This window comes from Pyrus communis, chromosome 7 (assembly GCF_041283825.1).
Source record: "Pyrus communis isolate YQ-2024b chromosome 7, ASM4128382v1, whole genome shotgun sequence".
In the NCBI taxonomy this organism is placed as follows: domain Eukaryota; kingdom Viridiplantae; phylum Streptophyta; class Magnoliopsida; order Rosales; family Rosaceae; genus Pyrus; species Pyrus communis.
Window position 1 is genome coordinate 25,435,001 of NC_142571.1, and position 257,500 is coordinate 25,692,500.

Sequence of the window (257,500 nt, forward strand, 5' to 3'; positions counted from 1 at the left end):
GCAAACCAAATGAAAGCTACACCACACACTTACTTCACCTACAACATCCACCTACTTCACCTACAACCTCCACTTACTTCACCAACCTCACACTCTTACTTCACCTACAACATCCACCTACTTCACCTACAATTGACATTGATTCTCAACACCAACTTGTCTTATGGGTTGAACCCGATAAAAAATACGAGTCGAATCATAGACTGGCTAAACCTAGATGGAATCAACGATTGTATTTTCAACTCAGCACCAACCTTTTGGGATGAGGATCTCTGCACGTTGAGGTGCTAAGGTTTGGGAAAGACGAGTCCGACCCAAGGACCTTCAATGGGACATTCAGTGTGAGCTGGACTAGAATCTCGTTGCCAAAGATGAAAAAAAGAAGGCCGGTTTGGACTGGTAAAGACTAAAGAGTGAAGGGCATGTACTAAAAGCTTAAGGGCTTTTTTTTTGTCGATGAAACATAGTCAACATATAAGCTTAGATGAGTGACCTAACTAGTTAGATTGTTATTGAGATTTTGGATTTTTAGATAGTTCTTCATTAAATATGAGGTACTCATACAATTTCTTTTATTCTAATTCCAATTTTGGACTTCTTGATGATAGAAAAACTAAAATGATATGCATATTTATGATGCTTAATTACTTTGATTCTTTGAACTAGAAAAGTAGGGCGTTTTAGCAAAAAATGGTCATTGAAATTGACATAACTCCTCACTTTGGTCTCTTAGATTTAAAATCAACAGAAGTGGTCCCTAAGTTTGACCACCATTAATCATTTTGTTAAAAATTCTGTTAAACAAGGACCAAAATGACAAACATAATCTCATCTTAATAAACAATAGGCTATGGTGTTTTGACAAAATTGAGGGTATTTTTGTTATTTTATCCTTATTTAAGAGGCATTTTTCACTGAATGTTCAAAATGATTAATTGTGAACAAACTCAGGAACATTTTCTATCAATTTCAAATTTCAAAGATCAAAATGAAAAATTATGTCAATTAGACATTTTCGCTAAAAAGCCGCAAAGTAAATATGGAATCTTCAAGATCCTATGATTGGATAAATTCTAAAGATCTGAAAACATAATAAAGCTAATAACAATGACAAAATTCACCCATATTACCACTTGAAAAGAAAACATAAAATGTAGAAATAACTAGTGAACGATAAGGACAGACAAAATAATTGTAATTAAGAAAATCCGTGATTATTCACCTATATAAATTTGGCAAATAATAATTATAGATAACCGTTTATCCAAATTATATGATTATAGTAATAGCTTAATATGTTTTTTTCCAAAGAATATGAAATGTTCATGCATTGTGACTTTTAAGTAACCTACTCCTAATACCTAATTTGTTGTTACATAATTATGTACTATTTATTTAGGGAATTGTTATTAGCACTCCAAAAACTTTCCATATTATAAAAAAAATACAATTGTGAGGAATGTAGAATAAGATTTTTAGAGTGCAAATAACAATTTCTTTTATATAAAGTAAGAAGGAACAAAAAGTAAAACTTTTATAATTTCAAAATTGCCCTTATTTCATTAAAATTTTAAAAGAAAAAAAAATTCAGAAAATTAAAAAAATACCCATGTAGTGCAAGTGTGGATAGCAGGATTGACACACCCCGACCGAGATCGGAGCGTGCTGGCCGTCACACAAAGGTGACGTAGCCATGTGCACGTGCGGAAGCTAGTAAGTAGTAATATAAAAGTACGAATAATTAAAAACTAGCATACAAGTACTAGAATAAGTGCTAGTTAGTGCGATACAAATTCAGAGCAGGTCTATAGCAGTCCAAATAAAACGACAACAGTAGTACGCCCGAAGGCGACCCTACAATGTGGAGTGTCTGTCAGAACGCCGAAAAGCTCTCAAGGGAAACCACCGCAACGGCTAAGCAACTAGAACCTGGAGGGGCGCAAAACAAAAGCGTGAGTGGGCAAAAACAAAGCTCTTTGAAAACCATTTAGCAAAATACAATCTAACCCCTCGCCGTAAAACCTGTATACTTCCCAGAAAATAAACATATATACGTATGTATAAATATGCCAATCATGCTCAAGAATATGCCATGCCAAAGCCATAATATGAATGTAAGTGCCCAGGTATAAATCATATCAACGTCATAACATCTGGCAGCCGGAGTCACCTAACGTGACCTGTACGGCTACATCTAGAGCTCAAATCTCAATCTCAATATCTAAACCTGTCCACGAGTCGGAACCACCTTAAGTGGTCTGTACGACAAGCCTGGGTGTAACATATATATACGCTCTAGTGCTACGATCACGTGAAGACTGTGCGAATAGTCGCGGGTCACCTACGAGTCGGAACCACCTAATGTGGTCTGTACGACAAGCCTATGCACCTAACTTGGATCCAAGCTGAGCGTATGGTGCGGGAGGTGAACAACACGTGAAGGACTGTGCCCTACTCTGGGCGGGAGCACTAACACCGGGGGTGCAGGTTATGAGCTCTCTAAGCATCTTTAACCACTATTTAATGCAATCGTTAAATAACGCTTACCTGGCACTTACCTATGCCTCCACAACACCCACATATAAATATATATGACATATGCATAATTGAATATGTAATTAATCGTATATGCCACTACTCATGCATAACCACCAATTATATATAAAAGAAATGGCATATAACGAAGCATTTATACTAATTTCTGGGAATTGATATGTATATAGGTATATACGGAAAACAAAAGCCCACTCACTGGTATGTAGAAGGGTCGTAGCCCCCCTGTCTCGCGTGTGCACGCTCGTCCTCTGGGTACGTGTCACCTAGATGCGAAACAACTATAAAAACGTTAACTTTAAAGCACATAACCCGTTTCTCGTAATAACTTCTCATACATTGCTCAAAATGGACAAATGAATATACCAACGTGCTCTACACAACCTCAGGATCACAACCATATTTTTAAAATAATTTTTGGACCCCGCACGCGCCCCCACGCGCCAGCACAGGCACGGACCTACGCGCCTCCCACGCGCGGCCACGTGCCAGGCACACTGACGGTGTCAACAGACGTCGTCAGGAATATTCCGTCAAACTGACGGAATATTCCGTTAAATCTAACCGGATCCGTTAACGGCGTTAGGAATATTCCGTCAGAGTTGACGGAATATTCCGTCGCCTTCTTCATTCGATCGCCGGCGACGTCGCCGGTGCCGGAAACTGGGAAAACCTGCAACTTAGGTTTTCTCGCTCAATTTTCATCCGTTTTTCGTGATTCTTGGACCAAATGAAAGCCCTAGACTAGAAGAACATGTCCCAACAAGTTTTAAGGGCTAAAACTAAGAGATTATACCTGTGCAATTTCTCCAAAACCGGCCAACTTAGAACAGGACGATCCAGACGTCCAATTTTGTCCAACGAAGCACTCCGAGGCTCCTTGGGACCTCACCAACACATCTACAAGCTTCAAAAGTTCAAAAACTCAACGTATAATTTTTGCATGAACAGTACTCAAAACGGACATTGTTGAATCGACGTGAAAACGTTGAGGTTCCTACCTGAAAATGGTATGGTTGTGCTCGCCTCGACCTCACGGGTTGAATGGTGTAATTGGTTCCTTCGATCTGTGATGGTTTGGGTGCTTTTGACGTTTGTCCGTACGTCGAAGGAAGAAGAAGAAGAAGGGAAGAAAGAGAGAGAGACACGGGACAGAGGCAGAGGGAGAGGGAGAGTGTGGCAGTGTGTGTGTGAGTTGTCCAACACCTGCCACCCCACACAAACAACCCACAACGTGCCAAAAACGAACTAGGGGCAACATCGTAAATTCACACGTGCGTTTCAAAAGTTCCGGGACGGGATGTCACAAGGATGGGTGACCCACTGGGAAGTTCTCGTGTGACTTCCCAGAAACAAAACCGTGAGGGTGTGGTAGGGGCCCAAAGCAGACAATATCGTGCTACGGTGAAGTTCGGTGAAGTCGAGCCCGAGATGTGGTGGGGGCCCAGGCCGGGATGTGACAGGTAGGTTTAACCTCACAATAGGCTAGCAATAATATGGTTCAAATTCACCTTTGGCGAGAATCGAACCTAAGACTTCTCACTTACAAGTGAAGAGAAATATCACTAGATTGTAGTATTAAGTGGCAGAAGTGTGGGTAGTTAGTATATAAAAAAAGAAAGCAAAAAATGTGAAGCATTCATAATCACAAAATTGCCATTCTTCCATTATGATTTTAAACAAAAAATCACGCACGAGACTGCGTAGTTAGTAAGGTTGTTATTTTTTAAAACATATTTTCATAAAAAATAATAATAACTAAAACAAGTAAAATTATAAAAATAAAAACAATAAATACTATATTATCAGACAAAAAATAAATAATAAAATAAAAAGAGTCAATTGTCACACGCATAGCATGTAGATACGCGTGTTGTGTAGGAAGAGACTAGTTATCCTCCATATAATACGTATTTGCTCAATCATATCATTAAATATCTTACTTGTTTTAAAAAAAATTATATGAAAATGTTTAGGTAAATTAATATTTGGCCAGCATATAAATCTTACATTAATAAATTCTCCAAACAGATTTCACATAAAATATTCATGCATCTATCAACAAACTAAATAATGCATCCATTTTAATTAAATAGTGTATCCAGCCATGTTCACCCAATTTCTTGTTAATTACCCAGTAAGTACCATTTATATTGAATATTATATATGGAAATTGTTAGGTAAAACATTTCGCGTCCACATAATAGGAACATAAAATACACACACCACATATATATATATATATATATATATATATATATATATATATATATGGAAATTGTTAGGTAAAACATGCTGTCCACATCATTTTCCTAGTTAGTCAGTATGACATGGTTGAGCAATCACCGTGCATTTCAGACATGAATTGACCAATCCAAGATTACCATGTTGGCAACGCTTTAAGGCGTGGCCAACCTGCCTGACCTAGACACCTCTATAAATTGGCTATCACTGTAATCCTTTCTCAAACACACTTATTAGGTTGAGATTATATCTTGTTTGGCCTTGTTCTGGAGAGAAATGAAAGAAAACGAATGCATCGTTCTCCTCTCGAACAAGAAGAAACTCAAGCATAAACATGCTGTGGTTCAAATGATGAATCGGGGACATCACATCGGATCCATGATTTACCAGACAATTTATAAGAATGAGTGAGTAAGACATGATTTCTTATTTCTGCTTTTATTTTTCGTTTTCTTTCGACCTTAGCTGCGTTGCGTAATTATATCTTATTTCCTATGTGCATCAACTTTATCCCCTTTGACTCATACACGAACACATTCTTTTCATACAGTTTGGCTACGGCAAGGATGATGAGGGCACATGATAATGTGAACAACGGAACAACTAACTTGTACCGACGATGGACCAGAGCCCTAAAGAGGAAATCTGCAGAAGAAGAAGAGGAGTGCTAATTATACTGACAAGTCGTTATGAGTGTCCTATGGGTTGAACCTGGTAAAGGTACGAGTCGAAGTTGGTCTACGGCTTGCCAAACCCTTGATGGAATGGACAGGTATATATCTGGCTCAGCGCCAACCTTTTGGGATGGTGATCTCTGCACATGGATGTCCTAAGGTTCGAGAAAGACGAGTCTGAGTCAGGACCTCCTGTGGGATATCTAGTGTCACCAGGACTAGAACCCCGTTGCCGAAGATGAGCCAGAAAAAAGAAGGCAAGTTTAGACTGGTAAAGAACGAAAGGCATGTACTGAAAGCTGAAGGACACATTATTATTATTATTATTATTTTATGAAACATAGTCAACATATAAGCTTATATGAGTAAGCTAACTAGTTAAGTTTGTTCAGATTGAGATTTTGATTTAAAATTTGATGTCAGTGACTTTGCTTTTGGCGAGAATCGAACCTAAGACCTCTCACTTACAATGAAGAGAAATATTACTAGATTGTAATACTAAGTGACATGTACTTCTTGATGAGATATAATTGATATTCAATTTTTGGACTCTTTGTTCAATCAATGCATTTCAAACCGTAAAATGTGTAATTTGAAGATTTAATTAAAGAAATGAGAAGTGTCAAAACTGCTAGTCCATATCAAATTTAAGAAAGTAACAAACATGTACAATACTAACAATCAATTTTCTATAAGTTACCATGCATACGAGTCTTTCCTAATCCAAGTAAAATATCCTGCCAACAAGGGTTTTAATCTTTTTAGCATACAAGTGTATAGGTTAGAACATGGGCAGGTTTCTATTACAGAAAGTTTCATTATAATCCTTGAAAAGTATCACTCTTAAAATGAAATCTTCAGCCACTTAGTACCACAGTCCAATGATATTATTCTTCACTTGTAAGTGAGAAGCCTTAGGTTTGATTCTTGCCGAAGGCGAATTTAAACCATATTATTGCTAGCCCATTATAAGGCTAAGCCCACCTCCTACCCTTAGTAGATAATATCATTTGTTCAAAAAAAAAAATTCTTCTTTAAGATTAAAAACCAATTCTAGTCCTTGACATTTAATTATAGTTTTCAGATATTATTATATTAATTAGATTGTAATAATTATTGAGTTTTTTTGTCTGTACATTATTTATTGATTATAATAAGCAACAAAAATCTTAGTTACACTGATAATTATTAAACTAATAAGAACATATACTACACTGATAATTACTAAGTTCATATAATTAGAAAAGTCATATATTATTATCTATTGTTTTTAGTGCGTGAATTTCTCCCTGTATACCAAAGTTTATGTACCAATATTTTTGTATCGATACTTATGTACCTATACTTATGTATTGATACTTCCGTACTTTTAAGTTTTTTTATAAATATAATTGTTTTTGTATTGATGTTGACTTGCTAACATAAGTTTGTTATAACGCTCATAAGCATTGATTTTTTTTTTTTAATTATAAGAATTTAAATTTGGAATAATTTTTTATCCATTAATATGATTAGAGCAAAAAACAACTTTAATAATAAACATGTAGAATTTTGAATGGTAAGTTTGTAAATAATAAATACAGTAGAAATATTTAAATGGTAAGTTTTTAAAATAAAGACTTAAATTGAATTTAGAAAACCATTTATGTTAAAATATAAAAGAAACTTATTTTAGTGAAAATTCTAAAATCCCTTTTTATTATAAAGGCTTGAGTACAGGTACAGCTCTTTGTGCGCGCCTCTGCCGGCTTTGATTCTTCTGCCTCTGCAAGTCGCGGCCGTTTAATATGCCGCAGCGGATGTTGATCAGGCCGGGTCCGGGCGGATTCTGATTTCATTGTTTTCATGAAGGTGTCTCTATGAATTAAAGAAAAAGATCGGGGTTTGTTCTTGTGGTGAGAGGCAGGCAACGTACTTAAACTTGAATTTTACTCTAAATTGTACTAGAACACTGCCAACAACTCCCCAAATTTTTACATTTACTCCAAGTCAATATTTTTGCATAATATACCAACTTGATTGGCTCTTTGTAACATTAAATAAGAAGTCTCCCAACAAATAAAAGCAACTTGTGCATTGGGAGTAATTTTTAATTGTGCTGAGAACACTTCCAGTACAAATTGTAAAATACACACTACTACAAAACCATTTATTAGTGGCGCTATGATAATCGACAAGAAACGTGTATTACTGTCAAATATTAAGCAAAATCTGACAGAAAATGATCCAGTGGCGGATATAATAAGCGTCAGAATTGCCAGCGTCAGGAAATGAATTTTCTGATAGAAAATACTCTAAAACCGACAGAAATTGTGTCGGATATAACCGACAAGTCGGGAAAAGTCTTCGGGTTACCAAACCCTAAATGGAACGGATGAGTGAATATCAAGTTCGGGGCTAGCCTTTTGCGCTGGGGATTCTTGCATGTGGAGGTCGTCGGGCCCGGGGACTAGTCCATGCCAGGAACCTCCCGCGGGAAGTCCGTGAGCAGGACTCAAATCCGGTTGCCGAAGATGAACGAGGAAATAAAAGGCCGGTTCGGACTTGTGAAGAGCGGAGGGCATGGATTGAAGGCTGAAGGATACATAACTTGTCCATGTTACTAAGTCAACCGACCAGATATAGCACCTAATTAAATATTTTCCTAGCTAGTTAATTTGCTTGTCCCACCCTTATTTTTGTTTTCTTCACCCAGTTTTTAGTGCTTTTAGATGGCTGTGTTAAGGGTTGTTGGGTTAATTAGTTCCTCATAAACCAACAAAAAAATATGTAAAACCGACAGAATTTGTGTCAGATAAAACCGACAAAAAATATATAAAACCGACATAACTTATATCAGCTATAACTGACAGTGAATATATTAATAATATAACTAAGTGCATTCTCTGTCAGATAAAACCAACATCAAATATATTAATAATAAAAAAAATATAAAAAAGGACATTTGAAAAGAAGCACCAACTGGCCGACCACTCGAGAAATGCCAATTTTTGAAGGATCGAGATGTAGACTTTGTGTTTGATAGCAGAAGAGGACTGGGACCATGGCAATAGAAGCTACAATCCAAATAAAAGGACGAGCTATACTTTCCTTTTGAATACCCATCTGCAACTCAGAAAATTGTTTCCTGATACTTTCAAAGATTGGTTTTCTTATAAGATTGTCATCTGGTAATTGTGGTAAATCAAGAGATTCCTCTCGTATTCTCAACGAAATTGCAAGTTGAGTAGAGAGTAAAACTGCAAATACAAGAAACATGGTTCTGGGCGGCGTTTTCATCAAGAAATATCCACCTATTAAGTTGCCAAGGATTCCACCAGCAGCTGCTGCCATGAATGCATAAGACTGGAGGCCAGCCATATTTTTCTCTTGGCCTTACTCTGCAACAAGAGCATCCTGTGCTACTTCTGTAATGGATGCTCCAATATTACTCAGAAGAACGCATGCCATAAGGTTAGGAAGAGCTCGAATGGAAGAGAAAACAGAAACACAGAAGAGAAAACCCACATCTTCCATAAATAGAAGAACGAAGAAAAGATGGAGATCCCAAATCACACACAACATTCAAACATCAAACACTTACACAATCAACGGAAACGACACAAAATTTCCCAAGCATGACAATAAGAACAATCAATACCCAATACCCAATTCAACTTTTTCCAACTCCCTTCCCAATTAGCAGCATCTTTCTTCTCCAAAACGACCTCCATATCTTGCCGTTGGCCGCGTTTCAGCTGCTCTCCGTCACCACACATTCTCAAAATCCCATCTTTCCCATTTCTTCAAATACCCAAAACCAAAATTCTGAAGAAAAAAAATCGAAAATTTGCATGTACCTGATCGATGAGATAAGATTTGGGTTTTTGCCCTCTTCGTCTTGGGGCGTTTCGTGGCTGTTTTCTCGGTAGTTCTGAGGAGGATCATCTTCCATGGCCTCGTGGGTGCGTTTCTGTGCCGGCATTGCTTTGGTTTTTCTCTTATTTGAAAATTAATAGGAGAAGGGAGAATGCAAACAAAAAATATAAAAAGAAGAAGGAAATGCGGAGAGGAGAAAAGGGGGAAGGAAGGGGGAAGGAGAAGACCGGTGCAAGGAAGAGATGAAGGGGTTTTAATGTGGAAATTTTTCATTATTATCTGTTAAAACCAATAGAAACATTTTTTTAAAATAAAAACCAACATAAAATTTTCAATACTGTCGGTTAAAAAAAATAACGGCACAAATCCCCCCAAAATTTTGTTACGATTTTAAAAAATAAAATAATAATCGTTTGGCTTAATAAATAAATAAATAATATGTATTTAAATAGAATACGTTTTTAAAAATTAAATAAATAATTGTTTGTACATACTCCGATATCGCATTCGTAAAAAATAAAAAAATCACACTCCTCGACCCTATAAGAATGTAATGAATAAATTTAATCTTCAATTTAAAATATTTACATTAGTGGATACCACAAAATCTTATTTTATACTTAATAGAATTATAATATTAACTCAAAGTGTTTGTTTAATCTATTGTTTTGACGCAATATGCATTCTACGAAACTTTTTTCAACAATCCAACCGTCAAACTTATTTGTATACACTCTGATATTGCATTGTATACACTCCAATATTGCATAGATAAAAAATCGTAAAAAACAAACATTCAGAGATTACGTAACGGAACAAAAGTTTTTGATGGTTATAAACGAAAAATCACTAACGGTTATTTTAGCTCTGATTTTGATGATTTTTTACAGCTACACTCCTCGACCCTATAAAAATGTAATGAATAAATTTGATCTTCAATTTAAAATATTTACACTAGTGGATATCACAAAATCTTATTTTATACTTAATAGAAGTATAATATTAACTCTAAGTGTTTGTTTAATCTATTGTTTGGACGCAATATGTATTTTACGAAACTTTTTTCAACGATCCAACCGTCAAACTTATTTGTATACACTCCAATATTGCATATGTAAAAAATTGTAAAAAAAAAACATTCTGACGTTAAATAGCAGAACAAAAGTTTTCAACGGTTATAAACAAAAAATCACAATTTAACGGTTATTTTAGCTCCAATTTTGATGATTTTTTACAACTACACTCCTTGACCCTATAAGAATGCATTGAACAAATTCGATCTTTAATTGAAAATATTTACAGTATTGGAAACCACAAAATCTTATTTTATACTTGATGGGGAAGTATAACATTAACTCTAAGTGTTTGTTTAATCTACCGTTTTAATGCAATACGCATTCTACAAAATGTTTTTCAACAATCCAACCATCAAACTTGTTTGTACACACTCCGATATCACATACGTAAAAAATCGCAAAAAACAAACATTCAGATATTAGGTAACAGAACAAAAGTTTTCGATGGTTTTAAACGAAAAATCACAATTGAACGGTTATTTTAGCTCCGATTTTGATGATTTTTTACAGCTACACTCCTCAACCCTATAAGAATGCAATGAATGAATTCGATCTTCGATCAATTTAAAATATTTACACTAGTGGATACATCTTATTTTATACTTAATGGAAGTATAACATTAATTCTTAAATGTTTGTTAAATCTATCAATTTGATAGGATATGCATTCTACGAAACTAGTTTCGACGATCCAACCCTCAAATATGTTTGTATATTCTCCGAGATAGCATGTGTAAAAAAAACCATTCAGAAATTATTCTGGCGGCTATCCAAAATTTTGCTTTGTTCATGTCGGTTATATCAGACAGGGCCATGAGTGAAAAAAAAATTTTTAAAACATGTGTTTATTTATTTATTTTTAATCAATATAACATTTTAAAATAATAAAATCAAACATGATAGAGTACACCAGATGTTCATGTATGTTTATGTGCCAGACAATGTGCTTTGCGACGCATTGAAAAAAATTGTTTGAATTTCTTTGTATCTTGTTGCTTGCCTATGAGGGAGCATAATCCTTATTACAAAAATGATAGAGCTTCAGATTGTAGTATGTTGTTATTATTCTCTCAGAAAATTTATGGCTTGTGGGAATTGGGTTCATTAGACTTTAGGATCATGAGTGAAAAAAAAATTTTAAATATGTGTTTATTTATTTTAATCAATATAACATTTTAAGTAATAAAATTTTCATTTCTGTCGGTTATAACCGCCAGAATACTAAAATAATAACCGTCAGAAAGTAAAATAATAAAATAGTCAATTTCTGTCGGTTATAACCGCCACCATTAACTTAAAAACCACCAGAATTTGTCAAAAGTATTTAAAAAAGGATTAAAAAATACTGTCAGTTATAACCGACATGATTTTTCTAATATCCGTCACTAATTAAATGATGTGTCGGATATAATTTATCCGACATGATTTGTCAAATATCCGACACCATCATCCGCCACCTAAAGCTAATATTGTAGTAGTGACATTTGGTTAAATTGTATTATGATACTTGTATATGAGACCGTGTTCCCGACACACTAAAAAATTTCTCTTGCATTGAGGTTTACGTGCTGTATCCCGTTGAACGTTTTAGTTCCATATAGAGTACGGTAATCAACGGATGATGACAAATGTGTACACTAAGTATTTTTCGGCGTTTCCAATCAACACATTCAAATTTTTGAACCAAGCAATTCAGCAACCATCACAATCAACACAGTCCAGTTTGTATATAACACAGTAATGGACAAAATAAAATGGAGACTAACTTAGATTTATTGACATATATGAAACGCTTGACCAAAGTGATTTAAACGAGTTTGTGTACTTTTTTTTTCTTTTTTTACAACCTTACCTTCTTTATATTTTATCTTTACGATAGATAACCTACGTCTACTATATTCTTGTAACATCTCACTATTTTTTGAGTCGACAAGTATATTATCTCGCATTTATTTTTGTGTACTTTGGGTGCAACCAAAACTTTTAATTCTGCCTAAAAGAAAAAGGGAATAGCAAGTGATCCTTTACCATAGTAGTGGAAATGTATTATGCTCTTGTATGATGGCGTCGGTTCAAACATTGTCGACGGCTAACCTAACATTTAACTTACTAACGTTATCGCTCAACTAAAAAAAAAAAAAGAAAAAAAAAAAAAAAAAGAAAGAAGATCAAGAAGAAGCAAAAGAAATGAGTCAATGAAGCACAAATGCAACAACAACATATATCTTTGATTCTTTGCCACCCTCACCCTTTTCCTAAATATTTTGGACTTATATTTACAATTTTTTTATGGTAATTATCTTCTCTGATATGTTCAGGGTTTATGTGCTAACTATAATCCCCCTCTTGCTTCATATTTATTTTGAAATTATTTGCATCCACCTTAATTGTAGCGTACACTACTTTATATATGGTGAGTTTGAATAAAAACAGTAGAAATATTTAATATTGACAGGCAGTGCACTAAAACACTGTTTGAATAAAAAGAAAACGGGAGCCCAAAACAGTAATTCACATATAATAGGCCCAAAGGATGGCAGCCGGAGTTGCTACAACTTGATGTAACGAAAACCTAGAGTCCGTATCAGATAAACATTGAGAGAGAGAGAAAGCACGAGGGAGAGAACAAGGTTTTGTCATTGTAAATTTCCAATTAGGTCATTAATTATTTTGTTCCTGCCCAACTAAGACTTCCTTAGCCATATAAATTCTTCCCTAGATCAACTCTCTCTCACTCATATATACACATAAAACTAACTCTTCTTTTACCCGTACTGCTGCATATATGACGAGGAAGATGGCACACTGTAACAACAATGGCACCACTCGCTGCGGCAGCAGAGCCCTAAAGAAGAACAGAGTCTCCGTGGAAGAAGATGACTACTCGTTGGAAAACCAAGAAGCCCCAGTAGTTTTGAGCCTCCACGTCTCCCATGCCGAGGACATCGACAACCCTAGCCACAGCACTATACCCTGCGATGACAGGCGTTATAAAGTCGTCGTTTGGGTCGAGCCCGACAACGAGTACAAGTCGGGAAAAGTCTACGGGTTACCAAACCCTAAATGGAACGGAAGAGTGAATATCAAGTTCGGGGCTAGCCTTTTGCGCTGGGGATTCTTGCATGTGGAGGTCGTCGGGCCCGGGGACAAGTCTGAGCCAGGAACCTCCCGCGGGAAGTCCGTGAGCAGGACTCGAATCCGGTTGCCGAAGATGAACGAGGAAATAAAAGGCCGGTTCGGACTTGTGAAGAGCGGAGGGCATGGATTGAAGGCTGAAGGATACATAATCTTGTCCATGTTACTAAGTCAACCGACTAGATATAGCACCTAATTAAATATTTTCCTGGCTAGTTAATTTGCTTGTCTCACCCTTATTTTTGTTTTCTTCACCCAGTCTTTAGTGCTTTTAGATGGCTGTGTTAAGGATTGTTGGGTTAATTAGTTCCTCATAAACTCTGATGAGGTTCGATTACTGATGCTAGATATGTCATACAGTTTTTCTATCCTCTTATTATTCTAATACAGTTTTGGACTTGTTCATGAGATGCAGTTTTCTTTGTATATGATCAATTGTGCAACAGACTTGTAGCTCGTTTTTGGTTAAGCATATTTAACCCTACGCCCAATATCTTGTGTTCGAATCCTCGTGATCCCATATTTATTGAATACAAAAGCTATGTATCTAGCAACAGTGCATTCACATGTACTTAGCAAACTTGAAGTAATAAGCATTGCAGGGCAAGCAAGAGGTTGATCTGATTTAACCAAAATAATGACAAATTGACAAACTGCAAGTCTGCAGTGCACTGTGCACACTCTCATTCCATACACAAGGGCCTTGGCTACAACTGTACAGTTGATTTTTTGAACTACTCAGTTATGTCAGTAAAACCTCTATATAGTCATAATGCTGAGACCAACCCACTATAGTCTATAGTGATGATATTGGGACCGACCCAATTTTATAACTTTAGGGAGGTTATTAAGGTTATTACTTAATAGAGGTGTAGCTACAAAGTTTTATACTTATCTAGTGCATGTATGCTTCTCTTTGTAAATAACTTTATGTGAATATATACAATACATCTAATGCAATTTTCAACTGATTCGGTTCTTCTATCATCAGCTATGTCACCCACGGTTAATATACGAAGAGATCTTCGAACAGTGGTGTATGCTTCAATTGAAGAGATCATCGAAGCTAGCAACATTTTGGTTTATCTTAAACTTTTACTTCTGACATCTTAAATTTTTATTTCTGACATTGTATATTTTTATATTATTACTATATAGAGGCAATTTTCCTTAAGACTAGACATCGAAAAATTATAAATTATTACACCATGGAGTTTATTCCTATAATAGTTGAAGTTGAGACCGAAATTTTTATTATTCCTATTATTATAGAGAGATTTTACTGGACTATGAAATAAAACACATTATATCAATGTTCAAGTTGGCATGTGTTTGATTGCGCTAGTGATTAGTTCTATTGCACTCGGGTCCAAACCCTCTCTATACATCCGTGTAACTTAGATTAAATTATCGGCTTGTAAAAGAATAAAAATCCAAATTAGGACTACTTTAACAAACAAACAAATTTCAAGTAGAGTTAATAACAAATCAAGAAAAGAAAAAGGGAAAAAAAATCCAAGAAGATCTTGCTAAATTGAATTTTAACCCATTCAGCGAGGTGGAAAAATGAAAATGAAAATAAAATGAATAGAATAGGCATAAAAAGGATAGATAGGTGGGGTTTACTATTTTATGGTATGAAGAGAGACCTTAAAACCTTAATAATTTCGTTTCTAGTACCAGTCTACAACATAAACAGCTTAAAAAACAAAGCAACAAACTTCTAAACAAGAGCAAGACACTTAAAAATTGAGATTCTAACTCAAATTTCAATATAATATTTCAAACAACTTCTCCTCCTATTCTCTTTACAAATACAAGTATTTATAGGTTTACAACTTAAAGCGAGAAATATGAAAAAACAAATGAAATAAAGACTTAGAATACAACTCCTAGAAAACTAAAAGATTTCAAATAATCATAAGTCGCAAACTTAAAACATGGTACATATAACTCAAAAAATGCATGTATTTTATTATAATACTTAAGGAGATGTGATATACACACACCTCTTTTTACTTTTCTCATATCTTTTTAGTTTTCGACCTTCAGATCAGCTGAATTGAAGAAAATCAATAAACATAAATTAATAAAGAGTGTGTAGATAGTACACCCCTACTTAAATCTCAGCTGCACTTATTTAATGTAATAGTGTCTGTGGTACATGGATTGCATCACCATTTATGGCCCAACAACCCAATTAGGCCATGTCACATCAAAAGGAGAAAGGATATTTGGGTTAGAGTGAGTTCAATACGGTTACGATACCAATTATCATGCCACATTTTTGATTTGACAAAACCTAGGTTACGATACCAATTATCATGCCACATTTTTGATTTGACAAAACCTATTATCATTATCGTACAAAATTTTAATATACCGAATAATCGGTTGGTATAGTAGTGATATTGTCACTTTATTATTGGACAATCTTATGGGGCCAAAATCCATCTTTATAAATTTATTTTTATATATAAAGTCTAATGAGTTTCATAAATAGTCTTGAAATTGACATAACTCCTTATTTTGGTCCATAAAATTAAAATCAACCAATTTCATTCCTGAAAATTGATTACAGCAAATCAATTTGGTCATTTAGTCCAATTTCCTTCTATTTTAGCATCAAAAGTTGTCACATGGGACCAACCTTTTAGAGGCAAAAACGTCAAAAAAGAAAGAGAGATTGCTGGAGATGGGATAGCTGATGGTGATTAAATTGGGCTGGGTGATGGTTTATTTCGTTGGTTGGGTTTTTGACCTTTTTGCCCTTCAAATACTGGTTACATTACATGAGCGTACATGACCACTTTTAATGCTAAAATGGACATAAACTAGACAAAATGACCAATAGTTTCGCAGCAACAAATTTTAGGGATGAGGTTGATTAATTTTTAAATTATAAGATCAAAATGAGAAATTATGCCAACTTGAGTGACCAAAATAGTAATTACAATGTATATAAATTATAGATATGGGTAAGGCTCCCCATATATAGTATTGGTTCGATATGGAATAAGATTTGGATACCATTATCATAGCAAAAATATATAGTTCAGTATAAATATTAATTAGAATAAAATTACGGTATAAATTTGGTATGGTACAATTGGTAATTCAGTGGTATGGTAATTTGATAAACAAAATTCACCCCGTATTTCCAGTTGTATTCACGTTCCTATGATGACAAATATGTAGAATATAATGATTTCAGTTTCAGTTATGTTTTTCTCTATTCGACGGCGGTCCAAATCAAAATTCTCCCAATCCAAGATTACGAGCTAACAAGGGATTAGAATTAGATCATGTTACCGAAAAAATTTCTTAATCCCTAATACTCTCACAACTAATATAAATATGTCAACCTCTCCGTGATAAGGTAACTTTTCAATTATATGTTTGAGAAACGCGTTTTCTATTCAGTAATTTTTCTATTTACTTTCTGCGAAAGAAGTTAAAATACAAAGGAGGGTATTATCGTCATGTTACATGCGCGCACCCCCTTTGACTACCCCATTACCATGGCCCAACAAAAATTCAATCCCTTCTCTCCTTCTTTCCCATTATCCTACGCACCCTCAGCACCCTCTCCACTCGCGCACGTTAGCACAGAGACGCCTAACCTCATGGCTTCCTCCCGCCCTCCGCCGCAGAGGCCTCTCGATCTCGACCTCACGATCGTCTCCGCCAAGCATCTCAAGAACGTCAACTGGAAGAACGGCGACCTCAAGCCCTACGCGGTCTTCTGGGCGGACCCCGACCGCCGGCTGGTCACCAAGTCCGACGACTCCGGCTCCACCTGCCCGGTCTGGAACGAGCGGTTCACCGTCCCCCTCACCCTCTCCCTCCACGACTCGTTCCTCACCCTCGAAATCTTCCACTCCAAACCCTCCGACACTCCCAAGCCCTTAGTCGGCACCCTCCGGGTCCCACTCAAGGACCTGCTCGATCAGGACGACTCGACCCGAATCCGGACCTTCCAGCTCGTCCGTCCCTCCGGCCGTCCCCAGGGCAAGATCCGCGTAAAGCTCGCCGTTCGAGAGCGACCTCTGCCGCCAGATTACCATATTACCCCTCCTCCTGGCTATTTTTACGGTGGTACCCCTATGCCCCCACCGCCTGTTCGCGACTTCAGGTCATACTCGCCGTCGCCTTACAGCTCTACTTTACAAGCTTCAGCTCCTAGTCCATCGCCTTCGCCACCGCCTCCGCCTTACCATTACAGCTCCTATTCCGATCCGTACTCGAGTTACTATCCCGCGTACTACTCCAGCGCGCCACCGCCTCCACCAAGGCCGTTCTTCGACCGACCGGTGAACTATGGCGGGCCTAGTGGGACCGGTGGACCTGGTGGGCCTTCAGCGCCATTGGACTACTCGAATTATGATCAGAATCAGAAGCCGAAGAGTGGGAAGATGGGATTGGGCACCGGATTGGCTGTGGGCGCAGTGGCTGGAGGTCTTGGTGCACTGGCATTGGATGAGGGGTTACGGTATGAAGAAGATAAGATGGCGGAGAGGGTCGAGAATGACATGCGTGAGCGTGATGAGTACAGCAATTATTGTGCCGATTACTGATTGAATCGTGGTTTAGGTACGCTTTAATTACTAAAGCGCAATGGTAAACGGGCGGTTTCACAATTCACACTGTATATTTATATGGTTTTATGTGGAATTTGGTTTGGGTCTTTGGATGGTTGTTGCTGAATGAATTTAGACAAAGATTTAAACTTTGTTGTTAAGTCAGCGTTTCATTTAATGAAATAAATGCTGGTTTGCTATTGAAATTTATGCGGAGCTCGTAATGTGATTAGTTGATTCGTTTTAATCGAACGAGTGTTTAAGTATCTTGGAATGAATTTTGTGTTTGATCATTCTTGGAATGAATCGTGTGATTGATCATTCTTGGAACGAATTCAGCGATTGATCGTATTAGAATGAATCGCGCGATTGATTGTCTTGGGGTGAATTGCTTGATTGATCATCTTGGAATGAATTGTGTGATTGATCCCAAATAGTTGGTACAGTTCCGGGTTTGGTTGTTTGATTTACTAGCGATGATCATTGCTAAGGGTCGTGTTTCCGGAGGGGGTTTGGAACTGTATGTTCCAGGAGCATGCTGAAGCTTTATATACAGAGAGTAGTTTTTAGCATGGTAGAGGAAATCATAGAGTTGGATGAAAGTGCCATTTAGGATGAAGAGGAATGGAGCGAATTCGTACCCTAAAGTGCCGAATACGGAGTCGGCATTGAGCTTTTGTTTAGATGATTGAATCACTATAGTCAGGAAGGCGGTGATTTTAGTTTTCATGCTGAAGCTGAATATTGATTCGAGGTTATCTTACGGTCTGTTTTATAGCCATTTCGTTTTTAGTTTTTAATTTTCCTCGTTTTTGTCTATCTTTAGCCCAAAAAATGAAATTAAAAACTGAAAACGGATGGTTATAAAACGGACCCGTAAGTGTTTCGTCTTCCTACAACTGATCTTATATGTGGTGCAGCAAGGGCATGCTTTTTGATATTTGACAGTTCGTTTGAGCTTCTGTGATTGACATTTAGGGTACGAATTCGCTCCATTCGACTCCGTATGGACCTTAAGACCTCTTTTCGGGAAATTTTACCCCTTTTTCGGTTTACTTTACTAACTTCTCATGATCTTGACGTCGAGTTAGTGAAGTCTCTCAGATCCAATATGAGGATGAAGAGTTGGGCATTATTGTGGTAGTTGGTCCGACTCCGATTTTGCAGATGCCGATGGTCTATCGGAGATGGCGAGGGAGGAACGGGCCGCGGGATGGGTGACTAAGAGGAGGATTTTGAATCTCTAAATTGATGACAAACAACTTTTCGATCAAGTACTGACTGCATATCGATCAAGTACTGATTGCATATCGATCAAGTACTAGTGACTTGTAGATCGACGGTTGACGTGATATTGGCTGGATACTAACGATAATATCAACTAGATACACTTTCGGGTTGTAACTTTTTGTACCGAATAATCAGAACCCCCGGTTGTAAGATAAAATCAATTTTCATTGTTAACCATTCGGTTTTTTTTTTTTTTTTTTTTTTTTGGGACAAAGAGAATAAATTGGTGTCGAATCTCGATCCACGAGATTTAAATTTAGGATCACTCACTTATAAACGAAGAGTAACATCACTAGACTGAATCTCAAGTACCTATACTTTTTTTTCCCCCTTAAGCTCTCAATGTTGAAGCTACGTATTTTCTTAAGCCGACAGCAGCCACCCTGCGTATCTGGGCCCAAAACCAACTGAACACTCTATTTTGGGCGTAGTCGAATGGGCTTATCATCAGAAGGCAGACTCCATGCACAAGCCACGTGAGAAAGAATACGTCGCTGAAGCCCATGTGATTGTCAAGGCCCTTTTATTAATATATTATTATTTTTCTTGGCATGTTGCATAATAAAGAGTGAGGATCCTCAAATGATATTTGTTTATCACATCACAAAGAAGATTTAACGAGAATCCTCTCTCCATAATAAAAGGGATAGTACTTGCACCCTTCTATTGGGAGAAGTGCAAGATCCCACTATTTACGGGAATTGGATCCCATCTGCATTCACTTTGTGGGAATTCTAGAGATCCTCACATCTTAGTCATTCATCGTGTATCATGCAGTCAGAACCTATTTGACTTTTTTTTTTATTTAAAATTAAACACAAATAGTATCTGACAAAAACTGGCCGTATGATGTACGATGAACGGCTAGGATGTGAGGATCTCTAGGATCCTTACAAAGTGGATCCAGAGAGGATCCTCTTTCCTATTTACAAATAATGTATCTTAAACGTATAAATTTTATAACCAAAACTATTTAATTTATTAACTTTAATTTGGTTATCTATCAAAATGATTTGAATTTGAGATTGTTTATATATCCAAATGTATAAAATAAATTGACGTGAGTATTAAATAACATATTCATGATGAATCGTTCATTATTTGATATAATTGGATAACAAATGATCTATGGTTCAAATGAATCATAAACTTTAAAAAACTAAACAGTTTCGACTATGAAAAATTATATGTTAAAGATATGTTACTTGTAAGAAATAAAATATGTGCATTCCTAAAATGCAAGTTTATCAAAAAAATAAATAAAAATTCATCATTACAAACATAGAATATATGATATCTACTTAGCTTTGCCTCTACTTTTATTTGGGAATGTTTACAGATTTTGTAAAACCACAACCACTCGAAATGGACACGACAAAAACACATATTGACACACCCCACCATATACCGGGTTCGACTCTACCGTAGCACGATATTATCCGCTTTGGGCCCTGACCACGCCCTCACGGTTTTGTTTCTGGGAATTCACACGAGAACTTCCCAGTTGGTCACCCATCCTGGGATTGCTCTCGCGCGATCTCGCTTAACTTCGGAGTTCAGATGTAACCCGAAGCCAGTAAGCTCTCAAAAGAGCTCGTGCTAGGTAGAGATGGGTATATATATATATATAAAGCTTACATAATCCACTCCCCTGGGCGATGTGGGATGTTACAATCCACTCCCCTTAGGGGCCCGACGTCCTCGTCGGCACACATCCAACCAAAGATTGGCTCTGATACCAAATTATCACATCCGTATCCATGCCAAATCCCAAAACTTCCACTTGATTTGTGGTGTTAACGAAATCATTTTGACTAAGAAAAAGCTATATATTATTTTTGTATGCAAATTATTGTCTCGCATGTATATGAAACGCAACTCGTTTATAAATTAAAAATAATAAAATATACAGACATGTCATATTATGATTTGTCGTCTATGCAAGAGCATAATAACTCTTATCACAGCAAAGCAATTTATTTTCTTATTCCAAATGAGTGGAGCATAGACTAGATGAGGGAGCTGTTTGCAGATACATTTCCAATTCCCCAGTTGATATGCGTGTTGAAACGAAATCATGGTGTCCAATCTACTTGTCCCAAAAAGATCTTGGAAAGAAAGCTCAAGTGGAATCGGAACTGAATTCCAATCCACTTTGATATCAAGAACATATCTTTCTTCTTCTTTTTTTTTTTTTTTTTTTTTTTTCCTTTTTTTTTAGCTATATGTATACAATATTGGATGAATGATGTTAGAACTTAGACGTGATTAGGCTAAACAAAGTTGGCTTATCCAGTCGTGACTCGTGGGGGAGGAGAACATGAACATCTTCTATCCCCTTTCAATGTATGTGAGTGTATAATATATATATATATATATATATATATATGTATGTATGTGTGTATGTATAGACGTAAGAGTCGTATTATCTTTGTTGTTTCTTTTTTCTTTGACTTAGATTGATTGTGAAAAGACAGATTAAGACATACAGAAGACAAAACAGATTATGTGATCAGATATATACAAGCTATTGTATTATTTCTTCGCTCAAGACTAACATATAATTAATATTTTTTTTCAAATTTTAGTAGGGTATATGATTTATCTCAGTTTGATTAATCAAAAGCTTGCTGCTTGGGATTATTGGAGTTTTTTCTACTCGTTAGGCTAACAGAGTTGCTCATCACTGCTTGCTACATTCTTCATTTTGACACGATTTTGTCCGTATCCTCCTTTTGTTCTGAAAAAAGAGAAGGGAAATGAGCTTCTCCGGTGGATCCGTCTTGTTCCTGTTTTGGTTTGAGAAACATCATGACCTTATTTCATATTTATTGTTGGAAGAATATAATGATTAGTGAGCTTATGATGCCCTTTGGGTGTTGTATATGTGCTTCTTCCTGAAAAATGAAATCTATCGATTTATCTTCACAAAACAAGCTTGAATATAAGAAAAGATATATGGATATTATTCATCAAGAAGCGATTACAATATGTTCTTAGATCTAACATTTTGGTTATCATAGCAACATTGTGGTTCTTTTATGCTTTCTTTCCTGCAATCGATCGTTCTTTTAATTCGTCATATACCCTACTAAAATTATACTCCCCCAACCGACGAAATATGTTTATTTGGAGATTTATGTTTTTTTGAGTCTTATTCTATATGTTTTTCTAGCTAGATTTTTCCGTTAATCGCCTGTCGAATCAACGGGACTTGTAATTACATATACTTTGAGAAGAGCTAGCTGTCACACACAAAAGCAAAAGTGTCAATTTCTGCTGTTGCTGCTTCTTGGTTAAATTGAGTGTGAAGTTCTAGTTTTAATTCGAATAATCAAGCTACAATTGCCATTTCCTTTATCTGTTTCTAGCTTTATACTTTCCGTGATCTGAAACATCTGTGTAGATATCTATCTAACCTTACGACTTTCTGTATATATAGATACCATGCACGAAGAGCAAAACTGCAAAAACTTACCAGTTTTATTCACCTAATTAATAACATGCTGTTCTTTTTTGGACCACAACGCTGCATGGTCCAGGGGTGAGCAAAGAACCGACTCAATGAAACAAATCTGAATAATATCGTACACTTTTAAAGTAAAAAGTGTAATCTCGAACTGAAGGGAACCATTAGGAACATGAAACACTGAAAATTTGGTTTCTCCACTAGTTTGAGTATAAATTAATTGGTTCGGTTGTAGTTTAAAGGTAAAACTTATTCAAACTGAACAGTCTAACCCCTACTGCATACTAATATTGCTATTGCTAGTTAGCCTTTTGTTTTCACCGCCCCACCGCATGCTAATATTGCTATTGCTAGCTAGCCTTTTGTTTTCAACGATAACATGCATGCATTTAGGAAATTCACGGATCCTGTACAAGGTATAATGACTTTCATTATCATGACCACAATTTTCTTTTTACAAGAAACGATAGAGTTATTTTCATTCATCAACAAAATTAGTACAACGGTGTTAGTCGGGTACATAGCTTCAGAGAGTAATAAATTAATCTGGAATGAATTTGCACAATTAAGCAAATTAAAGTAAACCCTGTACGGCTACTACAAACACAAACATACCGACATCACCAATATAAATCTGCGCAAAATAATGATAGACACAACAAATCTTTACCAGAGAAGACTATATTGGCCACACTAACGAGAGTAAGACCACATCAAGTCATCGTTGGAAGACAAGACCACATAAATTATCACTCTATGACGACGACAACGTACAGTCATCGTAAAAGCGCAACCGCAACAAGACAATGTACACTACTCCGAAAACGGAACCACTGACCGACTCATCAAAGTGGAGGACAAGGACACTCTATCCAATTATTTGAAGTAGAAATTGTTCTTGGTGTACCAATTTGTATGCCTACCCTTACTAATCATGTGCCTTGTTAAAAAGCTCTTGATCGTCAAACATGTACACATTGATTATTTCATGTGATTGTATTCAATTATTACGCTACAATTTTTTTAGTGATGATTTATTAATTACATGAGATTTCTAAGTTTTGTTGAAGAATGAAGTTTTTTTTTTCTTTTCCCAATACTAGAGGAGATAGAGCACTATTACTTTGTGATCGTGAAATGTCCTAATCCAAACTTATTATCTCGCCATCTCTCATCACTTAAAAACCCTTAGAGCTTGAAGAATGACATATTTTCTATGCAAGTTACATCTTTCTCCTTCCATTATTGAGTTGATGGAAGTTACTCTAATAGAATTTCCTATTTATGCTATGATCAATTATTTCACGAGCTATGCAACGAAATTGACAAGCAATCAAAATTTATCAACAATCCAAGCGAATATGTTCCTACTGCAATTTGGTCACACATTCAGAAGGCTTTCCTACAATTTTTAACACACCTCAAGGTAATTTGAAATATTTCTTTCGTCTATGTATGAAGTATTGTATTGTTGTTGAAAGTAGTTGGTAGTCCAAGAACTCTCTATATGAATAATATTATTTTTTATTCTTCAAACAATCAATTAAATAATATATCATTTAACCATGGATGTAATAATTCAGCGACCATGAACAAAATTTATATGTAGTCAACGGGAAAGGCTGAGGTTCAGAGTTGGTTTTGATTGTCGGAATGCAATTTGTAGTGAGTTGATGGGGGGTAACAATGTGACAGAAAACGACCATGTCCGGAGCATCACCTTTTCAATAATTTGAGGTTCATGCTCTTCGAATATTGGAGAAAGATGAGTGTGGTTACTGTTACTTATTTTATTTTTTTAAGAGTATAATTGTGTAAATCTTAATAGATTGTACTTAGGATTATGCTCTAGATCTTTTGTATTGTACTTTGTATTTTTTGTTGGACAAGGAACCCCGCTATGTTTATTATAAATACATGCACAAAGTGGTAAGAACTACCCACAAAAATTTCCCAACAATCTTCTCTCTTTCTTCCTGTGCTGCATTTTCTCTTTATTCCCTCACTAAAATAGACTTACAATAGTTACGTACTTATTCTTGGAATCTCAAATATTCCTTTAAACTAAAATCTCTGTTAATTATTAGATCAGTTGGACAATGAAGCCCTACAAACCTGAGTCACCATGCTGATCATCCAAATTACGTACCTTAATTAACTACCTTCTTCCCCCAACTACCTCTATACTCTTCAACCAACTTAACAATCAATTTTCTGTATATCATCAATATAATGACAAAAGATAATCATATGAGGGACACTAATTCACTACTTGAGCTTTCATTATTATATGGGTCTATATTACCCTCCCCTTTATTACTTTTCCTCAATTTTTATTGTAAACTTTGATACAATGATCTAGCTAGTATAGTTTCGTTTTCTATAATTTTTCTTTTTATTTTCCTTCTAATGATCTATATTCTCTCATGTACCGACAACACTACACTACATAACACGCCTCCTACCCAATCACGAGTGTATAGTGATTGTTTTCTCTATAGTGACGAAGAGGCTATTATGATTGTGCATTGAATACGTCTGAGATTCTCTCACTGTACAGAGTTAATTATCAACTAGGCCTTTTATATATTATCAAAAAGGACTTATCACTTGATTGATCATTGTTTATGCTACTTGAGACGCAAGAAGATTTATCCCTTGATTGATCATGAATCTATACAATGTATGGATGAATTCATCATTTGGAATAAAATTTAAGAAATACTACTCTCAGTCTCATCAACGACAATGATACGTAATGGTGGTTAAAATGAAGAATTAATAATTAAAGATAATAGTAAGAAGAAGAAATTAAATGTCTTTGTCTCATGGCATCTGCCGGCTGTATGCAGTTTGGTGGGCTGAACCTTTCAGAATTATGGGCGCTTCTTGGCCGGCCGAGTGAGGCGATGCCCTAATTCAAAGAACGTCAACGGGGAATATATTTAATTCACGCAGGAGGACTGTTCCAATTTTTTTTCCAAATAAACCCACCAGGTACATGAACGTTAATAAAATATTAACAAATATTCGATATACTTTGTACTGTAGACATTTTGACCTTCGTCAATGTGTTCATGCTCGTGCATAAAAAGACATAAAAGGAAACCCTAGAAAATGGTCACGTCAAAACAAAGACGTTAGTGAGAATAAAACTGGCATAAAAATTCTTTGAGAAACGATGTTTATTTTTGGTATTAGGGTCGGTGGCATGAGTAACGCAGGTACTTTGCTCTTTCATTTTATGTGCTTTGGTTCAAATGCGTGGTACTCATCATTTATTAAACGTTTATTTGAAAGTACTTTTAAAATAATTAAAAAAAATTTGTAAAACTGAACTTGGGTTCTAAAAGCAAATGTTTTTTGAAAGAAGTATAAGATATGTGTTTCTTATAGGAAACACTTCAAGTGTTTTTTCAGAATTCATTTGGATTTTTACTAAGGATTGGTATAAAAAACATTTTCACAAAAAATGTTTTTGACCATTTTAAAATCACCTCTAAGCTGACCATAAATAAGTAATAGTGTTTGTCCCCAATGGTACTTCATGGACTCACAACTTAATTAAGTAATTATAAGTGTTTGTTCTCAATGGTACTTCATGGACTCACAACTTAATTAAGTAATTATAAGTGTTTGTTCTCAATGGTACTTCATGGACTCACAACTTAATTATATATTAACATTTATTATTTCTCTTTTTATGAAAATTTACGAAGGGATATGTATATGCGGTCAAGCTACAATTGGAAATTCAATTGTGAATTTTATTTGTTTTTTTTCTTAATCTGTGCGACTAGAAATTTTAATTATGAATTCGTAATTTATTAATGTAGTTTTATATATGTTATACTTGAAGTCAATTAACAGGTTTTATAAAATATGAGAAAAGTCATAGAAACAAGGGAACTTTAATGAAAAGCTTCCGGTACTATTCACTTTAACGAAAATCACATTTTTACATTAAAAAGTCAATCATGGTACTATTCATTTTATCCTTTATTTTTGTCCTTATTGTTAAAGCTCAAAGTTTTCAAGCCATTTATATTAGTTTTCCTTATAAACAAATGAGATACTATCGAAATTTATAAAAAATCACTCAACTAATGAAATTCGGGCCCACTTGAGTTTTGAATCCTGAATCCGTTCTTATGATCTATATGTGATAAATTAAATTGATTTGCATTTGTTTGATATATATAGATGAAAAAACAATATTTGATGGTGACCCTTAAAGAGAATCAAGGATTTTAATTATAAAAGTAGTGTACTCTACAATTAAGGTGGATGCAAATAATTTCAAAATAAATATAAAGTAAGAGGGGGATTATAGTTAGCACATAAACCCTGAACATACCAGAGAAGATAATTACCATAAAAAATTGTAAATATAAGTCCAAAATATGTAGGAAAAGGGTGAGGGTGGCAAAGATAAACGTTGTTGTTGCATTTGTGCTTCATTGACTCATTTCTTTTGCTTCTTCTTGATCTTCTTTCTTCTTTTTTTTTTTTTTTTTAGTCGAGCGATAACGTTAGTAAGTTAAATGTTAGCTTAGCCACCGACAATGTTTGAACCGACGGCATCATGCAAGAGCATAACACTTTTCCACTACTGTGGTAAAGGGTCACTTGCTCTTTCCTTTTTCTTTTAGGCAGAATTAAAAGTTTTGGTTGCACCCAAATACACAAAAATACATGCGAGATAATATATTTGTCGACTCAAAAAATAGTGAGATGTTACAAGAATATAGTAGACGTAGGTTATCTATCGTAAAGATAAAATATAAAGAAGGTAAGGTTGTAAAAAAAGAAAAAAAATGTACACAAACACGTTTAAATCACTTTGGTCGAGCGTTTCATATATGTCAATAAATCTAAGTTAGTCTCCATTTTATTTTGTCCATTACTGTGTTATATACAAACTGGACTGTGGTGATTGTGATGGTTGCTGAATTGCTTGTTTCAAAAATTTGAATGTGTTGATTGGAAACGCCGAAAAATACTTTGTGTACACATTCGTCACCATCCGTTGATTACCGTACTCTATATGGAACTAAAACGTTCAATGGGATACAGCACATAAACCTCAATGCAAAACAAATGTGTGCCGGAAACACGGTCTTATACACAAGTATCATAATACAATATAACCAAATGTATTTTACAATTTGTACCGGAATGTGTTATCGGCACAATTAAAAATTACTCCCAATGCACAAGTTGCTTTTATTTGTTGGGAGACTTCTTATTTAATGTTACAAAGAGCCAATCAAGTTGGTATATTATGCAAAAATATTGAGTTGGAGTAAATGTAAAAATTTGGGGAGTTGTTGGCGGTAATGCAATCTTTATTTATGAAACTATATAGAATAAATTGCAATGGCAAATTCACATTAATTTTAGCAACTCCAAAAAAGTTAGAGGTATACTAGCTACCTTTCCAATAAAAACCAAACTCTAAAAACTACCACCGTCGACAGGAATCGATAGATTGGGAACCGAATTTGGGAGGGGAGGTTGGGGGTGGAGATGAGCAGTAGTCGGGGTTTTAGCGCTTCAAACAAACAACAATTAGGTTAAAAGAACCCTTTTTTTTTTTTTTTTTTTTTTTTTTTGGAAGGAGAGTTGGAGACTAATTAGGGGTAGAAGGAAAAATGAAAGGCTACATGTAGCTCTTACCTAAAATGTAGCCATTCTCTATGTTTTAGTCCTTTGCTATGTTTGTCAACCTATTAGGTCGTCTCTAGCTAATGTTTTGTTAAACATAGCCCTTGACTATTTAAATATATATTTTAAGGTAATTATATTTGACTCTATCATATTTGTGTTGCAACCTTATACAATATCTTTAAAACCTTTCAATCTCATACATTTACTTATTATTTCATTTTATTTTCATACATCTGTTATAGTTTTCATCAGTGCCTCCAATATATGCCTACATGGCCATCATAGAGACCACAAGATTTGTGCCACGTGGATAAAAACAAATAAAACAAGTTTTAATTATAAACTAGACCCACTCTGTCCTTCTTCATAATTTACTGGGTTCTTCGTGGTGTTCTGAGCTGATGAAGACCAAAACTTTTCTGGCTCCTCTCTTTTTCTTCCCTTTATTTTTATCCGCATTTCCCGAAGTCACCTTAAATTACGGATTGTAAATTGTAATACATAGCTTGTATACTTTAATTCACATATGTTAATAAAAGCGTGAAAAATCAAAATAATTCTAATACCAGAAGTAAAAATACCATCAAACCATTTTCCATATATATGAACCAATAGTTGCAACCATGCATCCACTTGCATTCAACTATTTTTATCTTAGCCGATAATGTTATCCAGTTCTACTCAATTTTCCACGCTCCTATAGTTCTGAAACCCTAACGTGAACTTTACCCCAAGAAGAAACCAAGTTGAAATAAAAATCTCCAAAATGTCTCAGATTCGAAGGACCTTAACACCCGATGATTGAGCTTTCCAGGCAAATGCATGCAGAAGTAAATACAAAAAAAAAATGCAGAAGTACATGCATTGCCAATTTGCCATTTCATACCTCCCATGCGTGGCTGGTTTTGAACTGTCATACACGTGGCAGATGTCAAGGCTCACTTCAACGAGAAATTTTTAATTGTGACAGAAATACAAATGGTACACTACGTATTTGAATAGGAGTAGTGGGAAATTTTATTTTTTAAGTTATTAACTTTTTAACACATATATCCTACCATTTGTATAATGACACGTGATGTATCATTCCGTGTACCGATCACACTAAAAAATCTCTCTACTGCAACACTTGGTAACTCTTGATCCCAGGGAAGCTGGGATACATCCAGGTGGCATACATCCAGGGAAGCTGCAGCCAAACCTTACGTCGATCCCAGCAATTAAAACCCAAATTGGGAAATGGGGTCTTAGTGTTTGGACAGCACGGGCTGTCACAATACTATATTTTTCTTTTTGGTTGCTGCATAATATTATTTATATATTTTTTTCAAAGATAAAGGAGCAATGGACCTTCTCAAGTCAAACAACTACTTAATCCACATACATAAGTTAGCTACTTCATCAACCGAATGTGCTCTATTTTCTATTAACATAATTCTCCATTTTTTTGGAGTATTTTCTAATTTTATTTAAATATTGCCATCTCACTAGTGACAATTTAATAGTAATTAGCAATAAAAATCTGGCCCACGCCGACAAATCAGAATTGAGGGTTTTAATTAGGAGATTCTCACGAAAATATAACTTAATTAATTAGCCGACCATTTCCTTCAGGTAATTTCAAACATAAGCTAAAAAATTATTAATTAGTAAGCACAATTAATTGATTAATTTGGAGAGGACAGTTCAAGGTTAGCTAACTAAACAGTTGAGATTCTCTGGGGCCGTCCTTTCTAGGGATCGGGAGAATGACAACCAACCTACAGAATGTATATAGTCGGCGCTATTCTTAATATAATTAATTAATTAATTAATTACATGGATAATTAAGTTTTTGCATGAGGAAAATATATGATTATCGTGGAATCTTCACAAAGTTTAACTCAATCACAAGTACGCTGACTGGCAAGTGAGTGCTGTTTAAGCTAATTGGCAGTGTTAAGAAAGAAGATAAATATATTGCCATAGGGATTAATTCTACCAAAAATAAAACAATTTATACACATAAATTAACATCAATCACCCTAGCTAGTTGACAACTTGTGACTACAATACCAATATATGCTTTTGATTAATTTTTTGGTATTGGGTATATGCTGCTGCATTATATATTTTTATAATGTATTTTTCTGTGCGGTTAACTATAATATTTTATAAGGAATTGTTATTAGTACTTTAAAAATCTCATTCCACACTTCAAACTTTCTATATTAGAAAACAAAAATACACTTGTGAGGAGTGTAGAATGAGATTTTTGGAGTGCGCCAATAACACTTTCCTATTTTATAATGTGGATATATTAATTAATGATATATATGTCGTTGATATTATTTATATTGTTGATATATATTAACATATAAAAAAAAGTTAAGCTAGTTAATTCGCTTTGCTTTTGAACATTTTAATATTACTGATATACGTCGTTGATATTAGTAATATTGTTGTTGATATATGAACGTATCAAAAGAGTAGTGTTATCTATACATCTATTTTTACTTCTTACACACCCCTTTCAATTTTCGGCCGTCAGATCGAATAAATTGAAGAAGATCAATGATAAAAAATTAATAAAAATGTGTGAGAGCTAAAAATAAATGTGTGAACAATGCTATCCAATCCGAATTCCCCTATATGACCTAAATATATGCATTGACTCGCATGCATATATGACATGGACTGCAAAATCTGCAGTATATTGATGGGAAGGAGTGCCGGTGTGAAATCGCAGATATGTATTGATTGGATACGTGGGGAAGCATGAGTATCTCTTTATGTATGGGAATTGTGTAGTCCAAGGCGGACTCCATTGGATATTGCTGGAGGACTCCGTTGGCTGCATATATTAGCTCAGATTTGCAAGTAGAAGATCACATCTCACTGCAGATTCTTAACTATATCAGAAAATCTCACACCGATATGCTTAATTAGTTTGTAATCCTCCAAACACCCATTTGCATTTGCTTCGCTGCCTTTCCAAAAATATTGAATTCTAATAGTGTGTGTGTATATATGAGATACTTTCGATGCGGTTCCTAAACTCTAACACTCTTTGACTAAAACCTTAATGGTATTCAAAGTTTGATCAAAGTCCCTTGACTTTGTACACCTCATTATATTACTATTACTATTTATATTTTTATAGTTTTGACATTAATTGTTTGATATTTTATGAGATTTATAATCCTACAAATTTAAAATCCCTCATTATAATACTATTAGAAATGGCTACAAGAAAAAAATTTAAACATTTTGATTGAATAAATGGATAAAAACTATGTAACAATAAGAAATAATAAATGGCAAAAGAATGTATCCATAGTGTTAAAAAAAAATTGGTACATTTCACATATAACAAAGTGGTACATTAATAAAGAAGAATGGGTACATTATAAATAAATTAGGGTACAAATAAAAGATTAAAAAATTATGAGTACAAATGAAAATTTTTAAAAATATGGGCGCAAAAAGAAATTAATACATGGGTACATATTAAAACTAAAAAGAAAATACCACAAATTTAAAAAAAGATTGCAAATTAAAAGTGGGTACAAACTAAAAATATAAATATATGATACAAAGTTTAGCCATAAAACATAAATATACTATTTGTAATTTTTCTATCATTGATTAATTATACAATGTCACGTGATTGTAAACACATGGGCACAAATACAAATAAAACTTTAAAAAATATGGGCACAAAAAGAAATTAATATATGGGTACAAATTAAAATTGAAAACAAAAATTGGTGCAAATTAAAAAAGGTTAGCAAATTAAAAATGGGTACTAACTAAAAATAAAAATATATGATACAAAAATTAGCCATAAATATAAGTACACTAATTGTAACATTTTTAACACTAAAGGAATATATTTAAAAATAAAAAATATTGCATTATTGAAATAATTAATGATGTTATTAATACCTAAAAAACTTGATAAAAAATTAAAAAAGAATAAGGTTTTAATCAATGAAGTAGCAAAAAAAGAGATGAGAATCTAATTTCTTCTGTATATATAATATTGTGGCTAGCTGGTCAACAGTCAACGCGTACAATATTTTAAAGTTGCCACGGTGGTGAGAGATCTGCCGGTCATCAGTTTAGTTTGGCTGTGGAAATTGAATTGAAGTCAACAAAAGATGGCACCAAGCTGATCAAATTGTACATCTCTTCCTGTGCAGGATGCAAATCCAATAAGAAGCTAGCCCGCTAGGGATTTCGGCATGTAGTTTCCAAATCCAATAAGAAGTGCCGCAATTAGAAGAAAAACTTCTCTGTCACCATTGCATATATTCTCTTTCTTTCCACAAGTATTTTGTGAGAATAAAGATAAAACGAGAACCACATATAAAGAGAAACTTACCGAGAATGCTATCGTATTACCAAAGTTAGTCCTAATATGGAATGAAAAAAACGTATCTGCAGTTGTGATGCTATTTTTACAGTATTTCAAGCAAATCAGGGCTAGTAAGAAAGAGAGAGCGGGTCTTCAAATTTTTATTTTATTTTATTTTATTTTTAACAAGAAACGATAATATGGTATTTCATTAATCAACACAAACAAATACAAGGGTTTCATTGGGTACATAGCTCCAGTAACCAACAAATTGATTTAGAGTGAATTTGCGCAAATAGACAAATAAGAGTAAACCCCTAATAGACTACCACAAGCACGAACACACAATTGCCAAGCGCACAAGTGCCACTAGTACAGATATCTCACAATAAACGAGAGCCGCAACAGAGCAATACCGGCAGCCACAATGGTCATCCCTGAACAACGAGGCCACACACTACTACAAAATTGCTTTAATGTGTCAGAGAGTTATGGTGGTTTTATACTATTACTGTCGGATAAAATATTTCCGACAACATATTCAAAAAGTGTCGGATAACAAAGTACTACTGTCGCTTATATCTGACATTAGTGCATTACTTTCTGACAAGAATAATGAAGTGGGACCTTAACTCCACTAGATTTATTTTTTAAATAATTTTAACCAATTCTAGCGGATATATCCAACATGAGTAAGTAATGTTTCAGATTATATTGTATTATTTTCAAATTTTAATACTAACTCTGGCGGTTATATCTGACACAAATATTTTCAAAATTTTTTATACTAACCTTGTCGGTTATATCCGACACAATTATTATTTTATATTTTTAAATCGTGGCAAATTTTGGGAGCGAATTTTGGATGGGATATTTCCCACCATTCTTTACGTTGAAAAGTGTGTTGTCGGTTCTATCCAACGGCAATAGGAAAGTGTGTCGAACACATTTTTACATTGTTGTCGGTTTTAACCGACAATACTACCAATTCTACATAATAAAACTACTTTCCCTCTTCCTTGCGTTGTTGCCTTCTCCCTTCCCCAGTTTCTTCTCCTTCTCGCTGCATTCATTTTCCTCTCCTCCTTCTTTCCTTCTCTTTCTCTTCTCCCCTTCTCCTCTCTCCTTTCGCCTTTCTTCTTTTCTCCCCTTCCTTCTTTTCATTTCATCTTCTTAGCATACTTTTTTTATCCACTTCATTTAGTTCCTCCATCATTCTCTCCATGACAATCGCCGATCTCATCTCCCCGTCTTCTCTCTCTAGGATGACAACACAGGATTTACGTCAAACACCAGATATGTCTCGCTTTCCTGCTCCCGTTTTCTATTATGTGTAAAGGATTTTGCTTATCTGAGGTAATTAGTGATGGATTTTGTTTCAACTTTTTTGAGTTAACTAAAAATTTTTAGTTCCCTAATTTTATTATGGTTTTGTAGTTTTTGTGCAATTCAATCTATTTTTATGACTAATTTGCTAATTATCAAATTTCTCATACATTGTTCTATTTAAACCATATTTATTTTATCTAATTTGTTAATATTTAGTGATGTTTTTGGCATCAATTGCTGTTGAGATTTTGTTAATTCATGTTTTCTCATGTGATGGATTGTTGTTCTACAGTGAAGAGCATCGAAAGAAGAAGAAGAAAAGAGAAGAGGGGAAGGGGGAAAGGAGAAAGGTAGCACCGACGAAGAAAAGAAGAAAAGGAAAAGAAGATAGGAAAAAGGGAAAGTTATCATTATGTTTTCTTTAACCACGAACTGGTGGTCTAGTGGTAAAAAGTGGATTACGAGGCTTCTTTAAAACTAAAAACTGGAGGTCTCAAGTTCGAAATCCGCTGCTAGAGTGGAAGCCAGACTTGTGGCCAAGGGGAGGTTGAAATGCCTCTGTGAGTCTTCCCAGCCCTCGGCAGGAGTGGATAACCGTGGCTTGCCACCAATTGTCCATTTTTAAAAATAAAATAAAATCATTATGTTTTCTTTATTTTGTTGTATAAACACTTTGTATAATGAGACTTATTGTTGAAGAACATTACCAATGGAAGCATTTATGTCAGATATGGATTTTAATTTTTTAATTTTTTAAAATGAGCATGGGTGTCGGATAAAGGAGCATTTTTGTTTATTTTTATTTTTATTCAAAACATAAATTTAGTTTATATTCTTTTATATATATTTTTTATTATGTCGGTTATGTGTGACATCATTGTCTTTGTATTCGACGGGATTTCTCAACAACTGATGTCGCTTATAACCGAGGGGAGTATTAATGTCACTTGTATCCGATACTATTTTCTTGGCGGATTAAGAGTCATATCTGACATGAAAAGCCTTTTCGTGACGCATGCAATGTTGTCGGTTATTTTATCTGCCACTCCATGAATTTTTGTCGAATTTTTTGCTAATATCCGATAGAAATAGGTTTTTCTTGTCGTCTTTTAGAATGATACTACTGAGTACTTTTGTAGTAGTGACATAAAGTCATCGCGGTAAAGCAAGACCACATCAAGTCACTGTTGACAGACAAGACTACATAAAGCATCGCACAAAGGCGAAGACCAATCTAGCGAAAACAACAGCGCCACCACGGTGCACATAAGGTGAGTGAAAACAAGTACACTACTCCAAGAAGGAATCCACTGGTCCACTCATCACAGATGGGGACGAGGCACATAGGCCAAGACCACCTATAAATTCGCCTGAATGAGGTACTATAATCCACACATTGAGCACCAAAAAGGCTAGCTGTAACAAGCAGCAGAGCCACCAGGTCAAAACCTCACAAGCCTAGCCACCAGATCAAGTCGAGCCGCCAGAACAAGTCGAGCCATCAAATCTGAGTGCACACATCAGTGCAGCCACTGGAACCAGATGAGGAAGGTGATACCACCCTATAAAAGAGTTGACGAAGGTGGATCCAACCTATCTGCAACTCGAATCCACCCCATGCCAAGAAAAGCCAACACCAAAACAAAAAAATATTGAAAGGGCATGCCCATATCAGGGTACAAGGCATAAATCCGATGAATGCTACACACAAAAGGGTGGGAGATAAGCACATGAGGGGAGATGAGGTAGGTCAAGGCCAGAAATGAGAAGTCGGCATGATGTTGGGGGGAAGAAAGTCGTGGATGACGAGGAGGAGAAGGCTGGGATGGAGAAAATGGGGGAAAAAGGGGGAAGAAGAAGGGAGAAAAGGCTAGGAGGGAAGCTGCCACCGGCCCCCAACCATAGCCAAAGGCGGGCGACGATGGAGGTAGCCTGCTAGGGTTTTGTTGAGGGAGAGAGCTTTCGGAAAGATAGAGAGTCCTGACCAAATCCTTCAAATTTTGTTCTTAAGAGGCCAAAAAATTTAAATGTGTCTAGTTCATAAAAAAAAAACTTTTTGAAAAAGCACGTACTAAATGCTTCGATTAGAGTATTATGGAGATCATATGATGTAGGAGAGATATGAGTCAATTCTGACGAAAAAAGAAGAAAATAAAATGTCTCAAATTTTGGAAAAGAAGAATTAAGGTTCGGAAATATTGGATTTAATCGATATGGTGACAGAAAAGCCATCAAGAAATATTCGGGTGTCAGAATTGCACATATATATGTCGTTTTAAAGGGAATCGTGAGAAGAATGCCTCATGGTTAGATCATAAGCTTGTCATGTTTAAGGTCAAAAATGATAGTTTAGGATTCAAAAACAGCGTTTTAAAGTTTGTATACGTTTGTATCCCTTCTACGCATGTGTTGCATCACCATATATTTGTATTACATTAGTGTACCATATAATATGACAAATGATTGATATGACTAAAATTCAATACCAAAAACTCATTAATTAACATAGAATAAACATATTACTTATCAAATCAAATATTATACCAATATAAACATAAATATAACATTCCGAGCATTTTCCTTAAAAAAATATATTTAGAAGTAACCCCAAACAGCCCATAGTCAATGTATCATCAGACACACACACACACTCATGGAACACAAAAATTAAAAATTAAGAAGTCCATGATAGCCAAATCAGCAAATAATAACAAAGGGGAACATCAGCTAAACCACAAATCGTACGTATGCACATTCATGAACCCAAATCCCCAATCCCACCCTATAAATACCACTCCCAACTCCCACACTTTTCCTCACTCCTCCTCACTACTCCAGTTTAACCTACACAGACTTGGCCATCCTCCGAAGAAGAAGACGAAGCAACAATTCTTCGATTTTTTATCCCTAAAAATTTCAAAGAATGCCTTCTTCCGATTCGCCAATGTCTCTAATCATTTCCAAATGCACCGTCTTCCCTGACCTGCCCTCCTCCCTCGACGACCTCCCCCTCTCCGTCTCCGACCTCCCCATGCTCTCCTGCCATTACATCCAGAAGGGCCTCCTCTTCCCCCTCCCTCCCTACCCCATCATCCCCTCCACCCTCATCCCCCTCCTCAAATCCTCCCTCTCCCAAACCCTCTCCCGCTTCCCCCCATTGGCTGGCAGACTAACCACCTATCCCACCGGCCACGTGTACATCAGCTGCAACGATGCTGGCGCCGACTTCATCCACGCGTCCGCCCCCAGTCTCTCAATCCGAGATGTTTTGGGCCCTGCTGACGTCCCCGATTGCGTCAAGGAGTTGTTCGCCTTCGACAGGACCGTCAGCTACACTGGCCATCACAACGCAATCCTGGCCGTCCAGGTCACCGAGCTCAACGACGCCGTTTTTATCGGATGCTCCGTCAACCACGCCGTCACCGACGGCACCTCCTTCTGGAACTTCTTCAACACCTTCGCGGAGCTCTGCCGAGCATCTTCACTATCACCGAATGAGAATTATAACTACAAAAAATTGACAATCACGAGGCAGCCGGACTTCAGCCGGAACTCGGTTCTGATCTCGCCTGCAGTGCTACGATTCCCAGACGGCGGTCCGAAAGTCACATTCAACGTGGACGAGCCATTGCGCGAGAGAATTTTCAGCTTCAGCAGAGAAGCTATACAGAAGCTCAAGGCCCGAACCAACAACAAAAAATGGTCTGAAAACGAAGACGTTTTGCTGAGCGCCGTCGAGATTCTTGGGAAGCAGAGTAACGACCCCTACCAAAACAACGATAACGGCGCGAGAGTGACGTCAATTATTGAAAACTGGTTCAAAACTTCGAACGCGAACTCCAAAACTACGGCGGAGATCTCGTCGTTTCAGTCGCTCTGCTCGCTGCTCTGGCGATCCGTGACGCGCGCGAGGAACCTGCCGTCGTCCCAAACGACGACGTTCAGAATGGCGGTGAACTGCCGTCACAGGCTGGAGCCAAAACTGGACGCATTCTACTTCGGGAACGCGATTCAGAGCATCCCGACGTACGCGACGGCGGAAGAGGTGCTGTCGCACGACACAAAGTGGTGCGCGGAGCAACTGAACAAGAGTGTGAAGGCGCACGATAACAATAGTGTGCGGGGCGTCATTGAGGATTGGGAACGGAACCCGCGGGTGTTCCCGCTTGGGAACTTCGACGGTGCGATGATGACGATGGGGAGCTCGCCGAGGTTCCCGATGTACGACAACGATTTCGGGTGGGGGCGGCCGATGGCGATTCGGAGCGGGCGGGCGAATAAGTTCGACGGGAAGATATCGGCGTTTCCGGGGAGGGAAGGAGGTGGTAGCGTTGACCTCGAGGTGGTTTTGGCGCCTGACGCAATGGCTGGTCTCGAAACAGATTCTGAGTTCATGCAATACGTGTCCAGCTGAGCCTGTAAAATGACGTTACATTTTGTTTAAAGCTTAAAAGGAAGAGGAAAAAAGATAGGATGTGGGTGAATGTAGGGAGGATTAGTCGTATCGAAAAATTTCTCGCCGAGAGAGATTTTTTTTTTATGGTCAGAGTATGAGTTAATATATCACATGTCAATATTTAAAAAATAAAATTTTAAATTAGTTATATAAAAATACGTAATTTATCATCCGCGTTCAAGTCATTTTGAAAAATTTCTTGTTGATCAAAGAATGAAATTCGATCAGTAGTCTCCAATGACCGTTCGATTACTATGGGCCCCTGGGTGCTGACGTGGGATTGGGTTGAACGGGGGTGATTAATCTGGTCTGGAAGAACAAAAGGGAGGGATGTACTGCTGTCTATTTGTGAATTCCTTTTTATTTGTAATATAAGTATTTTCTTATGTCATTTTAGATGTGTATTAATTTTCTTTACAATTTTTAACTCTTTTTTTCCTTCAAGACCTACATATATGCCAAAGTACGATAGTCAACTAGGATAAAGACGAGCATATTATCTTAGTCAACTGAAGTGAGATTAAATCTTCTGCATTTAAAATAAATATGGCATCTCTGTAGCGTTAATTATTGACTGACACATTTTATAAACGTAATTTTTCTTAATTCTGTTATTATAAACTTACTATGTGTCAAACACTAAACCTAGTTTATAATCAAACCTTAGATGTAGTTTTGAGGCTAATGTTTGGGCCGCATTGATGTTAAGTCTCTTCACTGAGTCCAGCAAGAGTACGACGTCGCATCAATCTCGATGCTTTTAAAATTATTACATCCCAAAATCTCAGGCTTTATCAGCCTTCGTCTCAACTTCTCGACAGCCGGAAACTGGAGTTGGACCTCAGCAGCAACTCCATCTCGGCTGAATCAAACGCCTTCCCTGCCGCCGCGTCGCCAGATCCGGACCGTCCTGAACCTCAGACGATGAGTAGAACCCGGATTCTCAGAAACCCGATTGTATTCGTATTCGGGTTCGTGTCGATTTCTTGTTTCGTAATCCTCACAATCTCAATCCTGCGGCTTCCAGACATCCCGCTCGGACCATACGTCGCCACAAAAGCCAGCCGAAAAGCCTCACAAAACGACAAATTACCGATCGGGAAGTTCGGAGAAATGATGCTCGAAATGCTGCCGGAAGATCTTCCCTTCACCGTGTTCCTCCCTTCGGAGAGAGCCTTCGCGCGCGATCTGCGGCTGAGATGGAAGGATAGCTTGTCACCCGAGAAGATGAACGACACGTACGCGATAATTTCGCGAGTGCTGGGGTTCTCGACGGTGCCGAGGAGTATTGCTTCGGACAATGTGCCGATTGGGAAGGAGCTGTCGTACGATTCGATATCTGGGTTTACGCTGTGGTTGTCGAAGGAGGAGGACGGGGCGGTGGTGGTGAACGGAGTTCGGTCGGAGAGGGTTGATGTGAGGAGGAAGGCGAGCGTGGTGCATGTTATGGATGGGGTTGTCATGGATGCCGAGTTCCAGCAAGCGTTTCAGACCGAAGAAGAAGAAGACTGAGTGAAAGAGTGAAAAAAAAACTTAACATCAGCAAATTAACATCATGTTTTAACTTCAAATCCTGTACCCTCCAAAAATTACTCAGAGAAACATATGAATTTGATTTTGTAATCGTTTCTGACTTAATTCAATAACGTACTTATTTTCTAATGATGTTCTCAGTTCGAGTAACATTCAGAATCGAATCGTAATGTAGAACCCACATACTTTTTAAGCTCTGGTTGTCTCGTAAACGCACGAGAAATCATGAATCTGAATACTTCAAACGCTATGCGTTTGGAAATGAACGGAAAATCAAGGATCGATATTTCGGTTCCAATTTCATTAGGTTACTAACACGGATGAAACAAGACGTCAACAAAGGAAAAAGAAAGAAGGAAAGCAGCGGAAATTTTAGAATACAAGACGAGTATCTCCATTATCGCTCGAGAACCCGGAAATCATATGTTCAAAAGGAAGTGAGCAGCGTCTGGGGCATAGCTAAAGATTAGGTTGATTGCTAATGAGGCATGTCCTATGCATCCCTCCAAATCAAACTCGAAATCCATCAAGCGCATCGGTTATCTTCGTCCAACAGATGACGCCCCTCTAAAGTCCGAGCCAAATTTAAATACTTCTAGCTTCCAGCGGCAGCTGATACAGCAACTTGTTTAGAGTCTTCTGCCTTTTCGTGCTCCTTATTGTGCATCTGAAATATTCCAAAATTTTCACAATAAAATCGTAACGAGCAGACAAAGAATGATGTCGTCTCTTGTATTGATGTAAAAGAGGAATCCTAATAATAAAGTAATACATTCATGGAAATGCATCTCACCTTGTTGTTGATCAAGTTGTGAAGAGCGATAACACTTCGGATGAGGGATGAAAGATAAATAACCAACATCATATCATTTGTTTTCACTGCACATGACAACAAGAACATGAACTCTCTAACAAAAGAAGCATTTGCACAAGAACAAATCTAACCAAAAAGCGGTTTATGCGAAAGGTTGGGTTTACCTGAAAAGGCCTTGACCAAATCAGAAACATTAAGATTTGGAAGTAGATTGAACACATCCTGCATGAATTTTGAATAGCGAAATAAGAAAAATTACCAAGTTTGATGGTGAAATTATCAACAGGGGCGAAGATATAGAACCATATTTCATTTGGAGCAACAAAAGTATTTAACGAAAAGCTCCCGGTATTGTTCACTTTAACGAAAAACCACATTTTTACTCTAAAGAGTCAATCCTGGTACTACTATTCACTTACAACACATTCTTGTCCTCTTCGTTAAATTCAAAGTTTTGAAGCCCTTTTCATTAGTTTTACTAATTATCAATAGGCGGCAAATATATAGAAGAACCATATTTCATTGTGGAGCTACAAAAGTTAGATATAAATCAAACTTGCACCAAAACCTCATAAAAGTTAGAGAGATATCAGATTATGGCTTGTACTATATATATGGTAAGCCAAAGCCAGACCTGTAGGTGGTACAATATCTCGTGGTTTAATGGGAGCTTGCCATCAATAACAAGGTCGAGATAACCCCGAATCTCTTTAAGTCTTGCTTCCAATCCCTTCAAACCTGTGAGTTTCCCTGTAACCTGTACAAGGATAGGATACTAAGTTTTTTGTATTGCCTTTTATACTCATAAGAAACTCTGATCATTTCAACAACATACACTGGTGCACACACATCCATATTCACAGACATGCATGTCTGTTTGTGAGTGAATAAAAAGCGAAAATGCTAAATGAAAATCTAATAAAACCGAACCTCTGTTGCAAGAGTGCTGATGGTTGTATCCTTTACGTCTCTAAGCAAGTGTTCCACTCCTGTTAAAAGGGAAAAATGGTAAATAAAAACCATATGTAGGATCAAAATGACACCCACCAACGCACAAAGGAAAGCAAAAATTAAAATGTGAACGCAATAAGTTAGAAGTCATTCCAATCAATGTTAAAATAAAGGAGGGCATACCAATTTCCTCAACTTCATGGGCAGCAATTTCAGAAGGCACATGAACAAACACCTTCTGACTTTTCTGGGTAGCATTCTGTACCCATACCAAAATGTTAATTCAAGTTTGTAGCATTAAAACCAGATTTCAAGTTAGGAAAAGCAATGTAAAAAAATTGTGATTCTACCTCTTTAACCTCTTCAACAGTACAGTAAGCTTTTGTGGGTATTCCCAGCTCCTTAGGTTGGACATCTATAATGACCAAGACAGGATTTGGAACATAGCTGAAAATCAAAAGGAAAACATGATATAGGGGGACAAAAAGATAAATATTAACGAAAGTATAAGAAAGGGAAATATGTGCCTGTAGATGGATGCTAAATTTAATAATGTTCCGCCGCGATAGAGATAAAAAACTAAATAAGTATGCCAGAATATTTCAACTGTTTTATTAAATACAACCATCAATAGTTACTGTTTACAGATATAGTGCTTCTTCGTAACCAACCATCAATAGTTTACAGATAACTGATGCACAACCTCAAAATTTCCATAATCTCAGCCATCTTAGTTACTGTTTTTACCAAACTTCAAGTTACACCAACAAAACGGTATAACACAATGAGGAGTAAAGAGAAAAAAAGGAAGGGGAGAACCGGAAGAAGTGCACTTTTGCTTCTTCTAGTTTTAGTCAATGGAGGACTTAGTTTCTCCAATCTCAGTGTGAGCAATATGAACCTTACATGTCTCAGTTTATCTCCATGAAGTCCCTCAAATTAATTTTGTTGACCAGACTTGTTATAACTTATAGGAAGCATTCATGATATTCATAGCCTAATGGAATCTCAGGTCCAAGTAGCACTGTTTGCATAGAGCTGAGAAACTTACTCATTAAATAAACCGTGAATGTCCAAGTCATTTTCTCGCAATTTGGGCCCTGTGCTGTACCATCCCACAACATGCTCCTTAGCTGCAAAAAATTATGTGTCAATCTTTTCATCATAACATATAATGTATGTATCGGAAATAAGAGATGTATCCTTGATTAGTACCATTTATTCTCTTTGCCATGGAATACATGGCTTCGTGGTAGTTGTGATCAAGAAACCAGATACTTGGGTCCTTGTCATCCTCTTCAAAGGGCACTGAGAACAGAAATTCATGTATTATATAAGTCAAAAGTAACGTGCTTGAACTGGAAACATAAAAGGTTTTAGAATAAAAATTATAAAATAAAACATGGAAAGGCAAAATAAGAAATCTTCTAGTCTAATAAGAGCACAAACCAAACTAACAAGTTAAATTTAAGGGGACAAGCATGTAATTCGAGGCTGACGCTACATCACAATCTCTCGGAAAACCAACAAGCAATCTCGAAGTCAAAGCAGTACAAGAACGCAAGTGTAGAGACCAACAACGAAGGAACGTACAATTCAACAGGAAGCTGAAATAGAAAGCATATTGTGCCGTACATACACTAATAAATCTCCAAATTGCACGAGTCTACGCATTCGGAAAGCAAATATTTGCACATTTATCCTACAAAGACATCAGTACCTCCGAGTTCAACCCGAAATGAATTATCAAATTGCATTACTTTTACCTTTTGTACATCTAAATTTTGAAACTTGGTCTAAATTACGTGAGTACTAATTCATATATCAGCATACAAATGCAAGATAAATTTGTTCAGCCAATTTAATTTCAAGCTCAAAGCAGCAGATATATAGAGCCTAAAGACCAATTTTTCCCACTAAGCAAACAATAATTAACAACAGCCGGAGCAAAATTCAAATTCAAATTCAAAACTTCCTTAATCAGATTAAAAAAATCGAAAATTCAATAAAATTATTTAAAAATAAATAAAAGCAAACGAGATCCACACAGAGCCGAGAAGCTGCGGGAGTAAAAGAGCGAGAAATAAACGAACCGGCGTAGCTGTTGGTGACGTCGACGGTGCCTTTGAACGACGAGCCGAGCAGAACTCCGACGACGCGCTTGCGACTGTCTTTGGCGACCCTGTTGTAGTTGTCGACGATGCTGAGCAGAACCAGCGGGTGAACTATCACCTTTTCGATCGGCCTCGATGAGATTTGCTGCGTTTTGATCACATCCATTGCTAGATTTCTTCTGCTTTCTCTGAATTTTCCTGCTTTTTTGCGGAAATTTTTGAGTTAGCTTCTCCCGCAGGAAACCTTTCTCCCTATAATTTGTCTGTAAAAAGCTGCTTGCTCGGCTGTTGTTCTGTTTCCTTCCGGTTCTCTCACCAATATTATATGTGAAATACTTTTGTTTGCTTCTGGAGAAATGAGTTGGGCCGCAAAGCCCAGGTTGAGACAGTTGAGCCCAAGATTTATGGGCTTTATTACGGTAAACTTCATTGCTTTTCGGCCTTTCGCAAATTGTTTATCCTTTTTTTTTTTTTTTTTTTTGAGCTTTTGGTTAAAGTGATGTTGAAATACAAATGTTTCGATTATAAAAAAGTCACTTTATATTATTAGTCTCAAGTTTTGTGAAAATCAAAATTAAAATGTCGAATATAATATGTCGAAAATATATAGACTAGTTTCAACGACACAAATATGAGATATCGCCGACATGCTAAAAACAAATCATTCTAGCCGGTCATGTTATTGTTATGGCCCTGACACTTGTATCAGAGTACTCATACATGCTCCTTTCAAAACCATTCCATGGCAGGGTGAGATTCTTACGTCCCACAATCAGATTAGGTAGACTGTCAACTCATTTAGAAAAGAGCGGAACCTTTGCAATGAAGTTTGTACCTACATGAGGAGAGGTTCTTACGTCCGCCCTGGCGTATGGGGCATAAGCAAGGCACACAGGAAGACTATTTGGGTGAGCCAAGGTGAGCAAATTAAACATGGGGACTCCAGGTTTACGAGTATGGTTGTATGGCCTTTTTTTTTTTTTTTTTTTTTTCTGAACCCCATCATCTTATTAAGATAAGAATGGAAATACAAATAAGGGGGACATAAAGCCAAGCCTCATTGATGGAAATAACATAGCAAGTAACACGATAAGGGAACCCCACTTACAAAGAAAACACATGAAAAAAAATCATCTAAAACGATAGCTAGTAGAAGCAGAAATATCATGAATATAAGTAGACGCTGCACATGAAGGAACGTTGGTTCCTCTCGCATAAGGCCATGTCCATAATTCCTCTTGTAAGTGGTTCGGACCATCTAGAGTGTTCTTCAACCGTATGAATAAATGATGATGATTTTCACACACATTGTTTAGTCTCTCACATACTTCTCTTTGCTTTTGATCATTGAATTAAATGAATCAAACGAAAACAATGGACAAGATTAAATAGAGGTGTGTGAGAAGTTAAAAAAGTGTGTGTTTATAATTTCCTAAATAAAATGACACAGTATATACGACAATTTCACTCTTTGAAATGTCATAGGTAAATAAGAAGTAAACAAGTTGTATACACTCCCCTTTAATTTGAACTAGAAGAGTCACACTTCTCGTTTCAATATTGAAATAGGTATTAAGCTCGAATATCCCTTTTGTTAAATTACTCTTATGCTATCACTATTTATTATTGCAACTTCCAAAACTACTCTCAATGTATGAGATTCCAGAACCGGAGCTTTAAGTTATTCATGAATGGCCAATTTTTCTAAACGACAATATTATATTTTAATCTAATTCCAATTGTAAAGAAAGAATTCAAACTCGAGTGCATAAGAGATAATGCATCCGAACAAATAATGTAAATACGCTCAGATCCGCATGAAAGAGCAGGTTTAGAATCTCCAAATGAAATTTAAGAATAGTTTTGGTAGTTGCCATTACTTAGTAAGGATAAAATGAGAGCTGTGGGCAAGTGGGGAAGCAGACCCAAGGTAAGTAAAAGGTATATGAGTCATATGACCAAGGCCAAGTGTAGCAATTCCATTCACAATTTTGCAGCCCAAGGAGACATTTCTCACGTGGCCAAGAGAAAGTTCCGATTTCCAAGCCATTCATACAAACAAGAAACCCAACAGAGTAAATCACAGAGAAATTAATAACAACAAGAAAGTGCACATGCAGAGAAGAATGTCCAAGAATTTCCAATATTTTAATTCAACAACTCAAATTAGCGTCAATACTGCGAAAGCTTTTCAACCTCTATCTCTCCCTCCTTACCTTTCTGTTGACCCTTCATGCCAGCTGCTAAACCCTAAATTCTACAAATGGCAGCCATGGCTACTAGCTAGCTAGCTGGAGCTTCTTCTTTTTTTCGTTCATTTTCTCATAAATTTGAAGCATGTAAATTATTGGAAACTTAAGCGCAGATCCAAAGGTGGAAGGTCCATTTCTGCCCCAACAGTGTAAGTAAAAGCTGATGTCTCCTTGCAATATTCATTTGCATGAAATCTCAGCTTCTCTCCCTCAGATTCGTTTAAAGAGTTAATCGGGAAAAGTTGAAGGGTCTCAATCACTCTCGCCGGCTCCGAAACCTGATTTATTTCTGCAATGAACGGAACATAAAACCACGACATCAGCAAAGAAAAATATTAATTGAGAGTTTGAACACTCATGATTAGATGTGCGGCCCAGAATTCCGGTGCATACTAGAAAACCCTAAAGTGAAGAACATCAAAAAAGATAAAATTTTTACAGCTAATGATTAATTAACGTACGTTTTGGAGACGGCTTGTTCTCCTGATCTCGACGAATGATATCCTTGTCATCAATAGAAACTTTACGCCGCTTTTGTCTTTCTCTGGCTTTGTGATTCTGAAACCAGTAAAAGACGTTCTTGCTCTCGATCTTTCCATAAAAGCTTAGCTGAGAGGAGATTTTCTGAATCTGATCAGTGCTCGGCGTTCGGAGTCCAGACCTGAACAGGTCAGTCAGCACTTTAACCTGTTCAATGGTTGGATTCCAACGCCCGCACTTGGTTCCACTATTACCATTACCACCGCCACCACCACTGCGAAAACTCGATCCTTTAATGCAAAACCCTGGCATGCCATCGTCCATATTTCAGCTTCAAATGGCTAGAAACAAAACCGGTCTCTTCTGCTGGCTCAGGAACTTCCTTCTTTCTGAGCCTTTGAACTCAAAACAGTGTGAACCCGTGTGCATATATAATACCCTAAAGTGGATCCATTGGTGTTTATTTTTTTATTTTTTTGCGCTACATCTTTTATTGTTTAAATGTTTTGGATTTATTGAAATCAGCACTTTGTTTATACATTTGTCTGCGTTGTTTTTAGGGAATTTGAGATTGAATAATTATGTGGATTTGTTCGGTTTTAATTAATTATCTTTTCCCTGTTTTTTGTGCGCAGGGAGATAGAAATTAGAAATAGAGGGACATGCGCGAAAGCTGCCAATGTTCAACATTGGTCGGCGAGTAGACAAGATGAAAGTTTTCACTAAAATACAATTTTACGGTTTGTATATATTTCTTGAGTTCATATGCACAGTATAGATTTTTTTCGGTTTTTTGTGCTTTTCAATTTTATAATTCTCATGCTATGGAACATTAGATAAGAGCAAGTTTGAAAGTACTTTAAAAAAAAATAGTCGTTTTGGAATAACACTTACTATGTATATGCTTTTTTTAGCAAGTATTTCAAGTGTTTCTAAAAAACGCTTGCATATGTTTCTTAAAAATTTCGTCCTACTTCTTGGCAGAAGTACCTTTTAAAGAATCATTTTCAAACAGTCCAGAATTAATATAGTAAGTCCAAGATAATTAAGACATGTGAGTAAGGCCAAGCATCATAGTTAATTCAGTTGGTGTCTGCTAAAGGTCATACAGAAGAGTGCAAATCTCATGAAGGTAATTATCCAGGGCAAAAAAAGATCGATCGATGCAAGTGGAAGTCAAAATTACACGTTGTCTGATTTGGATTGGATGGTTTTGTTCGCAGCAGACTGACAAAGATACTGAGTTAGGTTGACCCTAAAGACTGATCATAGCTCAGTCAAATAGGGTGGGGAAATCGTAAACCTCCTTTTAAGGATGCGCAGTGTGGGAACACAAACAAAGCGACAATAAAGCCACCACAAATTGAAATTTAGGAGGGACAGACAACTCATGACCAGCCAAAAAGGGAAAAGAGAAGAGGAGACATATTGGATTATGTTATGTCATGTGCCTCCTGTCGTAAGCAACTACATCCCCCTTTTTCCAGTCACTCGGTTTGCTTCATCTTTTGCTTTAGGGTTCGAAATATATATTGAAAATTTTAGAAACGCACTTCTCATTTGATAGCAGGCTATCCAATTCTGGGAGTGATCAAAAGTGTAGGTGAAGTTCTGTTCTTTAGGGTTTGTCCCTACACGGGGATTATGTTGAATGAAAAGTCTGAACAATGGTTAAAAGCATGATATATACGCCATGAGATTTGCATGCGATTTATTTTTTTATGTGGATTTGAAAGTTTGAACTTTCAAGAAGGAAAAAGGAACTAATTTACGTAATACATGCTATTCTTTTTTGCCGATGAACATATATAAGTTTCATTGATAAACGAGTGCATGACAAAGTGTAGATCAAAGAAACCCTAGCTAGTAGCTAGAGGAGGGTTTTTAATATAAGTGGATCAATCAATTCTAAGAGGAGCAAATAGACATAACCATGAGCAACTAATTAATCAAACAAAGCCAATAATCAAATAGAATGAATCTTAAACATTTGATGAATGAAAATAATTAATTAAAATGAACTATAATTAACATGGGGTGTATGCATGCTATTAATCTTATCAAGTTTTGTATTTTTTATTTTTTATTTAAAAAAAAAAAGATTCAAACTCGAAATTTATTCCAATACTTAAAAAGAAAATAAAGTTAAACTAGGAACGGTAATATTTAGAACCTTATTTATTACTTCAAAACGAGGATAATGGTTCATGATCCATTTAATTCAGACGTTTGTGACAAAATCCCAAGAAAAGTCTTCGAGCATGCATGGTTTGATCTCTCAAGATTTTGAATAGTATTTAATATATGATTTGTTAATTGCTAGTCAAGATCGAAGAGCAATTTGGCCAAATTGTGTTGCGCACTTTCAACAATTCCCGATGATGTTCGCATTCACGAGTAAAATATTTGTCTGTTTGTACTTGGCACAATAGTTTGCTGACTGCTGTCTGTGAATGTGGTCTTCTATCTAACTCCTTGGACTCTTAATTAATTAGTGCCAAACTAAGTAATCTAGTTAATTAGTGAACAGGCTATGCAGGTAACAGGTGATCAGTGAGTTATGACTCTGATAATATATGTGATCATCAGGATATATACCAAATTTGGATAGATCATGGGTTTATTTAATTTGTTTAATCCTGGTAATACCGCACTAGGGTTTTTGCTGGGTTGGCATAAGCACTAGGGTTTGCATTTGGCTGGGTAAGTGCCAACCCACGATCATCGTCATCTCGATCATGTCTCCTTTGGAAGCAACTTTTGCCCCTCTTTCTGCTTATGCAGATGAATAATATTTGCTAGAACAGAGAGTTCCTAACCTAGGTAATGGTTAGACAAGTTCAAAATCTCTTTTAAACTTCTATACTGGACTTGTATTCGTCAAAATATTTTATTCTTTATAATCATGCACATGCATTGGTGGAATCAAAATTTTATATACAGAATGATGGTTGCGTGATGATATAGAATGAACTATTTTTGGGTCAAAAGGAACCCAATGCTCCCACCCTTTCTCCTCTAATGTCCACGTGCAAAGTCTGTCGTAATTTTTTTACGCCGGACAACTCTCCACATCCTTACATAAAATATATCCAATTGCCTATGACATCTTTTGAGTCTAACATGTAGACAATTCTTAATAGGTGAGACGTGAACCTGTACAATCTTGACTATGATACCATGTTTGAATGAAATATCCAATGCAAAATCATATAGGGACGGGTGGAGAAGCTTAAAACTTTTTAAGATCGTATACTAAACTTTCATCCTTCTATGTGACATTCTCATGCTCTCTCAACAGATTTAGTGTTTAAGAACATGATTATCTTAAGGAACGCATGCTTCTCGATCAAAGCATTTCACTAACAACATTTGACTGAAAAACCCAACTTCCAAATCTTAGAACAAAACATTTGAAACTAAGCCAGTTCCCTATTGTTAACCATAGAGAGAGTTAACTTGGAAGGTTGAGATTGGTAAAAGTGCCACGGTGTCCTGTTTGTCTTTTGTGTTTGTCCATCTATCTAATCTATCTACAAAGCTATAAACCCTAAATATAAACATTTTGACACAATGTTTCTAGAAAAAGAGTCGGGAAGGTGTTTATGTTATGGTGAATGTGAGATTCGAGAAGTCATAAGCTAGAATTAGGGCACGCGTAAAATCCAGGCCGTCCCCTAAAAATCTTGCCTTCTTTTCTACTTTCTTGTCTTCCATTTTTGCTGCTGCAACGGAAGCTTCACCGCCATCATCCCATACAAAAAGGCCAAAAGCCAACCCCACTCATATCAAACCCTTATTTTTTATATTTAAGGATAGAGAATATGATTTTGGGGGGAAAAGGATCCAATCATATATACTAGTTGCCTGCTACCTGACTTCTCATGAATGGCAAAAGGCCAAAATCATTAGATTATTATGTTTCAAGTTAACCCACTAACATAATTTTGGTTGTTATCAATTATGATCGTGCATATGCACAAGTATTGCTCTGGTGATTAGAGTCATTTTCTTCAACCCATTGTGCCACAAGTTTAAATCGTAGTGGAAATTCAAATTGCTTGTATTCAAAAGGAAAAAATATTCAATATATATGCATTTTAGTTGGTTTCTGTTGATCGCAAAACATATTCATTCATAACTCAGCTCACTCTAACCATCTTCTCTTTCCCAAAACAATCCTAGATCTGAAAAGCTCTTAGCCGCCGCCCGTTGCTCTGACTTTGGGTTGGCGGCAGCCCGCCTTTTACCTTTTTCTAGCCCTTTTCCCTCTTCCCATCCCGTTCCCACCCTCTACATCTTCCCTTTCTCCTCACTTTGTCATGCGACTCTTCCTTCTCCTTCCTTTTTCCCTGCGATTCCATCATCCCTTCCACGTGCCTCAATTCCTTCCCCTCCCTTTCACGTGCCTCGATTTCCTTCCTTTTCTTTCCCTTACTTAGAGCAGTTCCAGCGTGTGAAACGTCCCCCCTCAGGTAATACACTATGTTATCCACCCAATGAACAGTAACTGCCCTTAATGAACAGTAATCGTCTTTTGCATCTTCGCTGTTGCACTTCAATAGCCTTGGCAAAGGCAATAGGCAATAGGCAATAAAATATTAGTATTTTTTTATTTATAAAATAATACAAAATAATTTTAAATGTAATTTCAGATAAGATTTTTAATCGTTCTCGTTGCGCCATGTGTCATTATCTAAAAAGTTATTAAATAATACAATATAATTTTATTTGTAATTTCGAATAAGATTTTTAATCATTCTCGTTGCGCAACTTGTCATAAAATCCGAAAAGACAATTATTGGTGATGGATTTCCGATAAGATTTTTAATCGTACTCGTTGCCCCACGTGTCATTATCCGAAAATACAATTATTGGTGATGGATTTCGGATAAGATTATTAACCAATCACGTCACGCCACGTATCATAATCTGTTTACAATCTTTGAGGATAGATTTCCATCATATTTCTAACGAATGACGGTATTCCACGTGGCATTATCTACAGCCTAATCCTTTCTGAATCCTCCATATAATCCACCATTCATCCTCACATATCTCACACCAATTTTCTCAAGATCTCTATCATTATTCATAGTTTATGCTTCCTTCTTCACCAAAATCTCTATCATTATTCATAGTTTCTGCTTCTTTCTTACAATGTCTTCTTCTTCCTCAAGGATGATGTGGGAAATCTATCAGCAAGAGGAAGAATTGTTTAACCAATCAGAAGGAATGTTCAATCTCCAGGTGGCCCAAAATGAGAGGGAAGATTATGAGGAGCGTAGAAGGAGAGATGATGAAGCAAGAATGGCAAGAGCCTCATATTCCCATTGAGTCATCCAAGATGTGGGTCAGATCTGCAGGCCCCGCCGTTCCGGAAACCTTGATAGAAGTAGGCAACGATGAGGTACGGAACTCTTGGACGATTATTTTGTCCGTAACAGTGCATTCCCTGATACGTACTTTAGACATCGTTTTAGAATGGAATGACATTTGTTCAACAAAATCATGATTGCTGTTTGCACCATGATTCTTACTTTGTGCAAAAGAATGATTCTTTTGGTGCTATGGGTCTCATTCCAGAGCAAAAAACTACTAATGCCTTATGGATGCTTATATATGGAGCATTTGCAGACCAAGTGGATGAGATAACGAGGATGGGGAAATCAACCATTCTTCAGTCCCTAATGAGGTTTTGTGGAGCAATCGAATTTATCTACACCGCAGAGTACCTCTGGACGCCTACTGACATGGACTTGCAACGGCTTCTGAAGAAGGGCGAGATGCGAGGTTTTCCTGGGATGATTGGAAGCATCCATTGTATGCACTAGACTTGGAAAAATTGTCCAAGTGCATGGCAAGGCGCTTATGGGGACAGAAAATGAGCAAAAAGTATCATTTTGGAGGCGGTGGCATCTTTTGATACATAGATTTGGCACGCCCTTTTCGAGGTTCCAGGAGCTCAAAATGACCTCAATGTCTTGCCCAATCTCCAGTGTTTAACGATTTCATGCAAGGAAAAGGACCAAGAGTCACGTACTGCGTCAACGGACGTATGTACAACGAGCCATACTACTAGCAGACAGCATTTACCCAAGGTGGTCAACATTTGTCAAAACAGTGTCATGTCAGTAAATTGCTAAGTAAAAACACTTTGCAAGCTGTCAAGATGGGTGTAGGAAGGATGTGGAGCGTTGTTTTGGTATCCTCCAAGCTCGCTGGGTGATCGTCAAGGGTGCTGCCAGATTGTTTGATGTAGAGTCGCTTCGATCCATCATGACGACGTGCATCATTTTTCACAACATGATTGTGGAAGATAAGTACGATTATGATGTCGTTGATGAATATGAGGCATACACGATGAACAATTCAAGAACACGTATATATTGTGCTCATGACGCCACCGAAAAACCCGTGCAACATGAACCATTAGAAAGGGATAGATGTTACAATGAATTAATCATTCAACAATATATTGCACTTCAAATGCCATATATGCACAATGTCCGGCAAATTGATTTGATAGAGCACCAGTGGGAATTAAAACAAGCTTAAGATACTTAAGTTCATTTAGTGTCTTTTTTTTTTTTTTTTTTTTTTGTTGTTTTTATTTAATTTTATTTGGTGTGTTTCTTTTAGTTCATTTAGTGAGTTTTTTGTTATTTGGTATGTTTATGTAATTTTATTTGGTGTGTTTAAATGTCATTTGAATAAAGATTTTCTTAGTATAAATAAATTACCAAATGAAATAAAGTACTAAAATCAATAAATTGGAAACAACATAAAGTACTCTATTCAATAAATAAGAAATTACAACCCAAAGTGATTGGAAAATTATGGGCGCCGATTACAAAAAGTACTCTATTCATCATCACTTAACCAATTTGTGGTGCTAGGATGATCTTCTTTTGTCGTGCTAGGACCATCTAATCTTGCTCTCGCTTCTCTTGCACGCCTCCTTCGCACCACATCCGCTTTCTCCAACTTCCAAAAATATTTAGAATTTGGAGACTTCCCTTCTAAAGGCGTGTTCATAATGTCACGATCTCGTTGAGCCATTCTTTCTTCTCTAACATGTTCCCCTTCTTGCCTATGTAGCTCTCTTTCTCTTTCATTAGCTTGAAATGCTCTCTCAATAGCTGTAGCATTTATCTCCTCTCTAGCCTTATCAATCTCAAATTTCTCCATTTCCTGCGCCAAAGTCAATTCACCTTGGCGAGCAAGTTGTTCCATATACTTTGCATAATCATTCTTCGAAGTACTCCCTTTTCTCTTTGAAGCCTTCTTACCTTCATGCCTAATTGGATAACGGGTTGATCTCGCCGCTTATTCAGGGGGGTGTTTCGGGCACTTCTTCTGCTTCATCTTCATGAACATGCGAGCCATGATCAGGTGTAGAGTGTAGAGGGATGCTGTTCATGAAAACTTCTCGACCGACATGCACAACTTTGAATTTAGGACAATCTTTGACAATATTCCAACATTCCCACCGCTTGAATGATTTATTTTTGGTTTTGGTTTTGGCACCATACCAAGCTTGTGCTTGAAGTTGCTACACAATGCGGGATAAGAAATAATTATAATGAAAGTAGGTAACAAATAAATAATACAAACAAATAATTATAATGAAAGTAGTTAACAAATAAATAATACAAACAAATAATTATAATGAAAGTAGGTAACAAATATATAATACAAACAAATAAATAATATATTGCTACCTGATCTGCGTAATTTTCCCCACTTCGAATAGTATTACTAGCTTCTGCCAAGGCGTCTCTCCACGTACTAAACGATTGGCTAAGTAATTTCCAACGACTGGATATCGAATCTTTGGTTCTTTTCCCACCCATTTTCTCAAGATAATTGGTATGAATAAGACTCCACATTTCTTGCAACTACATCTCATTACCCATAAGCGAACTATAAGTAACTTCAACCCAGCTAGTACACAACGCAATATCTTAAAGAAGCATCCAATTTGTACCTGCATCAGTAGTCATTTTGTTGAAAAAAAAATTGGATTGAAACTTTGAGAGAAAGATTGGAATTTGATTGGAAGTAGTTGAGAAAATATGAAATTATGGTGTAAGGTAGATGATAATGAGAAAGTATTTATAGAAAAGTAAAAACAATATTTTTTAAAAAAAATTCAGATTTTTTTCGGATTTTTTACAATTTTTTTAAAATTTTTATTGAACTAATTAATCTCTGCCGTTGGATTTAAAAAAAAATTGAATTCCAACTTTCCAGATTGTGCCACGTGTCACTATGGTAACTTTTCTTAATTTTAAAACTATTTTTTCTTTTATTTATTTATAAAGCAGAATAATATCAACTGTTGATCTCAGATCCAACGGTTGATATTAAATAAGATTTTTTTATTTTTATTACCGTTGTAAATCAGACGGTCCACATTATGTAGCCGTTGAGATCCAACAGACCATGGGAAGCCACGTGGATTCCTAACGATAACTTTTCGAAATTGTACCGCAAGCCCCTAATGTTGAAACCGTGTCGGGTGACGTACCCCCACGCGCGGGTAAGATGCACGCGCTTGACAAATAAAAAATTGGGCTGACGTCAGCCCTTGCGTCACATCCACTCGGGCTTTCAGGCTGGCAATTCCTCACGGGCCCAGAGCTCGGACCTGGCTTGTCCATCGAGCTCCCTACGCTGGAGCATTGAAGCCGGGCTCTTGGGCCTTTTTTCCTGGCATATCCCCTGAGCAAACTCCAACGGTGGAGTTGTTTTTAGCATGTCCCCATCCTCATTTCTCTCCTGTTTTCTCAACCTTTCTCTTTCGATTTTTCCCCTCTTACTGGCCCTTTTTTTTTATCCTTTTCTCGCATGATGGTGGCCTGCCCTATCTCTGCTCAAATGGTAGTGCACCTCAATCCTCTATTGTCCGTGGTTGTGGGCTTGAGCAACGTTTCATTCGGTAACTTGATTTCCCCACTTTTGGTTATCCTCTGATTTCTCTTCCATTTCTCACCCCTTCTCTTTTCCCTTTTTTTCCCTCCTACTGGTTGTCTTTTTTTTTTTTTTTATCCATCTCTCACACGATGATAGAGGCCCTATCTATCCAAAGACGGTGGCTTACCCCATCTCTGCTCAAAGGTTGTGGGCTTGAGCAACATTTCAATTCGGGAACTTGATTTTTCCACTTTTGGTTATTGTCTAGTTTCAGCCTATTTCTTGTTATTGTGCACCAGATTTCTAATAGCTCTAAATGAACCTCAATTCCCTAACCCATAATACAGATGCAGCCCTCAAGACTCTTTTGCCGTCATTTTGCATGTTTTTAATTGAGAAGTTCGACCGAGCTCTTGTGTACTCTGCCTATCACGAGATCGGATTGTCGCTCATTCAGTTGAAGGTTTGCAAAACCAAATACTTGGGTTTGGCACAATGCTTTGCCCTGCCTCCTTTAATTCTGAATTCATGTCCTACTTCACCGACATTGGAATTATGTTGCTGGTTCCAGGGTAGCTGGGAGGAATAGCGAATCCAGAATTTTAAACTCAGAGGGTCCCAATAATAAAGGTCAAAAAATTAATAGACAAACATAACATTGAAAAGTTTAATTATAATATTGGAGTTTATTCTCGGGCCTCTTTCAAGATTATTCAAATAGAGGGTGTTATTGGCTGTGGTGAAAAACCTTTCCATGTTTCTCATTTCTACATTACATAATTGATACAAAAACACAAAACAAATACCAATTAACCAATAAACAAAAATTCCATCTAAATTCCAATAATCACATGAGTATACAAACATAAAACATATCTATAATCATATCAAATAATTGACTATAAACCTCCATCAATATCTAATATAATTTAATTGAGATTAGATTAGAATACCAAAAAACTTCCATGAATTTTGAACCAAATGGTGGTGGTGTGGAGATTTGAAACAAATAGAGATATGATATTGGAGAAAAGTTTAAATATAGGATCGAGTAGGATTTAGAATTTTAGGGTTTTGAAAAATTAGGGAATTGGGGATTGGGTGAATATGTGAAAATCAGGGCAATGGGATGGGGGAAGGGATGGGAAAGAGTGGGGCTTGGGGGACGTGCTAGCTGGGAATTTAAAAAATATATATACACTAACGACTATGTTTTGTATATTGTTTTAATTAAAATAAAATAAAACAGTTGACCAAAACGAGCGTTTTGGGCCAAGCCTTAAAAAAGAAAACTTCTTCACGTAGTAGTCTTCTCCGAAGACGCCTCCGCTCAACCGCTGCAGCTGGCACACACAGGCCTACCTCCTCGAGTGCGAGGGGTCCCTGGAAAATTTCAAGCAATGATTCAGGGTGGGTTGCTAAAGGGTCCTGGGACCTCCTAGGTCCCTCTATGGGTCCACCACTGGCTGTGAGTTTTGGCTGTTCCTTTCGGTTTGCAAGTTAATTGGTGATAATTTTCAATTTTGCTTTGTGTTCAATGATATTGTTGATATGTGATTTAGATTGTTTTTTATTTGGAGCAATTAAAGGTGTATATGGTACGATGTAGGGGTGAGCAATGGTAATTTTATGCTACGAAATTGGTGGTGTGGGTTGTCGGTCGCTTCTGGTTTCCGGACAACTACGGTGGGTTGTCACTCACCTAGGTTTTGAGGGTTTTCTCTATTAACCATTTTTGGGCCCATATTATTTGAGCCCATGTGGGGGCTCTTTTTTGTTTCTGTTTTTGCATTGAAACCCTTTTATGTTCTGGTAGGACATGTTTGTAAGTTGGGATGGTTTGGAAAGATTTTTCAGTATGTTCGAAAAATGAGCGGTATGCAAGGTGTCACTATACAATTTGAAGGACACTTGAAAAAAAAAAAAAAAAAAAAAAAAAAAACTACACTCCAATTTCATAATGACATGTGATGTACTATCTCGTATTTCGATCAAACTGAAAAATCTCTTGTAGGATGGAGCCTAGGTCCGTTCTTGTACCAAGTTGACCTACATGCTCCTTCCTCATTGGGAAACTATCACGGAAAGCAGGGCATGTACTATGAACCCAAATACAATCTGCAGACAAACTATGCCCCAAGTTAGTAATGGCATTGTCAAGAAACTTGGCCTCTCGATGAAAATTGGGAATGCCAAAATTATTTAAAGTCTCCCAGATTTACCAGCAAAGGAGAAGAAATTTACAAAGGGTGTTGAATATTAGATACAAGCCAGTCAAGAAAGTAGGATTGCATATTAGGAAGGGTTTTTATCACCAATGGTCCCTGAGATTGACCAAACTCATCATTTTGGTCCCTCACTTTCAAAGTCAATCAATATCTTCTCTGACATTCACCACCGCACATCAATTTGGTCCTTTCGTTTAGATTCTGTCAACTATTTCTGTTAGTTTGCATGTAAGACCCACAAATCCAATAAAATGGCTACACGTAGATTACACCAAAGAAGGGTTTTTATCATCAAACTCCTCATTTTGGTCCCTAACTTTCACTACTACACATCAATTTAGTCATTCCGTTAAAATTTCGTCAATATTTTTTTTGTTAATGTGATAATATGGTCCCACTGGTCCAATCATATGGCGCCACATGGATTAACTATAAAACAAATATTTTTTTTAAGATTTAAAACTCAAAGTACTATAAGAAATTAAGAACAAAAACTAAAAGAAAAAAAAGATTAGTTTCTTATAGTTAATCCACTTGACGCTATATGATTGGACTAGTGGGATCACATCAGCACATTAACAAAAAATATTAATGAAATTTTAATAGAATGACTCTATTGATGTGCGATAGTGAAAGTGAAGGACCAAATTTATTTGATTTTTGAAACTCACGGATCAAAATGAGGAGTTTGATCAATGTCATGGACCATTTGCGATAAAAACCATTCTTTTGTATAATCCACGTGTCACAATTTTATTGGATTTGTGAATCCCACATACAAACTAACAGAATAATTGATAGAATCTAAACGGATGAACTGAATTGATGTGTGGTAGTGAATGTCAGGGGACGACATTGATTGATTTTGAAGATGAGGGACCAAAATGATAATTTTAGTCGATCTCAAAGACCATTTATAACCCTATTTGGAATTAGGGAACATTCTAAGATGGAATAGACTACAACGTCGAAGCTTCCCAAAAAGGTACATAAACAGGGTACGAACCATGCAATTAGCTCCAAAAATGATCGTGTTTCTAGCCAACACTTAAGGCGGTAGCGAAAAGATTGACATCCTACCTATATTTTCAATGAAAAAAAATATTACACCCTTCTCTGCAAACGAAGACCCCGTTCCCACAGCAGGTCATATATCCTTAACAGAATACTTTCAAAGGTAGAATTTCATGATTCTGTAAGCGAAGGCATTACAGAACCTGAGCAGCTGTGTTCAATTTTTCGGCTAGGGTGAGCTGTGTCCTTGTTATGCTTGACAAATACAGTAAGAGCAAGTTGTCCTGCAAGCAACAACACAAAAGTACAAGTATATGGTCAAAGAAACGCTCGCAAAACTTATAACCTAGTAGTAAAATTAGCAACTGGACCATTGCGAACATGTTGATGAACCATTTTGCACGATTTTCTTATAACCGACAACAGGAAGCTGTGAACGCCTCTGATAATAGATAAATAAAGTAAATAACTATCCTAAACTGTATCCTACAACAATATGAACAAAAATATATAGTACCTGTAGGCTGTCATTGATAAGCTTATCAAAAGCTGAGGGAGACAGTTTCGGAAGAGATGCAATTGTATCAAAAAGAAATCTCCCTATAGTGTTATCTTGTTCAGCACGGCCTTCCTGAAAACATGATCCGTCATTATATTTAAGGTACAAAAAAGGAAAGAAACTTAAGAAGATTAAGCCTCCTTACTAACCACAACATTGTCAACATATTTGTAAACATCATCAATTAAAGCTAGAAGTCTCTCCATCGAGGCTTCCATTCCTTCCAGATCAGTTGGGAGTTTGTCAACCATTGGGGTCTTTAAAATATCATCTGCCATCATGGAAAAGCATATTATTTCGAATCAGATCGACATCATGAATAAATCTCAAACAATCATATCCAAAAATTAGTAGGAAGCAATGAGTTCGACCAATATACAGAATAAAAACTCATAAGTGGCAGTATGAAATAAACTTCAATGAAAAAAGCAGCACAGCAGCATCCATTTTTAAAACCTCAAACTCCATCAGCATTTTTATCTATTACAAATGATACCCATGTGTTCACAATACACATACAAACTCACAATAAAGAGGTCGTGTGTTTGATTTGTTACATTAAGTACAGGCCTCTTGAGTACAAGGTGAGTCGTAAGCATCTCAATGCATCTCGGTGGTCATATCCAGATATCCCATCCAACGGAAGGAAAATATGACCCAGTGAGTTGTATACACACTTGTGTGCTAATATAGAATAACAGCTCCTAAAATGCAATGCTTGACTAACAGAGCGCACATACCATTTCATGGAATGGTAACATCATAAAGCGAATATCTTTTGGCTATAGGCCATTGGACAACTGAGACCATAAACAAACTGTTCCTTATGGACAAGTCGAACCCCCGATTTTAAAAAAAAATTGTAATTCACTTATTTGTACTACTTCTCAGAATAACTAGTTCCTTCGAGTTTCCTCCAAAACACAGCACACAAGTTACTTCAGTTTCATCAAGTCAGAAAACTATAGAGGGAAGATCAAGTGAGTGTTTTTGGTGTATGAGAACCAATATGGCCCAAATATGATACTACAAACAATCAAAGTTGAGAGGGTTAAACTTACATCCAACTCGCTCAGCTTCAACCATGCGAAGATCAAGAGGAATTTCTTGAAACTGAGCTGCAAGTTGACGATCTCCAAGAGACAAATTCACCGAAACATAAGCTTTTATGGTACCCGCTCCATTAATGAATCCAGTATCAACAGTCAAATGAACTGGGTTGGGAGCTTCTCTAGAATAGAATTCATGGAACAATGCGCTACCACCAGTAACTCCAAGACCAGTCGAATACCTACAAGTAATCATGAAGGCACCACAATAAGCATTCCAATCAACTTGAAAGCTTACAAATCTCTATTAGTTATATGTTTAAAATACACTGGCATGAACTTGGAAATTCGCAAAACTATCATTCGGGAGAACAGAGTTCGCGTTCTAACGTGTCCAATGACATACGAGAATGTTCCCTATTCCTTTTATGAATTCGTATTTGGCTATCAAGCTTACGCATTGGACAACCTAGAAGGCTTTATATATTTGGCTACCAAGCTTAGGCACTAGTTACAGGTTCCGCACCAAATTAAACGTAAATTACACAGAAGAAGCAACATTCCACCAGAATGAATATCATTATTAAACATGAAATAATTCGAATTCGCCAATAAAAACTGCTTGAAAAAGTTGCACGATAAAACTAAGAAACCTAAAAACAACAGAAAAGATAGCGACATTTACCATCCAACAATGACTTCCTTCGGATTCACCTTCTGGTGGGATATCAACATATTGTGATGGTACTCAATATCTAAAGCTACCTGCAAATTTGACACCGGAAGAAATATCACTAAAATTCTATCGCAATTTTCCCCATTTAACCACAATTTTCTCACCAACCAAATGGGGGGAAAAACCCAAATCACTGAAGAAGAACCTGCTCGGCGCTCATATGAGGAACAGCGTATGAGTTTCTGATGTCAACAGTGCCGTCAGGCAGGACGGAACCGAGGAGCGTGCCGATGACGCGCTCGGACTGGTCGGGACGCCTAACGTAGCAATCGCAGATGTTGAATATGACGAGAGGATGAACCTTCGCCGACAAGCTCGACAACGGAGACGTGGATAACTGTAGCACAGTGTGCTCGATCGCCGCCATTCTGTCTCACCGCCGATGGATCTGGTTTTTGCTTTTGGGCTTAAGAGAGTGCAAGCGAGAAAGAGCACGGTGGATGGCACGACCACTAGGGTTTTGGGGGGGAGAGAGAGAGAGAGAGAGAGAGGAGACTATTGGAATTTTACCTTCTTTTTTTTTTTAAGCTTTACTTTGTGCCACAATAAAAAGCCCAACGGTCACATTATATGTAATGCATCAAAGTGGTTTAATGGGCCTATCTTGGCCCAAATAGGTTCTAGCTCAAGTAAATCTGGCACAAATCTGCTACAAGAGATTTGAAATTTTGAAGCCACTTTCATCCCCCTCATTTCAATCTTAAAATAATCTCTCTACCAAATCTCATATTATTGGATTAATTTTGATTGCTAACATCATTTAAGGTATGTTAAAGGGTAGAAGTGGATCTAACTTCTACATTTTAACTCATGGTGAGGCTTAACTCCTCCCTTCACCTTCATAGTGAATATAATATCGTTTGTTCAAAACAAAAAAACAAAAAAAAACTTGTCACTTCCAATTTTTTTGAAGAAATATCGATATTCACTAAAATAACTCTAACGTGTGTGTCATTTACGTGTACAAACCACGAATTTCAATATAATGTAAAAACAACAACTCCAAAAAAACTAAACTAACAGCTAAAAAAAAAATCATAACAATTTTTCTTTTTACTGACTTGCTCGATCCGTCTAATCAACAAACGTCGGCTTTCGCCTTTCAGCAATTGGGTGATGCCAGGACCCATTTCCCAGCATGCACCACGCAACCACGGTCCAGCTCAAATGAGCAAATTATTGCATGAGCGATTGTGAAATTTGAAGTCATATGTCGCGCATGCTTGATGCCAATGGTATATTTGGTGGAGCAGGCTCTGATGTTTTGTTGATAAGTCCGTACAAGGAGGGCCATGACATTATTTCATTAAATTATGAATGCTCAGTCACTCGTATGAATTTAATTAAGTTTCCAATATTCTGAAGTTCCTTCGAATCATTATGGCATGTTTACTTAAAACGACAAAATTTTATGGTTCAGATTATTAAAAGATGGGGACTTTAAGACAAAAGAGAGAAGATTGAGAACACTACTCTTTTGGTAGTAAATGTATGGTAAGTAGGCTTTTTAGCTAAAATTATCTTCAAAATTGGCATAACTTCTCGTTTTGATCTTTAATATTTGAAATTGGTAAAAGTGGTCTCTGAGTTTGTTCACCATCAATCATTTTGATCATTTCGTGAAAAATCTCCATTAAATAATAACCAAAATAACAAAAATACCATGAATTTTTGTCAAATTATTAGTCCATTGTTTATTAAGTTGAGGTATTTTTATAATTTTAAACCTCATTTAACAAAAATTTGCACGAAATGATCAAAACGAATGATGATTGACAAAACTCTTACCACTTTTATTGATTTAAAATTTTAAGAACCAAAATAAAAAGTTATGTCAATTTTAAGAACCAAAATGATAAATTGAACTCGAGATTATGATGCTCATCATCTACGCTAAAGGGGTAAAGTAGGATCAGCCTCACATTAGACTAACCATAATAATATGATTCAATTTCTCTTTTGATAAAAATCAAGTTTAAAACCGTTTACTTACTAGCGAAGATAAATATTACTATTATTAAGTGGCAATGCAAATGCAAATGAAATGTGGTTTTGTTTACGCGAGACCAGTGAATTATTTAAACATGAAGTCAAGCTCAATTAACAAGAAGACACCACCACATCATCGTTGGCTAGGTGGCTACCTAACTTCAACAACCCCTCACCCCCTCCCTCTTATTCAATTCCCAAGTGAATAAAAAACAATCAAATTTTTTTGTCTTCTTGCTAAATGTTTTGTGGTGAAATAAAGGTTGGTGTTCTTTCTGAATTGAAAAATACATAAATTCACAGCCACTAGATACAAAGGAAATGAGCACTCACATCAGACGGACGGGATTGGTGGGGCCTCTCCCTAAAAAAGATGGAATGGAGGGCCCCTTGATTCTTGATACACATCCATCAACACACATGCTTTTGCTTGCTCACATCACAATTAATTTAACAGCTTAATCCCTTAATTACGTACAAAATACGCTTAAAACAACAAGCATTACAGATGAGAAATAACACAAACTTGATCGAAGATTGGCTTGAAAGACGATCATAAAACCGATTTAAGATGTAAATTAACAGTAATCACTTGGACTTGAAAGGGATGGCCCTGATCACAACCACGTGGTACAAAGCTGCAAGTGCTGCCCCAATGAACGGTCCAACCCAGAAAACCCACTGCCAACATTAAAATTATATACTCAAAAGTTAGAAACAAAAATTCAGAATCCATTAATCCGTTTTTGAAATTGGATAATTAAAAGCGCTTTTGTGGGGAAAGCACTTTCATTTGATAAAAGCACTTTTGGGATCAGGAGGGCTTACGTGGTCATCCCAGGCATGCTGCTTGTTGTAGATGATGGCAGCGCCAAGACTCCTGGCTGGGTTGATGCCAGTTCCGGTGACGGGGATGGTGGCCAAGTGCACCAAGAACACGGCGAACCCAATTGGCAACGGAGCCAAAATCTGGTCAAAACGCATTCAAAATTCATAGCCAGTTAATCACCAAACCAAATTAAACGCCAACAAAATAATAAACTCAGGAAGTTCAAGCTCAGCTAGGCAAATGATCCAAGACTAGACATGCGTACCGGAACATGCGAGTCTCTGGCGCTACGCTTAGCGTCGGTGGCGGAGAAAACGGTGTAGACGAGGACAAAGGTGCCGATGATCTCAGCACCAAGTCCTTGACCCTTGGTGTAACCATGGGCAACAGAGTTGGCACCACCGCCCAGCATCTCGAAGGTGGAGCTCTTCTCGAAGCCCTTCACGACGGCGGCACCGGCTATAGCTCCTAGGGTCTGCATAACCATGTAGAACACCGCCCTGGTCAGCGACAGCTTCCTGGCCAAAAACAGCCCGAAAGTCACCGCCGGGTTTATGTGACCACCTGAGATATAAACAATAATCACCACCGTTAATCAAGATTTACTTATAATTAAGAACGGATTAATGACACGGCTGCTTTTTTTGGGGGGGGAAATTAATTACCGGAGATGCCGGCGGTGCTGTAGACGAGGGCGAAGATGGTCCCGCCAAAAGCCCAAGCGATGCCCTGAATCCCGACCGTTGTGCACTTCGACTTCGACTTGACGACGCCCATCACCGTCAAGATTGTGATGTAGAGGAACAGGAAAGTGGCGATGAACTCGGCGATCCCGGCCCTGTAAAACGACCATGACGTCAGCTCACCGGGCTCGAACAGTGGAGCCGGCGGTGGCTCCTTGTAGTCTTTCCCTTCGTCCTGGGTCTGAGCCGAAGTACCGATCGGCTGCCTCTCCGAGAACTTGTTCGCTCCCAGCCTAACATCCTCTTCCTTGCCCTCCATTCTCGCTCTCGAACTCTCGGCGACTGATGACCGTTGGATCTTTGTGATCTGAGAGTGTGAGTTGGTGTGGGTGTGATTTGAGTGGGTTTACAGAGTGGGAGTATATATAGCACGGCCAGCGCACCGAGTTTTGGAAGCTGGTGAAGTGAGGGAGGGTGGTGGCGGGACCCAACGGCTCTATTAATTTTGATTTTATTTTATGTTTTTTAATTTTATTTTTATTATCATGTGACCGACCAATGATATTCTAGCACTTCATTAGCTTTCACGGAAAGTGACGTACGTAAATGCGGTAATGAAAATAAGGGGAAATATAGGTTATTTTCCCCGTGGCACGATTGTGTTCGCGAATTGCTTGAGATAAAACTGCACCGACCAATCACATCATAAACAGTGTAACAGCGCTTTAGACTGTGCATATTTCAATTGATGACATGAGACAGACCAACGGGTCTATTCTTTGAATTTTGGTTTCTTTGACAAAATTTTGGTATCTAATTGTTACTAAAACGTGGGTACGGTTATGTTTCAATCGATTTTGGTCTCAATTCGTGATAAGTTTAAGTGAGAGCAAAGTTGTGAGGTGTGGTTTGCTCTAGAAAGCACATTTTTAGTGTTAAAGCCGAATCAAACGTCTAAAATTGATTTGATAACTAAATTTGTACATATTCTTCACGTTAGTTATCTATGCACGAGTAAAGTGACTTTTAATTGTTTTTTTTTTCTTTTAAAAATGAGATAAGTTGGTGATTTTGTCACGGTAGTCCACGTATTTGGAAGCTGAGAAAACACATAAAGACGTTTCAGCCTTCCCTAACCATCATCGTGTGATTTTTCAACACCAAAAATCAAGCTTAAGACGTGCCGTTTAGTATACGGACTTGTAATTCGTCACAATCTCTAGCAAAATTCGACATCTACTATATTATATAGTTAAGTTAATATTTCAAGTTCTAATATTAGTAAATACACCGTCATTACTGTAACATTCAAACCAAAAAAGAAAAAAGCACACCAATCTCTCGCAAACTATGATGCTGGACGTGATCATTGATAAGTCTGGTGGAGTGCAGATGATCATGCTTGGCTCGTGTTTTTAGTTAAATCCATTTTTGTGCAAATTGCAAGGTGGGCAGTTGGTAAAGAAACCTTCAATCATTTATCTTGTGATGTGTTTGATTCTCTCGATCAATTTAATTATGTTATGTTCATATAAAAATATGAACCCAGCCAAATACTGCAAACACTCACAGACTCTCGAACTGCTCTGCACGCTGACAGCTCCTTCTTTTGCTTAAACAGCGTATTAACAAGGCTGTAACGGAATCATGGAATTAAGTATGCACAAAAAATATATAAAAAACTTGTCAATGCATTTGTAATGGAGCCTCGTTAGTTTAATTATGTACTAATCGCAATTCGCATGACATTTCTGGATGGAAAGAGTTATTGATACTTCAAAAATCTTATTATATACTCTTCGTATATTTTTTTTTCTAAATATAGAAAGTAAAAAATATAGAATACAAATTTTAAAGTGCTAATAACATTTTCCTTCTAGATAATGAAAAATAATGTCGAATGTGGTTGTTACATTTAATCATCTCCCATTCTTTATGGGATAAATGTTCCCTCTATTTTGTTGTGGCCCAGAATTTGTGGGGTACTGAAATTTTGAGGCAGCACATGGATGGAGCTTGGACGGCCTGGCCCGCCATTATTACGTTTCAAACTCGAAAACATTTTGCAGCGAGCCAAGTAAGCGTAGATATGTATATGATTGTATGCAATTGATGATAGGGAAACTTGATTTCGAATCGAAAAAACTACAATAGGATCAAAGTGTTGTTTGGACCACATGTGCACCACCGTAGTCGCTAGTCAGCTTCACAAGTGGATTGGTATGCGGATTCTTTATATTTTTGAAAGACATACTTTGCTCAAGGCTTTGGCTTCAAAAGGTGCCATGCCAAGTTTTTTGTTGTTGGCGATCCAATGCTCTAAATTACTCTATTTTACGAGAGGAGATTCGACTTTGTGCAGAAAGTGACAATAGTACTGCACTGATTAATTAACCTAATTTACAAGATATTTTTCGGTGTGTTTGGAGTACGACGTTATTGAACAGTTTGAGAGATACTTAAAAAAAAAAAAAATCCTTAAATTATATAATAACACGTGACATACCGCACTAAAAAAGTTCTCATAATTAAATGTCATATTTAACCTTGCTACTTGGTTTGCATGAAAACTAATGTTGGACAACAATGAGACAAATATTCTTAATAAAAAACCATATAGATAATAGAATGGCTCACAATCTTTGAACACATGGTGACAAATCGCTTCTAACGCACACACACACATATTGATTCTTATAATTATGTAGCTGCAGCCGCCCCTTGGATTAGGGCCATTACTTTGCTTCTTGTCTATAATTTTATTTTGCTGCAATTCAAAAAAAAAAAAAAAAAACAAATGAAACAAATGAATTAAATTTCTTATTATTATTACAAACGATATTATAGTAAAAAGAGTCCGACAACGACTTATTATGTATGACTTAAAACTTAAAAAAAAAAAAACTACAATTGTAAATCAATAGGACACTATTATATAATATATATACATTTTTTTTGTCGAGAAAATATAGAAACTCATTAGATGGGAAAATCTCCATTCAAGTTACAACAAATAACCCAATAAAAGCAGAGAATATCCAATAAGCCCGTTTAACAAGAAGACAAATAGAAAACGAAAAACATAACCCCATCAAAATGCCGCAACCACTTCACCGGAAAATCATAAGAATAGCTGCCCTAGAAAATCAGCTCCGCGTTAAATTTGACAAAAGTATCGGAACACAAAACTTTCAACTCGTAACAAAAAAATATCTCCAACTAAATTCCACCACCAAAGCCATAATCGGAGATTCGTGTTGCCCAACGTTAAATTTTGTATTGCTTCGGTGATCTGTTTATGTTGCTTATGCGATTTATGCGGTCTTGTTAGCGATGACTTTATGTTAGAGTACCGGTATTCAGACTGTCGCGTCTGCTGTCTTTGTGATAATTTTTCCTATAACTCCTTTTTGTGGTAGCTGTATAAGGGTTTAGAATTATTTGTATCTTGTGCAAACTATCTCCACCTCTAAAAAATTTGTGTCTATCTAACACCTCTTGTATTTAGTTGTTCTAATTAATGAAACACTATGTTGCTTCTATTAAAAAAAAAAAAAAAAAAAAAAAACCCCAAGCCACCACCGCGAACTGTTATGTAAATAGTCGTTCGTCCACGTTGCACGGCCTTTTAGATAGGCACAAGCTCTTTGGAAGATGGATAAAGCCTTGACAGAAATATTTATAAAAATGCTGCAACCAAAAAGCGAGATGTTCTGTCATATTCAAATCATCACATAAAAGATGGGAACAAGTGATTAGGTAATTAGCACCCATCAGTCCTAATTTAAAAAGTAATTAACAAAGATCAAGGATAATTTATTAAATTAACAGAGTCCGATGGAATTTAAAAAATATAAGCCCACTATGCGACTCTTTAAAGATGTAAAAACAAATCTTATAAACTTTGGTTGCAAGCAACAGATTAATGAATTTCCTTCGTGGCAGACATTATAATCAAAGCATGCAATCTAATTCAATCCTAGGTTACCCTCAAATTTCTTATATAAAGCTAACTAGAAACGTATGTTCACTGCTAATTTATACATTCACAAGTGTATACCATCACATGCTATCTTTTTCGATGGCATAAAGTCTCTCGCGTAGGTTCTGACATGGATGTGCAGTGTCAAGTTTTCCACTTTACAGGCCAGCTTGGGCATTTTTTGTGTCAACCATATCTAAAGATTAGGGTTTATGAGGACTGGGAGGAGAATGTATTTGGTGCTCTTTTTTCGTATATATATCTGGCACTTTGTACTTTGCGATGTCCTGTATTGATCCAGGGGTTTGGATGCGATTGATGAATCTGGATCCTCGCTGGATCTTCTTTGTGAGGATTTTGAGGATACGTAAATCATATTCGTTCGTCGTACTTATTTTAAATATTTTTATTTAAAATTAAAGACAAACAGTAAATAATAAAAATTAACCGCACGATAAATAATGAACTAACACGATTTACAGATTCCTATAACATTCGTCAAAAGAATCCAAAAAGGATCTTATTGGGCAGTTGATGTGCACTACACTTTGTAGATTTTGTTTCTTTTTTTAACTTCTGATGACGAAATCACCAATTCAAGAAGGAGAAGAAAAAAGAAATATATGTTGCGGTATTTGGGAAGCAATAATGCGATTAAAGTAAGGACCGACTTTCGCCGCCCATTCCATCATTCTTCTTCTCTCTCTGTAATGCGCATGGAAATCATGTTATTTGAGTTGAAATTAATGACCAGTGACTCCACTGTGGCCACTAGCGCCGGTCTATCGCCGTCGACCATGCAAATTCCACAGGCCTCACAAAAAGGAATAGGATCTTATCCGGATTTTCTTTGTGAAGATCTTAGTGATCAGTTCATTGATCATTATGCGGTTATAAGTTATTTTAAATTATTTTATTAAAATTGAACACAAACAGAATCTAACACCTTACGATATTTGATAAACAACCGTAATGAATGGATCCATAGGATCCTATGAAGACAATTAGGAAAGGATCCACATCCTTACAAAGGATTGTGCTATCCATACACCCTATTTTACTTCTCACACACCCTTTGATAATTTTTATCCGTTGATCTTCTTCAATTCATTCGATTTAACGGCCGAAAATTCAAAATGTATATAAGAAATAAAATGGGATGTGTGAATATTACATCCCTAACTCACAAAAGGTTAAGGACGGAATTTCATTGACCAAATTGTGGTAATGACTTTTGTTTCTAAACTTGTGACACGTGTGATTAGTACATTTACGCTTCATGAAATCTGTCATCGGTCGCTATAATTGATAACAATGAAATAATCCAATATTTCTTTGCTCCGTCTGTATGACATAGCGATTATACAGTAAGATGTTGGATAGAATGTCTTCAAAAAGTTGAGTCATGAGTAAAGTGGTGCGTGGACTAAATCTTACCACAAAAAATCTATATGTTTCATAAACCACCATTACATATGGTTTTCATTGTTTGAGTAATGCACATTTATTATATTTTTCATACTATATTTATGTCACCTTTTTAATAAAGGGAAAGCCTACCAACATATGTAGGGGTGGGTTGGAAAAACCGAAAACTGAAAAAAATCGAAAAAACCTGAACCGAAAAAAAAACCAAATTGAACCAAAAGTTATTGGTTCGGTTTCGATGATTCAAAAACCAAATCAAATCGAACCTAACCAAATTAAATATAATTAAGTTTATTTATTTATTTAATATTTGAGTGTTTATATTCCAAGCCCAATTTTAGTTTAGACCCAAGTTTTAAGCTTTTGTTTTAGACCAACCATTAACCCATAATCCAAGTCCTTTTTCTTTTCCCCACCCAACCCTCTTCTTTCTTTTTTTTTTTTTTTTTTTTCTCCCCACCCGACCCTCCCTACATCTTATTTCTCTTTGTTTCTTCTTGCATCTTCTTTCTCTTTCTCTTTTTTTCTTCCTTTACTTTCTTTGAGATGGAAAAACAGATTTTATAAAAAACCGAACCGAAACCGAGCCAAAAAAAAATAAAACCGAATAAAATTGAACTGAACCCACCCCTAAACGAGTCTCATCTATATTAGAGAGGTGGTAACGGTATTTCATTAAGGATAATACTATTCACACAACTCTATTTACCTTCCACATGCTCTTGCTATTTTTGATCCATTGATCTTTTTCGATTCATTCGATCTGACGACCAAAAATTAATACGAGTGTGTGAGAGGTAAAAATAAGTGTATGGACAGCACACACTTTCATTAATTGTCACAAATGAACATAAGAGTGCCATTTGTGGATTAAGAAACTAATATAAGAATGCGTAATTCTGAATGAGAGAGCGTTTTGAGCAAAACGAGCCGGTAGGCCCAATTAGTTGTTTGGACCAAGGGCTGAGAGAGAATAAAGAAACCGAGAGGCACCACCAATGAGACTATCAGTATTTGGACTTTGACTCTTTCATTTGTTGAGGCCTTTCTAATTTGGTCGGTTCTTCATCGCTTCCATTTGGGTCGTTGGATGAAGCATTTGGACTTTCAATTTCATTGCTTGTCCAAAAACGAATATTTAGAGTCCATTGCAAAACGAGCCGGTAGGCCCAACTAATTTTTAAAACGCTGCATAGTATTAGATAATATGAATTCACAAGATAATAATAAAAACAATCACTCAAATTATACGATTCATCTAATACTCGTAATATTCAAACAATCATGAGCTGGTGATCTAGTGGTAAAAGGCGAATTACGAGGCTTCCTCAAAACAAAAAATTGAGGGTCTCGAGTTCGAAACCCGCTGCTGGGTTGGAAGCTAGACTTGTGGCTAGGAGAATGCTTAAATGCCTCTGAGTCTTCCCAAAGTCTATAAAGGGTGAATAAGCCACTAGTTGTCTCATTAAAAAAAAAAAAAAAAAAAAAAAAAAAACTTGTAACATTTGAACTACTTCGCGTAAAAGAATTTCAACTAACAATATGACACGATTATAATATTTTTACCCTTTGACCTGGATAATTAACCCATACACTTACCCCATCCACCAAAAAAGAAAAACCGATACCGTTACCCACAGATAAATCCACTCTACTCTAATACAATCGACAAAAAAACATACAAAGACGAGAAACGGCGTTGAAAAACTGGCGATCCGAAGAGTCCTTAACGTCCGGGAAAAAAATAAAAAACGATCCTTTATCTCTTCAAACACGGCGTCCTATTTTTCCATCAAATCATCACCCACAATAAAATATCATACAAAACTCCCTTATGTCAACGTCTTCGATGTCGTACACGTTCGCTCTCACCCATCTTTCCGTCCACCGTTTCACACCCTAAACAAACCCCTGCCCAGTTGACAAAAATAGAAAACGTCTGCCCCCGGTCACAGGAAATCTCAAACGGCAAGTTATTTCCCCATCAGCCGGCTCCCGATCTGAGAACAAAATGTGAGTACGGAACTCGACGATAAGATCAACGGCTCCAGCTGCCCCGTGTTTAATCTGATCTCAGCCGTCCATCGCTCATCGTCGTGTTATTAGTTACACCCCCGCGCCACGCTGAATCAATTTCTCTCTCTCTCTCTCTTCTCTCTCTCTCTACCGGCGAGGGACGAAAGCGAAGTTGTGGAAGAGCTCGCTGAAGGCTGACTTGCTGACTCGTATCTGGTTCGGGCTCGGGCGAATCTTCGCGGGGCTTGGCGCGCGAGGTTTGGTGCGACGGCAGAGCTGGCGAAGGCCACGGCGCTGATGAGAGGGAGCGTGTGGAACCGTAGGACGGTACAGAGGCTGCGGCAGCTGCTGATCTCGACCGTTGGATCGATGAGGGTCAAGCTTCTGCTGTGCTGTTGCATCGGATTCACGCTCATCGTGCTCGCCAATCGAGCTTCGGATTTTATGGGATGGACGAGTCACACTGCGGTTCTGGAACGGTCCTCGGATTCACGGTTCGTACAATTGCTTAGATTTTTTTTTCCAAAATCTCCGCATATCCGTATTAGTCGCTAATCTTTTGATTGCTCAAGCTTCCACTTGCACATCACTGTTAATAACTCTATTTTTAGTAAATAATTAAGCTCGGTGTTTGTATTTTGATGTTCTACTTTCTTTTAAATTCTATATTAAGAAAGATTTGAATACAATCCCAAACTTCTCTGAACTTTTGGATTAGTGATCTTAATTGGAGTGTTGCGAATAATTTCCATATTAGATATAATCCATGGGGTCAGGTATATTTTTTCTTGATTTATTTTAAGAATTTTGATTCCACGGATTGAGGGCGAGCCTTGTTACAACGGAAAGGTTGCTCTTTTGTGACCGAGAGGTCAGAGGTTCGAGCGGGAGCTTTGATTCCGATGGAAACGGAGTGTTAGCTATTAAGGATATGGTCACTTTTCTGCTTCAACCCCATTTTTCGATTTGGGAAAGACTGGGAAGATTAAGCTGACTTTGTGTTGTTCTCGTTTTCTAAAGAGCACATTCCTAGAATTTTTTCGATTGTCTTATTGTTGATTGTATCGTAGTAGAGAGATACGATTTATTAAGTATTCATGCTGAAATTTGCAATTTGTATGCAGGAAAGGGTATTCTATTGTAATGAACACATGGAAGAGATATGATCTTCTGAAGCAGTCTATTTCTCACTATTCTCAATGCCCTCGGCTTGATTCAATACATATTGTGTGGAGTGAGCCAAGTCCTCCGTCCGATTCTCTGACAAAATTTCTGGATCACATTGTACATCTGAACACGAGAGATAGGCGACAAGTTGAATTGAAATATGATATCAACAAGGAAGACAGTTTGAACAACAGATTTAAAGAAATTAAGGATTTGAGAACAGATGCTGTTTTTTCAATTGACGATGATGTTATATTCCCTTGTTCTTCAGTAGAATTTGCTTTTGATGTTTGGCAAAGTGCATCGGATACAATGGTTGGATTTGTGCCTCGGATGCACTGGGTTGATCCGGTATGCCTCAATCTCCTACATTTTCTCGTCATTTAGAGAGTATTATCCAACGCTCTTGCTGTCTTCCCTATATTTTAAGTTTCTTGGTTGGAAAACTCATATTAATTTCTGTTTGAGGTACAAAGTTGGTTTTGATCTATTTGAGCTCGAAACTATGTATTGTTCATTTGTTCTATACTTTAGGCGAGCCAACATTTACTGAAGAAACCCCATTTCTTATTAACAATTTAGAAAACTCTGTATGGCACACTTGTCAGCTGTCTTACCAGTTTTTATGCTCACTGTGCAGAAAGGTGATGAGAATCACTACATATATGGTGGATGGTGGTCAGTTTGGTGGACGGGTACATACAGTATGGTACTGTCTAAGGCAGCCTTCTTCCACAAAAAGTACCTGAGTTTATACACAAATGAAATGCCAGCGTCAATCAAAGAATTTATTACCAAGAACAGGTTTGCCCTTTTGCTTTGTTATTTGCTTCTTACCCTTATTTATATTTCTTTTGAGCTGTGTGCACATGCGAGTGTGTGGTTTTTGTTTAATTGTAAATATTTTTCACTTAATATTGGGTTGGATTTCACCAGGAACTGTGAAGACATTGCAATGTCCTTTCTTGTAGCAAATGTAACTAATGCTCCCCCTATATGGGTGAAAGGTAATCATATATCCTCTGCAATGGCTTGCTTCGTTTAAAATTTTCTTTCTTGCATTTCTTTGTTCGGCCTTATATCATATGATGTGCAACAGGTAGCTATTTTGCTTTACTCACGGTCCTTATAATCCGAATTAGTTTGAAATGAGATAATATTACAGATAGATGTGTTATAAGAGTTGGAAGACAAACCATAATAAGTTCTGCATCATAAATAAGATCAAATTCTAAAAATGCAGTGGAGGAATCTTACACGGAACTTTAGGAGAAGAGTAGGCATGTCTTAGCCGGGCATCTATCTGCTCCCTGGAATCTGCAGTGTCCGGACTACTTCTTTCACCAGCATAAATAGAATAATAATGGAAATGCCATCAGTTTTCATATGATTTTTAGGAGTAGACCTACGCTTCCTGTTTTCGCTACATTTTGGAAAAGAATTGACTTTCTTTTGTTAACATCTTAAAAAAGCAAGTTATGTCGGTGACATGTAGATGTAATGAAATTCTGTTCGTTTAGGCTACACCTAGGAACATGTGTTTTATCATCCTTTGAAAACTTGGACTGGATGTTTCTGCATATTCTAATTGTCACTTTGGCTGATGCATACCAAAAAGTGCATTCGCAATACCTAACCACCATTCACCATTCATTTTTCATTTCTGTTGTAGTATTTTCTCTTCTGATTACTTATGTCTCGCTACACATTACTGTACTTTTCATTCAGGTAAAATATTCGAGATTGGTTCAACTGGTATCAGTACCTTAGGAGGTCATACTGAAAAAAGAACCAACTGTGTCGATAGATTTGTTGCCGAGTTTGGACGAATGCCACTGGTACCCACATCTGTGAAGGCTGTTGACAGTCGAAACATCTGGTTTTGGTGATTTCAGAACACGCTTACATACTCCCCAATCAAATCCTGGAGCAATGAGAATTTCCACTTTCCGTCCTGTTAAAGTTGCTACGGTACTTCTTTGTTCCTCGGATGTATAATATTTAACTCTCCGAAAATGTATGCGTTTTTGTGACAGCAGCGGCCGATTTAGCACGCCCATATAGATTGATATTCTTGTATTCTTACCATGTAACACCAGGCAGGCAGTCGCTATATGAGTAATGAGATAGGTCTTTTCCAGTTCCAGTTTGTATTAGGTTGACGTAGAATGAACAGTATTTCTCGATGACAGAGTCAGATGACCGCCGAGGAATTCACCACATCGTAGATTGGTTGGATAACCGTCGAGGAGTTTACTGTGCCCCGGAATTTATACATTGCGGGATTCCATTTTGAATCTGTTTAATTTAGACAAAAACTTCATCAAAACTCAATGTCAGACACATTTCTTATTGCGATCAAACTGGATTACAAAACTAAGAGAGGCGATAAGTCTGCGGTTATTCCGGTCTAGAACGAGAATGACATTTTTATTCTCTCCGTCGCATTCTTTCCTATAGATAGATAATTTACTCGGGGCCGGAATACATCCCTGGCAGTGCCGGATATCGGTACCCCGTCAAAATTTAGCAAAATTACAAAACTTTGTTGTAGTTATCGTAGGATGTACTGAGAGGGAAGCAAGTATCTTCGGCGCCGGTGCTCCAAAGGAAATTGGCATACTTGGAGGCGTAAAAGGGATTGTCGGGCTCCTCTGCCATTGCTTGCTGGTACCTCTCTTCTGCGCCCCACATGTCTTTCCTTACTAACCACAAGAAGTCTGCATACCGGCTCAAGGCCTCAGCGTCTGGTTTCTCCCCTTGCACTGCCCGCCTGAAGCACTCCTCGGCCCTGCAAATGCAAACATAGATCACACAACACCGGTCAGGCAAGCTACACAGAATTTGAGTCCTATTGTATGAAAAGCAAAGACTTAATTGGATCATAACCTAAAATCCAACTCCGTTAGAGGTCTAGTTGCTACAAAATCATCACAAATACATGGAAATGGGAATTGAAGCATCGACGAACTTAACCAATCTAGTCGTCTACCAATCCTTTTCAGTCGAGTTAGGTTTATACAAACACATCATAAAACAAGAAAATGTATTAAATGCAAATTAGTAAGCACACTGAAGCAGATAGTTTGGTAAGTGATACTCACCTATCGTGATCGCGAGCCACGACATGGAGGAAATGTGCATAGTTTGAGAGCAGAAGTGCATTACGAGGATCCTGAGCTAAACTCATCTGGTACAAAAGATCAGTTCTAAAGTAGTGCTCATGATAATCCGGCTCGACAGTCACAGTTATCGGTGACACAAATTTCTGCACCGTTTCGTGATCAAGAGCCTCATCCCTTACTTCTGATTGCATTCTTGAAGCTTCCTCCATCACAGAGTTCCACAACTTCACCTCCTCCTCTGCCGTGAACTCCTCACCATTGAACAAGGAAATGCCATACATCTTCTCGATATCAACAACGGCATGCCTGAATGAAGTTTCTGTGCTCACATTGTCACGAAAATCGCCCTCGTTCGAGGTCTTCTTCACAACCCTAGTAGAATCGTCATCGGAAACATAATCGGGTTTTGAGTAGGGTTTTTCCTCTGTCTCAGTCTCGGTCAAAGTCTCAATCAATACAGGCAGAGGTGCTGCAACGACAGCATTGCAATTCATCGAATACACGCTGAAATTCGCCAGCAAGATCATCACGTAAACCATCAAAGTCGGGGACCCCGAAAACACCTGCTGAAACAACCACACAAACGACATGTTCATCTCTCGCTTCTGCACCTTGGCTATAACCTCCTGCAGATCTTCAGAGTACAAACTTTCCCTTATACTCAAAGCGTGGCTATGGAGCTCACGGATTATAAACACCATGGAAGAGAATGCCTTGTTCAGGGAGCAAAAAGTAAATTCCCCGGCTTCTCTTTTTGGACCCTCCTCCCGTTGCTGCCGCTGCTTCTTCTTGATTAACCGGAGCGACACCGGAAGCTCGAGGCTGTTGGCCTTTCTTTCCATGGTGGCTCTGACGATTTCGCTTCTCTCCGGCCAGTCCGGCGGCTCCGGATGAATCCCCAGCAGAGAGGGTTCCAATGCATTGAGCTTCAAGCTCGTAAACCGCATCGAAAAGCCGCTGCCTTTGCTGTTTTCGCCTTCTGGGTAAGTCGAAATCGGAGAGATTTTTGAAGTTTTCGACGCCAAGAAAGCCGGTTCGTCGACGTTCTCGTCATCGTCCTCGGAAAGATTGAACCCTTGCGGCAATTCCTCAATCTGGTTCGACAATTCTTCGTACGAAAAATCATCAAACTTTGCTCTGCAAACTTGGTTCGAAGTACGTTGACGTTTCGAATTGCCCGACCCGGAAGAGTTCAGCCAACGAACGAAGCCGCATCCCAGAGCTCCATTGCTTCTTCCACTGGGTTTCGTCACAGAAGGAAAAGAAACCGAAAACGACGACCCTTTCGAAAACGAAGAAGAAATTGGTGCCGAAATCTGAAGCGAGCTCTGCCAGCTCTTAGAACAGGGGACGATTCTGGAATCCATATCTCCAAGTCAACGATCAGGATTTGGAGAAGACGATGAGAAAAGATTAAACACAGAGAGCCCAAAAACTGAAAAAATGAAGGAAAAAAAAGTGCAAAAATGGAGAAAAATCGGTTCACGGTTCACACTAGCAGTGACAAGGGAAGTCCGTGTGCAACAAAAAGTGGAGCTGCCGGATATTTTTCGTTGGGTTTTTAAAGGAAACAAGGATTTGGATCCGCCAAAAAGTGTCTAACTGGGCTCCAGAAGTCGCTTCATGAATAAGTAGCTTTTGCTTCCATTTAATCCAACCTGAATAAAAAGATAAAAAGCCCTAATCAGGTTACAAAATTTCAAATCCACAATGATAAGGACTTTGGGTTTTCACACTTTTTCTCTTCTACTCTTTCTTTTTCTCAAGCCATTTTTGAATAAGTGAAACAAAACATCAACAAAATATAAATTACGCAGCAAAAATACAAAAAGAGAACAAGTGGCGCAAAAGGAGGGAACGCAGTGGCGAAATTCTTTTCTTATATGATTAAAACAAGATTTTCTCACTCACATTTTGACATTCTACACTCGTCTTGATCTTTCAATGTAAATAAATGAAAGGAAATCCGATGAACATAAATGAAAGTGAATATTACACAACTCACCGCCTCAAATTATTGTAAAAGCAAATCCTTAAAAAAAAGGTTGGAAAACAAGAAAACGCAAAGTGTGAAATGAAGGGAACGTTACATCGAGGGAGATTATTATTTTCCCGGCCGTGGAGAAATCATGAAATGATCTCCATTGACGATGAACACCATGGCTCGAATGGCTTGCCACCACCATTTTACGTCACGAATTGCTCTACCATGGAGGAGCAGACAACCTCAGCTTCAAATTTGGACTTTGTTTTATTCTTCCTCTTTTTTCTTTTGTTTCTGTTGGAATTGAGAGAGAGAACCAAAATTTTAAATGAGAAAAAAGGGCAAAAGATAGGAAAAATAAGAATAACTTACAACCTTTTCAGGGTCTTTGCTTGTTGGCCGCAGAAAGGTAGAAATTCGCGGGTGTATATTCAGTCTGTGGGCTTGCATCGCACGTACGTGGAGAACACCTACTGCTCAATTACGATGATCAACGGTCTAGATTGTTACATGAATGAAAATTAAATTCTTAAAAAATAAGTTTTTGAGACCTGCGATCTCAACACAAATATTATACATCTATCGCCTTGCATGTCAACTGAATCTTAAACCTCACGTTTCAATGAATTTTAGAAATCGTCGTTTTTTTAACAAAATAATTTAAGAACTGAACTTTTAGTTGAGTAATAATTTAAATACCAAGTCGATAATTTAATATATGGTACGTGAACTAAATTAATTAGCTTTATAAAATAAAATCCTAAATTTACAAGTTTTCCTTAAAAAAAAAAAAGTTATCATTTTTACAATCAATAGGTTTCTTTCGAAAAAGCAAAAAAAAAAAAAAAAAAAAAAAAGTTGTGTAGATGTGGAGTATGTCGTTGTAGTATCGAATCACATGTGACTACAATAACTAAGGACTTCTCCGCAAGCTGACACTTGTTGACATACTACCAACTGAACTCACATATGTCGCCACCATATGTAGATGTCTGTCAATGTGCAAGTTGGCTCCAAATTAGCTGCACGCTGAGGGTTAAAAACAAGAAAAGCAATACTCTCCGGATCCCTTCTACCAAATCCACAAAATCCAATAATTTTTGCCATTGAAATTTGATCTAATGGCTAAAGTTGTTATAACTTCTAAAGGGGTCTCCTGTTTGAAACCGTTGAATCAAATTTCAATAGTTCGGATTATTGGACTTGATGGACTTGGTGGAAGGCATCCGCAGAGGATCCCTTTCCTTAAAAGAATACCAATTCAAAATGTTGAGAAAGAAATTACACGTTCTTGGGAAGAGAATTTAAGTAAGTTGGATATTTTTTATGTTATCGATTGATTTTACGGTAAAATTTTAACTTTTTTTCTTCACAAAATGCTAAAAGAAGAAAATCATGCAATTCTTGGTTTGAAAATTGGCAACCCAAATAATTTTCAATTCACGATTTAGGCCTCGAATTACCAAGTAACGATCTGATTGGTGCTCCATATCCAAAACCTTAGCTCCTCTTATCACCCAATTCGATCGGGAAGCACATCTCACGTAATCTGTTTGATAGGTATAATATATATGCCTGTAAAAACTCATAGACTATCAAAATTATAATCCCAATTAGAGCATCTCCAGCAGTCAAGGCAGAAAAAATTGGAGGCAATTGCAAGGAAGGCAGGAGCCCTTGCGTTGCAACTGCCCTGCCTCCACAAGTCGTGAAAGTTTAGGGACGAATTCTAAATTTTACTCTGATTTTTTATTTACGTGTTAGCGAAAGAGCTTTATTTTGACTCCAATAAATGGTGAGGTTGGATGGTATTTTATTAGGTTAGTTCATTATATGCAGTTTAACTCATATAATTTTTAATTTTTAGTATATATGAGTCCATTCTTAACTAGCAGGAATCTCGTTTCACTGTAGTAAAAACTAAATGATAGGGCCTTCATAGGACCCTCTCTTATTATGGTTATAGGAGGTCTGAGTGAAAACATAGCCTCTTCTTTACTAGTTTATTCTTATCATGTTCTTGCTATAATAAACTAGATCTCTGCTAAGAAGATGTTAATATATGGTCCATTAATATAGTGCATTGATACAGAAAAAATTAAAATAAAAGATTGATACAACTCATTTCTAATATGAAAAATAAAATAAAATAAATTGTGCAGAGTGTTTATTTCAGAGATAGTTAATTATGGCCTTTTGTTTGAGGATACACGGCATAGTCTTCAAAGCTTCAAGCAATGGAAGGTTTCGTTTGGTTGAAGAGATACAAACAGAGTGGCCCATCGCCTTGCATGGTTTAGTTTAACCATCGATCACCCAGTTTCTTGGTTCGAAGTACTCCTGATGTAATTTCTGATTTATTATTGGAGGATAATACTAGTAGTTAATTTTGGTGCATGACACTCTTTTTCCCTTCGATCGGGTTGAAAGCCCTGACAAGGTTTTTATTGAGGTCTGCTTTAAGCACCCTTTCCTCGATTTTATAAGTATTTCACAATTCAATGAATATTGTACTTCATCTCAAAAAAAAAAAAAAAAAAAAAAAATGGATTTCACCATAGCAGCGACCTCATCTTTCTCAATAGGTCCGAGATTTCAAACTTCTGACCTATTAGGGAAGAAGAGGTTGCCCACCTTCCTAACCTTAACATAGTGGAGCCCATAGTCAGCCCAAATTTGATCCTGTTAAACTTTGCGATCGACATACTCCTAGCACCATCAGCCAGTTTCTGGTCATGCTCTTTTAGCATTGCCATTGCCAACTCCGAGTTGGACACTACGACGTTCAGTGTGAATCCAATCCACACTGATAAGATAGGCCTAAATACTTGGGCCACGCAGTGTGGGTTTATGTCGAAGAGGTTTCCGACAATCGGCCACCGATTGTGGACCGGGTGGGAGCTTGAATCTCAGCCTTCGGTAGAGCTTGTATGGAAGGAAGATCAGGAGGACGATTGATGAAATGGGAAGCAATAATAGTCCATGGAGAGCCACGTCACATAATATAGGAGAAGGCTACTTCGGACGCGCAAATGCTGGAGTTGGAAATTTGCGTCGGCGATCCATTTGAGCAAGTGTTGTGTATTGGTCAGAATATTTTGTGTTGTTCCAATTTTAGCGGATGTTTTTGCAAGGATTATGAGTTTGTTTGGATGTACTTTTAAAATGACTAAAAACGTTTTTTATGAAAATATTTTTAGAACCAATCTTTAGTAAAAATGCAAGTGAATCATAAAAAAACACTTAATTGGTGTTTCTTGCATAAACCACTTCAAGTGCTTTTGGAACCTAAAACAATTTTCCTAAAAGCACTCTCAGTCATTTTAAAAGTACATCCAAACAAGTCATATGTTTAAAACAAATAATTATGTGTTCATCCCTAGAAGGGCAAATAACTTGATATTTTAATTTCCATGTGGACTTCCAGTTTTGTATTAACACTAATACCGTTGATATCGTTAGTTTCGAGCAACAGAAACAAGCTGCGTCTCATTCTGATGTCCTTGAATTTGTTCTACTTCTCAATTCAAACAAAAGATTTCAAGATTTTCATAGATTCGAGTATGGCGAATGTACTCTTACGAGGGTAAGCTCAATAACAATTACCTCTGTCAAAATATCACGAAAAATATCCATGGTTCGTCAAACCAGTACAAAACTCATCTATGTGAAAAGAAATATAAGGGCATTTCCGTAAACTCCCACTTGATTCATCCAACCTGCATGGTGCACCTAATTGCTAGAGCGCAAACTTCATTGGTCACATCTTCCAGCAAGGACTCTTACCACTGCAGCGAAAACCGATCATATATAACGGCTCTGCAGGGATGGAGCTTTCTCATCAGTCTCTGTAGCTGCAGACTCTCTCAGGTAATCAATTATTTCATATATAATATATAGTCGCTCATCTTGTTCAAGTCTCTTTTTTGGCTAAACGTCCTTGTTGATCCTAAAAATTACAAAACCTACGTGGCGCGCAGGCCGAGTAACTAATAAGCTAACTACGTCCTTCGGTCGAATGCGGGGCGTGCCAACTCGTCGGCCGAGCCTGGCCGAGGAGTAAAATCTGTTGATGTAGCTTTGAGCGCGTTGCTGACTTCTTTTAACTTGCGATTGCGACCGAGGAAGGAACACTCTCGGTCTCTGGGTTCTACAGCCTGAAGACAAGGCTGCTACTTCTGTGGAGTTCACAAATCGTCCGAGCCCGATTCGGTCACTGTGATTATATTCGTGAGAGTATAAGCACGTTGAATCGAGACCAAGGTGTATGGGCACAGGTACTCGAACGTGATATATGTCTTGATGGTAAACGTAGTTCGGCCGTCGGAATGCCGAACCCTGAAACTCACCTGTGAGTATCCAATCATAAAACCACTCGGCAACCAGTACGCCGAGCAATGTAATTCGTAACACCTAACTATGCCGAGAAAGCTTAGTAAGGTGACCTCTGCCAACAAAGGTTCGAAAACCTTCCTCGACCGAGACTTGGATAGATAATCGGTCGGCCTCGACGCAGTGCTGTTTATCCAAACTGAAGATGCTTCTTGGTCGGCTGATTCTGCGGCAGCAGTGCTGTTTATCCAAACTGAAGGTGCTCGCCGGTTGCTTCCACAGTGCTGTTTATCCAAACTGAAGGTGTGTCGGCAGGAAAAAGAAAAGGAAAAATCTCAAGGTGATTGAGAGGTTTTGCGCAGGGCAATTGTATGCTGAGTTGAAGGTCCCTCGAATGGTGTTCGCAACCTTGTATTTATAATGGCTGTATATCTACTCGCAACCTGATGATATTTGTAGAATTCAACCGCAACTCAACCTCTTGGAAGAGAGATTGATCCGCATATCATCTATCCTTTGTACGGCTACATGCATAACAACATTTATCCATCATCATTATCACCCACTTTTAAATGGATAATAACAAGCATACGTGGCTGACCAAATCCAATTTGGCATCCTCACCTTTATGAATGCTTAATGCATTAATCTATCTGCCAACCAATGCCACATTGTATTAGGACTCTTGATAAAATACTCTGATGCTGTAATCCACCACACGTCTAAATTTCAAGAACCCCAAATCAAATTGAACTGTACTGCTTACTTTCAAGTTGAAGATATAATCTGCACCTCATCTTTTTCAAGAAAATATAAAGATAATATCATGATTAAAACCACAATATATCCTTCAATTATCTTAACAATTCTGTCATCCAACGGTTGAGAGCTATGTTCATTCAACGGTCTAGATTACTCGGGCCTATAGTGTAAAATTGGGTCCAAACAGTCCTTTAGATTTTATCGACTGTATTTCAAAGTTTAGTTTTTAAATTTAATGTTAAGTTTTACTTAATATTTATATCATATCTTCAGATTTTGCGATGAACGAATTAAGAAAGAATATATGTGGAGAGATATCTTTAACTATGAAGCTTTTTGGAATGGAAGGGATAGGAAAGAAAAAAGACTTCAGGTAATCTCATTCAAAGTTATCACTTTTACAATCAATAGGTTTCTTTTTCTTTAAAAAAAGAAAAAGAAAAAGAAAAAAAGAGTTGTATGCATGTGGAGTATGTCGTAGCAGTACCGAGTCACATGTGATTACAATAACTAAGGACTTCTCCACAAGCTGACACTTGTCCACATACTACCGACTGAACTCACACGTGTCGTGACCATATGTAGACATCTGTCAGTGTGCAAGTTGGCTCCAAATTAGTTTTGTATCACCACTAATATCGTTGATGTCGTTAGTTTCGAGCAACGAAAACAAGCTGTATCTCATTCTAATGTCCCTGAATTTGTTCTACGTCTCAATTCAAACAAAAGATTTCAAGATTTTCATAGATTCAAGTATGGCGTATGTACTCTTACGAGGGTAAGCTCAACAACAATTTCCTCCGTCAAAATATCACGAAAAATATCCATGGTTCGTCAAACCAGTACAAAACTCATCTATGTGAAGAGAAATATAAGGGTATTTCCATAAACTCCCACTCGATTCATCCAACCTGCATGGTGCACCTAATTGCTAGAGAGCAAACTTCATTGGTCACATCTTCCAGCAAGGACTCTTACCACTGCTGCGAAAACCGATCATATATAACGGCTCTGCAGGGATGGAGCTTTCTCATCAGTCTCTGTAGCTGCAAACTCTCTCAGGTAATCAATTATTTCATATATAATATATAGTCGTTCATCTGGTTCAAGTTTCTTTTTTGGCTAAACGTCCTCTAGATTTTATCAACTGTATTTCAAAGTTTAGTTTTTAAATTTAATGTTAAGTTTTACTAAATATTTATATCATATCTTCAGATTTTGCGATGAACGAATTAAGAAAGAATTTATATGAAGATATATCTTCAACTATGAAGCTTTTTGGAATGGAAGGGACAGGAAAGAAAAAAGACTTCAGGTATCTCATTCAAGAATGTTGCTATTTCGTTTTGTATCTTTTTTTTTTTTTTTTTTTTTTTTCTCGTCATCTTGAAGATTTTCTGTCTTGATTTTCCTCAATTTTCACACTGTGGATATCTTTAGGTCCTCTAAAAAGTCCAAGACGACACGGCTAGGCTCGTCTTTGACCATCTCTATGATCATCTTCACCCAGAATCCTATTCCCGACCCTTCTTCTTTTGTCTGCTGAACCTCACATGACAGTTTTGGAGATGAAGGGGGAAATATTTGTGTGCGAAGAAGCGAAGCGTAGTCAGCTTGAGTGAAGCAAAGGTCACTTACCATCCCTTTACTAGCTGCAAATTAGTGTCACCCGTTGGGTATTTATATTTTTTTATGATGTTTTCTCTATGAAAGTGCTTAAAATAGTTTTGTTTCTTCTATTCTTTTATTTATTAAAGTTGTGTTTGTATTTTCAATGCATTCGTTACATCAAATTCCATGAATATGTTACTTACAGTTCTTATGGATTTTTTTAATTATTTATTTATTTTTTCAGTTTCATGACCTTTTCCATTAAAAGTGATGTGATGAAATGTCACGTATTTATAACGGTTTCAAGTTACAAGTATAGGATTCATGTATTTATAATGGTTTAAAGATTACATGGATTTGGAAAACCCTAATTACATGTAACATTTGAAATTCAAAATATAAACAGAAATCAAACAAACGATTACACGCAGCTTTAGCTTACAACAAACATTTGAAATTCAAAATATAAACAGAAATCGAACAAACGATTACACGTAGCTTTAACTTACAACAAACATTTGAAAACAAGTCCTATAAACATGGAATAATTGAAAAGATAAGAGTTCCAAGTGAAGCAAAACTCCTCAAGTCAAGTTACAGTAACTGCATGTGGACTTCGTCAAACACCATAGTCTGGCTCGGTGGATTAAATCCGTCATTGTTTGATGCAACAATATATTGCACTAACAAGTGATATATTTTATCCGCCATTGTTTGATATCCGACATTGTGGATGAGAGTTGCGCATGGAGGCTTCAGGGCTTCTTGTGAGGGAAGTTCTGTTTGAAATTTTGAAACAGATAAATTTTGGCAGTAAAATTACAAGCACACAGCAAACACATATCATTTAATGATGAAGGTATTTGCGAATTGTGAACAGTTCAAGGGTATTACATTTTACTTTTCGGATTTGAGTGCAATTGTAACCTTAGACAATATCTTTCAAATATTTCAATTGTATACATAAACTTTTATTTTGTTGCAATTTCATACATCTGTTAGTTAAACCATTAGCTTGACTCATTGCTGCAGTGGCTGGGCGGCAAGGTCGTTCAGCTGTCGGTGTCGAAGGCATTAATCAGCGCCATGCTGTGTCTCAAGATTTGGGAATCATATATTTTGTTTTCAAATTATTGGTTGTGTAAATTTCAACTTTGATAATCTAGAAGTATTAGGGATTGGGAGGGGGAGATTTAAGAAGGCGGAGGATTGACATGGCTGTACGGGATGATTGGTGGTGGTGGACACAGAAGAGATGGGGATGGAGGTCTCGGGTGGGAGAGGAGGGGTGGATCCCTTATTTTGTTTTAATTCAAATTTTTGTTTAAATTGATTTTTGATGACCAATTATTTTTTCTGTGCCATGTCATTAAATATGTGACTCGTACATTTATCATGTCATTTTTTAGAGCTTAGCGTCAAATTAATGATTTAACTAATAAACATGTGAAATTTTAACAAAATAAAAGTTTGTCATGAAATCTATATATTATAAAAATATTATATAAAATTGCAATTGCACCCAAATTTGAAAGAATTAAATGTAATTTACCTAACATTTTATAAAAATCTGTAATATTTTACAAGATTTGATCCAACCATAAAAATAAAAAATAAAAAGACAAAATAACCAAAATACCAAGACGGGACAAAAAAAAAAGTAAAAACTATAAAGAATATTCGCCTTCTAGAGCTTACAAGGGTCGGTCAAAAAATTTGTTAATAGACCGAGTCAACATCCAAACCCAATCAGTCAACGCGTCAACCGCTCAGTGCGTCCGCCGACTCCGCCTGTCTCCGCTGTGTATATCGTGATTTATACTATCCCCCAAAAACGTCTTCGCCGCGTCCAAGCTCGGGAAATAAGTGGGCTCCAGAAATATCCGACTCAGCGAGTCACACGTCTCCGGACTCACCACAACTCGGTTCCCCTTCGCCTCCAAGCTCCCCATCAACACCACCAGCACCTGCTTGTACGCGTAGTAGAAACGCTTCAGCGCCGACTCAATCGCCTGAAGCGCCTGCAGCACGTGGATCTTCTCCGAGCCGAAGTCGGAGTCCGAACCGGCCTTCTTCTCCGAGTACAGCCTCATCGCCGCCTCCTGAATCCGCGGCCCACCCTTGGGGTCCACCTCAACCCCCAATATGAACGGCACCTTATGCCTTAGTTCCTTGCAGAGCTTCGTCACTTCCACTAGCGCCTTCGATCTGAAGCAAAACGACTCCGTATCGTCCACCGTCTTGATCCGCAGTTGATTCTTCAGCCTCAGAAAATCGGCCGGGTCCATCAGAAGGTGGAGATCCTCTATCTCCGCCAGCAGCTTCCATATTCGTTCGATCACGTAACAGTCGCTCGCGGCCTTTTCGAAGTCTCGAGATTCGATGCGGCTCGTTACGCGCTTGAGAAGCTCCCGGCAAACGTGGACCCACGACTCGAGGACCTGGTGCGTGGCGTACACCGTCTGGTTCTCGTAGTTGTCGACGTGGGCGTCGTACGGGCTCTTCCTCAGCGTATACAGCTCGCTCGGTTTGCAAACGGAGTCGTAATCCAGGTTCGGTTTCCCGGCGAGGTTCGGCTCACCCAGACCCAGCGAGTACGGACAGTTGCTCATCTCGCACTCGATCGAGTACAGGATCTTCTGCGCCATCGCTTCCGATTTGTGCCACGTGGCGAGCCGCGGCAGCAAACTGGCCTCGCTGATGCGGCTCACCACCGTGTGCTCCCCCGAACTCCACACCTCCGCCATGCTCCCGTCGCGGGCCAGCTCCCCATTCGACGTGCTGAGATCGACGATCGGCGCCATTCCGCGCGTCTCGCTGTCTTCCTCGTCGTCCTCGATCAACATCGCGATGAGCTGTATCTGGCTGGTAGTGAGCGACTCGAGCCGGCGCTTCCACTCGCGCCGGTTCGAGTACGGTCTGGGATCGGACAAAACAGTCGAGACGAACCGGAACGTGATTTCGAGAGCTTGAAGAGCCGGTTTGAGAACCGACTCGTTCTTCCAAGAGGGGAAGTCGTGGGAGCTCCAGAGCTGTCGGAGCTCCGGGAGGCGGAGGTAGTGCTCGTAGGTGGAGCAGGACATATCGGAGGCGGCCAAAATGTCGGTCTGGACTTGGCAGGCGGCGCGAAACGAACCGGGAACCGAAACGTGGAGCTTGTTGGAGAGCTTGGGGGATTTGCTGGGCATGTTGGAGGAGACGATCTTTGCTTTCCAATCTAAATCAACCATTTTTCAGAAGAGAAACCGTTTTTGAAAATGTTTGTATGTTTTTGAGAATTTTGGATTTAGGATTTGAGTTGCGTTTGAACTGGATGAGGAGGGGGAAGGGGTATTTATGGGGCAGAGGAAATTGAAGAGAAGAAAAGGCGTGTGGAATATATGGGGCATGAAGAACGAGGAATTTGAAAGTCGTGGATTTGAAAACAAAATAAAAAAAAAAATAAAAAAAAGAGTCGGTTTTTAATATTTTTGTTTTCTGGACACATGAAGCTTATCCATATCACCAAACGACTAACCAGTTACCGATACGGTGTGTCCGTAGCAGCGTAGCTTCTTAACAACCAAACGAATACTAAATAAAAATACAAAAACAAAATAAAAAAGGAAAAAGTCGGTTTAATTTTTAACTGTATTCCGCTATTAGTATTACATTGGGTTGTGTTTTTACAAGGAAATATTTTTGCTCATCATTTTATTTATTATCGTTAAATAAGATTAATTTTCAAGATTTATATGGTGGGTAGACACAAATTTCTAACATTAAACTCATCTAATGTTAATAGATAAGGTGGTGAGCAATACTACCACTTGAGGGTTGTGAGAAAAAATACATTTTTTTTCTTGCATGTAAGTGTGAGATTTTAGTTTTAATATCGTGAATAATAGTTCAAATTGAATATATTTCTCTACCTTATTAGTGTAGACATATCATTGTCTAAAAATAAAAACCCAAATTTAACACCATCTCGTTATGTTATTGTTTTATTTAACTATAATATGCATTTTTTTTCCTTGTAGATATATTCTTAAAGTGAGACATATCAATCTTATGATATATTTTTATTATGCTTGAAATCAGTCGCAGATGTAGATTGGGACTAACGTGGACACCTAGAATTTGGAAAATGTACAAATGCAAATCTTCCAAGGAGTAAAGGACCCTCTGAATGTTTAATATGGGTCATGTTTGTGCCACCAAAATGTTTGTTGTAATCAGGTTGCGCCGACAACACTCAATAAATTCACTCATTAGACATATAAGTTGACATATGCATAATTCGGTTTGGCTGGTGATAACAAGTCCAAAGTGTTCAACAAGATGCACTTTTTTTACAAGCTATACACCTGTTTCTATATAAAACTTGAACTTTTAGTACTGGAATTATCCAGGATTCGAGTTCTGAAATTTTCACTACCTGTAATAATAATAATATCTGATAATGTTCGTAATGCATATAACTGCGTTCGTTTCAAATGGACCTGAAACTAGTGTGGAATGTTGAAAGTTTGACTTTAGTCAACGTTAAGCGACGTTGTCCATCTACTATCTGCTAAATTGCTTTCATATTGGGTTTTTTTTTTTTTGGAACTTTAACGAAAAGCTCCCGGTACTGTTCACTTTAATGAAAAACCATATTTTTACACTAAAAAGTTAATCATGATACTATTCACTTTACCTTTTATTTTATTCTTATTGTTAAAACTCAAAGTTTTCAAACCATTTTTATTAGTTTTTTTTTTTTTTTTTCAATTTTCATTTGTTTTTAAAATAACACGTTTTATTTCTGTATCCAACTATACACCCAACTGTCTAATTTAATTGACAACTTTTAGCTTCCCTTAATTGGTAACAATACCTACAATATTGATTTACGGCGATGCATGTACCTTCTTTTTGTAATAGACAATTTTTTTTAGTAAAGAAAAGTTGAGGCGGTGATTGGTTATTTTTCACCATCAGTGTCAGGTATACTCATAATCTTAAGGTAGGATTTATTCTTGGCACCTATCTGTCAGCTGTAATTTTTATGTATTTATGTAAAAATTTACAAATTATGCACCAACAAAGAATGTAGACAGCGAAAATCAAACTTTGATGAGACGACACATGACAGAGCTCTTACTAAATGAGCCAACACTTACTGGCTGTAATAGAAAATTCTCACTCCATCAAGTTTCTATATTCCCTTTCGACAAGAAAAAAAGTTTCTGTATTCCCTTATATCGGCTTTGTTCTCTTTTTGAACAAAATAGTGGCGTACCCTATGAACCTTCACCATTCCCTCAAATTACTTTGACTTTGGGTTGTACGGACAAAAAAAGTTAGAGAATAAGATTTCATGTCCGGTCATAGATAAATAATAAATTCATAACATATAAAAGTTGCAATCTCTAACATCACCAAGGTCTTTAAAATAAAACTCAACACCTAGTAATGGACAGTTAAATTGAGACAATATCGATATTATTGATAGTGGACTTGCATAAGCCTACAAATTTTATTATTGTATCAAATTAGGCCATACTTTTGTTACCTCATAAACCAGATTTACTGACCACAAATTTGTAATTTGCAAAGTTTTAGATAAGTCGAATCAATTTTTTTTTTTTTTTGTGGTTAATAGTTGTAGCCAACTTTCGACACCTCCTAAACCAGATTTACTGACCACAAATTTGTAATTTGCAAAGTTTTAGATGAGTCGAATCAAATATAATATAATATATCCTTTTTTTTTTTTGTGGTTAATAGTTGTAGCCAAGTTGTAAAGAAGACCATTATTTTATTCGAGTTCCTTCTTTGGATGCTTCGTGGGTTGTCCCTTCTCTAAAATTGGTTGTCATCCAAAAATTTTGAGTAGAAGAAAATGTTTGTCGACATTTCTCGATTGGTCAACAAATCTAAAGAAGGCGACATGAGTTTGTAGCCAGAATTTACGAAACCATGCCCTTGTCGGTTAAGTTGGGATAGGGATTAGGAGAAGGGACTCAAAAATCTGTCCGGACTTTTCGGAAAGCGGAAAGAAAACGACTGCAGCCGACTCCCCCTAATTTTATACCACGGCCTTTTAGTCCGCCGCTTCGCATTGGATTAAAGCCGAATTAGTCTTTACAAACGCCAACTGCGTATGGAAGAGCATTCTGGATAGGATTGAACAGTTTGGACTAATTTGATTAGGGTTTTGGTTTCTTTTGTAATTACTTGATGCTCATGTCCATATAAAGTTAGGATTCCTTTTCCGAAGACTGCGAGGAAAATAAAGAATATCCGAATTTTTCAGAAAATTATTTGTTAGGTTGGAATAAGTTTTTGAGCAACCAAATAGAGAAGTTTGTTGCTCCTCTAATAAAATTTTGTAGCATATTGGGATTATTTGTTAGGAAAAGTAATGAAAAAGGTTTGAAAATTTTGAATTTTAACGATAAGGATAAAATAAAAGGTAAAGTGACTATGATTGATTTTTTAATGTAAAAATGTGGTTTTTCGTTAAAGTGAACAGTACCGGGTGTTTTTCGTTAAAATTCTCTTTGTTGTTTGGTGCAGAATTTGAAAATTGAAATCTTGCAATACATCGAAAATGGTGTCATGAAAATGTACAATTCATATATGGTGACATGCAAGCGCGAGCTGAAGTTTTAAAAGGAATGAGAACAACGAGAGTCAAAATTAAGCCGAAAATGTGCAGTAAGCTCATGTACCGTCACACCTATAAGTCTCAACCTCGTGTATGACTAAACACCTTCTAAATATTAAAGAAATCTCTAGGGTTTGAATTTTGAACGATGGATTTGGGTGTTTGCATGTTTTGCATTGCACTCAAAGGATTCGAACTTACCTATGTCATTTCCAACATTGTACGTTTCACATTTGGTAGTGAAAACGAAGTGGAAAAGCAAAAAGAACATTCATGGTACTGTTCATTTTTAACGAAAATGACATTTTTACTCTAAAAAATCACTTATGATACTATTCACTTACAACATTTTTTTTTATTATTTTGATTAAAACTCAAAGCTTTTAAATTTTTTTTATTAATTTTCCTTATAATAAAATTACGCAGCCAAACTGACGGACCTTACACTACATTTACTTTATACATACATATCCAATCCAGATGACTCATAATATTTAACCCGAAATAAACCAAGTGGCCGTGGCATTGCGTTCTTCAATTCAAATTATGGGTATGCACTGTACGTCCATCTTCCCGTTGGGGACTGTTTGGATAACTCATAACAAGAAGAGGTAGTGCAAGAGGGTTACAAGGAAGGAGGACGCTGCGACGATTGCGACGGCGTTGCCCCCTACACTACAAACATCAATGCATTAATGAGGACATGCTTAAACCATCTTTGTTGAAAATGTGCACTAAAGATGGTGTTGCATGACCCAAGTATATTGCTTGCCTCCGCATTCCTAGATGACACCAAACCATATGTCGCCATCAGTGGCTAATCACTCTCTTTAACTTCAACTCTGTCTTTTTTCCGCTCCTTTTCCAAATCCAATTCAATCAACTGAGAGATATTTTAGCGTCTCGAACAACATGTTATTGTACAATTGAAGAGATATTTGAGAATAAGCTTTTGTCCATTTGTACAATAATATGTGGTGTTCATTCCTGTATTCCGAGAACACTAAAAAATCTCTTATCCCCAAACAAGTTGGACATGGATTGGATCATATCCCCCGCGTTTACCGCCATCAACTTCTGCCAATCCCACCGCCTTCAACTAGCCACGCGTCCGCTACCCGCTGGCCCACCAAAGCGAGACTCAATCTAAGTGCCTTCCAACTCGGCGACGCTTTTTGGTCGCCAACCAAATCACGCGGGGTTAACCATGTGAGACGTGCCCCCACCTCCCGACACGTGGTGTGGCGGTCACGTGAGCTACCCACTTCACAGGTGCGCGGGACACGTGGGATCATCACTGTTGTGCGGCGGTGCCTAACAAGCCACTAGGATGCAGCCATGTTGGCCGTACAGTAGTGGTGGTGGTGGAGTTGTATGATCCGACGACGGGTGCAGTTGGGATGGGTATGGTTAGTTGGCTTAGCCGTTAAGTTCTCGTGCACGTATGGTAGTCTGGATATGCCCACCCCATCAAAAGCAACCAAAAGCCAATAAAAGTTTGGTGTTTAATTATTAAAAAAAAAAAAAACAATTGGACGTAAAATTGGGTCCTTGTATTTGCACTCAACATACACAGAGTTTGCAAACCAAGCGTAACCATATTATTTAGAATTAATTTACTCATTTTTTACATCAGAGTTCGAATTTATTTTTCGAGTAGAATGTGTATTAGATGTGAAGTATATTAGAAATAGACAAATCATCAGAGGCATAGATAAAAAAAAAAAAAAAGTAACTTCAAGTTAAAAAGGCTCCTGCTTTGCAAGAGTTGAGAAAAACATTTATTTTATGTAACCCTATTCTTGATTTTCAAAAAGGTTATTTCCACGATTCGAAGTTGTGATTTTTTAATCAGAAAAAGGTAACTTTTCTGTTGCATTGCAGGATTCATTTAAAATGAAGTTGAATTAATCAAGCAATAAGCTATACGGTGTTGTTTAGTTAGATTTAAGAAAGTCGGCCGGTTTTCGATATGGATAAATGTCCAACAGCTTATGGTGGGATAAACAAGAGCTCACGAAACGAGTAGATAGTTGCAATCGTGAGTGCATGTACCCATTTTTATTAGGAGCCAATAACACAAGCACAAAATTGTATTTTATTTATTTTTTAATATCTAATAGATACTTTTGCCGTTGATGTTGCTTTATTTGACCTTGGGAGGAAAGTCAATTGTGGGCTAGGAGTGGTTGCCTAGCAAGGAAGCATGCTTTGAGGCAGAAAGTGGGGGATTATTCGCTATCATGCACCGGATGCTAAGGATTGCCCCCAACTTTATCCACTTCTTTAGATAGGATTGAATCGGAATCTATGTAAGATGTTATAAAAAATGTTACCTTCAGTTGTTCATATTACATCGTACCAAGTTAAAAAAAAAGGTGTTGGCGATGTTATTGTAGTTTTTTAAATATATCTAATATTATAATTCAAACGTCTCAAACAATAAATAAAAAACTACTAAAAAATAAAAAAATGCGTTATGAACGAAAATATCTATGAATGACTAAAAGAAACATATTTCGAGATTGTAGCTAGGTCTAGAACATTTTAATATTCTTAGTTTCTAACTAGAAGAAACTAAGAAAAATGACCAACGTCAAAGAAAAAGATTAGGTCGACGAATTTTCTAGCCATCAGTTTGCCTAAGTCCACGTTCACGTTGTGTGACTTAGAATTATACCAACAAAATAGCACCGTTACAAATCAACTCAAAAGAAAACAAATTGACCTCTATTCAATTATATCTCAAAAGAAAACAAATTGACCTCTATTCAATTATATGCCATTGTAGCTCATTTTTATTAGCTCTTTGAGCATCATGATGAGAAAGTTTTTGGATTAACGGTCAGAGTGTTCACATGATATTACTAATTCATATGTCATAACACTAAACTTTCTTTAAAATCAATTAGCAATAGTTAAGGTGTCATCTAGACGTGGCAAAAGGGTCGTATTTGTCGTGTTCGTGTCGTTTGTAGTGTCATACTCATTAGTTTATGGGTTGTGTTGTGTCAAACCTGCTATCTTAACGAGTCCTTAACATGTGACCTAGTGACGACTTGATTCGTTAACGGGTCGTGTCGTTTCGTGTCGGATTGACACGTCAAGCAAGAAATTGTTATATCTAATGTATAGATCTAGCAAACAATATCTTACCAGATTCTTAACACATAACCGGACTCGTTAATGAGTTCTTAACGGGGAACCCGATAACGTCCCAACTTGTTAATGAGTTCACCCGAAATTTGTTATTTTCGTGTTGTTTTATGTTTGATTAACGGATCGTGCAACTATTTATTATATTAATAATAACGAAACTTATATGATATAACATGAATAAACTGATAATACTCCACGATGGAAAAGGTCAAATTATTAAGATAAAGAATCACTTCTATAATGGTATCGACATTATTATCTGAAATTGATCGTTGAAAACAATCAAACCATTACAAAACAGAACAATGTTTTTGTTCTTAAAATTCTTAGCGTGCTTGGATAATATTACACGGATGATAACAATATCCCAAACCCAAGTCACAATTCACAAAACCATTTTATTGTCCCATCAATCATCATAGTGCACGACAAGCAACACCAAAAGATTCCCAGCACAAGAAATTTGGAACAAAGATTATAACTTTGCACCCCGCGACGTGCACAACTCAAACTCATACAAGATTAGCGCATTAAACTTTAAACACCAACGTCAATCAACCACTTGCCACTCCTAGATTAAAAACCTCGTTCTAGTTAAGATTAAGATTTTTTTTTTGCGTGGACATTTTGTTGGTTGTTCATGCTTCTTGACTCATAACCAGTATTTAAAATATTCACAAAATTGTTGTTATTTTTGTCGAAATATCTAAAAAATCAAGAATCAATATGGTAGGGGAGTAAAATGCAAACTTCAACCTACATAGGCAGGATACAGAAAAATCAATAAATTTCGATACATTTACCGATTCACGAAAGAAAATATGTAGGAAGCGTTACATATTTCAAAACTTTGAACTTTTTTTATTTTTGAGAAGTGTTTCTCTACTTTTGACTAGATCTAAATGAGTTGATATACTCAGCAATTACAAATTTTCATAATTTTCGTTGAACGCAACCGATATTGACATCGATATATCTAACAATATTTTCATATACGTATGAATATTTTCACCTACATCAAAATAAAAGGTAAAGTGAATAGTATCATGATTGACTTTTTAGTGTAAAAATATGATTTTTCGTTAAAATGAACAGTACCGAAAACTTTTCATTAAAATTCTCTTTAAACAATACTCATGACCTACCCCACCTCCATAAATCTCAAAAGTATATTAAAATAATAATGTATTGAGACTAAAAGGGTCTGAATTAATTAATGTAAACATTAGTTTAAGGAAATAAGGACCAGCGTGCCTGCCCCGTTCGTGGTTTATGCGGATAGACATTACGTGAGGGGATGGCCACCGTTGTTCCTGTCTTTTGCAAGTCAAATGATCATTAAAAAAAAAAAAAAAAAAAAAAAAAAAAAACAGTAGCATGGGGCTAAGGGGACCAGAGGGACCTAATATTGGGAAAGATTGAGCCATGAAAGGAGCAAGCTAACCCTACCTTTGCACAAGTTCATCACATTATGTTCTTCGTCAGTCTGCATCTTAAAATTCAAAATTCTAATGATATACGAGCTGTTGCAGATGTCGATTCAGCCAGTTACTAGGATAACATACAGACCCCCTTGTACACGATATCGATACCCGAGACTCCAATGAGAGCTTAGTCTATGTTTGCAAACAGTTGAAGCAGAACGTGTATCAGAGTATTGTCAACTGAAGATGGATAGTGGGACCACAGGGGTTGACCTGCCTAGCTAATCATCTTCCCATCTAATCTGTGCAATTAGTTGGGACTTTGTTATCGTATCACCAATTTAGTACCAGAAAGTCATAAAACTAAAACATAATGTATTTCATTCTCGAAAGCATTTATACACGCTACCAAAAGACCCCTATCACACCTTCGTGTACTTGTAAAATAATAACTTTAGGATCATGGATTCCTTTCATCAAATCTATTCAATCAATCAATTCGAGCTTTTAAAATTTAATCTAACGGCTACAAAGATAAGACTCATTTGAAAGTTATAATAACTTTAGTTGTTGAATCAAATTTCAAATGTTCTGATTAAATGATTAGGTGAATTTAATAGAAAGGATCGGAGATAGATCCATTTCCTAACTTCAAGTCACATTTGGTGGACTAGATTGGATAAGATTTGATATTTTGGACTGGTTAGGCTAGGATTAGATGGGATAGGTTAGGCTAGGTTAGGCTATTCGTCTACTGTTTGGTGTGGACTAACACAATGGGCTAAGGATTGGATTGAAAATCACTCGACCCACCCACCCACTCATCGACCACCACCCAACCCACGCTGCTCTTAACCCACAACCCGTCTAGACCAAAACCCGACCCATGACACCGGCACACGGCAGACCCACGGCAGCGCTCCAACCCAACAACATCGGGGCTGCTCACGTCGAGATTTGGAGAAACAGAGGTCCACGCCGTCGGTGCTGCTCTGCGACAACCCAGCAGCCTGGTTGGGGGTTTTTGTCGTTGGATTGGGAGCGCAGCGGTATGTAGATTGTGATGAACGCTAAGATTACCGCCATGTTAAAATAGCAAATTTCTGTTTATAACTGTTGAATTAAATTCCAACGATCCCGGAGGAGCCATTGGTATGATAATGACGGGCAAAAAGAACTGATAACAGAAAGAGTGGATGAAAATGAACGACGCTGCTCCTGGTCGCGGCCTGTTATAACCTCGCGAAGAAGGGATTTTGTAACGTGTAATCTGGGCTAGATAACACTACGCAAATGCAAGAGGCATTACCAAGTGCTTTTCCAAAAAGCACTAAAAATTACTTACTGTAGTCTCAGCCTGAAATATTCTCAACAGGTTCTGGACACCACTAAATAAATGGTACACAACATAAACTAACTAAACATTATATTAATAAACAAAATATCCAACACACTACTACCAAAAACATTATATCCGATATTAGAAAAATTAAACATGATAGTGCCCGGCAATAAACTAAACCACGCAAATGTGAATTTCCACTCTCAAGTTCAGCTATGAACCATAGCTTCTTAATCATCAAACAAACTGAAACCCATTTCCTCATCGGATTCCTCTTCGGGCTCGGGCTTCTTCTCTTCCTCCTTAGCAGCTGCTGGAGCACCTCCTGAAGCAGCAGCAGCAACAGGGGCTGCAGCAACAGGGGCTGCAGCAACTGCAAACTTGCTTGGGTCCTGCATTGTTAACCCACAATTAATCACTTGCCAACAAGAATGAACTGAAACGAGCAATGACGAAAAGCAAATGGACACAAACAGTTGAAAAATAGCACAATACCTTGAGAAACTCCTTGACCTTCTCTGCTTGTGGGAAGGAATATTCGGTGGCAATAGAAACTGCCAATACGTTCTTGTAAGCATTGAGGAACATGTGTGGTGCAGCTGCCAGGGTGGGGTATGAGATGGCCAATGCCAATGAAGTAACCATCGAGACACCAGAAGCAAACTTCTCCATGAGATCATCCTCAGTCAGATCAAGCACCTCTGGGCTGAAGACGGAACCATTGTCATACACCATCTGGACAACAAGACCATATGAGAATGGCCTTATTCCAAGCTTGGCAAGTAGGGCAGCCTCAGAAGAGCCAACCTTATCTCCCTTCTTGATAAGTTCAACAGGGGTAATGATTTCAACAGTACCCTTGTTAATCTTGGTGGGGATGTTGAGCACCTGAAATGCGTAACATACCAAGTCAGAACTACCACACCCACAAAAAAGTAATCACCATTTATTGTGAACGATTATTTACACACCTGGAAGAAAGAGGTCTGAGATGGGTCAAGACCAGTGTTACCAGGAGGAACCACCACATCAATTGGAGCAACCAAACCAACACGAGCAGGGGCTCCAACCTACTCAATTCAAAATTAAATACAGCTAGCAATTAGATAGATATAGTAAAACACATAAACAAAATGGGATTGATTGCAAGATTAACAAAAAAATATCATGAGGCAAACTAAACCCATGTATAATCATCTAAGTCAAAAAAAGATGTCACCTTTTGTTAAGGTATACTTGAGAAGAAGTAACTCTAGAATAATTTTTTGAAAAGTTTTTTTTTTTTTTTTCTGAAAAATGTAGGTATCATGGGCATGCCCAAGTAGTAAAAGCAATGATACTGCTCCACAAGGCGATGGGATATGACAACACCGTCAACGGAGGAGCTCCCAACCAAAGCAGGGAGGACCATCGACATCAACAGCAATCTATATGCGAAGTTTACTTAGGGAATATAAAGGTATAAGTAACCTGCTCGTTAACTGCCCAGTTAGGGATGGATCAATCTCCCCCATCACAAATTCAAAACGAAACCATCAAAGTTTGTAGAGAAAAGAGAATCTTCTAAAAATATTAAAAAACCTAAAGATATGAAGAAAAAAAAAGAGCCAGATTTTGCTTATAAGCATAGAACTGAGATACAGAGGTGCAGACTAAAACCCTGGTTAGCAGAAAATCAGCGCCAAGTCCAGCCCAATTGTACCAACGTGTCATGTTCTATTATACAATAAGCAATACAAAACATTACAAATGAGATGCAAAATAATAATAATAGCATGAACTCAAGCATACACAACAGACCAAAATGCTTAACCATGTACATAATCATATTTGAAAGTAAATGGTCTTGTTGGATTTAAAAACATTCGAAAACAGCAAAACCAGCATAAATTTACTCTTACGGGTAATTCAACAAATTGGGTTTCGATCATAAATACACTAAATTTCATACCAATTTGAAATCTACACAACAAACAATTACATATTACAGTTTCACATAACACAATACGCATCTTAAATCACTACAACCACTAAAACGCATTAACATTGATAATATCATGAATTCAAACAACGAAAAAGGAAATTGAATTCGGTTACCTTGTACTTGCCAACCTCTTCGCTGACTTCCTTCAAATCACCCTTTGTGAAAATCAGACCGACGTTGCCCTAAATCCCAAAAACAACAACAAATCAGAAAACCAACTCATACAAACAAATCAGCAACCACAAATGGAGCCAAAAAACGTACCACAAGGAGAGGGACAAGGTTGAGGTAAGCACTGTTGCCCGTCTTCTCCGCATGGATCCTGACGGACCTTTTCATCATCGTGTTCTTCCCCATCAGAACGACGGAATCTCCGCGCAGCCCCTTGCGGATGTTCTGGAGCTGCTTGGAGCCGACGTTGTCGGCGGCGACAATGAGGACCTGACCATACTCGTCGAGGAGGGAGCAGAGCTTGGAATCGTAGGCTATCTTCTTGTCGGCCTTGGAGGGTTTAGGGGCCATTGCGATTTAGGGGGATTAGGGCTTGTGAGATTAGTGGAAATTGGAAGTTTGGGAAAGAGAGCAAGACCAAAACCGAGGGCCAAGACGAAGCGGTGGCTCTGTCAAGGCGGACAGCGACGGTGCCGTCCTTTAACCTCTCTTTTTACTGAAAGACTAGGGTTTTGGAGGAACTAAGAAAACCTAGAAAGCTTGGGAGGCGGGAGGAAGAGGAAAACTGTTGATAGTGAGGGGTTATATAGTGGGGTGGAGGGAAAGAGATATGTAAACCTAGATCGGACGGTTGTAAATTAGTTTTGTTTTTTCGATCTGATGGCTGTGATGGATGGGCCGTTTTGGTTTTAATTAAGAATTGGGCTCATAGAGTCATAGGCCCAAGTGAACTTGACCCTTTAATAGGCCCAAAAATAAGTGCATTTGAAGAATAATCTTACTGAAAATTTTACGTAGAAACCTCAGGGCCTGTTTGGGATTGCTTTCGGAATGGGTGTGAAGTGCTTATTGGTTATTGAAGCTCTTTTTAGAAAAGCACATGCACGATGTTTTTTCAAGAAGCATTTTACGGAATTGCAAACCATTAAAAACATGGAAATAGTTGATGTACGTTACGGGGGCTGCCAAACAGCTTCAAGGTGTGATGAGTCTGATGACCACTAGAACAGAGGTTAGTGCGTCTTTTTTGCATGTCCTACACAGTCCACGCACACGTCTTAGTTTCCTTACGGTTCTACGATATTTGTCCCCTCAGAATATCAACGCTCACGACGAGAACAGGAAGTAGATATTTTCCACAAATGCACAAAGAAAGAAGCCTTTTTCGGAATCCTGCAAAAAGTGTGACCGCACCTGCTCCCTGGTCAACTTCATCAGTTCTTCATGCCTGAAATGCTTGTAGCTTTCAGCCATCTTCTTCCTTTTTAGAAGTGCAACGTTTTCTCTTTTATTTCCGAGTTCGGGATAGCAGGTAACGAGGCAGGATCGGGCCTTCGTCAACTTGGATGATTTCTCAAGTAACAAAAACAAGGGGAACTTGCCATCAGGTTTGCTCTTTTTGCTTTCGGGACCATCAAATGGTGTTGAATTCGAAGCCATCACTAAAACTGGATGCAGTTTGCATACGCTCGTTCATGGTCCGTTGTTCTTAATCTGTCTTGTTGGTGTGAGCAGGATTGACAACAACATGGAAGAATCATTGGCAATTGTTGATATTTTCCCGATGATCTTCATCTTCTTGGCTTAAATCTTGGTACCGAAAAACTGAAAAGTGAAAACGTGACAATAGAATTCTTGATGATGGGTTTATTAGGGTTCTTCAACTCCACGTGTAGTCGAGTATTGAAAGTAAAATAGGGTTCTTTGTTCTGCATACTTGACGAGCTTCCGGTATACCCATTTTTCGATTCTCAAATGTAGCTTGTACGAGAATTTATATCATACAATTTATCTTCTAGCTGAATGTCCTTCATATCTCAAAAATGACAATAAAATTTTGGGTAAACTACTGATTAATTTATGGATTATCACCTGAGTGAAAATTAGGTTTTAAAATTATTTTTTTTCGGTAAAACAAGTCCCTAAATTCATTAAAATTGCTAATTTCATCCTTACTATTATATTTAAAACTATTATAACCTATTTTTCGTCAACTTAAGTCACGTGACTTGCACGTAACACATATTAGAAGCTAATACCATCACTTCCTCGCCTATATGCCTTTAACGTTGCATATTGGTTGCGAATCTAATTTCTAATTTACCCTTCCAAGTTAACTTTGTACTCTTTTTTTCGAAGAAAAAAAAAAAGATAAGTCCTTAAACACATGCAAGTCACATGATTTAAATTAATGAAAAATTTAATAAATTAGCCTTTTTTGGCGAAGCACCTCCAAAACTAGAAAAGTATTTGATTTTTTTTTTTTAAAATAATCAAGTGCTTGTGAGCATAAGTGCTTCTTGCACAAGCCTTAGGCTCCTACTTGATTGTTAAAGGGGTGATGTTATCCATACATTTATCTCTCACACAACTCTGATAATTTATATCTTTTGACCTTTGTCAATTTATTCGAGTAAACAATCGGAAATTATGAGGATTGTGTAGAAGGTAAAAAGAGGCGTGTGGATAACATCATCCTTATTAAAATTGAAAATTTTGTCCTTTATGGATACGACCTTGGGAGCCACACACATGGTTATGCTACATTGTGAACGTGTTATCTTACGCGACATACTCTAATCAATATCTTGATTACGGCTGATGTGTAAGACAACACACTCACAATAAGATAACAATGCTATCTTATTTAGAGTGTCCGTCTACGAGTGTGATGCCTTATGCAACGCAGATGCCAGACAACCGTGCCCAAAACTTCGATTTTTGCTGAAGTGGGAAGGGTAACGGAAGTTAGAGCCAGCAATGAGAGGTCAGAAATCAGGAGAGGGACAAAGACAAGTGAGTTCATGTTGCAGCACAATTTCTGTGAGCGTTAATGGATGCAAAATCGATGGGAGCCATTAATGGCAGACAAAAGACCAAAATTCAAGTCTCCAAGTCCATGATATATTTCATATTAGATTGGGTAGGTGGTGGAAGGTGTCCTTTGAAAAGACTCCATGCTAACTAACACATGGTCCGTGGAATTCGACACTACTAGAGCAACAGGCTCATGTCTCTCCAATATCAAATTAGATTATCTTACAATAATATATCATTGGTTACACAGTAGAATCTTTCTTTCTATACAATCGACATTGGTACAGCGTTACTCCCTTATTAGCGGACACTTAGAGATAAACTTGTCACTTGGTAGTGTAAAGTGTGGAGCAAGAAAGAAATTGTAGGGTTGAAAAGGATGGATTTGGTTGTAGTGGACAACGGACATGTAGGAGATAATTGTCTTATTTAGCATGATTTTTTCTAAATGTATTTAGGACTTGTTTGGAAGTATTTTTAAAATAATTGAACTAGCTTTTACAACAACAAAAAATAAAAAATTTGGGTTCCAAAAGCATTTGAAGGTGCTTCCTATTTTTCTTGCAAGAAGCACCGGTTATGTGTTTCTTGTAGGAAACACTTTAAGTGTTTTTTCATGATTCACTTTTAAATTTGCTAAGAATTAGTTCAAAAAATACTTTCACCAAAATAAAAAACGCTTTTAGTCATTTATAAGCACTTCCAAACAAGTCTTAGTATGATTTTGAATTGAATCATTTTGATGGTTGTTGCCTGCTTTGATTCCATTTACTTCACATAGTTTGTTCTTATAAACAGACTTTAGAACTCGAAACTTCTTACTCGTGAATCAAATTAGAGTTTACGTAGAGCAAAATACACACAAGCATGTAAAACTTACAAAGGACTCGTTAATGATATCATGACCTAACAAAAAAAAACATTATGCACTAATACAATTATTAGCATTCCAATATCACTAATTATACGCACAAATTGTAAACCTAATAATAATAAAAACCGAATTATTATTCATGCAAATAAAGTTGAAAATATTGGTGGACCAACCAAACGCCCAAATCATATTACATTCAGAATATTCATTACTAAATTTTCAGGCTGATGCAGATCAATGATTAAGCTTTAGCCACATAAACTTGAAGAAGATGATCCAAAACATTTTATATTTACAAAAAATTAATTAAACATATCCAGCAACATTAAACCATCAAATTAATGATTGATTATATATTAAAAATGTTGTGTTTTGCACTCTTTATTTAGCCGATGGAATTTGGTGTGGCCCGGTGAGGCACTTTGGAATGGGTGATGGTGGACATAGTTACGATCATCGGCTTGTCATGCCACTGGACACTTGATTAAGGCATTGCACAATGATCCAAACACTTTGTCGCATCTTCTCAATACAGATACAACAACAATCATAACAATCTTAGAAATGATGAATTTTTGAGTCAACGTTCATAGATTTGGGTCCAACATTAATAATTAATTTCTATCATTGATTAAATTTTATTTCCAACGAGAGGTTAGCAATTTTTCTCATTCGAGCTGTATTGTAATCTAACTAGAAAAATGACTTTTACATAGTTTTTTTTTTAGATAATTAGATATAAGATTAGAATCATAGTCAATTACTGAGTTTAACTTGAAAATTTTGCTTAGTAGTTTAAATCCATTAACTTTTGATCCAACTAAGCAGCATTTCTATGTTGCAACGATGACTCAGCCCTACTTGAACCTATGTATCAAGCTCGTTAATAGAAATCACATGTTTAACAAGGTTCACTAATAATGTTCTTTCGAACCTACATATCAGATTCATTAATCTGATATACCAAACCAAAACCCTAGCTTCACTAAATTAAAAATCTACGAGAACAAGTTTAGTAGTGAAGAAATTTAGAACTCAGCTAGTATAAAAAAAAATTATATAAAAAATTCAAGGTTCCATTGTTCAAACAGCAACAACTTCGAGATTTCAAATAGGTTGAAATTTTCATATCACATTCCAAACTAAGAGTTTGCCATCAACAAAGACGTTTTATCGTAGTGGCGGAAAGTAGTTATCTTTATGTACTCTTATGCAAGTTCGATTTTCACCAATTTTTCAGCGCACTAAAAATTTTCTCAGATCTTGGGACTCAAATTCATAGAGGTTTTTTTTTTTTTTTTTTTTTTTCTTTTCTTTTCTCAATGAAATTTGCATCGAATAAAGTGAAAGATAATTAAAATAGTTTTCAAATGAAGTGTGCGTATATTAAAAAATATGTGCATCAAATATTTTTCTCTAACTAAACTAGAGATGAGAGATGTCGAACTTTTGTACAAACGATATATTTATATAAATATACATGTAATGGATCTTTTACAAAATTATAAACCATTTTTTTTGTGGGTGCAAAAATCATGTCCTAGGATGCTTGATAACCAAGACAGATTCTGAGGGGAGGAAAAAAGTGACAGAAAATACCAAGAATAAACTACAAAGAGGAAAGCTTGGAGCTCACAGTTTGCTATTCTGAAACAAATCCTGAGAGAAGCATTTGCAGATATGGAAGAAGCCAAATATATCCAATATCTTCCTTTTCATTCTTAGTTCAAGCAAATATTCTTCTATTTTGTGGGGTACCCTACAAATGCCTTGTGATGATTATGGCATGGTTGGACCCTTTCCCTTACGTATGAAGTGCGAAAAATAATATCACTTCATCACCATCCAAATTTGTCATGCTGAAATGATGTTAGTGGTAGGTGCAAATTGCAAAGATTGATTTTCAAGAAGATTGCCGCTGATCTTAAAGCCAAATAAAGAACCGGCGGTAGAGAATTTTTCGTTTGTTTTTTTCTGCAGACGGCTAGGGTTTTTTTAATTCATATCTTGCGGCATAGGTTGAACCTTAGTTATATATCATGGTTTGAGACGAATGGTTTTTAGAAGGGATACTTTAAATGCGGTCCCTAATCTTTAACATTCTTTGATTAAAACCTTAATAGTATTTAAAGTTTGATCAAGATCCTTTGACTTTGTACACCTCATTATGTTACTATTAATATTTATATTTTTATAGTTTTGACATTAATTGTTAGATATTTTATGAGATTTATAATCCTATAAATTTAAAATCCCTCATTATAATACTATTAGAAACTGTTACAATAAAAAAATTCAAACATTTTGATTGAATAAATGGATAAAAACTATGTAAAAATAAGAAATAATAAATGGCAAAAGAATGTATCCATAGTGTTAAAAAAATTGGTACATTTTACAAAAAAATTGGTACATTTCACATATAACAAAGTGGTATATTAATAAAGAAGAATGGGTACATTATAAACAAATTAGGGTACAGATAAAAGATTAAAAAATATGAGTACAAATGAATTTTTAAAAATATAGGTTCTAAAAGAAATTAATACATGGGTACAAAATAAAACTAAAAAGAAAATACTACAAATTAAAAAAAAAAATGTTGCAAATTAAAAGTGGGTACAAACTAAAAATAAAAATATATGATACAAAGTTTAGGCATAAAACATAAATATACCATATGTAATTTTTCTATCATTGATTAAATATACAATGTCGCGTGATGGTATACACATGGATACAAACACAAATAAAACTTTAAAAAATATGGGCACAAAAAGGAACTAATATATGGGTACAAATTAAAAATGAAAAGAAACTTTGTACAAATTAAAAAATATTTGCAAATTAAAAATAGGTACAAACTAAAAATAAAAATATATGATAAAAAATTTAGCCATGAATATAAATATCCTAATTGTAACATTTTTTAACACTAAAGGAATATATTTAAAAATAAAAATATTTTATTATTCAAATAATTAATGATGTTATTAATACCCAATGACCTTGATCAAAAATTCAAAATGAATAGGATTTTAATCAATGGAGTAATAAAGAGAAGGATGTGAACCTAATTTTCCCTTTTTAGAATCCATAATCTTCTTGTTATATACAGTGTATATATTAATGCAATATTATATATATATTCTTCACCCATTGATGTTAGTTAACTGAAAATTGAATGAAATACTTGCTGAGTATAATCTTTTTTTAACACTGTTTCGCTCTTTATACGTAAGAATTCAAATATTTTCTATAATTATGCGATTGTTCCGAATGTGTACTACCCGTCTACATTTCCAATCTAATGCTTTTTGATCATTACCTTAATTTGCTCACTAATCCCAAAATTAATACTTTGTTTAGGCTTGGGCATGCGTGATGCATAATATATACTTCTAGTATTCACAAAAGGTTTATGGGAACAAGAACTAGCTAGACTACTTCTACTTAATGATTCTTCTTAATCTCATCGGTTATTTTAAAACAGCTGAAAATCGTGGCTCGCCACCAATTGTTTTTTTTTTAATTAAAAAAAAAGGGGGAAACGGTTGAGAGAGACGTAAATTTGTCCATACAATCGACTTGATAGGCACTATTAGGTTAGGATGATGTCCCTAAAAATTAAACCAGATGACTAATTAAGGTGGTGAGCCATGCAAATTTTAATTAATGAATTAATTAGCATGAATTATGAGTCAGATTGAGATAATTGAGAAAAGAGAGACAGGGAGCATATTATGGAAAAGCTAAGTAAAAAGATGAAGAACCAAGTGAGAAGGAGGCCCCTCCACCCACTATAGGCATGTTTATTATCTAATCACTCATGATAAAAAGGAAACTAAACAGACGTTAATGGTGATTTTGATAGAGGTTAAAGTCTCCATTAAAAGGTTTAATTCTGCTTACTTTTTGACTGCATGTTAAAGGAGCAGTTCACCAAATTCTTAAAGAATGAGACTTTCTCCACAAAATTTCATTCATCGAATCTCTTCAAACGCATTTTAATAATAAACGTTTATGTTTATTTTTCATTGTATTACCAATCCAATTATATTATAGGACTGTATGACAAGTCATGTCCAAATATACTTCTTTCCAAAGTGCACATAAAAAGCCTAAGAAATTCATTGTACCAAGACTTGAAAGATCATCCAAGAATTGAAAGACTCGAAACGAGCTCAACAATTAAATGACTCAGTTGATAATAGCTCTTGGGAGTCATCAGCTTGTTATTTGCAACGTACGTTGGATCTGTCGAGCGATAGCCATACACTATTATTCATTCATATAAATCGTGAAGAAGTAACTATAGATATATCAAAGGCCTAGGGGTTGGAGAAATCATGCAAATATTTATTGAACGCTTCTAGGTTATATGCACATGTACAGTAAATGAAATACAGAGATGAGTGACTGCATATTGAATTGGATGGGCCATGTTATATTAAAGAGATTTTTTAGTGTGTCGGGAACACAGCCTGATACATCAAGTGTAATAATACAATCGGTTGATTTTTTTTTCAAGTTTCAAACAAATTGTATTATAACACATGATATACTAAAACATGTTCTCGGTACACTGAAAATCTTTTATTATATTATAGGTGCTAATGAACATTAGCTCTTAAGTGTAATTAAGTAATTTTGTAAGTCTTCTCCACTCTTCATGAAAATTTAGAGATTTCTCAAGAGTATAAGATAAGATCAATGATTATAATCACCATGGATTTGAAGTTAATCAATGGAGATTTACTAGCATATTTGGATTTCCATCATATATAGAAATATTTCGCTTGCACGATGTGGATACGACATGTGTAAAATCTACAATTCAAAGTTTATTTATCTAATAATGTTTTATTACCAAACAATTTGACATATTACATATGTAACTATTAATTATCAAACTACGAGTCAAACCAATTTATGACAATGACTTTAAATACATGAGCTCACGATTTTAATTGGCATTCTAAACAACTGTAATACAAATTATGATATAATTGTAATGTATGATATAATTGTAATGTACTTACCATAATAAAAAAAGAAAGTAATTTTCATATTCGTTTTTTCTTCACTAATTTATTTTTCTTCTAACATTTGTTTCGAATAAATTAAAGAAAAATCAGGTAACAAAAATAATATTAGAGATACACAAAAAGGAGAATTTGACACAAAAGACTGAAGCTGGATTTAGTTTGGGGCAGTGAATTATCCAAGTTTAATCCGTCCAACCACCTCCATTTCTGCCATTATAAAACTACTTCAGTATTTCTCACAGAGAGAGGGGGAGAGAGAGAGAGAGAGGGAAATAGGGAGAGGGGGAGAGAGCGAGAAGTTTTCTTATAGAAGCTAACTTCTCTGCAACAGTTGACAGAAACACAGTGCACAGAGACAGAGAAACTGAGAAAGAGAAGGGAATAGATTTCGTGCTCTGGTAATTACATTGTTCATTTGGCTCTATTGTCTTCTCAATTTCTTCTGAAATATATTATAAATAATTGTATTATATTTTCTTATACACAAAAGTAGTGGTCTTTCTGCAGCTCTTTTCCTTCTCAGGTGCCTTCTTTCTGTCAGATCTCTCTCTATTCTCTCAAAAACCCAGGAATCAAAATCCCCATAAAACACCATAAACTTCCCCTTTTGCCCTTCTTTTCTTCTGTTTCCCACAGAATCATCTTTGACTCCTGCCACGGATTGTGCCAAGTTTAGAGAGAGAGAGAGAGAGAGAGAGAGAGAGAGAGCAGAGGAGAGAGGGGGTGAAATTCGGCTGCGTCTGACACGAGTCCTAAAGTCTATATCTTTATTTTTAAAGTTCCAATCTTTGGAAGTTTTCAGAATTAAAAACTCTCTGCAACGGCCAACCCAAGTGCCACTGCAATTGCATGCTCGTGTTTCTCTCTCTCTGCTTTCCTTTCGTTCATTCAAAGACCAAAACGAGATAAATCTCTCTCTCTCTCTCTCTCTCTCTCTCTCTCTCTACACACACTCTCTCTCAAGAGTGAGAGGAGTTAAAGAAAGTAACCGATTCTGCAGAGAGTCTCACATTTGTCAAATCCACATAAAAGCTTCCATTGTATATCCCCAACAAACCCTCTTCCTTTTCACACATTTCCATCATCCAAAACAAGTCAGATTTTTTTATTTGATTTGGGTTGAGTATCTTTTTATTCTTCACTTTCCTCTGTTTTTGCTGTCTGGGTTTTGATTATTGGAGTGATTAATCCTTAATCTCATGGTTTAACATGTCTGTTAAACGTTTCAGATTCTTTAATCCGTAAGAAATGTCAGCCCAGAAGCAATCAGAGGAGGCCATAACCTTCAACCAGACCGACGGCAGAGAGGAAGAAGAAGAAGAACACGCAGCAGATCAGAACTCGGGTTTTAACCTCAGAAGCTTCCTCTGGCATGGCGGCTCCGTCTACGACGCCTGGTTCAGCTGCGCATCGAACCAGGTCACAGATTTACCAAAATCCCACCTCAAAATTCACATTTTCGGACACAAATTCTGATAATCTAACGTTGTCCTGCCCTGTTCTGTTCTGTTTTGGTCAAAACAAGAACAGGTTGCTCAGGTTCTGCTGACTCTGCCCTACTCCTTCTCCCAACTGGGAATGCTCTCGGGGATCATATTCCAGGTATTTTACGGGATCATGGGGAGCTGGACTGCTTATCTGATCAGCATTCTCTACGTCGAATATCGAAGCCGAAAAGAAAAGGAAAATGTCAGCTTCAAGAACCATGTCATCCAGGTGATGATTTCTCACAATGCCAAACCATTTTTTCACTCAATTTTCAATTCAGAGAAAGAAAAAAGAAAAAAGAAAAGTTCTTGATTTGATTCTGTTGTGGGGATTTTTTTTATCAGTGGTTTGAAGTGTTGGATGGTTTGCTGGGTCCTTACTGGAAAGCCATTGGATTGGCCTTCAACTGCACTTTCCTCCTCTTTGGATCTGTCATCCAACTTATAGGCTGTGCAAGGTATGTCATTTTTAATTCATCATTTTATAAACAAAATTTAGAAACATGGGCTTTTCTTCGATATATGCACAAATAAAACCGGATATATGTTTTTAATCAAAAAATTGAATTTGAAGAACACTAAATGTGGGTTTTATACGGCTTATTGTCTGTTTAGTGTTCCCATTTCAACGTTGATTAAAATTTTGTAACCGGTTGTGTTTGTGCGTTTTTCCGTTTACTGGAGTTCAAAGGGGTTAATTATTGTCTGTTTAGTGTCAGCGAGTTCTAATTTTGATTAAAAATTCGTAACGAGTTCTGTTTGCGCATGTTTCCCGTCTTGTTTCGTTTGATCAGTACTTAACTATTGAGTTGTGTTGTTAATTAATGCTTGATTATGCAGCAACATATACTATATAAATGACCATCTGGACAAGAGGACATGGACCTACATATTTGGAGCATGCTGTGCCACCACAGTCTTCATCCCCTCCTTCCACAACTACAGAATTTGGTCCTTTTTAGGGCTTGGAATGACCACCTACACTGCCTGGTACATGACCATTGCATCCATTGTTCATGGCCAGGTAAAAAATTTAATTTTAATCATTCATCAACGTCCCTGATCGCTCTTCGGCTATCTCTGCGTTCTTTATCCACCGTTGATTTTGGCTCTGTTATTTTGGATGTACAGGTTGAGGGTGTGAAACACTCGGGACCAGATAAACTGGTTTTGTATTTCACCGGCGCCACCAACATACTGTACACTTTCGGCGGCCACGCCGTTACTGTGTGAGTCTTTATTTAAAGTGTTACTAAATTTTAAATTTTTGACTTGAATTAATCATGATGTTCCTTCTTCCTTTTTATTTTTATTTTTATTTTCTTACTCAGTTTTCAAAAGGGTTTTCTTGCACAGTGGAATTCATTATTATGCAGCTTTTGCTTGCCATTAATGGGTTGAAGAGAGCAGTGAAAATTATGAAAGGGACATGAAAATGATATGAGTGAGAAAATTTGTTTTTTTATTAACAATTATTGCCCTGAAGTTCGAACTCATGACATGTTCCGACAAAGTGAAGACTGAGTGACGTTGAATGATCATGCTTATATAAATGAGAGAATAAAAGTGGAAAATAAAAGTGGAATAATAAGTGGTATAATTGATGTTATTGTTTGCAGGGAAATCATGCATGCAATGTGGAAGCCTCAGAAGTTTAAGTATGTCTATCTCTTTGCTACCCTCTATGTATTCACTCTAACCCTTCCATCTGCAACTGCTGTGTACTGGGCCTTTGGCGACCAACTCCTCACCCACTCGAACGCCTTCTCGCTCCTTCCCCGCAATAAGTGGCGTGATGCGGGTGTCACATTGATGCTCATTCACCAGGTGATGATCATGATGACTCTAGTTACTTGTACACATTGTTAAATTTTCTAGCTGTTTTGGCGCTGCCTAAGCAGCTAAGCTACTATGGTTGCTTTAGACTCGGAGCCATGATTTCGAATTTGAAACATTTCGATTTTGGTTATGTAATTTTCCCATGTGGTTGGCATATGCAGTTCATCACATTCGGGTTTGCTTGTACGCCATTGTATTTCGTTTGGGAGAAAGTAATTGGAATGCATGACACCAAGAGCATATGTTTGAGGGCAATTGCCAGGTTGCCTGTGGTGATACCTATTTGGTTCTTGGCCATCATATTTCCTTTCTTCGGTCCCATTAATTCAGCCGTTGGCGCTCTTTTGGTCAGCTTCACCGTCTACGTCATACCCGCCTTAGCTCATATGCTCACCTTCAAATCCGCCGCTGCTCGCCAGGTAATGCCTCAATCCTAATCTCCCCATTAGACCACTATATACGTCTGTGTATGTATGTGCGTGTGCCCGAGGCCTCGTAGACAATGTAACCTAGCACATATTTGTCTGCAACTCATTTCATTAGACAACACTGGTCTTGCATTACTTATTAAAGTGCAATTGTGTGATTTTCGTGTGGGCAGAATGCGGCAGAGAAGCTTCCGTTCTTCCTCCCGAGCTGGACAGGCATGTACGTGGTGAACGCATTCATCGTGGTGTGGGTGCTCGTAGTCGGGTTCGGATTCGGAGGGTGGGCTAGCATGACCAACTTCATCAGGCAAGTTGACACTTTTGGGTTGTTTGCAAAGTGCTACCAGTGCCCTCCCAAAGTCTCAGCCTCCCCACCACCACATCACTAAGCTTCTCTCACACATTGTATCATACACATGGTGTCCTGCATTTCACCTTATCTTTTGTGTAGCCCCTATAAATGTTAGTACGTTATTGCAAGATCTGAAGAGTGGATTGGTGTTGTTTTCTTTTGAATCAAAGCAATATTTTGTTACATTTAGTTTATCTTAAAATGTTCAATCTACTTAATTACTAGATAAATTCTCTTCGTTTATTGATGTTGAATACAATTATACGTCGAGTTTAAAGAAAAATCAAACACTTTTACAACCGAAATGTCAGACTTCTAGATTTTCCAAACAATTACTGTTATAAATCATTCAAATCTGAAATCATTTGCATGCGAATCCTTATGAAACCGAAAACGGATGATTTCGATGACCAATATGAAATTAAACGCTTTTGACGGATTCAAAATTTTCAGTTTTTGGTTTTCTCACAAGCAGATTAACATGAATAAAACTTCATGCTTGTCGTTTTGCGGCTGATTTATGTACGTTATGGGTTTGACTGGTCACATGTGAATGGTGGGGATCCCTTGATGTGGATTGGGAGTGTAACTGCGAAACTCAAGTAGCGACTTGGATGGCCGACTCAATATCCATCCCACATGTGACGTTATGATAGGGGCGGCCCACTCTCCTTGGATGGGAGAAATTCGTCAGTCTGACCGACGGATTGGCTCACCCGTCCAACCACACACAAAAAAATCATGTGCATTCATGGACAAGGTCTCATTTATAGTGGTGGATTCATAAATTTAACTTTTTGGGGTCTTAGTGTAAAAGATTCAAACGTGCGCAACACTTAAAATTTTCATTTTTTTATTGAAGCATTTAGCCGAGCATTTAGTGAGCATGCCGTTTTCTTCCTAGTTCTATAAACAATTTCGAAGGCCTAATGTCGAGCATCACCCCTGCCAAGGCATGCTGCTAAGGCTTGTCTTAAAGCAGGTTGAGCATCACTTGCTAAGGCTTGCCAAACTCGGCCTAGGAGGCATTTCGTCTAACAGTTTGTGGGCATTCTCAGGTCTCATACTAGATGACCATAAGGTCAATTAGCGACTTTTTCCCTATGTTTCCCGATTTCAGTAGGATCCCATAACCTAAGAGGATCCCTTGAATCCGCCACTACTCATTTATTTGTCGTTAGTCATGTACGTGAGCTTCACATAAGTTCTTACTTATCACCGAAGATATATTATGATTTGAATATATCATTCATCAATAGATCTATCATTTCCCACACCGAGAAGAGTCATATACTAGAAGACTATCACATAAGCCAAATGTTGCTACTTGTATTTTCAGTTTTCTCATTCAATTTCATGCATCATGATGCAGTTCTCGATTCTATTTTTTTAAGTTCACAATCCAAATCTGAAAACCTAAGTAATACTCCAATTAAGATTGGTTTCCTTTAAACTTGATGTGAAGCTGACCTCCAATCATGCATCGTGATAAGGTTGGCTTGATATGATTTTCCGATTACTTCAAAGACATCGTCCATGACTTTTTTTCTTCTTTCTACATCCATTTATCTTTAATCCCATCAACTAAGAGATAAAGCTCCACCTTCATGTTTCGTATTTCCATAAAGCAAGTCAGCTTCTTGATCTATAAGGCCATCATTGCAATTTGTTGTTGGCAATTGGCACATCATAATTCATAATCAAAGATTTTTATTATGCTCTAGTGTATGATATGATTTAGATAAATAGATAGTTAGATGTACAATCAAGAATTAAACGTTCGATGGTCACTGATACTAGCGTATCATGTCCATCGATTATTGATGCATACTAGGTAATATCTCAAGTTTATCATTAAGGGGTAGAACCCAATTAAAATATGGATCAATAGAGGCTGAGGCGCAATCCAAAAATAAAATTATTTGTATCATGAAAACTGATCATCTAGGTGTGTACCATCCTTTCTAATAAAAGCAAGACACTTATATTAAAAAAAAAAAAAACCAATAATTGGTATAAACATCAATGCTCGTAATGTAACAGACTGTAAACGCGAAGCAAAACTAAAAGAGTAAAGAATCACGTTACTTGTCGAGTTTACTCATAAGAGAAATTCTTTAATCTGAATGCAAATACAGAGCATTATACACACAAAAAGGTCGGTAAAAAAAAAAGCCCAAGTATTGATGTTTTTGTTTTTACGTGTCCGGTCGGACCATCGGGCCAGAAGAACTTCTCTCTTGTTTATAGTGATAGCCCAAACACAAAACAAGTCCGGTGCGGCCCAAGTTGTGAAAATACCAAACACAAAGCTATGCAACTTCCGAATTGCGTGCCACACCAAACTTCCACCTGCAGCTCGCACCAACCTCAAGTTCCTTCCTTTTTAGCCATTTCAAGTAAATTCAACACAGCAGCAGATTTGGGCCTTCAGATTGTGGTGCGATGGAGCTCCAACAATGGCTCCACGAGCACGAGGCAGAAAGGTTCGGCCTTTTGTTTCATTTTCTCACACTTTCTCACCTTTTCCCGCACTTTCTCACTCTGTCTTTTTCTGACATTTTGCACTTTCACTCGGTATTTGCTGAAGGATACCCGAATGGACGCAGCCATTGATGCGACGCGTGAATGGCTTTTGACGAGAAACTCGTTCGTTCTACGGTGAATGACCTACTGAAGGTGGGTCTAATTTTTCTAAATTTTTAATTTTCATTGTGTGTGTTTTTTCATTATTTTCTGAGTAAATCGGTTTTGCGTTTTGGGTTTTGTTTGAAATGTGAAAAGGGTTTTGCTTTCAGGTTTATAAGGGAAAGAGTAGGACATTGAATCCATGGCGATTTATCGAGGAGGGTTGTTATACGCTCCTGAATGAACAGCTTCAAAGGACCCTGATCCGCAAGACGATAATGCTTCACAAGATGATGCCCCTATGCAAGAAGATGCTGCTCCGCTAGATGACGCATCAGCTGCTGCGCCCTCAAGCACTGCCATTCTATCTACTTGCGATAATGCTACACAAGCGGATGGATCAGCGGCTGGAACCTCAAGGACTGCCATTCTACGCTTGTAAATTTTTGGATCAATGAACTTTTTGGTTCATGACAGTACGTGCTTTAATTGTCTTTACGTATGTATAATATAATCCACTCAATAAACCATGCAACTTCTCCAATGTACGATTCTGAGTATCATTGGAGGTAATGTATAAATATTCCACATTTTCTGCACTTTTCGTTTCAATGTGGTATCCATTTAAACGTTATGGATCTGGCCTGACATCACTGATTAAAATGCCAGGTAACTTATTTTCTAATTATTGTTAAAAATCTAGTCATGTGCATTTCCCATTCATCACTACTATTATAAATTTCCACTTGTCTTGCAGATGCTAACGATTGTCATCGAGAAGACAGACTTGCACCCCGAAGGCCTAGACCTTACTACGGTTGGATTTGTAGCGATGACGAGGAAGATCCAGTGGTAATGGCATCGTCTCCATTGTCAGAGTTGGTTAAATTGCTTATTAGGCCAGATAAGAAGAGAAAGCGGAAGTCGAGGTGGGACATGTGACCTGAAGATATGTGAAGCTCTCGCCAATCCTATCGTGCTGTAATATGTAGAAAGAGAAATGCTAAGGAGACTCTGAAAGTGAGACTCTCCGTTTATTTCTGTCACCTCATAATTTAACGTTAATTCTCGTGCCAACATTATATTGCGCCAAAAATATGAAGTAGCAGAGAGTTCCTGGAGAGCCCCACTTTTGAGTCTCCTTAGCATTTCTCATGTAGAAATAGGAGTGTTGTATAGAAAAACACAGTTTCCGGACCTTCCGGTGACACACTGATACTATATGATCATTCAAATCTGTTTTGTTGTGGCCATACGTGTGGTGTCGATATTTTGTACAGACCTGTGCAACTCTAGAGAAGAGAACTGTACATTTTGGAAGCCATTGGAACCCAAATTTTGTGTTTAGCAGATGGTGAAAGCTTGTGGGTGGCTTTAGTTTGTTGGTGCTTTCATGTGAGTAATCAGACAGGTGCTTTTTCAGCTTAAAATTCAGCTTTTTTGCATCACTTTGATTTTCAAGAGGTTTATGGAGAAGAGGAAAATTGTTACTTAATAACCTTAAATTTGAAAATAATTAATAAAATGATTTCATATTTTAAGGATGAGACGAGATTTATAACTCAAATCATTAAGATTTTAGAGGGTTAGTTATGAACCTAAAGCTGGTGATATTTTAGAGGGTTGGTTATGTACTAAAAAAAATCGCTTTTAGTTATTTTTTAAATAACTTTTAAACATGACCATAATTTATAGGAAGACTCATATTTTATAAGGAAGGAGATTTGAAGTCGAAAAAGAGGTGAACTGGATAAAAGCTTTCCGTGAAGTTTAGGGTTAATCCAACTTTTTCTTACCATAACTTTCTCACACCACACTTTACTAAACAGTTTATAAAGATAAAAAGCCTTTTGGAGAAAAACATAAATTGTCCCAAATAACGGAAAAGGATCCTCGCAGGATGATCCTTTTCTTGGAGATCTAGAAGATCTCGTGATTATGACCGTTCATCATACATTGTGCGGTCAGTTTTCGTTAGGTACTATTAATATTTAAGTTTAAATTTTAAATTTCAAATGATTTCTGATTGCATGATATACGATGAACTGTCATGATCATGGGATCTCCCGGATCCCCATGAAAAGGATTCGGCGAGGATCATTTTCCCCAAATAACTAGCTCCAAACAGGCACAAAATACATGAATTGTCGTGATTAAGGGAACGTACACTCTCTTAACTAACTGACTTAACTCACATCTGTCATCAAAGCTTCACATGAGAAACACTAAGGAGACTCTCAAAAATGGAACGCTCGCCACTTCATGTTTTTAACACAATATTTTATAATGTTGGTACGAAAAATTAATATTAAGCTAAGAAGTGTTAGAATGTCTATGAAGAAATCTTATTTTTGAACCTCAAGCTGGTATTTTTCTGTTGTTATTAACGCTTTTTGATACCAAATTAGGCTGCCTATTGTGTGGCTTAGCCGAACTCTCCTTATCCTTAGTGTAAAAATACCGATGCACTAAAAAAAAAAAACGCTTTTAGTTATTTTTTTAAATAACTTTTAAACATGACCATAATTTATCAAGAAGACTCGTATTTTATAGGGAAGGAGATTCGAAGTCGAAAAAAAGGTGAACGGGATACAAGCTTTCAGTGAAGTTTAGCATTAATCCAACTTTTTCTTACCATAACTTTCTCACACCATACTTTACTAAACAGTTTATAAAGATGAAAACCTATTGGAAAAAACATAAGCTGTCCCAAATAACTAGCCCCAAACAGGCACAAAATACATGCATTGTCGTGATTAAGGAAACGTACATTATCTTAACTAATTGATTTAACTCACATCTATCATTAAAACTTCACATGATAAACACTAAGGAGACTCTTAAAAATGGAAATCTCTACCACTTCATGTTTTTAATACAATATTTTATAATGTTGATATGAAAAATTAATATTAAACTAAGAAGTGTCAGAACTTCTACGAAGAATCTTATTTTAAGAGTCTTGTTAGCATTTTTGCTTCACTATTCAACGAGTACACAAAATAATAATTAAAAAAAAAAATACCAATTACGCGCGCTTTAACCAAACGAACCTGAAAACAGATATTTCCTCTCTGCGTGTGTTTGTATCTTTTCTGAGGATAAGACGCCCTCTCACGGTCTCACCTCACTGACACTCTGAAAGCTTCTAACTTTCATACAAAAGCTTCTCTCCAAGCTCCAATGGCGCTAGGGTTTCATCTGAATTAGAACCTCTGACTAGCTACTAGTTGAAATGAACTTCTCCGCAACCTTTCGGGGGAATTTCGTCCCCTTATCGCAGTGCAGCTCTTGCTGCGATCTTCGTTTTCAGCCCTATTTCGCTTCGGGAACCTGTTCTTGGCAAAAACGACATCGTCATAGGAGCAGCTTGAAGCTCCACCAGGTTTCGAGGCAAGATTTTCTCTGTATAATCTCACCAAACAATTATCAAATTATTATTGTTATTCTTCTGTTTGGAATTTGACTATTGTGATTAATTTAGATTTTTGAGGAAGCGGGAGGTTGTTTGTAGAGTGAGTGAGACGGAGACCGAACCGCCACCGGATAGCAATAACGATGAGGTGCAATTTCAATTTTTTGTTAAATTTTGATGTTAATTTCTCAACATTCATGTTTCTCAATTCTTATCTATTTTGAGATTTTAGGAAAAACAAGGACATGAAAATGAAGATGGAGATTCCGATGCCGTCCATCTCGCTTCGCAGCCGATAGTTGAAGACCAAGTAAACAATGATGCTGAAACCAAGGATCAACAGGTATTGTCAGTCAATTGAAAATTTTATCTTCCTTACATCTTCAAGTTTCGAGATTTACAAGTTAATAACAGAGTGATTGTGTACTCGGATATAGGCGACATTGATTTCATTTCTGTTTCTCATGATCGAGGTAGTAGTACGAATAATTATTCAAAGCGTATTCCTTAGTGACTCCCATTCACTAGTTATACATGAAAATATTGTCCTTGGAGTTCAGCATGAAACCCCCAGTCGCGAACATTATATGTGCGCAAATTTTCCATTAGATATCAGTCCCCTAACAGGAGAGTCTATCTGCCAGAATGTTGGTCTCTCACTATTCAGATTTCTTTATCTCAAAAGTGAGGATAATTAATTTCTTATTCTGATGAAGAGGGTATTGGAAATTAGCTCGGTTGACGCTTATTGTGCTAAGGTTGTGTTTATGACAGGAAGTTGAAAATGTAGAAGTTTCCAGTGGATCACCTCTTCCAGGTGTGAAGGTGATTATGAAGTTCTTTGATGTTTCTTGTATAAGAAGACGCCTCTTTTTTTATCATCTCTTCTTTTTAACACCCTCTTCTTAATATTTTCCTGAACAGCCACAGCTGGGTGAATCCATCCGGATTCCAAAGGAAACAATTGATATTCTTAAGAACCAAGTTTTCGGCTTTGATACCTTTTTCGTGACAGGCCAGGATCCATATGAGGTGAGTTGACTGATTGCATTACTTTTACTTTTTATGTCCATGTCAATTTCTCCACTGGATATAGGTGAAGTAAACATAGGGAATGGCATGTCGATATGACCTCAGTTGTTGGGTGAAGTTTCCTTCAATATTCCTATGGAGGGTACGAATTTATGCATGCTTCTCTGTGCACTTAAAAACTATCCTTTAAAGAGTAGTCGAGAAAATGCTGATAATGTAGCAAACCATTGGAATGTTAAGATATGCTTTCTAGCCTGCGTGTCTGCAAAACCTCTGATTTTGTGTTACTTCTTCTACCAGACTGGAGTATTGTTTAAAGGAAACCTGCGAGGAGTGCCTGCTAAAAGTTATGAAAAGATATCAAGGAGAATGCAGGTATCTATTTCTGTACTTCCTCTATTTTACGATTCAAAATTACGATTGATTCCCTGTTAAAGTCTGCACAATCTGTTTGTAGGACAAGTTTGGCGATGAATATAAGCTTTTCCTTCTAGTCAATCCTGAGGATGATCAACCAGTGGCCGTTGTAGTTCCACAAAGGACATTACAGCCAGAGTCAACTGGTGATTCTTTAGCTCCTGCCCTGTTACAGGATTTCCGTGGAAGTTGTAGGCAGAAATCATTCTCTAAAGCTTATGATTTGTTACGATGATGGATTTGGTGTCAATCTTGCAGCCGTCCCAGAGTGGTTTGCAGCTGGTGCTTTTGGATTGGTCACGTTGTTTACCCTACTTCTTCAAAATGTTCCTGAATTGCAGTCCAATTTTCTGTATGCAAGTTTCCTTTCTTGTATGTTCATAATACTAAGTCAATAGGAAGTATTCTGTATAGGTTCTTGTAGTCAATGGTTACCAATACAATACACTGTTATATGCTCTCTTTTTTTTAACCCTCAAGATAATAGTGCACACTCGCGATAATAGTTTTGTTGTTTTAAAAATGTCCCAGGTCAGCTTTTGATAATCCTGAGCTCTTAAAGAATGGTTTACCTGGAGCCCTTGTAACTGCAGCTGTCCTCGGGGTGCATGAGCTCGGCCATGTTTTAATTGCAAACAGCACTGGAGTCGTGCTTGGAGTGCCATACTTTATCCCCAGTTGGCAGGTGAATTTCATATGAAGGAAGTCCCCCAACCCCCCATTTTTAAATGACGAGTTTACCTGAATAAATCTGCGTTTTCATATACTAGTAAATATCTGTGAATGTCTGCCCTACAGTAGCTTTACTTTCCATATAGGCTGATTGTTTCTTTGTCGCTAGTTTTTAACAATCATGTCATGAGTTGAAAGAACTGCTAGGAGAAGTGATCAGGACAGAAGTATAGAAATTATGGCTTATCACGAGGCTGAGACATGCTTGCTTCTACCCGTGCGTGCTGGTTTACTTTAATTTTCTTTTGCTAAACAAAGACAAGTTTTAATGAGCTGTTGCTGGCAGATAGGTTCTTTTGGTACAATTACAAGAATTGTGAATATTGTACCCAAGCGTGAAAGTCTTCTGAAAGTTGCGGCGGCAGGACCCTTGGCTGGATTTTCCTTGGGATTTGTTCTTCTGCTTCTAGGATTCTTCTTACCACCTAGTGATGGCATTGGTGTCGTTGTCGATGCTTCTGTTTTTCACGAGTCTTTTCTTATTGGGGGTACTGGTGAGCACTTCGTTTTAGAGATGTATCGCGTGCTTAGGCTTTGTGTGCATGTTCAAGTTTCGAATGGATAACGGATTTCAGCAAACCTTTGTTTCCTTAAGTAGATATAAGATGTTAAAACCCTGACATTTGTTTCATTTATAGCAAAGCTTCTTCTCGGGGAAGCGCTGAAGGAAGGCACTCCCATCTCTCTTAACCCTCTCTTGTTATGGGCGTGGGCTGGACTCGTTATCAACGCTATTAACAGCATCCCAGCTGGAGAGCTTGACGGGGGTAGAATTTCGTTTGCCATTTGGGGAAGAAAGGTATGCAATTCGAAGTTCATTACGACTTTAACTGGCAGCTTGAAGGTTGGAAATCTGTACTGATCAATCGTTTCATACAACAGGCTGCAACTCGCATCACCGGTGCTTCAATCGCGCTGCTCGGATTATCATCCCTAGTCAGCGACGTGGCATTTTATTGGGTGGTTTTGATATTTTTCTTACAGAGAGGGCCGATTGCTCCACTGTACGAGGAGATCACAGATCCTGACGACAAGTACGTTGGCCTCGGGGTATTAGTTTTGTTCTTGGGATTGCTGGTATGCTTACCATACCCCTTTCCCTTCGTAGATGAAATCATGACAAGTTTCTGAGGGAGCTGAGTCTTGCATACATATTGGAATTAGATACCACCTACTAGTTGATACATACGTCTTCGTTCAATAGCATGGATTGTTCACCATATGAATAATAACAATCAGCCCATATGTTTCTATTAATACAAGTGAAGTAATTTTTTGGTTCCTTTACATAATTATTAAGCGCTTTGTGCAGAATATTTGGCTGAAAACCAATTGAAAACGTCTTGTTTTTCATAAATATGTTCAACACTATAGACTTACATGAAATGAGTTTACTGTCATTGGCACGGTTCGATATGGCATGTTGTGTGGAGAGAAACTTTCACATTACATGGCATTATTGGAGCATCACAGTCAGGAAGGATGTACATTGGAACCAAGGTGGTTCCGAGACCACTTGTAGTCTGGAAAATATAGATGTGAAGGTCTTCCAATGACTTTTTGAATGTTTGATGTAATGCCTTTTAGATATATCTCGGTAACACTCGACAAGTTGTATCGATAAACTCGACAAATTCTCTTGATAGCACCCATCAGATTGCTTCAACATATGTTGATATCTGTTGATATGTGCGCAACATGATTCAGCTAACGACAACAAGACCACTAAGTTTTCAACAAAATGTTTCAGCGAATAAATCGAAATTATTTTACACATTTTACGCTCTGTTTCTATCTAAAAAACTTTTAAGAGACATTTAACACTGGACCTCCTAATGTTCAAACCGACCACGATAACATCAAACTCGTTCCATAGAAATCTATTCACAATTCAAACGTTTATATCAAGAAGAATAGCTACGACCGTAGTCAAAAACTCGCTAGCCGTAGGAAAACTGACTATCATATTGTCAATGCCAACGTGTGGAATACCATTTCCTGTGCGGTTTGTTTTGCGTGAAACAAAGCAGAAAAATGCTTTTAAAAAACTCGAATACAACGTTTTCCACTTTTTCAGACGTTGGCACTAAAACTCGTAAAGTTTCACTTGACTACCAACTCTTATTGGTTGAGCTCGATGATGTCTAGAGAAAATTTTAGTTGTGGTGGAAACATAAGTGATACACCACGTGTTTTAATAGATAATGAAAATTTTTATTTTTTAAGTTATTAACTTTTTAGCACATATATCATACTATTTATTTAGTGTCATGTGATGTATCACTCCGTGTATCGATTACACTGAAAAATCTCACATGATGCCCATACTACGGGACCACAAACAAACCTAGTAACCTACGACAGCTCCTGGAATTTTCATGGTGGTCGGAGAGAGAGACCTTCAATAATTGCAACTCCAAAAGTTGAAGGAATAAGACTATTCTTTTCTATTTGGCATTTCAGTTAAAATGATTATTGAAATTGACATTATTACTTACTTTAGTCTTTGAAAGTTAGAATCGATAGAAATGGTCCATGATTTTATCTATTATTAATTATTTTGTCATTTAGTAAATTTTTTTGTTAAATAAGGTCCAAAATGAGAAAAATAGACTGAATTTAATAAACATGCCAAAATGATTTAGCAAAGTTTAGTGTATTATGTCATTTTATTCTTATTTAATGGAGGTTTTTCACGTAAAACCAAAATGATGATTGATGACTTAAAGATCACTTTTATCGATTTCAAATACTCAGGGGCTAAAGTAAAGAGTTATGTCAATCTCAATGATCATTTTGACTAAAAAACTTTTTTATTTTTGAAAGAAAGATTCTCGGCTACTCAAAGAATTGGAAAGAATTCCTTCTCAAAGTGTTTCTTCGTCAATTTATAGAACTTTATGTGTAAAATCAGAACAATTCACATCATAAATTATTTATAAAAATTGTCTTTGCAAAAAAAATAAAGATTAAAAAGAGAAAACAAAAGAAAAGATTAATATTTGCATCCTTCACTTCTACTTTTGTATCTCTCTCTTTTTTTTAATTCAATTTTACGACCGAAAACAAAACAAAAAAGTGCAAGAGAAAAATGAGAAAAATATTTGGATAAGGTTTTTCCTATTTACTTGGATAACATTCCTCCTATGTCCTTACAAATATCTTCCCCTTTTGCTTTTCTTCCTACAATATTTGTCATGTTATACCCCTTGAATATCACTTGGCACTTAATGCACAATCTAATTACAAAAAGTTTCCTACTAAAAAAATGAGAGAAATGAGATTTGTGTGGTGTATAATTGTGATAATAGTAGAAGGTCAGTATCAAATAATACAATAAATGTACACGGTGCATTATTATAAACGCATTTTACACGTGACCGAAATTTTAAAATTCTAAATGAAATTTTGCAAAGAGTCGTATTTACTTTTATAGCCAATGTTCCGTATATAATATCTAGACGTTGCATTATACTCGTTAATCACCTTACTTACCTACCCAAATCCCAAATCTTAGGTACAAAATCTAACATTAATTGCCGTAATCCCCTATTTCTCATTCCTTTTCTCACCTATTTCCAATTGTACATGAAGGTGGTCGGTGACAAACACAAAATTTGACAAGCGTTAAGGAGAGACGATAAATAAGGACACAGAGATTGTTACATGCACACACACTTTTATTGGAACTTTGTCCAGTTTTCAGTAGTTCCACCCCATTTTTCGCAGGAAGCACACCCCGAGAGTGCCGCCTGAGAAACAGAGTGAGTACCGCCGGCGGCCCGCACTTTCGGTTTCTCTTTCGATAATGCCAGCCCTCTGCTTCTCCCAGCGCCTTGTGCTGCCGAGACAGCGGCTGTCTCGGGTTCCGGTCATCGGCATTTCGAGTAGAAACTCGAGCTCACTTGCATGCGTCCCCAGGACGAAATGCTGCGCTCTCTCGAATCAGTCGTTAGGTGATTTAACATTTTCTCGGCTTGATTTATACTGTTTGGTTGCTGAGAAAATGCGGGAAAAAGGAAAGAAGTATAACCCTGTTTCATATTATCACCGCATTTAGGCAAATTACTTGATTTAAGCTCAGTTGATTGGTGCTTAATTTAGGTTTAATTCTAGTGATTAGAACTTGTGATCCAATGGTATTTGTTTTGTTTGTGCAATTTATATGGATTAATGTCATTATTTTAAAAAATTTTCTTTTAACATCAAGAACATAATACTTTGAAGTTTTTAATTTAAATTCTTTCTCTTCTAATTATTTAAATTTCAAGATTTATTGGAGCTTTGGTTCTAAGGGACTAAATTAATGATTTATTTCTTCTCTAAATTATATTTCTTTATTTCTGTAATTTTTTTCCTTCTACTTTCTCAGTTGCTGATGATGCAAGCAAGTTTGTGGAAGCTTCAAAGAAAGGAAATTTGGTTCCTCTTTACAAATGTATTTTCTCTGACCAGCTCACTCCGGTTCTTGCATATCGATGCTTGGTTAAGGAGGACGATCGAGAGGCTCCAAGCTTTCTGTTTGAATCAGTGGAGCAAAACTTGCAGGTTTCGATCAAACTGTGCTAAATATGATTTGATACTTATTGGTTTTGAAATGATGGGTATTATTTAATTGTACATTGTAATTTTGTGTTGCATTGATTGTAATAGGGGCGTTTCAGCGTTGTTGGTTCTCAACCAACAATGGAAATTGTGGCAAAAGAAAATAAGGTGACGATCATGGATCATGAAGAAGGGCGCATGACTGAGGAGTTTGTCGAGGATCCGATGGTTATTCCTAGAAGAATCTCGGAGGGTTGGAGTCCCCAACTTATTGATGAACTTCCCGATGCATTTTGTGGTAAGAGAAGTGAAGATGCAAGTTACGTTCTTTTATGACATGATCTTACTAAATATCATAGCTGCGACGAAGATATTTTCTGCTAGACTGTATGCTGCTGGTTTTTCCCAAATTGGTTTCCTACATCTCCTATGCTCAAGCTAACATGGAAATGTACAAAGATATAGTTGCTTATTTTTCGAGATTATCATGGTTCTCCGTTTTGCTTATGTTTTCCTTTCCGTAATTCTTGAGTACATAAATACTTCAGAGTAATTATACATGGAAATTATAACACAATACATTGGTATATTGTTCCGTGAACAACTTTAATGAATTTTGACATTAGATGCATAGAATAAAGTACATTGGTTGTCAATTTTGATTGACTAAAGCTTTCCGATAAACTGAGTTGTCGGAGTTACTTAACAATTTCAAGTCTCATTTTACTGATGCAAGGATAACCACGCTAATGTGTGCTTGGATATGCACTAATGCAATTACTTTGTAATATTGAAAAAGTAGAGATATATCTCTATGCATACATATTCTTTGTTAAAAATCTCGTAACGTGCAACATCAGACTTTGTTTCAAAAGCCACCGCCTTCACAGATCTGTGGCATTTCCGAGTAATTGTAGGCTTTCAGTTGGAGATGAAAGCCAAACTTTATTAGATGCTGGATTAACACACTTTCTACTATAGTTTATTTCTCTTTATGCTTCCGATAACACGCTTAGTGATAAACCGTTTATGAACAGGTGGCTGGGTAGGTTATTTTTCGTATGATACAGTTCGGTACGTGGAAAAAAGAAGATTGCCGTTCTCAAAGGCCCCCAAGGATGACAGGAATCTTCCAGACATGCATTTAGGGCTTTACGACGATGTCATAGTGTTTGATCACGTGGATAAGGTACTCTTGTTTCAATCTTCTTACAGGCATTGCACATGAAATCCAATAAATAAAGTTTCGATGTTTATGTGTGAAACCGCTAACTGTCTTTAACGTACAAGTTTGTAACTTTGGCGTGCAATATGTAAGTACTATTTGTTTTTCAATTTTCAACCTACGAATTGTTTCCTCAGAATTTGATTGGTAATTACTCTGACTCAGTTATGGTTGAGGTTCTTACGAGCTTTTGTCACTCTATTCATCTCAGAGAGTTTATGTGGTTCATTGGGTGAGGCTGGAACGGTACTCCTCAGTTGAGCAAGCTTATACAGATGGAGTAAAACGTTTGAAGGATTTAGTGGCTAGAGTACACGGCCTCGACCTGTGAGTAACTACTGTACTTATTTATCTCTAGTTACATTGTATTTCGTTTTTCTTTGTAGTTCCATATAGAATTACATTGACCTGTGAGTAAACAAAAAAGTCCAATCGGACCATATTGATTTGATCGTCGATTGTTAGCCCAAGGCTACCTCCAGGATCTATGAATCTGCATACTCGCCAGTTCGGTCCTCCTCTGAAGATTTCTAGCATGACAAGTGAGGGTTACAAGGACAAAGTAAAGCATGCAAAAGAACATATACTTGCAGGGGATATCTTCCAGATTGTATTAAGTCAGAGATTTGAACGTCGAACATTTGCCGACCCATTTGAAGTTTATAGAGCCTTGAGGACTGTAAATCCCAGCCCATATTTGACTTACTTGCAGGTTTGTGTGATTTTCCTTGTGTTTTTTTCTTTCCTTTTTTGTTACGGCCAACATCTGTTCACGGTTGCAATCTCTCTCTCTTTTTTTTTTTTTTTTTTTCATATATCTCGACCGAAAAATAAAAAAAAAAACTTTTATGTATTTTCGTACTTAGGCTCGAGGGTGCATCTTGGTTGCTTCAAGTCCAGAAATTCTTGTGACTCTAAAGAAGGTAAATATGGCAAGTAATTTCCGTATTAGTTTTTCTCCAACTTCTTTGAGTTCGTATATAAGTTCTTAAACTTTTAGATTTAATCAATCGATCATTAGCTACTCTGACTTGATGATTATTATGATGTTATTAAAAGAAAAAGATTGTGAATCGGCCATTAGCTGGAACTGTTAGAAGAGGGAAGACTATCGAAGAAGATCAAAAGTTAGAAGCGCAGCTACTTGATGATGAAAAGCAATGTGCAGAACACATCATGCTGGTTGATCTAGGACGAAACGATGTTGGAAAGGTTTGTGTTAAACAATTACCTAAAAGTGTGGACATTAATGTGCAGAACGCATCATGCTGGATGATTCTTATGAATTTCAGTTGATAAACTTGTGCTGGTAATGTGGTGTGATATAGGTCTCCAAATACGGTTCCGTGAAGGTGGATAGATTGATGAATGTTGAACGGTATTCCCATGTAATGCACATAAGCTCCACGGTGAGAATCTCCGATCTGATTACGTTTGGTGTCAGTTCACGGTTTCTAATTGTTCCGTAGTTAGAGAAAATTACTTAGAATCTTTGCGAGTGACAAAGGACATCACAATTCATCTTGCAGGTTACGGGAGAGCTGCATGATGATCTTACTTGCTGGGATGCCCTGCGATCTGCATTGCCCGTCGGAACTGTTAGTGGAGCACCGAAGGTTGTTAGTTAGCCTTTACTTTCTTCCCTTTTGCAGTTCACCTTCGACACAATTTCATCATCGTTTGTGATCTGATTCAGGTGAAGGCCATGGAGTTAATTGATGAGCTGGAGGTAACAAGGCGTGGTCCGTATAGCGGTGGCTTTGGATGGGTTTCCTTTACAGGTGATATGGACATTGCGCTAGCTCTGAGGACCATGGTGTTTACAACAGGATCCCGTTTTGACACAATGTACTCTTACAAAGATGCCAACCGGCGAAGGGAATGGGTCGCTCATCTTCAGGCTGGTGCGGGCATAGTGGCTGACAGTGATCCGGAGGATGAAAACCAAGAGTGCCAGAACAAAGCTGCCGGTCTCACTCGTGCCATCGACTTGGCGGAGGCAGCATTTGTCAAGCAATGAGAGTGTGTTCCTTCCAGTTGTGTAAGGAATACAGTTCTCAAATGCCCCCACAGTAACAGTATCATGCACACAGTTAATGATATGCATCTTTGTACACAGTTTTCTTTTATGCAAAAGCTTCAGCAGCCAAAGGCTTCTTGTTGTTGTTTAATATCCTTTCAATTTAATAAACGGGCAAGTTAAGATTTAGAAGGCTCAATAACCTCAGAATTAAGAACAAAAAACAGCTTTGGTTATCGAAGCCTCCTGCCAAACCTATTTCGTGGAGCACAGTGCTTGTGAAATAACTCGCTTTTGTTTGCTGCGTGGAAAGAAGCTTGGTGCAGTTGCGATTTACCAACACTGCCAGAGGGTAACCGGTCCTCGACCTAAAATTCCAGAGATGAAGGACTTGTTCCTTCTCATCCAGGAGCATGCTCTCACCAATGGAGCAGGAAATACACCCTTTTTTGGAATACCAATCTGTGCCTGCTTCCTGTGATTACCATAAACAATTGAAACGGAGCACTCGTGTCAATCCTCCATCCATTGTAATCCTGCAGACATCTAACCTCGTTCAAAGATTGACAGTTCACTATCCAAGCTTCTAGGCTGCACAAATACGGCAGTGACAAACAAAACCAGTAACTTTCTTAAGGATTGAACTTCCCAACTCCATTTCCAATCTCTCCATCTAAAATCCCCGCGGTAAAGCATTCAACGACTTGAGCAGCAGGTCCCCTCCTTACCCTTAAAACAATCAAACTTTTGGGAAGATGACATCTGATGATTTCTCTGTCGATATGCAGACAAGTCCACTACTCTTACAAACCTAAACTTGTTCAGCAACCAATCTAAACAATTACAGATTCAACGGACCCTGAACTCACTTCGAAAAGGAACTTCCCTGCGTCTGGAATGCCAGCATCGTGTTCCTGACGGTATCCCAAGCCAATCAAGCACTGTCACGCCCTGTCACGCTGGCACCTTGGCATCCCAGTGTAGGTAAGTTTCTATCCGGAGCTCCGATCCCAAATCAACTCGTAACAACAGTACAAAGAATCTCACTTGACATTAAGCAACCCAAATCAGATCAAAATACCCCCAGTTCAACAACTAAATCATAAAATTCCAATAACCAATAACCCTGGCAATAAAGCAGCTTAATTTAACAGCTAAACAAAAAACCCAAAATCCAAAAACGGAAAGCAATTCAATTTCAATCGAAATCTATCGTTACCAAACAAAAAGACTTTAAATTGCTGCGAATTGGAAAACACAATACGATCTGAATACATTTACAGAAGAAAACAGAAAGCAGAAAACAGAGTTTTACTGAATATTTATGCACGTGAAAAAATACATGGGCTTACGAACACGAGCGGAGCTCCACCACCACTCACCTACAGCAGTAATCTGACCAAATTGCCGCCCCTCACTTCTTGCTATCGTAATCGACGACCTCGGAGTCGGTGACCGACCTCGAGTGCTGCACTATGGACCGTCCGACCGAGTTGATCCAGTCCTCCTTCTCCTTCTCCGAGTCGGCGATGAAGTACATCGTCTCGGAGCGCGTCGACAGCTCGAACGCGTACTGCTTGTTGAGGACGTCCTCGGCTCCCTTCACTGTGAGGCACGACGCCACCGGGATCACCCCACGTGGACTGGAGCCGCGGTTCACGGCGGAGTCCTTGAACCAGAAGAGCTTGCCTTGCTTGAGCACGAACCACCGGCGACGCCACGTCTTTATGTACTCGCCTTGTTTGGTCAACCAGCCGGTGCGCTCGGGGTTCGACCAGAACTCGACGCCTTCGTAGTCGTTGGTCTGCTCCGTCTGGCCCATCGCGGCCCGCCATAGGCTCGCCATCGGAGTTCGGGTCGGGTTCGGTTTTTTCAGAGCGTCCAAGTGAATCTCATCCCCTGCGCAGAAAGCGTAAAGGTTGGAAAATAATAAATATCTTTACTAATTAATAAAACACTCAACCAAAATTATATAAAATTATCAATTTAACCATCTAATTAAAATATAACATACATAAGAAATATTGGATAAAAATATAATTTCACAAAATCAAATTTTTTTTTATTTTTTAAATCTCATCTAAATGTAATTATAACATATTTCTAATCCTAACATATTTCAAAAATAAAAATAAAAAATTTACTCACCCATGTGCTAGTATAAATAAAAATTTGTCATAAGTTCGACCCGGTAGGCATTAATTATATTTTGAAATGGACCCCGTAGACGTTAACTTAATTGATAAGTTCCATAAAAAAACTTTTATATGTCGAAATGGACCCAGTAGACATTAAGATAAGTTGGTTGACAAGTTGACGGCATTGGACAGTTAGGTTATTAGGTGTAAGATTAGAATTTAATTAATGATAATTAAGTTTACATGCCCAAAAAGAGGAGAGGGTAGTTGTAATCTCAGTCATGATCTTGATTATGTTCCCATGCATATGATGTGACGCCTACAAACAACGATCTTGACTAAATATTATAATACAATTGATTGGAAACTTAAAAAAATATTTCAACTAATTATATTATAACATTTTGTTCTGGTGTATTGAACTCGTAGATGAGATTCTTATGTGTAATGAATATATGCTCGTAGTAGTATTATTGTCATCACGTGTCACTGAGTTCTTGTGTGTAATTAGATAAAGGGAGACCAATCGTAAGAATAAACTCTTGCATGATGAATTAACTTTCACTTCACAAACGTGAACACAGAGATATTTATCTGACCCTCAACGTTCATCAGCTTAATTGTCTTAAGCCTATGATTAACGTATCACATTTTCTTAACAGTAAAGCTGCATAGCAGCAAGCAACTATCATTTAGCTTCTGATTTTCGGTCTCTCGCGACGAATTTCTACACCGGTGAATGGATTTTGTATATGAATGCAGATCCCTAGTGACATCCTCCATTTTCTAGCTATGCTTTGGTGATTCTTCCGAGCATGCGAGTCCAATCCCCAGGAGCGGAAGGTATGCACTTCCTCACAAATGGATTCATTTCACTTGTATTCGCGTAGTTTGCTTTGGTGATTCTGCCGCCTCAGTTTCTCCATTGATGTGGTTTGCTTCCTCTTCTTTTGCTGCAGGCACTTTCTCTTCAACAGCGGCGAGGCGAGGAGAGCAGGATCCACAATCTGCTTCTGGAGATTGGAACTGTCTTTGAACATTTCTTTGATTGGTCTTCTTCCCGTGAATATTTCTAACACTAGGATCCCATAACTGTATATGTCCCCTTGTCTTGATGGTTCACCACCAATTACGTACTCTGTAACTCATGAAACAATCGAGTTTATAAGTTCTCTGTGGACTAGTTACAAAATCGGAACATTACGTCTATAATACGCTAACTTTTACTTTTGGTAAATTAAGAGTTCTTCTGATAGCTAATTTCGTGTTTAGTTTTTAGTTTTCTTTTACCCGGTCTTTCTACCTCTTCAATAACTTATCCGTCTAGGTAGAAATTTGAGAAATTGTGAAAGTGTGTTTAGAAGAGTTTTACCTGGAGCAGCATAGCCAGTGTTTCCCGTTGTTCCAACTGTGATACTTTGATTAGAGGAGAGTCTGCGGTGGCTGAAATGAGTCTTGCTAACCCAAAGTATTTGAAGCTGAGAAACATGCGAAAATCGAGCTGGGATTGTCCTAGAGAATTTGTTTCCACCAATGCCAATTTGTTGGAGATTAGGCATGTTGAGGCCAATGTCAGGTGGATAATGCCCTCAAGTTCATTGCTTATTTCCTCCGGAACTATTCCCACCATAATGTTATATGCCAAGGAAAGTTGTGTAGTTGATGAAAGATTCCCCAAGGAAGAAGGGATGCCTCCTGTTGCTGTTAGATTTTTTTGTGCCAAGATAAAGTGTCAAAAGCTTTGCCAACGAGCCAAGTTCCTATGGTATATTGCCCATGAGACTGTTTGATCTCAACTTATGATGCTCAATTCAGAGCAGTATATTAAGTTGACTGGAATTTCCCCTCCAAAATGTTGTCATTGAGGTCACGATACTACAGTAGGAACAGATGACCAATTTGCTGTGGAAACTTGCCCAAGAAGCTGTTGTTTCGAAGGTTGATGAGCCTAAGAAAGGAGAGGTTTCCGATGTGAGGTGGTATGGTTCCTTGCAAAACAGAGCCTGCAGGTTCAAGGATCCTACTCTTTGATGCCTCCTGCTGCAAGTAACTCCATACCAGCTACAGAAGTGAAATGAGTCATTCCATGAGTTCAAGAATCCGTATTGATTAGCAGATATGGATCCTTTAAATTTGAGTAATGCCAATCGATCAGTTCCATTTCCAAATGGATTTCCAGACGTGGTATATTGAAAAAGTTTCATAACAAAGAGAAGGGTCGTCACAAAAAGGTATATAGGCCGAACGGAGCATAAGCTTGGACCATGAAGATCCATTATTCAGTAAGCAGAACCAGGAATTCTGGTGATAAAATTATGCAGACTACGAGTTGTAGGACGATGACTAGCCTTTCCTCTGGACGATTGCTGGATTCTTAACACCATGACAATTAGTTAACCTCTCAACACCATGACCAATGGGAAACAATAAATCATGGATTAAACTTCCAAGAATAAGACGCTAAGTTACTTTTGTATTTATTTATTTGTATTCAAACTTCAAATCTCAGTGCTGCTTTCTTTGAAACTGTTCTTACTGTTGACAGTAGACACAGAGAGCAAATAGATGACAAGATCTGTTGCTGTTAACTAGTATTTGAAAGCTACTCTCCAACTGGTGGTAAGAAAAGAAAAGGACAAACTGCTGATGCATATTTGAAAGAAAGAATCTGAAGGGAACAAAGATAATGCAGGTAAGAAGTCCAATTTCAGTTGAAAATTATTCTCTTATATTATAATTTTATTTTACAATACAATAGTCTTCGTTTCTGCAAATTCTGAAAATGTAACTCAGTGCTCGAACAAACGCAGTTGTTTTATGTGCTGCTTAGGCCGTGATCATATGATTACTACGAATCTGTTAGTGTATAAGCTATTGAGCTTACATGAATATTAGAAGTAAATAAGTCTTGTGTCTAATTGTGTATTCACTTTGGTAATTAAACCAAGTGTAGAGGTCATATTGTAAAAAGGGTTTTGTAACAGGTGTAAAGATCTCCTTGTGTCCATCTAGATGTGTGGCAGAGATCATCCTTTTTCTATTATGCTTTGTAACCCAACCGTTGTGCAATGTGTGTGAGAGTGAAGCAATACAAAATATGTAGTTTTACTCTCTGTGCAAGTTTTAATAGAGAGCACCACCATCATAATCTTCTCTCCATTGTTTTTGAGTTTTGAGCTTATCCTTATTCCTACTTCTCGTTCAACTAAAAACACTTCAATTAGAACTTTAACATGGCCTCAGAGCCTGGTTCGATCATTTGAGATCTGGGCGTAAAAATCAATCGAGCTACACTTGAGCTCGTTCCAGATTGAGCGACGTTGCCGGAATTCCATAAAACCCGATTTCGATTTGTATTCGTATCATCAAAGCTCGAGGATGGCTGGATCTGGAAGTTCTGAGGTGAGAACTCCGATCTTCTCCGGTGAGAACTACGAGTTCTGGAGAATCAAGATGGTGACGATTTTCAAATCCCATGGGTTATGGAAACTTGTGGAAAAAGGTGTTACGACATCAAAATCGAAGGAGAAAAAGATTGAAGGAAGCTCAGGAGAAGAAGACGATGAGAAAACTGTTGCTGCATATATGCAGGATGCAAAAGCTCTGGGTATTATCCATAACGCAGTCTCAGATCAGATATTCCCTAGAATAGCCAATGCAGATTCTGCGAAGATGGCATGGGATCTGTTATATGGTGAGTACCATGGTGGTGATCAGGTAAGATCTGTGAAACTACAAAATCTGAGACGTGAATTTGAGTATGCTAGGATGCATGATGATGAAACTCTGTCTGGGTATCTTACTAGGCTAAATGAATTGATCAATCAGATGAGAACATTTGGTGAGATTCTGTCTAATGAAAGGCTTGTACAGAAAGTTCTCATTAGTCTCAGTAAACCATATGATCCCATATGTCTACTTATTGAAAATACCAAGTGCTTAGAAACTGTAGAACTGCAGGAGGTTGTAGCGATTTTGAAGAGTCAAGAACAACGATTTGATTTGCATAGTGTTGATGTCACTGAAAAGGCTTTTGCCTCATTCTCTGTGAGTTCAAAAGGACAAACTAGTGGAAATGCTCAATCTGGTACATTCAAATCCTATAAGCACTTGAATTCGAAGGGAAAGAAATGGGAATCTAAGCCTAAGTTTCAACAGAGGTCATTCATTAATCCTACACAGAACTCAAACTCTTCTGGGTATGTGAAGCAAGATGCAGTTAAACCACAGTGTAGAGTGTGTTCCAAATTCCATTTTGGTGAATGTAGATATAAGGGGAAACCTAAGTGTTATAATTGTGATAAATTTGGTCATTGGGCTAGAGAATGCACTGTAGGGAAGACTGTGCAAAAGGCAAACTCTGCAAATCAGGTGGAAGTGACAGGAAATTTGTTCTATGTTAATAGTGCGATCTCAGAGTCAAATGTCAATGGAAACTGGTATATTGATAGTGGTTGTAGTAACCACATGACAGGGGATGCTAATCTGCTTGTTGACATAAAAACAAATGTTGCTGGAAAAGTGCAAATGCCTACTGGTGTGTTAGTGAATGTTGCTGGAATGGGTTCATTGGAAATAGACACTAATAGAGGCAAGAAGTATATCAGGGAGGTTATGCATCTGCCAGGATTAAAGGAAAACTTACTGAGCGTTGGGCAAATTGATGAGCATGGATACTATCTCTTGTTTGGAGGAGGCTTGTGTAGTGTGTTTGATGGACCTTCTCTTGATAATCTTGTGATCAAAGTTAAGAAGAAGGAAAACAGATGTTATCCCCTTTCTCTGTGGAAAAACAGCCAACTCGTTCTGAAAGCTAGCACCGATTCAAATTCTACCTGGATTTGGCACAAGAGATTAGGACATCTAAATCTCAGGAGCCTTAAACAACTCAGAGAAAATGAAATGGTACATGGTCTTCCACATCTTGAAAACATTGATGGTGTATGTGAAGGATGCCAGTTTGGGAAACAACATCGTGATTGGTTTCCAAAAGAGAAAGCTTGGAGAGCAAGCAGTCCTCTAGAGCTTATACACACTGATTTGTGTGGTCCTATGCAAAATGAATCATTTGCTGGGAATAAGTATTTTATGCTTCTCATTGATGACCATACAAGAATGTCATGGGTTTACTTCCTAAGACAAAAATCTGAGGCTCTAACTTGTTTCAAGAAGTTTAGAGCCATGGTAGAATTACAGAGTGGTTTCAAAGTAAAGTGTCTAAGAAGTGACAGAGGAGGTGAGTTTGTATCAAATGAATTCAACCAATTCTTAGAGGCTGAAGGAATACAAAGACAACTGTCTATGGCCTATACTCCACAGCAAAATGGAGTAGTGGAGAGGAAGAATAGAACAGTTGTAGAGATGGCCAAGGCAATGCTTCATGATAAAAGCATGCCATATTTTCTGTGGGCTGAGGCAGTGCATACAACAGTGTACATTCTAAACAGATCACCTACAAAAGCACTGGATAATCTGACACCATTTGAAGCATACAGTGGCAGAAAACCAGGAATTGGTCACCTAAAAGTATTTGGATCAATCTGCTATGTGCATATACCATCTGAAATGAGACAGAAACTAGATGCTAAGAGTGTCAAATGTGTGTTTGTTGGATATGCTACATGTGAGAAGGGATACAGAATGTTTGATCCATGCACTAAGAAGTTAATTCTTTCAAGAGATGTAGTTTGTGATGAAACTATGACCTGGAATTGGAAGGAACATTCAGAGAACTCTGTTGCTGTGACCCACATTCAGAATTCACATGGGTTGGGTGAGATTCAAGACTGTGCCTCCAGTTCCTCTACATTCTCTCATACTGAAGAACAAGAAGGCAGCATTCAAGAATCTGTTGAGATTCCTCAGTCTTATGATCATACTCCAGTGAAATAGAGAAGCATAAATGATATTATGGCACAGTGCAATTTGTGTATTGTGGAACCTGAAAAATTCGAAGAAGCTGCTCAAGATCAAGCTTGGATAAAAGCTATGGAAGAAGAACTGACCATGATTGAGAAGAATAGAACTTGGGAATTGGTGGATAGACCAAGTGATAAACATGTTATTGGGGTGAAATGGGTATTCAAAACCAAGTTGAACTTGGATGGATCAGTACAAAAGAACAAGGCACGGCTAGTTGCCAAGGGGTATGTGCAGAAACCAGGAATTGATTACAATGAGACCTTTGCTCCGGTTGCTAGACTAGATACAATCTGAACTTTGATAGCTCTTGCTGCACAGAGAAGCTGGAAATTATATCAACTTGATGTTAAATCTGCATTTCTGAATGGACAACTACAGGAAGAAGTCTATGTTGAACAACCCGAAGGATTTGTGATTAATGGCAAAGAAGATAAAGTCTACAGATTGTATAAGGCTCTGTATGGATTGAAGCAGGCACCTAGAGCCTGGTATGGAGAGATTGATAGTTATTTCACTCAGTGTGGATTCATAAAGAGCTTGAGTGAAGCAACTCTTTATACTAAGACAAGGGGAGATAAGGATATTCTAATTGTCTCTATCTATGTTGATGACATAGTATACACTGGAAATAACCAGGAGATGCTGAATGAGTTCAAAGAAGACATGAAAGATAAATATGAGATGACAGATCTCGGGATGCTTCATCATTTCTTGGGGATGGGGGTTATACAAACAGATACTAGCATTTTAATCCATCAAAGGAAGTATGCTTCTTCCTTATTGGATAAATTTGGTCTAAAGGAGTGTAAACCTGTCTCCATACCTCTCATTACTTCTGAGAAATTAAGTAAAGATGATGGAAGTGGTGCAGCAAATGAGGAGCAGTATAGGAAGATTGTAGGAAGTCTGTTGTACCTCACTGCCACAAGGCCGGATATAATGTATGCAGCTAGTTTATTAGCTAGATATATGCATTGTCCTACCAATAAACACTATGGAACAGCTAAGAGAGTGCTCAGATATGTTAGGGGCACATTGGACTATGGTTTGAAGTATGAGAAAGGCAAGAAGGCAGTCTTAATTGGTTTTTGCGATAGTGACTGGGGAGGATCTCTTGAAGACAGCAAAAGCACCTCAGGCTATGCATTTTCTTTTGGGAGTGGAGTGTTCTCATGGGCCTCTGTGAAACAACACTGTGTTGCTCTTTCTACTGCAGAAGCCGAGTATATCAGTGCTTCTGAAGCCACAGCTCAGGCCATATGGCTCAGATTTGTTCTGGAAGATTTTGGAGAGTTACAAGTTGATGCAACCCCTCTGCAGTGTGATAACACATCTGCAATCTCAATATCCAAGAACCCTGTGTTTCACCAGAAGACAAAACACATTGACAGGAGATATCACTTCATCAAGGATGCCTTGCAGCAAGGAATAATTGACTTGGTTTACTGTCCTACCAAAGAACAAGTAGCAGACATTTTCACCAAGGCATTACCAAAGGACAGATTCAACTATCTCAGGGACAAACTTGGAGTTATATCAGCTCAAAGCTTAAAGGGGAGTGTTAGTGTATAAGCTATTGAGCTTACATGAATATTAGAAGTAAATAAGTCTTGTGTCTAATTGTGTATTCACTTTGGTAATTAAACCAAGTGTAGAGGTCATATTGTAAAAAAGGTTTTGTAACAGGTGTAAAGATCTCCTTGTGTCCATCTAGATGTGTGGCAGAGATCATCCTCTTTCTATTATGCTTTGTAACCCAACCGTTGTGCAATGTGTGTGAGAGTGAAGCAATACAAAATATGTAGTTTTACTCTCTGTGCAAGTTTTAACAGAGAGCACCACCATCATAATCTTCTCTCCATTGTTTTTGAGTTTTGAGCTTATCCTTATTCCTACTTCTCGTTCAACTAAAAACACTTCAATTAGAACTTTAACAGAATCGAGGTTCCAGACAGTACATCCCTTGCTAGGCATAATCCGTCTACAACATGTCCAATATCCATCCGCTCTCTTGGCAAATCTGCAGAACAAGCAACTCCTATACTGGCCATGATAACCAAGCACTTCCTAACTCTTTGCCTTTGATCATCTTGAACCTGATTCCTACTGTTTGATGCAATACTATGAGTGCTGCTTTCTTTTATCTGAAGAAGTACCGGATCACATATTTCTTCTACAAGTTCAGGCAAAGCTATCCGAACAAAGTTGTGCAGGTTCAGATCATCTTTGAACATCTCATCTGTAGGCCTCTTTCCAGTAAGCATCTCCAACAGCAGGATTCCGTAGCTATACACATCTCCATATGTTGAAACCTCGTTTCCTATGCCATACTCTATAATTTTTTTTTTTCCGCACAGAAACATATGGATCAAACTGTTAAAAACTGAAATAAATGAAAAATTAATGTTCTTGTACATGTCAGAAAGAGGTTGAAGCAACAATGCATCTTACCTGGGGCGATATAGCCTATGGAGCCATTTATGACATTGGCAGTGCTTCTGTGTGAAGGAAGTGAACACGAAGCATCCGGGACGTACCTTGCTAAACCAAAATCAGCAATACGGGCAGTCATGTTGCCTTCCAAGAGAACGTTGCTGGGCTTCAAATCGCAATGAACTATTGGCATGTGAGAGTGGTTGTGCAAATAATTCAGAGCAGTAGCTATGTCGATGGCAATATTTACCCTCTGAGTAAGGTTCAAATGCCCCTGCACAATGGGTGCCCCAGGTAGTCTATGAGCTGAAAAATGTAGCCACTCTTCTAGATTTCCATTCGTCATGAATTCATAAACCAAAGCTAGGAAATCATTCCCTTGAAAATTGATACTTACGCAGACGGTCAGTAGTTTGACAAGATTTCGGTGCCTAATATTTTTCAAGGTTTCACATTCAACCATAAAACTCTCTCTTGAACGATGAGCATTGAGTACTTTCACTGCAACAATTCTTTCTTCCTGATTGAGAATTCCCCTGTACACAGACCCAAAGCCACCAGTACCAATCAAATTCCGAGAAGAGAATCCATTAGTTGCTTTGAGGAGATCTTCATATGAAACTTTCAAGAGTGAAACCTCCCATGATGATCCTAAAGTTAACTTTGATCTCGCTTTGCTTGATAGATAAAGAAGCACAAAGCGCAATGCTTTTCTGGCTGGATAAAGAAGGATGAAGCACAATAGCAAGATAACTCCAATACCGCTCCCACAAGCAATTGAGATAAGTACTTTTCGCCATGGAAATATATCTTGCTTATTGTTGGAGTTGCTGGAATTGCATATGGGCAATTGTAACTTAGGTATACCTCCACAAAGCCGTTTGTTTCCCTTGATATAAAATGCAGTTCTATTTGTGAAAACTCCTTCCGTTGGTACTGAACCTTCAAGATCATTATGTGATAGGTTCAAGTTCTGCAACAAACGGAAACTCCCCAAATAGGTGGGAATTCTGCCAGACAAGTTGTTACAAGAGAGGTCCAAATTTTCAATCAATCTTAGAGAACCCAAGGATTGAGGAATTGTTCCCTGAAACAAGTTTCCTCTAAGATACAGACTACTCAAACCCTTGCAACTCCCTAAACTTCCTGGGACTTCACCAGATAACATGTTTGCGGAAAGATCCAAGATTTCAAGTGACTCCATGTTACCTACTTCCAAGGGAATGGATCCGGTAAGTTGGTTTCTGGATAGGTCCAAACCCGCAACATGTGTCAAGGATGACAAAACTTGTAGTGGAATGGGACCGCTAAGAATATTTTGAGAAAGATTCAAGTATATCAAATGACTGCAATTACCAAGACTTTGCGGTATTTGTTTTTGTAAGGAATTGGACATGAGATCTATTGTTTCTAGAAAAGATAGATTGCCTATAAAAGGTGGGATGGTACCTGACAGTTGATTGTTATCCAATACCAAATAAATAAGTTTATCTAGTTTAGAAATTGAGCTTGGTATAGAGCCCCTCAATAGGTTTTCCTCAAAGTCTATTCTCCTCAAGTTGATGAAATTTCCAATCTCAGGAGGAATGCTTCCGCGTATCTGATTCCTCCCCATTCTCATATCCTCGAGCTTTATTGAGAGATTGCTGACAGATACAGGTAGCACTCCTCCAAAATTATTGGATCTGATATCCAAGCGCTTTAAGTTGGTGCAATTAACCAGAGAAGAGAGAAAGTCCAAGTCACCTTTCTCATTATTTCCAAGATTGTTAGTATCTATTTCTAACCGGAACAGATTGGACATCCTTGGCAGATTTGGTATTCTTCCGGAAAACTTATTTTTTGAGATTTCAAATATTGCAAGGTTGGAAGCGTTGGAGATTGTAGTTGGTATTGGTCCAGTGAATTGGTTGTATTGGAAGTGAAAGGCTTCGAGGTTGGGGAATATAGTGTGGCCCAAGCCAGGAGGAAGAGTTCCATGAAGTTGGTTTAGAAACACCGAAATGATTGTAATAGAAGAGAGGTTGTTTGTGGATGGAGGGATGGTACCATTCAAATAATTTGAACCCAAATAAAGAGTTTTTAGGCTAGTCAACTGGCCAAGGCTATTTGGAATACCTCCCTGCAGATTATTTTCTGCCACAGATAATTCCTCAAGAGAAGAAAGATTCCCAAAAGAATGTGGGATTTCCCCACTTAAATTGTTCTTGCCTAAATTAAGTACATGAAGCTTGGACAATGAGCCGATTTCAATTGGAAGTTCGCCACTAAGATCATTTCCATATAATCCAAGGTATTGGAGGTTAGAGCAACGCGATATGTTGAATGGAATATGACCACTGAAGGAGTTGTTTTCAAGGTGTAGTTGTTGCAACCGGAACAAACGACCAATTTCTGGAGGGATGTTGTTGTTGAAGCTATTGTTTTCGAGGCTTAACTCTCTCAAAAAGCTCAAGTTTCCAATGTGGGGGGATAGCGACCCTACCAGCTCTCTTGATTGAAGGTCGAGCACCGTGACTCTCTTGTGTTTGCGGCCACAGGTAATACCAGGCCACTGACAGAAATGTAGGGATGCACTCCAGGAGCTAAGGGTTCCGAGTGTATCGTATGCGATTTCAGCTTTAAAGGCAAGCAAGGACAACCTATCCACCTCATTTCCTACTAGACGTGAGGAAGAGACGGAGGTAAAAAGAAAGAGTTGCATGGAAACAAACCAAGTAGTTAGGAAGATACCTGGGAACTCCATTGCGGCCGCCAAAAAAAAGCTCGAGTTTTGAAGCAGAAGTGCATATGCATGAACAGAAACAAAACTAAAACTTGAAGCAAATGTAGGTATTGACGAAAGACATCGTAAGTTGACGCAAAGACTTAGAAAGTTCAAAGTTAAGAGCAGGAGTAAACTTTGGCGTCCAAATCCGTTGCTCAAAGTCTTTGGAAATTTCGTGGATCTCACTGTCGTTGCCTTCACTTTATGACTCATGCTAATTTTTATATATCATAATCTATTAGAGTATTAAATTAATTTGAATGGAAATTATGATCAGATCCTCTCTCTTAATGATATTATAATCTTGGCCGTCCCGCAGGGGAGAGGTGAATTAGTTTGGGTAAGAAAATTAAAAAAAAATTAAGACTGATTGCTGGCCACATGATCTGCATTAACAGCCCGGATTGTAGTTTTGGAAAGAATCTGGAGAGAGAGATTCGGAGAGGATCTGGATCCGTGAAATGGTACAGACCCTTGGGTTTGGCACATAACTCTTCAGTGTTGCTGTGAAGAAAATGTTACATGTTGCTTGAACTGAACCCTTTTCATTGGAAAGGTATGATAATGCAAAACGTAGCTTTTGGCTGAACCCTATTTCTGTCCCCTACCACTAATAATGCAAAACATGTCCAATTCAATTCAACGATTAGCTTTTCTTCTCCTCGCGCGGCTGATGTTTATTTGCTTAATCTTTCTCAGCTTCCGAATTGTCAGTTTTGCTAGCGGTGGTTTTCTTTTTTCTTGCTGAAATGGGATTATCTCCACATGTGGTTCTTCTTTTTCTTGTCATAGAGATCGAAATGAAGATAAGATTGGGCCATGAATACCCATCATTCAGTGAACAGAAGTAGGAATTCTGGTGATTAAATTATGCAAGGCAAGAGGGAAGTATGAAAATGCAGGTTACGAGTTGGTAGGACAATATCTAACTTCGATAAACATCACGACCAAGGGCTTCGGGTTGTTCAACAATTACTTGATTTCTTCACACCATGCCTGAAGCGCATAAAGAAATTAGGCAGCAAACTGCCAAGAATAAGACCATAAATTATGCTCATTCATACTAATGAGAAACTCAGTACTCGAACAAACTCAGTTGGATCGCGTGCTGCTTAGGCCGTGATCATATTAATTCTAGGAATCCAGGTTCCAGTTAGTACAAACCTTACTAGGCATAGTCCTTCAACATGTCCAATATCCATCCGCTCTCTCGGCAAATCTGCAGAAGATGCCTTTGATCATCTTGGACCTGATTCCTATTGTTTGCGGTATTACTATTGATGGAAAATAAAAAGGAAAGTATTTTAGGATTTGATTTAATTAGTGATTTTATATGATTTAATTAGGGTTTTGATATGATTTGATTTGGTCTAGCCTTGTCTTGTTAACAAAGGATTGTTTAGATTTATTTCGTTTATTGCTCCTATGTAATCTTATAAATACCTACTTATGGAGAAGAATAAAGTATTGAAGTTGTTATTTGATAATTGTGAGATTGTAGAGAATTTTTATACTTGTCATAAACCCTTTATTTTCAACTACTATGTGTGTTGCTTTCGTTTACTTGAAGAAGCACGGGATCACATATTTCTTCAACAAGCTCAGACAAAGATATCCGAACGAACTTGTGCACGTTCAGACCATCTTTGAACATTTCATCTGTAAGCCACTTTACAATAAGCATCTCCAATAACAGGATTCCCTAACCATGCATATATACGCATGCAATCATTATAGCTCTTGATATTAAGTGCGCTTGGTAATTAATTTGACGCAAAGACTCAAAAAGAACATGAATGATCTTCAATGTCTCTTATGGGATGGGGTGACCTTACATGACGCACATTTATAGAATGATTGGAATAATTTTTAATTAGTGACGTACAAACATTTATCAAACTGGTGATGCAACTAAACTATGTATTATTTGCAACTTACAAGATAGAATTTATGTCTAATAATGGTTGCAGTAACTGAAAGACACAACTGATTATTGTTAACATTAGATAATTTGAAAGAAACAACTGAATACTTCTTTATAAAAGAAAGAGTTGGAGCAATTTAAGAAAGTACGAAAATAGTATAAATTCTAACGATAAAAATCAAGAAGTCACAACCAAATTTAATTTGATATATACTAAAACTCAAAATTAGGTGATTCATTGTTCACAAACCGTGTTTCCCGTTTTGCTCCCGTTAAATTTCATTTATTACTTCTCTACCACTGTCGGAGAAAATATATGTACTTTTATTTTTATTTTTATTTTTAAGAATTGTTATTGACCAATAACACTTTCCTTATTTTTTTATTCTTTTCTCTTCTCTCTACCCCCTCTCGCTCCTCACCGACTCCGACTTATCGTTCGAACGAGAAACCCAAAATCGACGTTTTCTGGCGGCTGGCACTGCAACCACAACAATTCGACTCAAGAGAGTGCCAACAACAACAACATTCGAGCTTTGCGTGCTCGCATCTACCCTCGACCGAAGAGTTCCATAAGCCCAGCTTGCGGTGTTTATTTTTCCGGCCAATTTCAGGCCTTTCCGACCTTTTTTGGGTCCGAAGAAGGTAATATTTTTCCTGTACACCCTCGAATTATCTTAGATTGTGAGCTAATCGGAGTCTGCAAATTTTTCCACGGCACCAACATTCCATCCGCGACGTTTTCCAAAAATTTCTTTACAAATATCCCTTTTCGCAATTCTTTTCTTGATTTTTTTCATACCCCTTTCTCAATTGAACCGAACCATATCATTAGAAAAAAGAAGAAGTAATTATTAGGGTTTTTTATTTTATTTTTGGTAATTTTTCCGATTTTGGAAATTTGATGGTGTTTGTGTACCATTGCAGGTGATTGCCAAAGAATCTCTCTTCTGACTGCACAGGTATGAAAACAATAGTCCTGACATCACTCATATAAATCCTTGCAAATTTGTCGTCACGGTTAAGATTATTGTTTCAATCGGGTTGTGTTTTTGTCATAAGGAGGATTTCCGCAGGGTGAGAGAGGAATTGGCTGAAACTCATAAACCAATCATCGGTGGAATTCAATGTTAGGAGCAAAACTATTTTTCATTAGATACGGAGTGAGCAATGTTTAATGCTATCAGTTCTCATATGCTGCCTTGACATGAAAACATAAATAGTGACGAGAATTGCGCCTCTTTTGCACAGAATGATCAAATTGATGTGAGATAGTGATTGTCAGGGATGATATTGATTGATTTTGAAAGTGAGGGACCAACATGATGAATTTGATCAATCTCAAGGATCATTTGTAGAAAAACCCAATTAAAATCGCATAATTAATAAGAACAAGAACCAAACTTAAAATTTGACAAATTCCAAATTTCCAAGCAAACATAAAGATGATCTTACAAATTAAGATCATTTACAAAACATACAAAATGCAATTGCAAAACGGGAAAATCCATCTCGTCATCATTCAGAAGATCACCATGCAAAGTTCAAGCACTGTTAGGGGATTTTATTTAACGATAACAGGGTATTATTACTCACTACTTGGATCGTCGTCACAGATACTCTCTAGGCATCCTAGTTCCAATTAGCACATCCCTTATTAGACTCAATTCAGCTACCACATTGCTCATGTCTTTTCTCTCTCTCGGCATCGCTACAGAACAAGCAACTCCTACTCTTGCAATGGAAGTCAAGCACTCCACAACCCTTTTTCTTCGATCATTTGGGGCATGATTCCCCCTATTTCTTCTGGGATTAGTACTGCTGCTGCTTTCTTCTATTTGAACAAGTAGTGGATCACATATTTCTCCCACACGTTCTGGTAGAGCCATCATAACAAAATTGTGCAGGTCCAAACCACCGTTAAACATTTCATATGTTGGCCTCTTGCCAGTTAACATCTCCAATAACAATATTCCGTAGCTATACACGTCGCCATATGTTGACACCTCGCCTCCCATTCCATACTCTTAAGTTATATGCACCAAAACATAGCTTTGTTCTTATGTGTGACTTAAAAAAACTCATGCTATATACAAAAACGTAGTGCAAGCACAAATAAAATATATATAAAAGAAAATTTACCTGGGGGAGTATAGCCTATGGTGCCTTTTATGACATTGGAACTGCTTTCGTGCAAAGCAGATGGGCAAGAAGCATCCCGGAGGTACCTTGCTAAACCGAAATCACCAACACAAGCAGTCATGTCACTGTCTAACAAAATGTTGCTGGGCTTTATATCACAATGAACTATTGGCATGTGGGAGCGGTTGTGCAAATAATCCAGAGCACACGCTACATCGATGGCAATGTTAACTCTTTGAGTGAGATTCAGATTCTTTGGCAGATTGGCTGGCATATCTACTCCTTGAGCTGATATGTGCAGCCACTCATCTAGGCTTCCATTCACCATGAACTCATACACCAGGGCTTTGAAATCGTTTCCTTGAAAATCAATGCTTGAACAAGCAGTCAGTAGCTTGACAAGATTTCGATGCCTAATGCTTTTCAAGGCTTCACATTCAGATATGAAACTTTTAGAAGCTCTTGAAGTTTGAAGATTAAGTACTTTCACCGCAACATTTCTTTCTTCATGCTGATTGAGAACTCCCTTGTACACGGACCCAAAACTTCCAGATCCAATCATATTCGAAGCAGAGAACCCATCAGTTGCTTTGAGGAGATCTCCATAAGACAGTTTCAAGAGTGAAACCCCCAATGATGATCCTGAAGTTGACTTAAGCGCTCTAGCCTTTCTTGATCGATAAAGAAGCGCAAGTAACAACACCAAGACCAAGCCGACAACCCCACAGGAAACTGAGATAATTAAGTTCAGCTTAGGAGATAACCCGCGCTTAGATTGCTTGGAGATGCATTTAGGCAATCTAAAGTGAGGTATACCTCCACAAAGCCGTGTGTTCCCACAACAGATACCGCACTTGCATTCTTAAAAATTCCTTGGATTGGTACTGCACCTTCAAAATCGTTAAATGAAAGGTTCAAATTCTGCAAGAAGGGGAAACTCCCCAAGTAGTTGGGAATTATGCCAGATAAGTTGTTGTGAGAGAGGTCAAAATCTTCAATTCCTCTCAAAGTGCTCAAGGATTTAGGAATTGTCCCCTGCAATAAATTTTCTCTCAAATACAGAGTCGTCAAACTTGTGCAACTCCCTAAGCTTTGTGGAATCTCACCAGATAACTTGTTTTCAGAAACATCCAAGAAAACAAGATGCTTTAAGTTACCTACTTCCATGGGAATAGATTCGGTAAGTTGGTTTCCAGATAGATCCAACTCAACAAGTAAATTCATGACTTGTTTTGGAATTGGACCGCTAAGATTGTTGTAGTAAAGAACCAAATATAACAACCCACAATCTCCGAGACTTTGCGGTATGGTACCTTGTAATTGGTTTGACTGGAGATACAAACTGCTTAATGAAGTAAGATTTCCTAGAGATGATGGAACATTACCTGACAATTCATTCGAATGTAGATATAGGTCATAAGGCTTATTCAGTTTACCTATTGAACTCGGTATAGTGCCTGCCAATAAATTTGCAGAAAAGCCTAGTCTCTTCACGTTGATAAGATTTCCGATCCCGATGGGAATGTTTCCGCGTATCTGGTTCTCTTGAAAATCTATTTCCGTGAGCTTGGTTGAGAGGTTGCTGATAGATTCAGGTAGCACTCCTCCAAAATTATTGAGGCCGACGGTTAAAAATTCTAAATTGGTGCAATTAACTAGAGAAGAGACGAAATCCAAGTCACCTTCCTCATTATTTCCAAGATTGTTATCATCAAGATCAAGCCAATACAAATTTGACAGGCGTGCCAGACTGGGCACTTTCCCAATAAACTTATTGGATGAGAGAGAAAATTCTGAAAGGTTTGAGGCATTGGAGATTGAAGCTGGTACTGGTCCAGTGAATTGGTTGGTATGGACAACAAAAGTTTCAAGGATTGGAAATATAGTGTGGCCCAAGGCAGGAGGAAGAGTTCCATGAAGGTTGTTCAGAAACATAGAAATGACTTTAATTGATGAGAGGTTGTATATGGAGGGAGGGATGGTACCACTCAAGTAATTTGTAGCCAGTGAAAAAAACACTAAGCTTTTCAACTGGCCAAGGCTATTTGGAATACCTCCATGCAGATTATTTTTTTGCACGGATAGCCTTTGAAGAGAAGAAAGATTCCCAAAAGAAGGTGGGATTTTCCCATGAAAATTGTTCCTGCCTAAATTAAGTACCCGAAGCTTGGACAATGAGGCAATTTCAGTTGGAAGTTCGCCACTAAGAGTGTTGCGATATAAGTGAAGGTATTGGAGGTTAGAGCAACGTGATATGTTGAATGGAATATGACCACTGAAGGAGTTGTTATGAAGGCGTAGTCTTTCCAAGCGGAACAAACGACCAATTTCAGGAGGAATGGTGTGGCTGAAGCTATTGTTTTGGAGGTTTAAAGCCCTCAGAAAGCTCAAGTTTCCAATGTGGGGAGATAGGTGGCCTGCCATCCCACTTGATCTGAGTTCGAGCACTGTAACTCTTTGGTGTCTGCGGCCACAAGTGATGCCTGGCCAACGACAGAAGTGGAGGGATTCATTCCAAGAGCTAAGGATGCCGAGGGTATCGGTCACGATTTCAGCTTTGAAGGCAAGCAAGGAAAGCCTATCCACCTCATTCCCCGCTAAACGCGAGGAGGAGGCAGAGCTAAAAAGAAAGAGAAGAAAGAGTGGTTGAATGAAAATAAACCAAATGCTAATATGAATACTTGAGAACTCCATTTTAGCTAGGCTGCAAAATGAAGCTCTGGATATTTAACCTTAGGTAATTGTAAGTTGACGCAAAGAAAGGAGTCAATTTAGCGTCCAAATTGGGTTGCACGGCTGGTTGACGGGAAAAGTAGGTAAGACTAGAAAAAGTAGGTAAGACTAGAAAAAGTAGGTAAGACTAGCTAGTTTTCTACCGTATTGGAAGGTGAAAGCAAAGTAGGTAAGACTAGAAACAGTGCCTTTGCGTCTTTAAAATATTTAGGAAATATATCAATATAGAAAATAAAGGTCTCTTATGCTGTGAGTTTCAAAACTGTATAGAAAATATAAGATTTCTAAATACATATAATGGCGATACTATTTACATGCATGTGAATTGTAGGAAGGAAATTAGTCATTTTGTTTTGAATCAAGATCACTAATTCCAAAATACAATTTCAAGAACCATTTCCCTACAGTTGAACATCAAGAAGACCACTAAGAATCAAATTTGATAAAAAATACAAAATTATACCACAATAAATTCAAAAAAGGATCCTCGCCGGATCATTTTCCTAGGGATCATAGGGATCTCGTAATCGTGTCCGTTCATCGTACATCATACGATCAGAAATCATTTAAATTTTAAAATTCAAATATAAATAGTACCTAACGAAACTGCCGGTACGATGTACGATGAACGAACACCATTGCGGGATCATCAGTTTCCAATAAATTCAACCCCATTTCCACAATTAAGAATCAAATTTGATAAAAAAAAATACAAAATTATACCTATTACAGAGTGACCTGTGCTGATAGGTTTAAGTAATCAGGCATTAAAAAAATAATTATTCCAAAAATTTCAACAAACGTAATTGATTCGGTGGTTAGCAATAGCATGCACTGATACAAACAAAAACTTGAATTCCAATGTCATGATGATTAATCTAAATCTAACGAGTAGTTTTCAATTAAAAAAATCTAGTAAGTAATTCCAAATTATACAAACAAAAATATGCGATAGTGATTTATACTGCAAAATTATCAAAATAAGATGATTATTAATCCAGCTTGTTTTTTTTTTTTTTGGTTTAAAGGTCAATATATTACCACAAGAAAAAACCAAACTTACAAACGGTACTAACAAAGGTCCAAAAACAAAAGTATATACAAGCAAAATGGACCAACCAAGTAGACCAAAGCAAGCCCAACCAACAACGTGGGCCCAAAACAGAAAAACCAAAAGAAAGCCGAGAACTCCGAGACTCCGACAGCAGCCACCGCTGCAACAGTACTTCCAGATTCGCCCAATTCCACTTCTCCTCCCGCACGCCGACTCGTCGATCAGAGCATCCAACCCCAAGCACCAACTGGTACGCAGCCACCTTAGTTGAAATCAAGCAACCTGTTAAAATGCTTGAAATAAACATGTTGGAATAATGGTAGGCTAGTCAATTTTCTTGTTCAAAGTTAGGCAAGTTACCATAGTCAAGCAAGTTAGGTAAGTTAGGCAAAATTAGGTTTATGTTCTTTTTCTTCCCTATATATATGTTTCATCTTGTAATTGTTTGATCAAGCAATTCATCTTGTAATTGTTTCATCAAGCAAATATACAAAACCATCTTCAACACTTCTCTCTCATGGGTTAAGTTCATATTTTATCATGGTATCAGAGCACCGTTTCTGGTGACTCTGAATACCCCACCTATCTTCAACGCTTCCGCACCACAACCAACAACATCGTCATCATGAGTGATTCAGGAACCAACACAAAACCATTAGAGATGGCTACTGATCTCTCGAACCCGTTTTTTATTACACCCCTCTGATCAACCTGGGAACATCTTGGTCTCCAAAACCCTTCAAGGAGACAACTACAACACATGGGTTTAATCCATGAGTATGGCCTTAACGGTCAAGAACAAACTTGGTTTTGTTGACGGGACGATCAACAAACCAAGTGAGGATAATTTTGAGGAGCTGCAGCAAGGGAATCTACTGCACAACGAGGTATCTCCTCTATCTATCTCCACCACTCGGATCAACCTGGTGCAATCCTCGTACCACAACCATTGGTGGAAGACAACTACAACACATGGGTTTAATCCATGAGTATGGCCTTAACGGTCAAGAACAAACTTGGTTTTGTTGACGGGACGATCAACAAACCAAGTGAGGATAATTTTGAGGAGCTGCAGCAAGGGAATCTACTGCACAACGAGGTATCTCTCACTCGTCATAACAACAGTTTGCAAGTGATGCATTTGACAAGCCATAGGCTGCACAACGAGGTAACTCCTCTATTAAATGCTCATATTGTGATAAAAAAAAAAAATATCATACCGGAGATCGGTATTTCTATCTCAATGGTTTTCCACCGGGGCACAAATACCATGGCAAAAAAAAAGACGATTCTTCCTAACAAGAAGATACCTGCGGCTAATCAAACAAAGACTAGCAGTGAAGTCGCCACAGTCACGGATCAGCACCGTCATGAAACCAACGGTGACAGCCCCAAGTTCACTCCTGAAAAGTACAACCAAATCATGGCCATGCTCAAGGAAAACAACTTGGATGGTAATCCTCACCATTTTGCAAACGTCACAGGACATGGCTACGAGGAGGACGATTGGCCTGGGCAAGCGATATAATGGGCTCTATTACTTGTCGTCAACACAAAATCCTCATTTAGCTCACAATGTCAACCGTCATTCAAACCTTTGGCACCCACTAAGCTCGGCACAATTTGAGGTCTTAATTAGCAAGTTGAGTGTCATCGACATTCACACTCCAACTTGAGGGGGAGTGTTAAAATGCTTGAAATAAACATGTTGGAATAATGGTAGGCTAGTCAATTTTCTTGTTCAAAGTTAGGCAAGTTACCATAGTCAAGCAAGTTAGGTAAGTTAGGCAAAATTAGGTTTATGTTCTTTTTCTTCCCTATATATATGTTTCATCTTGTAATTGTTTGATCAAGCAATTCATCTTGTAATTGTTTCATCAAGCAAATATACAAAACCATCTTCAACACTTCTCTCTCATGGGTTAAGTTCATATTTTATCACAACCAGAAGAAGAATTCCGGCTACCAGAAGAAAGAAGCCCGTGGAGATCCACGAGCAACACTGCCAGCAGAGGCAGACATCGAGAAGGTGGTGGTGTTGGGAACACCCGAGCCTGTGCAAGCACCGAGGCTCTACACACTATATCAGCGAAGCATGACTGCAGGTTGGAGTATGGATGACCTAGGAGGAGGGACGCCAGTAGGATAAGAAGAAAGGGGCAAAACGAAATAGAAATCAGGGGAAAACTCTGCCGAAGGAAGAAAGAGGAGACAAAGAAAGGAAGGAGAAATGAGCTAACCAACCCAGCCGAAGCTAGGGTCGGCGCCCCTCGATTTGCACAGAATTGAAACTCTCAGACAAACACTGAGAAAAGCCCTCAAGCAGAAGGAAAACTTTATGTAATTCCCAGCAAAAATACGTACATCAATACTACATAAGTTCTATAGTTGCCATGAAAAACCTGTATTTAACCAACCTACTCTTTTCAAATGGGAATTTGGTGTCTGAAAAATGAGAAATTCAAAAACTTTGCTGCAGAAATTTAAAAGAAAAAAACAAAAACCAAACACTTACTATGTATTATCACTCTAATTCTAATTGCCACTTCAAGCTCCCTAGCTTTTGACGGATCATGATCATACTCATAAAGCCCTGACCATGAAACCAAACTCATTACTTTGACAAATAAATATAACCAACAACAAAAACAACTAAAATTTTCAAATGGATTATGCCAAAAATTACCAGCCGAATTACCGAACACCATGATATCGAGTCGGAAAACTGATTTGCAATGCTCCGACGAAGACTCAAGAAGGCCAAGGTTTCAAGGAATAAGGTGCAGTGATAGTATTATCCTTATCGAATACAATTATACAACACAAATGTATGTGCTGCACTTGACAGGCATTGTAAACTTGTGAAGCATAGCTTTGCAGGATAAGTTTTTAGAAGTCGAGCCGATGCATATGAACGTAAAACGTTAAATACATTTTTCCACCAGTGTCTTAAGCAAATTTTAGATACATATTGAGATCTCTATAATTGACAGAGGCTTGGAGCTTGTGAAAGTCACATTTTCCTTTGATTGAATATCATAAACCACAGTTTTATTCAATTAACCCAACCCAAATAAAAAGAACCAAATTTTAGCCAACAACTAATCAAAACAACATCGCACAAACCCCAAAAGTTGCACCAACTCCACACCAAAGTTTCAACTCGTACGACAATTACTACAATCTGAATGAAAATTCCACTGTTTAACACAGTGCTTTGGAACTATGTAAATAATTTAAAATCAGAAAAAGTCCCGATTTAATTTCAATCTCACAAAATTTAAGCAAAATGTAATCCCTAACAAAGATTTTGGAGAACAGAAAGGCCAATTCCATCCAATTGAAATAAATAATAAGTGAGGGGGGAAGAAATTGATCCCATGTTGGAGCTTTTTCGTTCCAATCCAAATCGAGCAGGAAGGAAGACGTTGAGGAGGAAACATCGAACCTTGAGAACCTCATCTTCTGGGTACCGAATCGAGGAGCAGAATCGGGCTTGTGGAACCAAATCACCAAAACATCCAAATTAAAACATTGGACCGGATATTGTCAGATATCAAATGAAGGCCCAGTGAGTCGGCCTAGCCCAAATGACGGACCCGATATTTTCTGCGTGAGTTTTGCCTTTAGGAGCATTTCGCTCATTAGTGCACTTGACTTAATCAGAGCCTCGTTTGCTCAGCCCGAAGACGACTCTGTTCCGACCACCGTGTCACCTCGCCCGTTCGCCGACGACGGTTACCTGAGCTACGACCCCCGACTTCCATCCCAGCGATTCGACTCCTTTGCCGACTCCGAGTCGCTTAAGGACTCCGCCACCGATTCCCCAATATTCCACGGCTCGGCCGTAGACGACGCTTTCGCCACTCAGCCGGCGTCGGAGGCCTTCTCTCCTCCGTCGATCTACGCCGAATCGAGCGGCCAGGGCTTTGATGGAGGGTTTGGCGGGACGATACGATTTTCCGCCTCCGTCGGAGATGCTGCCTGAGGAGGGCTTCGCTCTCAGAGAATGGAGGAGGTAGGGTCTCGAATTCTGATTGTTTTCGATTGAACCAATAGTTCTGTATGGCAATTAAATTTTGACTCTTTTGCACAATTTAGTTGACAGTTGTTGGTTTTGATTTGGCTTGATCTTTCTGTTGCTGAGAAATTGAGTGGAAGTTGTTGTTTTGATTTCGGTTGTTAAATTGATTGTTTATCTAAAAAGATAAAAACTTGTTAAATTCTTTATGAATTTCACGTGCCGATTGTTCGTATAAGATTGGGGAGCTGAATTCGAATCGAAAAAAGATTCATAATTGTTGTTTATTGACTTTCAGAAAGTGATTTTATGTTTGCATTGAAGGTGGTGGGAGAAATAAATGATTGAATTCTGTGAGGTTGTAAGGGAGTTATAATAATCCGAGCTTTTGTGACATTCAGGCAGAATGCGATTCATCTCGAGGAGAAGGAGAAGAGAGAAAAGGAGTTGTTGGTTCAAATAATTGAGGAAGCGGATGAATTCAAGATGGGATTCTACCAGAAGAGGAAGATCACTACTGAAAATAACAAGGCTGCTAACAGGGAAAGGGAGAAGGTTAGACCAAATTAGCTTTCCAAAAAATTATGATCGGCACAGCACAATATTTTGTTTCAATGAGCTCTTCTAGTAATGTCGATTTCTTACTTGCCTGCCTCAATTTTAAGTTTTTGGTTGGAATGCATATGAAGATTCTTTCGACTGATGCTTATAGTTTGTTTATTTCATTTAACTTTTGTTTTTGAATTGCTGATTCATTGAATAATTAAATACTTGATCGAAATAGGTTTTCCTCAAAGTCTATTCTCCCCAAGTTGACAAGATGTCCAATCGCAGAAGGAATGCTTCTGCGTATCTGATTCGCTCCCATCAACATTATCTCGAGCTTTATTGAGAAATTGCTGACAGATTCAGGTAGCACTCCTCCAAAATTATTGGAACTGATATCCAAACCCTTTAAATTGGTGCAGTTAACCAGAGAAGAGATAAAGTCCAAGTCACCTTTCTCATTATTTCCAAGATTGTTAGTAGCTATTTCTAACCAGAAACGTATTTTTTGAGATTTCAAATATTGCAAGGTTGGATGCGTTGGAGATTGTAGTTGGTATTGGTCCAGTGAATTGGTTGAAATAGAAGTGAAAGGCTTTGAGGTTGGGGAATATAGTGTGGCCCAAGCCAGGAGGAAGTGTTCCATGAAGTTGGTTTTCAACCAGCAAAATGTTCGTAATAGAAGAGAGTTTGTATATGGAGGGAGGGATGGTACCATTCAAATTAATTTGAACCCAAATCAAGACTCTTTAAGCTATTCAACTGGCCAAGGCTGTTTGGTATACCTCCATGCAGATTATTTTGTTGCACAGATAGCAACTGAAGAGAAAAAAGATTCCCAAAAGAAGATGGGATTTCCCCACAAAAACTATTTCTGCCTAAGTACAGTACCTGAAGCTTCGACAACGAGCCAATTTCTGGAGGGATGGTGTCGTTGCCTTCACTTTGTGACTCATGGTAATTTTTATATATCATAATCTATTAGAATATTCAAATTAAAATTTGAATGGAAATTATGGCCAGATCCTCTCTCTTAATGAAACTCTAATCATTGGGTGAGAAAATTAAAAAAAATTTAAGAATGATTGCTGGCCACATGATCTGCATTAACGGCCCAGATTGTGGTTTTGGAAAGAATCTGGAGAGAGAGAATTGGAGAGGATCTGGATCCATGAAATGGTACAGACCTTTGGGTTTGGTACATAACTCTTCTAGTGTTGCTGTGAGGAAAATTTTACATGTTGGTTGAACTGAGCCCCTTTCGTTGGAAAGGTATACATAATGCAAAACGTAGCTTTTGGCTGAACCCTATTTCTGCCCCCCGCCACTAATATGTTGACAAATCAATCAGATCTCAATGGGATCAAATCCCTAATTATTTGTATACTTAGTTTTCATGTATTTGCCTAGTTAGGAAGTCGACTCCAATTTATAAGGAGCTGATTGTGCATATCAATTGTATAAATTTTCTCCTTCCCGTATCAATTCAATACACAATTATTCCATTCAAGCATTCTCTTCTTGGCACCAGAGCCTAGGTTTAAGAAAAAAAACAACGAAGCGGTACTCTGTACGGAGAACCATAACTACCAGCAGCGTATCCAGTTGTGCAACGCTGTCCGATCAGCGAGCGACGCCGTCGTTGCTGACCCAAGAACCCAGAACTACCAGCTGCACATCTAGTTGTGTAGCGCGCCGTTCGACCAGCAAGCGATGCTGTCGTTGCTTATCTGAGTTCACCAAGCCGCTCCTTGCATCCACCACCACGAACCGAGATTCAACCCGCTGCTTGAAGTTTGTCCCAGATTCCGGGCAGACCTAAATCGCCATCGCCTTAAACCACGACTTTCAACTGTTGGTTTCATCTGCACCACAAGATTTCGACCGCGAATCTATTTTCTGTGCCCAGACGTCGTGATCCACTTGCTGCTATCTTGAAGAGCAGTAGAAAAAGGTGTGTTATTGCGGAAATAAGAAAGAGAAAAGGGGTTCTTGTTTGAAAAAAAAGGAGGAAGCACGGGTGAAGAAGTAAAGAAAGAGGAAAAAGACAAAAATTAAAAATAAAAAAATAGAAAAAGGGAGAAGAAAGAAGGAAACAGAAAAAAAGAAATTTGTTTGTTTTTGGTCATTGTTTTACAGGACCTTTGGTTGGACCTTTGGACGTTACCAATCACTCGTACGCATTGCAGCAAACTCATCCAGAACAATGGCAGCCCAGATTCGTGCACTGATTGCTAAAGCTGAGGTAACTTCTAAACATATAGACAACGATGGTAAGGCTTTGAAAGTTTTTGCATATGTTACGAATAATACATGGATAATTGATTACGGTGCTACTGAACATATGGCTTGTGAATTTAGACAGGTACAAATCCTAAAACCATCCACCAAAACCGTTGTGAGTGTTGTCAATGGTAATGTTGTTCCTATTATTGGGGAAGGCACTGTCTCCATTTCCGATACCCTTAATCTTGATTATGTACTTGTTGTTCATTCTCTTGACTATAATTTATTATCAGTTGCTCAAATAACTGTCACCCTACATTGTTGTGTGATTTTTTGGCCTTCTTTTTGTGGTTTTAAGGATATTCGGACTCGCAAGACGATTGGTTATGGTATCAAGAAGGGCAAGCTCTATTACTTGGAGCTAACATCAAACAGTACCCGAATGTTGACTCAAGCTCTTACAGTCGAAGAATCTCAAGGGGAGACAAATAAAGTTTCGGAGGTTTGGATGTGGCATCGTCGACATGGACATGCTTCTTTAGGTTATTTACAGAGGTTGTTTCCTAGCCTATTCGTTAAGCATGATGCTTCTAGCTTTAAATGTGGTGTTTGTGAATTAGCTAAAAGTCATCGAACTTCGTTTCCATCCAGTATGACTAAAAGTTCCGTTCCTTTTATGATAATCCATTCTGATGTTTGGGGACCATCTAAAACTGCTACATTTGGTGGGGCTCATTGGTTCGTTACTTTTATTGATGATTGCACACGTATGACGTGGGTTTGTTTGATGAAGTCCAAAAGTGAAGTTACCTCTTTGTTTCAGCAATTTCACAAAATGGTGCAAGTACAATATAAGTCACAAATACAGGTTCTTAAGAGTGATAATGGCAGCGAGTACGTGAACAATGAGCTTCGTGCTTTTCTTGATCATCATGGTATTGTTCATCAAACTACATGTCCAAACACTCCCCAACAAAATGGAGTTGCAGAAAATAAGAATCGTCAGCTTTTAGAAGTTGTTCGTGCTTCCTTGCTTGGGGCTTAGTCTTCTGTTGTCCTACTGGGGTGAAGCTCTCACTTCAGCTGCATATCTCATTAATCGTGTTCCCTCTCGATCGGTTAATTTTCAAACACCATTTCAGGCTCTCTCCTCACATGTCGATGCTCCTACAGTCCCCAATCTCCCACCTCATGTGTTCGGTTGTGTGACATTCGTTCATCTTCATAAGCAGCAGAGGAGCAAGCTTGAACCTCGAGCCTTACGGTGTATGTTTGTGGGGGTATGCCTCCAATCAGAAAGGATACCGATGTTATCACCCTCCAACAAAAAAGTTATTCGTCACTGTGGAAGTTGCATGAGAACGATATGTACTTTGCCAATCTTGAGTCTTCACTGTAGGGGGAGAATCAGACAGAAGTTCAAACTCTTGATTATAGTATTCCAGATACGGTTGTTGTGAATGATTTGCATTCAAGTGGTGATGTTTCGGAAACAAGTGGTGACCATTCACAAGAAAATAACGCTGTTAATAACTTGGAATTAAGTGGTAATGTCTTGGAGACAAGTGGTGATCATTCGCATGAAAATAACATTGAAAACCTTGAAAGAGACGAGCTTACGTCATCGGATAGCTCACTGCCAATTTTCGCACCACCAGCTTCTTCGCCACCCTCACAGTTGCCCTCGCCATCTTTGAGCCCTAGTAACCATAATCAATCGCCTTTGATTCCGGATGCACCACCACCGCCGCCATCTCGTCTCCCTAACCGTGTTAACCGAGGTATTCCTAAACCCACTTACGAAGCTGATCCTAAGTGCAAAACTAGGTATTCTGTGAATAAACCCAACCCTGAGTCTAATGTGTTATACCCGTTAAGTAATTATGTGTCTACTAGTCACCTGTTAGATTCAAATAGGTCATTTGTGTATCAATTATCTACTGTATCTATTCCTAACAGTGTGCATGAGGCTTTAGCTGATCCACGTTGGCAAGCAGCAATGAACGAAGAGTTGAAGTCTTTGAAGAAGAATGCTACTTGGGAGATCACAGACTTGCCAACTGGTAAGAAACCTGTGGGATGCAAATGGGTTTATACTGTGAAGTACAAAGCTGATGAGACGGTGGATCGCTTCAAAGCAAGACTAGTAGCAAAAGGATACACTCAAAAATATGGAATCGACTACACATATACATTTGCACCTGTGGCCAAGACTAACACAGTTCGTGTTTTGTTGTCCTTGGCTGCAAATCTTAATTGGCCCTTACATCAATTCGATGTGAAGAATGCCTTCTTGCTTGGAGATTTGACAGAATAGATTTATATGGATCTTCCACCAGGGTGTAATACCCCACATAAATACAAAAGAAAGGTGCAGGTTGAAGAAATCCTTGTATGGTTTGAAGCAGTGCCCTCAAGCATGGTTTGGAAGATTCACAAAAGCAATGAGAGCATTTGGTTACAAACAAAGTAATTCTGATCATACTTTGTTCTTGAAAAGACGAAATGGGAAGCTTACCGCACTTATTGTGTATGTAGATGATATGGTGGTAACAGGAAATGATCTGGAAGAACATGCGGCCTTACAAAAATACTTGTCTGCTGAATTTGAGATGAACGACCTTGGATCCCTAAAATATTTTCTAGGGATTGAGGTATCGAGAAGCAATTCGAGAATTTTCGTGTCTCAGAGAAAGTACATTATTGATTTGTTACATGAAACCGGCATGTCTGCTTGTCAGCCAATATCTACACCATTAGAGGAAAGATTAAAGCTTTGTGTTAATCCTAATCAAGTACCAGTTGACAAAGGGAGATACCAGAGGTTAGTAGGTCACTTAATGTACTTAGCACGGACAAGATCGGACTTTGCTTGTGCCTTGAGTGTAGTGAGTCAATACATGCATGATCCTGGAGAACAACATATGAATGCAGTGATGAGGATTTTGCGATATTTGAAGGGAAGTCCGGGAAAAGAGATTTTGTTTAAAAGAAATAATCATCTTGGAGTTGAAGGTTATACTGATGCAGATTGGGCAGGTTCAGTTGATGATAGGTGCTCAACATCAGGTTACTTTACATTTGTTGGGGGTAACTTGGTTACATGGAGGAGTAAGAAACAGAATGTGGTTGCCCGTTCCAGTGCAGAAGCCGAATACAGAGGAATGGCACTTGGGATTTGTGAAATTTTGTGGCTTAAACTTCTATTGCAGGATTTGGGTATAAAAATTGATCAGCCTATGAAATTATTTTGTGACAATAAAGCTACCCGTGACATTGCACATAATCCAGTACAACATGATCGAACGAAGCATGTTGAAGTTGACAGATTCTTTATCAAGGAAAAATTGGAAGGAAAAATAATTGAAGTACCATCAATAAGAACGGAGGATCAGTTGGCAGATATTCTCACGAAAGTTGTTTCAAGTCATAAATTTTCAAGTTTCTTAGACAAGTTGGGCATGAGTGACATATATGCACTAACTTGAGGGGGAGTGTTGACAAATCAATCAGATCTCAATGGGAACAAATCCCTAATTATTTGTATACTTAGTTTTCATGTATTTGCCTAGTTAGGAAGTCAACTCCAATTTATAAGGAGCTGATTGTGCATATCAATTTTTTATATTTTCTCCTTCCCGTATCAATTCAATACACAATTATTCCATTCAAGCATTCTCTTCTTAATAATGCAAAACATGTCCAATTCAATTCAACGATTAGCCTTCCTTCTCCTGCTCATGCGCTGATGTTTATTTGCTTAATCTTTCTCAACTTCCGCATTGTCAGTTTTGCTAGCGGTGGTTTTCTTTTTTTCTTGCTGAAATGGCATTATCTCCACATGTGGTTCTTCTTTTTCTTGTCATAGAGATCGAAATGAAGATAAGCTTGGGCCATGATATCCATCATTCAGTGAGCAGAAGCAGGAATTCTGGTGATTAAATTATGCAAGGCAGAGTGAAGTATCAAAATGCAGGTTATGAGTTGGCAGGACAATATCTTACTTCGATAAACATCATGACCAAGGGCTTCGGGTTGCCGAACAATTACTTGACTTCTTCACACCATGCCTGAAGCGCATCAAGAAATTATGCAACTGCCAAGAATAAGACCATAAATTATGCTCATTCATACCATGAAGAATATTATGTTAATCTCTTATTTTGACGCTTGCAATATTGTTCATGTCTGCAATTCTGCAAATGTAACTCAGAGTCTAGAAAGCTTATGAAATAGGCCCGAATCCTTGACTCAGTACTCGAACAAACTCAGTTGGATCGCGTGCTGCTTAGGCCGTGATCATATGAATTCTAGGAATCCGGGTTCCAGTTAGTACATCCCTTACCAGGCATTGTCCTCCTTCAACACGTCCATATCCATCCGCTCTCTCGGCAAATCTGCAGAACAAGCAAATCTTTGCCCTTGATCATCTTGGACCCGATTCCAATTGTTTGCGGTATTTCTATGTGTGCTGCTTTCGTTTACTTGAAGAAGCACGGGATCACATATTTCTTCAACAAGCTCAGGCAAAGCTATCTGAACGAACTTGTTCAGGTTCAGACCATCTTTGAACATTTCATCTGTAGGCCACTTTCCAGTAAGCATCTCCAACAACAGGATTCCCTAACTATGCATATATACGCATGCAATAATTATAGCTCTTGATATTAAGTGCGTTTAGTAATTAAGTTGACGCAAAGACTCAAAAAGAACATGAATGATTTTCAGTGTCCTTGATTTCAAGAGACACTCTCATGGGACTGGGTGACGTTACATGACGCACATTTATGGAATGATTGGAATAATTTTTAACTGGTGGTGTACAAGCATTTATTGAACTGGTGACGCCACTAAACTATGTAGGAAGACTAATTTATTTAGCTCATACCTGTCCGGATATAGCCTATGCAGTGAGTGTAGTGAGTCAGTTTATGCATTCGCCAAGTGTGGATCATATGGCAGTTGTTATGCGGATTTTAGCCTATTTGAAGTCGGCTCCAGGAAAAGGAATTTTGTATAAAAATTCCAGTCATTTGAGGATTGAGGGATTTACTGACGCCGATGGGGCAGATGATGTGACTGATAGGCACTCTACTTCTGGATACTTTACGTTTATTGGCGGAAATCTAGTTACTTGGAGGAGTAAGAAGCAAAATGTGGTGTCAAGGTTTTCAGCTAAGGCTGAATTCAGAGGTATGGCACATGGAATATGTGATTGGTTACATAAATTACTTGGCGGTCTAGGCTTCAAAGCAAAGGAGGTAACAAGCTTGTATTGTGATAATAAATCCGCATGGGAGATTGTAGAGAACCCGATACAACATGATAGAACGAAACATGCGGAGGTTGACCGTCATTTTATTAAGGAAAAGCTTGAGAAGAAAATTGTGTCAATACCGTTTGTGAACTCGGAAGAGCAACTTGTGGATATCCTCACTCATGTTGTGTGTAGTAGAGTTTTTGGTGACTCACTTGTCAAGTTAGGCATGTGTGATATCTATGCTCCAACTAGAGGGGGAGTGCTGCCGTGAGTGTTATTTAAAAAGGGCATGTATATATATTGTAAATACTAGGAATCCTTTATTAGGAAGGATATGTGTGTCCTTTATTATTTCCTTATAGAGCAAGGATTGTATCTTGTATATATTGTCCTTTATGCAATACAATGAAAATTAAGCCGTAAAATTCAATCATCAATACAACCTATGGCTATCGTGTAACTACCTACTATCTCACCCATCCCAGAAATTTGGGAGGAGGGAAGAGATGGCAGCAGCAGAGAAAAACAATAGAAATATAATATAAAAATGCATGAAATTTGACCCAAAGAAGCAAATGGAATCGAAAGTCCTTGCAATGTCTGCAAGCCCTTTTAGTGTTTTGGGGTGTAGAGAGAGACCGGGAGAGTATTTGCAACAATTTGATGTTGCAGAAAGTTTAACAAACTATGTGGGATCGATGAATTTTTTTTTTTTTTACTCAAATACTCAACTTCTAAAAAAATTGAAATCAAACAAACAAAAAATCCATAAATCGAGTCATATTTTAGTAGAAGAATTTAAAACTTCAAAATTATAATCCATCAATAAAAAAAATTTGTTTTTCTCTATAATAGCTATTAGAGTTTTAACCGGAATAAGAGTAGGATAAATAAGAAATGATGTTAGGGTTTAATTATAGTTTGAGTTTATTCATAAATTTGAATTTTATTATTAATTTTATTTATACTTAATAATAATTGTGCAATAAGGTAAAAAGACAATTAATATTTAAAATTTAAATTATGTGTAGAAAGAGGTAATATGGTTTAAATAAAATTTTCCTATACTAAAACTCAAAACTAGCTGATTCACTGTTCATAAGCAGTTTGCTTCTCGTTTTGCCCCTGTTAAATTTGATTTATTACTTTTCTGCCACTGTCTGAGAAAATATATATACGCTTTATATTTTGTTCTTTTCTCTTCTCTCGTCCTCCTTTCGCTCCTCACCGACTCCGACTTACCGTTCGAACGAGAAACCCAAAAAACTACCACAACAATTCGACTCAAGAGAGTGCCAACAACAACATTCGAGCTTTGCGTGCTCGAATCTACCCTCGACCGAAGAGTTCCATAAGCCCAGCTTGCGATGTTTATTTTTCCGGCCAATTTCAGGCCTTACCGACCTTTTTTGGGTCCGGAGAAGGTAATATTTTTCCGTACACCCTCGAATTATCTTAGATTGTGAGCTAATCGGAGTCTGCAAATTTTTCCACGGCACCACCATTCCATCCGCGACGTTTTCCAAAACCCGCTTGACCGAAGGGAAGCAATTTATCGTACGCAAGATCCCAAAAATTCTTTACAAATATCCCTTTTCGCAATTCTTTTCTTAATTTCTTGATTTTTGCATACTCCTTTCTCAATTGAACCGAACCATAGCATTAGAAAAAAAAAATGTAATTATTAGGGTTTTTTTTTTTTTTTTTGGTAATTTTTCCGATTTTGGAAATTTGATGGTGTTTGTGTACCATTGCAGGTGATTGCCAAAGAATCTTTCTTCTGACTGCACAGGTATGAAAACAATAGTCCTGACATCACCGGTATAAATCCTTGCTAATTTGTCGTCGTGGTTAAGATTATTGTTTCAATCGGGTTGTGTTTTTGTCATAAGGAGGATTTCCGCAGGGTGAGAGAGGAATTGGCTGAAACTCATAAACCAATCATCGGTGGAATTGAACGTTAGGAGCAAAACTATTTGTCATTAGATAAGGAGTGAGCAATGTTGAATGCTATCAGTTCTCATATGCTGCCTTGACATGAAAACATAAATATTGACGAGAATTGCGCATCTATTGCATAAAATCATTTATTTTCATCCTATTTTGCGTGTTTAGGGAACTTGAATGGTCAAAATATACCATCCTATGCATTGGCGTTGAACCGTACGCATGAGTCCCTAATTCGCCGCCGGTGGACGTTAGCCTTTTCTCCTCCCCCTTCAGTACTCATGTGAGTCTGTGACTCAAGTCTAACACTTAATCTTCTGTTTGGAAATTCCTCTGTTTTATTACTTGCTGAAAACGCCTCTGTCAAATTTTATATATGTAAACTCTCTGGCTTAGCTTTTGCTTGTATGTCCCCCATTTGTTTTCTTATACATCAATATTAGATGTGAATATTAGAACAATGGCAATAGGACTGCCAATCCAAATTCACCTAATTAGAATTAGCTATCTTACGGATGTGTTAATTAAAAAAGTCCAGCCAATTTTTAGCATGTTTAAGTAGTAGTAATTAAACTCAAAAAATGCTCAAGTGCTTGAATTTCTAACAATGTTCCATTATAGGATCAAGCATTGTAACTTAGAGCTGCCTCATTGGGTTGTCAGCTTCTGTATGGATGCAATTAGTATAAATTACGTTTTCATTGCTACGAACAGTTTTGTATTCATTGATGTCTGGAAAGATTTCGGGAAAACAGGATGAATACTGTAAGGATGTAGGTTGGTGTATGTTTAAATTAGTTCTCCCAATTTTCTTCTTTAATTTTTTTTATTTATTTTGTTTTCATTGCTTTGCTTAATTATAAATTAGGTGTGGTCGAAAATTGAAGTTTTGTTCATGCATGTGTTTTTCTTTCTTTCTAGCCATCTATCTGTTGTCTGATGTCTGAGGTTTCAATTACATTCACACAATATTTTAACGGAATAGGCCAGAAGAACATCTTTTTGGCAACGATGAAGATTGAAAAGTGAAATCCTGAGGAACGATCTGAAAAGTTGGGACATGAAAAGCAAAGATATTTTGGTGTGTATTACATCTATATGAACAGCCTAGTCTCCAACTTTTTTGCTATGTATTACATTCTACAAACACCTATTTTTTATTCCTTATTGAACATAAGAATGTAAATAGAGTTTGATATGGATGTAAATGAATTTTAACATATTCTACATGTTTAACACAATTAAAAACATGCGGCATCGCGTTGGTTCAATTGTTAGTATATACTACAATAACAAGTGTGTAAACAATCAATGTAAACAACAAAGAAAGTCGGAAAGATTGACAAATTTGAAGACTTGACAAACACAAACTTAGTAACGCAAAATATTAAACCGACAGAAAACTAAACTTAAATAGACATCCAAGCAAGCATAAAGATGATCTTACAAAGATCATTCACAAATCATAGAATAAAAGCAGTTGCAAAAATATTAAAATCGACAGACCACTCCACGCAAACTACCGTCCAAGTTTCATGGCAGTTGAAATGAAGATGAAAGACTATTATTTCTCACTACATAGGCCTTGATCAGAGACGCTCACTTGGAATTCTGATCCCAGTTAGCACGTCCCTTATTAGACTTAATTCAGCGACCACATTGCTCATGTCTTTTCGCTCCCTCGGCATCGCTACAGAACAAGCCACTCCCACTCTTGCAATCGAAGTCAAGCACTCCACAATCTTTTTTCTTTGTTCATTTGGGGCATAATTCCCCCTATTACTTCTGGGATCAGTACTGCTGTTGCTTTCTTCTATTTGAACAAGTAGTGGATCACATATTTCTTCCCACATCTTGGTAGAGCCATCGAAACAAAAATGTGTAGGTCCATAGCATCTTTAAACATTTCATCTGTCGGCCTCTTGCTAGTTAACATCTCCAACAACAGTATTCCATAGCTATACATGTCGCCATATGTTGCCACCTCGCTTCCCATTCCATACTCTTCAAGTTATATGCACAAAAACATAACTTTAGTCTTATGTGTGTCTTGAAAAAACTCATGCATATATATTACCAACACTGGTACGTATGTATGTTTATGTAAGTAAAAGAAAATTTACCAGGGGGAGTATAGCCTATGGAGCCTTTTATGACACTGGAACTGCTTTCGTGCAAAGGAGATGGGCAAGAAGCATCCCGAAAGTACCTTGCTAAACCGAAATCACCAACACAAGCAGTCATGTCACTGTCTAACAAAATGTTGCTAGGCTTTATATCACAATGAATTATTGGCATGTGGGAGCGGTTGCACAAATAATCCAGAGCGCACACTACATCGATGGCAATGTTAACTCTTTGAGTGAGATTCAGGTTCTTTGGCAGATTGACTCACCCATCTACTCTTTGAGCTGATATGTGCAGCCACTCATCTAGGCTTCCATTCACCATGAACTCATACACTAGGGCTTTGAAATCGTTTCCTTGAGAATCAATGCTTGAACAAGCAGTCAGTAACTTGACAAGATTTCGATGCCTAATGCTTTTCAAGGCTTCACATTCAGATATGAAACTTTTAGAAGCTCTTGAAGTTTGAAGATTGAGTACTTTCACCGCAACATTTCTTTCTTCATGCTGATTGAGAACTCCCTTGTACACAGACCCAGAACTTCCATAACCAATCATATTCGAAGCAGAGAACCCATCAGTTGCTTTGAGGAGATCTCCATAGGACAGTTTCAAGAGTGAAACCCCCATTGATGATCCTGAAGTTGACTTAAGCGCTCTAGCCTTTCTTGATCGATAAAGAAGCGCAAGTAACAACACGAAGACCAAGCCGACAACCCCACAGGAAACTGAGATAATTAAGTTCAGCTTAGGAAATAACCCTCGCTTGGATTGCGTGGAGATGCATTTAGTCAATCTTAAGTGAGGTATACCTCCACAAAGCCGTGTGTTTCCCACAACAGATACCGCACTTGCATTCTTAAAAACTCTTTGGATTGGTACTGCACCTTCAAAATCGTTAAATGAAAGGTTCAAATTCTGCAAGAAGGGGAAACTCTCCAAGTAGTTGGGAATTATGCCAGACAAGTTGTTGCGAGAGAGGTCAAAATATTCAATTCCTCTCAAGGAGCTCAAGGATTTAGGAATTGTCCCCTGCAATAAATTTTCTCTCAGAGACAGAGTCATCAAACTTGTGCAACTCCCTAAGCTTTGTGGAATCTCACCAGATAACTTGTTTTCAGAAACATCCAAGAAAACAAGATGCTGTGAGTTGCCTACTTCCATGGGAATGGATTCAGTAAGTTGGTTTCCAGATAGATTCAAGTAAACAGGTAAATTGATGACTTGTTAAACCAAAATCACCAACACAAGCAGTCATGTCACTGTCTAACAAAATGTTTTTGGGCTTTATATCACAATGAACTAATGGCATGTGGGAGCGGTTGTGCAAATAATTCAGAGCACACGCTACATCGATGGCAATGTTAACTCTTTGATTGAGATTCAAATTCTTTTATAGGTTCACGCACACTCTTGTTTAATTTTGTTTTTGTTTAATTTATTCACTTTGCTAGCCATAATAAAGAAGAATTTGTGAGAAGTTGATAAGAGTGTGTGAAAATCACTTCCCTAATTGATATTGTTGATCTATTATTGGAATAGTGCTACTTGAGGACATCACTACTATAAAGGTACTATTTGATATCTTCACAACTATAGAAGTGCTATTTGATAACTTTTTTCCTGATATTCTTTTACAAAATGATACATTTACACTGAGGAGCTAGAGAAATAAATTTGGTTATGAACTCGCCATTTTTTATATTCGAATTTGAAACATCTCACTTACTAGTACAGAGTAACACCATTAGTACATAGTACTAGGTATCTTTTCTTGGATATTTTTTGCTAGAATCAAAACTAAGACCTCTCACTTACAAGTGAAGATGACTATCACTTGATCATAGTACTAAGTGGCTTTTTTCTTAGATATTTAGTTATGAAAATAAATAAAAAAATTAGGATTAAACCGGTTTCCAATCCAAATAAACACAATGGTTAAACATATGTTGACACCTCGCTTCCCATTCCATACCCTTAAGTTATAACTACAAAAAGTAGCTAGGTTCTCATGTGCAACTTCACAAAAATCATGATATAAACAAAAACATAGTGCAGGCACAAATAATATATATATATATATATATATAGACACAAAAAAAAAAAAAAAAAAATTTACTTGGGGGAGTATAGCCTATGAAGCCTTTTTATGACACTGGAACTGCTTTCGTGCAAAGGAGATGGGTAAGAAGCATCCCAGAACTGTTTTCGACTAATCTCATTAACGTTAATCCCGCATAATAACAAACATAGGACTAGACTAATAGTTACTTCAGTCTAGTCCAATCATAAATTAGTGAGGGCAAACCAACGTCCCTTAAAGCAGTAAGAGATGAAAGTCACTGTTAGATGGCGTAAAGACTTGGGAATTAATAGCCATCACAGCCTTTTTAGTCAATAGAATGAAAATTGAATCAAGGCGGTTTTTAGCTTTGATTTGTCAAACTATACCGATATCCACATAAATTTCTCCAAGAATTTGATGGAGATTTTCCCACAGACAAATCTGGATATGCCTGCTCCCACACCTTGCAGACAAGTCTAGCAAACTTTCCTCGTAATGAATTTGAAATCTAAAATAAAATCCCGAAAATAAAGTTTTTCTTTTGAAAAGCCATAACTGAAAAATGTATTACTACTAACAATATAGATTTAAACCAAAAAAAATCAAACATGTGAAAAAAAAAAAAAATTGATCTCATGAAAAGAAACTAAATGCTAATATGAATGCTTGAGAACTCTATTTTAGCTAGGCTGCAAAATAAAGCTAGTTGGTAGATAGAGATCTAAGAATTGAGCTGTGTGGTTGAACCTTTATTATACTAGTAGATTGGACTCAGTAGAGAGTTTCGGTTTTTCAACCCAGAGGTGGGTTTTTCCGGTCAAAAATATCTTATGCTCAAGTTATGTTTCTTGTGTTCAAGTAATATTTATTGTGTCACGCATCCCACACACACATACATGGCAAAAAAAATGTGATAAGTGTAGTATCACTCCGGGAAGAAAGTAAAGCGTAAAGACTCACTAGCTAGTTTTCTAGGGTAGAGGAAGGTTCATGCAAATGGTACATTGGCAAGTTTCTCCTGATTTCTTGATCATTACTCTCACAGTTACTACTCTTGCGAATTGCAATGCATTATGCGACGTTGCAAATACGCTTGTTAAATAAATCTTAAATAATCATGATATTATTTTTTATATTGTTGATAAGGCACACTTTTTCTAGTTTCACGCATACTTCTGTTGATTTTTTTTTTTTTCGTTTACTTTATTCACTTTGTTGATCATAGTAAAGAAGAATTTGTGAGAAGCTGAAAAGGGTACGTGAAAATCACTTCTCTAATTAATATTGTTGATTTTTTTATTGGGATAGTGCTATTTGAGGACATCACTACTGTAAAAGTGCTACTTGATAACTTTTTTCCTGATATTTTTTTTACAAAATGATACATTTACACTGAGGAGCTGAAGAACTAAATTTGGTTGTGAACTTGCCGTTTTTTATATTCGAATCTGAAACCTCTCACTTATCAGTACTAAGGTTCTAAAAGATGATAGGCGCTAGTAGGGTGGCGGGTTAGGGCCTAGCGCCTAGGCAGACTAGGCGGATTTAAGTAAATTTATTATATTTCGTGTAAATAAGTATCTGTTTATACTTAAAATATATATATATACTACGAAATACAATGATATATATATATATATATATATATATTATGAAGTATTGGAACATAATGAAAATATGGGGACAAACATATAATGTGTGTTCATTTAAGTATTCAACAAGTCTCTTATAATTTATTGAAAAAAATAATATGCAAAATGAAATTTATCTATTTTTTGTCTATGTAAGTCGCAACCTAAGCTGATGCCTAGACATGTTTGGATGATCTGGGTGGGTGCCTAGGTAGTCTAGGTGGGCGCCTCAACAGGTCTAGGTGCCATTTCTTAATTTTCAAATGCCTAGGCATTAATCGGGGCGGTGACCAACCGCTGAGCGCCTAGGCGGTGCTAGGTGGGGATTTTTAGAACAGTGATCAGTACAAAATAACACCATTAGTACATAGTACTAAGACACCATTAGTACATAGTACTAAGTATCTTTCCTTGGATATTTTTTGCGAGAATCGAAATTAATACCTCTTACTTATAAGCGAAGAGAAATATCACTTGACCGTAGTACTAAGTGGCTCTTTTCTTGGACCTTTAGATATGAAAATCAAGGAAAGTTAGGATTAAATCAGTTTCCAATCCAAATAAACACAATGTTTAAACATATGTTGACACCTCGCTTTCCATTCCATACTCTTAAGTTATAACCACAAAAAGTAGCTAGGTTCTCATGTGACACTTCACAAAACTCATGATATAAACAGAAACATAGTGCAAGCACAAATAATATATATATATATATATATATATATAAAATTACCTGGGGGAGCATAGCCTATGGAGCCTTTTTATGACACTAGAACTGTTTTCGTGCAAAGGAGATGGCCAAGAAGCATCCCAGAACTGTTTTCGGCTAAACTCATTAACGTTAGTCTCGCATAATAACAAACACGGAACTAAATTAATAGTTAGTTCAGTCTAGTCCAGTGATAATTAGTAAGGACAAACAAACGTCCTCTTAAAAATTAGTAAGAGATGAAAGTCAGTGTTAGATGACGCAAAGACTTGGGAATTAATAGCCATCATAGCCTTGTTAGTCAATAGAAGGAAAATTGGATCAATGCGGTTTTTAGCTTTGATTTGTCAAACTATGCCGATATCCACATAAATTTCTCTAAAAATTTGATTGATATTTTCCTACAGACAAATCTGGATATGCCTGCTCCCACACCTGGGAGACAAATCTAGCAAAATTTCTTGGAAATGGATTTGAAATCTAAAATAAAATCCCGAAAATAAAGTTTTTCTTTTGAAAAGCCATAACTGAAAAATGTATTACTTAGGGCTGGTTTGGTATTGCTGTGCTTTAAAAAAAAGCTGCTGTGAGAATAAGCGGCTGTGCTGTGAGAATAAGCGGCTGTGAAATAAAGCAGCAAAGTGTTTGGTAAACTTTTTTGTAAAAGTGCTTTTGGGAAAAAAAAACAGTATGATAGTGTTTGGTAAACTTTTTTGTAAAACAGCTGTGCCTGTGTGAAATGACCAAAAAGGGTATATTACTAGATGTGCTATTAATTTAATTTTCTTAACAAATAAAAGTGAATTACTAAATATATTTTATTTTTAGAAGAAAAATATTTATAAACTTTATCTTAAATATTAATTAGTATGACAAACTACTTTAATAGAAATATTTTAGAGTGAATAGCTAGGATTCATTAGTATAAATTTGGATTTGGATTCATTAGTATAAATGGAGGGTTAGAAAAGTTTAAATTTGAATTCCGCAGCACGGATAGAAAAACCCTTGTATCATGTGCAGTGCCTTCCCATCCGGCATAGTGAGAAGTTAGCTGTGGCATTCGGTCTTCTCAATACACTGTGTAATGCCTCCATACGCGCATCTAAGTATATACGTATATGCAGCAGAGGAGCTTTCTGGTTGTTTTAATATGTAAAATTACAAGAATTCAGAAAGCCACAACAAAGATTTTATAACTATGCAATTGTGTGATCCAAATCAAGAACCAGAGATCGTTCATAACGCCAGAACCACGAACAATCCCAATGCCAATACTCGAAGAGCTAAAACTGTGTTACATTATTCATTCTCAATGGGAATCAAGGACGGAACTTAAGTAAACAACATCAAAATGGTATCAAGTGCAGAAATCGAAAAATTCAAGCGTTCCTCCCATGATTAAAATTTATACAGCCCAGCAAACAGGCATTGTCACCAGCAATAAACAGGAGAGAATACAAGAAAAAAGACTTCAATTCAAATCTGGAATCCAGAGTACCTAGAAGCATATGCCGATGGATGGTTTACTACTTTGCTTCTGAACCAATAGAGGTGACTTTAGCCTCATCCAACTTTGGTTGGTTTGTAGTAAGTCCTTCCAGCGTTTTGTAAAACTCCTCAGGAAGAGGACCAGGTCGGTGCAGAGGAACATGTTTGGGAACTGGAGCATCGTTCTCGATCACCTCACATTCGTAATCATCAGGAACACCCCATGGATCCCACTCTGCAATGCAAGTCAATACAGAACGCAAACTATTACAAACAATCCATTGTATATTGTATCTCAAAATGTCAGCTCAAAAAAGAACTTCATACAAAGGCAACAGAAAGGCATCAGTTTGATCATCAGAATGATAAAACTCTGAGACGGAATAACCAAAAAGTCAGCATTAACTAAAGCATGCAAGTACACAATGGCTAGTAAAAACCATAGTTCACAGTTCACACAAACAAAGATTCCTACTTTGGACATTGAACGAGAGTTTGAAATGCTTCAAAGTGAAGAAAACAGATTTGCTTATTATATGTTCCACTTGAACTTGGATTCAATTGTGTCCATTAATTGCAACCACCACCCGCCCTCTGCCACCCTCTTTTTTCTTCTTTAACCACCTCATATGATATGCATTACCAGCATTCTGGGGCAATCATAGTTTCTTCGGAACTGATAAAATCAAGTACCCACCTTTCGTTTCATGACGTAGTAAACAAAAAACCCGACTGCTAAAAAATTTATGAACTTCGCTCACTTTTCCCCTAATTTCCACTACTAGAAATGAACAACTTATTAAGTTACCATCACAAAACAAAACTACACAGCCAATTCGATTACTTTTCAATTTCTCATCAACCAAACTAAGAAAAAATGTCGAAATCACAAACAAGCACTCAATTTCCCAGAATAAAACCACATTTCTGAGCTAAATTCCAATTTTCATGGCCAATGTCAATCCCAAAACACAAATAACCATTTTCAATTTCATTTCTTTAAAAAACGAGAACAAACTAAATAAATCAATTACCAAAACTAGCAATAAAAATAACATATTATACTGACCGATCATCTTGCCGATGAGAGTGAGCTCGTCGCGCGCCTCCTCGATGAGCTCCTCGACCTGGCCGCAGCCGAGCTTCCTCCACAAACCCTAATTTTTTCCCCAATTAATTTTTTCCACAAACCATATCACCTTCCCCAATTAATTTTTTCCACAAACCATATCACCTTCCCCAATTAATTTTTCCCCACCCTCCATCCCCAATTGTTTTTCCCGACACCAATACCCTCATCCCTTTGCTCTTCCCACCCCTCTTTCCCTAATCTTCCCATCCCTAATTTGAAAAATCCAAACAAATAAATAACAAATTTTTACAAGAGAAGCTTACCTGGAGAAACCTGGAGAACGAGAGATCGAGAGAGATCGCTAGTTTTTGGAACGAGAGAACGAGAGAACGAGAGAGATCGCTCTGGTTCGGGTTATGTGCGAGAGCTCTGAAAGGTGAGAGCGTAGGTGAAGGGAAATGAGGGCAGTTTTGGGTTATTCAATATTTCATTAAACGTACACTGTTCGCCTGTGTGTTTTCAAAATAAGCTGTTTTTGGAAGCTGCTATTTGCAGCTTCTTGTCATCTTCAGGTTTTGGGCTTTTTTTCACCCCAAACTTTGAAACAAAGCTGCTTTTCAAAATTTACCAAACACCAAAAATTCTCATAGCTTTTTTTCATAGTAGCTTTTTTTTTAATCACCTCAATCTCAAACTGCACCTTAACCATATAGATTTAAGCCCAAAAAAAAAAAAAAAAAAAAAAAAAAAAAGAAAGGTTGATCTCATGAAAATAAACCAAAAGCTAACATGAATGCTTGAGAACTCTATTTAAAACTCTGGATATTTATGTACCAGTAAGTTGACGCAAAGAAAGAAGCCAATTTTAGCGTCTGAATTAGGTTCCACAGCTGGTTTCTGCATGCATCCCGTGGTTGACGGTTTGGGGAACACAACAAACAACTTTGGCACTTGCAATAATTCTTCAAAAATGCTATATAATCTTACTACATTTTTTATATTATATTTGTATCACATCTTTAATATGATGAGACCACATGTATTGATGGGTCGTACTTCTATTAACAAGGTGGTACAAATGTAGTATGAAAAATATAGTAAGTATATCATTGCTCTTTTTAATTAGCTCTTTACAAAGCCATGTCGAGCTTGCAGATGTAGTAAAAGGAAACTGAGAAGAAGAAGAAAAAAAAAAAATCAGATAGTGTTATCATAGATAGATGAATGTGACTTAGACGTTATTTATTAAATGCTCGTATTGGGAAGAACAAATAGGATATGAAAAATATGATAAACGTATCATCATCTAGGAAAAAAACGTAAAACATAAAGGCTCGCTAGCTAGTTTTTTTATAGCTAGAGGAAGGTTCATGCAAATGGTACATTGGCAAGTTTCTCCTGCAGTTGCCTTCATATGAGTGCTATCATAGTTAGTACTCTTGCAAATTGCAATGCATTATGCGACGTTGCAAATACGCTATAATATCGATGTCATCTGGGTACGTCAGCATGTTGTTGACTAGATTGCCCCGTCCATGACTCCATGTCGTCTCATGACATTAACAAGAAACAAATAAATCCTCAATAATCATGATGTTATTGTTGATAAGGATGCACACATTTTCTAGTTTCACACACGCTCCTATTTAATCATGTTTCTTGTTTTCAATTTGTTGGTCATAATAAAGAGAAATATGTGGGAAGCTGATACAGGTGTATGAAAATCACTTCCCTAATTGATATTGTTGATTTGTTATTGGAATAGTGCTATTTGAGAACATCGCTACTATGAAAGTGATATTTGATAACTTCACAACTATAAAAGTGCTATTTGATAACTTTTTTCTGGATTTTTTTTACAAAATAATACATTTACACTGATGAGGTGGAGAAATAAATCTACCTGGGGTAGTATAGCCTATGGAGCCTTTTATGACACTGGAATTATTTTCATGCAAAGGAGATGGACGAGAGGCATCCCGGAGGTACCGACAAGTACCCTGGAAATGTTTTCGGCTAATCTCATTAACGTTAGTCGCGCATGATAACAAACATGAGACTAGACTAATAGTTGGTCCAATCTAGTCTAGTGATAATCTATGAGGGCAAACAAACGCCCGTCACTGCTAGATGACGCAGAGACTTGGGAATTAATAGACATCGTAGCCTTGTGTCAATAGAAAGAAAATTGGATTAACGCAGTTTTTAGCTTTGATTTGTCAAACTATACCAATATCCATGATGAGGCTATTTTATACTATATATTATTCCCAATTCTTGGTATATTTTTGTTATTATTTCGGTGAGATTTTAATGCTTTGTTATGTATTTTTAATGTAGGATATGCGAATTTTTTATGAGCATAAAGTAATCAAACGGTGGAATTTTTGAGTGATTCTAATTGGAGCGGGTTCGTGAATCTGTCAAGAAGGTCGCTTCAAAATTTCATAATTTTATCCCTAAGCATCTGATCGTGGCGAATTAATTTATGCTCAGCGTGCAGTGCCGGCAGATTGAGCTGCAGAGTTTATTTGCAACTTTTGAGCATGAAGATGATGGATTTTGAACTTGGGCTCTTCTTGGAACTTGAAGATGAGGTCCTAATCCTTAATTTGAGTAATTTTGGGCCTGATTTGGGGCCCTGAAAGTCTATATACATAGCTATCTCTTTGCTTGGTAGACTTCCTAGTCAGAATAGGAATGATATTTTTAGTTATCTTTTTATTATTTTATTTCCTAGTTTTTAGAAAACCTTTTCTATGAGGGCTTTAATTTGGAGTCGTATAACTAAGGTTTTTTAGCCATTAGGGTTTGGGTGGAGAAGACACGCATTATTTTGGAGAACTTCAAACCTTTTACCTACAAGGTATTTTCAATTTTTTTCTGGTTAATATATTTTCTTTAGTTTTTATAGTTTTTCATAACTAATTTCCGTTTGCTAGGGTGATGCCATGAGCCTTAGCATAAATATGTGATTTTATTAATTTGCTTATGAATGAATGCATGCTTGCCTTGAATTATTAATCACCGTTATTAAACTTTCTAATTGTCTTAGTGATTCGCGGCAATTAGGGTTTTTAGATAAGTAATTTGATGCAATTTCTGCTAGAACATCACCCTGAAATTGAAGAGGGCTTCTTGTGATTAGTAATTGTAAGTTCACTTAAGGTGAACATCACACTCTGAAGGGTTGCATGGTTTTTCAAAGGGTTTTTGCAAAGCTTAATCAGTCTTGCATGTTTATGTTTGATCTAAACATCATAGATGGGTTGCATGTTAGATATACGTTTTCGCTTAAACATCACAAGGAAAATATGTATTAGGAAAGTCTAACCTTCAAAGCATGTATGTAGAAATTCATAAGTAATTGGTAAAATTGCATAGGATTGTTAATGATGACAGCATAACCCTAGTGTTTAAATTGTTTTCCAAAACCGTTTTCTTTTGCTTTCTTTACTTTGTTGATCTATTTAATTGTTTTTATTTTAAATTCGTTTTTATTATTTTAAATTTCAAAATCAACATTTTTGAAACTTTGTTCTAAATAATTAGCTAAAAATTAGTTAAATACAAATTATTCATTCAATTCATGTGGAAAATGACCTTACTTGAGTTGCTATACTACGACAACCTTGTTCACTTGCAAGTATTTTTAAGTGTTTTTATTTTTACTTTTGCAGGTGGTAAAAATCCTATCAAGAAATACATAATTTCTATAAGAATTTGATTCGTATTTTCCAAAAGACAAATCTAGATATGCCTGTTCCCACATCTTGGAGACTAATCTAGCAAAATTTCCGAAATGAATTCGAAATCTAAATAAAATCCAATAAAACTTCTCTTTTGAAAAGCCATAATTGAAAAAATGTATTACTACCGACCATATAGATTTAAGCCAAAAATAAAGAATAAATATCGAACATGTAAAAAGAATTGCTGGTCTCATGAAACTTCTCCAAATAAGTTACAAAAGGAAGTTAGAATTATCAAATGCATTAACAAGAGAAACCTTTCCAAGAGGTTTAAGCTTATTGCAGCTGAGATGGAGCCTCTCCAAAATTGTATTCTGACATTTTATCACTCATAATTCCAAATTTCCAAACAAACATAAAGCTGATCTTACAAACAAGTGTTTTATGTCTCATAAGGCGAGGCATAAGAACACCAAATTAAAATGGGTTTTTATCACAAATGGTCTTTGAGATTGATCAAACTCATCATTTTGGTCCCTTATTTTCAAAATCAATCAATGTCGTCCTTAACATTCACTACCACACATCAATTTGGTCATTCGGTTAAGATTCCGCCAATTATTCTGTTAGTTTGTATGTGAGACCCACAAATCTAATGAAATAGTGACATATGGATTGCACAAAATAAGGGGTTTTATAGCAAATGGTCCCTGACATTGATCAAACTCCTCATTTTGGTCCCTGAGTTTCAAAAATCGACAAATTTGGTCTCTGACTTTCAATACCACACGTCAATTTAATATTTCCGTTAAAGTTTTGTCAATATTTTTTGTCCCACTAATCAAATTATAAGGTGCCACGTGGATTAACTATAAGATGCTATTTTTTTTAAGATTTAAAACTAAAAGTAAAATAAGAAACCAAAAACCAAAACTAAAAGAAAAAAAAGCCATCATCGTCTTCATCAAGGTAAGCTCAAAAAGAAAAGAAACTATTTTTTGTTCCACTCTTCATTCTCTTTAATTGGTCATTTTCTTCAAATTTAAATTAAATTTGGATTTGATTTTATTGAATTTAGATTGAATTTTTTTCCAGTTGGGGTTGTGGGATGCCAGAAAAATGTCAGTGCGGAATACTCGTCCATTGGTTCACTCTTAAAAAAATAGTTCCTTATTGTTAATTCACGTGAAGCCATATGATTGCATTAATGGGACCACATCAACACACAAACAAAAAATATTGATGAGATTTTAACGGAATGACTAAGTTGATGTGCGATAGTGAAAGTCAAGGACAAAATTTATTGATTTTTGAAACTCAGGGACCAAAATGAGGAGTTTGATTAATATCAGGAATCATTTGCGATAAAAACCCTTATTTGTGAAATCCACATATCATCATTTCATTCAATGTGTGGGTCCTACATACAAACAAACAGAATAGTTGACGGAATTTTAACAGAATGATCAAATTGATGTGGGATAATGAATGTCAGCGATGACATTGATTGATTTTGAAAGTGAGGGACCAAAATGATAAGTTTGATCAATCTCAGGAATCATTTGTGATAAAAACCCGATTAAGATCATTTACAAGCAAACATAAGTTTGATCAATCTTAGACTGACAAATTCCAAATTTCCAAGCAAACATAAAGATGATCTTACAAATTAAGATCATTTACAAAACATACAAAATGAAATTGCAAAACAGGAAAATCCACCTCGTCATCATTCAGAAGATCACCATGCAAAGTTCAAGCATTGTCATGGGATTTTATTTAATGATAACAGGGTATTATTACTCACTACTTGGATCGTCATCACGGACACTCTCTAGGCGTCCTAGTTCCAGTTAGCACATCCCTTATTAGACTCAATTCAGCTACCACATTGCTCATGTCTTTTCGCTCTCTCGGCATTGCTACAGAACAAGCAACTCCAACTCTTGCAATGGAAGTCAAGCACTCCACAACCCTTTTTCTTTGATCATTTTGGGCATGATTCCCCCTATTACTTCTGGGATTAGTACTGCTGCTGCTTTCAACTATTTGAACGAGTAGTGGATCACATATTTCTCTCACATGTTCTGGTAGGGCCATCATAACAAAATTGTGCAAGTCCATACCACCGTTAAACATGTCATCTGTCGGCCTCTTGCCAGTTAACATCTCTAACAACAGTATTCCGTAGCTATACACGTCGCCATATGTTGACACCTCGCCTCCCATTCCATACTCTTTAAGTTATATGCACAAAAACGTAGCTTTGTTCTTATGTGTGACTTCAAAAATCTCTTGCTATATACAAACCATAGTGCAAGCACAAATAAAATACATACAAAAGAAAATTTACCTGGGGGAGTATAGCCTATGGTGCCTTTTATGACATTAGAACTGCTATCGTGCAAAGGAGATGGGCAAGAAGCATCCCGGAGGTACCTTGCTAAGCCAAAATCACCAACACAAGCAGTCATGTCACTGTTTAATAAAATGTTGTTGGGCTTTATATCACAATGAACTTTTGGCATGTGGGAGCAGTTGTGCAAATAATCCAGAGCACACGCTACATCAATGGCAATGTTAACTCTTTGAGTGAGATTCAGATTCTTCGGCAGATTGGTCGGCCTATCTACTCCTTCAGCTGATATGTGCAACCACTCATCTAGGCTTCCATTTACCATGAACTCATACACCAGAGCTTTGAAATCGTTTCCTTGAAAATCAATGCTTGAACAAGCAGTCAGTAGCTTGACAAGATTTCGATGCCTAATGCTTTTCAAGGTTTCACATTCAGATATGAAACTTCTAGAAGCTCTTGAAGTTTGAAGATTGAGTACTTTCACAGCAACATTTCTTTCTTCATGCTGGTTGAGAATTCCCTTGTACACCGACCCGAAACTTCCAGCACCAATCAGATTTGAAGCAGAGAACCCATCAGTTGCTTTGAGGAGATCTCCATAGGACAGTTTCAAGAGTGAAACCCCCAGTGATGATCCTGAAGTTGACTTAAGCGCTCTAGCTTTTCTTGATCGATAAAGAAGCGCAAGTAACAACACTAAGACCAAGCCGACAACCCCACAGGAAACTGAGATAATTAAGTTCAGCTTAGGAGATAACCCTCGCTTAGCCTGAGTGGAGATGCACTTAGGCAATCTTAAGTGAGGTATACCTCCACAAAGCCGTGTGTTTCCCACAACAGATACCGCACTTGCATTCTTGAAAACTCCTTGGATTGGTACTGCACCTTCAAAATCGTTAAATGAAAGATTCAAATTCTGCAAGAAGGGGAAACTCTCCAAGTAGTTGGGAATAATGCCAGACAAGTTGTTGTGAGAGAGGTCACATTCTTCAATTCCTCTCAAAGAGCTCAAGGATTTAGGAATTGTCCCCTGCAATGAGTTCCCACTTAGATACAGACTTCTTAAACTTGTGCAACTCCCTAAGCTTTGTGGAATCTCACTAGATAACTTGTTTTCAGAAACATCCAAGAAAACAAGATGCTGTAAGTTACCTACTTCCATGGGAATGGATTCAGTAAGTTTGTTTCTAGATAGATCCAACTCAACAAGTAAATTGACAACTTGTTTTGGAATTGGACCGCTAAGATTGTTGTGGGAAAGATCCAAATATAACATAAACCTGCAGCCTCCGAGACTTTGTGGTATGTTGCCTTGTAACTGGTTTGACTGGAGAAGCAAAGTGCTTAATGAAGTAAGATTTCCTAGAGATGATGGAACACTACCTGACAATTCATTCGAATTTAGAAATAGCTCATAAAGCTTATTCAGTTTACCTATTGAACTCGGTATAGTGCCTGCCAATAAATTTGCAGAAAAGCCTAGTCTCTCCACGTTGATAAGATTTCCAACCCCGATGGGAATGTTTCCGCGTATTTGATTGTCAAGAAAATTTATTGACCTGAGCTTTGTTGAGAGATTGCTGATAGATTCAGGCAGCACTCCGCCAAAATTATTAACGCCGACAGATAAAACTTCTAAATTGGTGCAATTAAGTAGAGAAGATACGAAATCCAAGCCACCTTCCTCATTATTTCCAAGATTGTTCTCTTGAAGATCAAGCCAATTCAAATTTGACAGGCGTGCCAGACTAGGCACTTTTCCAGTAAACTTATTGCCTGCAATAGAAAATAGTAAAAGGTTTGAGGCATTGGAGATTGAAGCTGGTACTGGTCCAGTGAATTGGTTGGCATGGAAAACAAAGATTTCGAGGTGTGGAAATATAGTGTGGCCCAAGCCAGGAGGAAGAGTTCCATGAAGGTTGTTTTGAGGTATATAAATGACTTTAATTGACGAGAGGTTGTATATGAAGGGAGGGATGGTACCATTCAAATAATTTTCACCCAAAGAAAAAAACACTAAGCTTCTCAACTGGCCAAGGCTATTTGGAATACCTCCATGCAGATTATTTCCAGATGCAGATAGCACCTGAAGAGAAGAAAGATTCCCGAAAGAAGGTGGGATTTTCCCATAAAAATTGTTCCTGCCAAAATCAAGTTCCTGAAGCTTGGACAATGAGGCAATTTCAGTTGGAGGTTCGCCACTAAGAGTGTTGCCATATAAGCGCAGGTATTGGAGGTTACAGCAACGTGATATGTTGAATGGGATATGACCACCGAAGGAGTTGTTATAAAGGATTAATCTTTCCAAGCGGAACAAACGACCAATTTCTGGAGGGATGGTGTGGCTGAAGCTATTGTTTTGGAGGCGTAAAATCCTCAGAAAGCTCAAGTTTCCGATGTGGGGAGATAGGTGGCCTGCCAGCCTGCTTGATTGGAGGTCGAGCACTGTAACCCTCTGGTGTCTGCGGCCACAAGTAATGCCTGGCCAATGACAGAAGTGGAGGGATTCATTCCAAGAGCTAAGGATGCCCAAGGTATCGGTCATGATTTCAGCTTTGAAGGCAAGCAAGGAAAGCCTATCCACCTCATTTCCCGCTAAACGGGAGGAGGAGGCAGAGCTAAAAAGAAAGAGAAGAAAGAGCGGTTGCATGAAAATAAACCAAATGTTAATATGAATACTTGAGAACTCCATTTTAGCTAGGCTGCAAAATGAAGCTCTGGATGTTTATATAACTGTCAGTTGACGCAAAGAATGGAGTCAATTTCAGGGTCCGAATTGGGTTGCACAACTGGTAGATTAAGACTAGGGAACACGACAAACAGCTTTGATAGTCTGTGAGAGCAAACAAATGCCCGTCACTGTTAGATTAAGACTAGGGAATTAATAGACATCACAGCCTTGTTAGTCAGCAGAAAGAAAATTGGATCAACGCGGTTTTTAGCTTTGATTTGTCAAAACTATACCGATATCCACATAATTTCTCTAAGAATTTGATTCATATTTTCCTACAGACGAATCTGGATATGCCTGCTCCCACACCTTGGAGACTAATCTAGCAAAATTTCTTGCAAATGAATTCGAAATCTAAATTAAATCTCAAAAATAAAATTCCTTCGAAAAGCCATGACTGAAAAATGTATTACTACTAACCATATAGGTTTAAGCCAAAAAAAAAAAATTACCGAACATGTAAAAAAAAATGTCGATCTCATGAAACTTCTCCAATTAAGTTACAAAAAGAAGTTAGAATTATCAAATGCATTAACAAGAGAAACCTTTCCAAGAGGTTTAAGATTATTGCAGCTGAGATGGAGCCTTTCCAAAATAATACAAACCTCTATTAGAAAAGCGGTAGAAATAATAATACAAATATGTGATAAGTGTTGCACTACTCAAGTAACTTACACGTTGGTTCTTGATGAAAAAATAAGACATTGACGTTTTACATTAGAATTATCATAAAAAGCAGAAAGTAAAACGTAGAGATCTGCTAGCTAGTTTTCTACTGTATTGGTTTTTAAAAAGCACAAAGTAGGTAAGCCTAGAAATAGTGCTAAGGCGTTGCTGCGGGTCTTTAAAATATTTAGGAAATATATCAATATAGAAAACAGAGGTCTCTTATGCTGTGAGTTTCAACATTGTATAGAAATTAGAACATATAAGAATTGTATATATATATATAATAGCGATACTATTTACATACATGTGGAATGTAGGAAGGAAATTAGTCCTTTTGTTCTGAATGAAGATCACTAATTCCAAAATACAATTTTAAGAACCATTTCCCTACGGTTGAACATCAAGAACCACTAATTTTGAAATACAGATTAAATTTCTCTCCATGTTAAAAAGCATGTAAGCAGAGAGACAAAGGATGTGGTTCCTATTACCGGTGGGATTAGCTTGTAAAGACTTGTTCACTGTGTTTTGAATATTGGTCTCCACTGTAACCACCTTTGAGAACTTTTCTGTAGATAATTCCACTGTAAAAAGAAATCCATGTTAGAATGCGTTTCTATTCATAACACGTTTAATACTTTTTAGTTGACCATGATCGGGATTTTAATGTTGTACGTCAATATATAAAATAGAACAAAGCCACTAACAATCTAAAAATATCATACAATTGATAGCGGTATGTACTTTTGGTAGATAATTTGTAATCAGATTGCAAAATATTGGGATGTCTAGTTCCTGCAAGAGTGTATTATCCTTAGCAGAAGGGATACTTTTTGATATTTCCTAATTGCCCAGATGAAATCATGGCTAATGCATCACAATATGTCATAAAAAAAAAAAATCTTAAACACAAAGATTCATCATTATAGCCTAAATTAACATCGCATTATCATATCGGAACAGACAAAGGTACTCAAACTCAAGTGTCCCACATGCTGACATCCAACAAACCAATCAAAAAAATTTCTCTAGTGACTTAAAAAAAATAAAACATAGAGAACTATCATAGAAAGCAGAAAGTGACTTAGTGGAATGTTAGCTAGTTTTGCACTTAGCTAGTTTTCTACCTAAGTGGAATGTTAGCTAGTTTTGCACTTAGCTAGTTTTCTACCTTAGTGGAAGGTTAGCTAGTTTTCTACCGTAATGCAAATGGTAAATTGGCTTGTTTTCTACTCTCACAATTATTACTCTTGCAAATTGCGATGCATCTGTGACGTAGCAAATACTCTCTGTCTTTCATTTTTTATGAAAGTATAATATTCATTAAGGAGACGAGAAAATGTACAAGAGGTTAGAAGGTTTGAAAGAGTGACCCCTGAAAAAAAACTACTTCACTTTAAAGTTAAGCAATAAAAAAAGTGTTTGGTAAAAGTGAAATATGCTGCTTATGTTAAAAATAATGGCTCCAAACAACTTTTAAAAATAGCTTGTAGGTTGCTTTTAAAAGTTATTTTAATAATATGCAGAGTTAAGCCTTTAATACATATTTCAATTGTTGTAATGTCTTCATTAATATTTTTAAAATGACATTATTTGCCTTCCACACATATTTTATCCCTTAGAGAATAAAGTGACTGTTATGACCTACCATTACAAACACTAACCTTACACTATCAACATCATTACCACCACCACAACCATAACCGCCACAACCACCACTACCGCCACAACCATAACCGCCATTACCGCCATTGTCACTACCATCATTGCTGCCGCCATCACTGCCACCACTAGCACTACCACCGTCCCTAGCACCATTATTACCTCCACACCCCAACCACCACATCCCACTATTAGCACCACCACCATACCTCCACTATAACCACTGCCGTTACAACCACAACTGCCACCACCGCCATTAGCACCATTATTACCTTTACACCCCAATCACCACATCCTGCTATTAACACCACCATCATTCCTACTACCATCACCACCATTGCAACCACCACCACTACCTCTATTACCACCATTGTCTCCCCATTCCTACTACTATATCCATTTTGTCATTGTATATAATTATATTACTTTTACATTAAAATTTACCGACGCTTTTACACTACTTTTCTTACTCACATCACTTTTAAAATATAGTTAACTAAACGCTCATCTGCTTTATTTTAAAGCTGATTATTCTTAAAGCACAACATAAGCATTTTTTTTTTTTAAAACACAGCAATCCCAAACTGGCCCTTAGTCTCACGCACAATCTTGTTTAATTATGTCCCTTGTTTACGTTTAATTTATTTAATTTGTTGTTATAATAATAAAGAATGTGTGAGAAGCTAATAAGAGTGTGAAAATCACTTCCATAATTGATATTGTTGATTTGTTACTGGAATAGTGCTATTTGAGGACATTACTTTAGTCTAAAGTAGGATCTCCAATTGCACTGTCTAAGTGAAATCATATCGGAACAGACAAAGGTACTCAAACTCAAGTGTCCCACATGCTGACATCCAACAAACCAATCAAAACAAAAGATGCATAAAGGGGTCTTGAGTTTTGCCAAATACACCACAATGAATATGCTTTACCCAAATGAAGGAATAGACTTACCATCGTAGGAAACTCATGCCTCCTCTCTACGAAGGTTTGCTGGCTCTCTGTTTTCTCACCTGCAATTTAGACCCAATGCGCAGAGGCATTTCAACCATAAAATTCTAAATCCAGAAACATCTAAAAACAAAGAACAAAGAACCGAGAAAACCGTGCGTGTTTCTCTGACATATTTTATCAAACTGGTGATAGGCATTGAACAAAAGATACATGTGAATGCAAATGTTGCTTGTAAACTCAAATGGAACGCGTAAAATTACACTCTAATATGGTTTGGCAATTTCATTTCATTAAGTGATTTCAAATTCAATAATCAGAATATAAAAGAAGAAATATGAAAAATTACAGTTAGAAGTCACACATCAGTTAAAAAGTTGAAAAATAAGCTAGCTTGCGTAGGGAACTATATTTACACCTACAGAATAATAAATACAGCAAGCTAGTACTGATGAAATAATCGAAAAAGGCAAAATTAGTTTTTATTTCTTCCCGATATTAAAAAACTCAATATAAAAATCGATCCGCTTTAAACCTAGAAATTCAAAACCAAACTCTCACCAAGTACTAAAACTCCGAAAATTTTAACCCTTAGAGTTCACTCTTGTTATAAAAACTGAAAGAAAAAAAAAACCATAAGCTCTATGAAAAAAAATAAAAATAAAAAGGCAATACTAGCATACTACCCAAAACCCTAAAAGTGCAGAAAACAGCATTCTCCATATACACGAAAAATGAAGAACTGATTGATTCCCGCGTATTCAACTTTCATAATACACAGAAATTACAAATTTGGTTCCACAAAATCCCAAAACTATGTTTGAGTGAAGAAATTTAAGATTACTAAGGAATTTTAAAATGACTGAAATTGAAATAACGAGATTTTATTTTCTAGAATTTGTGAATTTTCTTGTTTGGTAAACCTAAAAGAATAATGGAATTGAATACAGAATTTGTTATTTTTAAACTCTAAATCATAGAAAATGGGAAATGACACCTATTTACATGGAATTTAAACTTAGGAATTGGAGGTCTCAAATCCCAAGTTTTTTTCCATGCAGAAATTCTAAATTTCTATGTTTATGAATCCAAATAAAGGAATTGGTATATGTCAATTTATAAATTCTGATTTTTACCTAAATTTCAAGTTTATTTCCTTCATCCAAACATAGTGTAGACTTCACTTTTGTTATAAAAACTGGAAGAAAAAAAAACCATAAGTTCTATAAAAAAAAAATGCAATACTAGCATACTACCCAAAACCATAAAAGTGCAGAGAACAGCATTCTCCATATACACGAAAAATGAAGAACTGATTGATTCCCATATATTCAACTTTCAGAATACACAGAAATTACAAATTTGGTTCCACAAAATCCCAGGGAGAAGCAAAACGAGAAACTAAAATGTCAAGGATGAGGGTCTGCAGCCCTGATTTTCATATCCACAAACGCACAAATTCTTATATTTTCGAAAGCATGCGCAACCCAACACAAAAACTAATAAAAACTTAAATAATACATGAATCGTCTGTGTTTTGCTTTGCAAACGGCCAAGGGAATAGGAACTAAAATAAATTCCCTGACCAACAACCTCTCAATAACCAAGCTTGAAAGCATAAAAACAAACCCTTCAATCTTTGTGCGCAAAATTAATACCAAAATAAATTCGACCCCATTTCCACAATTAAGAATCAAATTTGATAAAAAATACAAATTTACAGAATTTCACCCAAACAAAAAGAGAATAGTACTGTTAAATGCTGAGAAGAAAAAACCAAGGAAGAATGGAAAATGGATTTTGCCTGGGGACTCGAGCAGGGAAAGCTGAAAACAGGAATCGATAACCCATTAAGAAAAAATGATAAAGAAAGCCATTGATGTGTAAAATCTAGAACTAATTGATGAGAATAGGGGGGTTTTAAGGGATAATTTCTTTTAATTAAACTTTCACTTTAACCTTTATTAAACTCATAATTGAATCGGACAGTGTAGTTTTTAATCCTTTTAGTGCGAAAACCAAAGTCCGAAAATCCACTCACTGCAATGGTATAATTTTCACTAAAACTCATCGCATACACAAATCTACTAATCCTTTTTGTTATCATCATGGCATGATCTATAACTTGAGTTTAGTTAAAATTCCAAAAATCCAATAATAAAACAAAACATTCAAACAAATCTAACACCCAAAAAAACATAAAAAAAAAAACCACCATAATTGGGACAATTTAATTCCCTAAATTCTAAGGGAATTATCCAAGATCGACCAGAGCACACAATTCAGATTAGGTCTCCACAACAGACAAAAAAAAAAAAAAAAAAAAAGAGAATCTTCATTTCTCAAAATTCTGAGAGAAGCTTACCCCCAGACTGAAGCTCGAAGAGCCTGCTTCGTGGTAGATGTAGTTCTACTGCGAGAGACAGTTGGAGAAGCAAGGTTCTAGTTTTTGGTTGAGAGAAACAAACATGAATCAAAGAAGAAGCAGTGGACGATTAACTTTAAAAACAACTAAAATCGAACATGCATTGCCTGAATTTATCTCTTGGGATATATGCATGTAGAGAGAAACCAATTGTATCGATAACAAATTACTCGCTCCACGAACTGAACATTAAACTACTATGCAAGTTCCAGTCTTGTGCAATGTTATCGATCTTGTTTACCCTAGACTGGTTCAAATCTCAGTATCCCACTGCAAAAATTGAAAACATTTATCTGAAAACATTATGAAAGATATTTTTAAGACTTGGCCTCTGACTTGTGAAGTACCTAAAATTACAATTTGTTTTATAACTTTCATTAGAGAAAAAGCCCAAACTCCTTTAATCCAATCAAATTACACATTGCAAGCATTTGATTCATATCATTAATTAGCATTAATCATAACCCGATCATGATTCATCGAATCCCAACATCAAAATCAAATGAAATTCTACTATAATAACGTTAACAACAGTTTACTTTTGAATCTACAAACACATTTTCTAGTATCGTGTCCCATGTTTCTTGATCATTGCAAATTTGCAACCACCAGAATCCAGAGGACCTCTAAAGCTTATGCATCACCATATGGTGCACCACAAAAAATATGTAAACTGAACAATTAATCACAATAAACGCTACATTCTTAGTAAAAGTGCAGCATATGGTAAAAGATGATCTTTCAAATTTGGAATGCAAGTTGGTAAACAACAATATCGTAGGCAATCATTATACAGTGTCCACAATATTAGGAATAAATGTGCATGCAGATGTTTGTTAATGTATCTCTAAGTAGATGATTAATTTAGTAAGACTACTTTATCAATTTGCCACTGAACTTTATGATCACTGTCACTCGAACTATTTTAATTAGAAATTTACTCCCTCACCGTTAAATTTCTACACATTCCAACCATGTCAATGATAAAACGTTGCAGTAGCTTCAATTACCTGTGCACAACGCCCTAAAATTTTCTCTCGGTGAGGTTTAAGTAATTAAAAAATAATTATTCCAAAAATTTCAACAAACGTAATTAATTTGGTGATTAGCAATAGCATACACTGATACAAACAAAAACTTGAATTCCAATGTCATGATGATTAATCCAAATATAATGAGTAGTTTTCAATTAAAAAAATCTAGTAAGTAATTACAAATTATACAACCAAAAATATGCGATCGTGATTTATACTGCAAAATTTGATCAAAATAAGATGATGATTAATCCAGCTGGTTTCTTCACTCCTATTACATAAGACAAAAATACCTACATCAATACTACATAAGTTCAACAGTTCCTACGAAAAACCTGTATTTAACCAACCTACTTTTTCAAATGGAATGTGGTATCTGAAAAATGAGAAATTCAAAAACTTTGCCGCAGAAATTAAAAAAAAAAAAAACAAAAACAAAAACCAAACACTTACTATGCATTATCACTTTAATTCTAATTGCCACTTCAAGCTCCCTAGCTTTTGACGCATCATGATCATACTCATAAAGCCCTGACCATGAAACCAAAATCATTACTTTGACAAATAAATATAACCAACAACAAAAACAACTAAGAGTTTGTTTGGTACTCTACTTTAATCCAATTTTTTAAATTCAAAAACAATTTTCAAGTTTTAGCCTTTAAAAACTTGTTTGATAAAACTATTTTAAAAAACTGAACTCAAGACTAATTAAAAAAATATAATCTATTCTCTAAAAACATAAAAAGTGAGTTTTTAGAGTTTTTAAACTTAAACTAACTCCTTTCTCCCCCCTTACTCCAAATCTATCTCTCTTTTCTTCTTTCTCTCTTCTCTTTTTTTTTTTACCTTTTTCGTCTCTCATCCAATCTACTCTCTTCATTCTCTCAGTACTTTCTCTCACTCCTCTTCCTTTCTATCTCGTCCGATCATCTCTCTTCTTTCTCTTTCCTTCAATCATCTCTTACTTTCTTTCCTCTTCTCTCCTCTTTCTCCCTCTCCTGCGACCCGCTCTTTTTAGATCTCTTTGTCTAGTTTAAGTCGTAAGATTTAAAAATTTTAAATCGCAAACCAATCAAGTTTTTGAGTCTTAAAGAAAATTGTTTTCAAAAAATGTTTTTAAGAAATGTTTTGAGAAATGATAACAATTTTTAAATAGGATACCAAACAGGCCCTAAATTTTTCAAATGGATTATGTCAAAATTACCAGCCGAATTACTGAACACCAAGATATCGAGTCGGAAAACTGATTTGCAATGCTCCAACAAAGACTCAAGAAGGCCAAGGTGTCAAGGAATAAGGTGCAGTGATAGTATTATCCTTATCGAAAACAATTCTTCAACAAAAATGTATGTGCTGCACTTGACAGGCATCGTAAACTTGTGAAGCATAGCTTTGCAGGATACGTTTTTAGAAGTCGAGCCTATGCATATGAACATAAAATGTTAAATACATTTTTCCACCAGTGTCTTAAGCAAATTTTAGATACATATTGAGATCTCTATAATTGACAGAGGCATGGAGCTTGTGAAAGTCACATTTTCCATTGATTGAATATCATAAACCACAATTTTATTCAATTAACCAAACCCAAATCAAAAGAACCAAATTTTAGGCAACAACTAATCAAAATAACATCGCACAAACCCCAAAAGTTGCACCAATTCCACACAAAAGTGTAAACTCGTACGGCAATTACTACAAGCTGAATCAAAATTCCACTGTTTAACACACAGTGTTTTGGAACTGTGTAAATAATTTAAAATCAGAAAGAGTCCCGATCTTTTTTTAAGCTCACAAAATTTAAGCAAAATGCAATTCCTAACAAAGAATCTGAAATAAATGACAAAAATTAATTTTCTTTACATGTCATTAAGAGGTTGAAGCAATAATGCACCTTACCTGGGGCGATATAGCCTATGGAGCCATTTATGACATTGGCAGTGCTTCTGTGTGAAGGAAGTGAACACGAAGCATCTGGGAGGTACCTTGCTAAACCAAAATCAGCAACACGGGCAGTCATGTCGCCTTCCAAGAGAACGTTGCTGGGTTTCAAATCGCAATGAACTATTGGCATATGAGAGTGGTGGTACAAATAATTCAGAGCATTAGCTATGTCGATGGCAATGTTTACCCTCTGAATAAGGATCAAATGCTCCTACACAATGGGTGCCCCAGGCAGTCTATGAGCTGAAAAATGTAGCCACTCTTCTAGATTTCCATTCGTCATGAATTCATAAACCAAAGCTATGAAATCATTCCCTTGAAAATCGATACCTACGCACACGGTCAGTAGTTTTGAGCGAATTGGGAAGGGTAATTTTGTCCTCTCGGTTTTGAGCGAATTAGGGGTAGGTCTGCCTTTGTTGTCATTCGATGAGGGTTTCGGAGAGAGAGAGAGAGAGAGAGAGAGAGAGAGAGAGAGAGAGACGGAGACAGATCGCGATGGAAAGAGAGCGAGGGGGAGGGGTAGGGGTCTCAGCGCCATTGCTGCAGATGGATTTCACAAGTGGGAGATGGGGGATGGTCAGAGAAAACCATAGGGGCCGTCGGGAATTGAGGGGTAGGGGTCATGAATAGAGATTGTCATCATTTCTGCCTTTTTTATATGGTTGTGGTGATTAAAAGGCTATGAATTATTTTCGAATTTTTTAGTACTGTTAGGTCAGGTTTTGGGGGATGGTTGTTTCTCTATTTATTCCCTTATTTGTTTCATTTTCTCTCATTTTGGGGATTCTTCTCTCTGTTCTGTATTTGTTCTTTGCTTTAAGGTCAGTTGCCTTTATTTTTTTGGAATTTTTTGTGGGTTTTTAGTTCATTAATTAGTGACTTTGTGTTTAGGTTTTTCTTTTGTATGTAATTAAATCGATATTGGGTTTTGGTTGTTGAAAATATGATTTTTTTTCTGCTTAAGCTTCTTGCTCATTTTTCTGGGATTTTAGGCTTTCAGTTGCAAGGGTAACAGAGAACCCTAAACCCAGAAATCGGTATTGGCATTTGAATTAATGAATTTTCATTTTCTCTCTCAAAACAATTTGTTAATTGAAAATTGTTTTCATTCTGCTGAAGGTGGTGCTGAAATTGGATTTACATCAGGACAAAGAAAAGAAAAACGTGTTGAAAGCAGTCTCCGACCTTACAGGTATCAATTGTTTTTTTAAGCATGTTGGTTTAATTTGGTTCTATGAAAAACTTAATGTACAAAAAATTCTGAGTTATTTCATTCATCAGCACCTACTGAGTTCTTTGTATTGGTTGAGAAGTTATCTTTGATGATATATATATATATATATATATATGTATGTATGTATGTATGGGTTAATTATGATTGTTGAGGTGCCTAATCCATGAACGATGAACGGGACAAGATACATTAAATAGATCATTACTGGTGCTACGCTGTGTTTGTACTGCCGCTTAACGTTGTTTTCGAGAATTAAAGTGCTTTCGTTCATGATTTTTATTGGTGGTTCCGAATTTTACATCTTGAAAATTTTATTTTTCTAGCCGAGATAAGCATCCGGCTTGATCAAAATCATTACTAAAACAAGTCGAAGGCAATCTGCATTGCGGGCAGTGTCATCTCTTTTTTTGCCCATTTATATCATGCTTGCCATTGCCATGCAAGTGTGATTTCCACATGCATGATCCATTCGTATTTATGGTGGAAAATATATAAGGTTCAGAAGAAGAATTCCTTAAAATGTTTCGATTATCTTGCAGCAGATTTTGTTGTTCTGGTTTTTCATTCTTTCCGTGATTTTCAATTGTGGTTTCGTGCTGGGAAATTGGAAAGCTCTGAAACAATATAGTTCCTGAGCTAATGTGAAGATTTTGGGTTGAATACTTTGATTCCGTTTTTCTATTTGCACTTAGAAAAACAGAGGATTGTGGTTAGTTATTGTGCTGTGAAGCTTCTATTTTTTCTTTTTATGCCCAAGACTGAATTTGTTCTCTCCGCTGTTGAAAAGTACTTCCAACTCTCTCTCTCTAAAAAATATGATCAAGTGTGAAGTTTGGTTGTTTCTCTCTCCAGAAACTTATATTCCATATTGCACCCATCAACTCTAATCATTCCTTAATGCTGATGGTTTTGTTCATTTATTTTGTTTCAGAAGTAAATGCCTAAAGTTTTAATCTTTTGTTTCAAAAATAGCTTGATGTTTTTGATCTTTGTGTTTCTCTCTCTAGATGAAGCTTAACCTTTCTTATTCTTACTAATCTAGAAGTGGGTTGAGTTCTAACCTTTGCTTTCTATGGTGTTTAAAAAACTCTTAATATTTTATGGGATTAATGCTAATTTCTTTTGCTTTTGACAGAAGATCGAAAAATTACACTAATTTACTTAAAACTACTGGGAGAGGAATTCAAACCCGCAATGATCTTACTCTCTCGATCTTTTTTATCACAACCCAGTTTTTTGTTTTCAGAAATCAAGTTTTGTGCTTTCATTTTTTGTAATTTTATTTCATCCTTCAATCAGTTTTTTGTTTCTTTCAGGGTGAGCCGCAGTGATCTCGATGTGACCCAGCAAGTTCTCCCATTCGTCAGGAATATCTTTATGCATCCTGAGGCTTGGCTTGATTTCCCTCTCTCCGATGACAACAAAGATTCAGATGGTATCCTCTGCTTCGATTTGTGCATTTCTTTGTGTAATTCAATTCAATGTTCTTTGTTTTCATCAATCATTTGGTTACCTTATTGTAAATTAGTGTGTCAGTTTATGGTCAATGTTCGTAAATGATCAATTTGAGCTATTTGTGTTGCCAATACAGAGTTTTCGATTCGTATTTGTTTCAATTGTAACTTTGAATTTAATGCATTGTATGGTGATTCAATGAGCTAGACCTCAGTTCAGATTCTTATGTAAGGACTTTAACTTTAATTTTTCCAGTGAATATTAAAATTTGAATAGATGTAAGAATTTGCAGTAAGATACAAAGAAGTTCATAGTAGCTGACTGACCTCATTTATATGGAAAATGTTTTGCAGGCTGGGTTTACTGGAATTGGGGTTGGTGTTGCTTGCTATGGTTTGAGACCTATTCTAGAGGCTATGACCTTTATCTTCTCAATGCAGGTTTGAGATTATTTTCTTTTTGTTATAATCTATGGAAAACTTTTATATTGGAGTTTTAATGTTATATTCAGTGGTTGATGTCTTGGCGCTAAAGATTCTTTGGGATTCTCAGAAACTATTTCCATGTAAATGCTAACTGAAAGATTCTGATCATCTTTCTAGATCAGTTGGTCTATTTTTCATTAAAGGATTCTGTTCCGGTGTTTATTGCAGGCAATAGACACATCATCAATTCTACTGCAAAATCAAATTATGTCTGATGGCTAGATAAATGTACCCATTGTTTGGAAGAGGACCAAATGGTGCTGTTGCTGGTGTTGGTGCCCAGCATTCTCAAGTACTGTTCCACGCGCCTTTTCTTTTTAGTCTCTTTACTACTTTATTACATTGCCATCTTTTACATGTTACCTTTTGTTTGTTTCTGATCTATCATTTACCCACATCCACAGCATATTTAGCCTTCATTTCTAAGTGAGTTGCGAATGAATTTGAACACTTTTATGATATGCTTTCAGTCAAGTATCTGTGGTTAACTATTGGTTACAGTGAAGTTCTAAATTATAATTTCTTCAATCTTTCAGATGGTAGTGTCATTAGTGCTGGGATGGTATTGTACAATCAAGTCGAACCAATTACTGGATCCCCAATTTGACCGACTCAACATATATGCCAAGAAAAATAGTACAAATTAGATTGTGAGGCCACACTTTCAATCAACTCATCTTTAGCAGCTTTTGGTAACATTAAGTATTCAAAGAGTGCGAAGGGCAGCAGCTTCTAATTGCAACTAAAATATCGGAGGGTACACACTATGTTCTACACCCTAACGGCTCAGCCGTGTTTATAGTAAATTTCAATGAACCTTGGGATATGCCGATTCCCTCTCTGTGTTTGAAGATGGTCAGAATTTGTTGAACATAGGCTGTCAGTCTAAATTTGTTACACTTTAGGTGCAAATTGAAAGAATTATGAAGATGGACGGTTTTAGAAATCCGGGCGGACCTTCTTTCTTTTATTGTATTGCTCTTAATGTAAATTCAGTATAATATGAACGCAATCTAAGACTTATTCTTAGCATGTAGATTCAGCTGTTTTGATTGGTTACTAAATTATTTAGAAATGAGTGTTAAATTGTGATTACGGTTTCAAAACCAGCTGTGTAGCACGGGCATTATTACTAGTCACTACTAGGCTTTTTAGCTAAAATGGTCCATGAGATTTGCATAACACATCATTTTGGTCCTTGGCATTGAAAATCAATAGAATGGGTCCTTGAGATTGTTCAGCATCCATTATTTTGGTCCTCCCGTTAAAAAATCCATTAGTGTCTTGGAGCTCTTGGCCGAAAGTTTGGGCAATTTTCAAAGCTTCGTAACTCAATTGTTTCTTAACCAAATTCGACCCATAATATATCAAAATGAAGATAGGAAAGTGTAGAACAAGATTATACCTATTTGGAAGCCCAATGGTTGCCAGAAATGGTGGGAAAATAGCCTGAAATGTGACTGGTCGGCGGGAAAACTGGAAAACTCGCTAGAAAATGGGTAAACTTTAAACGTTCGTAACTTCTTCAATACTCAACGAAATCAAGTGATTCAAAAACAAAGAAAATGATACCTTTCTTGACAAATAACTCGTCATGGTTTGGTCGGAAAACAGCTCGAAAGTGGCTAACTAGATGCCCAAGACAGCCACTTTCGAGCCATTTTTCAGCCAACCCACAACTAATTAGCCTTTGAGAAAGGTACCATTCTCTTTGTCTAGTCGAGAAATATGATTTTCATTTTTGCATCACTCGATTTCGTTGAGTATTGAAGAGGTTATGAACGTTTAAAGTTTACCCAGTTTCTGGCGAGTTTTCCAGTTTTTCCACGGACCAGTCACCTTTTTGTCTATTTTCTGGCCATCTCCGGCAACCATTGGCCTTCCAAATAGGTATAATCTTGTTCTACATTTTCCTATCTTCATTTTGATATATTATGGGTCGAATTTGGTTAAGAAACAATTGAGTTACGAAGCTTTGAAAATTGTCCAAACTTCCGGCCAAGAGCTTTGGGACACTTAACAAAGTTTTTAACGGAATGATCAAAATAATGGATGGTGGACAATCTCAGGGACTATTTCTATTAATTTTCAATCTCAGAAACCAAAGTGATGTATTATGGAAATCTCATGGACCATTTCAGATAAAAAGCCTCACTACTATAAAAGTACTATATGATTACTTCACAACTATAGAAATGCAATTTGATAACTTTTTTCCTGATATTTTTTTTACAAAGTGATACATTTATTACAATTTAGGTGCAACTTGAAAGAATTATGAATATGAACAGTTTTAGAAATCTGGGCGGACCTTCTTTCTTTTATTGTATTGCTCTTAATGTAAATTCAATATAATATGAACGCAACCTAAGATTTATTTTTAGCATGTGGATTCAACTGCTTTGATTGATTGCTAAATTATTTGGAAATGAGTGTTAAATTGTGATTACAGTTTCAAAACCCACTGTGTAGCATGGGCGTTATTGCTAGTCACTACTATAAAAGTACTCTTTGATAACTTCACAACTATAGAAGTGCTATTTGATAACTTTTTTCCTGATATTTCTTTTACAAAATGATACATTTATACTGAGGAGATGGAGAAATAAATTTGGTTGTGAACTTGTCACTTTTTTATATTCGAATTTGAGACATTTCACTTACTAGTACAGAGTAACACCATTAGTACATAGTACTAAGTATCCTTTCTTGGATATTTTTTGCGAGAATCGAAAATCTCTCACTTACAAGTGAAAAGGAATATCATTTGACCGTAATACTAAATGGTTTTTTTTCTCGGATATTTAGATATGAAAATCAAGGAAAATTAGGATTAAATCGATTTCCAATCCAAATAAACACAATGGTTAAACATATGTTGACACCTGACTTCCCATTCCATACTCTTTAAGTTATAACCACAAAAAGTAGCTAGGTTCTCATGTGCGACTTCACAAAAATCATGATATATAAACAAAAACATAGTGCATGCACAAATAATATATATATATATATATATATATATACAAAAAAGAAAAAAGAAAAAGGAAATTTACCTGGTGGAGCATAGCCTATGGAGCCTTTTTATGACTCTGGAACTGCTTTCGTGCAAAGTAGATGGGTAAGAAGCATCCCAGAACTTTTTTTGGCTAATCTCATTAACGTTACTCCTACATAATAACAAACACAAGACTAGACTAACAGTTAGTTCAGTCTAGCCCAGTGATAATTAGTGAGTGTAAACAAACACCCTCTTAAAGATTAGTAAGAGATGAAAGTCACTGTTAGATGACGCAAGGACCTGGGAATTAATAGCCATCACAGCCTTGTTATTCAATAGAAAGAAAATTGGATCAACGTAGTTTTTAGCTTTGATTTGTCAAACTATACTGATATCCACATAAATTTCTCTAAGAATTTGATTAATATTTTCCTACAAACAAATCTTAATATGCCTGCTCCCCCACACCTTGGAGACAAATCTAACAAAATAGATTTGAAATCTAAAATAAAATCCCGAAAATAAAGTTTTTCTTTTGAAAAGCCATAACCGAAAAATGTATTACTACTAACCATATAGATTTAAGCCAAAAAAATTTAAAAATATATATATATATATCTCAAACATGTTAAAAAAAAAAAAAAAAAAAAGTTGATCTCATGAAAATAAACCAAATGCTAATATGAATGCTTGAGAACTCCATTTTAGCTAGGCTACAAAATAAAACTCTGGATATTTATGTAACAGTAAGTTGACGTAATGAAAGGAGCCAATTTTAGCGTCCAAATTAGGTTCCACAGCTGGTTTCTGCATGCATGCCGTGGAGAAAATTTTCAGCGTGACCGGTACACGGAGTAGTACACCGCGTGTCACTATGTAAATGGTGGGATATGTGTGCTAAAAAGTTTATAACTTAAAAAATAAAATTTTTCATCACTCCTATTAAAACACGTGGTGTACCACTTGTGTTCCCCTCATAACTAAAAATTTCTCCATGCCGTGGTTGACGGTTTGGGGAACACAACCAACAACTTTGGCACTTGCAATAATTCTTCAAAAATGCTATATAAATATACTCTTACTACATTTTTCATATTACATTTGTATCACCCCTTTAATAGGATGAGACCACATGTATTAATGGGTCGTAGTTCTATTAACAACGTGATACAAATATAGTATGAAAAATGTAGTAAGTATATCATTGGTCTTCTTAATTAGCTCTTTAAAGAGCCATGTTGAGCTTGCAGATGTAATGAAAGAAAACTAAAACGAAAAAAAAAAAAAAAAAAAAAAGATAGAGTTATCATAGGTAGCAGAATGTGACTTAGACATTATTTATTAAATGTTCATATTGGGAAGAACAAATATGATATGAAAAACGTGGTAAGTGTAGCATCACCTGGGAAAAAAATGTAAAACGTAAAGACTTGCTAGCTAGTTTTTTCTAGCGTAGAGGAAGGTTCATGCAAATGGTACATTGGCAAGTTTCTCTTGCAGTTGCCTTCATATGAGTACTCTCATAGTTAGTACTCTTGCAAATTGCAATGCATTATGCAACGTTGCAAATACGCTTGTTAAATCGTCTCATGACATTAACAAGAAATAAATAAATCCTTAATAATCATGATGTTATTGTTGATAAGGATGCACACAGTTTCTAGTTAGACGCACACTCCTATTTAATCATGTTTCTTGTTTTCAATTTGTTGGTCATAATAAAGAAAAATGTGTGGAAAACTGATACAGGTGTACGAAAATTACTTCCCTAATTGATAATAGTGCTATTTGAGAACATCACTATTATAAAGTGATATTTGATAACTTCACAACTGTAAAAATGCTATTTGATAACTTTTTTTTTTTTCCCGGATGTTTTCTTACAAAATGATACATTTACACTGAGGAGGTGGAGAAATAAATCTACTTGGGGTAGTATAGCCTATGGAGCCTTTTATGACATTGGAATTGTTTTCATGCAAAGGAGATGGGCAAGAAGCATCCCGGAGGTACCGAGAAGTACCCTGGAATTGTTTTCGGCTAATCTCATTAATGCTAGTCTCGCATGATAACAAACATGGGACTAGACTAATAGTTAGTCCAGTCTAGTCCAATGATAGTCTGTGAGGGCAAACAAACGTATGTCACTGCTAGATGACGCAAAGACTTGGGAATTAATAGACATCACAGCCTTGTGTCAATAAAAAGAAAATTGAATCAACACGGTTTTTAGCTTTGATTTGTCAAACTATACCGATATCATCCACATAATTATTAATTTCTCTAAGAATTTGATTCATATTTTCCTACAGACAAATCTGGATATGCATGCTCCCACATCTTGGAGACTAATCTTGCAAAATTTCCTGGAAATGGTTTCGAAATTTAAATAAAATCCAATAAAACTTCTCTTTTGAAAAGCCATAACTGAAAAATGTATTACTACTAACCGTATAGATTTAAGCCAAAAATAAAAATCGAACATGTAAAAAGAATTGCTGGTCTCATGAAACTTCTCCAAATAAGTTACAATATATAGGAAGTAGAATGATCAAATGAATTAACAAGAGAAACATTTCCACGAGGTTTAAGATTATTGCAGCTGAGATGGAGCCTCTCCAAAATTGTATTCTCACATTTTATCACACATAATTCCACATAATTCCAAATTTTCAAACAAACATAAAGCTGATCTTACAAACAAGCGTTGTATGTCTCATAAGGCGAGGCGCAAGAACACCAAGTTAAAATGGGTTTTTATCATAAATGGTTTCTGAGATTAATCAAACTCATCATTTTAGTTTCTCATTTTCAAAATCAGTGTTGTCCCTGACATTCACTACCACACATCAATTTGGTCATTTCATTAAGATTTTGTCAATTATTCTGTTAGTTTGTATGTAGGACCCACAAATCTAATGAAATGTTGACATGTGGATTGCACAAAATAAGGGTTTTTATCGCAAATAGTCTCTGATATTGATCCAACTCTTGATTTTGGTTCCTGAGTTTCAAAAATTGACAAATTTGGTCCCCTAACTTTCAATACCACATGTCAATTTAATCCTTCCATTAAAGTTTCGTCAATATATTTTGTCCCACTAATCCAATCATAAGGCACCACGTGGATTGACTATAAGAAACTATTGTTTTAAAATTTAAAACTAAAAGTAAAATAAGAAACTAAAAACCAAAACTAAAAGAAAAAGTCATCATCGTCTTTATCAGGTAAGCTCAAAAAGAAAAGGAAGGAATCATGACACCATTAAAGTACTTGGCCTCCTGAACTCACTCTTCACTCTCTCTAGTCGGTTATTTTCTTCAAATTTAAATTAAATTTGGATTTGATTTTATCGAATTTAGATTGAATTTTTTTCTAGTTGGGTTTGTGGGATGTGAGAAAAATGTCAGCGCGGAATACTTGTTCGTTGGTTCACTCTTAAAAAAATAGTTCCATATAGTTAATTCACATGGAGCCATATGATTGCATTAGTGGGACCACATCAACACACAAATGAAAAATATTGATGAGATTTTAATTGAATGACTAAGTTGATGTGCGAAAGTGAAAGTCAATGACCAAATTTATTGATTTTTGAAACACAGAGACCAAAATGAGAAATTTGATCAATGTCAGAGACCATTTGCTATAAAAACCCTTATTTTGTGTAATTCACACGTCATCATTTCATCTGATGTGTGGTTCCCATATACAAACTAACAGAATAGTTGACGGAATTTTAATGGAATGATCAAATTGATGCTGGATAGTGAATGCCAGGGATGACAATGATTAATTTTGAAAGTGAGAGACCAAAATGATGAGTTTGATCAATCTCATGGACCATTTGTGATAAAAACCTAGTTAAAGAAGAACCAAACTTAGATTGACAAATTCCAAATTTCCAAGCAAATATAAAGATGATCTTACAAATTAAGATCATTTATAAAACCTACAAAATGAAATTGCAAAACAGGAAAATCCACCTCGTCATCATTCAGAGAAGATCACCTTGCAAAGTTCAAGCACTGTCATGGGATTTTTTTTAATGATAACAGGGTATTATTACTCACTACTTGGATCGTCATCACGGATACTCTCTAGGCATCCTAATTCCAGTTAGCACATCCCTTATTAGACTCAATTCAGCTACCACATTGCTCATGTCTTTTCGCTCTCTCGGCATCGCTACAGAACAAGCAATTCCTACTCTTGCAATGGAAGTCAAGCACTCCACAACCCTTTTTCTTCGATCATTTGGGGCATTATTCCCCCTATTACTTCTGGGATTAGTACGGATGCTGCTTTCTTCTATTTGAACAAGTAGTGGATCACATATTTCTCCCACACGTTCTGGTTGAGCCATCATAACAAAATTGTGCAGGTCCATGCCACTGTTAAACATGTCATCTGTCGGCCTCTTGCCAGTTAACATCTCCAACAATAGTATTCCGTAGCTATACACGTCGCCATATCTTGACACCTCACCTCCCATTCCATACTCTTTAAGTTATATGCACAAAAACATAGCTTTGTTCTTATGTGTGACTTCAAAAAACTCATGCTATATACAAAACCATAGTGCAAGCACAAATAAAATATATACAAAAGAAAATTTACCCGGGGGAGTATAGCCTATGGTGCCTTTTATGACATTGGAACTGCTATCGTGCAAAGGAGATGGGCAAGAAGCATCCCGGAGGTACCTTGCTAAACCGAAATCACCAACACAAGCAGTCATTTCACTGTCTAACAAAATGTTGCTGGGCTTTATATCACAATGAACTATTGGCATGTGGGAGCGGTTGTGCAAATAATCCAAAGCACACGCTACATCGATGGCAATGTTAACTCTTTGAGTGAGATTCAGATTCTTCGGCAGATTGGCTGGCCTATCTACTCCCTCAGCTGATATGTGCAGCCACTCATCTAGGCTTCCATTCACCATGAACTCATACACCAGGGCTTTGAAATCGTTTCCTTGAAAATCAATGCTTGAACAAGCAGTCAGTAGCTTGACAAGATTTCGATGCCTAATGCTTTTCAAGGCTTCACATTCAGATATGAAACTTCTAGAAGCTCTTGAAGTTTGAAGATTGAGTACTTTCACCGCAACATTTCTTTCTTCATGTTGGCTGAGAATTCCCTTGTACACGGACCCAAAACTTCCCGAACCAATCAAATTCGAAGCAGAGAATCCATCAGTTGCTTTGAGGAGATCTCCATAGGACAGTTTCAAGAGTGAAACCCCCAGTGATGACCCTGAAGTTGACTTAAGTGCTCTAGCTTTTCTTGATCGATGAAGAAGCACAAGTAACAACACCAAGACCAAGCCAACAACCCCACAGGAAACTGAGATAATTAAGTTCAGCTTAGGAGATAACCCTTGCTTGGATTTTGTGGAGATGCACTTGGGCAATCTTAAGTGGGGTAGACCTCCACAAAGCTGTGTGTTTCCCACAACAGATACTGCACTCGCGTTCTTGAAAACTCCTTGGATTGGTACTGCACCTTCAAAATTGTTAAATGAAAGGTTCAAATTCTGCAAGAAGGGGAAACTCCCCAAGTAGTTGGGAATTATGCCAGACAAGTTGTTGCAAGAGAGGTCAAAATCTTCAATTCCTCTCAAATAGCTCAAGGATTTAGGAATTATCCCCTGCAATAAATTTTCTCTAAGAGATAGAGTTGTCAAACTTGTGCAACTCCCTAAGCTTTGTGGAATCTCACCAGATAACTTGTTTTCAGAAACATCCAAGATAACAAGATGCTGTAAGTTACCTCCTTCCATGGGAATGGATTCAGTAAGTTGGTTTCCAGATAGATTCAAGTAAACAAGTAAATTGATGACTTGTTTTGGAATTGGACCACTAAGATTGTTGTGGGAAAGATCCAATTCTAACATAAACCTGCAGTCTCTGAGACTTTGTGGTATGCTTCCATTTAACTTGTTTGAGCGGAGATTCAATCCGCTTAATGAAGTCAGATTTCCTAGAGATGATGGAACATTACCTGACAATTCATTCGAACCTAGAAATAGATCATAAAGCTTATTCAGTTTACCTATTGAACTCGGTATAGTGCCTGCCAATAAATTTGCAAAAAAGCCTAGTCTCTCCAAGTTGATAAGATTTCCAACCCCGATGGGAATGCTTCCGCGTGTCTGAGTGTTATGAAAAGATATTTCCTTGAGCTTTGTTGAGAGGTTGCTGATAGATTCAGGCAGCACTCCTCCAAAATTATTGAGGCCGACAGATAAAAATTCTAAATTGGTGCAATTAACTAGAGAAGAGATGAAATCCAAGTCACCTTCCTCATTATTTCCAAGATTGTTATCATCAAGTTGAAACAAATACAAATTTGACAGGCGTGCCAGACTAGGCACTTTCCCAATAAACTTATTGGATGAGATAGAAAATACTGAAAGGTTTGAGGCATTGGAGATTGAAGTTGGTACTAGTCCAGTGAATTGGTTGGTATGGAAAACAAAGGTTTCGAGGTTTGGAAATTTAGTGTGGCCCAAGCCAAGAGGAAGAGTTCCATGAAGGTTGTTTTGAAGCATATAAATGACTTTAATTGACGACAGGTTGTATATGGAGGGAGGGATGGTACCATTCAAATAATTTGTAGCCAGTGAAAAAAACACTAAGCTTTTCAACCGGCCAAGGCTATTTGGAATACCTCCATGCAGATTATTTTGGAATGCAGATAGTATTTCAAGAGAAGAAAGATTCCCAAAAGAAGGTGGGATTTTCCCATAAAAATTGTTCTTGCCTAAAGCAAGTACCCGAAGCTTGGACAATGAGGCAATTTCAGTTGGAAGTTCGCCACTTACAGTGTTGCCATATAAGCCAAGGAATTGGAGGTTAGAGCAACGTGATATGTTGAATGGAATATGACCACTGAAGGAGTTGTTATCAAGGAATAGTTTTTCCAAGCGGAACAAACGACCAATTTCTGGAGGGATGGTGTGGCTGAAGTTATTGTTATGGAGGTCTAAAGCCCGCAGAAAGCTCAAGTTTCCAATGTGGGGAGATAGGTGGCCTACCATCTTGCTTGATCGGAGGTCGAGCACTGTAACTCTCTGGTGTTTGCGGCCACAAGTGATGCCTGGCCAACGACAGAAGTGGACCGATTCATTCCAAGAGCTAAGGATGCCCAGGGTATCGGTCACGATTTCAGCTTTGAAGGCAAGCAAGGAAAGCCTATCCACCTCATTTCCCGCTAAACGGGAGGAGGCAGAGCTAAAAAGAAAGAGAAGAAAGAGTGGTTGGATGAAAATAAACCAAATGCTAACATGAATACCTGAGAACTCCATTTTAGCTAGGCTGCAAAATGAAGCTGTGGATATTTAACCATAGGTAATCGTAGCACACCATGGTTAAATATCCACAGCTGCAAAATGAAGCTGTTGACACAAGAAAGGAGTCAATTTTAGCGTCCAAATTGGGTTGCACAGCTAGCTTCTGCGTGCATACCATGAGAACACAACATATGCTTTTGCAGTCGCAATAATTCTTAATTTAAAAATGCTACTCTTATCAAATTTTTCATAAAATATTTGTATCACTTCTCTAACAAAGAAAGGGCTTAACTCGGTCAAAAAGGCTAATTTTACCACATTTTATCATCATTGGTATTATAAGACTTATATGTGTTGGTGGACCAAGTTCTATTAAAAAAGCGGTAGAAATAATAGTACAAATATGTGGTAAGTGTTGTATTACTCGAGTAACTTACACGTTGGTTCTTGACGAAAAAAAAGACTTTGATGTTTTACGTTAGAATTATCATAAAAAGCAGAAAGTAAAACGTAGAGACCCACTAGCTAGTTTTCTATCGTATTGGAAGGTTCATGCAAAGTAGGTAAGACTGGAAAAAGTGCCCGTAAGTAGGTAATACTAGAATAAGTGCCCGGCGTTGCCGCGGGTCTTTAAAATATTTTGGAAATATATCAATATAGAAAACAGAGGTCTCTTTTGCAGTGAATTTCAAAACTGTATAGAACACGTAAGATTTGTAAATGTGTATATATATATATATATATATAATAGCGATACTATTTACATACATGTGGAATGTAGGAAGGAAATTATAGTACTTTTGTTCTGAATCAAGATTACTAATTCCAAAATACAATTTCAAGAACCATTTCCCTACAGTTGAACATCAAGAAGACCACTAATTCTGAAATACAGATTAATTTCAAGAACCATTTCATGTAAGCAGAGAGACAAAGGATGTGGTTTCTATTACCGGTACGATTAGCTTGTAAAGACTTGTCCACTGTGTTCTGAGTATTGGTCTCCACTGTAACCATCTTTAGAGAACTTTTCTGTAGATAATTCCACTGTAAAAAGAAATCCATGTTAGAATGCGTTTCCAATTAAGAATGTTAACTGCTTCTGCAAAAAGGTACTTTTGGAATGATTTTCTGCTTGCTCAGTTTGTGGTGATACAGTGCTTAGGAATTCATGCTTTGTCCAAGACAGTGAAGATGCTTTTTACCCAAATGAAGGAATAGACTTACCAGTTACCATCACAGGAAACTCATGCCTCCTCTCTTCGAAGCTTTGCTGACTCTTTGTGTTTTCCTCACCTGCAATTTAGATCCAATGCACAGAGGCACTTCACCCATAAAATTCTAAATCCATACACATCTAAAAACAGAGAACAAAAAACCAAGAAAACCGTGTATGCGGGCGTGCGGGTGTGTTTCTGTGGTATATTTTATCAAACAGGTGATAGGCACTGAACAAAAGATACATATGAATGTAAATGTTGTTTGTAAACTGAAATGGAACGAGTAAAATTACACTCTAACATGGTTCAAACTCAATAATCAGAACATAAAAGAAGAAATACAAAAAGTTACAGTTAGAAGTCACACATCAGTTAAAGAGTTGAAAAATAAGCAAGCATGCTTAGGGAACTATATTTACACCTACAGAATAATAAATACAGCAAGCTAGTACTGATGAAGTACTTGAAAAAGGCAAAATTCGTTTTCATTTCTTCCCCGATATTAAACCTAAATATAAAAATCGATCCGCTTTAAACCCAGAAATTCGAAACCAACCCCTCACCAAGGAAAGTACCAAAACTCTGAAAATTTTAACCCTTAGAGTTCACTCTTGTTATAAAAACTGGCAAAAAAAAAAAAAAAACCATAAGCTCTGCAAAAAAATGTAATACTACCCAAAACCATATACATGAAAAATGAAGAATTGATTGATTCCCACTAATTCAACTTTCATAATACACAAAAATTACAATTTTGGTCCAACAAAATCCCAAAAGGGAGAAGCAAAAAGAGAAACTAAAATGTGAAGGATGAGGGTCTGCAGCCCTGATTTTCATATCCACAAACGCACAAATTCTTATATTTTCGAAAGCATGCACAACGCAAACAAAAACTAAATAAAAACTTAAATAATACATGAATCATCTGTGTTTTGTTTTGCAAACATCCAAGGGGATAGAAACTAAAATAAATTCCCTGACCAACAACCCCTCAATAACCAAGCTTGAAAGCATAAAAACAAGCCCTTGAATCTTTGTGTGGAAAATTAATACCACAATAAATTCAACCCCATGTCCACAATTAAGAATCAAATTTCATAAAAAAAAAAATACAAAATTTACAGAATTTCACCCAAACATAAAGAGAATAGTACTGTTAGATGCTGAGAAGAAAAAACCAAGGAAGAATGGAAGATGGGTTTTACCTGAGGACTCGAGCTGGGTTCTGAGAGAGAAGAACTCGGGCTGGGAAAGCTGAAAACAGGAATCAATAACCCATTAAGAAAAAATGATAAAGAAAGCCATTGATGTGTAAAATCTAGAACGAATTGCAGAGAATAGGGGGGTTTTAAGGTATAATTTCTTTTAGTTAAACTTTCACTTTAACCTTTATTAAACTCATAACTTAATTTGACAGGGTAGTTTTTAATCCTTTTAGTGCAAAAACCAAAGCCCGAAAATCCACTCACTGCAATGGTACAATTTTCATTAAAACTCATCGCAAACACAAATCTACTAATCCTTTTTGGTATCCACAAACTGAAAATAAAACTACTATGCAAGTTCCAGTTTTGTGCAACGTTATCAACCTTTTTTTACCCTGGACTCGTTCAAATCTCAGTATCCCACTGGTTGTGAAGTACCTAAAATTACAATTTGTTTTATAACTTTCATTAGAGAAAAAGCCCAAACTCCTTTAATCCAATCATAATTACACATTGCAAGCATTTGATTCATACCATTAATTAGCATTAATCATAACCTGATCATGATTCATCGTATCCCAACATCAAAATCAAATGAAATTCTACTAATAAAAACATTAACAACGGTTAACTTTGAATCTACAAACACATTTTCTAGTATCATGTCCCATGTTTCTTGACCATTGCAAATTTGCAACTACCAAAATCCAGAGGACATCTCAAGCTTATGCATCACCATATGGTGCACCACAAAAAACATGTAAACTGAACAATTAATCACAATAAACACTACATTCTCAGTAAAAGTGCATCATATGGTAAAAGATGATCTTTCAAATTTGGAATGCAAGTTGGTAAACAACAATATCATAGCAATCATTACGTAGTGTCCACAATATTAGGAATAAATGTGCATGCAGATGTTTGTTAATGTATTTCTAAGTAGATGGTTAATTTAGTTCAAGACTACTTTATCAATTTGCCACTGAACTTTATGATCACTGTCACTCGAACTATTTTAATTAGAAATTTACTCCCTCACCGTTAAATTTCTACACATTCCAACCATGTCAATGATAAAATCAGTAGCTCCAATTGTGACAGCCCGTCCCAGAAACATTTTGACGTATGTGTGAAAAGACGAAATTGCCCCTAGTTCGATTTCTTTACGTTTAATTGTTGTTGTGAGTTTGGTTGGCATGTTTGGAGCCACACACACCTTCCCACACACCACAGCCTTTTTCCTCCTGTTTCCTGCTTCTTCCCGAGTCCCCATTCCTCCCATTTCCTTTGAAAACGTACAGACACACACCCAAAACTTATCAAACCTTCACAGATCGAGGAAACCAAGACCATATTCGAGCTCGTGAGGCTTGTAGGAGTGCAACTATACCATTTCCAGGTAAGAACACCATCGTTTTCATGTCGATTCCACGAAGTCCGATTTGGGTACTATTCATGCACACGTGATTTCTCACATTTTAGGAAATTACAAGCTTGTAGGAAGCTTGGTGGGGTCCCAAGGAGGCTCGGAGTGGTTCGTTTGACGGAGTTGGACGTCGGGATCACTGGTTTCGAACTTGGCCGGAGTTGGGTTGTTTTGGCAGGTGAGATTTCGTGGTTTTTAACCCTTGAAAGTAGTATAATTATGTTCCTCTAGTTTTAAGCTTCATTTTGGTACCAATTTTGTCAAATTTGGGTGAAAAACGAAGAAGATATCGAAGTTTGAAAATTTTCCAATTTTCCGGCGCCGGAGGCTCGTCGGAGAAGGAGACAGAATATTCCGTCAAGTCTGACGGAATATTCCTGACGCCGTTGACAGAATCTGTCAAAACTGACGGAATATTCCCTACGGCGTCAGTTGACGCCGTCAGCGTGCCAGGCACGTGGCCGGCGCGTGTGGCCGTGCCTTGGCCGACGCGTGGGGGCGCGTGCGGCGGTGGAAAATTTTTCTAAAAATTTGGGTGTGATCCTGAGGTTGAGTAGAACACGTTGGTATATTCATTTGCCCCATTTGAGCATTGTATGAGACGTTATTACGAAAGGTTTGGTTATGTGCTTTAAAATTAACGTTTTTGTAGTTATTTCGCATATAGGTGATACGTATCCCGAGGACGAGCGTGGTCACTTGAGGCAGGGGGGCTACGACCCTTCCACATACCAGTGAGTGGGCTTTTGGTTTTCCGTATATATCTATATACATTTATTTTCCCATAAATTGATTAAAAGGGTTATTTGTTTCATGCCATGCATTATATTATCGTTGTTTATGCACCATTAGTCGCATTATTAGTTGCATACATATACATATGCATATTGGGTGCTGTGGACGCACAGGTAAGTGCCAGGTAAGTGTTATTCATGTTTATATTCAATAGCGATTAGAGATACTTAGAGAGTAGGGCACAGTCCTTCACGTGATGTTCACCTCCCGCACCACACGCTCAGCTTGGATCCAAGTTAGGTGCACAGTCCTGTCATACAGACCACATTAGGTGGTTCCGACTCCTAGGTGACCCGCGATTATTCGCACAGCCTTCACGTGATCGTAGCACTAGAGCGTTTATATGTATTACACCCAGGCCTGTCATACAGACCACTTTAGGTGGTTCCGACTCGTGGGCAGGTTTAGTATTGAGATTGAGATTTGAGCTCTATATGCAGCCGTACATGTCACGTTAGGTGACTCCGGCTGCCAGACTATATGTTATTGATATGATTTATACCTGAGCACTTGCATTTCATTATGAGGTTCCGACATGGCATATTCTTGAGCATAATTGGTATATCTATATACATGTACATATGGTTATTTTCTGGGAAGTATACAGGTTTTACGGCGAGGGGTTAGAACGTATTTATTAAATGGTTTTTGAAAAGCTTTGTTTTTGCCCACTCACGCTTTTGTTTTGCGCCCCTCCAGGTTCTAGTTGTCTAGCAGGTTCGGTGGTTTCCCAGAGGGCTTTTCCGGCATTTCTGACAGACGATCACCAGCGTAGGGCCATCTTCGGGTGTACTGTTGTCGCGTCATTTACTTTTGGACTTCTGTAGGCTTATGCTCTGAACTTGTGTCTCACTTACGCTAGCACTTGTTTTTATTACTTTGTGTGGCTAGTTTCATTTATTCGTACTATTTATATTACTATTTTATTAGCTTCCGCACCGTGCACATGGTTACGTCACCTCCGTGTGGTGGCCAGCACGCCCTGATCTCGGTCGGCGTGTGTCACCAATTACCTGTGCACAACGCCCTAAAATTTTCTCTCAGTGAGGCTTAAGTAATCAGGCATTTAAAAAATAATTATTCCAAAAATTTCAACAAACGTAATTAATTTGGTGATTAGCAATAGCGTGCACTGATCCAAACAAGAACTTGAATTCCAATGTCATGATGATTAACCTAAATCTAATGAGTAGTTTTCAATTAAAAAAAAATCTAGTAAGTAATTACAAATTATACAAACAAAAATATGCGATTGTGATTTATACTGCAAAATTTGATCAAAATAAGATGATTATTAATCCAGCTGGTTTCTTCACTCCTATTACATAAGACAAAAATACCTACATCAATACAACATAAGTTTTATAGTTCCTATGAAAAACCTGTATTTAACCCACCTACTCTTTTCAAATGGAATTTGGTGTCTGACAAATGAGAAATTCAAAAACTTGGCTGCAGAAATTACAAAAACCAAACACTTACTATGTATTATCACTTTAAATCTAATTGCCACTTCAAGCTCCCTAGCTTTTGACGCATCACAATCATACTCATAAAGCCCTGACCATGAAATCAAAATCATTACTTTGACAAATAAATATAACCAACAACAAAAACAACTAAAATTTTCAAATGGATTATGCCAAAAATAAATCAATTTTTTCATTCAATTGAATAACATCCGCAAAATAACCCAAAATTCAAACCTTTCCCAACAATGGAAAAGAGTCGTTTTTATTTTCAGAAGTCAAGCCCACAAAGATAAGCATGTTCATTAACTTCATTAACATCCTCCATTCATGACAAACCTATCAAAACCTCAGAAAACCATAATATCCCTGAACCCCAATCCCGCCCACCGTTGAAACAATTTCACCAAACCCAAATCAAAAGAACCAAATTTTAGCCAACAACTAATCAAAATAACATCGCACAAACCCCAAAAGTTGCACCAATTCCACACATAAGTGTAAACTCGTACGGCAATTACGAAAAGAGAAGCAGAAATGCTTTTGTAAAATTGTAAACTCGTACGGCATAGCCTTTCTGATACCAATGATAGCACCAGGATCCGTGAGGCTCAAAACCTTAACCTGCTTGCAAGATCAGAAATGGCAATGGAATAGAAGGGAAAGAGTAGCAGAAATGCTTTTGTAAAATTGTATTAAATTCTTTTTCTGATCTTTCGAAAAGAGAAGACCTATGGCTTTATAGGTAGCCAAATACACATGTGAAACCTGCCATATGGCAATACAAAACAGAAATTGTAAACAACACCTCTACAGAATTACAAATAGCAAAATAACCCTTCAAACTATCTCACTTATTACATTTGGTCCCATTTCCTGATACTTACGATCAAAGCAATCACAAGATCATAACACACAATCTGAATCAAAATTCCACTGTTTAACACACAGTGTTTTGGAACTGTGTAAATAATTTAAAATCAGAAAAAGTCCCACTTGTTATAAAATCGACGGTGTGTGTGCAGTAGAATAAATAAAACAAGACACAAAATTTATGAGGTTCCTCTACAGTCAGTGTGACTGGAGTACGTCCTCGGGCAACAGTGATGCTTTCATTATAATTTGGAATAATAGGAGTACAAAGATAACTCTATGTATTCTCTCCTCTCCTCTTCCTCTCTTTCTTTTTCTGCTCTCTATTGAAAGCATACGGAGTGCTCTATTTATAGAGCAACTCCAAGCACACATCTTTGACAATATAACTTCCTTTACCTCCCAAGTCAAGATTAATTTTATGGGTATTGAAAACTTCTATCAATGTTGAAAACTTCTGCCAAAGCACTGTGAGCATTCATTACCCACTAGACTTTTCAACACTCCCCCTTCGATGCCCACATATCAACATGAGTTACCTCGTTAAGATCTTGATCTATTTTTTGAATGCTCCCTCTTGATGAGTATCTCCCCCTGATTTCAAATTCTTTAGGCTGATCATTGATCCTGCTGCTTTAGTCTCTTAGCGGTGATAGTTGCCGAATTAGGTGTTTTACTTGTTGTTAACTTTCCACAGACTTGTTCTTGAACTGGGTTGGAGGGCCTTCTGCTAGACTTCCTCCAAAGGTCTGAATTTACCTATTTTATCTGGAGCTGAATTTGATTCAAGGATGGTAGATACTTGATCTTGAATCGGACTTATGATTTCTTCAAAGGCCGTCTAAACTTGATCTTGAATGAAATTGGATCATGATGAGCTTCATGTGACAAGTGATCTTAGGCTTTGTCGGGGATGAACTGACATGTGTTTGTTGTGCTTGTCTTCACATGCTTCAATGTATCATTTTCACTTGCCTTACTTGCTCCCCTTGCAGAAGTGGTATTTTCCTTATGCAGGTTTGACATCTTCTCTTGTAGTATTTGTCCTCTGATACAGGAGTGGAATGCAAACCTTGCATTTGAATGGACCATCACTTCTTGATGGCAGCGAAAGTTTGAGTGGAGGTTCCGACATATTGTTTTCTCTGTCCTAGTCTTGGTAGGTAAGAACAAGGACAAAGGAAAGGACAGGGAGATTGCATGATATGAGATACTCTTACTTTCGTCCCTAATGATATGAGATACTCTTACTCTGGTGTGACTTGTTTGTAGAGGTATTCTCAGAGAGGAAGAAAACTGAGTATTCGAGATACTTTGTGAAAGATGCATTCTCGGAGATGAGGAAGAGTTAGATATTTTTCAGTTCTGCCTTGCCATGGAGGACAGAGGTTGACATATATATGGATTTCCCAATAGCAGGTAGTAGTGATGTGCCTTTACTCTTGTCAGCAACTGTGGTGTAATTAGAACAGTAAGATTCACGCGTTTTCAACTTTATCAGAGATCTTTGACAAAGTTGCACGTGATATCCAAGAGCTGAGATTGCGTCTGAGAAATTTTGACAAACGTCATGCAGGGAAATCCGGCTTTTGAAATTCGAAAATCGGTGTCTCTTCGATTTTTGAATAAGTGGTCCTGTTGCCCCTCCTTTTATAGAGATATCAATTTTGTTCAAAAACACTCAGAAATTGTTGCCTGCAGAAATTTCCTTTTCTTGCACTTCTGAGATTTTATCTGACTTCCTTCATCATTTCTGAAAATGGCTTGCCCATCTAACATTTGCTTAAATTTAAGTCTCAAGATTGATACAGACGAGCAGCGTCAGGATAACATATGGCGCCCGTCCTTCTCATCTTCTAATGGTCCTCTTACGGTTGGGGACTCTGTGATGAAGAATAACATAACCGCTACAGTGGTAACCAGGAATCTTCTCACTCCAAAGGATAACAGAATCCTTTCAAACCGGTCTGATGAGGCAGCCGTTCAAGACTCATTGGCTCTCAGTGTTCAATGTGCGGGCTCTGTAGCCAATATGGGACAACGCCTACTTGCTCGAACTCACCAAGTTGAATCATTAATGGCTGAGGTGGCAAGTCTTAAACAAGAAATTAGAGGGCTCAAGCATAAGAATAGAGTGTTACACATGCTTGCAAATAATTACTCTACGAGCATGAAAAGAAAGCTCGACCAGCTACTGGAATCCGAAGGTCGGACTCAAAATGACAATCGGGGGTTCGAGTCTTTATTCCAAAGACATCCATTGTCTTAGCTGTCTGGAGTTTCACCAAGTATTGAGACTCCAAATAATCAACTTCTGGTGTCTTCCCCTTCTGGGGTACTTCCGATTATTGAGGCTTCACATGAGCAACCTTTGTGAAGGTTCCCTCCTATTTGTTTGTTTTAACTCATGTGTATGTAATTTCTCGGAGATATTAATATATAATCTTTATTTCATTCAGTGTATTGTGTTAAATACAATAAAGCATATATTTCACTAAGATGTGGTACTTCTTGACCAAATATCAATTTATCTTTACCCCTCGCGAAGATAAATGATCATTCTTAGTGTCTAAATCATTTGAGTATTCAACTCATGATCTTCAATCCATATGATTCTTTAATATCATAAATATCATGGATAAGATTCGTGTTGGCATATTGTTCGATTCTGCAGTTCGAGACAATATTTCTCTCAACACTTTATAATCCTTCTTGACTCTTCAGGAGTCCCAATTTAATATCATCAACTCTTGCAAGAGATTTTAGTATGGTGCAACAATACCATAACGAAAATACTCACTAAAACAATTTATATCATCTATCATCTATTGGTATTGAGTACATATTTTATGCTTTACCTTTCCGAGGCTTTCTTCAAGCAATTTGAATCCTTCAAGTATTTTCTACATTTCATGACACATTTTCCTTTAGAATTTATACAGAGCAATTCGCTTCCATGTATATTTGAGGGATTTACTTATGGAGATACGATGTGGGCGACTCATAACCCTTCATATATAATTCTCCATTCATATAAACTCCTTTACAACCTTATGTCATATCATGTGAGTGTATTTCACGGTATTACAAATGCTCATATGTAACCTTCTAGGTTCAACATCTTTTGGCTATTTGTATTGTATCCAAGTATATAGGTCTATTTTTCCACGTTCTTACAAAATTGTAATGGATTTGTCTTTATCCATTTTGGCCCATAATTTTGTTGATGGAAAAAGAACGGGACTCAATATCACCAAAGCTCATTAATGAATTTAGTAGCTACTTGTAAAAACCAAAATTACCATTGGTTATCATCAATCTTTGATCCCATATTCTCATGTGCATGCGCATGCATAAAATCTTTTCATTTCTTTTGGGATATCCATTGCCTCTTCAAGGGCATTACACTATCTCTTCCAGGATAGTCGTAATTTAGAGAATGCGGATCATAACCTCCTTTTGAGCATTATAGAGCTTGGATTTTAATCTCCACTTCGGGAGTTGAGTCATTAGAACCTATACATCTATCATTTTTCATGCATGAGACATCAATATTCCCATGTCCGCAGATTGACCTTTTCGGGACAAGTATCCTTACGGCAACTGTCATGCGTCTGGCATGCGACAGTTATGCAATAGTTCAGTAGTGCCATATTATTTTGTCCAACAGGGACATTAATTCTTGTAGGTACATTTGCAGCAAGTATATGTGATTTTATCACTTTCGTTGCATCATTAAATGCATCTGGAATTTGATTGGCATATCGTTGCATCATTCAATTATTCTCACTTCGTTTGTATATTGATTGCTTCATGAATCAAAATAAGAAAAATTCTTTTCATTCTTCTGGAACGGTTTTTTTTTTTTCTCATCATTATTCTGGAACGAAGTTATTTTCTCCCCCTAACGGCGGGAAAATTGTCTTATCAAAATGACAGTTCGCAAACGACGCGGTAAATATATCCCCAATCAAGGGTTTTAAATATTGAATGATAGATGATGTTCAACATCAATGCCTAATCCGCAATGATGCTTCATTTCAGTATGTTGTGGCAGTGCAATAGGCACATAGATAACACAACCAAAAACTCGTAAATGTATAATGTTTGGCTGGTTCCCAAACACGAGTTGTACTGAGAAATATTGATGGTTGTCAACAGGTCTTAACCAAATCAATAATGCATCACGTAAAATGACATGTCCTTATGTAGAAAATTGGCAATTTCATTTTCATCAGCAAAGCGCGGGTAATCAATTTCATCCGCTTAATAAATACTTCTGCTAAACCATTTTGAGTATGGGCATGAGGAACTTCTGGTCCTTATTTAATAGTCTGTAGACTGAGTCTCTTATGACTTTTATTGCAATTAAGTTGAGGCACTTTGGCTCTTCAAACTTAACGTACTCATCAAGGAACTTCATGTCCTGATCTTGAGGATCAAGGGACTTCATACCCGATCTTTTTGTTTGATGGAACTTCAGGTCCGATCATTTTTATATGATGAAGAAACTGCAGGTTCTGATCTGATCAAGGAACTTCGGGTCCAGTATGTACTCATCGTAACAAAAAAAGTACAATAAATAAATTGAAGCAATAGGCGGTAATTCCAGCCATAATGAATAAATTGCATTTAAGTAAATATAGCTTGTGACAAGGGCTTTAATTCAGCACCATTCACATAAATCAAAACTTAAAGCAGTAGGCGGTAAAACCGTCCATGATAAATAAATTGTTTTAAAGTAAATAGAACTTGTGAAAGGGTTTTAAACCAACACCAATTCACATAAATAACAAGAAGTATCATACCTCCTTTTATTATTTTTCTTTCTTTTTGTCAGCACTTATTCAAACCTTATTATTGTTACTTTTATTATTTCTATAGCATGGTGCCATGCACCAACAGAAACCATTTATATTATGTTGACCAAATGGTGTCATGCACCATTCAAATCCTTTTTATATTTTTTTTATTCTTAGGGTGCAGTCAACACCTTTTTTTCTTTTCTTCTTCACATGTGCCTTGTCATTCCATCAATCCCCCTGTTCTATTATTTTTCTTTTTTCCTTCTCTGTCTCTGCCAGTCTCGAAACACAAGGCCAGCTGGGTAGTTATGGAGGTTGCCCAAATTCAATTCAATCCAAAAGGCTACTAGAGACTGGCATTGTTCTTGCATGACCCAAGGAACATGACATCGTTAAGCAAGAACCTTCCTACAGAGACATAGATGACAGTGGGGTTGACGGAGGCACAAGAGAGGGAGGCCTGTGTGGATTCATTCTTGCCATCACCATCTCAAACAATCAAGTATTCATGGGAGTTCTCAAGATCCGTCGAAAATAACGTGATCTGGGTTTCCAAGTCTAATGAGATTCTTCTGGATCTCTGGAAACCAGTTGTCAAGTATGAGTTTTCTCATCTCGTGACGACTTCAGGTCATAAATTTCAATTCTCACCGGAATTCGGTGGGGCGCTTCTGGTGCAGTGGGAGAGACGAAAAATGGACATACCTTTTATTCTGTGAGATTTTAGATGACTGAGGTGAGAGGTGGATAGTGCTTCACCGAATTTATGGCGTTGTGCTTTCCACTGACATGAGAGCTTTTCGTGCTGATAACGTGTTGTAAAATCGACGGTGTGTGTGCAGTAGAATAAATAAAACAAAACACAAAATTTACGAGGTTCCTCTACAGTCAGTGTGACTGGAGTACGTCCTCGGGCAGCAGTGATGCTTTCATTATAATTTGGAATAATAGGAGTACAAAGATAACTCTATGTATTATCTCCTCTCCTCTTCCTCTCTTTCTTTTTCTGCTCTCTATTGAAAGCATACGGAGTGCTCTATTTATAGAGCAACTCCAAGCACATATCTTTGACAATATAACTTCCTTTACCTCCCAAGTCAAGATTAATTTTATGGGTATTGAAAACTTCTATCAATGCTGAAAACTTCTGCCAAAGTACTGTGAGCATTCATTACCCACTAGACTTTTCAACACCACTTTTTTTAAATCTCACAAAATTTAAGCAAATTGTAATCCCTTGAAATACAAATCGCCATAGCCTAACAAAGTTCTCCAAAATATTATGTGTTCTTCTCCTGTCTTTTTGTCCTTCAACCCTAATGGCTAAAAAGCCTTATTTATACTATTACATAATTAAAATCCTTACTAGAAAATGTCTTCTAAAAACTAGGAAATATAATAGAATAAGATAATTAGGAAATACATTCATATTCTAATTTTGAAAAATCTGGCCAACCACAAATCAGCCACGTTTTTGGACTTTCAGGACTCTAAAAAATGCCCAAAATGACTTGAACTAAAGCTTGAGATGTCTCGAACATAATTGTAGAAGGCCTCAAACCCAAAAGACATCATTTTGGACACCAAATAAGTCCAAAACGTCATTTTGATAGTACTGCACGCTGCTTCTTTATTTCTTCGCCATAAATAAATTGCTTGGTAGAAAAATCTGAAACTTTGATACGATCAAGTTGAGAGACACATGAACGTCCTCTAATTTGAATCACTACAAAATTCATCCATTTCATCATGTTTTGCTCCAGAAGAAGTTGAATGTCCTACATTAAGAATATAAATAAAAGTATTAAAATTCTCACAAAATAACCACTAAATTATAACTAAAAATAGGGTAACATATATAGTATAATATCGACTCATCATCCTACATAATAACAAACAGGGGACTAGACTAATAGTTAGTTCAGTCTAGTTTAAGGATAATTAGTGAGGGCAAATAATCATCCTCTTAAATATTAGTAAGAGAGTAAAGTCACCATTAGATAACGCGAAGACTTGAGAATTAATAGCCATCACATCCTTGTTAGTCAATAGAAAGAAAATTGGATCAACGCGGTTTTTAGCTTTGATTTGTCAAACTATACCGATATCCACATAAATTTCTCTAAGAATTTGATTGATATTTTCTTACAGACAAATCTGGATATGCCTGCTCCTACACCTTGGAGACAAATCTAGCAAAATTTCCTGGAAATGGATTTAAAATCTAAAATAAAATCCCGAAAATAAAGTTTTTCTTTTGAAAAGCCATAACTGAAAAATGTATTACTACTAACCATACAGATTTAAGCCAAAAAAAAAAAAAAAAAAATCAAACATTTAAAAAAAAAAGTTGATCTCATGAAAATAAACCAAATGCCAATATGAATGCTTGAGAACTCCATTCTAGCTAGGCTACAAAATAAAACTCTGGATATTTATGTAACAGTAAATTGCGCAATGAAAGGAGCCAATTTTAGCTTCCGAATTAGGTTCCACAGCTGGTTTCTACATGCATGCCGTGGTTGACGGTTTGGGGAACAGAACAAACAAGTTTGGCACTTGCAATAATTCTTCAAAAATGCTATATACTCTTACTATATTACATTTGTATCACCTCTTTAATAGGATGAGACCGCATGTATTTGTGGGTCGAACTTCTATTAATAAGGTGGTACAAATGTAGTATAAAAAAAGTAGTAAGTATATCTTTGCTCTTCTTAATTAGCTCTTTAAGAAGTCATGTCGAGCTTGCAAATGTAGTGAAAGAAAACTGAAAAGAAAAAAAAAAACAAATAGAGTTATCATAGATAGCAGATTGTGACTTAAACATTATTTATTAAATGTTCACTTTGGAAAGAACAAATACGATATGAAAAAGGTGATGAATGTAGCATCATCCGGGAAAAAATGTAAAACGTAAAGACTTGGCAGCTAGTTTTTTCTAGCGTAGAGGGAAGGTTCATGCAAATGGAACAATGGCAAGTTTCTCCTGCAGTTGCGTTCATATGAGTACTCTCATAGTTATTACTCTTGCAAATTGCAATGCATTATGCGACGTTGCAAATACGCTTGTTAAATCGATGTCATCTCGGTACGTTGGCATGTTGTTGACTAGATTGCCCCGTCTATGAGTCCATGTCGTCTCATGACATTAACAAGAAATAAATAAATCCTTAATAATCATGGTGTTATTGTTGATAAGGATGCACGCACATTTTCTAGTTTCACGCACGCTCCTATTTAATCATGTTTCTTGTTTTCAATTTGTTGGTCATAATAAAGAGAAATGTGTAGGAAGCTGATACAGGTGTACGAAAATCACTTCCCTAATTGATATTGTTGATTTGTTATTGGAATAGTGCTCTTTGAGAACATCACTACTATAAAAGTGATATTTGATAACTTCACAACCATAAAAGTGCTATTTGATCAATATGTTTTGTCCCACTAATCCAATCATAAGGCGCCATGTGAATTAACTATAAGATCTTATTTTTTTAAGATTTAAAACTAAAAGTAAAATAAGAAACTAAAAACCAAAACTAAAAGAAAAAAAAGTCATCATTTCGTCTTCATCAAGGTAAGCACAAAAAGAAAAGGGAGGCCCCATGACACCACTAAAGTACTTGACCTCCTGAACTCATTCTTCATTCTTTTTGGTTGGCTATTTTCTTCAAATTTAAATTAAATTTGGATTTGATTTTATCGAATTTATATTGAATTTTTTTTCCAGTTGCGGTTGTGGGATGCGAGAAAAATATCAGCGCAGAATACTCATCCGTTAGGTCACTCTTTAAAAAATAGTTCCTTATAGTTAATTCACGTGAAGCCATATGATTGTATTAGTGGGAGCACATCAGCACACAAATGAAAAATATTGATGAGATTTTAATGGAATGACTAAATTGATGTGCGATAATGAAAGTAAAGGATCAAATTTATTCATTTTTGAAACTCAGGGACCAAAATAAGGAGTTTGATCAATGTCAGGGACCATTTGCAATAAAAAGTCTTATCTTGTGTAATCCACATGTCATCATTTCATTGGATATATGGGTCCCACATACAAACTAACATAATAATTGACGAATTTTAACGGAATGACCAAATTGATGTGGGATAGTGAATGTCAGGGATAACATTGATTGATTTTGAAAATGTGGGACAAAAATAATGAGTTTGATCAGTCTCATGAACCATTTGAGATAAAAATCCAATTAAAATTGCATAATTAATAAGAACAAGAACCAAACTTAGATTGACAAATTCCAAATTTCCAAGCAAACATAAGGATGATCTTACAAATTAAGATCATTTACAAAACATACAAAATGAAATTGCAAAACGGGAAAATCCACCTCGTCATCATTCAGAAGATCACCATGCAAAGTTCAAGCACTATAATGGGATTTTATTTAACGATAACATGGTATTATTACTCACTACTTGGATCGTCATCACGGATACTCTCTAGGCATCCTAGTTCCAGTTAGCACATCCCTTATTAGACTCAATTCAGCTACTACATTGCTCATGTCTTTTCGCTCTCTCGGCATCGCTACGGAACAAGCAACTCCTACTCTTGCAATGGAAGTCAAGCACTCCACAACCCTTTTTCTTCGATCATTTGGGGCATGATTCCCCCTATTACTTCTGGGATTAGTATTGCTGTTGCTTTCTTCTATTTGAACAAGTAGTGGATCACATATTTCTCTCACACGTTCTGGTAGAGCCATCATAACAAAATTGTGCAGGTCCATACCACCATTAAACATGTCATTTGTCGGCCTCTTGCCAGTTAACATCTCCAACAACAGTATTCCATAACTATACACGTCGCCATATGTTGACACCTCACCTCCCATTCCGTACTCTTTAAGTTATATGCACAAAAACATAGCTTTGTTCTTATGTGTGACTTCAAAATACTCATGCTATATACAAAACCATAGTGCAAGCACAATAAAATATATACAAAAGAAAATTTACCTGGGGGAGTATAGCCTATGGTGCCTTTTATGACATTGGAACTGCTATCATGCAAAGGAGATGGGCAAAAAGCATCCCAGAGGTACCTTGCTAAACCGAAATCACCAATACAAGCAGTCATGTCGCTATCTAACAAAATGTTGTTGGGCTTTATATCACAATGAACTATTGGCATGTGGGAGCGGTTGTGCAAATAATCCAGAGCACACGCTACATCGATGGCAACGTTAACTCTTTGAGTGAGATTCAGATTCTTCCGCAGAATGGCTGGCCTATCTACTCCTTGAGCTGATATGTGCAGCCACTCATCTAGGCTTCCATTCACCATGAACTCATACACCAAGGCTTTGAAATCCTTTCCTTGAAATTCAATGCTTGAACAAGCAGTCAGTAGTTTGACAAGATTTCGATGCCTAATGCTTTGCAAGGCTTCACATTCAGATATGAAACTTTTAGAAGCTCTTGAAGTTTGAAGATTGAGTACTTTCACCGCAACATTTCTTTCTTCAAGCTGATTGAGAACTCCTCTGTACACGGACCCGAAACTTCCAAAACCAATCAGATTCAAAGCAGAGAACCCATCTGTTGCTTTGAGGAGATCTCCATAGGACAATTTCAAGAGTGAAACCCCCAGTGATGATCCTGAAATTGACTTAAGTGCTCTAGCATTTCTTGATCGATAAAGAAGCGCAAGTAACAACACCAAGACCAAGCCGACAACCCCACAAGAAACTGATAATTAAGTTCAGCTTAGGAGATAACCCATGCGTAGATTGCTCGGAGATGCATTTAGGCAATCTTAAGTGAGGTATACCTCCACAAAGCCGTGTGTTTCCCACAACAGATACCGCACTTGCATTCTTAAAAACTCCATGGATTGGTACTGCACCTTCAAAATCGTTAAATGAAAGGTTCAAATTCTGCAAGAAGGGGAAACTCCCCAAGTAGTTGGGAATTATGCCTGACAAGTTGTTGCGAGAGAGGTCAAAATCTTCAATTCCTCTCAAAGAGCTCAAGGATTTAGGAATTGTCCCTTGCAATAAATTTTCACTCAGAGACAGAGTCGTCAAACTTGTGCAACTCCCTAAGCTTTGTGGAATCTCACCAGGTAACTTGTTTTCAGAAACATCCAAGAAAACAATATTCAACCCGTTACCTGCTTCCATGGGAATGGATTCAGTAAGTTGGTTTCCAGATAGATCCAAGTGAACCAGTAAATTGATTACTTGTTTTGGAATTGGACCACTAAGATTGTTGTGGGAAAGATCCAAATATAACATAAACCTGCAGTCTCCGAGACTTTGTGGTATGCTTCCATTTAACTTGTTCGAGTCGAGATTCAATTTGCTTAATGAAGTGAGATTTCCTAGAGATGATGGAACATTACCTGACAATTCATTCGAACCTAGAAATAGGTCATAAAGCTTATTCAGTTTACCTATTGAACTCGGTATAGTGCCTGCCAATAAATTTGTGGAAAAGCCCAGTCTCTCCAAGTTGATGAGATTTCCAACCCCGGTGGGAATGTTTCCGCGTATTTGATTGTCATGAAAATTTATTTCCCTGAGCTTTGTTGAGAGATTGCTGATAGATTCGGGCAGCACTCCTCCAAAATAATTGAGGCCGACAGATAAAACTTCTAAATTGGTGCAATTAACTAGAGAAGAGATGAAATCCAAGTCACCTTCCTCATTATTTCCAAGATTGTTATCATCAAGTTGAAACCAATGCAAAATTGACAGGCGTGCCAAACTAGGCACTTTCCCATTCAACTTATTGGATGACATACAAAATAATAAAAGGTTTGAGGCATTGGAGATTGAAGATGGTACTGGTCCAGTGAATTGATTGGCTTGGAAATAAAAGTTTTCGAGGTTTGGAAATATAGTGTGGCCCAAGCCAGGAGGAAGAGTTCCATGAAGGTTGTTTTGAAACATAGAAATGACTTCAATTGACGAGAGGTTGTATATGGAGGGAGGGATGGTACCATTAAAATAATTTGCTTCCAGTGCAAAAAACACTAAGCTTTTCAACTGGCCAAGGCTATTTGGAATACCACCATGCAGATTATTATCACCCACAGATAACATCCAAAGACAAGAAAGATTCCCAAAAGAAGGTGGGATTTTCCCATAAAAATTGTTCCTGGCAAAATTAAGTTTCTGAAGCTTGGACAATGAGGCAATTTCAGTTGGAAGTTCGCCACTAAGAGTGTTGCCATATAAGCCAAGGTATGGGAGGTTATAGCAACATGATATGTTGAATGGGATATGACCACTGAAGGAGTTGTTATAAAGGTATAGTCGTTCCAAGCGGAACAAACGACCAATTTCCGGAGGGATGATGTGGCTAAAGCTATTGTTTTGGAGGTTTAAAATCCTCAGAAAGCTCAAGTTTCCGACGTGGGGAGATAGGTGGCCTGCCAGCCCGCTTGATCGGAGGTCGAGCACTGTAGCCCTCTGGTGTCTACGGCCACAAGTAATGCCTGGCCAATGACAGAAGTGGAGGGATTCATTCCAAGAGCTAAGGATGCCAAGGGTATCGGTCACGATTTCAGCTTTGAAGGCAAGCAAGGAAAGCCTATCCACCTCATTCCCCGCGAAACGCGAGGAGGAGGCAGAGCTAAAAAGAAAGAGAAGAAAGAGCGGTTGGATGAAAATAAACCAAATGCTAATATGAAAACTTGAGAACTCCATTTTAGCTAGGCTGCAAAATGAAGCTCTGGATATTTAATCTTAGGTAATCGTAAGTTGACACAAAGAAAGGAGTCAATTTTAGCGTCCAATTTTAGCTAGGCTGCAAAATGAAGCTCTGGATGTTTAATTTCTGCGTGCATGCCGTGGTTGACGGGAAAAATTGGTAAGACTAGAAAAAGTAGGTACGACTAAAAAAAGTGCCCGCAAGTCTGTAAGACTAGAAAAAGTGCCTGGGCATTGCCGCGGGTCTTTAAAATATTTAGGAAATATATCAATATAGAAAAGAGTAAACCGCCGATTTACTCCCTGAACTATCACCCAACATTCAATTTTCCTCCTGAACTTTTTAATTGGAAAATTAAGAACTTAAACTAATTTTTTTGGCCGATTTGCCCCCTGCGATTAATTTTTCATTCATTCCATCCAAATTTCTGTTAAATGGAAGCATGTGCACATGTGTGGGTAATTCGATCACTTCATTCTTTAAAATAATTGAAAGCCTTAGATTTTTAAAATATAAACATATGCAATATGTGTGATTCTATAGCTTTTGTGTCAGAATATCTAGTAAAGGAAAGCTTTTGTCCACAAAGGAGAGTCACGTGGTTTCCACATGATAAGAGTTGACGTTAATTTAAATGAAATCTATGAAAAACTAACGGTAGGGAGGAAATCGGCCAAAAAAAATTAGTTTTGAGTCCTTAATTTTCCAATTAAAAAGTTCATGTGGGAAATCGAAAGTTGGATGATAGTTCAAGGGACAAATCGGCAATTTACTCATAGAAAATAGAGGTCTTTTATGCTATGAGTTTCAAAACTGTATAGAACATATAAGATTTTTAAAAATATATATATATAGCGATATTATTTACATACATGTGGAATGTAGGAAGGAAATTAGTCCTTTTGTTCTGAATCAAAATCACTAATTCCGAAATACAATTTCAAAATCATTTCCCTACAGTTGAACATCAAGAAGACCACTAATTCTAAAATACAGATTAAATTTCTCTCCATGTTAAAAAGCATAAAAGCAGAGAGACAGGATGTGGTTTCAATTACCGGTAGGATTAGCTTGTAAAAACTTGTCCGCTGTGTTCTGAATATTGATCTCCACTGTAACCATCTTTAGAGAACTTTTCTATTCATAACACGTTTAATACTTTTTAGTGGACCATGATCGGGATTTTAATATTGTATGTCAATATATAAAATAGAACAAAGCCACTAACAATCTAAAAATATCATATAATCGATAGCAGTATGTACTTTTGGTAGATAATTTGTAATCTGATTGCAAAATATTGGGATGTCTAGTTTCCGCAGGAGTGTGTTATCCTTAGCAGAGAGGATACTTTTTGATATTTTGTAATTGCCTAGATGAAATCATGGCTAATGCCTCACACATCTGTCATAAAAAAAATCTTAAACACAAGGATTCATCATTATAGCCTATATTAACATCGCATTGTCATATCGGAACAGACAAAGGTACTCAAACTCAAGTGTCCCACATGCTGACATCCAACAAACCAAGCAAAACAAAAGATGCGTAAAACGGGTCTCGAGTTTTGCCAAATACACCACAATGAGTATGCTTTACCCAAATGAAGGAAAAGAATTACCATCATAGGAAACTCATGCCTCCACTCTACGAAGCTTCGCTGGCTCTGTGTGTTTTCTCACCTGCAATTTAGACCCAATGCGCAGAGGCATTTCAGCCATGAAATTCTAAATCCAGAAACATCTAAAAACAGAGAACAAAGAACCAAGAAAACCGTGTGTGCGGGCGTGCGTGTTTCTCTGGTGTATTTTATCAAACAAGTGATAGGCACTGAACAAAAGATACATATGAACGTACATGTTCTTTGTAAACTCAAATGGAACGCTTAAAATTACACTATAAACTTCATTAAGTGATTTCAAATTCAATAATCCGAACATAAAAAAGAAGAAATACGAAAAATTACAGTTAGAAGTCACAAATCAGTTAAAGAGTTGAAAATAAGCGAGCTTGCTTAAGGAACTATATTTACACCTACAGAATAATAAATACAGCAAGCTAGTACTGATGAAATACTCGAAAAAGGCAAAATTCGTTTTTCATGTATTCCCCATATTAAACCAAAATATAAAAATCGATCCACTTAAACCCAGAAATTCGATACCAACCCCTCACCAAGGAAAGCATCAGAAATTTTCACCCTTAAAGTTTTTTTTTTTTTAATTTTTTTTTTGATCAAACGATAGATTTTGTCAAACCATAAAAGTGCAGAAAACAGCATTCTCCATATACACAAAAAATGAAGAACTGATTGATTCCCACGTATTCAACTTTCATAATACACAAAAATTACAAATTTGGTTCCACAAAAACCCAAAAGGGAGAAGCAAAAAGAGAAACTAAAATGTGAAAAGATGAGGGTCTGCAGCCCTGATTTTCATAACCATAAACGCACAAATTCTTATATTTTTGAAAGCATGCGCAACCCAACACAAAAACTAAATAATACATGAATCATCTGTGCTTTGCTTTGCAAACAGCCAAGGGGATAGGAACTAAAATAAATTCCCTGACCAACAACCTCTCAATAACCAAGCTTGAAAGCATAAAAACAAACCCTTCAATCTTTGTGTGCAAAATTAATACCACAATAAATTCAACCACATTTCCACAATTAAGAATCAAATTTGATAAACAATACATAATTTACATAATTTCACCCAAACATAAAGAGAATAGTACTGTTAAATGCTGCGAAGAAAAAACCAAGGAAGAATGGAAGATGGATTTTACCTGAGGACTCGAGCTGGGTTCTGAGAGAGAGGAACTCGAGCTGGGAAAGCTGAAAACAGGAATCGATAATCCATTAAGAAAAAATGATAAAGAAAGCCATTGATGTGTAAAATCTAGAACAAATTGCGGAGAATAGGGGGTTTTAAGGGATAATTTCTTTTAATTAAACTTTCACTTTAACCTTTATTAAACTCATAATTTAATTGGACGGGGCAGTTTTTAATCCTTTTGGTGCAAAAAACAGAGTCCGAAAATCCACTCACTGCAATGGTATAATTTTCACTAAAACTCATCGCATACACAAATCTACTAATCCTTTTTGTAATCATCATGGCATGATCTATAACGTGAGTTTAGTTAAAATTCCAAAAACCCAATAATAAAACAAAACATTCAAGCAAATTTAACACCAAAAAAAAAAAACACCATAATTGCGACAATTTGATTCCCTTCATTCTCAGGGAATTATCCAAGATCGACCAAAACACACAATTCAGATTGGATCTCCAAAACAGACAAACAAACAGAGAATCTTCATTTCTCAAATTTCTGAGAGAATTTAAGATTTTCGGACAAAAATTGGGATGAAAATTATGACTTCCACCAGAAAACCAGATCGATGATTGAATCCAATCAAAAGAGAGAAGCTTACCCCTGGACTGAAGCTCGAAGAGCCTCCTTGGTGGTAGATGTAGTTCTACTGCGAGAGACAGTTGGAGAAGCAAGGTTCTGGTTTTTGGTTGAGAGAAACAAACATGAATCAAAGAAGAAGCAGTGGACGATTAACTTTAAAAACAACTAAAATCGATAGGCAATACCTGAATTTATCTCTTGGGAGTATAGGCATGCAAACAGAAACCAATTGTACCAATAACAAATTACTTCTCCATGAACTAAACATTAAATTACTATGCAAGTTCCAGTCTGGTGCAACGTTATCAACCTTTTTTACCCCAGACTGGTTCAAATCTCAGTATCCCACTGCAAAAATTGAAAACATTTATCTGAAAACATTACGAAATATAATTTAAGACTTGGCCTCTGACTTGTGAAGTACCTAAAATGACAATTTGTTTTATAACTTTCATTAGAGAAAAAGCCCAGACTCCTTTAATCCAATCATAATTACACACTGCAAGCATTTGATTCATATCATTAATTAGCATTAATCATAACCCGATCATGATTCATCGTATCCCAACATCAAAATCAAATGAAATTCCACTAATAATAACATTAACAACAGTTAACTTTTGAATCTGCAAACACATTTTCTAGTATCATGTCCCATGTTTCTTGATCATTGCAAATTTGCAACTACCAAAATCCAGAGGACCTCTCAAGCTTATGCGTCACCATATGGTGCACCACAAAAAACATGTAAACTGAACAATTAATCACAATAAACGCTACATTCTCAGTAAAAGTGCACCATATGGTAAAAGATGATCTTTCAAATTTGGAATGCAAGTTGTTAAACAACAATATCGTAGGCAATCATTATATAGTGTCCACAATATTAGGAATAAATGTGCATGCAGATGTTTGTTAATGTATCTCTAAGTAGATGGTTAATTTAGTTCAAGACTACTTTATCAATTTGCCACGGAACTTTATGATCTGTCGCTCGAACTATTTTAATTAGCCAATTTACTCCCTCTCCGTTAAATTTCTACACATTCCAATTACCTGTGCACAACGCCCTAAAATTTTCTCTCAGTGAGGTTTAAGTAATAAGGCATTTAAAAAATAATTATTCCAAAAATTTCAACAAACGTAATTAATTTGGTGATTAGCAATTGCATGCACTGATACAAACAAAAACTTAAATTCCAATGTCATGAGGATTAATCGAGCTGGTTTCTTCACTCCTATTACATAAGACAAAAATACCTACATCAGTACTACATAAGTTCTATAGTTCCTATGAAAAACTTGTATTTAACCTACTCTTTTCAAATGGAACTTGTATTTAACCAACCTACTCTTTTCAAATGGAATTTGATGTATGAAAAATGATAAATTCAAAAACTTTGAAGCAGAAATATTAAAGGAAAAAAAAAACAAAACCACACTTACCATGTATTATCAATTTATCACTTTAATTCTAGTTGCCACTTCAAGCTCCCTAGCTTTTGACGCATCATGATCATACTCATAAAGCCTTGATCATGAAACCCAAATCATTACTTTGACAAATAAATATAACCAACAACCAACAACAAAAACAACTAAATTTTTCAGATGGATTATGCCAAAAATTACCAGCCGAGTTACTGAAGACAATGATATCGAGTCGGAAAACTGATTTGCACTGCTCCATCGAATACTCAAGAAGGCCCAAAGTGTCAAGGAATAAGGTGCAGTGATAGTATTATCCTTATCGAATACAATTATACAACAAAAATGTATCTGCTGCACTTGACAGGCATTGTAAACTTGTGAAGCATAGCTTTGCAGGATACGTTTTTAGAAGTCGAGCCTATGCATATGCACAAACCCCAAAAGTTGCACCAATTCCACACAAAAGTTTAAACTTGTACGGCAATTACTACAATCTGAATCAAAATTCCAGTGTTTAACACACAGTGCTTTGGAACTGTGTAAATAATTTAAAATCAGAAAAAGTCCCAATCTCTTTTTAATCTCACAAAATTTAAGCAAAATGTAATCCCTAACAAAGATTTTGGAGAATAAAAAGGCCAATTCCACCGAATATAAATTACGATAATTACAAAATAATTCAAATGCAGGCAATTTGATCGAAATTTGCAGAGCAAAAAACCCTTAAAACAACATAAAGAAAAACCCAAAATAAAATGAAGAACAAAAATCACTAATCACATAACCAAAATTAATGAAAATGAAAAAACTAATAGGCATAAAATACCGAAATAAATAATCAGTGAGGGGGAAGAAATTGGTCCCATGTTCGAGCTTTTCCGTTCTAATCCAAATCGAGCAGGAAAGAAGAAGTTGAGGAGGAAACATCGAACCTTGAGAACCTAATCTTCTGGGTATCGAATCGAGGAACAGAATCGGGCTTAAGGGAAGTGAATTAAACTTACCAAACGAAGGCCCAGTGAGTCGGCCTAGCCCAACATAAAGCGTGCCGATATTTTTCCTGCGTCAGTTTTGCCTTTGGGAGCATTTCGCTCGGCATTTCGCTCATCAGTGCACATGACTTAATCATGGCCTCGTTCACTCAGCCCGAAGACGACTCGGTTCTGACCACCGGGTCAACTCGCCCGTTCGACGACGACAGTTACCTGGGGTACGACCCCCGACTCTCCTCCCAGCGATTCGACTCCGAGTCGCTCAAGGACTCCGCCACCGATTCCCCAATCTTCCACGACTTCGCAGTAGACGACCCTTTCGCCACTCAGCCGGCGTCGGAGGCCTTCTCTCCTCCGTCTATCTACGCCGAATCGAACGGCCAGGGCTTTGATGGAGGGTTTGGCGGGTCCGACGATCCGATTTTGCCGGCCGTCGGAGGGCTTGGCTCTCAAAGAATGGAGGAGGTAGGGTTTTGAATTCCGATTGTTTGCGATTGAACCGATAGTTCTGTATAGCAATTAAATTTTGACTCTTGGGTGCAATTTAGTTGAAGGTTGTTGGTTTTGATTTGGTTTGATCTTTCTATTGCTGAGAAACTGAGTGGAGGTTGTTGTTTTGATTTCGGTAGTTTTCAAGAAATTGATATCAAATTGTTAAATTGATTGTTTATCTAAAAAACAAAAACTTGTTAATTGCTGCAGTGGGAATTATCTCCACCTGTGGTTCTTTTTCTTGTCAACACAAAAAAGGTATATATATCGAAATGAGCTTAAGCTTGGGCCATGAATATCCATTATTCAGTTTCATTTCCAAATGGATTTGTAGAATTGGTAGGTGAAAAACAGTTCACTAAATTACCTGGAGGTATACAGACTATAACAGATCATAAAATACAACAGCACATTCTCGACAGTATTAGGTCTTCACCGTATGGTCTCTAGGCATCCTGTTTCCAGTCAGCACATCCCGTATTTAACATAATTCAGCCACGACATTGCTCATGTCCATTCGTTCTCTTGGCATTACTGCAGAACAAGCAACTCCTATTCTTGCAACGCAAATCAATCATACCTCAACTCTTTTGTCTTTCATCATCTAGGGCTCGATATCCCGCATTGTCTGTGGCATTTGTACTGGAGGTGTTTTATAAAAGGGGGTATAAAAAAAAGCTGACTTCAAAAAAATGTTTGGTAAACATTTAAAAACAGCTTATTTTCATAATTTTTAGTGAAAAAAAAAAACTGAAAACGTGAAGCAGCAAAAATGAGTTTATTCTCACAGCACAGCAAAAGCAGTTTTTTTTTTTTTTAATCACAGCAATACCAAACTGTTGTGTTCCTTCCGAGTGCAATATATGGTTAGTATAATGGCACAAGTAAGGGTGTCGAACCACATAGACTGATTAGACCTTTATAAATTACTAGCCTTGAAGGAACCCTAACTAAACAATGAAAATAACAACTTGAATGTAGGTTTTGTGTTGTTAATGAGAATAACTAAGAATGCAAGAAAAATGTAATAACAAATGATACGTTGATTGAGAGACGATGAGGATGGGTCCAGGGATTTGAGTTCACCATTACAAAACCAATTCCATGTTTATAAAGTTAAACCGTATTCAATTACCAACCTGTTTCTAGAGTTCGTTTTACATATACATGATCAGCCATATGATGTGTGGTTTTGATCAAATTCTCCTAATCTACAACCTAATTGGGATGTTCAATTTCGGTTCCAAATTAAGAGTCCTTAGCATGCAAGAAAATGTTAAAGAACCAAACAAAATACATGGCAAGATGTTTGCATAGCCTTCTCTTCATTCATTCACATGTCTACCAAGATTAAGCATGATGTTTACTATAATCTTGATCAAATGATTTGTAAGAAATTCTAATGGTGATCAATCATTAAAATTAACAAACAAATTTAACAAAAGATTCAGTGAATGAAACAAGAGACAGATTGATGAATTGAATATTTTAACATAAAAACATGGATCAATTGTGCAAGGCTACATCGAAATCACTCTCTATGAATTTAGTTACACATCATGTTCACATAGATGAAATTGGAAATACACAACATGAGTGAAAATAAATCAAAGAGAGAGGAAACCCTTGAAGCAATTCTGATGTTGAACTTCTCCAAGAACAGCCCGTCGGGATGAGTCTTTAGTGATGTTGGACTGTATAGAATGGATGGAGTTTTGAGTGTGAATGAAAAGAGAGAAAAATAGTGACTGGAGTTGTGAATTCGCTCAGAATGAAAGGTGTATGTGAAAATGGCTGAAAGGCTAGGTTTTATAATGTTAAAGAGCTATTATAAATTACCAATACATCCCAACAATTGGGCATTTAATTCTCACTCTTTTTTGCTGTTATTGGTTTTATAAAGAGCCATATTCATCACCATATTCAGTTTCCACTTTTAATTATTTGTTTACATCAGCATCCTGATTCAATTCTCCATTTTTAGTACCATTTTGCCTTATCTGTCCTCAATTGAGCTCCAAAATACGATTAGTTGCACACTAACACAAAAGAGGGTAAAATGCAACAAGTTTAACTCAAAAATATCATAAGGGGATTAGGGAATAGATGGTATAAATGTATGAAATATATGAGTTATCACAAACCTCTCTTTGAAGAAGCAATGGATCACATACTTCCTTCACACATTTGGGCAAAGCCATCATGATAAAGTTGTGTAGGTTCATACCATCTTTAAACATGTCATCCATCAACCTCTTGCCAGTTAGCATCTCAAATAGCAGAATTTCATAGCTATAGACATCACCATATGCTGACACCTCACTTCCCGTTCCATACTCTATAATTTATCTGCATATTGGTTGACATGTTTACTCTTTGAATTGACCTATTCAGCCATTCTTCTAGGCTTCCTTTCACCTTGATCCAGTTAACCAAAGCCTTGAACTCGTTTCGTTGAGAATCGATGCTTGAACAAGCAGTCAGTAGTTTCCTATGCTGATTGAGAATTGTCTTATTGAGATCTCCATAAGACAATTTCAAGAGTGAAACCCCTAGATCCTCAGGTTGACTTAAGTTCTCTTGCTTTTCTTGATCGGCAAAGAAGCACAAGTTACAACACTACGATCAATCCAACAACCCCACAAGCAATTGAGAGAATATTTTCAGTCTAAGAAGTAGTACTTTCTTAGATAAAGCATAAGGGTAATCTTAAATTAGGTGTACCGCCATAAAGCCGTGTGTTTCCCATGGTAGAAATTGCATTTGTGTTTTCTAAAATTCCTTGCATTGCTACTGCACCTTCAAAATTGTTAAATGAGAGGTTCATATTCTGCAACTTGAAACGCTCCAAATAATTGGGAATTCTGCCGGAAAGGTTGCTACGAGAAAGATCGAAATATTCAATCCCTCTCAAAGAACTCAAGGATTCAGGAATTGTCCCATCCGATAAGTTACCTCTCAGAAATAGTCCTCAAACTCATGCAACTCCCAAATAGTTTTGGAAACTCGTGCAATTCCTGAATCGTTAAACCTCCAAAACATTTCTGGAAATTGGTTTTCATTGTAAGCAATATTTACTATGTTTGGAAATAAAGGGTGGTCCGAGCCAAGAGGAAGAGTTCCGTGACAGAAAAGTATTCTATTGAAGAGAGGTTGTATATGGAAAGAAATAATAAACTTTTCAACTGTCCGAGGCTATTTGGAATAGCTCCATGTACAAAATTGGCTACAGATAATACTTAAAGAGAAGTAAGATCTTTAAGTTTGTTTTAACTTTTGTGTAAATGATGATGTGTAAATGAAATATTGAGGCTTTTTGGTTCAAAATTTGAATAGTTATGCAAATTTATGTGTGATAAGGTTGAACTCCATAAAGTTGGGCAAATCCGAACTCAACCCAAATAAATCTAAACCTACTTCAAACCCGAACCTGACTACACCTGTATGAACCCGAACCCAACCCGAATTGTAAAGGTTAGGTTAGGGTTGGTTTGACCATGCAACACGCCCAACCTGCCCGAGTTTCACGCCTATCTCTAAGCTCTCTCTTTTCTCTTTCTCTCTCACCCTCGCTTGCGACCCTCTCTTTGGATCTCTCTATCTATCTAATTAAATTAGTAGTAATGTTCGAATCACGGGGAGTTGTTGTAGGTTTTTTTTCCTTGTATTTTTAATTAAAAAATTTTAAAACCATTTTAAATCTCATATCAAACAAGTTCTTGAATCTTAAATAAAATTGTTCCTTAAAGATGTTCTTAAGAAATATTTTTAAAAAATTATGAAAACATTTAAGTACGATGCCAAACACGCCCAAAACAAACTCTCTAAAATAAGATTTCTCTGCCTACCCGGCCTGATACTTGGGCTACCAAAACCACCAAATGAGCAATTTGAGGGCTGGTTTGGTATTGCTGTGCTTTGAAAAAAAAATTCCTTTTGCTATGCTGTGAGAATAAGCTCATTTTTGCTGCTTCACGTTTTCAGCTTATTTTCACCCACAATTGTGAAAATAAGCTGTTTTTAAGGGGGTTTTTGTTTGCCCTCACTAAGTGGGACTGGACTGGACTGGACTAAATATTATTCTACTCCTGTGTTTGTTGTTGCACGGGACTAATGTTAATGAAACTAGCTGGGATTAGCCTAGACTAAGGACATCGCTAGAGGTTCTTAGCGAGAGTCCCCATAAACCATAAGACAAGCTAAGACCCCTCTCTGCTCTTTGTTTCACGAGACGTCAACCACATCATTCCCACTCTCCCTTGTACACCACCAGACAGCCACCACCCTCTTCCCCTTCGCCCTGAACCCATAATCACGAGACCTCAGATTCGCCCATCCCTGAGATGCTTTATCGCCGGGCTCGTTGTCGAGAGGCAACCCTTCTCTGCTTAGTTCCTCGGCTTCATCGACTCCCAATCTTTCTCTCCCAAAACCATTTTCAAACACATATATAACGAACCTGCAACGCTTCACCAGACATCTTTTGTATTCAATCTCTCCTCATTCAATTGTTATGGGTATTTTGGTCCTTCACTCATAACTCCACCAATCTGCTCCTGGAGAAGAATAAGTTGCCGCCATGTTTCTAACTGGACTGCTTCAATGGGTTGTGGCCCAGGGAGGCCAAGATTCTATTTCTGGGTTTGGATGGCGATTGGGATGATCTGGGGACTGGGTTGCCTTAGACGGAGAAGAAAGATGGGGAGTGAGAGAATAGAAAAATGGAGAATTGTTATGAAAAAAAAAAAAGAATGGAGTATACTAATAATATAAATTAAATAATATAATATTAAGATTTGTTAATTATTCTGTTTTTTAGTCCGACACTGCACCAAACGGTTCACTAAGTCAGTCTAGCTTAGTCTAATCTAAGCCAGTCCAACTTAGTCCCTGAAACTAATCCAGTATGAGATAGTCCGGTGCAACAACGTACCCTAAGTGTTTACCAAACACCTTTTTAAGCTCAGCTTTTTTTTATACCCACTTTTTATAAAAGCACCTCAGTACCAAACCAGTATTGTGTAAATTTATTAACAATGCAAGAGGTGCGCTTAACGTTTATTTTTGCAGGCTGTGTACGAAATGTAAAAGCAACCATACAAGTTCTATAACAAACTAGCCAACAACATAAGAATTAACCAACTAAATCACAATCGTTGCATCAAGTATGTTCTATATATACAAATACTAAAGTATTCTCAACAATAGATACCTGCAGACTGCTTACGAAGTCTTTCTCGTATGTGTTGTCAGAAGACAGCATATGGTGCTGCTGCATTTGTGGCGTGCTGTCACTTGTATTTTGAATTGTAAAGTTGTATGTTGCAGTGTATATAACAAAGCCTTCCTGTAAGGCTTGAGATATGAAATTGATTTGAAATGCTGTTGTGTTTCTTAGTTTAACACATACATGGATGAAGAAGCCATAGACGAATCCACACACAACCTTCTCCTCTCTGCAAAACTCAATGCTCTCCAAGTTATAGATAATTGAAACAATAAGAGCGTATTTTTGTGAGAGCAGGGGCTTGTGGTTTTTATACTACAAACTCTGGATTACCCTATAATAATCCTATAAGGAATACAAGACCAAATCCTTGTATGAGTTCTATTTTTAAGCTTGTCAACACAGAGTTTCAATCCAAACCAAAGTCAAATTAACTCTCATAAACATATTAAGACTTCTTTATAGCAATCTGAGACAACAAGGATTATTACCAAACCATATGAATCACACTCATACTCTAACATTCTCCCACTTAAGTATGATTCATAACAGTGAATAATCATATCAAATTCAATATAAAGGTGATCACATAAGTCATTCATCAACACACTAGTACATAGACACAATCAGCTTACATAAACCAAAACAATGAATTTATAATTGCCTCTACAACAAAAAATATAGATTTAACTTACAAATCACAATGTCTAGTTCATGTTCATAGCAATGTATCTAAGCTCAAGAGGAAACCAAGACGTCTACTCCCACTCATATAGCCCAAAATTGATATAAAAAATACCAAACATTCTTGACGGTAGGCTATCAACTTAAAATTATTCATAATTGTATGAATAGCACAGTTATATAATCAACAGCTTTATCATATCACCAAATCTTTTGGATAACAAAAGCTTAACCTCACATACAACTTACCTATGCATTTTAAAGTATTGAACTTAAGAATCTTTTCTGTTACATAGCAGAATTAACTCAGAAGTCACTGAAGGAAGATTTGTGAAAAACAAGTTCATTTGAGCAACATCAACAACATGCAATTAACAATTAAAAGGCGGAATCATGTTTATATGCACTCAAAAACAAAACTTAACCCTTGAACTTCAAAGCCTAGTAGATAGGTGAACCAAGACTCAACTCAAAACAAAGTGAGTTGAGAAATCAATACCTTTGTAGATTCCTCTTTGCATAAGCAAAGGCTAATCACCCAAAGAGAGGGTCTTCATTCCTTGCATCTTAGATCCATGGATTTGGATGGATGAAAAGGTTTCTCCAAGTTCCCAAAATTGAGAACCTCTAAGTCTCCACACCAAGGTAAGATTGGAGAAGAAATGAGTGACCTTGAGGAAGTAAGATTGCTAGATGTTTTCCTCAAGGGTGGCCGGCCATTTCTAGAGAGAAAGGAGAGTTTGTGTTTCTCCAATTTCCCCAAAAACAACCCTAATGAATTTTGGCTATAAAGTCACACTTATACCTTAATTCATTTGAGTGGCAAACTTGTAAATAAGTCCAAAACTCACTCTTTCTCTAAATGGCCGGCCTTAGGGTATTCATTGGGCTATTTGGGCCTTTGTGAATCATTATTCATTAAGTTGTCACACAACTTAAGTCAATGGACTTGACGTTCGAAGCCCATTGGGCCTTAAGGTCCAAAACTATCCCGAGGTCTTTTAACGAACTTATTCGTTTGATTAATAATCATATTAATTAATCATTGCCATAAATAATTAAACCATTTAATTATTCTTACTCATCTCCGTTGAATCTTCAATCTCTACCTTACGCGGTGTACGATCCATTAGGTTCCTTTTAGCGAGGCAGTGGGCGATTCAAACTCTTTCAAATCGATTGTGAATTGAAACTTACTTTCAATTCTCCCGTTAGTGATAATACACTTTTAGGGCTTCCACAAACCATGGTTGACGCCTAGCAGCATGTCATGGTTACCCAAGCTAATCAGAAGAGGTGGAGAACCTATTCAGTTCTAGGATTACAAATGCAATACGGTCTTTCTCTAATACAATACTCTTGACCACATTGTTTGGTTTGATAGTTTATTCATGTCTACTATCCAATGTGAGTCTTGTGCTTATATGATTACCTTGAATGTGATTTGGAACACATTCCTAAATCTCATTCATACTTTGGCCAAAGATTCTTAATCATATCATAGAGTATTCTCCCTCAAACAGTTTGAAGGTTAGAGATCCCTTGTTGCGCATTCACTTGCCTCCATGGCTAAGTGGCTTAACCCCAACGATGCCGTGGACACCCTCCTGATGGAGTGACTTTGACATAATCAAAGATTAAGGACTTAACCACAAGACAACTGTGATGCCTCAGGTCAAAAGACTAATTTGCATTATCCCAACCATGAGTTCTCATGTGACATGAATATGAGAACTCTTCGTTGATCGTGTTCAGTGAACTCATTCTCTATTGAGCACCTACGTTCTTGTCTTGATGTCACACACACCAATGACTCGAGACTAGTCACTCTCCCTGAGAGAAGACATAGCACGTACTGATCTTAACGGACTGTCAATGCCCAATTGACAATCCTATGATCAGGAACGTTTAGGATGTGTCAACGAAAGAATGGTCTCATGAATCTAACTTCTTTAGATCGCATTCTTCCAATCACATATTCCTTGGACTTATCGTTTAAGCATATAACATTTATATGAGACGGCTCAAACAATAATGTTTGCCCTTAATATTAAACTAGATTAGTTTAACATGTGAAATGTCCATAAAGTATCATCATATGATTGGTTTTAGGGCACATTTCCAACAATCTCCCACTTGCACTAGAGCCAATCAGCTTAGTCATCAGTGATGATACCTCTTCTGTAGTCATTTCATAAATGGCTGAGTAGTAGGCCTAGACAATGGATATCTATATGTTATCCATAGAAGCAACCTTGAGAATAACGACGTCACCATTATACATGATTCTCAATCATGTGGTTCAGTCTCTCATTTGAGTTCGGACCTTGATGAGACCTTGATTCCCTGGCTTGAGCTATCGCCCCATTAGTGTCATACACTTTCTGGTTGGAACCGAATAGAGAGTTCATAAATGAACTTTCCCATCCAAACAACATTGTTGTAAACTTCTATATGGCAATATATTTTGCAATCATAATGGAACACACTAAAGTCATTACTTTAATGTTTCCATCCAAATACCTTTTAGTCATAATAAAGAGATATCTGTTTATCTCTTCATTCATAATGAAGAAATATCCAATGATGGATTAGATTCATAATCTAATACATTTACGCTTCCATTACTTTACTCTAATTCTTTCTCAATTATTGAGTAATATATCCTTTAGTATTTCTCAAATACTTAAGGACTCACTTGACAGTTGCCATGGTTCTAATCCTGGGCTTGCACTGATATTGTCTTGTACCTTTCTAGGTACATCTTATATCAATGTTTTCATACAATATGAAATACATAAATCATCTTTCTGCGTATGCATAAAGGATTCTATTTACGCATTATTTCTTTGGGAGTCAAAGGGTACATTCCCTTTCAGAAGAACAACTTCCTAGTCTCACTAGAATTGTCATTCTAATTTAAGTTTATCATCATATGAGAAACTTCCTAGCATCTCTTGTCTATTTTAAGGATTGATATAATCCAATTATATCTTGAAATCTATCATTATAGATTTCCATCCCATGTATATAGACTATGTCTCCCATATACATTCTATCATCATAGAATGTTTAAAGTCATAACTTTAACGATGAAGAATTCCTTTCATTTTCAAAATTAATATATATCATGTATATATATTCAAATTTAGGAATATGATTCACTCCCACTAATCTTTTGTAAATCTAGTAAACAAAAGATTCATTTACATCTTTATGAGAAATCAAACGATTTGATCCTTTTTCTCATAAGATGCTTATAGCTCCCACTAGCTTGCTAAGATCCATGATGGATGGATCTCTACAACTAACCTGTCTTGTGATTTATAGTTTTAGACATATATTATCAAGACTATCTTAATAATGGTTTCGGAAACCCATATTATGTCCAAACATTAAATCAACATTTAGTTGTAGCTAGCAATCTTCGAATTAATTGAAACCAAGACTACGTCAAAGATGGTTTCTTCAAAGTCAACCATTCTCTTTGAGTGTAGTCACCTTAAGCTACCAATTAGCTGTGAAGGTTTCATTATTTCAGGTCAAATGGTACTTTACCATTTCCTTGAGTATATATCGTATATACACTCAATGTAGTCATAAGGATTTTCATTCTTATTTCTTTCGAATTAAGAGGTGCAACTCTATGACATAGTCATAAAATTCAAACCATTCAACTAAAACGGTTTATAAATCCTTCTGGACTACCTTGGAGCTTGTGGTATAGGAACTAGGTTGTCTTAGAAGTATATATCATATATATATGGGTAATTGATAATGTCCAACGAACTAAATCTTATTCATGTTCATTCTTCTCCTAATGGAGAAATACATTATCTTATGATGCTATTTTCCTTGATATCTTTCAAGGAAACTCATCTAAAGTGTTACTTTTCCTTGGATCAAATCTAAGGAGGTAAATTCTTTAGACGTCTTACTCATCAACTTACATTTCTTGAATTCTTTGAAACCTTTTGCAAAGTATTCGGACTTGTGTTTATTCAAAGTAAACTATAGTCCAACCAAGAGTGATCTTCGGTGAATGTCATACAACATGAGTAGTATTATGTTGTGGACAAGTGCCACTAACATCTAAGTGAATTATCCTCAACAACTTTGTGATTCTTTCTTCTTTCCAAAAGAATAAAGATTCGAACATTTCGCCTCTATACAATATAACAAGAAGGTGTTGGATCCGGGTCTAACGATCCAATGCATCCATCTATTACCAACTCGCAATTTATGTTTTAGAGGTATCACAACTCAGTTGGGATTAGTCACTACCTTGCATCATCGTATTCTAAACAGTTAATACTACTATATCATCTCTACTATAGAGACAATTAATTTCCTTAAAATTGGAACATAAAGACAATCTTTGGTTTTTCCAATTTCTTTGGTAGTTCATATGAGGAAGCAAGCACAATCCGCTTTCGCAGAGATCTATATTCGATTCACTTTCCGAATGTGAAGTACTTTCTCTTCTCTCATTAATCTTCTACTTTTTATTAGCACACTTTTACAACAATTGTAAAACATAGTTACTAATACGGAATCAAACATTCAAGTAGAAGAACCAACTGTTTTGAACTATTTCAAGAACATATTACAACACCTTCGAAAGGTGTGTTCTTGACACTTTGCAAGACATTTCTTGCAAATACCCCTTCCAATGTCCATCCTTTCATAAAGAAAGTTTGTTCCCTTGGAGTTATTTTGCCTTCTTCATTTGAATTCTCTTTTGACTACAATAGTCATGGTCCCTAAACTCCCACTATCTCTCTTGAAACTTATTTCAATTGTGTTTATACACATCAAACAATTTGGAGAGTGTGTGGTTATTGTTCACTATATAGTTTACAATAAACTTAGTGAACCATTAGGATAGGGACACAAAGGTGAAGTCCTTGCCTAATTTCCGTCTCGTTAAGTGGTTTAACACTTCAACACTCAATAATTCAAAATCATCATAAGTCCATGTTGATGGACTATTTTTGTCAACCAACCATTATGTTCTAAACATAATTACAAACTTTCAAGAGTTGTTCAAGGCAACTCTCATTTCTTCATACAACAATTTGTATTTGAAGAATTATGACATTAAAAGTGTTGTCCTTCTCATGTTAGACTTATCTAACATATTCTTCCAATGATACATTATCAATAGGAAGATTGTGAGGATGAGACTACTTAGTTACATCTACAAGCCATTAAAGACAATCTATGGGATTGTAGAACTAAGTCCGGAAATTAAAGCATTCGGCTTTTCTTTGTCAAGTTTTGGATAGCGTTTGCAAATATATTGGTAAACAAATACATAACGAATATAAATTGATTGATTTTAAGCCATTTGATTCGGGTCTTTAAATCAAATAGCACCACCCACTATTTTTGGCAAATTCCATATCCCTCATCGGAATTCGAGAGTTTTGGAGGAAACTCTTAGTAGGGTATGGGAGGCTCACTATTACCAAGCCCACCTCACGATGATACGATATCGGCTAGCATTAATAATAATGAGAGAGTACACTTACTCATTTGCATCTCTTGCAAGTACCCATCTTATTTGGCCTCTAGAGAATGTTGCCTCACAATGATATGATATCGGCGCCATTGCACTTAGTTAAGTTATTCCCACCATGCTTAGTTCATGAAGGGGTTCAAGAATAGCCTCACAATGATATGATATTGGCCATCCTCGTTGCCTACACTCACCTCATCATATGCATATAGACTCCTCTTGAGTGTAAGCATGCACTTTGTACTCCCCCATGATAGGGTGAAGCCGGTGTACAAGTCACAAACGATTGGAGCCTACCACGGTGGAAGGCCACGAAGAGATATTCAAAGCATCTCTCGCTTATCAACTTAATAATGGTTTGGTTAAGGGTTTTAGGTCTCATCACATATAAACATACATTTTAATCCAATTAAAACATTTTGGTCCTATTACAACTATTGGTCCATATGATTGATTTAGTAGTATATAATACTCCCACTATGCTTTTAAAACGGTTTTTAAAGCAAGACTATATGGTACTACTAACATAAGATTTGCATTCATTGATGGACTATATAGTTGCCTTAGGGCCTTAGGATAACTATGAACCTTTGATTCGATTCAACACGAGCCTAGTGTTGAATCTCGGTCTAGGGATGGTGATTGATTTTAGTTACGCGTTTAATCACATTAAGGCGTGTTGTCTTATTGGGCGTTGGACCCAACTACTCCAATTTCATGCATATCGAATAAAACAAGAAAGGAGTACTTCAAAGTAAATAAGAGCTTATGCTCTTTTACAACAATTGATCATATCAAATTACAACCAAAATTTAATCTACACATTCCCATGGTTCAAACAAATTTGAAACGGCCATTCATATAGCTCAATTATCGTAGGCTAAGGTTCATAATCACCCTTTCTTTAATTAATTAACGCTTTAACTAATTAAACTTGAATGCAACATTTTCATTTGGTTTTTGTATCCATAGAATTGATTTAAATAGAGCTAAATGAAATGAAAATCCAATTCTCATTTAAAGAGACAAAACAATTTTGTTCTCTACCTAATTTGGGCCAAAATGCTATGACCTCAACTTGTTTGGGCCACTTGCAAAAACTTAAACTTTTGGGGTCACTTTATAAAAACCCAAAAGTCCACTACTTCATGTAATTACAACTAGAACCCAAAAATTTCCACAAAAGCTAAAACTTCATTAAAGGAGCAAAACAATTTGTCCTTTTAGTGATTTTGGACCTTTACGTAAAAACGTAAACTTTTGGGTCAAAGTACAAATACACAAAAGTATCAAAACTTTATGTAATTGCATAAGGGCCCCACAAGGACCCTAATTGAGTAGGGTGGCCGGCCATTGAAGCAAAGTATGTAATAAAAAATTTCAAAGTTTTGTAAGTGGGGTGTGTGAAATGGAATAAATCATTACACACCTACCCACTAAAACTTCTTTAATTTTTCAAAACAAATATCTAAGATATTTAAACATAAGAAATATTTCAAAACAAAAACTTTATGAAATAAATCAAAACTTTGAATCAAAACACCAAACCTTTTGTTCTTGGCAAGAACATATCAAGAACAATGAAGAACATCCATGAAAACCCATAAGAGCTCCATGAACATTCTTCACCCAAAAACATACCAAAACCACTCAAACTTAAGGGAAATAACATACAACCATACTAGGGTACATAGGGGTTCCAAAAGTCACTTTAAAACACTTTTAACAAGTCAAACAAGAACCCAAAAATCCACCCTTTGGATTTGGCCGAATTTCCCCAAAAACATGGCACCAAAATTTAGCTCCAAAATTCATGCTCATATGAACTACATCTACAACATTTGAGATGGCAAATTTTCTAACAAAATTTACATTCAAAGAAGCAAGAATAAAGCTTGTAACAATTACAACATTCAAATCACAAACTATGAACTACAAAACCCAAAGGGATTCACCAACTACTAGACTTAGGCTCTTGATACCACTTGAAGGAAGATTTGTGAAAAACAAGTTCATTTGAGCAACATCAACAACATGCAATTAACAATTAAAAGGCGGAATCATGTTTATATGCACTCAAAAACAAAACTTAACCCATGAACTTCAAAGCCTAGTAGATAGGTGAACCAAGACTCAACTCAAAACAAAGTGAGTTGAGAAATCAATACCTTTGTAGATTCCTCTTTGCATAAGCAAAGGCTAATCACCCAAAGAGAGGGTCTTCATTCCTTGCATCTTAGATCCATGGATTTGGATGGATGAAAAGGTTTCTCCAAGTTCCCAAAATTGAGAACCTCTAAGTCTCCACACCAAGGTAAGATTGGAGAAGAAATGAGTGACCTTGAGGAAGTAAGATTGCTAGATGTTTTCCTCAAGGGTGGCCGGCCATTTCTAGAGAGAAAGGAGAGTTTGTGTTTCTCCAATTTCCCCAAAAACAACCCTAATGAATTTTGGCTATAAAGTCACACTTATACCTTAATTCATTTGAGTGGCAAACTTGTAAATAAGTCCAAAACCCACTCTTTCTCTAAATGGCCGGCCTTAGGGTATTCATTGGGCTATTTGGGCCTTTGTGAATCATTATTCATTAAGTTGTCACACAACTTAAGTCAATGGACTTGACGTTCGAAGCCCATTGGGCCTTAAGGTCCAAAACTATCCCGATGTCTTTTAACGAACTTATTCGTTTGATTAATAATCATATTAATTAATCATTGCCATAAATAATTAAACCATTTAATTATTCTTACTCATCTCCGTTGAATCTTCAATCTCTACCTTACGCGGTGTACGATCCATTAGGTTCCTTTTAGCGAGGCAGTGGGCGATTCAAACTCTTTCAAATCGATTGTGAATTGAAACTTACTTTCAATTCTCCCGTTAGTGATAATACACTTTTAGGGCTTCCACAAACAATGGTTGACGCCTAGCAGCATGTCATGGTTACCCAAGCTAATCAGAAGAGGTGGAGAACCTATTCAGTTCTAGGATTACAAATGCAATACGGTCTTTCTCTAATACAATACTCTTGACCACATTGTTTGGTTTGATAGTTTATTCATGTCTATTATCCAATGTGAGTCTTGTGCTTATATGATTACCTTGAATGTGATTTGGAACACATTCCTAAATCTCATTCATACTTTGGCCAAAGATTCTTAATCATATCATAGAGTATTCTCCCTCAAACAGTTTGAAGGTTAGAGATCCCTTGTTGCGCATTCACTTGCCTCCATGGCTAAGTGGCTTAACCCCAACGATGTCGTGGACACCCTCCTGATGGAGTGACTTTGACATAATCAAAGATTAAGGACCTAACCACAAGACAACTGTGATGCCTCATGTCAAAAGACTAATTTGCATTATCCCAACCATGAGTTCTCATGTGACATGAATATGAGAACTCTTCGTTGATCGTGTTCAGTGAACTCATTCTCTATTGAGCACCTACATACTTGTCTTGATGTCACACACACCAATGACTCGAGACTAGTCACTCTCCCTGAGAGAAGACATAGCACGTACTGATCTTAACGGACTGTCAATGCCCAATTGACAATCCTATGATCAGGAACGTTTAGGATGTGTCAACGAAAGAATGGTCTCATGAATCTAACTTCTTTAGATCGCATTCTTCCAATCACATATTCCTTGGACTTATCGTTTAAGCATATAACATTTATATGAGACGGCTCAAACAATAATGTTTGCCCTTAATATTAAACAAGATTAGTTTAACATGTGAAATGTCCATAAAGTATCATCATATGATTGGTTTTAGGGCACATTTCCAACAGTCACAACATGCTTAATTTGCACTTTGTAATTATGTGAACCAATATAGCAAAACCAAACCAATTTGCTCCCACTTATCTAGGCCATACTTAACACAACCAAGTTAAGTACAAGTTAATAGCAACTATATTAACTAAAAAAATCATTCCAATACAATGAATGACTAATTAGAATCCATATGGAAACCAAATTCGTTTCCTTTTTAATCCATATGAATTATAATGGCCGGCCTAAATACTCTTAGCCTTATGCGTACATTCAAACATATGATTCTCCCACTTAAGCATAAGCAGAATGTACTGCACATCCAAGAAAGAAACCGGAGATATGAACCAATTGGTTCCCGATTCCTTACCAATTGCATATTTTGAGTTTAGTCATATACACCTAAACCATTATGGAAACAGTCTATGTATCAAAAGATAGTCTCAATCCATTCACAAAAACTAATCTCACATAAACCCAAAATCACCATTTTCAACAATGATCAAAATTAGAATAGCAAGCACAATATTTTTGCATTCAATTTGATCCTAACTAGTTCAATATCCATCGAGCAAGATCAACCAAATTTTGATAATGTCTGGATATATATCACAACAATATGTCTTGATTAAAATGAGATAATCAAGACCACTATTTCTTCTGAAGAACTCAAAGTTCATCTTCCTCCCTATTTGTGATTTCAACCAAAACATAATAGCGGAAGCATGCATCATAAATGAAATCACAAATATACATATACAATAAGCATGCATCTTAAACTCCATGATTTTCATAATACAATAAGCACAGGCTTCCTTATGAATTCATAAATTAAATCAATATGCATTTGTCAATGTCAATTTGTGTTGTACAAAAATATAGACAACATCTCACATAAGCTAATTTGTTTATCATCCTCGTATATGGATGACACAAGCTAATTCTCAAAATTTATAGCTTGACCTATATAATCATACAAGTAATTTTTTTTTTTTTTTTTTTTTAAGACTAAGATCAATATATATCACCACAAAATCTAATTTGGGTCAACTAATGAAAATAAGATCATTACAAAATAAAACCCAAATTACACCAATGTATACAAATCCGCATATATGGACAATAACAATTCTACCCAAAACATATTTCACATATATATGTTCATTCATCTGTTCATATATTTTCTTGTATGCATGCATCAATATGTGATGTCTATGCACGAATGCTATCTCCATATCCATATTCAATAAGCAATAAATTCCCTACATGATACTCGAACCAAAACTGATGCATTTAGTTTAAGGATCATAAATAGGAACAATGCCATCCAAATTCCATTAGTTTAATATTTAGAACCACTTAGTCATTAAGCATATGTATTTGCCAAAATTCATTCAGACAATATCATTTTATGGAGTACACGTCCAGTCAAAATGATTCCATCCCAAATTGATATTCATCGTATATGTCCCAACACCAAATAGAGAGAACAATAGATGATGTTTATGAACAAGTTTTATCCTCCACCAATATCAATTTTTAATCATAACCATAGACTCTTTAAAAATAGAAGAGTATATATAGATCAAATGTTACACTAATTTTTTTTATGCTATTTATTATTATTATGCAGCAAAAGATGATTTCAAACATCTTACATAAATCACAAGTTGGCATCTATATAGGGATTTCGAGTTTAATCATGTGTTCATAATATATATAAATAAACAAGCATACTCGAAATAACAAAAGCCCTAATTCATCAAGCTCTAACTCATCACACTATAATCATGCACATAAGAGAACAATTAATCATGCATGAAATAGTGGACTGAATTACCTGAATGCATCCACTGGACCCATATTCGTCAACCCGATTGCATTTCCTCGACTCCAAATCAACGAAACAAATTATCGATCAATGCTCGAGACCCATCCATGTGGATTGCCATCACCAAAGTTATCAGCCAGAATCCCGTCAACACCAATTCCCAGAAAAGGACAATTCTCATTCAGATTTTAATAAAACAAGAGAAACAATAGAACAACGAACGAGTTAACGTCAATATGTGATATGACCCAACTCCCAGATCATATCATTATGAAGGACCAGAATGATAATATATCCTCAATATGCAGATAACATGATTTTTGTTCAATGGTTCTTAATAACACAATTAGCATATCAGAATACAAGTTTATTCATTACGCTAATGATACAAGTGATAGGAGCATATTTATGCGACTTAAATGGCTTGTTCTCGTACATTTACGTTATGTTTCTTTAGTTATTTTAGTACTTTAAGCTATTTTCGTGTGTTTGTAGGTCCAAATGGCTAAAGGAGCAAAAAGATGCATTTTGGAGACTTTTGGAGCACTTTTGGGCTAAGGACGGATAGCTTATGCTTGAAGCCAAAGTGTTGGACGAAATTGAAGACCTAATTGGAGCCAAAGTGTTGGAACCTTGTTCTCTTTAGTTTTAGGACATTTAAACCTTTCCTAATCCCAATCATGCCATGCATAACACACATCCATTCTAACACATTGTCATTGCACATGCATTTCCTTCATTAGTTAACCCACATGCACTTATCACTTATCATCACCACATATCATATCAGTTAATCACTTATCACTTATCATCACCACTTAACCACTTATCATATCATAACCACATATCATATCACTTATCACTTAACATAACATCCACCTACTTCACCTACAACATCCACTTCACCTACAACATCCACCTACTTCACCTACAACATCCACCCACTTCACCTACAACATCCACCTACTTCACCTACAACATCCACTTCACCTACAACATCCACCTACTTCACCTACAACATCCACTTCACCTACAACATCCACCTACTTCACCTACAACATCCACCTACTTCACCTACAACATCCACCTACTTCACCTACAAATGACATAGCCATATGTTCCCTCCACTACTCCTATAAATACCCTTGCATTCATTCATTCAATTCACATCTCATTCCATTTCACAACACAACACCCCTCAAACACTTCCTTAGAATCCAAACCATCTTTCCATTTCCACCATTCCTCATCCATTTCCATAATTCCCCAAACCTCACCTTAGACCTTGTGCTACAACAACGAGGAAGATAAGAGGGCCTAAACGTTCATACAATTCAAGTTTGAGTTGTTGGAATGTTTAGGTGTTTCTTTGATTTCAAAGTTTAAATTCAATTCTCTTTGTTTTGTACGTATGAGGAATGGAAGAGAAGAGTGCCTAAACGTTCATACAATTCAAGTTTGAGTTGTTGGAATGTTTAGGTGTTTCTTTGATTTCAAAGTAATGAGGAACTAATCCCCCTTTAGCTAGGGGGTGATTCGAAACTATGTTTATATTTGCAATATGAATTGATTACTTTTGGTTGGAATTTCATAAGTTGTGGATTCAATTCGTTTAACTGTTTGATTGATAACTTATTTATGTATGTTCATTGAGATTGCAAGCTTAATTTTCATGCATGAATATGACGCTAGAATATAAGTGAGTTTCACCTAATCGTTATGAACTTATATTCACAAGTAGTGGAGGTTGCTTATAAACAACCGCGTTAAACGAATTCTTGGCATAAGTTTCATGCGTATTCCATAGTAACGAATGCCTCGTCAACACTTCTAATTTTCATTGAACTTAATGATCTTTGTTGAATGTCTCTATCATGCGTATTCCATAGTTAGGGACTTTGATTAAGAATAATTTGGTTGTAATGCGTATTCCATTCAATCCAATGAATTTAGGGAAATCTGAAAGTTAATTTAAGCGGACCTAATTAACTTGGAGCATTGAGTTTCATAATTTATCGAAAGACCAACTGAGAATCAATCTTGTATGCAAGTATAACATGTGTGGAGAAGAACCCCTTAGCTAGCCTTCATTCCATTTATTCCATCATCCATATTCACATTTACATTCTGCTTAGTTTATTAACTTGTTTTGTTATTTCAATTTTCGTCAAATCAAAACTCTTCCCCCCTTTTTCCTTATTGTTCAATTTAGTTTATGTTTTAAAGCATTTTGAGTCTTTGGTTTGTCTTAGTGATTTAAAGTTTAGTTTTGCATTCTTTGAGTCTAGTATAGTGTTTTAAACTTTATTTTACGTTTTTTAGTCAAATCCAAGTGATTAACAATCCCTCCTAATCCCCGGTCCAGAACGATCCCTACTTATACTTATACTACAATTGTCAAAAAGAGGGTTTAATTTATGCGCGTATAATTCTCGCATCAAATTTTGGCGCCGTTGCCGGGGATTAGCAAATTTGCCAATCCCTTGGCTCTTTTCTTTTTTTTGGTTTAGTTGTTTTCGTTTTAGTTTCTAACTTAATGTTGTTTTCTTTGTTTGTTGTTACTTTTGATATTTGATTTAGTTCTCTTTCTTTGATTTTAGGTACTAGAGAAGTAAGATATGGATTTTGCTAGCATTCAAGCTCAATTGGCAAATCTTACTTCTAAATTGTCGCCGTATGCCGAAAGGACCACAATGCAGAGTGTCCCTACATTTGGTGCTTCATATAGGCAAGGATTTCAAGCCAATCAATGTCCACAAAGAGATTGGAGGGATCATTCAAACTCTATATGGTGGGAAGATCAACAAGTTCAACGTGAAGCATATTGGCAACCATATGAGGAGTTCTATTCAAGACCTATGCAGCCACCACAACTTCATATGCAATATGCTCAATTAAATTCAAGTTTGCCAATAGATTATAATCAAATTCTTAATGAAATAAATTCTTTGGCGCAGGGGTCACAAAATCAAGCCAAGGAGGCTCAACAAGAAGCATATTGGCAACCATATGATGAGTTCAATACAACACCTATGCAGCCACCACAACCTCCCCCACAACAATTCCAATCAAGTTCAAGTATGTCCATGGATAATGATAAAAATTTTCAATTACTAACCTCTTTGGCGCAGGGGTCACAAAATCAAGCCAAGGAGTTGGGTAAATTGGACGAGCAATTTGGGCAGATTATGGAGTTCATGAAACAAATTCAAGAGCAAAGTGAACTCTCCAACTCAACTATTGAAAACTCGAAGGAAGATTTTGAAATCCATAATGCTATCACTTTGGGAAGTGCTATGGAGGTTGGAGCTGACCTAAAAATGTCCAAACATAGCCTAGAAGTGGATGAAGAGCTGCTAATTGAGGAGGAAGAAGAAGACATGCACACGGCAAGGGTAGAACAACCCTTGCCGCAGATCCCTAAGCCCTCTAAACCACCCACCACCAGTAAGGACGTCCCAATTCCATGTTATTCTGATGTTATTCCACCCAATGTCCCTTTTCCTAGCAGGTTTTTGATTCCCAACCAAGAAGAGAGTAAAAAGGACATCGTGGAAGCCTTCCCAAAGGAGCAAAATGCTATTCAAATTCTTGGTACAACACAGCAAGTTTTAGATGGTGTTGAATTCTTCAAAGGACTTTGTACACCAAGAAGAATGATTCAAGAGAAGGTAGTGGCTGGAGAAGATGTAGAATGCATCAAAGAGGACATATTTGAAACCACAATTCCCAAGGAAGTTGGATTTTATGACACGGGACAAGTCATAACTTTCGAAGGGGTGTTTATTCTGGAGTTCATTTTGGAGCACACAGGTAAGCCGCCTCCTCGAATTTCAATTTTCTTTTATACTAACATGTGGTTAATGATTCAGGCACCCAATCTGGAATTTAAACTATTACCGGATCATTTCAAGTATCACCGCCCATTCAAAGATAAATTCCATGCTGTTTGATTTTATTTATGAAAAAAAAAAAAAAAAAAAAAAAAAACATGGCAGAATGATGGAGCTTCACAAAGGGCGTTTACTTGAAGCCCCAATACTGGGCAAAACTCTAGAAGCAGGAGGCATAGATGCGGAAGGCATCGGAGCAGAAGGCATCGAGGCGGAAGGCATCGGGGCGGAAGGTATCGGAGCGGGAGGCATCAAAGAAGAGGCCTCAATACTTGGCCAAACGCTGGATGAGCCCGGAAAAATGTGCCTCTGGAAGTAAGCCGCAAGCCTTTGACGGTCAGTTTGACGGTCACTTTGCATCCGACCATTGGATTCTTGTAGCTCATCAAGCTTCCTCTTCATACCCGTCGAATAGTTGTTGGCAAGCACGTGCAAACTTCTATTCTCGTACTTAAGCAGTTTGATCTCCTGCTTGAGACTTTCCACCTCTGCCATCAAAGATTCCACCTGACGGGAGCGGGCAAGCAGGCGTTGGCCCATGTTGGACACAGAACTCGCACACTGAACACTAAGTGCGAGGGACTCTTGAACGGCCAACTCATCGGACCGTCCTGACAGCAGCCTACTATCTTTTGGAGTGAGGAGGTTCCTAGCTACTATTGTAGCTGTTGTGGCGTCCTGCATCACGGAGTCTTCACTTGTGAGAGGACCGTTAGAAGAAAAGAAAGAAGGGCGCCATACGTTACCTTGACGCGGCGCGGCCGCATCACTGCTAAGGCTCAATTCCAAGCTAAGGTTCGATGAGTTTGCCATTTTTCAAAAGTGTTCAAAGAGAAGGGGTTGATGGAGTAAATTTTCAAAGGGTCGGAGTCGATTTTCAAGAATGGGAGTTCTTCAGAGTGTGTTTGTTGTGGTGATCGATAGCTCTATAAGAAGCCAAGGCGACGCGTCCACCAATTCAAAAAGCCGGAATTTCCGGCGTAATCAAGGCGACGCGTTCTCGACTTTTCAGAAAACGCGTTCAACTTTGTCAAAAGATTTCTGACAAAGCTGAAAGCACGTGGAGGCCATCATCGCAACTACACATCTTTAGCCGACAAGCGCAAAATCCGGCGACACTTTCTCTGCTTTTCAGAAGACGTGTGCAGCTTTGTCAAAAGGAGCCGCATCTGCACTACCACGTGTCGTTCAGAAAGCGAAGGGGCGTCGTTCAGAAATCGAAGGGGCGCCTGCTCAGAAATCGAAGAGGCGTATTCAAAGATCGAAGAGGCGCCACTATTTCAAAAAGTCGGATTTGCGGGATCAAAACGTTTGTCGACAAGGGTAAAAAGTACCACCACTTGATATTATCTCTATATATGTCGACTTTCGTCTTTTATGGCAGGGCAAACCTGAAGAAAATGCCCAACTCTCCCTCACCTCTGAGGGCGCACTCCCAGCAAAGCCTTTCGAAATACTCAATTCTTTCTTCTTCCCCAAAGATGATACCAGATGCCTGGAGTACATATGACCCAGGAGGAAACGGCGGATTGAAGCATGTGCTGATTCATTCACCGCTTCTTCAAAGCAAAGGTATCTCATATCATCAAGGTCAAAAGCAAAAGTATCTCATATCATGCTCTTTCCCTGTCTTTTTCTTTGTCCTTGTTCTTACTTGCATGGCAAAGTAAAAGAAGCAATCAGCCAGCACTTGGAGTCAGTCTTCCGGTCTGGAGCCAACTGCCTGGAATCTATTCCTGATTGCTTACCTAGCGTTGCTCTCGAGTAGTCATCTTCAACGGTTGATACACTTCCGAAGAAGGGACCACTTCTGCAAAGGGGCGCGAGTAAGGCAAGTGAAAATGATACATTGAAGCATGTGGAGACAAACATAGGCTGAGTTATCCTCCAACCCTTTTCAATACGAATTGGAAAGATTGAACAAAGAAACAGACCAAAGGGGTATGCTCAGACCTTCGGGGGAGACCAAAAGAATCCTGCTGCCCAGTTCAAGAGTAGCACAAAGGAAAATCAACGATGGGAGGAACCCCTGTGGAATCAACAACATCAAGCCTCAATGAAATCAACAAGGAGAAGATGGAATTTACATTCCACAACCAGATTTGCGTCTCTAAACTCTTCTCTTTGTTATTTACATTCTGCCATGTTTAGTATGTTTAAATGCTTTTTGTGTGTTTACTTATGCTTTGTATGATTTTAAGCTTAAAACATTGAGGACAATGTTTGATTTAAGTGTGGGGGGGTAACTAATGTTGTTAATGCAAATTCGTGGGATTTTATCGCCCATAATTTGAAATGTTGTTCCTTACTGTTTTAAGGTGTTTTTAAGTTGTTTTAGAGTGTTTTAGTATGTTTTGTTTTTATAACTCCGAAAATACCATAAAAATTTGAAAAAATTGTTTTGAAAAGCCTAAAAAGAGTGTTTTGAGTCGTTTTTGTGTGTTTGTGTCTTAGGGTACCTTCCAACACAATGATAAGGATTTGGTTTATAATTGCATGACGGTTTGAAAGAGTTATAAACATAGAGAAAAGTTTGATTTACTCTTGGTATATGCTTGGTTATGGTTATAATGTATGACTTCACATGCAATCATAAAAGAAAAAAATTCGTTTTTGTAACATGCTTGAAGGAAGGAACTCAAACAAACGCTACAACCCTGAGAGACTTGAGCCTATAACGTTCTTTGGAGAGTATAATCTGTGATTTCTTGTTTTCTAAAGTCGTTGCATGATCTCATTATTCTTTGCTTGGTTACTACTTAGAAGGCGTTTCATCATATAGTTCCAAATGCTAGAACTCATGCCCATTTCATTCAAAGCATGTTATTGATTTGCATAACACATATTCAAGAAGAAGTTGTGTAGTGACCACCACCATAGCCAAATAGCCTTACTTCCCATACTTCGTATATGTTGTAAGTTTTAACCCCGTTGAGCCTCGTTTTGCCTTTATTCCTTGTTTACCCACATCACCCCTTACCTAGCTTAGAGTAGGACTTTCCTATACCCTTGTTCTTAAAGTTTAGTGAGCATGACTTAAATGAATTCCTTTTGAGTTACATTATGCAAGAAAATGAGTGTGGGGGAGTAAAAGTTTGTTCTTACGTTTATATGTATGTTTTGAGATTCAAAAGAAAAAGAAGAAGAAAAAAAAAAAAAAAAAAAAAAAAAAAAAAAAAAGGAGGAGTGAAAATAAGTAAGAATGAACTCACGAGCATTGATGGTTGAAGAAAGGGTCCAAAAAGTTGAATATGGCCCTAAGTTTTGTGTGATTTTCCCTTGGGTGTTCAAAGTTGACTTCTGCGTTCTTAAGGGAATTCTAAGTGTCTAATTCAATACTTTGCTCACTATTGCTTTAAGAATGTTTGTTTATCCTTCACCTTTCATTGTTAGCCAATACCCTAGCCCCGTTACTACCCTTTGACTTCTATATTGAGTGTTATGTATTTCAATTGTGGAGTTTGAACTTGGTATGAGCTTATGGTGTCACTGGTTCTCGCGTCTAAGTAGTAGCATTCCATTCATGAGATCATATCTAAACATGCTTATTAACTCCAGAAAATGCTTTCCTTATTATAACATATGTGAGTGTTCGTCTACATGTTTACATCAATCTTCTCACATATACCTAGTGTAGGGTGTGTAGTCAGAAAATCTGTGTGAAAAACGAGAGTACATCTAGTAAGAAATTGAGGGAATTCTCTAAAGGCATGTTACTACATTTGAAATGTGTTTTAATTGCTTAATTGTGAACTAGTATGTGGTGACTATGATTAAGAATGTACTTAAGTGTAAAGATGGCTCAAATCTGTGAGAATAATGATTTTTAACTTGTCATGTGCATTGGAAGTCCCTGATACGATTGTTGGAAGGTGTAGGTTGTGTTTTGTTCTTTTTGTTTTGTTTTTTTGTTTTGCTCGAGGACTAGCAAAAGCTAAGTGTGGGGGTATTTGATAGGAGCATATTTATGCGACTTAAATGGCTTGTTCTCGTACATTTACGTTATGTTTCTTTAGTTATTTTAGTACTTTAAGCTATTTTCGTGTGTTTGTAGGTCCCAATGGCTAAAGGAGCAAAAAGATGCATTTTGGAGACTTTTGGAGCACTTTTGGGCTAAGGACGGATAGCTTATGCTTGAAGCCAAAGTGTTGGACGAAATTGAAGACCTAATTGGAGCCAAAGTGTTGGAACCTTGTTCTCTTTAGTTTTAGGACATTTAAACCTTTCCTAATCCCAATCATGCCATGCATAACACACATCCATTCTAACACATTGTCATTGCACATGCATTTCCTTCATTAGTTAACCCACATGCACTTATCACTTATCATCACCACATATCATATCAGTTAATCACTTATCACTTATCATCACCACTTAACCACTTATCATATCATAACCACATATCATATCACTTATCACTTAACATAACATCCACCTACTTCACCTACAACATCCACTTCACCTACAACATCCACCTACTTCACCTACAACATCCACCCACTTCACCTACAACATCCACCTACTTCACCTACAACATCCACTTCACCTACAACATCCACCTACTTCACCTACAACATCCACCTACTTCACCTACAACATCCACCTACTTCACCTACAAATGACATAGCCATATGTTCCCTCCACTACTCCTATAAATACCCTTGCATTCATTCATTCAATTCACATCTCATTCCATTTCACAACACAACACCCCTCAAACACTTCCTTAGAATCCAAACCATCTTTCCATTTCCACCATTCCTCATCCATTTCCATAATTCCCCAAACCTCACCTTAGACCTTGTGCTACAACAACGAGGAAGATAAGAGGGCCTAAACGTTCATACAATTCAAGTTTGAGTTGTTGGAATGTTTAGGTGTTTCTTTGATTTCAAAGTTTAAATTCAATTCTCTTTGTTTTGTACGTATGAGGAATGGAAGAGAAGAGTGCCTAAACGTTCATACAATTCAAGTTTGAGTTGTTGGAATGTTTAGGTGTTTCTTTGATTTCAAAGTAATGAGGAACTAATCCCCCTTTAGCTAGGGGGTGATTCGAAACTATGTTTATATTTGCAATATGAATTGATTACTTTTGGTTGGAATTTCATAAGTTGTGGATTCAATTCGTTTAACTGTTTGATTGATAACTTATTTATGTATGTTCATTGAGATTGCAAGCTTAATTTTCATGCATGAATATGACGCTAGAATATAAGTGAGTTTCACCTAATCGTTATGAACTTATATTCACAAGTAGTGGAGGTTGCTTATAAACAACCGCGTTAAACGAATTCTTGGCATAAGTTTCATGCGTATTCCATAGTAACGAATGCCTCGTCAACACTTCTAATTTTCATTGAACTTAATGATCTTTGTTGAATGTCTCTATCATGCGTATTCCATAGTTAGGGACTTTGATTAAGAATAATTTGGTTGTAATGCGTATTTCATTCAATCCAATGAATTTAGGGAAATCTGAAAGTTAATTTAAGCGGACCTAATTAACTTGGAGCATTGAGTTTCATAATTTATCGAAAGACCAACTGAGAATCAATCTTGTATGCAAGTATAACATGTGTGGAGAAGAACCCCTTAGCTAGCCTTCATTCCATTTATTCCATCATCCATATTCACATTTACATTCTGCTTAGTTTATTAACTTGTTTTGTTATTTCAATTTTCGTCAAATCAAAACTCTTCCCCCCTTTTTCCTTATTGTTCAATTTAGTTTATGTTTTAAAGCATTTTGAGTCTTTGGTTTGTCTTAGTGATTTAAAGTTTAGTTTTGCATTCTTTGAGTCTAGTATAGTGTTTTAAACTTTATTTTACGTTTTTTAGTCAAATCCAAGTGATTAACAATCCCTCCTAATCCCCGGTCCAGAACGATCCCTACTTATACTTATACTACAATTGTCAAAAAGAGGGTTTAATTTATGCGCGTATAATTCTCGCATCAACAAGGAGGATTAATAAACCAAAATTTTCTCAATCTACAAACATCATAACCAACTGCAGCGGAAGCAATACACTCAAAATCAAAATTATGATGTTTAAATATAGATGTACTTTACTAATTTGGTACATACATCTTCAATTATGCTGGCGTGGGAAGAAAATCTCCAACCCAGATCGAGAATTGCAAGTTCTCACCTTGTTCAGACTGCTAACGGTCAAAATTTTGAAAAGACAAAACCCTATTCTTTGTCTTTTAAGCAGCCAACGGTCATAAAATTAAACTTTAAAGGGTATGCTATAAACGACGTCGTATTAGTTGTTCTTCGAAAACCAAAAAGACAGACTTGATATAAAAGGCTCAGTTTGCTGCAACATTGCAGATTTTTAGGAACCAATTTTTTTTTTATCGAATTTAGTTGTTAAATTCACAGGCTCTGATACCACATGTAAGAGCAACTATACAAGTTCTATAACAAACTAGCCAAGAACATAAGAATTAACCAACTAAATCATAACCATTGCATCAAGTATGTTCTACATATACAAATACTGAAGTATTCTCAACAATACATACCTGCAGACTGCTTATGAAGTCTTTCCCATGTGTGCTGTCAAAAGACAGCAGATGGTGCTGCTGCATGTGTAGCGTGCTGTCACTTGTATTTTGAATCGTAAAGTTGTATGTTGCAGTGTATATAACAAAGTCTTCCCATAAGGCCTGAGATATGAAATTGATTTGAAATGCTACTGTGTTTCTTAGTTTAACACATACATGGATGAAGAAGTCATGGACGAATCTACACACAACCTTCTC

At 36.9% G+C, this 257,500-nt stretch overlaps 19 protein-coding genes, 7 long non-coding RNA genes and 5 pseudogenes across 42 annotated transcripts; 14 read left to right on the forward strand and 17 right to left on the reverse strand.

Annotated features, from left to right (window-relative positions):
• The first annotated feature begins 5,039 nt into the window (after window positions 1-5,039).
• On the forward strand, window positions 5,040-6,036 carry LOC148695953 (uncharacterized). Its single transcript, XR_015963876.1, has 2 exons — window positions 5,040-5,204; window positions 5,348-6,036. It is a non-coding gene; the product is annotated as an uncharacterized LOC148695953 (long non-coding RNA).
• Window positions 6,037-17,068: 11,032 nt separating this feature from the next.
• On the forward strand, window positions 17,069-18,326 carry LOC137734007 (uncharacterized). Its single transcript, XM_068473248.2, has one exon. The coding sequence runs from the start codon at window positions 17,167-17,169 to the stop codon at window positions 18,115-18,117; it is 951 nt and encodes a 316-aa protein (XP_068329349.2). The 5' UTR covers window positions 17,069-17,166; the 3' UTR covers window positions 18,118-18,326.
• An 18,715-nt stretch (window positions 18,327-37,041) lies between these two features.
• On the forward strand, window positions 37,042-38,843 carry LOC137734006 (putative acetyltransferase At3g50280). Its single transcript, XM_068473247.2, has one exon. It carries the CDS (start codon window positions 37,141-37,143, stop codon window positions 38,629-38,631), a length of 1,491 nt encoding a protein of 496 aa, XP_068329348.2. The 5' UTR covers window positions 37,042-37,140; the 3' UTR covers window positions 38,632-38,843.
• A 554-nt stretch (window positions 38,844-39,397) lies between these two features.
• Window positions 39,398-40,335, forward strand: LOC137734451 (Fasciclin-like arabinogalactan family protein). Its single transcript, XM_068473716.2, has one exon. The coding sequence runs from the start codon at window positions 39,598-39,600 to the stop codon at window positions 40,183-40,185; it is 588 nt and encodes a 195-aa protein (XP_068329817.2). The 5' UTR covers window positions 39,398-39,597; the 3' UTR covers window positions 40,186-40,335.
• Window positions 40,336-40,468: 133 nt separating this feature from the next.
• Window positions 40,469-44,399, reverse strand: LOC137733871 (26S proteasome non-ATPase regulatory subunit 7 homolog A). The gene is made up of 10 exons (XM_068473071.2): window positions 44,065-44,399; window positions 43,187-43,279; window positions 43,023-43,104; window positions 42,322-42,418; window positions 42,155-42,230; window positions 41,951-42,009; window positions 41,655-41,777; window positions 41,185-41,242; window positions 41,000-41,085; window positions 40,469-40,873 (listed from the first exon to the last, which is right to left on the reverse strand). Exons 1-10 carry the CDS (start codon window positions 44,249-44,251, stop codon window positions 40,802-40,804), a joined length of 933 nt encoding a protein of 310 aa, XP_068329172.2. The 5' UTR covers window positions 44,252-44,399; the 3' UTR covers window positions 40,469-40,801.
• A 1,754-nt stretch (window positions 44,400-46,153) lies between these two features.
• On the reverse strand, window positions 46,154-47,193 carry LOC137734452 (WUSCHEL-related homeobox 5-like). Its single transcript, XM_068473717.2, has 2 exons — window positions 46,799-47,193; window positions 46,154-46,626 (listed from the first exon to the last, which is right to left on the reverse strand). The coding sequence occupies exons 1-2, from the start codon at window positions 47,139-47,141 to the stop codon at window positions 46,430-46,432; spliced, it is 540 nt and encodes a 179-aa protein (XP_068329818.2). The 5' UTR covers window positions 47,142-47,193; the 3' UTR covers window positions 46,154-46,429.
• Window positions 47,194-58,950: 11,757 nt separating this feature from the next.
• On the reverse strand, window positions 58,951-61,869 carry LOC137733857 (eukaryotic translation initiation factor 3 subunit F). Its single transcript, XM_068473053.2, has 6 exons — window positions 61,468-61,869; window positions 61,272-61,351; window positions 60,599-60,828; window positions 59,687-59,808; window positions 59,496-59,609; window positions 58,951-59,262 (listed from the first exon to the last, which is right to left on the reverse strand). Exons 1-6 carry the CDS (start codon window positions 61,687-61,689, stop codon window positions 59,173-59,175), a joined length of 858 nt encoding a protein of 285 aa, XP_068329154.2. The 5' UTR covers window positions 61,690-61,869; the 3' UTR covers window positions 58,951-59,172.
• A 1,686-nt stretch (window positions 61,870-63,555) lies between these two features.
• LOC137733856 (aquaporin PIP1-2) lies at window positions 63,556-65,248 on the reverse strand. Its single transcript, XM_068473052.2, has 4 exons — window positions 64,806-65,248; window positions 64,406-64,704; window positions 64,140-64,280; window positions 63,556-63,992 (listed from the first exon to the last, which is right to left on the reverse strand). Exons 1-4 carry the CDS (start codon window positions 65,140-65,142, stop codon window positions 63,900-63,902), a joined length of 870 nt encoding a protein of 289 aa, XP_068329153.2. The 5' UTR covers window positions 65,143-65,248; the 3' UTR covers window positions 63,556-63,899.
• A 6,824-nt stretch (window positions 65,249-72,072) lies between these two features.
• EPC1 (Nucleotide-diphospho-sugar transferases superfamily protein) lies at window positions 72,073-75,556 on the forward strand. Its single transcript, XM_068473055.2, has 5 exons — window positions 72,073-72,743; window positions 73,374-73,767; window positions 74,057-74,220; window positions 74,353-74,423; window positions 75,145-75,556. The coding sequence occupies exons 1-5, from the start codon at window positions 72,547-72,549 to the stop codon at window positions 75,303-75,305; spliced, it is 987 nt and encodes a 328-aa protein (XP_068329156.2). The 5' UTR covers window positions 72,073-72,546; the 3' UTR covers window positions 75,306-75,556.
• A 179-nt stretch (window positions 75,557-75,735) lies between these two features.
• On the reverse strand, window positions 75,736-78,904 carry LOC137733858 (uncharacterized). Its single transcript, XM_068473054.2, has 3 exons — window positions 78,632-78,904; window positions 76,521-78,199; window positions 75,736-76,207 (listed from the first exon to the last, which is right to left on the reverse strand). The coding sequence occupies exons 2-3, from the start codon at window positions 77,906-77,908 to the stop codon at window positions 75,952-75,954; spliced, it is 1,644 nt and encodes a 547-aa protein (XP_068329155.2). The 5' UTR covers window positions 77,909-78,199; window positions 78,632-78,904; the 3' UTR covers window positions 75,736-75,951.
• A 5,362-nt stretch (window positions 78,905-84,266) lies between these two features.
• LOC148695954 (uncharacterized) lies at window positions 84,267-86,590 on the forward strand. Of its 2 annotated transcripts, XR_015964116.1 has the most exons (4): window positions 84,276-84,681; window positions 84,835-84,934; window positions 85,060-85,248; window positions 86,263-86,590. It is a non-coding gene; the product is annotated as an uncharacterized LOC148695954 (long non-coding RNA). The 2 variants fall into 2 exon arrangements; XR_015964115.1 differs by lacking the exon at window positions 86,263-86,590 and having other exon boundaries at window positions 84,267-84,681; window positions 85,060-85,394.
• Window positions 86,591-86,757: 167 nt separating this feature from the next.
• LOC137734668 (nematode resistance protein-like HSPRO2 pseudogene) lies at window positions 86,758-88,676 on the reverse strand (annotated as a pseudogene). Its single transcript, XR_015964114.1, has one exon. The product of XR_015964114.1 is annotated as a nematode resistance protein-like HSPRO2 pseudogene (transcript).
• Window positions 88,677-97,856: 9,180 nt separating this feature from the next.
• On the reverse strand, window positions 97,857-100,520 carry LOC137733659 (large ribosomal subunit protein uL10z). Its single transcript, XM_068472805.2, has 5 exons — window positions 100,038-100,520; window positions 99,887-99,955; window positions 98,761-98,859; window positions 98,285-98,677; window positions 97,857-98,181 (listed from the first exon to the last, which is right to left on the reverse strand). The coding sequence occupies exons 1-5, from the start codon at window positions 100,293-100,295 to the stop codon at window positions 98,020-98,022; spliced, it is 981 nt and encodes a 326-aa protein (XP_068328906.2). The 5' UTR covers window positions 100,296-100,520; the 3' UTR covers window positions 97,857-98,019.
• Window positions 100,521-108,784: 8,264 nt separating this feature from the next.
• LOC137734634 (auxin transporter-like protein 2) lies at window positions 108,785-112,983 on the forward strand. 4 transcript variants are annotated; one of them, XM_068473884.2, is made up of 9 exons: window positions 108,785-109,081; window positions 109,913-110,102; window positions 110,214-110,399; window positions 110,516-110,628; window positions 111,011-111,194; window positions 111,302-111,399; window positions 111,790-111,997; window positions 112,171-112,428; window positions 112,611-112,983. In XM_068473884.2, the coding sequence occupies exons 2-9, from the start codon at window positions 109,932-109,934 to the stop codon at window positions 112,824-112,826; spliced, it is 1,434 nt and encodes a 477-aa protein (XP_068329985.1). In that variant the 5' UTR covers window positions 108,785-109,081; window positions 109,913-109,931; the 3' UTR covers window positions 112,827-112,983. The 4 variants fall into 4 exon arrangements, with proteins under 4 accessions (XP_068329985.1, XP_088552811.1, XP_088552812.1 ...); XM_088696685.1 differs by lacking the exon at window positions 108,785-109,081 and adding an exon at window positions 109,191-109,801; XM_088696686.1 differs by lacking the exon at window positions 108,785-109,081 and adding an exon at window positions 109,352-109,777.
• Window positions 112,984-115,141: 2,158 nt separating this feature from the next.
• LOC137733600 (uncharacterized) lies at window positions 115,142-115,727 on the forward strand. The gene is made up of 3 exons (XR_011068504.2): window positions 115,142-115,275; window positions 115,380-115,468; window positions 115,588-115,727. It is a non-coding gene; the product is annotated as an uncharacterized LOC137733600 (long non-coding RNA).
• A 2,716-nt stretch (window positions 115,728-118,443) lies between these two features.
• On the forward strand, window positions 118,444-122,305 carry LOC137734950 (putative zinc metalloprotease EGY2, chloroplastic). Its single transcript, XM_068474293.2, has 12 exons — window positions 118,444-118,810; window positions 118,902-118,980; window positions 119,065-119,175; window positions 119,607-119,657; window positions 119,757-119,864; window positions 120,165-120,239; window positions 120,322-120,427; window positions 120,540-120,633; window positions 120,813-120,966; window positions 121,300-121,507; window positions 121,652-121,812; window positions 121,896-122,305. The coding sequence occupies exons 1-12, from the start codon at window positions 118,653-118,655 to the stop codon at window positions 122,142-122,144; spliced, it is 1,554 nt and encodes a 517-aa protein (XP_068330394.2). The 5' UTR covers window positions 118,444-118,652; the 3' UTR covers window positions 122,145-122,305.
• A 2,314-nt stretch (window positions 122,306-124,619) lies between these two features.
• LOC137734983 (anthranilate synthase alpha subunit 1, chloroplastic) lies at window positions 124,620-128,995 on the forward strand. The gene is made up of 11 exons (XM_088696688.1): window positions 124,620-124,969; window positions 125,386-125,561; window positions 125,667-125,856; window positions 126,596-126,747; window positions 126,995-127,110; window positions 127,249-127,495; window positions 127,650-127,706; window positions 127,843-127,995; window positions 128,112-128,192; window positions 128,313-128,399; window positions 128,480-128,995. Exons 1-11 carry the CDS (start codon window positions 124,822-124,824, stop codon window positions 128,801-128,803), a joined length of 1,731 nt encoding a protein of 576 aa, XP_088552814.1. The 5' UTR covers window positions 124,620-124,821; the 3' UTR covers window positions 128,804-128,995.
• Window positions 128,996-130,018: 1,023 nt separating this feature from the next.
• LOC137734984 (pleckstrin homology domain-containing protein 1) lies at window positions 130,019-130,742 on the reverse strand. Its single transcript, XM_068474331.2, has one exon. The coding sequence runs from the start codon at window positions 130,647-130,649 to the stop codon at window positions 130,218-130,220; it is 432 nt and encodes a 143-aa protein (XP_068330432.2). The 5' UTR covers window positions 130,650-130,742; the 3' UTR covers window positions 130,019-130,217.
• Window positions 130,743-138,785: 8,043 nt separating this feature from the next.
• Window positions 138,786-142,085, reverse strand: LOC137733177 (uncharacterized). Its single transcript, XM_088697439.1, has 2 exons — window positions 139,315-142,085; window positions 138,786-139,195 (listed from the first exon to the last, which is right to left on the reverse strand). The coding sequence occupies exons 1-2, from the start codon at window positions 142,040-142,042 to the stop codon at window positions 138,786-138,788; spliced, it is 3,138 nt and encodes a 1,045-aa protein (XP_088553565.1). The 5' UTR covers window positions 142,043-142,085.
• Window positions 142,086-143,175: 1,090 nt separating this feature from the next.
• On the reverse strand, window positions 143,176-148,946 carry LOC137735515 (LRR receptor-like serine/threonine-protein kinase EFR; annotated as a pseudogene). The gene is made up of 3 exons (XR_015964126.1): window positions 146,130-148,946; window positions 145,703-146,013; window positions 143,176-143,295 (listed from the first exon to the last, which is right to left on the reverse strand). The product of XR_015964126.1 is annotated as an LRR receptor-like serine/threonine-protein kinase EFR (transcript).
• Window positions 144,349-145,240, forward strand: LOC137735517 (uncharacterized). The gene is made up of 2 exons (XR_015964127.1): window positions 144,349-144,632; window positions 144,915-145,240. It is a non-coding gene; the product is annotated as an uncharacterized LOC137735517 (long non-coding RNA).
• Window positions 148,947-153,295: 4,349 nt separating the features above from the next.
• On the forward strand, window positions 153,296-155,993 carry LOC148695955 (uncharacterized; annotated as a pseudogene). The gene is made up of 3 exons (XR_015964447.1): window positions 153,296-153,934; window positions 154,339-154,492; window positions 154,722-155,993. The product of XR_015964447.1 is annotated as an uncharacterized LOC148695955 (transcript).
• A 7,192-nt stretch (window positions 155,994-163,185) lies between these two features.
• Window positions 163,186-165,136, forward strand: LOC148695956 (uncharacterized). Of its 2 annotated transcripts, none has more exons than XR_015964118.1 (3): window positions 163,186-163,393; window positions 163,727-164,199; window positions 164,838-165,136. It is a non-coding gene; the product is annotated as an uncharacterized LOC148695956 (long non-coding RNA). The 2 variants fall into 2 exon arrangements; XR_015964119.1 differs by having other exon boundaries at window positions 164,902-165,136.
• Window positions 165,137-165,272: 136 nt separating this feature from the next.
• Window positions 165,273-167,266, reverse strand: LOC137734455 (receptor kinase-like protein Xa21; annotated as a pseudogene). Its single transcript, XR_015964117.1, has 2 exons — window positions 166,040-167,266; window positions 165,273-165,920 (listed from the first exon to the last, which is right to left on the reverse strand). The product of XR_015964117.1 is annotated as a receptor kinase-like protein Xa21 (transcript).
• Window positions 167,267-171,712: 4,446 nt separating this feature from the next.
• On the reverse strand, window positions 171,713-173,406 carry LOC137735666 (uncharacterized). 3 transcript variants are annotated; one of them, XR_015964121.1, is made up of 3 exons: window positions 173,338-173,406; window positions 173,012-173,099; window positions 171,713-172,177 (listed from the first exon to the last, which is right to left on the reverse strand). It is a non-coding gene; the product is annotated as an uncharacterized LOC137735666 (long non-coding RNA). The 3 variants fall into 3 exon arrangements; XR_015964120.1 differs by lacking the exon at window positions 173,338-173,406 and adding an exon at window positions 173,177-173,191 and having other exon boundaries at window positions 173,012-173,141; XR_011068673.2 differs by lacking the exon at window positions 173,338-173,406 and having other exon boundaries at window positions 173,012-173,163.
• A 4,937-nt stretch (window positions 173,407-178,343) lies between these two features.
• LOC137735391 (putative LRR receptor-like serine/threonine-protein kinase At3g47570) lies at window positions 178,344-181,785 on the reverse strand. 2 transcript variants are annotated; one of them, XM_088696690.1, is made up of 3 exons: window positions 180,500-180,640; window positions 179,060-180,392; window positions 178,344-178,943 (listed from the first exon to the last, which is right to left on the reverse strand). In XM_088696690.1, the coding sequence occupies exons 2-3, from the start codon at window positions 180,339-180,341 to the stop codon at window positions 178,528-178,530; spliced, it is 1,698 nt and encodes a 565-aa protein (XP_088552816.1). In that variant the 5' UTR covers window positions 180,342-180,392; window positions 180,500-180,640; the 3' UTR covers window positions 178,344-178,527. The 2 variants fall into 2 exon arrangements, with proteins under 2 accessions (XP_088552816.1, XP_068330915.2); XM_068474814.2 differs by having other exon boundaries at window positions 179,060-181,785.
• Window positions 181,786-182,723: 938 nt separating this feature from the next.
• LOC148695957 (uncharacterized) lies at window positions 182,724-188,007 on the reverse strand. The gene is made up of 3 exons (XR_015964128.1): window positions 187,447-188,007; window positions 185,085-185,143; window positions 182,724-183,049 (listed from the first exon to the last, which is right to left on the reverse strand). It is a non-coding gene; the product is annotated as an uncharacterized LOC148695957 (long non-coding RNA).
• Window positions 188,008-190,426: 2,419 nt separating this feature from the next.
• On the forward strand, window positions 190,427-194,700 carry LOC137733288 (uncharacterized). Of its 5 annotated transcripts, none has more exons than XR_015964125.1 (6): window positions 190,427-191,103; window positions 191,610-191,682; window positions 192,860-193,159; window positions 193,533-193,619; window positions 193,833-193,956; window positions 194,201-194,700. XR_015964125.1 is itself a non-coding variant. In XM_088696691.1 (6 exons), the coding sequence occupies exons 1-5, from the start codon at window positions 190,917-190,919 to the stop codon at window positions 193,877-193,879; spliced, it is 513 nt and encodes a 170-aa protein (XP_088552817.1). In that variant the 5' UTR covers window positions 190,427-190,916; the 3' UTR covers window positions 193,880-193,956; window positions 194,201-194,700. The 5 variants fall into 5 exon arrangements, 1 of the variants encoding a protein (XP_088552817.1); XM_088696691.1 differs by having other exon boundaries at window positions 193,041-193,159; XR_015964122.1 differs by having other exon boundaries at window positions 190,431-191,527; window positions 193,041-193,159.
• A 5,830-nt stretch (window positions 194,701-200,530) lies between these two features.
• Window positions 200,531-204,912, reverse strand: LOC137735516 (putative receptor-like protein kinase At3g47110). Its single transcript, XM_088696701.1, has 2 exons — window positions 201,287-204,912; window positions 200,531-201,169 (listed from the first exon to the last, which is right to left on the reverse strand). Exons 1-2 carry the CDS (start codon window positions 203,979-203,981, stop codon window positions 200,754-200,756), a joined length of 3,111 nt encoding a protein of 1,036 aa, XP_088552827.1. The 5' UTR covers window positions 203,982-204,912; the 3' UTR covers window positions 200,531-200,753.
• Window positions 204,913-219,993: 15,081 nt separating this feature from the next.
• On the reverse strand, window positions 219,994-229,123 carry LOC148695958 (putative LRR receptor-like serine/threonine-protein kinase At3g47570). Its single transcript, XM_088696693.1, has 9 exons — window positions 228,510-229,123; window positions 228,324-228,408; window positions 226,897-227,225; window positions 226,245-226,293; window positions 225,073-225,133; window positions 224,510-224,588; window positions 221,566-221,640; window positions 220,752-221,483; window positions 219,994-220,635 (listed from the first exon to the last, which is right to left on the reverse strand). The coding sequence occupies exons 5-9, from the start codon at window positions 225,076-225,078 to the stop codon at window positions 220,220-220,222; spliced, it is 1,308 nt and encodes a 435-aa protein (XP_088552819.1). The 5' UTR covers window positions 225,079-225,133; window positions 226,245-226,293; window positions 226,897-227,225; window positions 228,324-228,408; window positions 228,510-229,123; the 3' UTR covers window positions 219,994-220,219.
• Window positions 229,124-230,216: 1,093 nt separating this feature from the next.
• The window catches only part of LOC148695959 (LRR receptor-like serine/threonine-protein kinase EFR), a 48,084-nt pseudogene continuing 20,800 nt past the window's right edge, over window positions 230,217-257,500 (reverse strand).

Bases quoted from the DNA above. Each gene is read 5' to 3' on its own strand.
- LOC137734983 (XM_088696688.1), top strand. From the start codon at position 124,822: ATGCCAGCCCTCTGCTTCTCCCAGCGCCTTGTGCTGCCGAGACAGCGG. The intron at 126,748-126,994 runs GTACTCTTGTTT...TATTCATCTCAG, and splicing joins TGTTTGATCACGTGGATAAG to AGAGTTTATGTGGTTCATTG. The intron at 128,193-128,312 runs GTGAGAATCTCC...TTCATCTTGCAG, and splicing joins TAATGCACATAAGCTCCACG to GTTACGGGAGAGCTGCATGA.
- EPC1 (XM_068473055.2), top strand. From the start codon at position 72,547: ATGAGAGGGAGCGTGTGGAACCGTAGGACGGTACAGAGGCTGCGGCAG. The intron at 73,768-74,056 runs GTATGCCTCAAT...CTCACTGTGCAG, and splicing joins GGATGCACTGGGTTGATCCG to AAAGGTGATGAGAATCACTA. The intron at 74,424-75,144 runs GTAATCATATAT...CTTTTCATTCAG, and splicing joins TCCCCCTATATGGGTGAAAG to GTAAAATATTCGAGATTGGT.
- LOC137735391 (XM_068474814.2), bottom strand. From the start codon at position 181,757: ATGGAGTTCTCAAGTATTCATATTAACATTTGGTTTATTTTCATGCAA. The intron at 178,944-179,059 runs GTAAATTTTCTT...TATAACTTAAAG, and splicing joins CATAGGCTATACTCCCCCAG to AGTATGGAATGGGAGGCGAG.
- LOC137734007 (XM_068473248.2), top strand. From the start codon at position 17,167: ATGGCTTCCTCCCGCCCTCCGCCGCAGAGGCCTCTCGATCTCGACCTC.
- LOC137733871 (XM_068473071.2), bottom strand. From the start codon at position 44,251: ATGGATGTGATCAAAACGCAGCAAATCTCATCGAGGCCGATCGAAAAG. The intron at 42,010-42,154 runs GTATGCCCTCCT...CCCTTTTAACAG, and splicing joins CCATGAAGTTGAGGAAATTG to GAGTGGAACACTTGCTTAGA. The intron at 41,243-41,654 runs GTCTGGCTTTGG...AAATTCATGCAG, and splicing joins AGATATTGTACCACCTACAG to GATGTGTTCAATCTACTTCC.
- LOC137734452 (XM_068473717.2), bottom strand. From the start codon at position 47,141: ATGGACGATGGCATGCCAGGGTTTTGCATTAAAGGATCGAGTTTTCGC. The intron at 46,627-46,798 runs GTACGTTAATTA...CGTTCATTGCAG, and splicing joins GAACAAGCCGTCTCCAAAAC to AAATAAATCAGGTTTCGGAG.
- LOC137734006 (XM_068473247.2), top strand. From the start codon at position 37,141: ATGCCTTCTTCCGATTCGCCAATGTCTCTAATCATTTCCAAATGCACC.
- LOC137734451 (XM_068473716.2), top strand. From the start codon at position 39,598: ATGAGTAGAACCCGGATTCTCAGAAACCCGATTGTATTCGTATTCGGG.
- LOC137734634 (XM_068473884.2), top strand. From the start codon at position 109,932: ATGTCAGCCCAGAAGCAATCAGAGGAGGCCATAACCTTCAACCAGACC. The intron at 110,629-111,010 runs GTATGTCATTTT...TTGATTATGCAG, and splicing joins CAACTTATAGGCTGTGCAAG to CAACATATACTATATAAATG. The intron at 111,400-111,789 runs GTGAGTCTTTAT...TATTGTTTGCAG, and splicing joins GGCGGCCACGCCGTTACTGT to GGAAATCATGCATGCAATGT.
- LOC137733177 (XM_088697439.1), bottom strand. From the start codon at position 142,042: ATGGAGTTCCCAGGTATCTTCCTAACTACTTGGTTTGTTTCCATGCAA. The intron at 139,196-139,314 runs GTAAGATGCATT...AAAAAATTATAG, and splicing joins CATAGGCTATATCGCCCCAG to AGTATGGCATAGGAAACGAG.
- LOC137735516 (XM_088696701.1), bottom strand. From the start codon at position 203,981: ATGGAGTTCTCAGGTATTCATGTTAGCATTTGGTTTATTTTCATCCAA. The intron at 201,170-201,286 runs GTAAATTTTCTT...TATAACTTAAAG, and splicing joins CATAGGCTATACTCCCCCGG to AGTATGGAATGGGAGGTGAG.
- LOC137734984 (XM_068474331.2), bottom strand. From the start codon at position 130,649: ATGGCGAGCCTATGGCGGGCCGCGATGGGCCAGACGGAGCAGACCAAC.
- LOC137733856 (XM_068473052.2), bottom strand. From the start codon at position 65,142: ATGGAGGGCAAGGAAGAGGATGTTAGGCTGGGAGCGAACAAGTTCTCG. The intron at 64,281-64,405 runs GTACGCATGTCT...CGTTTTGACCAG, and splicing joins CCAGAGACTCGCATGTTCCG to ATTTTGGCTCCGTTGCCAAT. The intron at 63,993-64,139 runs GTAAGCCCTCCT...TAATGTTGGCAG, and splicing joins AGCATGCCTGGGATGACCAC to TGGGTTTTCTGGGTTGGACC.
- LOC137734950 (XM_068474293.2), top strand. From the start codon at position 118,653: ATGAACTTCTCCGCAACCTTTCGGGGGAATTTCGTCCCCTTATCGCAG. The intron at 119,176-119,606 runs GTATTGTCAGTC...TGTTTATGACAG, and splicing joins CTGAAACCAAGGATCAACAG to GAAGTTGAAAATGTAGAAGT. The intron at 120,967-121,299 runs GTGAATTTCATA...TGTTGCTGGCAG, and splicing joins ACTTTATCCCCAGTTGGCAG to ATAGGTTCTTTTGGTACAAT.
- LOC148695958 (XM_088696693.1), bottom strand. The intron at 221,484-221,565 runs GTATACCTCACT...CTTAATTATCAG, and splicing joins AAACACACGGCTTTGTGGAG to TTTCTTGTGGGGTTGTCGGC. The intron at 220,636-220,751 runs GTAAATTTTCTT...TATAACTTAAAG, and splicing joins CATAGGCTATACTCCCCCAG to AGTACGGAATGGGAGGTGAG.
- LOC137733858 (XM_068473054.2), bottom strand. From the start codon at position 77,908: ATGGATTCCAGAATCGTCCCCTGTTCTAAGAGCTGGCAGAGCTCGCTT. The intron at 76,208-76,520 runs GTGAGTATCACT...TTGCATTTGCAG, and splicing joins GTGGCTCGCGATCACGATAG to GGCCGAGGAGTGCTTCAGGC.
- LOC137733857 (XM_068473053.2), bottom strand. From the start codon at position 61,689: ATGGCGGCGATCGAGCACACTGTGCTACAGTTATCCACGTCTCCGTTG. The intron at 61,352-61,467 runs GTTCTTCTTCAG...TCAAATTTGCAG, and splicing joins CTCATATGAGCGCCGAGCAG to GTAGCTTTAGATATTGAGTA. The intron at 59,610-59,686 runs GTTAGTAAGGAG...TCATGTTTTCAG, and splicing joins AATATGTTGACAATGTTGTG to GAAGGCCGTGCTGAACAAGA.
- LOC137733288 (XM_088696691.1), top strand. From the start codon at position 190,917: ATGAGGGTTTCGGAGAGAGAGAGAGAGAGAGAGAGAGAGAGAGAGAGA. The intron at 193,160-193,532 runs GTATCCTCTGCT...AATGTTTTGCAG, and splicing joins TGACAACAAAGATTCAGATG to GCTGGGTTTACTGGAATTGG. The intron at 193,620-193,832 runs GTTTGAGATTAT...TGTTTATTGCAG, and splicing joins CCTTTATCTTCTCAATGCAG to GCAATAGACACATCATCAAT.
- LOC137733659 (XM_068472805.2), bottom strand. From the start codon at position 100,295: ATGGCCCCTAAACCCTCCAAGGCCGACAAGAAGATAGCCTACGATTCC. The intron at 98,860-99,886 runs GTAACCGAATTC...TGAATTGAGTAG, and splicing joins AAGAGGTTGGCAAGTACAAG to GTTGGAGCCCCTGCTCGTGT. The intron at 98,678-98,760 runs GTGTGTAAATAA...TACGCATTTCAG, and splicing joins CTCAGACCTCTTTCTTCCAG to GTGCTCAACATCCCCACCAA.